We start from the raw sequence: 236,606 nt of genomic DNA, 5'->3' as shown, positions 1-236,606 counted from the left end.
TTTATTCAACAAGTATGTATTGAGTGCAAGACACTCACTGTAGAAGCCGTAGGTACAAAGATGAATGAAACAAAGGCTCTCCCCTCCTAAGACTGAGAATCTACTAGGAATATTGAAGTATGCACACATTAATTATACGGCTCTCTGAATTCATCAGAGCTCTTGGCTGTAAACAATAGAAACCTGAGAGAAGGAGTTAATTGGTAAGACAGGGTAAGCTGACAGAATCAATAGGAAAACCTGTGAAACAGGTCTAGATAATGGATAGGAACCCAGTGACATGGGCAGTGGGAAACATAGGCCAGGTCATGTCACAGAAATAGTCTGGCCACTGCTGCCACCAGCTCCATGACTAATTTCTAATTCCAAGTCTACCTCACTCTCTCAAAATTCCATGTCCTGAGCAAGAACATATAATCGACCAAGGATGAGGAAAAGAATGCCTGGCTCCACCTCCCAGACACATCAGGGTGTGGGGCATGGGCTGCCCAAAACCAAAGAGCTATGTATTTATTTCCTATCACTGCTGTAACAAATTACCACACATTTAGTAGCTTAAAACAAAACAACAACACAAAAACAAACAAAAAACCAAGAAAACCCCAGAACACAAATTTATCATCTTAACAGTTCTGGCAGACATAAGAAGTCCAAGAACGGTCCTAACCTTATGGTATTAGCAAGACGGCACTCTTTCTGGAGGCTCTAGGGAAGAATCCATTCCTTACCTTTCCCAGGTTCTAGAGGCTGCCCGCATTCCTTGTCTCACGGCCCCGCTCCAGCAAAGGCATCACTCCAACCTCAGCTTCCATCCTCCCAGCAACACTTCTGACTCAGATCCTCTACCTCCCTCTTTATAAAGACCCTTGTGGTTACATTGGCCTCACCTGGCTAACCCAGGATAATTTCATTTAACATCCCTAGAGTAATCATATCTGCAAAGTCCCTTTTGGCATATAAAGTAACATATTCACAGGTTTAGGAAATTAGGACACAGACATCTTTGGGGGAGCATTACACTGTCTACCACAAGCTTCCCCCACCCCAAGAAGAAAACCAGCAAATATGCAGTACGCTTTCTTATAGCATCTATAATTTTAATATTCCTCTATCTTTTCCCCTCTACTAAATTATAAACACTTGGAGGGAAAAAGCCCAGCCTTAAATAATTTGAAAACATGTATATTCATATTCAAATTATTTATATATAATATATATAACATATACATTCCCAAATCATATAGATATGGGAGGAGCAATTGCTCTGCTTCACGAGGTCTTCATCAAAGACCAACATTCTTTCCATAAAGTTCCTCTGCCAGCCCCTAAAGCAGAGCTTCTCAAAGTTTAATGTGAATGTGAATCACCTGGGATCTTGTTAAAATGCAGATTCTAATTCAGTAGGTCTTGGATGAAGTGTAAGATACTAACAAGCTCTCAGGAAATCACTCTTTTGAGCAGCAAAGCAGTAAAGAACCTGTCTTTTTCTATTTGGTCGAAGATGGGTTGCAGACACATTTGGGTTTACAGCACACAGGAAGAATCTAATGGGGAAAAGTACAGGGCAGCAATTTCCTTTTAAGCAAGAGTAAGGGGAGCGATGTGCACAAACCACATCCATTCACATTTTGCTGGTGAAAACAATTATATAGCCAAGCTGCGTGGAAGTCTGGGAAATGTAGTCTCTATCAGGGCCAAGACCCAGCACGGAGGGTATCTGATATATTTGCTGAATAGTGGATTTTGGGTGTTGTTGATAGGAATTCAGAGTAGAAAGAAACAGAAGCAAATGGGAAGCAGTTGGGGGCAGGAAGGTTTTAGAGAGACAGAAAAAAGCAAAACATCATAGCAATCAAATTCATTAATTCAACCATTATTTATTGTCGACTCATGGACCCTGCACTGCAGGAGCTCAAATCTATCAGAAAATGTAGGAAAAAATTATTAAAATAAGTAATAACTATGCATGTGGAGGACAGGAAGGAGACTAGCTAGAATAGTGCAGAGGACACATGTGCAGGGCTGTGGCAACAGATAATGTAGGGTGGGTGATATAGGACGCAATTAGAGAGAGCCTGCGTGCCAGGATAAAAAGTTTAGTCTTAGCTAAGTGGGGTTTTCTATCTTCTTAAAGTCTCCAGTCATCACAAACAGGAAGAGTAATACTGAAATTTCTTCAATGTAATCTCTTACTCCAAAGTAAAGATCTAACCTACATCAAGAATTCTTTTATAGGGATCCCTTTCAGTCAAGACAGAAAGACCACATTAATGTTCTCTACATTTTTTTTTCCCTACAGTGAGAAAAAGGATAATTTGCATATCATGTTATTTGGAGCAACATTTTTGGAACACTCAAGCAGAAAATTTAAATGGAGAACTGGGTGGTAGTAGCAGAAATATTGGTTTAAAATCTGCTTGCTCATGTGCTCTCAAGTGAGTTCTCAGTGAGACAGAATGCTCTGTCAAAAAAATAGCAGTGGTGTTGTTTTCCTCCTGGCAACTCACCCGAGAGCCATAGCAACAAAACTAGAAATTTCTTTCCTCCTAGAAACCCACACACATTTTAACAAAAATTGGTGGTGGGTAGTGTGTTTGGGAGGGAAACAGGAGGGAAAAAATGCAGCCACTTCCCAAAGAAAGTCTTTTAATCACATATATTTTGATTCCCAATTTACTTCTTATCCTCACATTCAGATTCCTTTGATTCCACAAAAAAGGTGACCATGTGTATGCTAAAATTTCTTATAGTAATTACTCCCATGTTATTTTTCACCATACACCTATTTATCAAATCCATTTTCTGGTTGTCATTCAGTTTTTGTTTTTTTTTTGCGGTACACGGGCTTCTTCTCACTGTTGTGGCCTCTCCCATTGTGGAGCACAGGCTCTGGATGTGCAGGCTCAGCGGCCATGGCTCACGGGCCCAGCCACTCCGCAGCATGTGGGACCTTCCCAGACTGGGGCACGAACCTGTGTCCCCTGCATTGGCAGGCGGACTCTCAACCACTGCGCCACCAGGGAAGCCCTATTCAGTTTTTTAAAGATTATAAAATTTGCCAAAATTTCCAGGTTTTCCCTATAGAGAACCAGAGCAACCAGCAGCTATAAGGAACATCTGTTGCTTTTGCCTCTTGCGTTTTTGCATAAGAGCAGCCTGATTTTCCCTTTGCAAACCAACCCTTCCTCCTCCTCTCTCAATGTACAAGGTTTGTGTGGGTCTGACCTCACATGTAACCAATCAGAACACTGCTTCCCTTGAAGCCAAGCAGGACCCTGCAAGGGCTTCCTGGGGACAGGTCCCCCACTTACGTCCCCCACCTCGTTTGTTAAAAAGCTTTAGCCTCCTAGGTCTTCCACGAGTTCCAAAGAGCAAATTTAATCAGAGAAGTGAGAAAATGCAGAAACATAGGAAAACAGCCACGCAAGACAAAATAATAATAATTTAGTTATAAAACAAAGTCAAGGACCTTTAGTTCCTCCTCAAGGGCTCTAGACAATATCCTGAGCCATATCCTTGATCTGTTTTGCAGATACTAAAACCCTCGCCAGGTGGAGGAAGTTAACTGCATGACGACCCCAGGCCAATTAGAACCAGAAGGTTGATGGAGATTCCCCAAACATCACCCTGTTACCTCACCATCAACCCATCAGAGAATTGTGCACAAGCCAATCACATACCCTGAGACTCTCTCCCTCACTTTGTCTTTAAAGTCCCTTTCCTGAAAGCCAACAGAAGTTCGGGGCTTTTGAGCATGACCTGCCTGTTCTCCTTGCTTGGCTCTGCAATAACTGTTGTACTTGCCTTCATTACAACCCCGTGTCAGTAGATGGGCTTTGCTGTGTATGGGGCAAGGGGACCCAAGTTTGGTTTGGTAATACCCTCTGCCCGCAGGAATAGGCTCAAGGATAGACATATAATGCAAGCAGTGAGATTTCCCCAGATCCTAGGAATGATTAGGCTTTTGGCTGAGATTGCTACACGTCTAGAATGTAAGCCCGGTGCTTCAGTGACTTGACACTATGTGAGGAGGCCCACCCAGAGGAAACAGCTGGAGATACAAGGATCCTGACAACATCATTCGAGCCCCTGGCTCAGAGCCAACTTTTCTCCTAAACTTTATAATTGCACGAGTCAATAAATTTCCTCTTCTTTAGTCAGTTTGAGTTGGGTTTTCCATTTGCAACCAAAAGATTCTGTATACAAAAAAAAAAAAAAAAAAAAAAAAAAGATTCTGTATACAAAAGCATATGTTGTAAAGTGATATCCAAACATGAGTTCCATCTTTGCATTTTTTCCTACACGTTTGTTTTCTGTAATCATGTTTGTGTATTGAATAACATGTACTCTATTAAAAAGCATATCATTTTAATAACTCAGGTTTGAAAATGAAACTATATGTGGTAGAAGCAGCATTCAATTATGAGCTGGGAGACATGGGTTCTATCCTGTTTTGTGTCTAATTGCAATTTAGGACATGGACATGTTACAATTTCCTCCCTGAGTACTGATACAATAAGTAGCTTGAGTTGGCCTATCTCTAAAATCACTTCCAACTTTAAAATTCTGTCACTCTAAGAAATGTAGCTTGGAGGGGGAAAATGGAAAAGATTACATTAAATTGGCAGAAACAGATAAAAATCATACCACTTTTCTTTCAGTAAAATGGGGTATTGAGGTGCTCATGTGTAAAAACCTTGATTTGTTGGTCAAAGAAAAAGGAAATAATTGTGGTAGGGAACATTATTGTTCCCCCAATTTCCTGTCCTTCCCAATCATATGATTATGTATCCTCCTCTCCTTGATGGCAGGTTTGGCCTATGACTTACTTTGGCCATGAGATCTTAATGAGTGACATGTGTTGCATCTAGGCCAAAGCATTAAGATTTAGCTCATGGGTCACCATGTTCTCTTTTCCTTTGCCATGATGGTCAGTGATGTTCCTGAGAGAGGCTGCTATGGAGTCCCAGAGTGAATAGGATGTGGAACAAAGCTGCAGCTGACCCATGGTGGACAGGTCATGTTAGGGAGAAATAAACCTTTGTTTTTGTAAGCCCCTAGATTTGGGGGATTGTTTGATAATCTAGCCTCTCTTGATAATGCTGTAATGGTGGCTAAGCAAATTTTTTTTGGGCAACCTCCATACTGTCTTCTATAGTGGCTGTACTAATTTACATTGGCACAGTGTACAAAAGTTCCCTTTTCTCCACATCTTTGCCAACACTGATCTTTTTTTGTTTTGTTATTTTTTTTTTGATGCAAGGGATAAATAATGCTTTTTTAAAGTTGAATGAAAGGTTCTTTAAATTCTATAGTGCTTTACAATTTTCAAAAGTTTCATACACACAGTCAAAATGGCCATCATCAAAAAGTCTACAAACAATAAATGCTGGAGAGGGTGTGGAGAAAAGGGAACCCTCCCACACTGTTGGTGGGAACGTAAATTGGTACAGCCACTATGGAGAACAGTATGGAGGTTCCTTAAAAACTATTAAAAATAGAGCTACCATATGATCCAGCAATCCCACTCCTGGGCATATATCTGGAGAAAATCATAATTCGAAAAGATACAATGAACCCAATGTTCATTGCAGTACTATATACAATAGCCAAGACACAGAAGCAACCTAAATGTCCATCGACAGATAAATGGATAAAGAAATGGTATATATATACAATGAAATATTACTCGGCCATAAAAAAGAATGAAATAATGCTATTTGCAGCAACATGAATGGACCTGGAAATTATCATACAAAGTGAAGCCAGACAGAGAAAGACAAATATCCTATGTATCACTCATACATGGAATCTAATTTTTAAAAAATAATACAAATGAACTTATTTACAAAAATTTACAAAACAGACGTACAGATTTTGGAAACAAACTTATGGTTACTAAAGGGGAAACGTAGTGGGGAGAGATAAATAAGAAGCTTCAGATTAACATATACACACACTACTATATATAAAATAGATAACCAACAAGGACCTACTGTAAAACACAGGGAACTCTACTCAATTTTCTGTAATAACTTATATGGGTAAAGAATGAATATACGTATATGTGTAACTGAGTCACTCTGCTGTACACCCGAAGCTAACACAACATTGTAAATCAACTATACTCCAATTAAAAAAAAAAAGTTTCACACAGCTGATTTTGTATAATCCCATAACCCTTTATTTCCCCTTACTCCTATATTGCTCTTCCCCCCTTCCTTCTCCCCACTGGTAACCACTAGTTTGTTCTCTGTATCTGTGAGTCTGCTTCTGTTTTATTTACTAGTTTATTGTATTTTTTAGATTCCACAAATCTTTTGGGTTTTTTTTTTGATATGGCCATTCAAACAGGTATGACGTGATATCTCACTGTAATTTTAATTTCCCTGAGGATTAGTGATGTTGAGTATCTCTTCATACACCTGTTGGCCATTTGTATATTGTCTTTGGAGAAATGTCTATTCAGGTCCTTTGCCCAACTTTAAATCAGGTTATCTGTTTTTGGTTTTTGCTATTGAGTTGTAGGATTTCCTTACAGTTTTTGAACATTAACCCTTTATCAGATATATGGTTTGCGAATATTTTCTTTAATTCCACAGCTTGCCTTTCACTATTTTGTTTCCTTTCCTGTGCCGAAGTTTTAGTTTGATGTAATTCCATTTGCCTGTTTTTGATTTTGTTGCCTGTGCTTTTGGTGTTATATCCAAGAAATCATTGCCAAGGCCAATGTCAAGAAGCTTTTACCCTATGTTGTCATCTAGGAGTCTGAGTTTTAGTTCTTACACTTAAGACTTTAATCCGAGTTGATTTTTGTGTAAGTTGAGGGTCCATTTTCATTCTTTTGTATGTGGGTATCCAGTTTTCCCGACACCATTTACTGACATGACAATCCTTTCCCCACTGTGTAAATGTTAAAGTCAAAACAATGAAACTTCAAGAAGCTAACGCTGAATTATCTTCACAACCCAGGGAATAGGAGAGAGTTCTTAAATAGAATACAAAAAGCACTAACTATAAAGGAGATCAATAAATTTGACTTCGCTAAAATTAAGACTTTTGCTCATTAAACGATACCATACAGTAATAAAGTGTAGTAGCGCAATATATTATGTCCTTCACAACTAACTAATTTTTAAAGACATTGTCTTTATTCATCCTACTAGCTGCTAGTAGCTGTGTTTTCTTTCTGAGCAGAAAGAACTGTAGAAGTGCTGGAATACCAAAAATAAAAATTAAAAAGCTCAAACCAGCAACCCAGTAAGAATCAACAAACTAATTTATGTAAATACCAAATTTAGTTATTACAAAACTTCTAGTGATATGAAAAAAACACATACTTTATCAATTAGAGTTTGATTGCCATGTTTAAATTATTTCACTTATTGATATTTCTTTAAACGAAGGATGGAGAGATTATCTTAAGCTGAAACCCCAAATAATGACAAGTGACCCATCGTTGTTTTGAGCTTGTGAATCATGACAACGGCTGTTTTCTTTCTAGCCCATAATCCCTGACCTCAACCCAAGCTCTCAGGAGTGGTGGGTGGGCAGGCTTGAGGCTGAATCTCATTCTACACTCTGTGTCTTCCTGTAATCAAGAGGATAGAAAGCTAAAAGCTCCATTTCCCAGACTTTCTTAGAGCTAGAATTCTGAATGCGATGTATTTTGGTTGAGCAGATGCACCTATAGAAGGCAGAGGAGAGATGGAGGGTATGCTAATGCCAGCAGATAGGGAGGCTCATGAAAAGGATTTTTCTGAGGTATTACTGACAGAGACCCCAGTGTTTAGAAACAAAGTTCCTAAATGGTAAGAGAATGAAACACAGCATCTAACGTGGTGTGGACACCTTAGATGACACTATCCTGATGCTTGCCACGTTGGTATACTTTGGGATTGAGTGGTTTCCTGAACTTAGAATAGAAGCAGCTCTGTTGGGGACATCCCTGGTGGTCCAGTGGTTAAGACTTCGCCTTCCAATGCAGGTGGTATGGGTTCGATCCCTGGTCAGGGAGCTAAGATCCCATATATCTCACTGCCAAAACACCAAAACATAAAACAGAAGCAATATTGTAACAAACTCAATAAAGATTTTAAAAATAGTCCACATGAAAAAAAAAAAAGCAGCAGCAGCTCTCTTGGTTGACCTGGTTTTGCAATGTGGCATTTGAAGTCATTCCTTAAAGTTGTCAGTTCTCAACAATTTTATGCTCAAGTTAATATTTTGTTAAAAAAAAAAGTACTCTCTTGCTCAAACAGAATTAACTCTGTTCTCTGAACTTTACTGGACCTTAATATATTAGACCTTAATATATTAGGGTAATGGTGATGGTTCTGAGGCAGTAGTAAAGACACTGTCCAGAACTGTGAAGGGTCTGAGGTTTCACCCTACTTGCAAGCTACAAGTTAGCCTGCCACAATTTCATGGATCCTGGGTCAGAGCCAAATGACTTTATACTTACAGCACAGCAAGCAGCATGAGCTTCACGTTCTCATCAGTTCCCCTTGCCCTCCGAGTCCCACAGGGGCAATGCAAAGTGGTCCAGGTGGGCGCTGAGCATGCAGTGAGTTTGCATCACAGCTGAGGAGCCCAAAGTTTAGGGTACCTGAATCTTTTATAATGAACTCAAGCAAATCTGCCCAATTTTTGCCCTGGAGAGAGCCACTATCTTTATTATACAACAGCAAACAAACCTGCCTTCCTCTCTATGGAAACACAATGTCTTCCACGGCTGTTCACTATACAAATCTCCTTGGCAAAGACAGTGTAGAAAAAACAAAGGCTGTCAGAGCTTCTGCTCCCAAGATGAGAGAAACATAAGAGACCCATGGAGAATTTCCAAAAGACATTAGCCAACTTTTCATTTCAACTGTAGCACTCCTATTTTAGAGCCCAAACCAGGTTTTATCTTTTAAAAATTCACTTTAGTCATGAAATTTAACAAACATTTGTATGCAGCCAGGGACTAATTTACAGCATGGCTTCCATTCATCTCAGTCATGAGAAAATACCATAGCAGTCATTATTAAAGGTATCCATCCATAAATTACTTTTATTTCTCATTAAATGAGCACAGAGTCATTAGCATATTAATAACAGATATGTTTATTATTACATATCCATCAGTGCGGCTTTTAATACCACTTGAAACATGCATATCATCCTAGAGACGAATCAGTTTTCCAGTGCTTCTTATTTGATAGACATTACTGCAAAGCCATTATAAATTACTGAGGAGGTATTTGGTTAAAAAAATAAACAATAAATCATACTGCCCATATGAATCAACCCTTGCTATTGAACAAGAGTTTAACAGTATTTATCTGGTAATTCCTATGTTAACTGGAAAACATCACAGATGTATTGCCATAATTTTCTTTTATATTGGTGCAACCTTCTACATATTTTGCAGAGTTTTATGAAGTCATTCATTATTTTAGCAGGTAGTTTGATGCAAAGATTGTACTCAATTTATGAAAGTCCACCAAACCTCTAAATATTTTAAATTAAGCCAATTATCAATGAAAAACCCCCAACACACATAATTTTCTGAAAATATGTTTTTTGAAATTTTTATAGTCATGGCAGTAAAATAATTCTCTCAAATTAAGGCACTAAAAGGGCAATGCAACTCCCATCAAAAGTGTTCTAAGAATAATTTACATTTCAAACAGTGCATACATTTCTTATATGTTTGTTAACTTAATGTCTTTATCACTTAAAACCACAAAGAAACATATTATATAATTACAGAAATGATGTACCCCACAAAATGCTTTTAAACTTGGTTCTTTTGTACAGTTAGTTCCTAATGTCTCTAGTAGTAAAATAACTCAATATGGCTTGGCAAAAATGCATAGATTAAATGTAATTTTTTTTGCCTTCTCCCATTCCCCAATCTACAAACTTGCTGAAACACATACAGTATTTTGTAAAGCATAATGTAAGATATTTATTTTCCATCAAGTCCACCACAGGCAATCAACAGTAAGGCTTTTAAATTCTACAGTGAGGGCACTGAAGTCAAGTGATGTCACTGCTTTCTTAAAATAGTTTTGTATAGTCTTGCAAGAGCATAAAAACTGAAGTTATTTAAAAAAAATTTCAGTTGTCTCATTTTGAGATATTTTCTTTACTCCTTCCATGAGCTGATCTTGATAGTGATGGCCATTCCACTTGAAAGTGAAAGTCTCTTCCTCTCACTCGTATGAGGAAAACTGTGTTCTATCATGATTGACAGGCATTTTCTTAGAAATTCAAAAAGGCAGCACCTTTTTAAAAAAATATATCTAGCTAAGCTTTCCCTCAATTGTACTTGCATTACATAGTAATAATTAATCTAATCTACCTGTAGGCAAACCCGCAATAAAAAACAAAAACAAAACAAAACAAAAAAACAATCCTCAGTGTGCTTTTGTGCCAAAGCAAGGACAGAATAACAGCAATTTTAACCCTGAAGCCTGTGATATTTGTGTCAAAGGAACAGCCTTCTGCTCTGCGTGGTAAAAGATGCCTGGTTTATCAGGTAGCATCCCACACAATTCCACAAGGCACTAGGTCACATGGTTAACTGTTGAGGGAAAAAAATAAAAATTTTAAGAAATGTACTCAGTTTAAAAATTCAGAAAACAAAAATTGGAAGGAAAGGTACATATACATTATGTATAATAGTTAACTAATACACAAAATTTGGAAAACAGGAAAAACACACTATTGTCTCCTTTTTGCTTCTACTTTGTTTCAAACACTTTTTTCCCCCCACAAAGCTATAAAAAATTTTAAGTATTTTAGATTCAGCTTTTATCCTATATAGGAGAGGGACAATACAAGATTCTACAGAAAGAAGTCCAGAGTGAGGTGATAATGCACTGGAATAGTATGGTAGCTGAGGAATACAGAAGGAGGAATGGATATGAGTCATTTCAAAGAATTAGACTTGGTTATTGATAATATGGAATGAAGAAATGGGATAAATTAAATATGGCTTTAAGCCTGCTTGGAAGACTTGGGTGACATCAGCAGAGAGGCAAATCAGTGTTAGGTCTCAGCTTCTAGATTCAAATGTCCCTCTTAATATAAGGATTACACTCTAGGGAAAGTTGGTATTTGGTATAGGAGAAAAAACATAGGCTTCAGAAATGGATAAAAGTGGGGTCCAACCTGACTATGCTACTAGTTGGCTGTGTGATCTTGTGCAAGTTGCTTAATTTCTCTGAGCCCCATTTTTTCATGTGTTAAATGAGAACTTAATGAGTTATCATAACCGCTCCTCAGGAAAGGGTTTATGTCCTGTAATTGCTTGTTTTACCATATAAATATTTTTGAAAAAATTCCATCAAAACGAGTTAAACTACCCTCTCCCAAAAAGAAGAAAAAAAGGATACTTAACTGGGAAGTTTATTTGTTAACACTGATAATACCAAATAATTTTGATTTAAAAAAAATCTGCCAACATAAAAAATAAAATGAGCAAAGTTTTACATGAAACTATTTACATTAAAAAGGGGTAAACAACAGTCGTTTAAAACATTAAGGGCTAAATATGTACCATAACCAATGACAATAAAACCTGACATTGAACTAAATAAATATGACATTTATAAACATTATTAGCTTCTAACAAGAATCAGTTAAACTAATTTGTAAAGTCATTTCAAGTCATATATAAATGCCCAGATACAAACGATGCCCTTTATGGGGAAAAGAACAATCAGACTCTGGATTTTAATAGATATTATCCAATCACATACTCACAGTTAAAAAGGTTAACATTTCAATCCTTACCTAGTTTTTCCAGATGTATTTTTGACCACTTTCCGGAAAGACTGATTTGCAGTGGATCTTGTAGAAAGTGTCCGAGGCGATGCACGAACAAAACCAGATGGTGGATTCTTAGGAATCTTCTTTACTAAATGAGTTACCCATTTTTTTTGTTCATCCTGAGAACATGCTAGTAGCAGCATATCTCTTGCTGATGTTACATCATAACTTACTATTTTAAGAAAAAAGAGCACAATTAAGGTCACATAATACCTAAAAGAGCCTTATCAAATATTCTTACAATTTAAAAAGATTTACTATGCTTAATTAAGCTTGGACAATATCTTGTCTTCTTAATTCAATTAAGTCGGAAAATTTAAAGAGAAAATATTAGTCATAAATTAGTAAGAAAAATAAAGTAAAATCAGAAATATGCATGTGGCTCCACCAGTGCCAAAATATTACGTCTTATTATCTCTTTTCAACTTGGTATAGGAAATGCCACATCTGAAGAAGTTATTTCATTGAGATTTAAGTCTCTAATTTGTTACATGTTATAAAATAATTTTCATGCCTTACCTTTACATGGAGAAATTAAGTCCTCTTTCTTATCTAAGTGATCTCTGTGGCACTTAACGTGGCACCTTCGACATTCCAGGGCAGGGGGTGGCTTAAAAACATGCCAGAGAGGTTTGGCACAGGCCTCACAGTTGGCGGGAAAGTGGTAGAGGGTAGGAATGAACTCATGACCTTTGTGGTTTTGAAAATTAGTTTTCTCAGCTTGTTGTACTGGTTCCATCTCTACGTCTTTTCTACATTCACCTTCATTTGCGTATAGTATCTACATTTAGGAATAAATGTAAACAGAAGATTTAAAAAAGGTCTTAATCTATACATACAAGTTTCAAATGTATAAAAGTATTGGTGTATTGACATTTACTTCACAAATACACTTAGTACTTAGGTAAAGGATCTTCTAAAATTATATTTTCAGATTTTTACCTGGAATATTTTAGGAATTTCTTCAGTTTCAGCTCTGTACACATCTCCTTGGGTTACAGGACGAACATGAAACAATTTACTAAAATGAAAAGAAATATGATGTAGGCCATTATAAAAACTCATTTATAGCAAAAGACAGATATTTCGTTGAAGAGAACACAGAGATGGCAAGTAAGCATAGGAAAAGATTAATCACTAGAGAAATGCAAATTAAAATCACAGTAAGCATCACTATACTCCTATCAGAATTTTTAAAATAAAAATAGTAATAACACCAAATGCTGGTGATGAAGAGAAACTAGATCACTCATACAACTGTGGTAGAAATGTAAAACTGCAGAGTCACTCTGGAAAAGAGTATGGCAATTTCTTACAAATCTATATATATGAAAACCTGTACATGAATGTTCACAGCAGCTTTATTTTTAATAGGCCAAAATTGGAAAAAACTTAAATGAATGGTTAAACAAACTGTGATATAGTCATATGATGGAACACTACTCAACCACAAAAAGAAAAAGACTACCTCTTGGATGGACTTCAACGGAATTACACTGAGTGAAAGAAGCATATCGAACGTTACATACTATTTGATTCCATTTACATAACATCCTTGAAGTGACAAAATTATACAGATGGAGAACAGATTAGTGGTTGCCAAAGATTAGAGAGGAGTACAGAAAGGGTGCTTCCTATGGCTATAAAAGGGCAATGAAGGATCCCTGTGATGAAACTATTCTATATTTTAACTTGGTGGTGGTCATATGAATCTATACATGTGGTAAAGGCATGCAGGCTGGAAAGGCAGAAGTAAAACTATTATTATTTGAAGATAACATTACTGTATACGTAGAAAAGCCCTGCGGAATCCATACACAAAATCTCTAAAACTAATAAGTGAATAGCAAGATGAATATTCAAGGTTGATATACATAAATAAAGAGTGTTGAAATAACCAGATATCCACATGAACAAAACAAAACAATCCCCGCCCCCCCCGGAAAAAAATTAACCTCAACCACTACTACTTTTTTTTTTCTTCTTTTTTGGCCACACTGTGAGGCACGCGAGATCTTAGTTCCCCAACAAGGGATCAAACCCGTGCACCCTGCAGTGGAAGTGCAGAGTCTTAACCACTGAACCGCCAGAAGACCCTCAACCACTACTTCTTACCAAACATAAAAAGAAACGAGATCAATCAGAACTTAAAAATAAAACCTAGGGCTTCCCTGGTGGCACAGTGGTTGAGAGTCCGCCTGCCGATGCAGAGGACACGGGGTCGTGCCCAGGACCAGGAGGATCCCACGTGCTGCGGAGAGGTTGGGCCTGTGAGCCATGGCCGCTGAGCCTGCGCATCCAGAGCCTGTGCTCCTCAACGGGAGAGGCCACAACAGTGAGAGGCCCGCGTGCCGCAAAAAAAAATAATAATAAAACCTAGAAGAAAACATAAAATACCTTCACAATCTTTGGGCAGGCAAAAATGTCTTGGACAGATTGCACAAAAGGCAATAATCCTTTTCAAACCAGTGATACGTTGGTTTCCATTAAAAGACACCATAAAGAAAATGAACTGGCAAACCACAGACTGGGAAATATTTGCACTACACATTTCTGACATAAAATTTGAAGCCAGAATATATACAGAACTTCTGTAAACCAACCTTAAAAAGATAAGCAGCCCAATTAAAAAATGAGCAAAAGATTTGGAGACACTTAAGAGATACAAATGGCCAATAAATGCATGGAAAGATTCTTGCCATCATTAGCCATAAGGAAAATATAAACTACAACAAAATAGCATTTCACATCCATTAGAACAGCTAAAAGTCAGACTGACAACACCAAATGTTGGTGAAGACGTGAAGCAACTGAAACTCAAATGAAGCTGTTGAGTATAAACAGTATAACCTTTTTTGAGAACTGTTTGGTAGATTTATTTACACAGATTTACTATATGACCCAGGATTCCACTCCTAGGTATTTTACCCATGAGAAATGAAAACTTAAGTCCACAAAAAAGAATGTTCAAAGCAGTCTTACTTAAAATAGCTCTCTAAGAAGCAACCCAAATGCCCATTAACAAAAGAATGGATAAACAAACTGAGATATATTCATTCAATGGAATATTACTCAGCAATAAACAGAACAATCAATACACACAGCAAAACACTATGACGAGTGAGGGAAGCCAGGCACGAAAGAGTACATACTATAAAATTCGATTAGTATGAAGTTCTAGAATAGGCAAAACTAAATCTCAGTGATAGAATTCAGATAATCTTTTTTTTCCCCTTGAGGAGGCACAAGCGAGCTTTTTAGGGTGATAGAAATGTTCTTTATTTCGTACTGGGTTTGATTATGTGGGTGCTTACAACCGTCAAAAGTCACTGGACTGAACACTTAAGATGTATATGTATTTTATTGTATGAAAATTACATCTCAATAAAAAGGTAAAACAACAATAACAACAAACTCTCATCAACATAAAAAGTATTTAAGTTAGTTGAAAGATGTCTTTCTTATTAATGTTTATGTATTTTTCCAGTTAAGCCGATTATTTAAATTTTCACAACTAATGTCTTTTTTTAAAATTGAGAAATAAAATATCAGTACTCTCTGGTACTTGCTCAATTTTTTTAACATTTTAACTATAATCAGCTCCACAATGTTTAATTACAAAGGAATGGCAAAACTTCATTTTAAGTTTATATTTCTCTGTCGCACCCACCACACTTCACTCTGAATTTGTATGTTATTGCATATATTTTACCTTTCCTGCTACTAGCCTGTAAGCTCCTCAAATATGAAACTGTCTTACTCATTTTACACAACCTACAACACCTATGATAATACAGGCAGCAGTGCCTAAGAAATGGTTTTAGAATGAATACAAGGAAAAAAACCTAAGCTTATTACAGACCTCTTTGACCTATTATTAAAAAAAGAAAAGATACATTTTATTTCCTTCTTAACAATGACCACATAATCATATACTTTGAGATGTTCTGTGAACATAAAACCAATAAACACTTGAAATTTAAAAAAATTGTCTTTAGAATACATTGATCAGGTATGCAAAATTTCCCCTCTCATATTTTGATAAAGTAAGATTTAATATAGTTATTATTTAAATTTGTTAAGAAAAAAGTCAATAATGTTTAAATAACAAAATATAAACTAAATGGTAAGTCTAAAAATAATTGATTATCGTAGGTTAACACTCAACAGTCTTAAAATTCAATAAAAGGCAACTTACTCAATGTCCAATACCATAGATGGATTGGATTGTTCCTTATCTTGTTCATCATTATAAAACAAAATTTTTTTGCTGCTTACCACAACATACTGAAATGAGAAAAAAGGGGGAAGAGATAAGAGCAGTATTAACTTGGTTTACAGTGATAAGCACAATACTTGCCATTTATGTCTAGATCATATTGTAGTAATCTAAAAACAATGCCAATAATAGGACAGTTAATACAAGTTGTATGCTTTAAAAGTAAAATATATAACAAAATATCAATTAGAAAAACTGAGGCATATTGTACCTGTTTCTTCCAGCCGTATCTTTTGATATTTCCTCTATTTGGTATTGAAAGCCAACCTTCAATTCTTGATTCTAGAAGAAAAATTAAAAAAATAGTATTCAGCCTTAAATTGTCACAAAAGGAAAAGCTATTACAAGTTGTCTGACAGCATGCAGCAACAGGCATTCGAACACAGCTAAATGAATAAGTGCTATAATTTGCTCTTTCATGCTTCAATCACACAAATCAACTTTAATGGCCATACAAATACTGCAGAAAAAAATTCCAAGCCACTTTCCGCATAAAATTAACATTCAGTACTCAATTATAAAAGTATGAAGTAACAACAGTACCCTTAATAGCCAGGCAAGACTGGAATGGATTGCAGCTTAAATGGGATATGATACAGAAGACTTTAAATATCATTTAACATTCATATAAAAGTATTTAGCAAAAAAAAAATGCAGCAAGTGGAACAAATCAGAGCCATGATTTACACAAGAAAGAGCAAGCAAAAGTACACAAGTGTCCTATTACTCACAGAAGGTAAGAATAGAAGATAAATAAATAAGGAATGCAGGCAGAATCAACTAGATATAAAGAATAAGAGACAAGTATTTTATTTGTTTTCTCAGTACAATGTTCTGACAAACTTTTTGGTAAAACACCCCAAACAATTTCATTAAAAGTGTCCAAATTTGGTTGGGAAGGGGTCCCTAATTCTAGTGGTAAATCCAATTACAATTCTTAGCAAACTAAAAGAGGTATAAATAAAGCCTTTCAAGTTTGTAGTATCAGAATTTAATAAACAGTAAAAGAACACAGAATTCAGTTGGTAAAACTGCTAATGTTTTATCAGTTTGTGCATACCAGAAATTCTTTGACTAATTTGATCAATGCATTTTATAATCATTATTACTATTTAAATATAATTAATGTTTATTAAAAATATCTGGGGGAAAAAGATGATTCCATTTAGAAATGATTATTTTATATCAGGTTAGAGATAAGAACATTTAACTGTTTTTTTAGATCTATTATATTTGAAACACAAAAGAAGGGACAAGTGACCAACTGTAAGGTACAATGCTATAATGTGACATTATACCATGGCTCAAATCATGACCCCTAAGGGGAATATATATTACCCTCCTCCATATAACTTAAAAGTGTGAAACAGTTTGGTCTTACAGTAATGATAACAATAGGTAACATCTACTGTACATTTATTATTTCCCAAGTGCTTTACAAGGAATACCTCATAAATAATCTATAATAGTCCCGTGAACACAGGATATTACATTCTTAGGAATATAGGATAAGACAGGTTCTACTATCATCCTCCATTTACAAATGAAGAGACTAAGGCTTAGCAAGGTGAACTAACTTACCCAAAGGTAATCACAGCAACTGTCAAAACTCTAGGGTTCACCCAGGCAGTCTAATTTCTGAGTTTAAATTCCTAGAGCACAATGATATTCTTTCCTTAAACAAGCTCTGCAGTTAACTAAATCAGGAGTAATGTTATTGTTCCAACTTCTTCCCTGTACCTAATGCCCTATGCTTTTGTTATTCCCCTTCATCTAAATTGTTGTTTTTGTTAAAGTCGAAGAAATAATAAGAAACTTCAGTTCAAAATGATCCCCTTCTTCTCCCAAGTTTTTTTCTTAGTTGCCGTTATTTAGTTCATCAATAATTAATTTGTTCCATCGGGCATTTCCTTGGTAAGTTTTGTGAGAGCAGGGGACCATATACTAACACTTGATTTTATTTATTTATTTTTATTTTATTTTATTTTATTTATTTATTTATTTTGGCAGTACACGGGCCTCTCACTGTCGTGGCCTCTCCCGTTGCGGAGCACAGGCTCCGGACACGCAGGCTCAGTGGCCATGGCTCATGGGCCCAGCCGCTCCACGGCATGTGGGATCCTCCCGGACCGGGGCACGAATCCGTGTCCCCTGCATCGGCAGGCGGACTCTCAACCACTGCGCCACCAGGGAAGCCCCACTTTTAAAAAATATATACTCCAAGGCATCTGACACACAGAGTAGGTACCTGATATACCTTTTTTGCTTAATTTGCAATTCTTTTTTTCTGACTTAGCCAATTAAATTCACCCTCTATTTAAATAATGGTTGTAATTTAAAAACCAAAGGGCTGCTTTATATTAAGTAACATACAGAAGGCTGTTGATCATTCACAAATATTCTGTTGTAGAAAAGGAAAAAAGTTATTGCTAGGAATACTTCCCTTCAGTGTGCCAAAGTCCATTTAATACCAGTAATTCCTCACTAAAAATAAAAGATGTAAAAGCCACTGAAATCTTGACATTTATACAAAATTGTGTATGCCAAAATATTCCTCCCTCCAAGTTATTTCTCTATGAGAATAAATGCCAAAAATATTTATGCTTTCTGGCTCTAGGTTTGAAATATATTTTCAATGAATTGTTGTATGTTGAAGACTGTATGACTGAATGTATGTCATTTCAGTGTTCCTATAGAAATTTTATACATCAAAGGCATTTTATGAATTAAATAAGCCCAATTTTATATTTGCTCTAATTTAAATAAAATGAAGAAATTAGGAACTCAAAAAAGATGAAGATATGTGAAGGTTTTTGCTAATTTAAAACAATAATGTTATAGGAGAGAATCTTAGTCTTTCCTTCTGGTGAATTCCCTTCAGAGAAGCAGGTAAACTAAGCTCAGTGATAAATAAAAAAAACTACTTACTTCTGTCTTACATGCAAGTTAATATACCAGTTTTTTTTAAGTATATAAAGACCTCCTTCAAAACTATGACCACTTGTGACCTAAGTGGCAATCTGAAAGTATAATGCTCTAAATTCTATCTTTTACAATACAAGCACAGAAATCAGCTTCTCCAGATAAATAAAAGAAATGCTGAGGACTTCTAAGTCTATATTATTATCAATAACATACTACTGAAGTACAAAAACAACTTGGTCCCAGGTTTTACATATTTGTAGAGCAATTTTAACTTACAAAAAAATTTAGATGTGCACTACTGCAATATCAGCAATTAACTCCTTTACCCAAATAAGAAAGAGGTTAACTATATGTAAATCAGTATCAAATACAGCCAATTTAAACATCAAAGCTAACCACTGAAGACTACCAAAGTTTACTTGATAAACTACATACTGCTTAAGAAATAAAGGTAGAGAATCACTCCAAAATTCTAAAATTATATTCAGAAGTGATATAAAAAAGAAAAAAAAAATCAATGCTCAAGAATTCAGATGTACTGATTATCTCCAATCATTGATTAGATTTGGGCAAAGTCAGAAACTCTTATATACTCAAATACTTGGAAACATACCAAGAAATCCACCATACACAGGTTTAAGTTACAAAGTCTGAGATCAAGCTGGATGGAAAGAGAATGATGCAGATAATCCATAAGAGATAATGAATATTAATGGAATGCTGATACCAGTGTTCTTAATGCTTCATCTATTTTTACATTCTTTTCAGATTCTTAGGTCAATATTTCCAAAAGTAAAGGAAAAAAACAAGGAAGGAGAGCCAGATATCACCTTAGTCTTTCTGTCATCTAGGCAATAGGAAAACCTTAACCCTAGAGGGTAACCTTTATATTTACAGTGCTAAGGCCACAACCTGCCACAGAACCAAAAGGAGGATGAAGACATAAGAGAATGAAGGTGATATTAAGAACTTCAAAGGGTTATAAGTCAGAGAAGGATAACCATTTTCTCTAAGGTTTTTAGAATTGGGAAACTTAGAGAGATTTAATCTAGTTAATGACAAGATGCCAGCTGAGAAAATGACAGAGGCTGAACTCTAAATAAACAAGATAATTAAATGAGATTCTTTATACTGAATGACGAAATCTATGAGAAATAAAGTATATTATCAGTTTAACCACCTAACTACTTAAAAAACCATCTCACTGAACTAAAAATATGATCAATATTTCAAAAGGCCTTCATTTTAACTATTTAACTATTCTAAGACCTCCCTTTGTAAATCCGTAGTTTAAATTCATTTATCAGTTTTCCAAACTAAGTAAAATTAATCATCACCTTCAAAAAAATCTTTCAGACACTTGAATGATATGTAACTCTCTCAAATTAAGGATGAATACCGCACCAAGTTTCCGTAGCGTAGTGTTATCATGTTCACTTCACAAGAGTGAATACCAAAATTCTTTACAATTCTTCCTAGGTATTATCACAAAACCTTAACTTTATTTGCCAGAGATCTAGTAAATGGCAGACTTAGTACATATCTTCAATTTACTAGTAAAATATGTGACACAGAGGTAAAATAACATTGGTAATGATTATCCATTCATTTCCACCTCCAATATGAAAGTCATAGTCTCCAATATGAAAAGGTTCAGCACTACAGAGACCTCTGTAAAGTTCAAACTGAGAACACAGTTAATAGAGAAAGAGATACCCTAATTGGTCTCCCTTTATAGCAATGGAGAATGGCCACCAGAGCCTTTTTGTTTTCCCACTTTGTTTGAACTTTGAAATCCTTAAAAGCAAAATCTCTGAAAATACAAAGCTATTCTAAATATTATATACTCAGAATGGAGCCAGTAGAAAAATTTAAAAATCTCTTTGCTGACTGACTCCTGAGTGGATTTATTAGGTCAGGATTCTGAAATCTAAATGGATATCTCACCTAAGTCTGCCAATCAAACCACCTGATGATGCTTTGAGTTTAGCCTTCCTGAATAAGCCAGGATGAAAGATAAAACTCATTACCTTCTCCCAACCTCATCTTTCAATTCAAATCCTCTAGATAGCATTCACCAATAATGAATCAGTCTCTGAAATGTTTAACTTAATACACGGAAAACCAAGGCATACATAGTAAGACATTATAAACAAAGTTAAAGGGAAATGGGTGGGATAAAGACAAAAACCTCGTCAGGATATTTAACCTACACTAGAGAAAGAATTCCTTTAACTAAATAACTCTAGAAATATCTTGGGGTTAATGAAGAGGGAACCTAAACTACAATTTCAGTTCAACAAGTGGAGGAATGTAGACAAACAGCCCTAAAATTCATACTCTTTTTTAACTGATGATTATGTCATAACTTTAGAAAGATGTTCAAACAACAGCTGAAGCTAGAGATTCTTATTAAATCCAAAGTGATCCTCTGATAAGGATGTGCACCTACAAGATTCTCAAGAGGCAGGAGGTTTCAGAGAGCCAAAAATGGGAATACAGAAGGAATTTCTTGACCACTGGAGTAAGAAATATTTATTCCCTGTTCTTCCCTTTCCAGATATCTCATTTTGGACTAGCAAAGCCACCGAAGAATGAGGGCAGGGATTACACAGAATACAAATAAGAACTGAATTCACTTCCTACTTTGAGTCCCACTTTCTTGACCAAGAATGATAACGTAAAATTTTCTAAGTAGTCTATCAAGTTTCTTATATCAAATTCTCAAAAAACAAGTTAATATCTGTTAAAACAGATCCCTATTATATCAAATGTGCTGGTTCATATCTTTTTATGCATTATTCAGGAAACACATTAAATAAAATCTATTTTCAAGTTTAGGACCATGTTACAAAACTTTCAAGACCTTGAACTAAGAATATGTAGTAGGTCAAATGAGTTGTGTGTGTGTGTATGCCTTTACAATCTGTAATGCATGTTTTAATATATATAACCTATTCATTTCTAAATTGAACCTGTAATATGTGTATTGTTCATCTCTGTTAAAAAGACATAAATGTACTACAACCTACACTACAATGAACCCAAGAATGAGGCTGTGTTTATTTTTCAATTGACTCTCCACTAGAAAAAAAAAAGGAAAAAGAAGAAAAAGTCTGAAATCCTAGCTACTCGCTTTTGCCTTTACTTGACTTCCTGCCCCCTCTCTGCATCTTCCAACCCCTTTTATCTATTTCACCAAATTTGAAACTTCAAGTCTGATTAAAGTTTATCACTATAGCATTAGGTGGGCTTCTATATAGAGCTGCTGTGGTTCTGATTATTAAGTATAGTTCTTAGTTTTAGCAAAAAAATACATAAAACACTGCAGAGCTGCTACTCATGAAAACATGTACAATCCTCCTTAAATGGTGAGAGTTGTAGCAGCAGCTTCAACTTTCACCATGGCATTAGGCTGGTTCAATACTGATTCATAAACATCTTCAAGTTTCTATTTAGTTAGAGCCACTCAGATCTATTTTAATAGCCTAAGACTGCTTATGACTGCTTTTATTCTATAAAATGCACTAGGTATACAAATGTCATCAGACTCTGGCTATCAGAAACATAAATCCCTTCTTAAGAATCCATGGACAAAACAACAAAGAGGTAGAAATCCAAATGAAAGAAATCTACATTAATTTCCATGACGTTTAAGCAAACTTGAATGAAGTAACAGAAAATATTCTTACCTGGAAGGTTTCCATCAGTTTCATCAGCACTAGGAAAACTAGCAACACTTGTAGAATCTGATAGGTCCAAAAGTTTCGCACGCAATTGCTCAATGTCACTCTCTTTGCTAGCCAACTGCATCTGAAGCTCATTCCTATGTGTACATTCTTCTACCAATTGCTATTTTTAAAAAAATACCAAGATAATATAAAGGATCAAGATCAAAATTTCCAACATTAGAAATTAAGAATTAGTGGAACTATATGTAATCTAGAATTATTAATACTAAAAATTTACTGTAAACTTCATGAATGTTTACTACCACAAATTTTAATACAACTATAAATGTGCAAGTTCTCTTCCTCAGTAATACATTGCTTGGATAAGCTCCTTTTCTCTTTGCTTTAAATAAGTTTTTTTTTTAATACAAAGCATCAAAAACCAAAACCAAACACCTGTTAAAACAATAGAAATTGCTTTTATGGCTTCAAACAAAATAATTTAAAAGATATAGAAAGCTTCTCAGGATGGTAAAACCATAAAGGATGGAGTCAATGCTTGTATCTAAGTCTGCCTAAGATCAGAGACCATGTTCTCAATTTTGTGCTATTAAGCTAGGAAGCATCAAAGAAATTAAGCTTGATATTTTGAAAAGTGAGTCCTTATCAGAGGAAACAAAAAGGCTATAATACTCCAATTCCACTATCCCAACTATAGTCAATATTATACCAGTCATATCTCAATTTCAGTCTGAAGCCAAAGAGGCAAAACCCTTGGTTGTTTCTCTAAAAGTAGCATCTCTAATCAAGCTGATGCTAAGGGGTAAAAATTACTCAAGTCATAGTTAATAGGCAACAGAGTATCTTTCTATTTTTTCAAGATCATGGTTCAAATTAGAGTAACAGTAATCAAATTATGGAGAATATAAACCTAAATATGATTTTTATACTAAAAAACTAAATGAGATCAGTAGACAATAAGTATATACAGTAATAACAATTTAAAATAATCCTACAAGTGCAACACACAACCTTACCGCTTGCATGTCATTCAGTTCCTTCTGATGTTTCACTACCATCTGGTTGAATTTCTCTCTTTCCTGGTTGAGTTCAAGTTGTAGCTTTCGATTTTCCTTTTCCTTCTTTCTCAAATCCTGTGTATTAGCTTTCTTTCTATCAATTTTAAAGTCTTTCCGATTCATTATTTCTGCCAACTTGTTAACAGCCTATTAAAATATTAAAATGTTATTAATAAGGTTCTTCATTGTAGCTACCCAATTTAAATCTCCACTAAAAATATATATTTTTCTTCAAAATCAGGAAGCAGGACTTTTTGTGTATGTGAAAATTTGGAGAACCTAATGAATGTTGGAATATGATAACTGGTAGCACAAGTAACTATTATTGATTCATCTCATTGTTCAAATGTAAGAACCAGACAGGCTTGCAAAAATCCAGTTATTGTTCAACAATTATTCAGCACTTATTATACTGCATGTAAGCACTCTGATAGGTACTAGAGACAAGGACAGAAAATACAATTATGCCCCAAAGGCATCCTAGTCTGGTGGAGGAGCAGGATAAGCAAGCATGATAGTACAGAGTGATACTGCTTCTTTTTTCTGTTAAGTGTCCCTTATTTTTTCTTTTTTTCTATTGGATTGTCTTTTTCTTTTTTGCAGATGCTTTTTATATTTATCTATATATGCTGCAAATATTCTTCCTAGTTTATTTTCTTTCAACTTATGTTCTTTTGGACTTTTTTGTATGTAATAAATGTCAATCTTTTTCTTCATGGTCTCTGTTTTGGTATAAAGGGAAGTAAAATCTCCACTGAAGGATTTTCAACAGGTATTAAGTGCATTTTTGAAAGACTACTCTAGTTGAAGGATTGTTGAGAGGGAGAATAGAATAGTGGTAAGGAGCTATCAAGTAGAAAATATTTATTTTACTGTAAAAATCAACTGAGGTACACAGCACCTTATGAAGAATTTAAACTACTGGATAACTTGGTAAAATGACAAGATACCAAGTTTTACTGTAAAAAATCTGATCTAGCTGCAAAATACAAAGCAAAATGATACCTCCACCCCTTTTAAGTTTCTTACTCACTCCCCATTCTTCTCTCTTGACTTCAGTCAAGTATGTGGTTTCTCCTCATTAAGTTTTCCTGCTGTCAATTGTAGGTTTTCCATACAATCTAAAACAAATTCTTCACTAATCAGGTGACTAGACGAATTAGCTTTCTTAACTCGATTGAAATCCTACTTCCTGAATAAGTCTTCCACATTTAATGAAGAAAGAATATTACATTACTTGTTCTAATGAAAAGCTTGAACCTTATAATCTCAGTTTTAAGAAAAGGACATGAAGAGCAAATATTAACTTCTGAATATATGATACTCAAATACAAACACATGGAAAAGGCTAAGAGCATGTATACCTGCGTTTTAAGGGTTCGTTCTGTATTGATATTCTTTTCAAAGGCAGCCTTAAGATTATTGATCTCCTCCTCCTTCTTCAGTTTATATTCTGTCAACAAATTACATAAAATGTTATTGCATGGCATTAATTAATTTCTGCCTTGCAAAGTAACAATGAGATACTTTTATAGAAATTTTGTAATGGATTCAAGGTTTATTTTAAGCAATAAAATATTTAATTCTTAGTTATTAGTAACAATAACTAATTATTCAAATTAGCATATACCACATAATAACTTTCAGTAACTTCATTAAGATATTTTTCCAGGGCTTCCCTGGTGGCACAGTGGTTAAGAATCACTTGCCAATGCAGGGGACCCGGGTTCAAGCCTGGTCCGGGAAGATTCCACATGCGGCAGAGCAACTAAGCCTATGCTCCACAACTACTGAGCCCGGGAGCCACAACTACTGAAGCCCGCGTGCCTAGAGCCCGTGCTCCGCAACAAGAGAAGCCACCACAATGAGAAGGCTGCGCACCACAGTGAAGAGTAGCCCCCACTCGCAGCAACTAGAGAAAGCCCGCACGCAGCAATGAAGACCCAATGCAGCCAAAAATAAATAAATAAAATTAATTAATTTTTTAAAAAAAGATTTTTTTCAGTTTATTGAGGTATAATAGACAACTAAAATTTTAAGATATTTAAAGTGTACAATGTGATGAATTGATATACACATACATTGTGAAAGGATCCCCCACAATCAAGTTAATTAACACATCAATCACCTCACATATTCACCTTTTTGTGGGGTTTGGTGGTGAGAATATTTAAGTTCTACTAAGATAATACTTAAGGCTACAAAAGTTATTTAATATATGAAAACAAATATTTCAAAAACCTAATGCACAACATAAAGATTTACCTCTGAACTTGATTTAACTTATGATTTTTTTAAAAATCCTACATACCTTCCTCTGCCTTCTTCATTTTATCAGCTAGCTCTTCATTTTCTTTTCTTAATAATTCAATATCTTTGGTTAGCATACTGTTCGTTTCTTCGAGCTAAACAAAGCACAGAAACGTTTAAGCTATATAGTCTCTTTGCTAGTCCCATATTTAAAGCAATAACCTTTAAAAAAATACTTGCATTTTCCATAGATGAGGACAGGTCAGACATTGCTTAATTATAAAAACATCTGGTTTCCAGCTTAAAATATGTGGATATAATTAAATTCAAAATATTTGAAAACAATTGTTAGCTTCCAAAAATTATTTCAGTGTGTGTGTATATACACATTACATATGAATGGAAGGAATAAAAAATGTAATGAAAAGAGAACGAGACTAGAAACTAGGAAATGTGCATTTAGTTTTCTAGCTCTGTGACCCTTAGCAAGTCACAACCTTTCTGGGCTTCAGTTTCTTCATCTGAATAATGATGATGAAAATGACAATTTAAAATGTTTGATGATTATAGTATGGCTGTTAGCATAAATGATGCCATTGTGGGCCCATATAGTTCCTCCTGTCCTTCCGCGGACCCTATCCAGAACTGTACTGTGTGGTAAAAATCACTTCTTTGTTATCAAGGGCTTTGTAGTTAATAGATACTATTTAATAATCATTAAGACCAGGTGGCCTCTATGCTGTTAGTCCCCAATCAATGATGAAGACCTTTGCTGACATATTCCTGGTACCTACGAGACTAGTTATCCATTCATAAATCTTGACGTAGGAATGCACTTCCTATTTCCAAGCACATACCCCCCATACCCTAGGTTAACTATAACATTGTCCCAATGGTCCCTTGGTGGTATGGAGTGCAGCTCTGAATACTTCCATATCGTTGTCTGTTCAAATCCACTCTGTGAGTAGGGTACCCTATAATAAACTGATCCACTGATTATACGGAGCTGCCTGCCTTGTTTTTCGGTCTCAAGATACCTTCTCAGTTCGGTGGGCACTTTTCATTTCCTCCAACAATGTCTTTTAGTAATGTACTTATTCACCCTTCTATTTATATGATTTCATTTAATCTTCGTAAGAAACCTGTGGAATAGGTATTGTTTCTATATTATAGATGAAGAATCTGAGGCTTGGAGAAGTTAAAGCAAACTGCCAAGACCATGTAACTTCTTAGGGGCAAAGCTGGGATTTGAACTCAGACCTGCTTATACCAGAGCACTTGATGGTGGCTTCACCACCAAGAAGAAAAACCTCTCTAACTTTCCTTTCTAGCTCCATAATACATAGACCATAGTATAAATTTCAGGAATAGGTAATTGTTTGTAGTACTGTTTTTTCTATAATGGATTTATAGATATCCACAAAGAATTTTTTATCCCAAAATAGTTTCTCTGAATTTTATAGAATTCTGGTCATGAAATCAGTTGCAATTTATTAAGATAATAAAACAAATGAATTTAAGGTAAGCATTTCTTCACAGAAAATATATTAAGATCTACAGCCAGAAAGGGAAAAAACCCAATACACTGAATAAGAATTTCAATCATTAACAATTGTTTTAGATTATATAAATTATTTTATACATGAGTACAAGTTGACCATTGTGTATAAGTAAATACTCATGCACTTACACTTACCCAAACACTTTAACATGTAACCTATTTTGATTTTTAAATTAATTTTAATCACATAACTTAATGAACTATCACACTTACCCGACTAACAGTGTGCTCTTTATCTGTAATCTCTTGTCTATTTCTTGAAGCAGCTTTCTTGCTTTCTTGGGTCAATTCAAAATACTGTTCTTCCAGAAGCCCTCGAGCCAACTGCTCAGACTCGGCTTTTGTTTCTGCTAGATCCAACTGAGTAGCAAGAGTTTCTCTAGGAGATTTAAAAGAGAAATGAATGTAAACAAATTCAATTCATTCTTCTAACTTAATCATATGCTTAAAAACACAATTCTTTTTAAATGATAAAAAGAATTAAGTATTTCATTGCTTAAAATAAACCTTGAATCCATTACAGACTTCCTATGAAAGTAATGAATTTAACTTCTCACACTTAGAAAAACTATAAAAGCAAAGGACACTTTAACCTTGTACCTGCTATTTTGCTTAACTAAGGAAAAGGTAATAAAACAATGGCAAGAGGTCTACTTCCAGAAGGGAATGTGTTGGGATCTGGAATGAAACGCAGCATGGCACAGTGGAAAAGTCATTGGCTTATAAATCAAGAGGCCAGGCCTGGACCCTTATCCCCATTCTACCACTACCTAATTGGTTAGGGACACTGGGCAAGTTCATTATACTTACTGGAGCTCAACTTAATCAAATCCATAAAATGAGAGGATTAAACTACATTATTTTTGAGGTCCCTTCCAGCTCTGAAATTCAATGAGATTATGAAGACTTATAAATAGACCTGCAAACCACCGTAAACTATTCTAGAAATGCTCCTTAGGAATTACATTTTAAAAGCCTTTCAGAATTGACATTCAGACTGACCAGATCACTGCAGTTTGCCTGCTCTTCCCAAAGAACCTGTCTTCGATAAGTTATCTTGGTCATAATTGTAACCCCTACATACAGTAGGTGCTCAATAAATGTTTATTAAATGAATGAATGAATGACTTCCAACTATTTTCTATTAAGAGAGTAATACAAATACTTTAGGCTGCCTCAAGCCTAAAGAGGAAGACATATAGTGACTACAAACAATAATTTTTTGGACAATTGTTTTTGTCCAACAAATATTTGAATGTTCCTATGTGCCAAACACTGTTCTAAGAATTAAGGCATACAGCAGTAACAAACTCCCTGCCCTCAGAAAACATACGTTAGTAGTGTGAGACAGTTTAAAGAAATGAACAATATACAGTATATCACACAGAACAATGAAAAGAAAGGTGAAGAGGCTGTGAGTGTGGTCACTATTTTATAGAGGGTGATCAAGGAGGCCTCTCTGCTAAGCTGACATTTGAGGAAATATATGGAGGAAGTAAGAGAGCCATGCAGTGTATCTGGGAATACAGCTTCAGGCAGAGAAAACATCTAATACCAAGTGCCTAAATGTTCTGAAGGAAGCTAACGTGAGCAGAGTAAAGAGGGGTTGGGGGGAGTTGTGAGATGTAGTAAGAGAAGTGGGGAGAGAGAACAGGTATTATAAGGCTTTCTAAAACAATATAGGGACTTTGGCTTTTACACTGAGTATTCTATCTTAAAAAGATCATTCTGGCTGTTTAAGATCAGACTAGAAGGGGAACAATGGTAGAAGCAGAGATACCAGTTAGGAGGCAACTGAAATAATCGAGATTGGAGATGATGGTAGTTTGGGTCAAGCTGGTAAATGTTAAAAGTGGTGAGAAGTGATCATATTATGGACATGTTTTTTTTAGTTATAGCTAGGATTTATTGATGGATTTCATGCAGAGTATAAGAAAAAAAGAAGAGTCTAGGATGACTCCAAGTTTTGGATTTAAGCAACTAGGAATAACAGAATAGCTAATATTGACATGGGGAAGACAGGGAGGAGCAGGTAGGCAAGGTGAGGGAGTAAGGCATTTTTTCTGGACATGTTACATATAAGATTCTTATTAAACACTCAAGTGGAGATGTCAAACAGACAGCTAGATTTACAAGTCTGGAATTCAGGGGAGAATATATTTGTACATTGATGCTATTTAAAGCCCTGAGGCTAGATGAGAACAAGTAGGGAGTGATCCCTTGGGTCCTCCAAACTTTAAAGGTCTCAGAGATGGGAAAGGACAAAGGAGCAAAGAAGGGTGAGGAAGAGCAACCAGTTCAATAAGAGGAAAACCGTGTTTGGTGTCACAGAAGCCAATAAAGAAATTTTGTCAAGAGACAGTAATCAATTATGTCAATTGCTGCTATTAAATAAGATAAGGACTGAGAACTGAGTATAGTTTTTAGCTATTAGGAAGTCACCAGTGGCCTTGAAAAGGGTTATTTTGGTAGAGTAATAAGTACAAATGTCTTGAGTGAGCTCGAGAGAGAATGGGAGAAGAGGACCTGACGATAAATGGTATGTCACTTTTCAAGGAAGTTTGCTACAAAAGGAAGCAAAAAAATAGGATGCTACCTGGAAGTAGATATGTAGTTTAAAGAAAATCAGGCTGGACTCTCCTGGTGGCGCAGTGGTTAAGAATCCACCTGACAATGCAGGGGACATGGGTTCGACCCACGGTCCAGGAAGATCCCACATGCTGCAGAGCAACTAAGCCCGTGTGCCACAACCGCAGAGCCTGTGCTCTGGAGCCCGCAAGCCACAACTACTGAAGCCCTCACACTGAGAGCCCGTGCTCTGCAACATGAGAAGCCATCACAATGAGAAGCCTGCGCACTGCAACGAAGAGTAGCCCCCACTCACCGCAACTAGAGGAAGCCTGCGTGCAGCAACAAACACCCAACGCAGCCAACAATATAAATAAATAAATAAAATTTTTAAATGCTTACAAAAAAACAAAAAAGAAAAGGAGGCTATTTTTTAAGGATGTGTTTACCTGTATGCTTATATAACAATAGGAATGACTACAGAAAGGAAAAAACGATGTAGGAAAGATGAGAGTATTATTGGAGTCATACTCTTAAGTAGGCAGAAAGGGATGGGATCGAGGGGCTGCCTTTAGGTAAATTCATGTAAATTTTGTCCATTTACATGAATCAGAAGGACGGTAGGGTTTTACGTACAGACGCAAACAGGTTAGTAGCTATGGTGGTGGAAGAGAGAAGATGTTCTATGACTTCCAGGAAGCAAGGCCATTTGCTGAGTATGAGAACAAGGAGAAGTTGTTGATTTGAGGAGGGAGAAAAAGATAGAAAATAGTTGTCTAGAAGAGTAGGGGAGTTAGGAAAAGCTAAAAAAAATACTGCTATTGGTAAGTCCATGAATACTAAGGGGTGGTAATGCAGGGCTTCAGATGGATAACATGTTGTCATCTGGGGTTACTGCTTTGCATCAGGTTCAGATAAATTATCTGCAACTACATTCATCCAGACTTCCTTCACAACTATCCATAGTAAAAGACCTGTCTTTATTGATGTTTAAGGCCAATCTCTCACTTTTATTCTCCTATCTCCTTTAAGAAATCAATTTATCAATAATTCCCTATGCTTCTAGATTATAAGATTATAAGCAGAGGCTTTGTTCTTATTCACTGCTATATTCCAAATGCCTAGAAAAGCATCTGGCCCATAGAAAGTGCTCAGAAATTTTGTTTGAATCAGTGAACAGATGTGCAACTTTTTCCACTCTGATTTCCTTGCCATGTCCAATGCTCAAATTTCCGCTATCTTTAAAAAGAAATGACGCTCCTTCACAGTCTCCTCCAGCTACAACCATAGCTTCTTGCCTTAACAACTATGTTTCTTGAATTTTTTGATTTAATAAATATTTACTGAGCATCTACAATGTTCTAGGTACAATTCTAGATTCTAGGCATATAGCAGTGAATTGGAGTTAAGAACAAAACAACTGAAAATTCCTTCCTTTGTTGAGCTTAAGTTTGAATGGAAAGAGAAAACCAACAGAATAAGTAAGCAAATTCTATAATATATTAGGAAGAGATAAGTGCTAAGGTAAAAATAAAACAAGGAAGAAAGTACTGAGCTGGGCAGCTAGGTAGTAAAGTGAGGGCATTCTCAATTTTTGAAAGAGTGTTCAGGGAAGGTCTCTCGAGATTACATTTAGGCCTAGACCTGAAGAGTGTAAAGGAAGCACCCATGTGGATATTCAAAGGAAAATGTTCCAGGCAGAGGGATGAGCAAGTCCAAAGGCCCTGAGGCAGAAGAGTAACAGACTGGTTTGTGAATAGTAAAGAGGTCAATGTGGCTGCTTTCTACTCTCTCTGTACTTCTACCCTTCCCACTTCTACCCTTCTCAGTCTACTTCAGTATAGTACCTATCAATATTGTCATCACTATTTACGAGCTGTTTTCAACAAGATAACAACCTTAAATATAATGGGACAATTTATTTTTTACTTGACCTTTCTGAGTATTTGGAATTTTAAGTCACTTTCTCTTTTTTGAAATATTCTATTCCCCTGGCATTTGTGATACCCCACTCTGCTTTCCTTTTGTATTATGGGTGACTTTATACTTTCCCTTCCTCTGCCCATTCCTTATCCTATACTAGGGGTTACAACTTGTTGCTTGAGAGAGCCAAATGAGTCCATATAAATGTCCCCTCCTACCTCCTTTCTGTACCTGCATGTGCGTGCACATGCATGCACGCACACATACACACTTAAAAATAAATTTGGGCCAATATTTTACATAAAAACTGAGATTCCTGGCTTCTCTTGAAAAATCAGAAGATCTTGAAATACTGGGTCAGTGCTACCATGTGGCAGCAAATGCTCAGAACTGAGGACATGAACTCTTCAGTTTGTTATAATCCTCACACTCACGCAATGGATGCTATCGATACTTAGATCCAACTAACTTCAACCCAGTTACATGTATGGTATCACAGGCTCAAGAGTTCATAAACCCTGACAAACACAACCGTCTTAATAAATGTCATCTATCTTGGTTTCAGCATGAAATGACTGTTGAATTGGCTTCAAGTCCTTGTCTTTGAGTTTTAAAGCAATAATGCCAATGTCTGGTATCCATTTCTCTTTGGACATCCCATAGGCACCTCAAACTCAGTAGGTGTGAAATAGAAATAACCTTGTTTGCTCTCATTCCCCCAAACTGGTATTTTAGCTTAGGGACTACCACTACCAACAACCCAATTGTCCTGGTCAGAAACTTGAGCTGACCTGAAATTTTCCCTAACTTTTATCCCCATACCTTCAAATCTACAACTCCTATTGCTTCTACTTTCTTATTTTTTCCTATGCACTTGCCCCTCCTTTTACTGCCAACTTCCACTATAATTGTATATCTAGATTATTCCTATGGCAGTATAACTGGACTCCCTATATCCACCCAGCTTTGCCTCACTCCAATCCATTCTCTAAAGACTGGAGACTTCTAAAACCCTATCTTGTCAATCCCTAGCTAAATTTACATTTATTCATTGAATATTTATTGAATACTTATTATTTGCCCAGCTCTGATCTAGGTGATGTGGATATATAATAGAGAATGGCAAAAAAAATAAAATCTTCCACTCTTCAATGTTGATAATTCCCAATGACACACAAGCCCTTTGTAATCTGACTCAGGTTTATCTCTCCAGCCTCATCTGTCACCAACTGTCTCCCTACCGGCAAATGAAAGCATTTGCTGCTCCCAAATCACACACTGGCTTTTGCCTATACTGTTCTCAACCCATATCCCATTCCCTGGTGAATTCTACTCTGCTTAGTTGTCACCTGGGGAATGTTCTCTGAATCCCAGATGGTAAGATGAGGTATATACCCCTTCAGTATATTCCAATAGCACTTTGTCATAGCCACCTACCTTAATTATGTCTGTGTTTCCTGACTAGATTCTGAAGCACTTGATGGTAAGAGCCATAACTTATTAATAATTATATCACTGGCATGAAGCACAGCACACAGCACAAGAGTGGTGATCAACACATTTCTCTTAAACAGATCAAACAAGGGAAAACATATCAACCCCATGAAACAATATAGTATGTAGCAGATTGGGTGTCCCCTTCACTGTGAATGCATATAAACTGGGACTGTATATTATATTGTAGATACCACACAAATGATAGGCAACAGACTATACTCTACAAAAGTAGTTTACTACTGTCACAGAGAGAAACCAGGAAATGTAGCTTTGTGCCTACTTTAGAGTTTACCTAATGTATTAAGGATCTAAGCACTGAGTGCCAATGGTTGCTAAAAACAGAGGTAGTCTTCCCTCTAAAAACCAGATTTGAATCTGTTTAAGCCTCCAGATTAGGGGTGTCCAGTAAAACTTTCTACGATGACAGAAATGTTCTACACTTGTGCTGTCCAATATGGTAGACACTGACCATATAAGACTATTAAGCACCTAAGTCGTGACTAGTACATCTGAGGAACTAAAGTTTTAATTTTATTTTAATGAACTAAATTTAAACGGCTACATGTGATTGGTGGGTACCATACTAAACAGTGAAACTCTAGATTTAACCATTGATTTGCAAAAAACACAGAAGGATGACGAAAATGTTCAACTGACTATGGAAACAGAATCAGCAAAATCATAACTGAGGAAAACTATACAGGACAAATGATTCAGTTCCTTCAACAAATAAGTATCAGGATAGTGATTACTCTTGTGGTGGGGAGGGAAGAGGCATAAGCAGAAGCGGGGATATAGTGGGCTTCTGAGGTAGATTTTGTTCATGGGTGGTGGTTATAATGATATTTGTCATATAATTTATAAAACTGTACATGTTTTGCTATTTTATGTATTTGTTTGCTTCAACAATAAAAGTTAAAATTTTTTATTTCTTTCAAAGGTGGTTATATGGAAAAGAATATAACAATGTGAGAAAACTAGTTTCAATGTCTGTTCTCACACTATCTAGCTATGAGCAGTTGTTACACTTAATAGCTTTCTAAGATCACCTCCTTGTAAGGCCCTAGGCACACATGCAATGGAAATTAACCTGCATTATAATACTAAGAGGAAGACCCTGCATACCTTTACCTAACATAAAATGATGACTTGCAAATACAGCGTGAACTTTTTTTTGCGGTATGTGGGCCTCTCACTGTTGTGGCCTCTCCCATTGCGGAGCACAGGCTCAGCAGCCATGGCTCACGGGCCTAACCGCTCCGTGGCATGTGGGATCCTCCCGGACCGGGGCACGAACCTGCGTCCCCTGCATCGGCAGGCGGACTCTCAACCACTGCGCCACCAGGGAAGCCCCAAGCGTGAACTATTTATATACAAATAGATGTTTGAAGATTGAGAGACCCTTGAAAACAATTTACTGTCACAATTTAGTGAATCTCTGTACAACCGCTACAGTGTTAATGTATCAAATCATTTCTTCACCATAAAGGCAAATTTAGCCTAAATCTAGTTTGATTTGTTCTGAATTAGCCCAGTAAGATTTGCTATTCCACTGCCATCAGAATAATGGCACATCTATTCTCTATCTTTAAACTTAAATTTAAGAATGTTTTGCTATAGTACTGATTCTTGTTCTAAACTAAAATGGACATACTTTTCACTTTGTAGTTCCTGTATTTTCTTTGAATTTTCTCTGTTTTTTTCTTCAATTTCTTCCTTAAGTTCCTTTACCTGAGTTTTATAAAGTGTCTGCAAAACAAGTGATAAGAAGAAGTAAGTGTTTATGGTAGGTTAAAAAACAGTTCGGTAGTTTCTTATAAACAATTAACACATGGTCCAACAATTCCACTCCTAAGTATTTACCCAGGACAAATACAAATATATATCCATACAGAGTCTTATACATAAATTTTCATTGCAGTTTTATTCATGGTAGCTCCAAACTGGAAACAATCCCAGATATCTATCATCAGATGAATTTTTAAAGTTGTGATGTACCCATACTACTCAACAATAAAAAGGAATGAACTACTAATATATACAGCATGATAAACCTAAAAAATGTTAAGTTGTATGAAAGAAACCAGGTGCTAAAGAGTGTGTACTACATGATTCCATGTATATGAAATTGTAGAATAGGTGAAAATAATCAATAAGACAGAAAGCAAATCAGTGGTTGCCTGCAGATAGAGGTGGGTGGAGAAGATTGACTCCAAAGGGCCGTGAAGGAAATGTTTTATATGTTGATTGTGGTGGTGGTCACAGTATACACATATGTCAGAAGTTATCAACCACTTAAAATGGGTACAATTTATTATATATAAATTATACCTCAAAAATATATTAAACATATTGATTTGGGAAAAACGTTATAAAGAAACTTAGCAAGCAATACTTATTTAAAAGTTAGATCAATTTTTGAAGTAAATAATGTTAGAGAAACCACTTCTCTTGGGTGATGAAGTGGGTGGTTGAGAGGTAGAAGAAATATCCATAAATAGGATTTATCAATGTTCTGTCACCATATGAATAATATATACTTAGTACAGAACAATGATTCTTACAAAATTCACTAGGTTTTTGCCAACTCCATCAACAAATATTTAACAGGTATGAAAAAGTATTAGACCCACACTGTTAGATGCTGAGGTTACAGAGTAAACTTCCAATTCTGAAGTCTATGTCTTTTTTTTAAACCAACCTTTTTAGTCTAAAAGATAAGGAAAAAAATAGTAAGGACCAGCAAATAGCTGTGGAGTACTACTTTTACACTGTACACTGAATTATACCTCTAAGAAATAGCACTTCTCTAGGGGGAAAAGTACATTTCCATGGGAATGCAAATGAAGGAAGAATGATGGCTGGCTTTAGTTTAAGTGCTTACAATTTCTAAAATGAAATAGTCCATTCTGCATTTAGGAATCAGATTCTCATATCTCCTTTCTCTGACTTCAATTACTGAAATTTATATGTGTAATCAATGAAGAGAGAAAAAGAAAAATAACCTGATTTGAAAGCCCAGATTAAAGAAAATCTTAAATTTGGTTCCTAATAACTTATCAAATTTAGCAACATCTAACCCAGTCCTCACAAGCAATAGAATAAATCAAAACTAAAGGCAGGGTTAGTATTTTGTATGGTTTTTATACAGGCAAAAATCAAGAATCCATAGGAACCACCACAAATCACTTGACAGCCATCCCCAAACATGGAGGCACTGAATGATTACTCTGTGGAAGCCAAGGGACAAAAAGGTGTGCTTGATATTACAGACCACTTTGCAGAAGTCAGTACCACACACTGAATAGTTAAGGTTAATTTACACTCAGGGAAAAGTTTTTCAACAATCTTGAATTATTTTTTAATTTAAAAACATATTCCAGTGATAGTATAATAAGCCAAGAAGAAATAGAAGTAGAAAGTCATCATATTTATTAGGAGATGAAAAGAGTAGAGCATGAAGCTCTTAATTGTGTGAAATTCTGTAGAGCTCTAATGGTATCCAGATTTTTTACTAGAGAAATCATTACTTCCAATACTGTTCACACTTGGTTTCTAGGGCATGTTTATCAGTGTAACTCAAACTCTATGCATTTAATTACACTGCTTAAAGCTCATAGGAAAGGTGGTTGCCACTGAAAGAGAAAAGGAGCTGGTAGATAAATGTTAAGTTGAAATGGCAGAGCACAAGCTTGGCAACCAGAGGAAGTAAACAAAAATTCAGAGGTTTCAATAAAGCCTCAAAGCATTAGCTATAAATGCTCATCAACAGTAGTAATGAAAATAACTTGGCCTGCAACAAATAAGAAAATGATTTTTATGGAGAAAAAGGATAACAGATGCATAAAAGTGCACACAGGGCTAAAACAGGAAAAAGCTCCTCAACATTAGTTATACCCACAACTGTATGTAGTTATACCTAGAGATATATGTATGTAGGCCACCATAATGTGTATACAAGAACCACACATGATAATACTGGCACTCTAAACCACCAGAGCTTGCTACCAGGCAGACAGAACCCTTAACAAAGTCTTATATGTAGCTCCAGTTTGAAAGCAATTCTGGAAATATTTGCACAAAAACAGTCATTTCTTTACAACTTAAACAGACTACCAACTCAGATCCAGAAATGAAACGCAGAGATGGGGATATAAAGAAGGGGAGAAAACTACTTCACAGTTATTTGAAAAAGAATCATAGTTCACATTAAAAATCTAAATACCTTGTTTTAAGTCAGGTTTTGAAACAGTCTATATGTTAAAAATGATTCTCACCGAGAAATATTGCTCAGCTTCAAGCTGATCTTGTAGCTCCCGCATCTGTCCTTCATTTCCTCTGTATTGTCTTTAGACAAAAGAGAAAACAGTAAACAAATGCTCCTATTTATACTAGACTTTACATCATTCTTTGTTTCTTAAAGTTGCTACAATAAAAAAGGTTTACTAAAGTAACCTTTGTTTCAAAAAATCATTCTTCAGGGACTTCCCTGGCAGTCCAGTGGTTAAGACCCTGCGCTTCCACTGCAGGGGACGCAGGTTTGATCCCTGATAGGGGAAGTAAGATCCGCATGCTGCGCAGTGCAGCCAAAAAATTTAAAAAATCATACTTCATTATACAGTATTACTTTACTAGTTATATTTGGTTAGGCCACACTGTCTGCTCCTTATTAAATGATACTATGAAAAGTTGAGGGAACAGTTTTCTACTGAAGGTCACTTATTAATTGTGGAGTAATCCACAATGCAAAAATAAAAATATTTTTTGGTAAATTTTTCTAAAGAAAAGCTTTCTTAGGGATACATTTAAAATGTCTTATGCTGTAAGTAGACTATTAAAAACGTGACCATATTTAATAAATAGTAAGAATAATTTAGTACTATATTTTATGGTCAATTAAGCACAAGGGTGCGGTGGAAATGAATACGCAGGTAAGGAGTAAGAAGGGAGGCAATAACAACAACTGACAAAGGAGGAGTAACACAGATAAAGAGACAGGTACACGTAAACACTGCTCACAGAGAGGAAAGGACTTAAAAAGACAGACACAATGCAACCCAAAGACAGCTATTCAACAATGAACATTTCCATCTGCAGCTGCTAGGTTTTCATATTAGATAGTAACAGCTTTTTATTTTCAGCATATGGTTGACAGAAAGTACATAATAATTATTAGTTAAATGCTGAGTGAAAGTTATTTCAGGAGAAGAAAACTACAAAACACATTACTTGGTAAAAATAGTGGCTCTAAAAGGGGAAAAGAATTTCACCAATATAAAGTCGACAAAATCAAACCCAGCAATTTTACCTAGGAATTACTGTGTTGTAAACAAAGCTGGCAAATGAAGACATTATAACATAAATTTGGAGGAAATAAAACCTCATGGTCTGGTATAAGGTATTTTGATATTAAATTTCTGAAGCATGTCCTTATACAAATTCCAAAAGTCATACTGACACCCTGCTTTGTCCCCATTTCAAGTAAGCGGGCACATCACATCTCAGAATAGAAGAAAAAGAACATTTTGCACTTTGAGATGAACCAAAGAAACAAAATAAAACAAACAAACAAATACAGGGCCATCATGTCTAATTCTAGTCTCTAAAATAAAGAAACCTTAAACATTTTCTGTAAGGTACTAAATCCTTAATAATAAGGTTATTCCTCATTTTTGTAATTCTAGTGTGAAGAAACATGATGACTTTCATAGATATGAAAATCATATGAGAAAACTGTGTTTTTCCTACCATAAACAGACATTGTAAAGTCACTAGTCTTGATAATGTCTTTTTTCCCCTTTAAATAACTGTGTTTTTTATTTAGTAAGCCTGTCTTTCCAAAGCCTGAACTCCCTTGCAAACCTTCTTTGCAAATAAATTCTTTTATTTTTTCTAAATGCTTTTTCCTAAATCTTCCTTTCACAAACTCTAAGAACATAACCTATACACACATAAAATATGAAACACATAAGCAAATGCTAAACACAAAAAGGAAATCAAGAATGTTATTTCCGAAACTTACTTTGTAAGCTGAGCTAATTCAAACTCTAATAATCTCTTTGCTTCCAATAAAGTATTTATTTCCTGTTTCATCTGCTTTTCTAAACCTTTTAAATTGTCTGCCTCAAATGCGTGGGTCTTCAATTCATTTTGTAACAACAGTCGCTTATTTGACTCCTGCTCCAGTTGCAGGGATAGATTCTTAACCTATGAATGAGAAAAATAATTGGGATTGTAAATCTTTTTAGTAATTTATTAGACATCATTTGAAAGAATACTAATCAAATCTCAAGTACATTATAATTCCTTATACAAGTAGAAAATATTAGTATTGTAATGAGTCTCCACTGTTCTATGCATTTATTACTGCAGAATTTAGTGTTAAATCAAATTAATTCCCAAATTTCAGATGTGAGATCTTGGAGGGAAAGAAATCTGGTTTCTTTGTACCCCAACCTGTATGGAAATTTTGGAGAAGGCGAGTATAAAAGTCACTTTTGGGGGACATTCCTAAATGGTATTTAAATTTACCTGTTCTTTCATAAATGTTTGTACTCTAATCTACAACCCTCCAGAGTTTATAAAACAAATTGTATATATATTTAGTTCAACTCAATAAATATTTATCAAGTACTTATTAGGCGTTAGGACTAATAAACGAAAAATTCTTACAGTGGTTACAGTGCCCTTCATGATCTATTCTGTTTACTTTCCTAGCATTATCACTGGTCATTCTCTGAATCCAATCATACTCCTCAGATCCTCCAGTGTGACAAACTCTCCATCACCACACAGTTCTTGCACAGGCTATTCTCTGTCTTTCCCTCTTCATTTATTCTTTCTTCAGCTCTTAAATGCCAAACCCTTAGTGAGGTCTCCTTTACCTCCTGGATGTGATTAGTCCTAACACTCCTACTTGGTATGTCCTCTTTAAATATGTCATACTTGTAATTCAATTTTAATATCTGTCTTTCCCTTTGGGTTCTAAGTTCCACAGAAGTCAAGACCATAGCCATCTTATTCCATACCCCAACTCCTGGCACAGGGCTAGGCAGATAACACGTGGTCAAAAGTTACATTTTAAAATTACTGAATATTATCTCCCAAATTTTCAACACATATTCTTCCTGCATGCTGGCTCTATTAGGTATCTCTAATCTCTCTTCTTTCTTGTCCATTCTATATACCACTACCAGATTACTTTTTCTGAAAGAGTGTTTTCATCTATAGCTTTATAGTTTTAAAAACTATCAATACTTTGCCCTCCAGGTTTCCCCCATGACTACTCAGTATGTCTCTCCTTTCCTGGTTTGATCAAGTCGCTTTTTGTCCCTCACTTACCTACCTCCTTAAGCATTCAGTAATTACTCTTTTATCTATACTTAAAATGTTCCCTCTACCAATTCAGGCTTCTGACTTTCAAACTATCACCTTTTCAGGCCTTACTCAACCTTTGAAATATAGGTGACAACCCATTCCTCCTTTGTGAAGGCTTTCCTCATTAATCTAATCTTCTCTTTCTCCCTTCTCTAATTTACATACGTGAACTACTTATTTTTGGTCTTATAATTTCTAAAGTACATATACCGGCTTCTCTGGTGGTGCAGTGGTTAAGAATCTGCCTGCCAATGCAGGGGACACAGGTTCGAGCCCTGGTCCAGGAAGATCCCACATGCCGCCGAGCAACGAAGCCCATGCGCCACAACTACAGAGCCCACGTGCTGCAACTACTGAAGCCCGCGTGCCTAGAGCCTGTGCTCCGCAACAAGAGAAGCCACTGCAATGAGAAGCAGCCCCCGCTCACCACAACTAGAGAAAGCCCACGTGCAGGAACAAAGACCCAATGCAGCCAAAAATAAATAAAATAAATAAATAAATTTTAAAAATAAATAAAGTACATATACCAATCACTAGGATATAATATCATTTTATCTCTTTATTTACTGCTTTCTATCTATGTAAATCAAGCAAGACTCCACAGTTTAATGCTTCTTTTGAAATCTAAAAACAATGCTCCTCTTGGGGATTACTGGATACCTGACAATAAAGAGGTTTTCTTTTTTCTCTCTCTCTCTCTCTTAAAAAGCAAATGGTCAGTTTCTTCAGGGGAGGAGCTGTGACACTTTACAGTTGTACTGTCACAGTGCAAAATGGTATAGAACCTACGGTGTGAATGTTCACTATACGAAGATGAAAATTTTAGGAGTTAGGGATATAGTGGTGACCTTACAGCAGTGAACACAGATACATACAAGTTATTTTATTAAAATCTCCACCATGTTGTTTAAATTATAGATAATGACTTTTTAGTCATAACAATGATATTCTCTTTTATAAGATGAATAAAATTAGTATTATTTTTCTTACTTCATCCTCCATCCTTTCTTTATTTTCAGTCAAATGCTCTAGCTTCTGCTGAGATTGTTTTAGATCAACATCTAGCATGGAGCACTGCTTCTCAATCTGAACAACCCTATTTTCAGCCTTCTCTCGAGCTTCCCTCTCTTCCTTCAGCTTTTTTTCCATCTCTGTGAAAGAAAAAGTTATAAACGTACATTTAAAGAAAAAGACATGCTTTTCACTTTCATGGGCTGTGTAAGACACCTAGGTGCCAAAAATCCCTACTGTTTTTATCCTGGGACTCTTTTAGAGCTATTCATTATAGAAGTTCTAACATTATGAATTATTTGTATAGTGGGATCTCTAAAGGAAGAGAGTCATAAAATATAACGAATCTCCCAAATCCATCCCTTGACCAATGATCTGAGAGACTATTCAGTGCCATTTTCAGACCAGAAGGTGAAAGTATAGCTGGAAAAAAGTGGAGTATCTAAGGAGAAGAATGGAGGTAGTTCAGATAAAAGTAGAAAAATAAGATTGTGGTTATTAATCTATACCTAGCATTGTTCCAGAAAAGTTTCCGAAGCTTAAGGCTGTGATGTGTAATAATCATTTATACAACTCAGACAAGATTCCGTGATAGTATAATACCTATTTTAATTATTATCAGAAGATATTAGTCTACAGTGAGGTTCCCTTTTTGAGATACGGTAACTAAGGTTCTGAAGGTTAATTTTCTAGGGTCCTGCAACTCTTAAGTTGCACCATCAGGTCTCAAACTTAATAAGTCTGCTTTCTCACTTTCAGACTGTCCTCTAGGTGACAAAATAGAAACCATCAGACTGGAACTTCCTGAATAATTCCCAGATTTCTGGCTTGGGCCCCTGGATGTTGAATACCATCACCCATAACCATGATAATATCTCCCATTTATTGAAAGCTTTTTATGTACAGGCAGTTTAGATGCATTTTCCCACCTAATTTTTTTTTTTTTTTTTTAATACAGAGTGGCTAAGAGGCAAAGTAGATTTGTCTGATTACAAGCCTGGGCTCATAAAAACTAGACAGCCGTTAACCAAGACAGTCAGAATAGGAGTAAGGGCAGGTCTGATAGATAAGGTCACACGTTTTCCCTTGAATAAACTGAATTTAAGGCGCCAGGTAACATTTCCAGGTTACAGTAGGTTAAGAAGTGAGTAGAAGGTGAAGAAAAGGAAGACATCTTTTTATAAGTTTGGCTATAAAGGGATGGAATAAAACAGTGGCAATTAGTAAGGATCACAGGTTGCTGCAAGGGTTTGTCTTTTTTTTTTTTTTAAGATGGGAGAGACTTGTACATGTTTACGACAGGAAGAAATTCAGTGGAGGAAAAAAGCTTGAGAATAAAGAGGAGAAAAAGAAATAATAAGTTGAGATAAGAGGGTAGATCTGAATACAGCTAGAACATATTAGCAAGGACAGGAAGAGGATCACCCTCCTCTAAGATGAGAAGGAAGATAATGAACATGGGTAAAGTAGTAAGACAGGTTGATTAAGTTAGAGAATTAGATTCTGAGGGGTTCATACCTATGATTTCACAATTTCTTTTTGAAATAGGAGAATGTTCACCTAAAATTAAAGTGATAAAGAAATGGCATAGGAAGCTTGAGGAGAGAAATAAAAGTTTAGGAGAAAAACTGATGTGCATATTACCTATTCAATATGAGTGACATATATAAAAATGACAGCTCACCTGAGGCTGGAGACAAGGCATTGGGATAACATCCATCTGAAGAACTATTTGAAGCAATGAAAAGTGGCCGGCTAGTCTGATCTAGATCTGTTGTGCTTAGAGGCATAACACAGTGGAAATACAAAGGAATGAGAGTTGAGGGTACAGAGCAAGAAAGCAGATGAATTAACAATGAGTTCCAGAATGGATCTCGAAGAAAACAAAGGAAAGGGCTGAAAAACTGGGAGAAATAAGAATCCACTGACTTTTACAGGGAGTAGAGGGTAGTATAGGGAGTAGAGAATGGTAGAGTAAGAGAACTAGCAGGTGAAATTGTCATTTTAAAAAATGGAAGGTATCAAAAAAGGAAGGCACACTTTTCCCAGATCATCATTTATAATTTCTAAGAGTTTAAACTACTACACAATAAAATTTGATCAAAATCAAAATATTTTTGTTGGCATTATTTAAAAACTAATCATGTAGAAAATATTAAAACTGACACTTACCACACATTGCAACAGACTTGGCCTCTTCAATAGATTGATGTTTGTCAGTTAAACGAGCTTTGGTTACTTTATGTTCATTTACCTCTTGTTCTAACCTTTGCTGTAATGATTTAAGCTTGTAGTTTAAATCTATTTCTAAGTTATTCTTTTCCTGTAAAATGAGCATGAGAGTCATATACTATGCTGTGCAAGAGGCACATCATTAAATCTTATATTAATTAATATCCCATAAGAGATAATACATGAATCACATTGGCTTGAAATGTTACACCATATATACTTAAATATTTTTATTCAAGACACAGCTTTATTTTTATACTTCTTGTATATTTCACACCATCTATAATGTCTTACTTTAAAAATCACAATAAGTACATATAATTAAAAGCAAAATATCACCTTTTTTCTACCCCCCGCCCCTCCCCATGTAAATCATTAGCCATGGCTGATGGCAGGGCAGAGTTCTGTTATGTTCAGGAGGGTTCACTGCGAGGATCAGAAATGAATAGGACAATTCTTCAGTTCATTTAAAAATTTTTGCTACCATTAAAAAAAACTGATCTCTATTTACAATTGCATCTACACCTAGATTTACCTTGCTCTGACAAAAGAATGTCAACATGTATTCCATTCCTGTTTGGGTACTTCTACTCTTCTTCTTTCATCCTATTTCCAAACTTATACCAGACTCAGACATCAAAAAGCTATTCTGAATGACACAAAACATGTCCAAAGGACAAGATAAGTGGTGAATTTTCTGATCATTTATCTGAGGATCTAGTAAACCTACAACATTTCAGGGAGGTAAGCTAAATCTGCATATTACCTATTCAATCCTTTTCTTAGCAAGGTAAGGACAGAGGATAACCAATGGCATTTTTTGACTGTTATGAAAATTCTACATGCAAAGGCCAATTACATTATGTATGCTCTTTACTATTTTGCTAACTCTTACTAACGAAATGGAAAAGGCACACATGGTCTACTACATACTAATCCTTTGTTTTCCTTCTTCATAATTAGTAAGGTTCAGCATCTTCATCTTACCCATGTACAAAAAATGGGGGAAAAATTCTATATGAAGAGGGATCTCCAAACCAAAGCAATTTGTGATGATCAGATAATATCAGTTATCTGATACCCTTCAAGGGTAGAAACAAACAAATAAAAATAACACCCTAGGGCTTCCCTGGTGGCGCAGTGGTTGAGAGTCTGCCTGCCGATGCAGGGGACACGGGTTCGTGCCTGGTCCGGGAGGATCCCACATGCCACAGAGCGGCTAGGCCCGTGAGCCATGGCCGCTGAGCCTGCGCGTCCGGAGCCGGTGCTCCGCAACGGGAGAGGTCCCAACAGTGAGAGGCCCGCGTACCGCCAAAAAACCCCCAAAAAACAAACAAAACAAAACAAAAAATAACACCCTAAAAAGCCCAAATTAAGACCCACATACACCTTCACACAGCAACCAACAATAAAAACTTCTAGAAATGTAAACATATAAAGATTAGGAATGAATGATCTTTTATAAAACCATCTTATAATATCTGATAATCAGTAAATACTATCTCATAATTGGTATATGTTAAATCATTTACCTTTTCTGAATGATTAAGCATGTCTTGAGCCTCTTTTCTTTCTCCTTCCGCTCTTTCAAGATTATGTTTGAGATGCTTCACCTCCTCTTGTAAAGATGTAATTCGAGCTATCAAGTAAGAAAAAAGTTCAAGTCACATAGTCACTGAAAGAGAAATCTTTTTTCCCCAGCATTATCATTAAGATAAAAAAAGTTTAAAATCTCCTGATCAGACAGAAATTTATTAAGTGTTTTCTTAGCAGTATATACAATAACTACAATACATAGTGATAAAAATGTTAATTCTAGTTGGAGATCATCTAGTATATATTCATTTTACACATGGTCAAAGAGATAAGCCTGAGCTTTGTCCAGAAATCAGATCTGAGTCCTAATCGAGTGCTCTTTTCCCCATGTTAATTAAGGCAAGTATTTAAGTGCTTTTTTATGTATCAGACATTCTGAAAAGTGTTTAATTACTCTTAAACTTAATGAAGAAAAACTCCATTACTAAAGAAACTAAGTTTTAAGGAATTCAAGTCCTCTAACAAAGCTTAGTGTTAACCTACCTGATGCTCATGTCATGCAATGGTAGCAACTCACATATTTAGAAACTCTACTCATTAAGATATGCTTTACGTTTTGTTTTTAATGCATAAGTACTTAATAAACACAATTTAATACATGCAGAATCTAACATATATGAATATAATTATATTGTCTAGTTCAAAAGTAAAAACCTATTTTCTTATTTTGTGATTCAATGTGGCCTAAGATTTGACAGGGAAATGGATAAAGCACCCTAAAAGACCCGGAAAAAATTTGTACTTCTTACAGTTTAGTGTTTAACTTGCAGTACTTGCCAAAGTCTTCAAGGCACTCAACCTGCTTCCTATATTTTACTGTTTCTGAAGTAGTTTTTTTTTTTTTTTCTGGTACACGGGCCTCTCACTGTTGGGGCCTCTCCCATTGTGGAGCACAGGCTCCGGACACGCAGGCTCAGCGGCCATGGCTCACGGGCCCAGCTGCTCCGTGGCATGTGGGATCTTCCCGGACCGGGGCACAAACCCGTGTCCCCTGCTCCCCTGCATCGGCAGGCGGACTCTCAACCACTGTGCCACCAGGGAAGCCCCTGAAGTAGTTCTTTAATGAACAAATGAATATTAAATCTTTGGCACGTGATAAGGCTTGTCTGGTAGGCTAGTTCTAGGATCTAGAGAGCAATGAAGCAATTTTATTTACACACACAGGCAATGTGGCATTCTGTTCACATAGGAATATTTTCATATAGGAGAAAGAAACACCTGCTAGTTTCTTTCAAATGGTTGAGCAAAAATACAGAGAATGTGTGTGTTTGTATGGAGAGAGATAAAGCAAACATGGCAAGATGTTTAAATGTTAAAGTGCTATTTAAAAAATGCTTCTTCCTGTATTTATAATAAATAATAGGTTTTAAAAATCTGTAGAAAGATAGTATACTCAGGTTAAACTGAATTTCTGTGTAGTAGTTGTTCATATAAACCAACTCTCAAGAAGACAAAGTAATGAAAATATATGGGTTGAATTCATTAGAGTCCTAGTAACTTTATAAAAGGTATGTTAAATATATTTTATTTTCCTCATTTATTGTATTTTTTTAAAAATGCTAGGAAGAAACTATAACTTGTCTGTACAATACATGAAAGCAAAAAAGCTTCACATTAATATATATATATATATATATATATATACATACAGTAGAAGGAATAAGAACCAAAATATCAGGGATCATAACCTAAGCAGATCAAAACAATAAAGCTTCTAGAGGAAAATAGGGAATAATATCCTCATGATTTAATCAAAGAATTCAATAGGCCACACTAAATAGCACTGACCACAAAAGAAAAAAAAATAGGACTACATTAAAAATAAGAAAAGTAAGACCTCCTGTTCATTGGCAGACAGGATTTAAGAGTGAAAAGGAAAACCACAGAGTGGAAGAAGATAATTATGGTACATAAATTTGATAAGGGACTAATATCTAGGACTTCCACAAACCAACAAGAAAAAAGCAAACAATCCAATAAGAAAAGTGGGGGGGGCAAAAGACTTGAAGAGCATATCACAAATTGCCAATAAACATGTGAAAAGTTGCTCAATCTCGGACACCAGGGAAATGGAAACTAACCCCTAAGGAAATACCATCAGGCTCCACCTGGATGGCTAAAACAGTAAGACTGACAAAACTCAGTGGGGTGAGTACTATCCTTGAGGAGGCAGTGAAACAACCAGAACTCTCATACATTGCTGGTGAATGTAAACTGGTGCACCTACTTTGAAATACTTGGACGTATTTACTAAAGCTAAATATACTCTATGGTTCTACCACTTCTAGGTATATACCAAAAGGAAGCATATGTATGATTACCAAAGAATATGTACAAGAAAGTTCATATCAGCATTATTCATAATAATCCCCGAAGAGAAACAATCAGAATATCTGATTTAAAAGCCATTACCACAAAAAAACTGATAAATAACTGATAAATTACAAAATACATGGAGTACTATACAGCAAGAAGAACAAACTACTGCCATATACAACAATATGGATGAACCTCACAAACAATGTTGAATGAAATAAACCAGAAACAAAGGAGTGTTTTCTGCATGATTCCATATATAAAAGTTCAAAAACAAGCAAAACTAACTTATGTGTTAGAAGTCAGAACAGTGATTACTTCGGGGAAAAAGGATTAGTGACTAAGCAGAAGTACAAGGGAACTTCTGGGCTGCTGGTAATATTCAGTTTCTATATGGGTGTGTTCATGCTGTGAAAATTTTTCCAGATACATATTTTTTATTTATTTTAATATGTACAGGTATGTTAAGTCTCAAAAACAGAAACAAAAAAAAACTCACTGTGAAAAATCTAAATATGTTAAAATCCCCAAATATGAAATCTACTATCTAAATTTGAGGCCCATCAACTCTATATAAAAATTAAAAACAAAGGAATGGGGACTTCCCTTGTGGTGCAGTGGTTAAGAATCTGCCTGCCAATGCAGGGGACACGGGTTCGATCCCTGCTCCGGGAAGATCCCACATGCTTCTGAGCAACTAAGCCCATGCACCACAACTACTGAACATGCGCTCTACAGCCTGTGAGCCACAACTACTGAGCCCATGCGCCACAACTACTGAAGCCCGTGTGCCTAGAGCCTGTGCTCTGCAACAAAAGAAGCCACCGCAATGAGAAGCCCGCGTGCCGCAAGGAAGAGTAGCCCCTGCTCGCTGCAACTAGAGAAAGCCCACACACAGCAATGAAGACCCAACGCAGCCAAAAATATAAATAAATTTAAACAAAATTATATATATACATAAACAAACAAATAAATAAATAAACGGGCAAGATACAACAGGAAAGTGCAAATTAAGGGAAAAATCCCTCAAGGTCAGATATATTTAATATCATCTATAATACAATTTTAATCCAGTAAGAAGATACAGAAGTCATAAAACCTTAACACACCAAACAATGCTGCATTAAAAATATACAAAAGCAGGGTATTATGAAATATCCACAGCTAACACCATACTTAATAAACAATACAAAAGGAAAACTAAGATAATTCCATTTATAACAGCATCAAAAAGAACAAAATACCTAGGAATAATTTAACCAAGGAGGTGTAAGACTTGTACACTGAAACTAATAAATAAATAAATAAATAAATGCTGAAATGAAATTTTTAAATACCAAAATAAACGGAAGTATATCCTGTGTTCATGGATTATAAGTCTTAATATGTTAGGATTGGCAATACTACCCAAAGCAATCTATAGATTCAATGCAATCCCTATAAAAACTCCAAAGATATTTTATGCAGATATGGAAAAGCAGATCCTCACATTGATATGGAATTACTTGCAGACTGGAATATCTAAAACAGCATTGAAAAAGAACAACAAAGCTGAAGAACTCAAACTTCCAATTTCAAAACTTGCTGTAAAGCTACAGTGACCAAAACAGTGTGGTACTGGTCTAAGAACAGACATATAGACCAACTGAATAGAATTGAGAATCTAGAAACAAAACTGTATACCTATAGCCAATTGATTTTCAACAATGATGCCAAGACCATTCAGTGGGGGAAAAAGTAGTCTCTTCAACAAATGGTACTGGGACAACCAGATATCCACATGTAAAAGAATGAAATTGGACCCCTACACATCATACCATATACAAAAATTAACTCAAGTTAGTCAGAGACCTAAATATAAATGCTAAAACCATACAATTTTTAGAAGAAGACATAGGGGTAAACCTTCATGATGCTCAATTTGGCAATGTATTACGATATGACACCAAAAGCATAAGCAACATATATTAAACTGGACTTCATCGGGCTTCCCTGGTGGCACAGTGGTTGAGAGTCCGCCTGCTGATGCAGGGGACACGGGTTCGTGCCCCGGTTCGGGAAGATCCCACATGCCGCGGAGCGGCTAGGCCCGTGAGCCATGGCCGCTGAGCCTGCGCGTCCGGAGTCTGTGCTCTGCAACAGGAGAGGCCACAACAGTGAGAGGCCCGCGTACAGCAAAAAAAAATATATATATATATATATGCTAAGTGAAAGAAGCCTGATACAAAAGGTCACATATTGTATGATGTCATTTATATGAAATATCCAGAACAAGTAAATTCAGAAATATAAAACAGATTGGTGGTTGCTAGGGGCTAGGTAGAGGGGCATATAGGGAAGGAAAGCTTAATGGGTACAAGGTTTTCTTCTGGGTTAATGAAAATGTTTTGGAACTAGATAGACAAGGTGGTTGTACAACACTGTGAATGTACTGAATGCCACTGAATTGTACACTTTTAAATGGTTAATTTTATGTTATATGAATTTCACCTCAATAAAACAATATAAAAAAAGCTGTTAGAAATACAAGGGGGCTATGAGAAAAAAGACTACAGTCATAGTGTTAACTTTTAAAATATGTTTCAAAATTTGGCAAATCAAAGACACAAAGAATAAATGGAGTCTTAGAAAACTGGTTAGATTAGAAAATGGATCTATTGTTTTTCTTCCAAAAGTCAAATCCAAAAACATACTTAGTAAAAAACTTACACAATTTCCAAATGCCCATGTAACAGTTAAAAACAAAAGTGCATTACACTATGATATACTATTCCCTCAGCCTATTTCCCTATAGACATGAAGCTAAGAATGTTTTTGTCATTTTTAAAGGCTTATAAAAAGCAAAACAGAAGACTATGTAACAGAGATCGTATGTGGCCCACAAAACCTAAAGTATATACTATCCAATTATATTTGGGAAGTCATTTCCCATACACATGAAGAAGCTTCTGCTCAATAGTGTACATGGAGAGCATTCAACTAGGCAACAATTGTTACTGTGCCACAAGGCTAGCCTCCCAAACTATAAGAAATTTATACCTGAGGGATCTGAAATGTCTTAACCACCATAAAAAAATCAACATAAAAATTTTATGTTTGCGTGTGTGCATGTTTTACCACAATGCACCTTGTATGTTGAGGCTCATATAAGTTTTGTGCTTTTTAATGTATGTGAACTTTGATTCACATTTAAATTAAAAAATAAACCTTAAAGAAAGCATTGAAAAAGGATAAACATCAACAATAGGTCATGCTATGAATCTTCCTTAACTTCACCAATATCTAAACAACAGAGTCACTTAAAACCACTGTTGATGAACACATAATGATGGTCTCGTCCTTGAAAGCAAGCACTTCAAGCTCAGCATTATCTGGAAAATCACACACTTAAAGAATTTTAGAATTGAAAGAATTTATAGGGGTCGCCTAATCTTCTTGGTTGATAAATAAAGCAGAAGAAGTGACCTGCACACAGCTAATAAGCTGTAATATGAAGAGGCCTAGAGAAGCAATTTAAGGAAGTGGAGTATGAGGCTTTTCCTAATATATATAATGAGGATACTTTCTTGGTTATATTCAGATCTATTTTAAGCCTAGTCCCTGAGAAATAAGATTGCAGAACACTCCTCAGCTAAGAACCAACAGGAGATCCTAATTTCTGTTTCCAAAGTCCAAAAACTGACCCTGACCTCTCTCCACAGAATTACAGCTAATCATCAAGCCCCATGAGACCCCAAACTATGTTCACATCCTCTGACTTAGGTTAAAATGGACTATCCCACCCCCTAATTTTCCCTGAAAGATCTGGCAACTTCCATGCATATCTGTTTTGATTAGGTAGTATGGATGCTGATGCTGACAGAAACAGAAAAAAATGTGAGAAGTGGAAGCCAGGAATCTTGTTGAAAACAAAATGATTTTATTACCATGAACAGTTTGTGAGTCTAAAAGGAAACTTTTAGACCACAAAGGCTGCTGATATCTCTAGTCCTAACCTTTCCAAGTACCGAATTCTTTATTTGCAATGGGATTCCCTTTCTGCAGTTTAATTTCTATTTCTACCAACAATGCATGAGGAATTCCCAGGTTTTAATAGTGATAATCTTCTCTGCCTGGTTAGTTCCACTATGAGTAAGACTTTTGTGAATTGGGCACTTTTAAAAATTAAGTTTTCAGGGCTTCCCTGGTGGCTCAGTGGTTGAGTCCACCTGCCGATGCAGGGGACACGGGTTCATGCCCCGGTCCGGGAAGATCCCACATGCCGTGGAACGGCTGGGCCCGTGAGCCATGGCCACTGAGCCTGCGCGTCCGGAGCCTGTGCTCCGCAATGGGAGAGGCCACAACAGTGAGAGGCCCGTGTACTGGAAAAAAAAAAAAAAATAAGTTTTCAGGGACTTCCCTGGTGGCACAGTGGTTAAGAATCCGCCTGCCGATGCAGGGGACACGGGTTCCTGCCCCGGTCCGGGAAGATCCCACATGCCGCGGAGCGTCTGGGCCCGTGAGCCACGGCCACTGAGCCTGCGCGTCCGGAACCTGTGTTCCGCAACGGGAGAGGCCGCAGCAGTGAGAGGCCCGCGTACAGCAAAAAAAAAAAAAAAAAAAAATTAACTTTTCAGTAACTGGCTGTAAAATTGGAAATATTCACATTACCTCCATCACAAGGGTGCCTGAGAGAGTGAAGAAATTACAATTTGATACAAATTATCCTGAAACAGAAAGAATGCTAACCATTTCCAGTATTAGCAAGGTCATTTTCTTTCTTTTTTATTGAAGTATAGCTGATGTACAATATTATATAAATTACAGGTGTACTATATAGTAATTCATAATTTTTAAAGGTTATACTCCATTTACAGCTATTATAAAATATTGGCTATATTCCCCAGGTTGTACAATATATCCTTGTAGCTTATTTTATACCTAATAGTTTGTACCTCTTAATTGCCCCTCCCCCCACTGGTAACCAGTAGTTTGTTTTCTACATCTGTGAGCCTGCTTTTCTGTTATATTCACTAGTTTGCTGTACTTTTTAGATTCCACATATAAGTGATATACAGTATTTGTCTTTCTCTGACTTATTTCACTTAGCATAATGCTCTCCAAGTCCATCCATGTTGCTGCATATGGGAAAATTTCATTCTTTTTTTAATAGCTGAGTAGTGTATTCTGTAGTATATATATACCACATCTTCTTTATCCTTTCGTCTGTTGATGGACATTTAGGTTGTTTCCCTATCTTGGCAATTTCCAGAGTGGCTGCACCAATTTACATTCCTACCTACAGTGTATGGGGGCCAAGGTCATTTTCTTTATGAGGACAATATGATCAAAAATATATCACCTTACACACTTAAAAATTAAGATGGTAAATTTTATGTTTTTAGCTACAATTAAAATATAAATTAAAAATATATATAAATTAAAAAAATTACCTTCCATTGATAAACAAAATGTGATATATATGGTATAAATACAATGGAACAGTATATAACCTTGAAGAGGAAAGAAATTCTGATACATGCCACAACATGGATGAATCTTGAAGACATTAAGCTAACTGGAATAAGACAGACACAAAAGGATAAATAATAACTTCTATGAGGTAGTCAAATTCAGAGACATAAAGTAGAATGGTGGTTACCAGGGGCTGGGGAGAGTGGGAAATGGGGTATAGATTTAATGGGTATAGATTTTTTAGTTTGGAATGATAAAAAAAGTTCTGGAGATGGACAGTAGTGATTGTTGCATGACAATGTGAATGTATTTTATGCCACTGAACTGTATACTTAAAAATGGCTAAAAAGTAAATTTTATGTCTATTTTACCAGAGTAAGAAAAAATATTACCTTGCAGGTCTCCAATCATCTCAGAATCATGACCTCTGTCTCTTCGTTCAGCTTCTAATACAGCTTGCAGCTGGTAATAATCCTTGTCCATTTGTGACTTGGAATTCTCCAAAATTCTATTTCTCTCCTGCAATTCTCTATTCAGGGACTCTAGCTGAGTAATTGATTTGCTCATCTCGGTGTGACTCTTCCTTAATCTTACAGCTGTGTCTGATTCTGTCCTAAGTAAGTCATTGGCTTCTTCTAGCTAATTAAAAAAGAGAGCAAGAAAATAGTTTTTTACCAAAACACAATCAAACTTAAATTTTGATTAAAAAAAAAACTACCTCACTCCAAAAACTTACCTGCTTTTGTAATTGTGCCAGTTTCTCATTAGCAAGGTGTGAATTCTGACTGACTTTCTTTAAGTCTTCCAACTGATCCTTTAATGTAGAAACTAGAAAATGAAGGAATAATATGTAAGTTTTCATAGAGGAAACATACAAATCCCTTTTAAAAAATGAAATTTGGTCTTAGGCCATAAAAGTAAGCTACATTAGGTCCATATTCCAACTTGGAAGTACCTACATTTTAAATTTATCAAAAAGTAGAGCACTGTTTTATAATACAGAATGCAAAAACAGATGTTTCCACTGCTGTAATATTTTAAATTCTTTTATTCCTTTCATAAAGGTTAATCTATTAGTGAAATTATATAAAGCTAATTTTAATATTACCTATTTTTGAATAGTACAAATCTTTGATTAGTTCAATTATCTTTAAAATGGTTCAACTAGTGGCAGGGCAGGAATAAAGACGCAGACATACAGAATGAACTTGAGGATACAGGGTGGGGTGACGGGGGGGAACTGGGACGAAGGGAGAGAGTAGCATTGATATATATACACTGCCAAATGTAAAATGGATGGCTAGTGGGAAGCAGCCACATAGCACAGGGAGATCAGCTCGATGCTTTGTGACGACCTAGAGGAATGGTATAGGGAGGGTGGCAAGGAGGCTCACGGGGGAGGAGGGATGGGGATATATGTATACATATAGCTGATCCACTTTATTATACAGCAGAAACACAACACTGTAAAGCAATATACTCCAATAAGGATGTAACTAACTAAATAAACAAAATGCTTCAAAATTCAAAAGGTACCAAATGGTGTATAGTATAGCATGAGTCTTTCTCCCTCCACGTCGCCTCCCAGCCCCTCTGGCTCTCCTCCCCAGCAACAACTATTACTAATTCCTTGCATATCCTTCCTAAGATAGTCTGTGTATCCATACCTTAATATATAAAAACACACACGTATATATATATATATATGTTTTCACATGCATATCTACACACACACACACACACACACACACACTCTTAAACATATATAGACAAGCAATCTTGTTTTAAACAATCTGTACTTTTTTTGGTAAAGATACATTTTAGAGATTCTTTTATAACAGTTTATAAAGAGATTCTTTTTTAAAAAAATATTTTTAAATTTTTTTTTTCTTTTTTTTTTTCCTTTTGTGGTACACGGGCCTCTCACTGTTGTGGCCCCCCACCCCCGCCACGGAGCACAGGCTCCGGACACGCAGGCCCAGCGGCCATGGCTCACGGGCCCAGCCACTCTGCGGCACGCGGGATCCTCCTGGACCGGGGCACGAACCCACGCCCCCCGCATCGGCAGGCAGACTCCCAACCACTGTGCCACCAGGGAAGCCCTAAATTCTTTTTTTTTTAATTAATTAATTAATTTATTTATTTCTGCGTTGGGTCTTCATTGTTGTGCGAGGGCTTTTCTCTAGTTGGGCTACTCTTCGTTGCAGTGCACGGGCTTCTCATTGCAGTGGCTTCTCTTGTTGCGGAGCACACGCTCTAGGAGCATGGGCTTCAGTAGTTGTGGCACGTGGGCTCAGTAGTTGTGGCTCACGAGCTTAGTTGCTCCGCAGCATGTGGGAGCTTCCCAGACCAGGGCTTGAACCCATGTCCCCTGCATTGGCAGGCAGATTCTTAACCACTGCGCCACCAGGGAAGCCCAAGAGATACTTTATTCTTTTATAAAATGCATAGTATTCTACCATATATACTAAAATTTATTATACCACTGATTACATTTACATTGTTTATAATTTTTGCCATTTTAAACAATTCTAAAATGAATAGCTTTGTTTCTATATCAGTATACATGTGCACAAGTATATGTGAACTAAATTTCTAGAAGTGAAATCACTGGATCAAAGGATGTAGAAAGCTATTTTAAATTTGTAACACTACTATCAAAAATTCTAGTCTTGTTGTTCTAAAATGTAGCTACTTGTTAGAAGTGCCTAGAGAACTTATTAAAAATACCAATGCCCAGTCTACATGTCTAGATCAATTAAATTAGAATTTCTGAAGTTTAGGCATTAGTTTTCTTTGAAGTTTCCCAAGAAATTCCAATATACACACAAGGATAAAAATCAGTACTAGCTAAAACATTACTACTGAATCCAATATGTTATAAATAAATTTTGGGACATGGGTATTTAGCTCATGAGGTGTCTTAGGACTGTGGATTCAAAAATATATAACAGGCACTAAATTTAAAACAACCTCAAGACGAAGACCTCAAGATAGTGTTAGAAATTCCAGTGTTTTTCAAAGGAAGTAACAATTTACCTTCATTTTCTACATTCCTCCTCTTCTCATTTTCCTGTTCTGCTTTTCTTTGGTACTCATTAATTCTATGCTGTAGCAACATTTTCTCCTTCTCAATCTGAGACACTGTAGATTCTAGGTTTCTTCTTTGATTCCCCTAAATTATGAGAAAAGTTACCACTACAATTAATACTCCTCATTTATTCAAGGGAATACTCTGTTCTTTTTTTAAAAAGTACACAATTACTTAAGATAGATATTTTAGTTTCAAAATCAGATAATACTTCCTAACAACAACTTTCTAATAGTAGAATTAGCTTGTCTTAGAAGAAAACAGTGAGAATCCCCTTATTTTAACTAGACATACAAAATTTTCAGAGATTTAAAAAAAATCCTTGAGTATAAAAAACCCTATGAATCTTGTCAGACTGAAGGTCGAACACATTGTATTCAAACACATTAAGATGAACACATTGTATTATATTACCAATATTTTGGTTTATTTACAATCCTAAAGTTTAAGACATGAAATATAAAAGGAATCAGATAACTACATATTTGATAATTAAATGGTGCAAAACTCAAATGATACCAAAGGTTACAGTGTTTAATAATAAGTTCACCAGTCCCTGTATGAAGTCTCCCTTAATCCCCTCCCAATCTCTGTAACAATTTACCTTTCCTAAGATGTTCTATGTATGTACCTACTAATGCATATTAAAGAGTAATGAAAGAAACATTTATTTTAGAAAATGAAACTAAGGGGAGGGGAGAGTTAAAGAAAAAAAATACTCCAAATTCCACAACTTAAAAAATTTATCTTCTGTTTCTGAGTTACCACTATCAGCGTATTCTGCTTTTGATGCTTCATTTTTATCTTTAAGACTCCACACTGGACAAACCTCCTTTACAGTGCATGCTTTTCTGGGCTTTTCCATTTTTAAGTGAAATCCATCTTTTAAGTAAGATGCTGTCAGAGAAATTTAGTAAAATTTGACAGAGACCATCCAAAATCTTTCCAATTGTAAGATTTTATCATTCTTTTATTTTTTCATTTTTAAATTTTGAAATTTAAAATTCTACATTTCAGAAGTTTCAAAGACAGTACATGTACCCTACCAGTCAGTTTCCCCTAACAGTTACATTATTAACAATGGTACAATAACAAAATCAGGAAACTGATATTGGTATAAAGCATGCATGTGTAGTTCAATGTCATTTTATCTCATGTGTAGATGCATGTAACCATCACCACAATCAAGACACAGAACTGTTCCATCAGCACAATGATCTCCTTCCAGCCACTACTTATAGCCACATGCATCCCTCACTTCTCCCACCACCTATAACCCTGGCAACCAACAGGAGGTCCTCCATCTGTATAATTTTGCCATTTTGAAAATGTTATATTAATGGAATCATACAGTGTGGACCTTTTGAGATTAGCTTTTCACATTCAACAAAATATCCTTGAGATCCATCCAAGTTGCTGTGTGTAACAACAGTTCATTTTTCCAGTCTACAGATCTTCATCCTCTTATCAGGGTCTTTCACAGAGCAAGTTTTGATGAAGTCCAATTTATTGAATTTTTTTCCTTATATGGATCATAGTTGTGGTGTAATGCGTAACTCTTCACCAAGTTGCAGGTCTCAAGGACTTTCCCCTATTTTTTCCCTAGAAGTTTTATATTTTTTATGTCCCTGTTTAAATCTATGGTCTGTTTTAAGTTAATGTTTGCATAAGATGTGAGACTGAGGTTGAGGTCCATATGTTGGCCTATGAATACCTAATTGCTCCAGCACCACTTGCTAAAAAGACTATCCTTCCTCCACTGAATTGCTTTTGCGCCTTGGTCAAAAATCAGCTGGCTAGGATTGAGGGATACTGATCCATAGTTTTCTTTGTAGTACTGTCTTTGCTAGACCTTAGTATCTTGGTAATTCTAGCCTCATAAAATTCACTGGGGAATGTTCCCTTCTTCTATATTTTCTAGAAGAGAGAGTGAAGAATTGGTGTTAATTCTTCTTAAAACACTTGATAGGGACTTCCCTGGCGGTCCAGTGGTTAAGACTTCCCCTTCCAATGCAGGGGTTATGGAGTTCGATCCCTGGTCAGGGAGCTAAGATCCCACATGCCTTGGGGCCAAAAAACAAAAACATAAAACAGAAGCAATATTGTAACAAATTCAATAAAGACTTTAAAAATGGTCCACATCAAAAAAAAAAATCTTAAAAAAGCACTGGGTAGAATTCTCTAGTAAAACCATCTGTCCTGAAGATTAATTTTGGGGGGAGCTTTTAAATTATGAATTCACTTTAATAGTTATATAGGGCTATTCAAATAATGTATTTCACATTGTGTGAGTTGTGGCAGTTTGTATTTTTGGAGGAATTAGTCCATTTCACCTAAATATTACACTTACTCGTTTGGAACTGTTTATAGTATTTCCTTAAGAATTTTTTTTTTTATATATCTGTAGAGTCTGTAGGAATATGCTCTGTTTTATTCCTGATACTGATCATTTGTGTCCTTTCTTTCCTTTGACAATCTTGTTAGAGGACTGTCAATTTTGTTGATCTTTCCAAGCAGCTGGGTTTTTATTATCACTGATTTTCTCTATTATTTTTCTGTTTTCAATTCCACTGACTTCTGCTCTTTATTTTTCTTTCCTTCTCCTTGCTTTGGGTTTATTTTGCTCTTCTTTTTCTAGGTTCCTGAGGTAGGAGCTTAGATAACTGATTTGAGACTTCTCGTCTTTTCTAATGTAAACATTTAGTGTATACATTTCCCTTAGAGCACTATGTTAGCTGCATCCCACAAATTTTGATGTATTATTTTCATTTTCATTGTTCAAATATTTTTATTTATTTTTGCGGTACGCGGGCCTCTCACTGTTGTGGCCTCTCCCGTTGTGGAGCACAGGCTCCGGACGCACAGGCACAGTGGCCATGGCTCACGGGCCTAGCCGCTCCGCGGCATGTGGGATCTTCCCGGACCGGGACATGAACCCGTGTCCCCTGCATCGGCAGGCGGACTCTCAACCACTGCGCCACCAGGGAAGCCCTCAAATATTTTTAAAAGATGAAGATCCATAACTTTGAAAAATAACTTTATGAGATATAATTAACATTCCAATGTATTTTTTCATTCCTCTTGAGACTCTTTGACCTATGGATTATTTAGAACTGTGTTGTTTAGTTTCCACGTGTTTGTAGATTTGCCTGATACTTTTCTGTTATTCATTCTGGTTTGGTCACACTTTGGTCAGAGAATACACTCTGTATGATTTTAATTCTTTGAAATCTGGAGAAGTTTGCTTAGGATGTGGTCTACCTTGGTGTGTGTTTCTTGAGTGCTTGAAAAACATGTGTCCTTTGCTGTTGCTGGGTAGAGGGGTCTACAAATGTTGAATAGATCCTATTGGCTGATGGTGTGGCTGAGTTCTCCTATATGTTTGCTGATCCTCTGTCTAGAGAGTGGCATTTAAAAAGTCTCCAACAGTAATCGCAGATTTGTCTACTTCTCCTTTCAGTTTTATCAGCTTTTGCTTCACATATTTTGTAGCTCTTCTGTTTGATGAATACAAATTTAGGAATGTTATGTCTTCTCAGAGGATTGACATTTTTGTCATTCTGCAATGTCCCTCTGCCCCTGGTAATTTTCTTTGTCCTAAAGTCTACTTTACCTGATATCAATATTGCCGTTGCTGCCTTCTTTTTGCTAATGCTTACATGATGTATTTTTCCATCTTCTTACTTTTAACTTGGCTATATTGTTGCATTTGAAGAGAGTTTCTGCTGGACAGCATACAGGTAGGTAATTTTAAAAAAGTTACTCTGACAATCTATCTTAATTGATGTTGCATTTAATTTGCATTTAATATAGTTACTGATATGTTAGAGTTAAGCCTCCCATTTTGTTTTGTCCCATGTTTTCCTTCTTGTCTTTCTGTAGGTTACTTGAACATTTTTTGGAATTCTATTTGATTTACTAGTGTTTTTAAGTGTATCTCTTTGTATAATTTTTATCAGTAGCTGCTCTAGGTATTACATTATATTACTAGTGTTGGCATATTACCAGTTTGATTAAAGTGTAAAACCTTACCTCCCTTTATACCCATTGATAATTGTCTTAAAAATTTCTTCTATATACATGGAGAACCACATTAGACAATGCTGTAATTTCTGCTTCAACTGTCAACTGTAACATAAAAAAACTTAAGAGGAGAAGGAGAGTGTAGTGTGTTTACCCATATTCTAGAACCATGTTGAAATTTTAGTACATAAATTTCAGTTCAGTGGTTCTTAATAGTTGAATTTGTCTGTCTCTTTCTGCTACAGTTCCAGATTCAATTTCTGATCTGTTGCTCCTTTCTCACCTTTCAACTATTAAGAACCACTGAACTGAAATTTATGTACTAAAATTTCAACATGGTTCTAGAATAAAACCACACAAAAGAAACTAAAGTATAATCTAATTTCACTTAAACCTGCAGCTCCAAAGTGAGGCCTTCATCATAATTCTCTGGTCCTGTTCTGTATTGCAACTTATAAAGTTCAAATATAATTTTCTCAGAAAACAATCTGAAAGGGAAAAAGTCTCAAAAAGGAAAACTTCTGATAAGAAAACAAAAAGTACCTCTTCATCCAATTCTTTCATTATCTTGTCGAGTTTTATGTTTGAAGTTCTGTAAAAGCAAAAGCAATATAGATTATAGATATATTTACTTTTTATAGCTTGGGGTGAAACACCACATTCCTTACTTTTCCATTTAGCTAATATTTCTTAACCTTTCTTGTGTGTACTGTGGATCCCTTTGGCAGTCAGTCTGGTGAAGCCTATGACATTTTCTCAGAATAATATTTTAAGAGCATAAAATAAAATACATAGGATTAAAAGAAACCAAAATTATACTGAAATACAGTCATAACCTTTTTATTAAAAAGTATGATTCACTAATATATGCATTTTATTAATATATTAAATAAGATCTAGCAGCAGTAATTTTAAAGTAGTAATGAGCATAAACGGTATTTAGAGATAAATAACAACTGCATTCTAAGATAATATTTGTGATTTCTATTGGTAATAAAAAATTCACAGCTACTGCTAATAACTGTGGATTATTCACTGTGTTCATAATTAAAGAAAATGCTGAATTTCAGCTAAAGGTTACAGAAAAGATTCACTTCTGTCACCCAAGTTTAAGGACCTTGAATTCCATCCATGGATGCTTTAGGAGAGGTCTATGGATTCTAGATTAAGGATCCCTGAATTCCCTCATGCAATACTTGCTACTACACAAAGATTAACCATTTAACCTTTAATATAAGAGTAAGTAAATGAAGGGAAAGGTGGCATATATAAAGCAGTAAATGCACCACTTGGCAACTTGGGCAAAAATCTGAGATAAACTGAAAGTGTATTATTATCTCCATCACAATTCATTTTGGGGGCTCTAAACCTATTTCTGAGCTTCAAATCTGTACATGCAATGTTTCACATGGATGTCTTACCAAATAGCTCATTCAGCATGTCCAAAGCTAAATGAATTCCCTCTGCCCAGCGACCCCTCCCACAATACCAATCTGCTTCTCTTCTCCTGTCCCAAGTAAAGCAGTCCCCCTGGGAATCCTCCTTGACTCATCTTCCTCCCTCATTCTCATTTAGGTGAATAAATGTCAAATGCTGTGTAATTAACCAGGGAGTTCTTTTTTAAAAGCAAATTTGATCTTTTGTTTTACTTTTAAGTTTAATAACTTTTAATGTTTTTTCATCACCCTTAGGATAAATCCCAAATTTCTTAGCTTTTCAAAGACAGAGTGTTTTAAGATCTAGACTCTGTCGACCTTCCCAGTTTCATATCAGGCCATCCCACCACCACACACACACCCATTTTCGTATGATTATTGGCCACTTTGGCCACTCTTATTTCCTCCTTAAATTGATCCCTACCACCACCACTACCACTAATTTGTCATTTGCCTTTTAATTTTAATAGAAACTGCTCAACATTTATGTAATAATATCTATCCATTTCCTCTCCTTATTTCCATGTTTTATACCTAGAAATTCCTTCCAAATACTGGGCTCAGTTAATTATTTCCTTAAAGTGCTTTTCTAAAAAAAGCTTATATTAGATGCTTAACTATTTAATCTATAAGGAACTGTAGGTAGTGAGCAATTTACTTGTTTCCTCTCCCCCACTCACAAAATTGCCAATTTTCTCAATTCCATTTTTTTGAATACTTAATCTGTTTTTCATTTATTCAATACTATCTACTAACAATATAATAAAGTGTTATTGTTTGTAATTAATAAGTAAGCATTATGCTAGGTTATTTTAAATTATCTTGATCATTTTATATTTTCATAAATATATATGCTCTTATTAAATTTAGACTCATAGGAAAAAAATACTGCTATAGCGAATCATAGTGGAAATTAAAAGAGTGTCTGCACCAAAAATTTAGTGAATTTTAATCTTCAAAACAGCTACACTTTAGAACGCATCTTATTTAATGTAAACTAATTTTCCCTTTCTGTCAGCTAATTAAAATGTGAGACAAAATCAATAAACTGGCATTAAGTGAATATTCTTCACTGAATGTATATCAATAGCAATCTTTACATCTCTGCCTTACTTCCATCTACTTTCAAGGGTTTATAGAGTACAAGTTTTAAAATCAGCATTTGCTATACAACTTTTAATGTGAAAAACATAAAGTATATTCTCACCTGCACTTCTGCTCCATTTCATCTTTTAATTGCATTTCATTATGCAACTGTTCTTCCAGCTTATAAATTGTTTTTTGCAAATTTTCCTGCTTTAATTAAAAACAACAAAAACTTATTCTAGTAAGAATATTCATAGAGAATTTTAAAATAGCAAGTTTATATTACCATTTTATACCTGTTTACAAGGGAATTATCTGATCCAATCTTACCTTTTTCCTTTCTATCTGAAATTTTTATTATTAATTTTTTTTTTTTTTTGCGGTACGTGGGCCTCTCACTGTTGTGGCCTCTCCCGTTGCGGAGCACAGCCTCCGGACGCGCAGGCTCAGCGGCCATGGCTCACGGGTCCAGCCGCTCCGCGGCATGTGGGATCTTCCCGGACGGGGGCACGAACCCATGTCCCCTGCATCGGCAGGCGGACTCTCAACCACTGTGCCACCAGGGAAGCCCTTTATTATTAATTTAACAAGCATTTTTTTTCCAACACCTACTAATATGTCAGGTGCTGTGGTAGGCATTAGTAACACAAAAATTAAAAGATTTGGTCCCCGTTCTCATAAAGCTAATAGTTCGATAGTGGGGCACAGGGGAATAGGAGGGTGAAAAGAACCTACAATAACCCAGACATATACATAAAATATTATAATATAATGTGGTAGGTACTAATAAAATTATATATAAGGTGTACTGAAGAAGAGAAGAGGTCACATCTAATTCTACCTTGAAGATGGAATGTTTGAGATGAGACCTATAAGAGAGGTATTTACCAAGCAGAGGAAGTGAAAGAAGGAATGCATTTTAGCTAAAATGAATGAGTCCAAAAGTAGAGAGAAAGAAAATATGATTGGAAAATGGGAAGAAATCAACTCTAGGCAGAGCAAAGAACATAACAGGGAGAACAAATCACATAAAATCTGAAAGGGCAAGTGGGACTATCATCCTTGTATGCAGAAAAGGAGTTAGGCACTTTAACCTACAAACACTTTAAAAGGGGAAATGACAGAGTATTGGCATTTTAGAAACATCACTTCGGTAATAAGGTGAATAGGTTAGAGAGCAGAGAAATTCTAGGCTAAACAACCAATTAATAGTTCAGGCAAAAAGAGTATACAGGTGTGATATAAGGCAGAAGCTGTAGAAATGAAGAGGAAATGGATAACTGTGTCAGTCAAAAGGCAGAATTTATAACCCAGCAACTGATCAGAAGTAAGAACAGAGTAGCAAAAGATGGGTGACACAAAAAGAACTGCTGGTGAGGGGATGGAGAGAGGAGAAGTGTGAGTTAGGCTTTGGCCTAGGTTGAAGTGTCTGAAAGATGTGCAGGAAGAGAAGTCCAATCAGAGAGGGAGAAAAGATTCGGGTATGTTGTCCAGAGGAGCAAGCTAGACACACATGAGATTAACTACAGAAAATGAGCAGAGAGCCAAGATCAGAACTATCTTGAGAAACATTTAATAATTATGGGGTTGGGGGGAGAGAGAAAGGGAGGAGATCCTGCAAAGAGGACTGAAAATAAAATCCAGAGGTAGAAAAAGAAGGAAATAATGAGAACATGAACGTTCTTCAAGTTCCAAGGAGGAAGGACTGGTCAGTGTCAAATGCAGCAAAAAGAAAAATAAGATACGGAATGAAAAATATTCATCATATTTGGCAACTGCAAAGTTGTTCACTAGCATCTCTGCTAGAAGGCTTTCAGGGAAGAGTTGAAAATTAAATTAGTTGATTTTTGTACTTAGTTCTAGGTTAACAGAAATAGTAGGCACACAAGCGTTTTCTTCTTCCCCTGTGATCTTAACCAGAGCAAAAGATAAAAGCCACTGATAGAAACTTATGGCAGTCACCATTGAACAAGATCAGCCCAAAGAAAACAGGATTCCACTGAATTATTTTTTAAGTCCTAATGTAGCTCTAAACTTACAGGTAAGTAATACAGTCAGAGTGGGGTTACAGCAGCTCCTTATTGTCACCATCTCCAGGTCAAATGTGCTTTAATTTTGAACATTTTTGAGCCCCTATTAGCTATATAATTTGGCAAATAGCTCTAATGGGATGAGAATTTAAAAGAGAAAAATGGCCATAACAGCTAACCAGTACTCGCATAGTTCATTCCCCTTTTTCTCACTTTCCCTTCCCACCATATGTTCTCTCACATTTAAGAGTAAATATATGAAGGAGAAAGAAGAATTCTGTTAGCTTTTAAAAATGATTGCTGCCTACACCTCATCTCATTTACAAATATGGAGGCTATAGCACACAAAGAGCTCAAAGAATGCTCTGAGGATGGCCAGATAATTATTTCTGGTATATTTAAGAAAAGTCCTGGTTAACCCAAAAGGACCTTCTCAATGTAAGCAATTAAAAAATATTTTAATCCTCTGTCTCATGAACATGAGCTGTTCTAACAATAAAAAGAACTCATGTCTCTAATATTCACTTCTTACAGGAATTCACTTTTCAGTGGTCAAATTAGAAGATGCTCACTGTACTAGTTATTCTCCATTTGCCACCTCTCCCTTCCAGCCTTGAAGACCCATCCTCTGACCTTCTCTGCCTTCAAATTTACAGAGTGCATTGACTGGGCTCTGCTGTCCTATGATTTTAAGCTTCGTTTCAGCATTCAGGAGACACCAGCCGAAAATCAGTTGGGAGAAATGAAATATCCGTTCTCCCCACACTCTTCTTGCCTTACCATGGCTCTGGCAGTGCTCTATGTTCTATGCTCCTCTTTCATGATTCTATGCATTCTCTCTGAGATGTGGTCTCAAGATTTGTCTATCCTTGTCCCTTCAGACTAAGGGAAATGGCTTCCCACTGCTGTCAATCAATGGCTGCTTTAGCTCTCTTTATTTATTGCTCCCCTTGATCCTATGCACAGCACCATTAATAGTCCCTTCATTAAACTCTCTTCGTTTAATAAATAAACAAAATGTGGTATATGCATATAACAGAATATATTAAGCCTTAAAAAGGAATGAAATTCTGATACATGCTACAACATGCCTGAGCCTTAAGGACATTAAGAAAAATAAGCCAATCACAAAAAGTCAAATACTGTATGATTTCACTTACATGAGGTACCTAGAATAGTCAAATTCATAGAGACAGAAAGTAAGGATAATAGTTAATAGGGGTTGAAGGGAGAGTGGAATGCAGACTTTAATGGGCACAAAATTTTAGTCTGGGATGAAGAAAAAGTTCTGGAGATGATGGTGGTGATGACTGCACAACAACGTGAGGGTGCTTAATGTCACTGAACCGTACACATAAAAATGGTAAAATGGTAAATTTTGCGTTATGTAAATTTTAGCACACACACACAACAAAAGCTCTCATTTAAATCTTTTGAATGTGCCATCTGTTTCCCTGTCAAGACTCTTACTGATACACTGATTTATCATAAATTCCTAATTCCAAAGACTAAAAAGACCACCCCTGTCAATCTGTGTAGCAATGTATAGTTTACTAACTGCCTCCACATATAATATCCCATTTGATATTCAGGTAAGAAATCAAACAGGAGAGGAAACAGTAGATAAAAAGTGCTATAAAAATTTTAAATCACTAACTACATTTTCTGAAGCAATGCATATTTACTTAGTATCATGCATACAAAATACATTATCCACAAAACAACTTTTAAAATAATAACAATAAGAAAATACCTACCAAGCTTTTATCCACATTAGAGCTAGTTCTGTTTTCATTAGGATTTGCTGAAGATAAGTATCTAGGAAGAAAATAGTTTTTAAAAGAAAACAAAAAACTCTTTAATATCTAGTAACAACCAGTAACAAATACTATATGCCTATCTTTTGTACTTGCTCTGTTTTTAAAAATTGAGTGCAGGTTCTTAATTCTTTATTTTAGAAACATAACACAGAAATGATACATATATTAAATAAAACCCCCAGTTAGGTCTGAAGCAGCACTCTGTAATCATATACCTTAATATTCCTGCAGCAAAATATATGAATATTCTACCAAAGAGAATAAATAAAAACCATAAAATAGTCTCAACTTAGTTCAGATTAGGTTTTTGGCCATGAGAGCAGGTTATGGCAGGTTTTGCCACCAAACAAATCACTGAAAAACTTTTAGTTTTTAGAGCTTTTGGATTTAGAATCAGGAATAAAGAATTGTTGACTTCTACAGACATCTGCACAATTCCTCCCCACTGCCCCCAATTATCCTTCAGTCAAGAATGATATTGCCGGGGAGTTCCCTGGCAGTCCAGTGGTTAGGATTCAGCGCTTTCACTGCCGTGGCCCAGGTTCAATCCCTGGTCAGGGAACTAAGGTCCCGTAAGCTGCGTGGCATGGCCACAAAGAATGATATTGCTTTTCTGGGCAAAAAAGTTAAGAGTTTTTGTGTAAGTGGTTGAAATAACAGAACCAAAGTTCTGAAGATGTCCTGCTAATCTTCTGTGACTCTAAGCCTTGCAGAGTTTGTTAAATTCAATATAAAGTTAGAATTACATACAAATACAAGATATTAGTGATCTTTAGAGGTCTTCTTTAGACATCTTATCAGATTACCAAACAGATATAAACAGATCATATAAAAAATTTTTCTACACAATCAAATGTTAGGTAAAGGTAAGATACTTCTGCTACTTCCTTTACCATCCTACGATTATCACTATTACTACATCTACATCACCACTACAGTTACCACCTTGGTTAATCAGTAGAGCTCCCTCAAAAAGAGATCAAATAGCTACAGTATACTTAACAGCTGTTATGGGGCAGTTGTTAACACACTAGAAATTATTAATTCATAGTGAAAAACAGAAGATAATCAAGTGTCCTTTAAGTACCATGAAACATACATATAGCAGTGCTCTAAAAGAAACAGCAGGAAAATATGTCATTTCCCATGTTTCTCTTGGAAAATTATTCAGATCAACCACAGAATCAAATATTCAGGAGACAACAACAAGGGCTATGTAGCAGGTTTGTAGAGAAAAGGTCCCATATAACAAATGACAACTCCTATAGTGCAATTTAATTCCATTGACTATAAAGTGCCTCAGAAATTCAGTGTGAGATTCTGCATTATGTGATATAAATAAAAGCATACAGCAACACCAGTAGAATCTGAATTAGATAGATCAGACTACTTGATCTCTAATTTATCTTCTAAATATAATATGCTATATAAGTAAAGTTTATGTTTAGCCTTCTGCAAAGTTAGTAACATATTCAGAGAATTCCTGTTTTCTAAGCTTGAACTGAATTACCCTCATAAAAAGTTATGACTAAAATAACAAGATGCTTCACTTTAAAAGGTTAGCTATAATAACCTCAAATTTAATCATTACTGCAAGCAATTCAAATATCTAATACCATTCTAATGGAGTATAATTTGATTAGAGATACATATTTTAAAACAAATTTATCAAGTAGATTTAACACACCCAGTTAATGGTGCATATAGTTCACTTTTATATATTGGTATGGTATTTTGTTTACAGTTCTGTCGTGTAGTACTTGCCAACCTACATTGTACAACTTATCCATTTCCTCACTAGGATATGAGCATCTCAAAAGAAGATAATTATATCTTATTAATCCTTCTCCCTGCACCTTGGTGCTTAGTATATACCTGACAAAGAGTAGGTTGTCAAACATGTCTGTTGAATGAATGAATGAATGCCCAGCATATGAAAATAATGTTAAATGTTTAACTTGGATCTGAAGTCCATTAGAAAAGACTGAAACTAATATTAATTCATACTAATGATAAAAGTAACTAACACTGACTGCTTACTCCATGCAAAGCATTGTTCTAAGTGTTTTACTGTGTTTTGACTTACTTAACCCTTATAACAACCCTGAGACACATATTGTTATTATTATCCCCGTCATCCCTATTTTTGAGGAAATGGAGGCATAAAAAAGATGAAAGTTATTTGCCCAAGGTCACAAGGCCTTACATGATGTAAAACATAATTCATTTAGTAGTTTTAGGGAGGAATCACTTAATTTTTGAAGAACTGAAAATTATAGGCCTTTCATAACATCAATATAGTGATGATAATGCTAGAAAACTGTATGTTGTTCCAAAATGTATTATAAAACCAGAACTCTTCGGATAACACGATTAACCAAAATATCAGTATTAAGAGAATCTCTTGACCTATTAATTGTTGTAACTTGAAGATATATAGGGTATCATTCAGCAAAGAATTTCTGAAAAACAATATCCTGAGCATGGATGAGTCTGAAAGATATTAAATATGAAATTAGAAATCTAATGCACTGTTGAAAAGTGGCATATTAATATATTTCTTTATATACCATTAAATCTACTTTATTATTATTATTATTATTTTTTGCAGTACGCGGGCCTCTCACTGTTGTGGCCTCTCCCGTTGCGGAGCACAGGCTCTGGACGCACAGGCTCAGCGGCCATGGTTCACGGGCCCAGCCGCTCCGTGGCATGTGGGATCTTCCCGGACTGGAGCACGAACCCATGTCCCCTGCATCGGCAGGCGGACTCTCAACCACTGCACCACCAGGGAAGCACAAATCTACTTTAAATGTTCTTAAAGTGATTTTTAGATATCCCTAAGAAAATAACATGACTACAACAAAGTCAGTACCTACCCCAAATATCAATGTGTAGCATACTTACCTACGATTGCTATAATACGTAAATCCTACAAAGGGTAGTTGATTGCCAACAAAAGCTTTAGGTATAGGGAATGTTTCTTCATCTCCTTTATCTTCTTCCAAGTCATCAAAGTTACTTGTGTCAATGTCACTACTTAAATCAGGTACAACTGGCGCTACAGCTAAAAACAGAAACAAAACTGAAGCAATGATTCTGTACCAACTACTAATGACTTCCTACATACAAATAACTTGTGAACCACAAATTCCAAATGGGTTGAACCCTATTCCAGTAAGCTTTATTAGGATTATTAATCAACAGGTATTGATCATTAATTATGTAATTCGTGAACCAATTATCTTCAAAGTCACCTATAATTATCATCTATACCGCCAGTTTAATTTGAATATTACAAGTCAAGTATTATTAAGGTTTTAAAATACATTGTAGTATAAGATGTGCAAAAGCAGTTAGGACTACAGAAAAGACTTTTCAGAAACTACAGCATGACAAATCGCACTCAAAGTTGATTAGTTTTAAATGCAGTATTTTGCCCATTAATCTGTTCTACAGCAAACTAGAAATCAAAGTTATCTTAGTGGTCCTGGGTATAATAATTTGTTACTGAAATATTTTTACTCATCTAAAATCTAGATGATCAGTATTCCCCTCCCCCCGACTCAATATCTCTGTAAGAGCAAAGTATTGTTTTTAATTGAAGTTGATTTACAATACTGTGTTAGTTTCAGGTGTATAGCTAAGTGATTCGGTTATATGTATGTGTATATATATGTATATAGACGTGTATTTTTGTTTTTTTCAGATTCCTTTCCATTATAGGTTATTATAAAATACTGAATTAGAGCAAAGTATTTTGAATTATATTTTCAGACTAGTTGCCTTCCCTAAATTAAGTGATTAAGGGACAACTCAGTGAACTATTTATGAAATGGCTATTGGGAAAAGAGAGCAGGGATATAAAACCTTAACACAGAATCTTCAAGAGTTTTAAACTTGATTGGGAGCAAGACCCACACATACTTAATAACATAAAACTGTATGTGGCAATGCAAATCTTCATGACAGAAGAAAATACCATATGAAACTAGAACTACTAATATCTTCTTTTGGAGCTTAAATATGCTATAGAAAGTACACCTAAAAATAAATTTCAGGAAAAAAGTTTTTTAAAGATACAGGAGTATAATAAAACATCACTGAAATTTTATCATCAAAATATTCAATAATTATTTTTGATACAATCATCTCATGTTCCTTTAGAGAAAAAGATAAAGAAGAGTAAACAAACAAAAACTAACTGACCTGATTTTACAATCTTAATTTCTTATATAAAGGAATCACGGTTCTATTGAATTGTCTGGGTATTCCAGGCAAGAAATAACTATTGTTGTGCATCTCATATACAGTGAACTATCAGATAAATTTGGGAATGAAACGACACATTTAACCAAAAGAAGCTGTAGTACTAACAGCGAATGAGAAAAGAGTTTTTCCACCATCTTCTTTCCTTAATGGCCAAGAGAACTGCCCAACTAGATGATTCTAGCTTCCTGATCTTAATTGACTAATTTGTAAAATGAGGGGAAAAAAGGGTTGTCGCTCCTTGTGAAGTACATGGTCTTGGCACAAATTTTACCTTAAAACAGTGGTTCTCAATCAGGGACAGTTTTGGCCCCTCGGGGATATTCAGCAATGTCTGAATATGTCAGAAATGTCTGGGTACATTCTTTTGTTGTCATAACTGTAGGAGGGATGCTACTGACATCTGGTGGGTAGAGACCAGGGATACTGCTAAACATCCTACAATGTTCAGGACAACAGATACGAGAAAGATTTCTCTGGTCTAGCGTTGAGGCTGAGAAATCCTGCTTTAAAATGATCATAGAAGATAGATTTTAAAAGGAAGCAGAGCAAGTTTTGGTGCATTTTCTCTTGCTGTTTCAGATGGACCTAGTCTTTTTATAGATGACATACCATCTCAGAGTAGTTTTAAAATGAGACAAGTATGGGATGCAAGTATGGGAAATCCCGGGAGAATTATAAAAGTAATTATTTCTGCTTCTAAATTAAGATGTTTAGGCTTTACATAATACCATATAATCATGCCAGAACTAATAAAGAAGGATAAATTTAGCTTTACTGAATTACCATCAATATATACAGTGTTCCATTTATTAAAAATTTACCTTTCAATAAATAACTGGTAATACAGGAATCATGTTCCATAAAAAAGAATCCAACTGATGTCACCAAAAATGGCAGAAGAGGGAGCTCTAAGAAGCTGCCCTTCCATTGAAGTAACTAACCATTAAGCTTACAAAACTATCAGGAACAACATTTTTGGAACTCTGAAATCTAAGAAAAAACTTACAACAAGCAAGGAGACGTTCAATGAAGAAATAGGGTGCTAAATTGTGGCATTTAAGGAGATGTTTGTCACTGGCTGACTGCTGAGATAATGGAAAGGGGACTTAAATGAACACACACAAGGAATACAGACTTCATAAGAATAGTTCCAAAAAGTCACTAAACAAACGGATGACTGGAGCCCACAATAAGCTGTTGCTTGCAAACTCTACAAGGAGGGAATTCTGATTTCCAGAGTTACAACATTAGTGTTCAATATGTCCAGTTCACAACAAAAAATTACAAAGCATGTAAAAAAAAAAACAAAACAGGAAAAGTATGGCCCACTTACAGGGAATAAAGAAAACAACAGAAAACCTCACTGGGGAAACCCAGACATTGGTTTTACAAAACAAAGACTTTAAATGTCTTAAACGTGCTCAAACAGCTAAAGGAAACCAAGGACAAAGAACTAAAGGAAACCAGGAGTATGATACCTTAACAAATAAAATATATTAATAAAAAGACAGAAAAAAGAACCAAATGTAAATTCTGGCACTGAAACGTACAAAAGCTGAAACTAAAAATGCGCTAGAGAGGTTCAACACCAGATTTGAGCAGGCTGAAGAACCAGCGAACTCAAAGATAGGACAACTGAAATTATCAAGTATGAGGAACAGAAAGAAGAAGTGAATGGAACCTAAGGGGCTTCTGGGACACCATAAAGTAGACCAACATATACATTACAGGAGTCCCAGGAAAGGATAGAAAGGGGCAGAAAGAATATTTAAAGAAAGAATTGCTGAAAATGACCAAATTTAATGGAATATATATATCTATACATCCAAGAAGCTCAATGAACTCCAAGTAAGAACTCAGATGCACACCAGGACACATTATAATAAACTTTCAAAAGACAAAGACAGAGAGAATATTGAAAGCAACAACAGAGAAGCAACTCTTCACATACAATGGATCCTCAATAAGATTAACAGCCAATTTCTAAGCAGAAACCTTTAAGGCCAGAATGTAGTGGAATGACATTTAAAGTGCTGAGGGAATTCCCTGGCAGTCCAGTGGTTAAGGTTTCATGCTTCCATTGAAGGGGGAATGGGTTCAATCCCTGGTTGGGGAACTAGGATCCTGCACAATGTGCAACTCAGCCAAAAAAATGATAGTAATAAAGTGCTGAAAGAAAACAACTCTCAACTAAGAATTCTATAACTGGCAAAACTATTCTTCAAAAATGAAGAAGAAATTAAGAGATCCCCAAGTAAAGAAAAGCTGAGAGTTTGCTACTAGGAAACCTGTCCTATAAGAAATGTTTTTAAAGGGAGTCTTCCAGGTTGAAATGAAAGGATACTAGACACTATCTTGAAGCCTTATGAAGAAATAAAGAACACTGGTAAAGATAACTACATAGGTAAATGTAAAACCCAACTTTATTGTAATTTTGTTTTGTAAGTCTACTCCTCCCCACATACGATTTAAAAGACAAATGCACAAAACAATTATAAATCTATGTTAATAAGCACACAATATATAAAGATGTAATTTGTGACAATAACACTAAAGGGAGGGAATGGATTTGCATAGGAGCAGTTTTTATTGCTACTGACAGTAAACTGTATCAGTTCAACCTAGATTGTATCAAGTTAGGGTGTTAAATGCAATGGCCAGAGTAATCACTATAAGAAAATGACTAAATAATATGCAAAAAAAGAAATGAAAGGGGAATCAAAACAGTCAACCAGAAAAGGTAATCTATTAAACAAAAGAAGGCAATAATATAAGAATTGAGGAACAAAAAGAAAAAATAAGACACAGAAAACAAATAGGACAATGACAGAAGTATTTCTGTATTCACTTTACATTTAAATGAATTAAATAAGCTCACTCATTAAACGGTAGAGATTGGAAAAATGGATTAAAAATTGATCCAATTATATGTGCTGTACAGAGACTCACTTTAGATCCACAGACATAAACAGGTTAAAAGAAAAGGATGGAAAAAGATATTCTACAGATAAACGAGCTGAGGTAGCTATACTAACACCAGACAAAACAGACTTTAAGTCAAAAATGGTTAAAATAAAGACACTGTATACATATATTTTACTGAAGTATAGTTGACTTACAATGTTGTATTAGTTTCAGGTGTACAGCAAAGTAATTCAGTTTTATATATATATATATATATATATATATATATATATATATATATGTATATATATATTCTTTTTCAGATTCTTTTCTATTATAGGTTATTACAAAATATTGAGTATATAGTTCCCTGTGCTATATAGTAGGTCCTTGTTGGTTATCTATTTTATATACAGTAGTGTGTATATGTTAATCGCAAACTCCTAATTTATCCCTCCCCCATCTTTCCCTTTGATAACCATAAGTTTGTTTTCTATGTCTGTGGATTTATTTCTGTTTTGTATATATGTTCATTTGTATCATTTTTAATTTTTAGATTCTACATATAAGCAATATCATATATTTGTCTTTGGCTTACTTCACTTAGTATGATAATCTCTAGGTCTATCCATGTTGCTGCAAAAGGCATTGTTTCTTTTTTTTATGGCTGAGTAATATTCCATTGTATATACACCACGTCTTCTTTATCCATTCATCTGTTGATGGACACTTAGGTTGCTTCCATGCCTTGGCTACTGTAAATAGTGCTACAATGAACACTGAGGTGCATGTATCTTTTTGAATTAGAGTTTTCCCTGGATATATGCCCAGGAGTGGGATTGCTGGGATCATATGGTAGCTCTGTTTTTAGTTTTTTAAGGAACCTCCATACTGTTCTTCATAGTGGCTGCACCAATTTACATTCCCATCAACAGTGTAGGAGGGTTCCTTTTTCTCCATACCCTCTCCAGCATTTATTTGTAGACTTTTTTGACAACAGCCATTCTGACCAGTGTGAGGTGAAGACATTGCATACTGATGATACTGATAAAAGGGTCAGTCAATTCATCAAGAAGATACAACAATGATAAACATATATGCATACAACAACACAGCTCCAAATATATATATATATACATATATGACATAAAAGAAACAGTTCTAATAGAGTCCTCAATAATCCACTTTCAATAGTGGACAAAAAATCTAAACAGAAGATGAATAAGAAAATAGAGGACTTGAATAACACCATAAACCAAATAGATGTAACAGATATACTAAGCACAATCCAAGACCAACAGCAGAATACACATTTTTCTCAAGTGCACGTGGGACTTCTCCAGGACAGACTATATGCTAGTTCAAAAGACAACTTAAGGGCTTCCCTGGTGGCGCAGTGGTTGGGAGTCCGCCTGCCAATGCAGGGGACGTGGGTTCGAGCCCTGGTCTGGGAGGATCCCACATGCCACGGAGCGGCTGGGCCCGTGTGCCACAACTGCTTAGCCTGTGCTCTGGAGCCCGTGCTCCACAACAGGAGTGGACACCGCGGTGAGAAGTCTGTGCACCACAATGAAGAGTAGCCCCCGCTCGCCACAACTACAGAAATGCCGCGCGCAGCAAAAAAGACCCAATGCAGCAAAAATAAATAAATAAAATATAAATAAATAAATACTCAAAGCTTATAAAAAAAAAAAAAAAAAAGACAACTTAATACATTTAAAGAGACGGAAATTCTGCAAAGTATTTTCTCCAACCACAATGGAATGAAACAAGAAGTCAATAATAGAAGGAAAATTAGAAGTTTCACAAGTATGTGGAAAATTAAAGTGTTCTCTTAAACAATGAGTCACAGAAGAAATCAAAAAAGAGACTAGAGAAAATGCTCTGAGATGAAAGAAAGTGAAAACAACATACCAAAACTCATGGGATTCAGTGAAAGCAGTACTTAGGGGAAAACTTTAGTTGTAAATGCCTATATTATTAAAAAAGAAAGATGTCAATTCAACAACCCAGACTGACACCCTAAGAAACTAGAAAAAGAAAAGCAAACCAAGCCCAAAGCTAGAGGAAGGAAAGAAATAATAAAGACTAAAATTCAGGTAAGCAAAATATATAATAGAAAATAAATAGTGAATATTAACAAATAATTGGTTCTTTAAAAAGATCAAACTGGCAAATCTTACTAAACCAAGAAAAAAAGAGAAGACACAGGAATAACTAAAATCAGAAATGAAAGTGGGGACATAACTACCAACCTTCTACAAATAAAAAGGATAAAACTAAAAACTATGAACAATTGTATACCAACATATTAGATAACCTAGATGAAATGACAAATTCCTAGAAACACACAAACTATCAAAACTTATTTGAAAAAGAAAATTTGAATAAACCTACAGTAAGAGATTTAATCAGTAATAAAAAATGTCCCAACAAAGAAAAAAGTCCAAGACAAGATGATTTCACAATCGAATTCTACCAAACATATAAAGAAGAATTAATGCCAATCCTCACAATCTTCCAAAAAACAGAAGAGGATAAAACATTTCCTAATTCATCCCATGAGGCCAGAATTACTCTGACACCAAAGCCAACCAAGACACCACAAGAAAAAAAAAAAAACACAAACCAATATCCCCAGATGCAAAAATCTTCAACAAAATACTAGCAAACTGAATGCAGCAGCATATTAAAAGGGTTATAAACTATGATCAAATGGGATATATTCCAGGGTGGCTCACCGCATGAAAGTCAATCAGTGTAATACATCACATCAATAGAACGAAGGAAAAAACCCCACATGATCATTTCAAATAACACATAAATGGCGTTTTACAAAATCCAACACCCTTTCATGATAAAAACAATCAGTCAACAAGGCACAGAAGAGAACTTCCTCAACATAATAAAGGGCATTAATGAAAAACCCATAGCCAACATCATATACAGTGGGGAAAGACTGAAAGCCTTCCCCCTATGATCAGGAACAAGACAAGGAACGATGCCCAATTTCACTACTACTATTCAACTATGTACTGGAAGTTATAATCAGAGCAAATAGGCAAGAAAATAAAATAAAAGGCAGCCAAATTGGAAACACATTCAACATAACTGTTACAAAAATTCCACTGTCCTTTTTTGTAGGAATGGAAAAACCCTTTCTAAAGTTCATATGGAATCTCAAGGGATCCCAAATACAGGCATAAATCGGAGATATTGTGAGTTCAGTTCCAGACCACAGCAAAAAAGAAATTAGAGCAATAAAGCAAGTCACACAAATTTTTTGGCTTCCCAGTATGTAAAAATGTTAACACTATACTGTAGCCTATTAAGTGTGCAATAGCATTATGTTTTTTAAAATATTAAAATTAAAACCTTAATTTAAAATTAAGACCTTAATTTTATTGCTAAAAAATGCTGACCATCATATGACCACACAGGGTTGCCATAAACCTTAAATTTACTAATAACTGCAATATCTGTAAAAGCACAATAAAGTGAGGTATGCCTGTAAACAAAACAATCTTGAAAAAGAAGAACAAAGTTAGAAAAGTCACACTTTCTTATTTCAAAGCCTACTACAAAGCTACCACAATCAAAACAGTAGCATAAAGACAGACATATATAGATCAATGGAATACAATAGAGAGCTCAGAGATAAACCCTGGTATTTATATGGTCAAATGTTTTTTGACAAGGGTACCAAGACCATTTAAGGAGAAAAGGACAGTCTTTTCAACAAATGGTGCTGGGAAAACTGGATAACTACATGCAAAAGAATGAAATTGGACTCTTATCTTACACTATATACAAAAATTAACTCAAAAGAATGGAAAGCAATGACTCCAACAGACATTTGTATATCAATGACCAGAGAAGCATTACTCACAATAGCTAAAAGGACAAGCATTCTGAGTACCAGTCAATAGATGAATGGATTAAAAAAAAAGTGGTATATACATACATGGAATATTATTCAGCCTTAAAATGGAATGAAATTCTGATGCATACTATGACATGGATGAACCTTGAAGACATGCTAAGTGAAATGTCAATCTCAAAAAGACAAAGATTGTGTGAATCTACTTATTTGAGGTAGCCAGAACAGTCAAATTCATAGAGAAAAAAAGTAGAATAGTGGTTACTGGGGGGTTGGGGTAAGGGGAGAATGGAGACTTATGGTTCAATGTGTTACAGAGATTTAATTTGGGGTGATGAAAAACTTCTGGAGATGGATGGTGGTGTGATTACACAGCAATCTGAAGGTGCTTAATGCTACTGAACCGTGCACTTAAAATGGTAAATTTTATGATATATATCCTTGAAAATAAAGAGATAATCTTTAAGTTTATTTGTTAAAAAAGAACCCAATATAATGCTGAGGAAGTCTAAACTCCTAAGCCCCTAAAACTGGCTAGCTCCTAAATTCTTTATCTATGAAGCCTACACTGATAATCTCTCTCATGAGAATGTAAAGTTCTAAGAGAGAACACCAGACTCAGTTGAACCACAGAACCCGAACTAGTATATATGTGCATATAATTAATTGTGTTTGTTTTTAACTAAACTGAAAACTCACCACATGATCTGACAGTTACCACTGTTACCATCTTAAGTGTCACCCATCAGCTAAAGGTGGATTAAGTAATGGTAATATCTTAGCTGAAGTGAGATCATGAATGGCAAAGTGTTTTACAAGTAACCACATATTATATTTAACACAGTATTATTAATAATGTTTTTATATGTAATAATTGTTATCATTTTGTTTTTCCTAAAATTTAACCGCCAACAAGTGTCAATTCCCTACGTTTCTAGTCTGTATAATACTGAATAGTGGAAATCTTTAAATGATACATGGTATTTCACAAGATCAAAGATGCTAGAGTCAAACAGACTTAACCTGAGTCCTGACATTGTCATTTGCTAGCAGTATGATCTCTAGCAACCTATTTAGGTCTTTTCATTTCTTTTATCTTTAATCGCCTGTCATTTCTTTAATTCTATCCCAAATGCATGGAAAAAGTAATTTTACAATCTTAATACTTTGTGTCTCTAAATTAAGAGTAAATAAGATCAGGAAGCTCATGGAAATTCTGCCCAAAAAATCAAGCTATTTTGTACCCTGCTCCCACACAGCCAAGGAACAGATGATGGTGAAGACTGCCATTATAACTTGCAGACATATAAGTGGTAAAACTACCAAAAGAACTATTATTTGCAAAACAGTAAGAAATTTTGCCAAAGAAAATTGAAGAGGCAAAAAAAATTAAAAAGAATTATAACTGTTATATAATTTTTAAAAACTTGGCAGGTCAGAGAGGTCAGTTCAGAGTAAAAGTATTCTTGGTATTTTAGGGGTGGGAAGTAAAGAAGGGTAGGAAGAGGGAAAGGGAAGAGAACAATAAGTTCTACAGACTTTGATTTTTCTTTCTTTTTTTACAGTAAGCACAAAATAGGAGCTATCAGGATTAGAAAAAGCTCTCGAAATTTTAAGTACGTTAACTCTAAGCAGACTGTAGCAAAACCATAGATAACAATATAGATCTTAAAAAGATACAGAAATAACAATACTACTAATAAAACTACCTATTTATAGAAATTCTTTAAAGTTCATTTGACTTAAATCAATGACTTAATTCATTTTACTTACTTTTTCCATAAACATAAACAGTTATATCAAGGAGGTATAACAATATCAAAAATGCCACTGATTTGGATGCCACAGTTCCACTAGACTATGAGCTCCACAAGGCAAAGAACTTTTGCTGGTTTGTTTTCCTAATGTCTGAAATAGAGTATTGCTCAATATATAGTAGGTGTTCAATAATGTTTGCTGACTAGGTTGCCTCCTCTCCTAATTAATATCAATTTTCAATACACATATGTCTTCCCTATTTTTTTAGAATGATTTATCATATGGTTATTCTGTAGTTGTTTATGCATTGCTTTACTCTGAAAAAAGAAGCGACAGAAAAGATACTCGGTATTTTCTTCAGTCCTCTTTTAAATTTTCCTCAATTTACAATCATATCTGTATGTTTTCAGCCTTCTGAAACTTTACTAAAAGCATAACTCGAATAAAAACATAGTTTTTCAATGCAAACATTCATCATCTCACTCTACTCATCTCCGTCTTGCAACAGTTTCTCTTGAAATGTGAAGACAATAATCATGTCACATTTACTTATGAGGAAGAGGAAGTTTCTTATTTTCCAGTGTATACCTAACTGTTAATAAATTCGCCCACGGTGAGCCTGCTCCTGTAGCTTCTCCAGATAGCAGGTCATTCAGCGACATTCTCTGTAGCAGTGTAATTTCTTAATTTCCAGAATTTTTTATTTCCCCTTTTCCCTTCTTAGTCAATTTTATAGCTTAGTAGAATGTATGTACTGTACCTGAAGGCCATATAATAGTTTCTTTTAAAATATTTAACAAGGATACTTCACTAATATAGGCAAAGCTACATGATCTATTTCTTCAAAATTAGAAAGATTTTTCTCCCCTGAAGGAATCATCTCACACAATCTCAACTAGATAGGCAGATCTTAAAAGGAATACCTAATTTGTATCTGTTTCTAAAACAGCTGAGTTCATTTTATTATGGTCATTGCTGTTGCTACAGCAGGAAGTTAGGGGCTGGTATACACTATCCTTTCTCTGCTAAGTGAAAAGGGAAACAATTCCTGAGACTTCAGCAAGGGAAAGATGAATTCTTGGCCTCCCAAATACACAAAGATGGTGGGAACCTTTGGTGCCATTATGACTTTGATTCAGCTACGTTAAGCAAAGTTTTCTTCAAATCATCGTAATTTTAACTCTTTTTAAAATAGGGAATATTCTAAACTGACTGAAAATTAACTTTTTGCACACTACAATTTTTTATTTCTGGATTTCAAGCTGCAAGTCTGATGGAATCAAGCATACCATAATTTCTTATATCCTCACAGAAATTAAACTGCGATAGAACCTCCTTATATTTTAGGTTTTAGTAAGAACAAGAGAATAACTTTTTTTTCACAAGAAATATTACCTCTTAATTATTGACTTCCTCTACAAAGAGATACTAAAGTCTAAACAGACAGCAATTCAACAAAGATCAAATATCACATTATGCCTGCTGAGCCCAACTCCATTACATGTACATAGTACTTCATCTTGATATATTGAATGGGACATCAGAGAAGGAGCAGTATAATTTTCCTAATATTATCAAATATTCTCTCTTTAACTAGATTAGGACAATATTTATATAGTATTTGTATACTTTGGATTTTCATCAGATATATACATATGTTAGGAAGGCAGTTCCAACAGACTATTTACCACAACTACTTTCAAATAGTACTGTAATGTGCAAGAGAAAATAACTTACTGTCTCGGAGTGTTTCCCAAGCCCACTGATCATTTTTGAAGAAGAGATGTCGTTTGATTTCTTCTACACCATTCCGCCCTAATCTCACCTCTCTGAATAGAAAGAGAAGGAGAAAAGTCATTAATCGTTTAAGATATTATATAGATACTATAACCTGTTCACATTTATTTGTGGGCATAATGCTAAATCTGTGCACAACGTTAGATACGATTTTATGTCACCTTGAAATTATATTGTCAGCATAATTTTGAGCTTACATAAAAAATAAGTTGAAGACTGAGAGTATTAAAGAATTTTTTCTAAAGAAAAAATACACACAAAATACAGATTTATTGATACTCCATGGCTTTTCTACTGACAACAAATATCCATCATCACCTTGCTTCATTAGCATAATTAATTTTCTTCATAGGTTTTTTTTTTTTTTTTTTAATTTATTTATTTATGGCTGTGTTGGGTCTTCATTTCTGTGCGAGGGCTTTCTCTAGTTGCGGCAAGTGGGGGCCACTCCTCATCGCGCTGCGTGGGCCTCTCACTATCGTGGCCTCTCTTGCTGCGGAGCATAGGCTCCAGATGCGCAGGCTCATTAATTGTGGCTCACGGGCCTAGTTGCTCCGCGGCATGTGGGATCCTCCCAGACCAGGGCTCGAACCCTTGTCCCCTGCGTTGGCAGGCAGACTCTCAACCACTGTGCCACCAGGGAAGCCCCCATAGGTTTTTTAATAGTGGTAAAGTTAACACATGTTTTGAACTAACAACTTCACACCAGGAGCTAACAAAAACTCCAAAAGATGTTTTAAATATAAATTTTCCATTTTATTCTCTACTACATATTTCTGACCAACCAACAAAAACCAATGACAACTAATTCTTGACCCTACAACAAAATTGAGAGTTTTAATGGGACAAGCTACTGATCCTTGGCCTCTTCAATAGGCATAGAAAAAAAGTATTTTAAAATGTGCTGTTAGCTGAGTTGCAAAGGGGAACTTGGCACCTTTTGTTTTAGTAGAGTACTTATAAACAAAAATCCCAATTTTTTTCATGAGTTGAAAGATAAACTGCTTTAATCAAAGAGGAAATCAAAAAATACCTAAAAACAAATGACAATGAAAACACAACGACCCAAAACCTATGGGATGCAGCAAAAGCAGTTCTAAGAGGGAAGTTTCCAGCAATACAATCCTACCTCAAGAAACAAAAAACACCTCAAATAAACAACCTAACCTTACACCTAAAGCAATTAGAAAAAGAAGAACAAGAAAACCCCAAAGTTAGCAGAAGGAAAGAAATCATAAAGATCAGATCAGAAATAAATGAAAAAGAAATGAAGGAAATGATAGCAAAGATCAATAAAACTAAAAGCAGGTTTTTTGAGAAGATATACAAAATTGATAAACCATTAGCCAGACTCATTAAGAAAAAAAGGGAGAAGATTCAAATGAATAGAATTAGATATGAAAAAGGAGAAGTAACAACTGACACTGCAGAAATCCAAAGGATCATGAAAAATTACTACAAGCTATTATATGCCAATAAAATGGAAAACCTGGAAGAAATGGACAAATTCTTAGAAAACCTTCTTAGCACAACCTTCCGAAGCTGAACCAGGAAGAAATAGAAAATATAAACAGACCAACCACAAGCACTGAAAATTGAAACTGTGATTAAAAATCTTCCAACAAACAAAAGCCCAGGACAAGATGGCTTCACAGGCAAATTCTATCAAACATTTAGAGAAGAGCTAACACCTATCCTTCTCAAACTCTTCCATAATATAGCAGAGGGAGGAACACTCCCAAACTCATTCTACGAGGCCACCATCACCCTGATACCAAAACCAGACTAGGATGTCACAAAAAAAGAAAACTACTGGCCAATATCACTGATGAACATAGATGTAAAAATCCTCAACAAAATACTAGCAAACAGAATCCAACAGCACATTAAAAGGATCATAAACCATGATCAAGTGGGTTTTTTCCCAGGAATGCAAGGATTCTTCAATATACGCAAACCAGTCAATGTGATAAACCTATTTACAAACTGAAGGAGAAAAACCATATGATCATCTCTCTAGATGCAGAAAAAACTTTTGACAAAATTCAATACCCATTTATGATAAAAACCCTGCAGAAAGTAGGCATAGAGGGAACTTACCTCAACATAATAAAGGCCATATATAACAAACCCACAGCCAACATCATTCTCCATGGTGAAAAACTGAAACCATTTCCACTACATCAGGAACAAGACAAGGTTGCCCACTCTCACCACTATTATTCAACATAGTTTTGGAAGTCCTAGCCACAGCAATCAGAGAAGGAAAAGAAATAAAAGGAATCTAAATCAGAAAAGAAAAAGTAAAACTGTCACTGTTTGCAGATGACATGATACTATACACAGAGAATCCTAAAGATACTACCAGAAAACTAGTAGAACTAATCAATGAATTTGGTAAAGTAGCAAGATACAAAATTAATGCACAGAATGCTTTAATTAATGCACATTAATGCATTCCTATACACTAATGATGAAAATTCTGAAAGAGAAATTAAGGAAACATTCCCATTTACCATTGCAACAAAAAGAACAAAATACCTAGGAATAAACCTACCTAAGGAGACAAAAGAACTGTATGCAGAAAACTATAAGACACTGATGAAAGAATTTAAAGATGATACAAACAGATGGAGAGATATACCATGTTCTTGGATTGGAAGAATCAACATTGTAAAAATGACTATACTACCCAAAGCAATCTACAGATTCAGTGCAAGCCCTATAAAACTACCAATGGCATTTTTCACAGAACCAGAACAAAAAATTTCACAATTTGTATGGAAATACAAAAGACCCCAAACAGCCAAAGCAATCTTGAGAAAGAAAAACAGAGCTGGAGGAATCAGGCTCCTGGACTTCAGACTAAACTACAAAGCTACAGTAATCAAGACAGTATGGTACTGGCACAAAAAGAGAAATACAGATCAATGGAACAGGATAGAAAGCACAGAGATAACCCCACGCACATATGGTCACCTTATTTTTGATAAAGGATGAAAGAGTATACAATGGAGAAAAGACAGCCTCTTCAATAGGTGGTGCTGGGAAAACTGGACAGCTCCATGTAAAAGAATGAAATTAGAACACTCCCTAACACCATACACAACAATAAACTCAAAATGGATTAAAGACCTAAGTGTAAGGCCAAACACTATAAAACTCTTAGAGGAAAATATAGGCAGAACACTCTATGACATAAATCACAGCAAGATCCTTTTTGACCCACCACCTAGAGAAATGGAAATAAAAACAAAAATAAACAAATGGGACCTAGCGAAATTTAAAAGCTTTTGCACAGCAAAAGAAAACATAAACAAGATGAAAAGACAACCCTCAGAATGGGAGAAAATATTTGTAAACAAAGCCACTGACAAAGGATTAATCTCCAAAATATACAAGCAGCTGATGCAGCTCAATATCAAAAAAAAAAAAAAAAATCAAGCCAATCCAAAAATAGGCAGAAGACCTAAACAGACATTTCTCCAAAGAAGGTATAGACTGCCAACAAACACATGAAAGGATGCTCAACATCACTAATCACTAAAGAAATGCAAATCGAAACTACAATGAGGTATCACCTCACACCAGTCAGAATGGCCATCATCAAAAAGTCTACAAACAATAAATGCTGGAGAATGTATGAAGAAAAGGGAACCCTCTTGCACTGTTGGTGGGAATGTAACTTGATACAGCCACTATGGAGAACAGTATAGAGGTTCCTTAAAAAACTAAAAATAGAACTACCATATGACCCAACAATCCCACTACGGGGCATATACTCTGAGAAAACCATAATTCAAAAAGAGTCATGTACCACAATGTTCACTGCAGCTCTATTTACAATAGACAGGACATGGAAGCAATCTAATTGTCCGCTGACAGATGAATGGATAAAGAAGATGTGGCACATATATACAATGTAATATTACTCAGCCATAAAAAGAAACAAAATTGAGTTATTTGTAGTGAGGTGGATGGACCTAGAGTCTATCATACAGAGTGAAGTTAAGTCAGAAAGAGAAAAACAAATATCATATGCTAACACATATATACGGAATCTAAAAAAAAAAAAAAATGGTTCTGAAGAACCTAGGGGCAGGACAGGAATAAAAACGCAGATATAGAGAATGGACTTGAGGACACGGGGCGGGGGAAGGGTAAGCTGGGACAAAGTGAGAGAGTGACATGGATATATATACACTACCAAATGTAAAACAGATAGCTAGTGGGAAGCAGCCGCATAGCATAGGGAGATCAGCTGGGTGCTCTGTGACCACCTAGAGGGGTGGGATAGGGAGGATGGGAGGAGACGCTAGATGGAGGAGATATGGGGATATATGTATATGTATAGCTGATTCACTTTTTTATAAAGCAGAAACTAACACACAATTGTAAAGCAATTATACTTCAATAAAAATGTTAAAAAAATTAAAAAAATAAAAATTGTGATACCATAAAAAAAATAAGATAAACTACTTCAGATGTAATGAGACACTTTTAAAGAAGCTTTCACTGAGTCTCTCAGACTGGCTTAGGGAAACTCTCCATGGTTCTATGGCACACGATATTTAAGAGTACTTACCTCTCTGTACAATAAATACCTCATTTGCCTGTCGGTTTCCCCCAAAGGACTATGAGGTAGTGGAGAACAGTGGCTGTGTATCTTGGTCATTTCTATACCTCTAGCATAGTTTTTATATTATACTATATACAGTGCTTATATTAAAATGTAAAAATTTCAAAAACTATATGTTTCAGGCTGTAAGGGACATACTGAAGGAGGATAAGTTAATTTTAATTAAAGTGCATCCAAAATTGAAACATATTTAAATTTAAAGCCTCTCTACTATTTAAATTAACAATATACAACCTTAAATCCTAAATGTAATCTTAGTAAGCCATCTGGTTCTTGTTTAAATTTTAAAAGTAAACCACAAGGGTATATATAATATGCCATTTTTGTTTCTAAAACATTTATGTGCATTTACATTTATAAAAAATGCTTGTTGAAACTGGAAGACCATGTCAATGAAAGAAGGAGGTAGAAAATACTACATACTTTTGTTTATAGCTTTGCACTATCTACTTCATTTCAAAAAGCATATATAATTAAATCTTTTTCCCAGCTTTACTGAGGTATAACTGGCAAATAAAATTTTAAGATATTTAGTTTACAATGTTACAATTTGATATTCATACATACACACTATGAAAGGAGTCCCGCAACAAGCTAATTAACACATCAATCACTTCAAATATTTACTTTTCTTTTTTTGATCGGGGGCAAGAACATTTAAATGTTGTCTCTTCACAAATTTCAATTATACAATACAGTGTTATTAAATGGCATCAACTGGAAGATGCATCATCATTTTTCTATCACCAGGAAAAAAATGTCCCAGTTAAATTACTACATGCCATTGATTTTAAGATGCACTCTAATTTTAGAGATTTTAACATGTTAAAAAAAAAAAACTCAGGTAATTCCCTGGCAGTCCAGTGGTTAGGACTTGGTGCTTTCACTGCCAGGGCCTAAGTTCAATCCCTGGTCGGGGAACTAAGATCCCACAAGCCGCACAGCATGGCCAAAAGGAAAAACAAAAAATCAGACTCGATAAAATATACTACCATCTTTATACTTAACTAAGTTAAAAATGTTAACAATGAAAAAAATAATCATCTTGTCTAGTCATCAGCAAAGAATCTATTACTATCCCAATTTCTTAGGTAAGGTAAGTGAGTTGAGATCCAGAAAAGCCATCCAGAAAAATCAGAAAAATTATATCAGGTTTCACTGTCATGAACGACTTGGGGAATGGTAGGTTTTATTCCAATAGTTCAAATATAGGAGTTCAGATATAGACCTTAAAAACTGAGCAGCAAAATGAAAATTTCCTTGGAATAAGTGTTCCATGTTAAAATTATTTACCTGTCAGTAAGGAAGGCACAAATAAGATTTTTTGCTTCTTTTGATATGTCATTATCATCAGGGAAGGTAAGTGAATTTTTATGGTTCATAATCTTACTGTAAGTTCCAACCAGAGAATCTGCATAAAATGGTGTATCACCTGATAAATTGACAGGGAAAACAAAAGCAAATTAAGATACATTGAAAGAAATCAGTTTCAAAGGAAAAGAGTCAATGTTACTGTTTAAAGATAATTAACTATGCATAAACTAAAAATATACACCAAATACATAAAAAGAAGTAACACATCAAGTTTCTCTAAGTCTCTGAATAGCTTGTCAAAATTGACACAGTAGGTTTGGATCAGTTTGTTTCCTACAAACAAAATCAACACTGCTTAATGTAATATTTTATTAGAAGAAGCCAAGTCTAAGTTTGGAGATGAACAACTATGTTAGAGGTACATAAAATCCTCCTTTACTCACCTACTAGCATTTCATATAAAAATACCCCAACTGACCACCAGTCACATTCTCGTCCATAATAACCATCACCACCTTGAGATTTTAATACTTCAGGGGAAATATAATCAGGTGTCCCAACTGCTGTATCACATCGTACCATACCTTCCTAAAAAGAGGTCAAATTTTCAATTAGGATATGAATGTAAAGTCTCAATTATTTAACATGAGTTTTTCTTAATATAACATGTAGAACTCTTAAGTCTTTGTGTTATGAAAGATCACATCAAAACCTAATGCAGACTTGATAAAAAGTAACAAACAGCTTAATCATATATACATATTATATACATAATATATTCATAATGTATGTGTGTATGTGTATATGGTTATAGCAGTGACTTTTATTTTGTAATAACACTCACTAGAAAGACACATTGCCACCATTTATTATTCCTCCAGTTGTACCAATATGATGATCTCATCTTAATTGCAGAGAACAAGTATATAAGTCAATGCAAATATGTTGAGGAACCGACAGAATGAATCACTTGATAACATCAATATATAAATGCTGATTTAATTGTTTTTTTACTAAAATAGTCATTCACTTTAATTATGCTTGAAATTGAGGGGAAAAAACATGTAAGAATTGACTGTACAAATATAAAATGGGGAAGCATGTGCATGGGAAAAGGGCATAATAGTGTTAAGCCCACTGATAACTACCTAATATGCATTTTAACCCTCTCTCCAAAATAAAAACAAAAACTATATATACCAGTTACTTACTTTAGCTGGTATGAATGCAACAGAATTATACATGATTACACAGAAGTTCTCACATAGTGTTCTCCTCCTAACCCATAAATTTCTTTTGGAAATAATAAATACAACTTTCTGGTTATTCTTCTATGATAAGTTTCAAAGAATATAAACTGTTTCAACTGAAAATAAAGCAGCATACTTGCTACTTCAGCTATGTATATGTTATTTATTATATAAATAGTGAGCATGGGTACCTTTTACTATTGACTCCCCAAATAAGTAGTAAGATCTTTTCATGTTTAATAGAAGGCTAAGTAAAACATTAAAAAATATACATATTCCTGAAATCCAGTTTTTATGAAAGTCTCATTTTAACAGTGGCACTAGTATTTAGTGACATTTAAGCTAATCCCATTTCTAGCTACCAATAGTGGACATTACAGATTTGCTTTAAAAGATTTAGTAAATCTGGCAATCCACGCTTCCCCCAAATAGAGAGGGGAAAAAATAAAGCACTTACAAGTTACTAACACAACACTGAAACCATGGCATCTAGTTCAACAAATAAGACTGGGCACATCAATTCTGTACAAGTCCAGATATGGTTAGTAAATTCTTAAAACATTGGGAGAGGGAAGGGTAAGCTGGGACGAAGTGAGAGTGGCATGGACATATATACACTATCAAATGTAAAATAGATAGCTAGTGGGAAGCAGATGCATAGCACAGGAAGATCAGCTTGGTGCTTTGTGACCATCTAGAGGAGGGGTGGGATAGGGAGGATGGGAGGGAGATGCAAGAGGGAGGAGATATGAGGATATATGTATATGTATAGCCGATTCACTCTGTTATGAAGCAGAAACTAACACACCATTGTAAAGCAATTATACTTCAATAAAGATGTTAAAAAAATTTTGTAAAAAGCATCTATCTTGAATTAGCAAAACTAAATTAAAATCTAATTATTTAACCTTATTCATCTTCATACAAGTACCAAAATCTGCTAACTTCAAATGTCCAGACTTATCCAGCAGCATGTTATCAGGCTTCACATCTCTGAGGGGGGAAAAAAAAAGTACAGTATCTCTGAAACAGATCAGAAGCTGATAAAAATTATATGAGGCAGTGATTTTAGGTCATATATCCTCAATTTAGATAAGGTCACGTTTGATCTATATGTGCTCTCTATCCACATCTATAAGCTGACTTCATCAGGGAGACTCTCTCATATATTATGCCTCAGAAGACATTCTTTTAAGTAGAGTTTGATTCTTCCAAGAGGAAAATCAAGTCATTTGAGAGAGAATAACCATAAAAAATGTAACATTCAAACATAAAAAGTAACTGAGACACACAAGATAGATAAATACATAAATAACCCCAGAAGAGGGTCTAAATCACTTTCATTTTTGCATCCCTGGCACTGAGCACAGCAATTGCACACAGAATTCAAGTGGTGTTTGCAGAACAAATGAAATTATTCTTCTAGCAAATAAATTTGATCTGTTCACTAATTAAAAGCAAATTAATTTGTATATAAAAATGAAAAGCATTTAATACTCCAGAATATACCTTAAAAAAACAGCTATAATTTTTACTTTTCAGGACACCATATAAAAGCCTTATAATCAGAATAAGAAATATTAAAGAATACATTTATATCAACACTAAACTGAAATGTTAAAACCACAAATTTCCAAGTTTTAAATTCTGAAACACCACTCATGTCATATGGGAGAATGGGTGGATTTAGAATGGGAAATGCTAATCAAATGAAGTTTAAGTACTGATTTTTAGCTTCTCTCTTTAACAAATGAGAAAATTTAAAGCATTTTTGTCCTTACCTATGAATAAAACCCATGGAATGGATTGCATCCAATGCCAGAACTACTTCTGCAGTATAAAATCGGGCCCATTTTTCAGGCACATCATAGTTGCTCATTAAGTTTACAAGATCTCCACCAGGCATGTATTCCATTACCATGTAGAGATAACGATCATCTTGGAATGCATAAAATAGCTACACAAATACAAAAAAAACAAAGAAACAAATTCATTAAGATTAAGCAAAACTGTTTCATTTAAGAATTGTCAAAATTACTAATATAAGATTTAACTGAAAGAATCAAATTGCAGTAGTTGTAAGTACTCTTAAAAAAAAGGAAACAAATACAAAGATAAATAGCACAAAGAACTTTGCGTATGCAGAGGAGTTATTAACTGTGGTTACTTCTGAGGAGTCGGAGACTTCTTTTCTCTACGCTTTTCTATACTAATTGAATTTCTTATACTGAGAATTTTTAAAAATTATAATAGTTTCAATAAAGAATATACAACTCTTCTAAGCAAAGACATATTGTAGTTCTAATTTAAATTGTACATAGTGGGGTTTAGTGTTAAATTTATATCAACACCACAATTTTCAAGTAATCTAATAAAATTAGGTTACAGTCTTAGTTGTCCCTTATTAGCTGTGTGACTAGGCAATTTACTTAACCTCCCAAATTATCTGTGACTATGATCCTTTCTAGAAGAATATATGGGGAAAAAAAAAAAAGAATATATGGGACTATATATCATGTTTGACTTTTATACTTGCTGCCCAGTCTGTCTGGATGCCTGGCAGTTGGCAAGTACTTAATGAATGTTCAATGAATAAAAGCACAAATTTAATCTATAAATTGAGGGTGTAGCTAGTAGGGATTAACTGCCTATCAGAGTTGTTAAAAAGATTAGCGAATAGAGAAAAAGCCCTTAGTACAATAGATGTTCAGTAAACAGTTGCAGTCAGTAGGAGGAGTCACAGTAACAGCTAACAGAGAAACAGGAAGAGGACAAGAGTCAAAGCAGGAAGAGTAAGGTCCATTGATATGAAATTGGCAACAATATCAGGCATAAATATATTATGTAACCAGTGTTGAAGTTAAGAGAAGAGCAAATTTACAAAAGAAAATTTCTTTTTTTTTGGCCGCAATACGTGGCTTGTGGGATCTTAGTTCCCCGACCAGGGACTGAACCCATGGCAGTGAAAGCACAAAGTCCTAACCACTGGACTGCCAGGGAACTCCCTACAAAAGAACATTTTAAGTAAACATGAGAAGATTAGAATAGAACTAAAATAAATGAAATAAGACCTTAGAGAAAAAGTATAACTAATTTACCTAGGCACTTATGTCTTAAAATTCTTTTTATATTTCATTTTTTTCAACAGCATTTAATGATTTTAGTTACAGATTTAGTAACTTTAATTAAATATAAATATTTGGGGGAAGGATAAGAAACTAAGTGGTATCTCATGGCTATCCCAGATTAACATGTACAGTATATCACTCGGACACCATAATTAAAGAAACACTGTTGATTTGGTGGCAGTTTACCCTATTTAAAATGTATCAAGAAAAATAGAGCTTCAAGTTCATAAGTTGTAAATTTAACCTTAAACATTTATGTCATGTTTTTTAACTTTTTACACAACACTGAACACTCCCCAGTATCAGTGGTTCTCAACCAGAGATGATGATAACTGCCGGTGTCCCATGGCCCCCACCTGCCCACTCTCCCCAACACGCCACCCAGGGAGATGTTCAACAATGTCTGAACACAGTTTTGGTTGTTACACCTTGTGTGTGGGGTGGGGAGGGCTGCTACTGGCATCACCTGGGTAGAAGTCAAGGATGCTGTTAAAAACCCACAGGATAGCCCCCAACAACAAAGAATCACTTGGCCCAAAATGTCAGTAACACTGAGCCTGAGACACCCTGCTCTAAACAGCTGATAAAAACAGGGCAGACATTTCAAGTATTAAAAGTCTTATTATGCGAATCTTAAACATCTTCCATATCCTTTTTATCCCAATTACTATTATGATTATTTAAGACAGTCTTCATTACATACTGTAAATTTAAAAAACTACAAAATTCATGCTAGGAATTTAGAAATGATCTAGCTCAGTAGTTTTACTATTTTTTTAAAAAAACCCACAAGACCTTATTTCCCCCATATGAAATCTTAATAAGAACCCCAATATATAAGACATAAAAAACATGCAGCTGCTCTAGTTGAAGCAGAAATAGAAAACCCAGAATTATAACCTACCCAAACAACTGCTTGCTCCCATGACTCCATCTGAGGTATCTCCTCAATTGAAAATAACCAATCTAAGCCACCTTTCACATTTTTGAGCAAGGAGACTGAGGCCCAGAGATGTAAATAATCTGGCCACAGCTTCAGGTCAAGATTAGTACCTACAATTACTGACTTTCTAATGTATTTTTCTTTCCACTGAAAAACCTGAAGCCAATACAATATTATTTGGAGGCCAGGCTTAACTTTTTTCCCTCCATTTCTCCCATTCTTTCCACTCTACTCCCATTCTTTCCCTCCATTTCTCCCATTCTCTCCACTCCAGAGACAGTTACTTTCCTCCTAGAGATAATTCAATAAAATTAAATTTTATGATTTTAAAAATGATATATTAGACACTTTTGTAATTGCCAATAAATTCTCTATTACTGTTCTAAAAAACAAAGCTTCTCAGACATGTTAAGTTACAAACTACTAGAGCAACAATGAAACAATAACAAAAGCATACCTGAACAACCCAAGGACTGTTAGCAAAAGCCATGATGTCCCTTTCTTCCCAGAAAAAAGCAGAATCGGATCTCTTAATCATTTCAAATTTGCTGAGAAGCTTCATAGCATATACCTTCCTGGTGGATTTATGCCTTACCTTTAAAATTGAAAATGGAAAATAATGAACATTTCATTAACATTTAAAGATCAGTGTTTCCCAGAACAATTTATTAAATAATTTAACATTATTGGTCTTGCTATTTTAACTTCTTCTCTTCTGAATTATCCCAATTAGATAATGTCAAGGCTTTAACTACCAGATGTAAGTAATGTTAGGAAAAAACCTTTATTCCCTATATTATGGCACACTTCCCCCTCCTCCACCCAGCTAGTTATGCTACTTCCTGTTTATAAAACTTACTATTGCACAGCATTTTAGATAGTGTAATATTAGGAGTAAAGATTTCTCTTTTGATGCTTGAAAACTCTTCTCTACCCATGAATTCTTGGGGAAAATATTTCACACTACTGCTGAATTAGACTCTAGGCTTTCATATCCTTAGGCAAGAATGTCTAGAGCAATTTAAAGCAAGAATTTTATAAAAACAATACTTTCCCAAACAACATATGTTAAACACACAAGTGGATTTTTTAATTTTAAACAGATTGTTTTTTTAATCTCATTAAAATAACCTACCAATTGAACTTCTCCAAATGCACCTCTACCAATCACCTTCACTACTTCATAATCTTCAGCTTTCATTCGTAAATCTCTAATTTTATTTATTGTGTCTTTATCTGTATGAAAAGAAAAGTTTATACTTTTAAATCACTGAAGCATTATAACTAAAACTGCTTATTTTACATTCAAGTTCTTGAGAAACAATAAAAAACAAAGAGGTTCATTAAAAATTATTTAATATAAGTAAAATATGAAGCTGTAAAACAGAGAAATGTTCAATGTGCTAAGAATTGTTTTTAATAAATTCTGGAATGACTTCACTCTGTTAAAATATTTTTCTTAAAATCCGACTTACTAGAATGTTTTAAAAAAAAACATATACCACACGTACACTGAGAATAATTAGTTAATTAGTTCCTGGTATTTTAAGTATATATCAAATTTGAATCAAGGGGCCACAGGTAGGTATTTTAGATTAATGAAACAAGTTTTCTTTTTATCAAGTCAGTTTTGATGATCCTTTTAAAAAGATATAAGTAATTTAAGATATCAAAGGTAAACATGCTAAAGAATCACGTACTTATTATATTTCTCTATTTGAATGCAGATTTTAACTTAAAACACACAGTGGGAATCGCTACAATTATTTATATAAACCTGTCACACTACAAACTACAATAACTTAAAATCCCCACTGGATAGATATTCTAATTCCTAATTTGGTCATAGATTAAAATAGGGCTATTTTAATCCACATGGGTCAACACTGGCATGAGATTACATGCAAAAGCTTCACAGCAGAGTTATACAAAATACAGGGCAGCTATTAAATTTAAGTTCTAGTTCCTGATAAAAGCTACATACAGTATCTTGTCTTTCTTTTGAAATGCACATTTAAACTCGTTTGTATACATTATGACCCATAAACACATGCAACAGAGAACAAACTTTCACACAGGGATAACATAAGTACATTTAATTTTAGATCACATATCTATTGCAAATGTAACAGCAAGATATAAACAATAATCAATTTACTGCAGAAACATCTATGTTAACTATAGAGGCTCTAAAGTAATCACTGTAGATACATAAACATAACTTTAAAACACAGTGTCTGCTCTTATTGATTTCAAATGAAACTGAAACAAACAAAAAATAATACCAAAAAATGCAAAAAGGGAAATAAGCACAAGCACAGAGTTTGTGGAATATAAAGGATGACACCTAACCCAAGGCTGCCTAGGAGGGAGGTGGCTAGAAAAGGCTTTCTGGAGGTGAAGAAACCTGAAACAAGTCTAAAAAGAAAGCAGTTAGCTAGCTGGGAAGAAGAAAAGAGAGAATATAACAGGCAGATGGGCAAATATAAGCAAAGGCACAGCAGAACTGTTCTGTGTTGCTGGAATATCAAGTCTGTGGGGAGGATGTGAAGGAGAGGCTGGAGAGCCCCAAACTAGTTAAGGAGCTTGAACTTTACCTGTAGGCCAGTAGTTGTAAAATTATTATTTAATCAACAAAAATATTTTTCACATTAAAGTTTAAAAGCAGTACAATATGAAAATAGATAAAAGTGCTCTGCTTCAAGAGGGTAGTGGTGGTGGGTGTCGTCAGAGAGGGGCTGGAGCCTCGTCTACTTCGTACACCTCCATAATGCAGCCCGGTAGAGTCCTGTTGGGAACTGAGATAAAGATCTGTCGGGAACTGAGAACAACCACCTGAAAACCACTGCTACATGTTGGAAGCCATGACAAGAAATAAGGCATATAAACAACACAGTCAAATTTACATTTCAGCTGCACTACTCCAGGGAATATGTAAATGATAAATTCAATAAGGGCAAGACTGGAGCAGGGGTAGAACTTTAAGAGTACTGTAATACTCCAGACACGAAATAAGAAAGTTCTGAACCAGGATAATGTGTTATATAATAGCCTATGGGGTTGAGAAAGGATCCCTGGCTCTGGTTATACCAGATTTAGAGCCATAAATAGGCTATAAAAGTCTGTAGTTTTGGGCTGAGAAAATATATCTGCTGCAAATGTGTGTGGAAATGGAGACCTGGCTTCTTATTTTAATTTCTGACAGCACAGGAAGTTACAAAGCAGCTCGACGTTACTTGTGATTCGAACATTAGTTGTCAAAATGACTTTATTACATTTAAGTTTTGCATTAAAAGTGCTGTTTTGCCTTGTAATTTTAGGTTAAATCAAAAACTAATTTCCAAAGTCAGTGTTCAATGATAATTCAATGATAGTTGAGAGTGGTTCTTCTCATTAAGAAAAACCTTCATCATGGTCCTTGTCTTAATGAGCTCATCCTGCCATGCAAAATACCATAGACTGGGTGGCTTAAACAGACATTCATTTTCTCATGGTTCTAGAGGCTCAAAGTCTACGACTGGGGCCAGCGTGTTGTGCTTCTGGTGAGGTCTCTCTTCCTGGCTAGTTGGCAGCCAGCATCTCTCTGTGTACTCACAGGACCTCTTATGTGTTGCACAGGTAAGGACACTAATCCCATCACTAATCCCATTTTATCACAGTCCCACCTTTATGACCTCATTTAACCTTAACTGCCTCTTGCTTGGCCCTATCTCCAAATACAGTTATATTGGGGGATTAAGGATTCAACAGATGGATTTGGGGTTGGGGGACACAATATAGTCCACAAAAAAAAATCACAAATGTCACCACTGCTAAGCCATTGACTTGCTATATGCAAAGATAAGCTGGGATATTCAGCTTCAATTTCTGTCAAAAATGTACAGAATTGATAACGGTTAGTTAAGTCCACGAGAGTGAATGATGTTTACCACTGATCCTGTGGTTCAGTAACGTGATAGATTCAAATATTTTCCACAAAGTACTTGCTGATGTATAATACAATGAATAACTACAGGCTTTAAACACCTTGTATTGTCATGAACTTTGTTATTTTGTTCAACTAACATTTTCTGCACCATACATAATTTTAACTACCATCACTTGTAACACATCTTAGCAGACTCCACTGCAAGTTGTACTTAGTGTTTCCTCAACTTTTAAAAAAATATTCTTGCCTGTACTTGTTCCATGCAGACTATACATAGAAGCTAATTCTTCACTCACTTCAAACTCAGCATTGATTCCTCAAACAAGAGTCAAGGAAAATCACTCAAAACTGTCTTATTTTTTAATTGACTATTGCTGTTGCTCCCAAGAGTCTCAATTCTTTGAGCAACTACTGTTCATGCCAAAAAGCTAATAGTTTTTTTTTAATTTAATTTTATTTATTTTTTATACAGCAGGTTCTTATTAGTTATCTATTTTACATATATTAGTGTATATATGTCAACCCAATCTCCCAACTCATCACACACACACACACCCGCCACTTTCCCCCCTTGGTGTCCATGTTTGTTCTCTACATCTGTGTCTCTATTTCTGCCTTGCAAACCAGTTCATCTGTATCATATTTCTAGATTCCACATATATGCATTAATATACGATATTTTTCTCTTTCTGACTTACTTCACTCTGTATGACAGTCTCTAGATCCATCCATGTCTCTACAAATGACCCAATTTCATTCCTTTTTATGGCTGAGTAATATTCCATTGTATATATGTACCACATCTTCCTTAACCATTTGGCTGTCAATGGGCATTTAGGTTGCTTCCATGACCTGGCTATTGTAAATAGTACTGCAATGAACATTGGGGTGCATGTGTCTTTTTGAATTATGGTTTTCTCTGGGTATATGCCCAGTAGTGGGATTGCTGGGTCATATGGTAATGCTATTTTTAGTTTTTTAAGGAACCTCCATACTGTTCTCCATAGTGGCTGTATCAATTTACATTCCTACCAACAGTGCAAGAGGGTTCCCTTTTCTCCACACTCTCTCCAGCATTTGTTGTTTGTAGATATTCTGATGATGCCCATTCTAACTGGTGTGAGGTGACACCTCATTATAGCTTTGATTTGCATTTCTCTAATAATTAGTGATCTTGGGCGGCTTTTCATGTGCTTCTTGGCCATCTGTGTCTTTGGAGAAATGTCTATTTAGGTCTTCTGCCCATTTTTGGATTGGGTTGTTTGTTTTTTTGATATTGAGTTGCATGAGCTGCTTGTATATTTTGAAGGTTAATCCTCTGTCCGTTGATTCATTTGCAAATATTTTCTCCCATTCTGAGGGTTGTCTTTTCGTCTTGTTTGTAGTTTCTTCTGCTGTGCAAAAGCCCAAAAAGCTAATAGTCTTAAGGAAGTTTTTCTCTCTGTACACATTTGCTTTGTTGCTGCAAACACCATCAGTGAATAGCTTTCCCTGCTTGACTAACAAATAAACCACTTCTAAACTTATGTAAGGTCATAACCTCATTTTCTTTTTTCATCTTTGTAAAGAAAATTCTGCTGTGGTGAGATATTCTATTTTAAATTTTCTGGGGTTTTCTAACTGTTGCTTTCCTGTGAGTTGGGAATGTTATGGCAAGTGCTTATTCTGGTAATGTCAATGCACATTGTACTCTTTCAGCACAGCCACAGTGTAACTGCATAATAACACAACGCCCTGCCCTCTAACTTGATGAAATAATCCACACTTTACTGTGCCTCAAAATAACAACATTCAGTTTCACTTTTCTTTTCCTTTTTTGTTCTGACATAATGGGCATGCACTGGCAATGGAAAAATAATAATAAAATTCTGTGGTATGGTGATACACATGGAATGCTATTGTGTTGTAACTGTGTCACTGTGATTTCTAGTGTGCTGAGCAGCAGTGTGAAGCAATAACAATGCCATGTATGATTTTTGTCACAGGTACTCAACTCTTCAACTTGTGTTGTAGCATAAAAGTGGTCACAGACAATGAGCATAGCTATGTCCCAATAAAACTTTACTTATGGACACTGAAATCTGAACTTCATATAATTTTCACATGTCATGAAATATTATTCTTCTTTTGACTTTCTATAAATTATTTAAAAATATAAAAACCATTCATAGCTCATAAGCCATCCAAAAACAAATGGTAGGCCAGATCTGGCCTATGGGCTGTAGATCTGGCCTGTGGGCTATAGTTTACCAACCCCTACTCCAATGGAAATCCAGCTTCCCTGAGGACACTGCTTCCCCTGCAGTTCTACAGTGGTGCCCTTTACCCTCCACATGTTTATACCAATGGCCCTGAAAGTGGGACAGGGGAACTCCACTGCCATCTCTACACTCCCACCCTCTATCTGCCAGCTTGCTTTTCATGTGTATTAGGTTCTATCTCCCACTACCTCTCACTGTCACTGTAATCTACTGACCCTCAGGTCATCACATCTCACTGCTAGACAATTTTAGTTCCTGGGTTACCAACCTTCTTTCCAATATTTTCCTATTTTAATTCTTAAGGACTTTAATATACCCACAGATGATACTTCTAATAAGCTGGCCTCTCAATACCTTTAACTTCTCTCTTTCAATGATCTTGTCCTCTACCTTATCTCAGCCACTCATTTCCATGGCCACATACTAGATCTTGTCATTATCAGTAATCATAGTCCTCCCTTAATTTCAATTTCAAATCCTTTATTCTCTAAGCACTCCCTCAGCTTTCCTGCTCACTCCCTCCAAAAACCACACCCCAACAATCCCCAGACCCACCAAGGCCTCCAATCCACTGATCCTATCCATTTTTACTGTACCTCATTGTACTGATAGGTTCTCTTTCTTACCTACTGAGCTTAAATTACATGGTCAATTATTATAATCACTCGCTTGCATAACCTTTAATGCCTTGGCTCTTTTCTGCTTCATTATACTTAGTTTGGCAAAACCATAATTCTAGTTAAATCTACCTCTACAACTAACTCTATGTCAGCACCCATGTAGTTGAATATGTCTGGATAAATACATAAAATCATACTGTCTGATCCCACTTTAAATCCATAATTGCGAACATAAAGCTTGCCCTTAATTCTGCTTGGCAATCATATATTTCTTTAGTATATTCACTCTCCCACTTTACTAGAGACCGTATTTCACATTTTCTTTTCTCTTCTCAAACCTCTCACTGATCCTCGTTCATAGCTAATGACCTTGTTGGTTACTACCCTGAAACAATCGGAAGAAAACTGCCATAGACTTACCGCTAAATAGACATATTTATAATTATATTTATGTATTCATTTTCAACTACCAGCACATACCCTCATATATTTGGTCTCTTAACTTTTTACTATAGGAGAATACTGCCATCTCACACCAATCCCTCCAATGGTGATGTCATCCTTTTTCACGAGCTCGAGGACATTGCTCCAGCAATTCACCCCTCTTTCTCCTGTATCATTAAGCTTTCCCCTTCCTAACTGGATTGTATCATGCCATTTTCATTCCCATCTTGATGCCATTTCTCTCACTAGCTGCTGCCCCATTACTCAACCCCACTACAGCAAAATTCCTCAAAAGCTGTCTGAACTCTATTTCTAAATCTTTGTTCATACCTGCTCTTAAATCCATTTTGGGTGAGCTTTGGCCATTACCTTTTTATCAAAACTGCTTGTCAGGGAGTTCCCTGGTGGTCTAGTGGCTACGATTCAGTGCTTACACTGCCGTGGCCCAGGTTCAACCCCTGGTCAGGGAACTGAGATACCACAAGACGTGCGGTGTGGTCAAAATTTAAAAAAAAACAAAACAAGAAACAACAAAAACGAAAGTGCTTGTCAAAGTCACAGGTGACCACCATGTTGCTAAATTTAACAATGAATTCTCAATCTTCACCTTGATACATCAGTAGCTTTTGACAGTTTGATCACTCCTGCTATACTTTTTTTTACTTGACTTCCAGGATACTACATTCCTACAACAATACTAAGGGTATTTTTTCATTTTCTTTTCTTTTCTTTCTTCCTTTTTTTTTTTTTTGGCTGCACTGTGTGGCATGTGGGATCTTAGTTCCCTGACCAGGGATCAAACCCACGCCCCCTGCATTGGAAGTGTAGCCTTAACCACTGGACCACCAGGGAAGTTCCAAGGGTATTTTTTTCTACATCAATGATTACTTCTCAGTTGCCTTTGCTAGTTCCCTCTCTTCTCTCAGATTTCTTAACACTGACGCATCTCAAGGCTCAGTCTTTCATGGTGTTTTCTTCTCTATATACACTCATTTACTGGTGGGCTTTAAAAAGCACTGACATGTCAACAACTTGCAAATTTTTATCTCTGGTTCAGACCTCTCTCTTAAACTTCAGATTTATATATTTAATTGCTTACATAATATATCTACTTCGTTAACATACATCTCAAATTTAATGTGTATAGGGGCTTCCCTGGTGGTGCAGTGGTTAAGAATCCGCCTGCCAATGCAGGGGACACAGGTTTGAGCCCTGGTCCGGGAAGATCCCACATGCCGCAGAGCAACTAAGCCCGTGTGCCACAACTACTGAGCCTGTGCTCTAGAGCCCACGAGCCACAACTACTGAGCCCATATGCCACAACTACTGAAGCCCACGTGCCTAGAGCCCATGCTCCACAACAAAAGAAGCCACCACAATGAGAAGCCCGTGCACCACAACAAAGAGTAGCACTGCTCGCCGCAACTACCGAAAGCCCTTGTACAGCAACAAAGACCCAATGCAGCCAAAAATAAAAAATAAATAAAAATTAAAAATTTAATGTGTCTGAAACTGAAGAGGTGTTCTCACCCCAAACCTCTACCTATGATTTCAACACTTCAGCTGATGGGTCAATTTTGCTTGGGGCAAAAACCCAGGGGCATTCTTGACTCCTATTTTTTTTCTTACACTCCTCATCCTATCTGGCTGGCTCTACCTCGGAAATATATCTGGACCTGATAACTTCTCACCTTCTACACTGCTACCATGCTGGACCAAGCCACCATCATCTCTTCTTTGGATTACGGCAATTGCTTCTTAACTGATTTCCTGGTGTCTATCCCTGCCTCTCAGTAGTCTATTCTTAACATGGGGCGGTATTCTTAAAACACAATTCAGATCATGTCACTCCTCAAAACTTTGACTTGCTATCTTACCCAGAGCAAAAGTCAAAGATCTTACAATGGCTTACAAGATTCTACATGACCTACCCTCTCTATTTCCTTCCTTCTCTGATGTCATCCTACTATTCTCTCCCTTGTTTAATCCTCCCCACCAGCTGCAGTGGCTTCCTTACTGCTGTTCAAATATCCTCTCTTATGGCCTTTGCACTGGCTGTTCCTCTGCATGCCATTTTCTTTCCTTAAACATCTGCATGGCTAACCCTCTCAATTACTTCAACTCTTTTCTCCAATGTCACCTTTTAGTGAGCCCTCTCCCAGTCATCGTACCTAAAACTGCAAAATTCTCCGAATTTCCAATCCTTCTTACAGTGTTCCACTTTTTCCCATAATAAAAATTAACCTGTTACTTACAGAATTTAATACTTGCAAAATAATAAATTTGGTAAGCTCTTATTACTTCTAAGACCAATAAGCAGGACTGTGTGACCATCAGATCCTTTAAACAATTTCTGATTGTCAACTGTGTTGAACCAGGTGATGGTGGCAGAAAACTAAAATTCAGAGAAGTGAGATATTACTATACAGAACAGTTAGCAAGGAATGAAATGGGCAAAGTGAGTCACAAATAAACACCATAAGTCTCGACAGGCCACAAACTAGCTAATCATCTCTAAATAATCACAAGTTAGCAAAAGAGGCAGTGCAGAAAGGTTTCAGGGTTACAAAAAATTAAAAAATATTTCAATCACATACAGACTCTAACTTTCTAGAAAGCAAATGGATGATTTTTCTTAAGGATCTTTTTTTTTTAATCACACTTTATACCCAATAAATTTTACTTCTAGGAATACATATACATACAATGACGTATGAGAAAACATTTAAATTGTGTTGTTTAATAATAATTACATAGAATCATGTTCAACATATGATGTTGAGCGTAGAAACAGATTAAACTCCATGTGGTATATGAACTTAATTTTCTAAAAACACAAATATATATTGGTACATATAGACAGAAAAAAGCCAGAAAGAAATATACCAAAATAGTAACTGCAGTCATCTCTAAGTATGGTGGGATTACAGATTATTTTATTCCTCACATTTTCCATTTACTTCAAGTTTTCTATAATGACTCTGTTTCTTTCTAATGCAAAAAAGATATATATTTTGCCTAGTTTAAGATCCTAGATTATAAAATGCACCATCATTTTACGTACCACTACAGATTGTAAGACAACCCAATTATTTAAAACATGTTTTTAAAAAGTCAGAATAAAGTATAGCAATAAAAGCTATGAACAATGCAATATTTGTCCAATATACTGCTACTCTTTGCCTAAAGAAATCCAATACACCTTGCAAATTTTCAGAGTAGTCAAAGCAGCCCTAATAAGCTCTAAAACTTACCTAGAACATTTATAATCTGGGATTCAATTCCATATAACTGATTTTGTTTCAATGCAACAGTTAATAATAAAAATAAAAATGTTATTCTATGTCCATATGTTCAAACAGAATTCAAGCTCCAGGAAGATGTGCTATGTTTTGCCAGGGCGCACACACGTGTAAACACACATACAGAGTAATCCAGTGTGAGAAACAGATTGGCAAAAAACAAAACCAAACCCAAACTCCTCAACACCTCATAAAATGGCTTTTAGATCTTGTTACTCTCTGATTCTGCAATCTTTTATTTCTAGATACTCTCCCCAACAATGCTCTGGCAATGCCTAGTTACTTGCAATTTCCCACACAGCCATACTGCTTTACATCTCCATTCTTTTGCAGATGTTGATCACCAACCTAAAATGACTAGCCCCACTTTATTTGAGCAGGTTACTACCAAACAAGATCTAATCCTTTATCCATCTCCTCCTGATCCCCTCAGTCTGATAAGCTGCCTTTCTCCTCTGGGAAACCACTATTTCTCTATTATTTCATCTGTCAACATGGGCTGGAATTGTTTGTATTTCTTCTGTTAGATTGTATGTTCCCATTTCCTTAAGGGTAGAGACCATACTTCATTCATGGATATGTCTTTGATGTACGTATGTGCTCAATAATACTTACTGAAACATTAAAAATATTGACATTTAACGATATTATTTACAAATGGCTGCAATCACTTGCTGCTCTTATCTGTTCAGGGACAACAGAAAAGCCACATATATATTTACTCCAAAATAATAAAAGTATATACTTAAAAATCAATCTTGCGTTTCTCAAAATGTTATACAGATATTATATGACATGAAAATTCCACTTTCAGGTATCTACCCAAGAGAAATGAAAACATATGTCCACACAAGAACCTGTGCACTAATGTTCATAGTAGTATTATTCATAATAGTGAAAAAGTAGAAACAATCCAAATGTTCATCAACTGATGGATGGATAAACAAAATGTGGCATTATCTATACAATGGAATATTATTTATTTGGCAATTTAAAAGAATGAAATGCATGCTACAACACAGATGAACCCCGAAGAGAGCATGCTAAGTCTAAAAAGCCAGTCATAAAGGAACACATATTGTATGATTCCATCTATAGAAAACGTCCATATTGGCAAATCTATACAGACATAAAATAGATTAGTCATTGTCTAGGGCTGGAGAGCTTGGGGAGGATTGCGGAGTGACTGCTAATGGGTACAGAGTTTCTTTACAAGATGATGAAATGTTCAAAAAGTCACTGAGGTAATGACTGCACAACTCTATAAGTACAGACAAAAAACAATGAACTGTACACTTTAAATGGGTGACTCTTCAGTACGTAAATTATATCTCCATAAAGCAGTTTTAAAAAATCAATATTGGGTTTGGCAATGATTTTTACACGCAACACCAAAAGCACAATCCATATGAGAAATAAATGATAAATTAGACCTTATCAAAATCAAAAACACTTGCTCTGTAAGATAATATGTAGCCTTCTGAGACTGGAGATGGAGCTTATTGATGTCCCTCCCCTTGAGTGTGGACTGGAATAATGACCAGATTCCAAAGAATCAGGTATGGAAAGGAAATATAGTAACTTTTCAGGAGAGAAGCCTGGCAGACACTATCTTAAAACAAGTGATAAACATTAATATTATCACTGATAAATCATTATGGTATCACATATCTCAGATAAAATGTGATGAGAAGCACATGTCATCTCTGTGGTACTCATCCCCAAAACCCATAACCCCAGGGTAATTATGAGAAAACATTAGACAAAAACAAACTGAGAAAAGTTCTGCAAAATACCTTATCAATAATCTTCAAAACTGTCAAGGTCATAAAAAAACAAGGAAAGCCTGAGAACTCTCACAGATTGAAGACGACTAAGGAGAAATGGCAACTAAATACAATGTGATATTCTAGATTGGATTATGGAACCAAAAAAAGGAGATTAGTGGAAAAACTGATATCTAAGTAAAGTATATAGTTAACAGTAATATACCAACTTTAATTTCTTAGTTTTGTCAATGTACCATGGTTATATAAGATGTTAACATCAGGGAATGCTGAGTGAAGGGCATATAGGAATCTCTGTACTATTTTTGTTGTTGTTGTTGTTTGTTTTTTGTTTTTTTGCGGTATGCAGGCCTCTCACTGTTGTGGCCTCTCCCGTTGTGGAGCACAGGCTCCGGACGCACAGGCTCAGTGGCCATGGCTCACGGGCCCAGCCGCTCCGCGGCATGTGGGATCTACCCAGACCGGGGCACAAACCCGTGCCCCCTGCATCGGCAGGCGGACTCTCAACCACTGCACCAACAGGGAAGCTCTCTCTGTACTATTTTTGCAGCTTTTCCATGAGTTTATTCCAAGATAAATAATTTAAAAAGTAAATAAAGAGAATATTTAACACTTCTTTTTGAAAATCTATCTGATTTAGTAATATTTTACTTGTAATAACTTCAAACAAGATCGTGTAATACCCTAGGTTATCCTGCATAATATATTCAATTTTATGGCTCCATTAAAAATTTTTGACTTTTATTCCACCTTCTGGTGTAAAACTGCATTTTGGCAATACATATCAAAATGCAAATTGGATGCAACTTTTGACTCAGCAATTCCTGGAATTCACTTCAAAGAAAGGAAAACCAAGTATACCAAGCTGTATGTACAAAAAACATTAATATAACATTTTCACTTATAACAGCGAAAAACTGGGAGGAACCTGAGAACCACTATTACAGAAAGTTTTTTAAATTGTGGTACGTTCATTCAACGGAATATATGTATTCACTTTAAAAAATGTGTTATCCATACTTATTGACATAAAAAGGTATTTTGCAACTTGCTTTTTCACTGAACACACTGTGGATAGCTGATAGAAATGTCTTATTGATTTTTATGTGGGTTGTTCTAACTTTTTGCCCCAACATCAATATATTTTTGCAATGATGAACATTCCCATGTATTTTCAGTGCTATTTTTGCAAGACACATTTCTTTAAGTAAAAGTATTGCTATACTCATGAACATTATTGGTTTTAAAATACGCTAACTGCCCTCCAGTCCCTCACCAATCTTGGATATTATTACTTTTTACATTTCTCCTTCAGGTTGTCGGGGGGCAGGGAGGGTTGGTTCTTTTTTTAACCCATATTTCTTTTTTTTTTTAACCCATATTTCTTTTTTTTTAAACCCATATTTTTTTTAACCCATATTTCTTGAAATATTAATGCTTTTGTTCAACTGTTAACTGCTCATTGGTAATTTTTATTTTTTCGCCATTACACTACATATTCAGTTACTTTGTCCTTTTTTTTATTGTTTGTGTTTTTCTTGTTGACTGGAAGGATCTCTTCATACATTAGGAATATAATTCTATTACATATGTTGTAATTTTTTCCCGTTTGTCAGTCATCTTTATATCTATTTTTCCTTATAAAGTTTTTTTTTTTTTTTTTTTTTGTGGTACGCGGGCCTTTCACCGCTGTGGCCTCTCCCATTGCAGAGCACAGGCTCCGGACGCGCAGGCTCAGCGGCCACGGCTCACGGGCCCAGCCGCTCCGCGGCATGCGGGATCTTCCCAGACCGGGGCACGAACCCGCGTCCCCTGCATCGGCAGGCGGACTCCCAACCACTGCGCCACCAGGGAAGCCCCCTTATAAAGTTTTGATAAAGCAAAATCTGTCAATGTTTCCTTTACAGTTTCTACCCCTGGTATCTTGCTTCAAAAAAAAATGAAAAAAAGCCACTCCCTACTTAAAGACTATAAACATAATACCTATAATTTCATCTAGTATTTTTTGTCTTTACATTGGTACATGTTGTTAAGTAGAGACAATTTCATTTTCTCCTCATATATGAATATCTGTCTCAAAACAAATTACTGAAAAATCTTACCTTTTTTCCAATGACCTAACTGCCATAATAAGCTTACATCAAATTTTCATATAATAAAAAAAAAAGTATGCTTCTAGACTCTCTATGATGATCTGTTGGTCCTATGTCCTTCAACAAAGTACTATTTTTCTTATACTTCAGTATCCAGTTTGAAAAAAATAATCCCAAGATATGATGACTACAATCCTGTCCCATTCTCCAGAAATGGAGATACATCCACCACTCAAGTGGTAGAGTTACCCAACTACACAAGCCTTTCATAGATTTCATAAGCAAACAAACACGTCAAAACGCTACTACATTTCAGTACTTCCTGGCTTCATAAAGGCAGACTCTTATATGTACCTTAATACTTATTTGTGGAGAAGGAAGCTTTTAATGCCACTAACCAAATAATAGTTTTGCATTTTTGTCATCACTTGAAGAACTTGAAAATGAAATTGTATACTAATCACAATATATGATCATTATAATCCATTTATATTCTACTCCTCTCAAGAAACTTATCCGCTTTAAATGCAGAAGTAAATTATATATAAAATTTCCAGTTTCACAATTTTTGTTCCTTAGAATTCCCCCAGAAATGTCGATCTCTAACTACATCTAACTTTATATTCAAAGCACATGAAAACCACCTTTAATTTTACTAAAGATAACGTAGTACTCACTTTCAATATCGCAGTACATGATTTTATAAGTGTAACGAAACACTCTTAGGAGAAACTAGTCACAAACATTAAAATGAGGGCTCTTCTACAAGTCATTAAAACTTTCAATGTTTTGTTTTAATTACTATTATACCTTAATTTAAAATAAGAAAAAAGTTTACTTTTTCTATTGAGTAGTATGTACCTTTTGTGTAATTCTACAAGGAACTAAGGCAAACATAGTCAAGTTGTTTTTACTTCCTTGGATGAACAACAGATTCATTGATTGATATCATTCAGAATATGCTGAACTGAAAACTATTTTATTTTTTTAAAATAAAAGATCATTGTGTGTTGATTTTAATCACCAACCAATGAATAGCTAATTTAATAACAATAACATTCAACTATCAAAATAATCATTTAATAAGTAGAAAGATATCATGATTTTAACAAGTTTAAAAAGTAAGGAAGAATTTTACATTTTGAAGCATGCCTGAATAATGACATATTAAGACTTCAAGATGGGGAAAAAGAGGAAAAAACTTTCTAATGATCATCACTGCCAGTTTACATATAAATAAATATCTAATTAAATGTGTACAATCCATGAAATATTATTTTTGGAAGGAATTTAAGTAACCACTAGAGAAAAGGTTAAGCTCCATTAAAATACTGTACAGTAGGTTACTAAATATAATTACTTGGAAAAATAAAAAGTTTAGGTACAATCTTTTTACAATGATGCATGTAATTTACCTTTTAATGCAGTGATTTAATACAGTGATAACATAGAACCTTTTGAAAGAACTTTATTTTCTACATCTCAACTGAAATTGTTTTGTTCTTATTGTGTGTGTGGCTTGTCAGTTGTACCTATCATCACAATTAAACTAATAGATACTAGTTTGCCTATCTGCTTCTGGTCTTTTGTTCAAAATAAAATGTTAAATTACTGCCTAAGCCTTAAGCCTCATGTTTTCCTCTTCCAAAGGTAACTACCTGCCTAGAATTGATATATTTAGTCACTGTTTTTTAAACTTCCTCAGAACAGTGACTTCTAAAAAAGTGGCCACCCATACAAAAATCATCAAATCAAAAACAGAAATACAAGAAATTCAAAATTCTAGGGTTATAATCTGCGTAGATCTGGCGGTATAAACTAATTTAAAGTGCTCAACTTTTTTCTCTTTCCTTGAACTTCAATTCCTTTATCTAAGTTTTTAAAAATCATGAGAACAATGAAGACAAAAAATAAGACACTAAGTAATTCTTTTTTATCCAATCCATTAACCCAACAGCCCCAACATGCCATTTCAGTCTCTTCTGCCACGTGTCCTCCTTACTCCTTCCTGCTCATCATAAACCAAGTTCAATTTATACCAAATTCTTGGTTCCTCAAAGGTATCATAACTTTTGGATGGCTTAACAAACGCTGTTTCTTCTCTGCCTGAATTGTTCTTCCTCAACTGAGAAATCTAGCCCATCCTTTAAGACTCAATTCAAATACTACTTTCTTTCTGGAGCCTTTCTTTACTCCAACATCTGTGTATCATTACTTTCTCTACAAGCTTCCACCATTATAAAGGTATGTATAAGTTACTACTTGCTTCTGTATTTCTCCCCACAAGATGGTAAAATCTACAGTTTTTAAGAAAAAAAGAGCGTATTATTTTTCATGTTTCTAGTGACTGGGCATTCAAAATATATTTCAAGAATAAATGGTCTCATGCAGTGAGTTTATCATTTTCTCATACATATTGTCCCCATAACTCTAAATGGGGAAAGGTTAGAGGGAAGAAGTTACTTTTGCTGTCTCAAGAACTTTTCACAAGTTTTGGATCATCACAGGCTTTTGGCCTAACACAATTTTTACAGATTTGTACTACTCTTTTGCATTTATCCCTGGATATGTACTCACACTTGACAGAGTCATTCATATCCTTTCCAATCTGAGCTGAGAACTGCCTGTGCAATAACCTTGGTTTCTGTGGTTGCAGCCTTCTTATATTTAGCCCTTTTTGAAATTTCATCCTTCACTTGGAATCACTATTAATAGGATTTATCTTTTCAATAAATTTGATTAAATTTCCTAAGCTTGGAGCACACGCCTAACTGTGCCCAGAATTTCTTTCCCTCATTAATAGAAAGTCTTAGGCAGTGGTTCTCAACTGAGGGCAATTTAGACCCCCAGGGGACATTTGGCAAAGTCTTGAGACATTTTTGGTTGTCATAACTGGGGGAGGGGGCAGAGCTGGCATCTAGAACGCAGAGGCCAGGGATGCTGCTAAACATCCTACAACACAAAGGACAGCCCCCCACATCAAAGAGTTATCTGACTCAAAAATGCCAACAGTGCTACTGCTGAGAAACCTTGATCTAAAGTGAAATGAATGCTTTGTCTCAAGGTCTCTGTCACATCCTAAATGCTAATCAATTTAGCATTTCTGGTCACAAACTGAGAACAGCAATTATTACTCTCATTACTTCCTCAATAATAAATCATTGGCAAAGCAAATTAAAATTTTATCAACAGTTCTCTATGCTTCTATATAAACGGAGAGCTGATACATTAGCAATAGCTATTATGCTACTAATTTTGTAATTTGCATTAGGAAAGCTATAGTATGCTACCAAGAAATACCGTTTTTTTAAAAAATTTTTTAACCACTTTTTAAAATCGGAATATAGTTAATTTACAATGTGTTAGTTTCAGATGTACAGCAAAGTGGTTTAGTTATACATATATATATTCTTTTTCAGGTTCTTTTCCATTATACTTTATTAGAAGATATTGAACATAGCTCCCTGTTATACAGTAGATCCTTGTTGTTTATCCATTTTATATATAGTAGTATGTATATGTTAATCCCAAACTCCTAATCTATCTCTCCCCACCCCACCTCCACTATCCACTTTGGTAATCATAAGTTTGTTTTCTATGTCTGTGAGTCTATTTCTGTTTTGTAAATAAGTTCATTTGTATCTTTTTAGATTCCACATGTAAGTGATATCATATGAAATTTGTCCTCTGATTTACTTCACTTAATATGAAAATCTCTAGGTCCATCCATGTTGCTGCAAAAGGCATTATTTCATTCTTTTTTATAGCTGAGTAATATTCCATTGTATGTATATACCACATCTTTATCCATTTATCTGTCGATGGACATTTAGGTTGCTTCCATGTCTTGGCTATTGTATGTAAATAGTGCTGCTATGTACACTGGGGTGCATGTATCTTTTTCTAATTACAGTCTTCTCTGGATATATGCCCAGGAGTAGGACTGCAGGATCATATGGTAACTCTATTTTTAGTGTTTTAAGGAACCTCCATACTGTTCTTCATAGTGGTTGCACCAACTTATATCCCCACCAACAGTGTACACCCTCTTCAGCATGTATTGTTTGTAGACTTTTTGATGATAGACATCATAGATAGACCAGTGTGAGGGGATACCTCTTTGTAGCTTTGATTTTCATTCCTCTAATAATTAGCAATATTGAGTATCTTTTCATGTGCTCTTTGGCTCTCTGTATGTCTTCTTTGGAGAAGTATCTATTTAGATCTTCTGCCCATTTATTGATTGGGTTGTTTTTTGATATTAAGTTGTATGAGCTGTTTGTATATTTTGGAAGTTAATCCCTTGTCAGTAGCATCGTTTGCAAATATTTTCTCTCAGTTCGTAGGTTTTTTTGCATTTTGTTTATGGTTTCCTTTGCTGTGCAAACGCTTTTAAGTTTAATTAGGTCCCATTTGTTCATTTTTGTTTTTATTTCCATTGATCTAGGAGGAGAAAAATAAAAAAAATAGGGCTGCGATTTACGTCAAAGAATGTTCTGCCTATGTTTTCCTCTTAGAGTTTTATAGTATCTGGTCTTACATTCAGGTATTTAATCCATTTTGAGTTTATTTCTGTATACAGTGTTAGAGAATGTTCTGCTGTCCAGTTTTCCCAGCACCGCTTATTGCAGAGACTGTCTTTTCTCCATTGTATATTCTTGCCTCCTCTGTTGCAGACTAACTGACCATAAGTGTGTGGGTTTATTTCTGGGCTTTCTATACTGTTCCATTGATCTATGTCTGTTTTTGTGCCGGTACCATACTATTTTGATTAGTATAGCTTTGTAGTAGAGTCTGAAGTCAGAGAGCCTGATTCCTCCAGCTCCGTTCTTCTTTGTTTTGGCTATTCAGGTCTTTTGTGTTTCCATACAAGTTTAAATATTTTTTGTTCCAGTTCTGTGAAAAATGCCATTGGTAATTCAATAGGGATTGTACTAAATCTATAGACTGCCTTGGGTAGTACACTCATTTTAACAATATTGATTTCTTCCAATCCAAGAACATGGTATATTTTTCCATCTGTTTGTGTGCTCTTCAATTTCTTTCATCAGTGTCTTATAGTTTTCAGAGTACAGGTCCTTTGCCTCCTTAGGTAGGCTTATTCATAATTATTTTATTCTTTTTCATGCAATGGTAAATGGGAGTGTTTCCTTAATTTCTCTTTCTGATATTTCACTAATGTTAGTGAATAGAAATACAACAGATTTCTGTATATTAATTTTGTATCCAGCAACTTTAGTGAATTCATTGATGAACTCTAGTAGTTTTCTGATAGCGCCTTTAGGAGTTTATATGCACAGCAACATGTCATTTACAAACAGTGACAGTTTTACTTCGTTTTTCCAATTTGGATTCCTTTTATCTCTTTTTCTTCTCTGAATGCTGTTGCTAGGACTTCCAAAACTATGTTGGACAGAAATGGAGAGAGTGGGCATCCTTGTCTTGCTCCTGGTCTTAGAAGAAATGCTTTCAGCTTTTCACCATTGAGTACAATGTTAGCCGTGGATCTATCACATATGGCCTTTATCATGTTGAGGTACGTTCCTTCTATGCCCTCTTTTGAAGAGTTTTTATTATAAGTAGATGTTGAATTTTACCAAAAGCTTTTTCTGCATTTGTTGAGATGAACACCTGGTTTTTATCCTTCAATTTGTTAATGTGGTGAATTACACTGATTTGCAGATATCGAAAAATCCTTGCATCCCTAGCATAAATCCCACTTGATCACAGTATATGATCCTTTTACTGTATTATTGGAGTCGGTTTGCTAGTACTTTGTTGAGCATTTTTACGTCTATGTTCATCAGTGATATTGGTCTGTAATTTTCGTTTCTGTGGTATCTTTCTCTGGTTTTGGTTTCAGGCTGATGGTAGCCTCATAGAATGAGTTCAGAAGTGTTTCTTCCTCTGCAATTTTCTGGAATAGTTTCCGAAGGACAGGTGTTAACTCTTTTCTAAATGTTTGGTAAAATTTACCTGTGAAGCCATCTGGTTATGGACTTTTGTTTGTTGGGAGTTGTTAAATTACTGATTAAATTTCAGTACTGCTAAGTGGTCTGCTCATATTTTCTATTTCTTCCTGGTTCAGTCTTGGGAGATTGTACCTTTCTAAGAATTTGTCCATTTCTTCTAGGTTGTCCATTTTGTTGGTGTATAGTTGCCCATAGTAGTCTCTTATGAGTCTTTGTACTTCTGTGGTATCGGTTGTAACTTCTTTTTCATTTCTGATTTTATTGATTTGGGCCCTCTCCCTTTTTTTCTTAATGAGTCTGGCTAAAGGTTTATCAACTTTGTTTATCTTTTCAAAGAACCAGCTTTTAGTTTCACTGACCTTTTCTACTGCTTTTGTCTCTATTTCATTTATTTTTGCTCTGACCTTTATGTTTTTCATTCTACTAACTTTGAGTTTTGTTTATTCTTCTTTCTCTAGTTGCTTTAGGCATAAGGTTAGGTTGTTTATTTGAGATATTTCTTGTTTCCTGAGATAAGCCTGTATAGCTATAAACTTCCCTTGCTGGGTTTATTTTTTGAATCCAAACAAATGCTCTCTACCACATTTTTCCTTTCAGGTTCATGGATTTTTTTCATACATACAATGATCTCCATTACCTTCTTTTAGACTGGTAGTATCTGTTTAATAAGTATGCTTTCGTATTAACGTTAATTATGAATCTTGTACCCCCAAATCGCAGTGAAATTCACAATATACAGTCAAAAATCACCATTTCCACATCCCCCTCCTCCTCCTTCCAGTGTGTACCTGCCCCACAACATGTTTCTTCCTACCAAGACAGTTTGATTTTATCTGGATACCTTTCTAACCCTTACTTTAAAAGTTCACCTTAAAATCTTTATCAGTTCTGTGAGGCTGATAAACATTTTCTTTGTAGTCCTTACTATTTAGGTATCATAGACCAGAGTGCAGAAAAGCAAATCTTTGTATTTAACTAGTTATTCAGTCAAAGAGTCACAGATTCTCTTCTCCCTTTCAGTGTCCATACATGCTTCAACACAAAAAGATGAAAATACAGCTTGTAATATAATTAGGCCTGAAGTTTAAAATATTTCAGGCTGCTATACCTTAAAGCTGGTATACTTTAGTGAGACTTGAGCTGAATTACTAAAGAAAAAGATTTTATTCCATGTTCCAGGTGTTATTCTTAGATCACTACATCTGATACCTGTCAGCAAAAAGCAATGCAAAGCAACATTTACCTTCAGAAAAATAATTTTGATGTCCCCACTAATGAAAGCTATAAAAATCCATATAAATGAATTTCAGCAACATGCAGAATACTATCCTATGAAAATCTATTATTCTGTGTGAAATATTACATAAATAAAACTTTAGGAGTTGAAGGAGAATGTTATAATGTCACGTAAGTGGGAACCATACAGTATGTACCCTTTTGTGCTGGGCCTTTTTTTTTGGTGGGGGGGGTGGGGGCGGTGCCTGGCTTTTTTCACTTACCACAGTGCTTTTGAGATTTATCAATGTTGTTGCACCTATCAGTAATTTACTCCTTTTTACTGTTGAGTATTCCATTATGTGGTGTACCACAATTTATTTACCCATTTATCAGCTGATGTGCATCTGGGTTGCTTCCAGTTTACAGCAATTGTAAATACAGGCTCCTTAAACATTCTCACATAGGTCTCACATAGATATATACTTTCATTTATCTTACATAAATACCCAGGAGTGGGATCCTTAGGTCACGTGATAAATGCATGTATAACTTTATAAGAAAAATGCCAAACTGTTTTCCAAAGCAGCTCACCATTTTACAAACCAACCAGCAATGTGTCAGAGTTCAGCTGTCCCACATTTTCACATATACTTGATATTGTCAGTTTTTTAAATTTTAGTTATTCTAATAAATGTGTACTGATTCATTGTGGCCATAATTTGTAACTTCCTGATGACTAACCATGTTGAACAGCTTTTCATGTGTGTCTTTTTTTGAGAAATGTCTATTCAGATCCTTTGCCTATTTTTAAATTGGATTGTCTTTTTATTATTGAGTTGTAAGACTTTAGATATCAATCATTTATCAAGTACAGTAAGTCCCCTACATATGAACGAGTTCCATTCCGAGAGTGCGTTCGTAAATCCAATTTGTTCGTAAGTCCAGCAAAGTTAGCCTAGGTACCTAACTAACACAACAGGCTATATAGTACTGTACTGTAATAGGTTTTTAATACTTTTCACACAAATAATACATAAAAAACAAATAAACACAGAAAATAAAGAAAACATTTTTAATCTTACAGTACAGTACCTTGAAAAGTACACAGTACCAGCTACATCACCACTGCTTCTACGTTTGCTTCTGGACATCCTGGGTTTGAAATAAAGATACTGTACTACTGTACTCTATACAGTACTGTAAAGTACACAAAGCACAACCATTTGTAGAGGATGCACGCAAGTGACAATGTACACCAGACCTCTGAACTAACTTACGTGATTGGACATGTGAACACATGTCACACGTTTCAAAGTTTGCAACTTGAAGGTTCATATGTAAGGGACTTATTGTATAAGATTTGTTAATATTTTCTTCCGTTCTGTGAGTCACCTTTTCACTGTCTTTTTAAAAAAATATTTATTTATTTATTTTTGGCTGCATTGGTTGTTCGCTGCTGCACGCGGGCTTCCTCTAGTTGCAGCGAGCAGGGGCTACTCTTCGTTGCGGTACACAGGCTTCTCATTGCAGTGGCTTCTCTTATTACGGAGCACAGGCTTCAGTAGTTGTGGCACACGGGCTTCAGTAGTTGTGGCTCACAGGCTCTACAGCGCAGGCTCAATAGTTGTGGCGCACAGGCTTAGGTGCTCTGAGGCATGTGGGATCTTCCCAGACCAGGGTGCGAACCCATGTCCCCCACACTGGCAGGCAGATTCTTAACCACTGCGCCACCAGGGAAGTCCCTCTTTCAACTGTCTTGATAGTGTCTTTTGAAGCACAAAAGTTTTTAATTTTGATGATGCCCAACTTATTTATTTTTCTTTTCCTTCTTACACTTTAGGTTTATACCTAAGAAACACTTGTCTAATCCACGGTCATGAAGATTTACGCCTATGTTTTTTTTCTAAGAGTTTTACAATTTTATATTCTGAATTAATTTTGTATGTGGTGTGAAACAGAAGTCCAACTTCATTCTTTTGCATATGGCTATCCAGTTGTCTGAGCAATGTTCGTAGAAAAGATTATTTTTTCCCCTTTCACTTGTTTTGCAACCATATTCTCCCAGTCAGTGGTTTACCTGTTCATTTTCTTAGCAGTATCACCTGAAGAGAAAAAGTTTTGAATTTTGATAAAATCTAATCTATCTTAAAAAAAAAAAAACGGTTTGTGCCATTTGCGTCTCATCTAAGAAATTCTTGCCTAACCAAAATCACAAATATTTTCTATGTCTTATTCTAGAACTATTACTAGTTTTAGCTCTCACATTTAGGTCTATGATCCATTTTAAGTTGATTTTTGTATATACTGCAAAGTAAGGCTTGGGTACTGAATTACCTTGTCAACTTTGTTGAAAATCTACTGACTGCATATATAAGGATCTATTTCTGTTCCATTTATCTCTATGTTTATTCTTTCATTTCATTATACTGCCTTGATCTTAAAATCCAATAGTGTTAGTCCTCCAACTTGGTTCTTACTTTCCAAGATTGTTTTGGCTATTCCAGACCCTTCACATTGCCTTATGAATTTTAGAATTAATGGTTATTTATACAAAAAAGACTGCTTAGGTTCTGAGAAGACATGGACTCCATAGATAAATTAATTTGGGGATTCCTGACATTTTAATACTGAATTATCTAAGCCACCAACATTGAATATCTGTCTTTTTTTAAAGGTCTTCTTTCATTTCTCTCAGTATATTAAATCGTTTTCAGTATACAGGCTTACACATTTTGTCAAATCTATCCCTAAATTTTTCATGCTTTTGCTTCTACTGTAAGTGGTGCTATATTTGCTATAATGTCAATTTAAAATTGCTTACTGCTAAACTGTTTTTTGTATGTTAATCTTCTAGCTTGCGACCTCACTGATAAGTTCTTGACACTTTTTCTGTAGAATTTTGAAGATTTTCTATACAGAAAAATACAGTGTCTGAATAATTTTAAATTGTTCCTTTTTAATCTATATGATTTTTCTTTATTTTGCACCTTACTGCACTGTCTAAAACTTCCAGGACAACACTGAATGAAGTAGTGGGAGAAGACATAGTTGCCTTCTCCCAATCTTAGGGGAAAAGCATTTAGTCATACACAGTTAAATACAATCTGAACTATAGGTTTTTTGTGGATTCTCTTTATCAGGGTATGAAAGTTTCCTCCAGTTCCTAGTTTGCTGAGAGATATCTGTAAACCAAGAATGGATACTGGTTTTTTTTCAAATGCTTTTTCTGCATCTACTAAGATGATACTATGGATTTTCTTTTTTAATATGTTAATATGATAGATTACACTAATTGATTTTTGAACCTTAAACTAACTTTGCAATCCTGGTATAAACCCTACTTGGTCAAAATTTTTACCTAATGCTAGATATGATTTGCTAAAACTTTTAGTATTATTCTCTGTACTTTTCTTCAATCTGAAAACTAGACTAAACTGCACAGGTTTATCCGTTTAAAAGTTTTCTTTAGCTTTATACTTGCATTTCATTTTACTTATTTCTACTGTGGCTACTGATGTTTCTATTTACAAAATACAATATAAAGGCAAACTTAGTATTATGAAAGCAGCAATGTTGCATAGCAAAAACAGTAACAGATTTTTAAAAGCATGTGTTCCAATTCTTGCTACCCTACTTCACAAAATTACACACCCCAACTTTGTACTAACAAGGATTCATCCTTTTGCCTCCCACCAAATAAGAAGGGGTAAAGTTTCTCCATCTTTTTAGTTCTTCTGCTGTACTGTTAAGTAGGAAGGTGAAGCAAATTAAACAGCAATAAAATTTTCCTGCAACTTCAGTAAGATGTGAGAAATTAAAAAAAACTTTTTAGAAGTTTGCAATTCAGAATCTGGCACTATATTCCAAAATAAAATTAAGGCTGAAAAAATAATTTTATAAAGAAGAGAAAAACAGAAACCAAAAAAATTGATAAGTAAAATTCTGAGCCAAGATTTCAAAGTGTAGAAACGATAAAAGAAATTAAATCTAAAGTTAAAAAGATTTGACTATTTAGAAAAATAAAACTTTTCTAACAAAACATATGTAACCAAAATTGAAAGATAACACTAAAATCAACCCAACCTAAAATGTATCGATATGTATGGTTTAGGAACAGATAAAAAAAATGGAGTGGGGAGGATTTTATAAACCAAAATCTTATTATCAATTATTTAAGATGAAAAGATTGAAACTACCTTAATAAGTTCTCTAATCAAATTTTAAATGATAAATATCTAACATCAAAATCCAAAAAAGAGTTTTTATAAAAGAACATCTGTAAAACTTAAATATAAGCCAGATTTCACGGAGAAAATTCTCATATCTCAGTGGTAGGAGGGCTTTTCATATGTAATTGATTCTCACCTGCAGGTACTGAAACATAATAGCTAATTGATTTATAAAAGAAAAATAGAGGATAAATATAATATTATTGAAATTCAATGTGCATGTATGTATATGCTTATTTTAACATATTTATTTTAGCCATTTACTTTTTATTCCCTTGTCTGCAAAATATTTTAGATTCTCCTGATAAGCTCCCAAACTGACAAGGTTTCTTTCCCATTTCCTACTCCTTTGATGTAGGTACTATTGATGAAATAACCAGAGTAGATAGAAAGAAAAAAAGGGGGGGGGGGCTTGAATTATCTAAGTCAATATTTCATTATATATAATCTGCCATTAACCTCCACAAAAAATTACTTACATCTGCTTAAAAAGTTGTCAATATTTTTGTTTTTTCTTAAGGCAGGAAAATCCAAATCATATACCAAAGCATCCAATCCATCCTAAACAAATAAACAAACAAACAAAGTTAGTTTTTTGGTTCACACTATGAGCACTTTCCTTTTTTATGAGTAAAGAATAAAATATATGCTTCAACATTTAATTTGCCTTACTCTCATACAACTTGCATTCATTTAACACCTTCTACAAGGTTACATGAGTACTGGGAAGAGAAAATTTGGTTTTATTTCATACAGAGTTTTCACCTTCTAACTCTTCCAGGCAGAGGAGCAGCAAAATCACCGCAAATTGGCTACAAGTGACCTCAACTCATGCCCTTTTCCCCCCATATAAGGGAAGGAAATTTTACTTTTCACTTTCCCTTAACTACTGCATTTATTTATTTCACAGACACTCATAAAAAACAAATGGCCCATATTTTTGACTACAAATATTTTATAAGGTAGTATCAAATATTAGTTCCTAAAATGTGAAGTTTAGTATAAAATAAATTCTGCACTTAGATACATTTTTATGGTATGTTTTTTATAAATATATTGGGTTTTCATAACAGTGCTATTTCTTTCTTTGAAGCACTTTCTAAAGCAACTATTAGTAAAGGACAAATACGGGCTTTTACTTTTACAGGGATATTTAAATATTATCTAAGCAAGTGCAGGGCTATGTGAAGGTGTACCAATCAGTGTTGAAATGGGAATGCATCTATACAGATTATACCTTGTCATGTGGTAGGAGCAGAGGAAACATTCAGATAATCCCAAGTAATCTTCATTTTATTTAACTGGGGAAATTTAGTTTGCTACAATATAAAAACAGAAGCAGCAAAGGAAAACACACCTTCTGGAGACCATGTACAGTCATGTTCATAAGAGGCTGAAGGAGAAATCAAAGCCAGGGGATATATACTTTGTATTAAGCCAAAGGTGTGAGTAACTCAGCTATTTTAGAGTACTTAAAATATTTCCCTAGGAAACCAAAAAGCCCAGTCAAATCTTATAGGTTTTAAAATATATCATTGCTTAGGCTGGAAACTGACCATGGAGAAGATGACTAGTAATACCAATGTTGTTGACTGCTTGAAGAGACCAACCCACCCTATCACTGGCTTTTCAGAATTCAGAGGTTTGTACAGATCTGAAGAAAAAGTTCCTCCACTAGAGAAAGTTCATCTATCCTTGAGATACATTTCTTAGAGTCTTATAAATCATTTGAATATTTCTGTTAATTATTTTTACAATAAAGAGACAAGAACCTTTACCTGGTCTATTCTAAACTGAAAGCCAATCAATAAATGTATGAACTCACTATTTTCTAGGAAAAGGTAAATTAAATATATATATACACACCCATTTGACTAGGTTTTAACTTCTTTGAGGCAGAAACCACAGTTAAATCTCATTTTCTCCCACAGCACCTAGCAAAATGTCCTGAACAAGTGTGCATAAAATGTACATTAAACCAATGATTCTATGGTTTATGCTCCACAGCAAAGGCAATTATATTACTCAAGAAATAATACTGTTCTTAGATTAGATACTAAGTTTCACTGCATCGTGTCACTCCAAAAAATTATACCGATTATAGAGTAGTACAAATAATATTAGCTACACAATTTTAGGCTGAATTTTGATAAAGTCATCTGGGAAATGCAAGTAGGCATAATGCAATAAAATCAACATATTATTATATCTTATAATAACTATTATTTTAAGAGCTCTCAGTACACATCTACTTCTAAAGACACTTCCCAGTTTTAAAAGGTTCAGAACACCTAAATTTGTAACAGCTTATACTGTTTTCTAGTTATCAAATAAAACATTAAAAAGTGAGGGAAAGGGCTTCCCTGGTGGCGCAGTGGTTGGGAGTCCGCCTGCCGATGCAGGGGACATGGGTTCATGCCCCGGTCCGGGAGGATCCCACGTGCCGTGGAGCGGCTGGGCCCGTGAGCCATGGCCGCTGGGCCTGCGCATCAGGAGCCTGTGCTCCACAATGGGAGAGGCCACAACAGTGAGAGGCCCGCGCACCGGAAAAAAAAAAAAGTGAGGAAAATGTGTATTAAATTTTACTTACAACACGCTCTCTTCAGTAAATATACCAAAAACAACTGCCTCCAATTTTATTCCAAATAAGTTTTTTTTTAATTACTAACTGTTAGAAAAGAACCTCAAAAAATAACGTGTTTAACCACCTCATTTCATAGCTAAGGCAAATAACAATCAGAAATATTAACTGACTTGTCCAATGCCACACAGCTAGTTAGTAAGCTGTGTTATAATCAAAATATGAACTCTTAGTCTAGTCGTTATAGAAATAACATGACCATGATAAAAACATGATTTAAAAATCCTGAATCTCTTTAAAATGAAGTTAGGAATTGAGAATAAACATGTATATTTAAATCCAAGATGTACTGTTCAAAAATTAATAGAAAATCACAAGTCATTCTTCTAATTAAAACTAGAAAGTACACTGGTTAGGACTCAAACCTAGTGTTCTGGCTCAAAATACTACGTTTTCCCTAATACACCACTATTACCTCTTCTGCATGACCCTCCCTAAACTACCTATTAAATCTAACAGTTCTCCTGTATTAGAGTTATTTTTTACTTTAATCTTCACAGCTAATTTCAGATGCTGTGAGTAAGCTAAGCCCCAGAACTGAGCAACACGTTTTACTCACAGCATGGCAGGCACTGTTGACTCTCCTACCCCAACAATTATTTCCCCCTTCTACTTTCCTCATTCAACTTTGATTTTGTTTGGGCTATCCACCCTCCTCCATGAGACTACAAGCATCCAAGAAGGGAGAGACCTTCCCCAACTCCAGGAGGTCACTTCTAATTAGTCTAATCTAAGCTAAACATGGAGGCCTATTACTCTTGCCAGTGTTCAGCTTAAGTACAGGAACATGGTAATAATCTGACACATGTAACATGAGGCAAAAACCTATAGAAAGGTTTCTGGGGAAAGTTTCTTCTCTCTTGAAAGAGATACACGTCAGACATAGTCTCTCCTTTCATGAGAAACTGCTATATCTGTATGTGACACCTTAAACAACAGCAGCCACCCTGGGGCCTCAAGGGAGGTTGGCAGGAGAAAAAGCCAAACACAAGGAGGATGACAGAGACAAAAGATGGAAAGAACCTGGGTCTCTGATGATGTTTGTTGAACCACTGAATTAATCTACTCTGGAACCTATTCTTCCCATGCTTTCTCGAGATAATACTTTTTCCTTATGGCTTAACTCAATTTACATTGGATCTTCTATTTCTTGTGACTAAAAGCATCCTGAAATACACAGTAAGAGTTCATTAAATGCCACTGAATCGATGTAGGAGCTATAGGATTTATTGCACTGAGAGGATCATCCATTCAAATAGTGAGATCAGGGGCAAGACGGGGCTGACAAAAAGTGTCACTCTTTGGTAAATGTTGTTTGTATAACTGCATGGCACTATGGGAGAAGAATGATTTTTGATTCATACTAATAATTAAGTGAATTCCAGATGGGTCAAAAGAATTCAACCATGAAAAAATAAAACATTTTAAATTAAAAAAATAAACATAGTATATTTACATATTACTGTTGGAAGGACAAGTCACATAACCTTCCTGAGCCTCTGTTTTCTCTTTTGTAAAATGGGAATAACTAACTACAACTCAGAAAGGATTTGTGAGAGTTAAATGAGTGAAGTGTATGAAGTGTTTGACCATTAAACAGTCCCACTTCCCACTCTTTCCTTTATTTCTCTAGATGACATTTGAAAGTTCTACAAGTTAGTCTCACTACTGATAGAAATGACATAAAGAGAAAACAGATATTTTAATCATGTGGTCATAAAACCTTAAGAGTAAATCGCAGGTCATGATGTTAAACTGTTCCCAATGTAGTAATCCCATATATAACTAAAATTTTTTTTGTTTTTTACATAAGGCATCTGACTTTTGCTTGACCAAGAATTCAATCATGCATTTGTTAATGGAAAACTACCTGCCTCCGCTGTTTATGGTCACTAGGTGTCTGGACCTATCACCATACACTTTAATTTTACAGACGTAGGAGACGGTATATGGCTTTTCAGAAACACTCATAAGTAAAAATTATATGCCTCTTATCAGAGAAATAAAATGGGGAAGAAGGTATTCTTCTAGCATAATCTAAGGCATATACCAACAGAGGCTAAGGGGAGTCAAAACACTGGGGTTGGGGGGAGGGATACAGGCTTCCACTTTTAATGAAGTAGAGAAGCTACACAAGGTAAGAAATGTCCATATCCAACCACAAAGTGGGCCAAGGAATCCTGACTTAGTCTATTCAACACTCTGAAGTTCTCTAAAATAATGGAGAATAAGACTTCCCACTTCCTAAAGTCCATATTCTAGAATGAGAATTCAGGACCTTAATAGAAATTAACATTCTTCCAAGTGCAAAAACAATTCACAAGGAATGGCAGTCAAAGCACATAGTCCCACTGCTCCTTCACTCAATTTTAAGATTTATGCAGGAAGGAAAGCTACCCTCTACTTTCACATGTCCATCATATAGCTTAATCATCAGTATAAGAATTACAGAGGAGAAAACGTAGGAGAGGAGTCAATCAATGTCAAAGAATTACAATAATTAAATTCTTTGCTACTTATATTTGAAAAATGATAGTAGGCCAGTTATAGCAGTGTATTTTGAAAGAAGCTAGTCACACTAGAGAAGTATTTTCACATAAACACACAAAGGCAGGCATAATTAATGACAAGTATAACATTTTACAAGAATCTCTAAAGAATGGACATTTCACATTTCTTAAGAAGTGCTGGTATTAGGAGGGGGAAAAGCACCAGTTGTGTTATCTCACAACAGAGTTTAAGCAAAGGAGAAACAGAAGAAAATTATTCAACTGAACACCTCTGCAAACTTTAGTCTCTGGATAGTTTTAAATTACAAAAGTAAGATTCCTGTGTAAAATATCATTTAGGATTAGATCCATTAGTAATAATACATTTGTTATAAGATATGAGACTATAATGGCACTAAGAAAGGAAAATATATTATGTATTAAAAGCATCAATTTGTTTTTTGAATTTGTAAAATTTCAAAATCAAAATTGTTACTTATTTCTAAATAAGAAATATTTTTTGACACACTGAAAAAAAAAAATCCATTAAAACTATGGCAGTAAAACCAGGGCTTCTGGGACTTCGCTGGTGGTCCAGCAGTTAAGAATCCGCCTTCCAATGCAGGGGACACATGTTCAATCCCTGGTCAGGGAACTAAGATCCCACATGCCGTGGGGCAACTAAGCCCGTGCAACATAACTAGAGAAGCCCATGAGCTGCAACGAAAAGACCCCTCCCCACCACATGCCGCAACTAAGACCCGACGCAGCCAAATAAATAAATAAACATTAGGGGGGGAAAAAAACAGGGCTTCTGAAAACCAAACTGCTTCTAAAATAGGCTGACTTTTTTTTCTTTTTTTTTGACTGCTGTCAAATGTTTGATGACAGAGGATGTACCATTTGAAGAAAATATTTTGGGTCCATGTTAATCTCTTTGTTAGGTAAAGAGATAAGAAATTTCTCAAAATTAAATCACTGATATGAAAATGGAAACAGATTTTCCTCAGGGAATTTTAACAACTTCTGATATTAAATACAATTAAAATCCGTTTAACCAATGTGACTATACTACATACATGCCAATATTCCCTAGGACAACTATAGTACAAAAAATTAAGTATTCCAAATACTTAGTAAAACATACAGTGGCCCTTCCCAATCAATCTCAAACTATACCTTTCCACCCTCATATTCTGTATATACATATATCTAGGCTTGAGCCACAGTGTGCTACCAGTCATCTCCCAAATGGCCCATGCTCACTCTATCCCACTGCCTTTGCACCTGCTCTTTTCTCCAGCTGGGATGTGAATATTTATGTTTAGACTGCCTCAAATGTTTGTGCTGCCTTCCCCAACACTCTGAGAAAATGTTAAAAAATAAAACACCTATGTGCTTCCTATTTAGGAATTACCGTACTTGTTACACTGTAATTATTTAAGTCAGCCTCCTCCTCTGTAGGAAAACAGAGATAGTAATAGTAATAATAATGAAGATAGTAATAGTAAAATACTTCCTGTCTCTGCAAGTTCACTGGTTAGTAGGTAGAAAAAGTAAATAATACAGGATCCTCAGTGTTACAAACTAGATACTACACAGAGAAAGGACTGCTTAATCAATTGGGGCTTCATAAAAGAGATGAAATATGAGTTGATTTTTTTTCTCTATAACCATTTTTTTATATTGAAGTATAGTTAATTTACAACGTTGTGTTACTTTCAGGTGTACAGCAGTGATGCAGTTATACTTATATCTATCTGTCTGTTCTTTTTCACATTCTTTTCCATTATAAGTTGTTACAAGATATTGAATATAGTTCCCTGTGCTTGTTGTTTATCCATTTTATATAAAGTAGTATGAGTTAATCCCAAACTCCTAATTTATCTCCACTCCCCAATCTCCTTTGGTAACCATAAGTTTGTTTTCTATGTCTGTGAGTCTGTTTTGTAAATAAGTTCATTTGTATTATTTTTTAAGATTCCATATATAAGTGATATCATGTGATATTTGTCCTTCTCTGTCTGATTTACTTCATTTAATATGATAATATCTAGGTATTTCATTGTTTTTTATGGCTGAGTAATATTCAATTGTACTGATATATATATACCACATCTTCTTTATCCATTCATCTGTCGATGGACATTTAGGTTGCTTCCATGTCTTGGCTATTGTACATAGTGCTGCTATGAACACTGGGGTGCATGTATCCTTTCCAATTAGAGTTTTCTCTGGATATATGCCCAGGAGTGGGATTGCAGGATCATATGGTAACTCTATTTTTAGTTTTTCTGAGGAATCTCCATACTGTTCTCCATAGTGGTTACACCAATTTACATTCCCACCAACAGCGTAAAGAGGGTTCATTTTTCTCCACACCCTCTCCAGCATTTATTATTTGTAGACTTTTCAATGATGGCCATTTTGACCAGTGTGAGAATATACCTCATTGTAGTTTTAATTTGCATTTCTCTAATAATTAGCGATGCTGGGCATCTTTTTATGTGCCTATTGGCCCTCTGTATGTCTTCTTTGGAGAAATGTCTACTTAGGTCTTCTGCCCTTTTTTAATTAATTAATTTATTTATTTATTTTTGGCTGCTTTGGGTCTTCGTTGCTGCACGCAGGCTTTCTCTAGTTGCGGCGAGTGGTGGCTACTCTTCATTGCAGTGCATGGGCTTCTCATTGTGGTGGCTTCTCTTGTTGCAGAGCACAGGCTCTAGGTGCGTGGGCTTCAGTAGTTGTGGCACGTGGGCTCAGCAGTTGTGGCTCACGGGCTCTAGAGCGCAGGCTCAGCAGTTGTGGTGCATGGGCCTAGTTGCTCCACGGTATGCAGGATCTTCCTGAACCAGGGCTCGAACCCATTTCCCCTGCACTGGCAGGCGAATTCTTAACCACTGCGTCACCAAGAAGTCCCTTCTGCCCACTTTTTGATTGGATTGTTTGTTTTCTTGATATTAAGCTGTATGAGCTGTTTGTATATTTTGGAAATTAATCTATTTTCTTCCAATCCGTAGGCTGTCTTCTCGTTTTTTTTTATGGTTTCCTTTGCTGTGCAAAAGCTTTTAAGTTTAATTAGGTTCCATTTGTTTGAGCTGATCTTTAAAGAAGAGAATTCAGAAAGAGTAAGTTGGAGGTGGGGCAAGGCAATCTAGAGAGAAGAAAGGCAAGAAAAGTTTAGAGAATGAGAGTAGGATGCTCTGGTTCCATAGGGTGAGAAGGAGGAGGTACAGGAAACAATGCTCTGAAGATGGATTACAGAATGTGTATTAAAGGTATAACATACCATGCTAAGAATTTCAGTATTTATCTTATGATATCCACTTGGAACCACAGGAATTTTGGGGAGACGAAGAGTGACATGACTGTTTTTTATTTTATCAAAGTCTGACAATGATAAAGACAGCAGATTAGAACAGGAAGAGACAGGTGGAAAAGGAAGCAATTAGGAGGACACTGTGGTAATACAAGCATAGGAAGATATCAATACAAGTCTGAACTAAACTGGGGCAATAGGAATGGAGGATTAGAAGCAAAAGAACCTGATGAATGACTGAAAGAGGGACAGGAAGGATTAAGAATGATTATATAATTATAAGAATGACTATCTATCTTCTAGTTTAAGTAAGAAGATAGTGACTTCATTAACCAAGGCAGAGAATACAATCTGGAGAGAAAAGATAAAGATGTTAGATATACTGAATTTGAGGTCCCTGTAGGATAGCTGCCATTTTATGGATAATTAGATGGCAGTTAAAAATATGAGTTTTGAGTTCAACAGAGAGACTGGACTGTGATATAGATTTGGAAGTCATGAGAATACACTGAATCCACGATAACAGATGCAATTACCCAACAAGTGTAAACAAAGGGGAAAATGGAAAAAGAGTGAACAATAGCGTTCTGGGAAACATTAACATCTGAGAGATAAGCAGAGCAAACGTGACCAATGAGCAATAAGAGAGGTGGGGAAGGGAGATATAATAGCAACATGAAAGCTGAACTAACTCTAGAAGGAACTTAAGAGCAAAGCAAAATGCCACCATGAGGTCAACTAGAATGAAAAATGCAAAAGGAGGCAAATAATTTGTGATTAAAATGTCACTGATGATAGTTATACAACAATATAATGCCACTGAACTGTACACTCAGAAGTAATTAAAATAAGTTTCAAGTTATATATATTTTGCCACAACTTTTAAAAAAACTCACTATTGGACATCAGCAAAATGGCAGACTAGGAAACTCCAAACTCTCATTCCCCTAAAGAAATGTGAAAAAAAACCCAGAAGCTCTCTGAACCAACTTTGTAAGAGCTCAGGAAAACAAAGGTTAAGAGCAATCAAGCAAATATCCAATCATGTAAAAGCCAAATTCAAATGGTAGGAAAGCTTTGTGACATGTTTACTCACTGTTACCCCACTCTCTCCAGGAGTGGGGGTGGTCTGGGTCTTGAGTAGGTAACAGATTGGTTCCCACTTCCCCCACCTTGAACCTGAGGGAGCAGAGTAAGACTGTATTTGTAGACTATTATGTATGTCTGTTTTAACCCATCTGGGGGATGCCTGAAGGACCAAGGCAAGGACCTTTCTGTTTTGTGTAACTAAGAATACAGGTAGACAAAGCAGTGGGGGAACAGCTCATAAAAGCTACGTGACAACTATAAACCCCACAGACTCCTGAGGCAAGAGATTATGGTAGAGACATACAATAGACCATCTAGGCCCAGAGAAGCTGGAGTGAGACTCTTGGGGAAATTCTTCTTTTAAAGGTCAGTATCAACCTTAAATAGAATGCTTCTCAGAGTGGAAGGGGCATAAACCAGCTTATAATGGGTAGAAAAGTTAATGGAAAAGGAACAAATGAAATAATGGCCAAAAGAAATGAGAAAGATTAGAAGCTTGCATGATTTAAAACCTATATTTGATGAAATACTTTTAGGTAGAAGAGACATATTTTTATAGAATAAAAATGATTAAGCGAGGTTCCAAAAAAAATGTAAGGGAGGACAGAATTAAGATACAAAGTTGATACATCAACCTTATAAAAAAGAAAAAGACTTCTATATAATCAGTATCCTGTCAAAAGGGCACGGAGTCATATTCCAATCTAGAACACTTAATAGTCACCGTGATCTTAAGCAAGTTATCTAACCCTTCACAGCCTCAATGTTCTCATCTGTAAAATAAGGATAACAACAATAACTACCACATAGGTCTGTTGTATTGTAAGAAACTGATATATCCTAAGAAGTCACAGAAATATACTCATGGATAATTTCAAAGAGGATCTGCCTCCCTATCACTTTAACAGTTTATAGGTATGGGTGAACACAAGCTAGACTTTGTGTTGGCATGAATAACTGAAAAAGTTCAGGTGATTCGATTTTGTTTTGCAGGAGAGAGTTTATTTTTCAAATTTTTCCTTCAAGTGTCTGATTCGTTTCTTTGGGGAAAAATAAAGTTGGGGAAAAATAAAGCACGTCATATGTTTAGTTAGCAGTAGTATAAAAACATTTTTCAAAAAAACCAGCTCATCAAATTTGTAAATGAAAGTGAGAAAAACAAGTTGATTTCCAGCCAACTATACTTGACTAATAAAAAATGAAATGCACTTTCCCCTCCCAGTCTAAAGCCTTTTATTGAGTCGTAGAAATGGCTTGGGGAATCTTCATTTTTGAGTCCTTGTTACCATTAGGTTGGTACTTGTCAAAGAGCCAAATCTATTGGTTATTTTAATAAACACCAGTGTGTGATCTTGACTATTTAATAAAGAGGAAAGGGATGTAAAGCAATGCTTCCCTTCAAAGGCAGCAAAATGACTCACTTGCCATGTGTGCTTCATGTCACCCTAATCAGCACATATAGTTACAACGTGGTATAATTTTTCAGAATGATTGTATTTTGCTGTTGAATTAAAAAATAAAATAATATTGTTTAAAATAAAAGTAAACAGCTCGCTGTTATCTTTTTAAAGTTCCTATACAAATTTTCATAAGACTAGACCTTGATCATGGTGGGGAAAAAAAGAATGAACAGAGACTCAGAGACCTGGGTAATCGTAACAAAAGATTTAATATCACTGGAGGTCCAGAAGGAGAAAAGATAGTGGGACTAAAAAAGACTGAAATAAATGAAGGCTAAAAATTCCCTACATTTGGCAAAAGACATAAACCTCTAGATTGAAGAACCTAACAGGATATATCCAAAGAAATCCAAACCAACAACAAAAACCTGTCAAAGTAGAATTTTATATCCAAAAAAAAAAAAACAAACAAGATAATCTCAGATGACAAAAAACTAAGTGATTTGTGACAAGCAGACCTATCCTAAAACAATGTAGCTGACATACAATATTAAAGGAAATTCTTCAAATAGAAAATGATAAAAGAAAGAATCTTGGGATAAGAGGAAGAATGAATGAAAAAGTAAAAATACAGGAAAATACAACACACTTTCATTCTCTTGAAAGTTGAAGCAAAAAATTTTAATATGACCTGACTGTTTCTCATTGTTTCTCAAATAAAAAGACATTAAAGATGAATATATTATATACTAGGACGGTAAAGGAACATAAAGAAGATAACCCTACCCTTCACTCGAACTAATAAAATGTCAACACCAATCAAATGTGGTAAGTTATATATGTCTAATTGAATACCTAGAGTAACCAAATAAAAAAGCTATACAAAGAAATACACACAAAAGCATAATAGGTAAAGAAGCCTGTTTCCCCCATTTGGTTGGAAGAATATGATGAACCTTCATTGTTAAATTCTAATTCTGGAACGTAAGATTACATCGTAAGTTGCCCAGGATAAAATCAGTGGCATCTACCTGTGTACCAAAGCTCTCAGACTTATGATTGGAAAGAAATTCTTTCCTTTGAAGCCTCTTCAGCTTGTGTGATAGTAACCTCATTATGTGAAGACCCCTGAGCCAAGAATGACTCAAGCCTGAAGAGGCTTCCATCTTCTACCACAGTGATGGCTGGCGCCCGTTCACATTCCAACACTCACACACACACACACACACACACACACACACACACACACACACACACACACAGAGGCAATGACAATAGTCATTAGCTGCTCTAAGAAGGGATACTGGACTAGAATGAAAAGAGGTCTTAGTTGTAAAATAAGGGCTTGGACTTCCAGTATAAGATGAATAAGTCCTGGGGATGTAATGTACAGTAGTGACTACAGTTAACAATACTGTGTTGAATATTTGAAAGCTGCTAAGAGAGTATATCTTAAAAGTTCTCTTCATATATAATTTACTACATGAACAAGCTAAAGAAGAAAAATCACATGATATTAACAGATGCATAAAAAGTATTTGACAAAATCCAACTCCTATTCATGAGAAAAATTCTCAGAAAACTAGAAATAGAGGTGAACTTCCTCAACTTATAAAGAACATCTACAAAAAAACCTGAAACTAACATCATACTTAATGGCAAAAATCTATGATATCCCTCACATCAAAAATCAAGAACAAGGCAAGGATGTCCTTTCTCACACTCTTAATTTAACATAGCACTGGAACTCAGAGCCAGCTCAATAAAGTAAGGGAAATAAAAGGCATACATATCAGAAAAGAAGAAATAAAATTGTCCATATTTACAGATGGTATTATTGTCTATGAGGAAAATCACAAGGAAGCTACAGCACAAAAATAAACAAAAAAACACCTAGAACTAATAAGTGAGTTCCACAAGGTCATACGATATAAGATCAACATTCAAAAACAACTGTATTTCTGTATATTAGCAATGAACATGAAGAAACCAAAATTAAAAACGCAATGCCATTTACATTTACTCAGATGAAAAAAGAATATTTAGGAATAAATCTAACAAAGCAAATATAGAATTTATGCTGAAAACTACAAAATACTGATGAAAGAAATTTTTAAAAGATCTAAATAAATGGAGAGACATATGGTGTTCATGGATTGGAAGACTCAACATAGTAAAGACATCAATCCTCCCAATACTGACGTATAGGTTTAACACAATTCCTATCAAATCCCAGCAAGAGTTTTTGTACATGTTGTAGATATAGGCAAGATTGTTCTAAAATTTATATGGAAAAGCTAAGGAACTAGAAAAGCTACAACAATTTTGAGAAAGAATAATGTGTAGGAATAACCGTACCCAAGTTTAAGACCTACACAGCTACAATAATCAAGACAGTGTGCGCTACTCATGGAAGGACACACATACAGTACTCCCTTGGCATCTCTGGGGGACTGTTTCTAGGACCCCTGCAAATACCTAAATCCAAAGATGCTCAAGTCCGTTAAATAAAATGGCACAGTGGAATTCCCTGGTAGCCCAGTGGCTAGGACTTGGTGCTTTCACTGCTGGAGCCCGGTTCCATCCAGTCTGGAAACTAAGATCCTGCAAGCTGCACGGTGCGGGGGGGGGGGGGGGGGGGGGGGGAAGCATAGCCTTTGTATATATCATCCACACATCCTCCCCTATACTTTAAATCATCTCTAGATTACTTATAATACCTAATACAATGAAAATGCTATGTAAATAGTTGCAATTACAATGTAAATGTTATGTAAATAACTGCTGACTACAGGCAAATACAAGTTTTGCTTTTTGAAACTTTCTGGATTTTTTTTCCCAGACTGTTTTCAGCCTGCAGTTGGTTGAATCTGTGGATGTGGAAACTGTGGATACAGTGGGCCAACTGTATAGATCAATGGAACAGAATAGAAAACCAAGAAACAGACCCACACAAGTATAGCCAAGTGATTTTTGACAAGGTACAAAAGCAATTCAATGGAGGAAGGTAGTCTTTTCAATAAATGGTTTTGGAGAATTGGATATCCATTAAAAAAATGAACCTCAATCTAAACTTCACACCTCACACAAAAATTAACTCAAATTGGATCACTCATTTAAATGTTAAAGTGTTTAGGAAAACAGGGTAAAATCTTTGAGAACTACAACTTAGTGAAAGCTTCTGAAACATGACACAAAATGTATTTTAAAAATCTAAAAAATTTTTGATAAATTGGACTTTGTCGAAAATAACTTTTGCTCTGCAAAAGATCCAGGTAAAAGGATGAAAAGACAAGCCAAATACTGGGGAAAATCTTTTGCAAACCATATATATTAGAATAATTGAATAACTCTCAAAACTCAACAATAAAAAACAATCTGAGCAACTGACAAATCTCCAAAATCTACAAGCAGCTCATGCAGCTTGATATCAAAAAGACAAACAACCCAATCCAAAAGTGGGCAGAAGACCTAAATAGACATTTCTACAAAGAAGATATACAAATTGACAACAAACACATGAAACGATGCTCAAGATCACTCATAACTCATCATTAGAGAAATGCAAATCAAAACTACAATAAGGTATCACCTTACACCAGTCAGAATGGCCATCATCAAAAAATCTACAAACAATAAATGCTGGAGAGGGTGTGGAGAAAAGGGAACCCTCTTGCACTGCTGGTGGGAATATAAATTGATACAGCCACCATGGAGAACAGTATGGAGGTTCCTTAAAAAACTAAAAATAGAACTACCATGCGACCCAGCAATCCCACTACTGGGCATATACGATGAGAAAACCATAATTCAAAAAGAGTCATGTATCACAATGTTCATTGCAGCTCTATTTACAACAGCCAGGACACGGAAGCAACCTAAGTGTCCATCAACAGATGAACAGATAAAGAAGATGTGGCACATATATACAATGGAATATTACTCAGCCATAAAAAGAAACAAAACTGAGTTATTTGTAGTGAGGTGGATGGACCCAGAGTCTGTCATACAAAATAAAGTTAGAAAGAGAAAAACAAATACTCTATGGTAACACATATATGGAATTAAAAAAAAAAAAATTGGTTCTGAAGAACCTAGGGGCAGGACAGGAATAAAGACGCAGACATAGAGAATGGACTTGAGGACACGGGGAGAGGGAAGGGTAAGCTGGGACAAAGTGAGAGAGTGGCATGGACATATATACACTACCAAATGTAAAATAGATAGCTAGTGGGAAGCAGCTACATAGCACAGGGAGATAAGCTCGGTTCTTTGTGACTAACTAGAGGGGTGGAATAGGGAAGGTGGGAGGGAAACCCAAGAGGGAGGAGATATGGGGATATATGTATATGTATAGCTGATTCACTTTGCTATAAAGCAGAAACTAACACACCATTGTAAAGCAATTATACTCCAATAAAGATGTTAAAAACAAAACAAAATCTGATTAGAAAATGGGAGAAAGATATAGACAGACATTTCACCAAAGAGGATGTACTGACTGGCAAATAACTGCATGAAAAGATGCTAAATATCATTAGCCATTAAATAAATGGAAATTAAAGTCATTATGAAATATCGCTATATACTCATTACAACTAATATGAAAAATAGTTACAATACCAATGCTGATGAGAATGCAGAGAAACTGTCTCTCTCATACATTGCAGGGTGGTATATAAAATGGTAGAGCTACTCTGGAAAATAGTTTTACAGCCAGTATCATATGACCTAACATTTGCACTCATGGGCATTTATCCCAGAGAAATGAAAACACTGTACATGCAAAAACCTGCACACAAATGCTCATAGCAGCTTTATCTCTAATAGCCAAAAAATGGAAACAACAAAAATTATCTTCAGTAGGTAAATGGCTAAACAGACTGTGGTATATCCACACTATGGAATGATACCCTGCTATAAAAAGGAATGAACTACTGATTCCTGCAACAATGGGGATGGATCTCAGGGGCTTTATGAGGAGTGAAAAAAACAATCTCAAACGGTTGTATACTGTATGATTTTTTTCTAATAACATTCTTCAAATGATAAAATTATACAGATGGAGAACAGATTAGTGGTTTCCAGGGGTTAGGGATATGGGGGGTGGGGGGATATGACTATATAGAAGTAACACAGGGAAATCTTTGTGGTGATGGAATAGTTCTGTATCTTGATTGTAGCAGTGGCTACAGGAATCTACACATGTGGAAAAATGGCACAGAACTGTACACACACATCAAACCAATTGCAATTTGCTGGTTTTGATACTGTCCCAAGGTTATGCATAATGTAACCATCAAGGGAAACTGGGTGAAGGGTGCACTAGACCTCTCTGCACTATATTTGTAACTTCCTGTAAATCTGTAATTATTTCAAAACAAAAAGTTAAAGACAAATGACAGATGCCAATAGCAAAATGACACACAGGTTGGAATTATCTAACAAAGACTAACAAAGACTTTTAAAACAGCTATTATTTTAAAACAGCTATTATTAAAATGCTCCCCAAAATAAGGGCAAACACTTGGAATTAATGGTTAGACAGTGTAAGCAATAAAAAAAGAACTAAATGGAAAATTCAGAAGGGAAAAATACAATGACCAAAATGAAAAGCACACCCTCGATAAGCTCAAAAGCAACACAGAGATGACAAGAGAAAAGACTCAGTATGCGGGCATACATTGGAGATGGTGTGGGTTTGATTCCAGACTACCACAATGAAGCAAATATTGCAATAAAGCCAGTCATACGAATTTTTTAGTTTCCCAGTGCATATAAAATTTATGTTTATGCTATACTGCAGTTAACTGTGCAATAATATTATATCTAAAAATCAATGCACACACCTTAATTTTAAAATACCCTACTGCTAAAAAATGCTAACCATCATTTGAGCCTTCAGTAGTCATGGTACTAACATCAAAGATTACTAATCACAGATCCCCATAATAAATATAATAATGAAAAAGGTTGAAATGTTGCAAGAATTACCAAAATGCAACATAAAGACACAACGTGAGCAAATGTTGTTGGAAAAATGGCACCACCAGACTTGATGAACACAGCGTTGTCACAAACATGTAAAAATTAAAGTATCTGTGAAGTGCAAAAAAGCAAAGCACAATAAAATGAGGTACGCCTGTACCTGAAGATACATCAGTAAAAATGATCTAATCAACAAAGGAAAAAAAAAATTGTTTTTAAATGAACAGAGCCCCAGGGACCTGTGGGAAGACAACAGAAAGGGGAACATTTGTGCTATTAAGAGTCCCAAAAGGACAGGAGAAAGAGTTTAGTGCAGTGAAAATATTTAAAGAAACAAAGGTTGAAAATTTCCCATATTTGCTTCCCATATTTGCTACTGATTCAAGCTCAGTGAACCCCAATAGGATAAACCCAAAGGAACCTACTTCCAGACACATCATAATCAAACTGCTTGAAACTAAAAACAAAGAAAATACCTTGAGGACAACCAGAAAAAAATGACCTTACTTATTACAAGGGGAGAATGAATTGGATACCTGAAGATTTCTCACCAGAAACTATGTGAAACCTCTGAAAGAAGTGGAACACCATTTTTAAAGTATCAAAAGGAAAGAACTATCAATCCAAAATTCTATAGCCACTGAAAATATACTTTAGGAATGAAAATGAAATAAAAACAGCCTGAGAGGAAGGAAAACTATGAAAATTCATAGCCAGCTAACTTGCTGTAAAAGGACTACTTAAAAAAAAAAAGAAAAAAACACCACCTCATAAAGGAAGTTCTTCAGACAGAAGGAAAACAATAGTGGAAGGAAACTTGGAACATGAGGTAAGAAGAGCAACCAAAATGATAAATTTACCTATTCTTCTCCTATTGAGTTATTTAAAATATATTTGACCAATGAAGACAAAAATTATAACATTTTCTGACGCGATTTTCAATGTGTATAGCTGAAATACATAAGACAACTACAACATAAAGGGGAGGGGTGAAGGGGCATTTATGGTGGTAAGGTTCCTACATTCCTTAAAAAGTGGTAGCATACTGTGAAAAGTCAGGCATGTATACTGAAATGCCTAGAACAGCAACCATTAAAAAAACTGCATAAAAAATATCATCAAAAACACAGGGACTTCCCTGGTGGCGCAGTGGTTAAGAATCCGCCTGCCAATGCAGGGGATACGGGTTTGAGCCTTGCTCCAGGAAGATCCCACATGCCACGGGGCAGCTGGGCTCATGTGCCACAACTACTGAGCCTGCGCTCTAGAGCCCTCGAGCCACAACTACTGAAGCCTGCGTGCCTAGAGCCCGTGCTCTATAACAAGAGAAGCCACCACAATGAGAAGCCTACGCACAGCAATGAAGAGCGGCCCCCGCATGCCACAATTAGAGAAAGCTCATGCACAGCAACGAAGACCCAACTCAGCCAAAAATAAATAAATAAATAATAAATTTATTTAACAACCCCACACACAATATATAAACTAAAATGGATACTAAAAAATGTATAAATAACCCAAAAGAAGACAAGAAAGAGAAACAGGAACAAAACACAAAGGGAAGAAGTACAAAATAAGTAATAAAATGGGAGACAAACCCAAACACGTTAATACTACATTAAATGGGAATACTCTTAACACACTGACTAAAAGACAGATCATCAGAATGGATTTTTAAAAACAAATCCATTAGGGAATCCCTGGCAGTCCAGTGGTTAGGACTCTGCACTTTCACTGCCAGGGCCGGGTTCAATCCCTGGTCAGGGAACTAAGATCCCACAAGCCACACGGCACAGACACATTTAAAAAAAAAAAAAAAAAAAAAAGTTATTTGCAGTATGGAATCTGAAACTGTATCAATGAACTTTTTGCGCTCACTTTGTAATATTTAAATTAAATGGTGGACTTCCCTGGTGGCGCAGTGGTTGAGAGGCCGCCTGCCAATGCAGGGGACACGGGTTTGATCCCTGGTCCAGGAAGATCCCATATGCCACGGAGCAACTAAGCCCGTGTGCCACAACTACTGAGCCTGCACTCTAGAGCCCAAGAGCCACAACTACTCAGCCCACATGCAACAACTACTAAAGCCTGCGCGCCTAGAGCCCATGCTCCACAACAAGCGAAGCCACCGCAATGAGAAGCCCGCACACCACAATGAAGAGTGGCCCCCAATCGCCGCAACTAGAGAAAGCCCACGTGCAGCAATGAAGACCTAACACAGCCAAAAATAAATTAATTAAAAAAAAATGTAACGGCCTATCTTGTACTTCGAGTAGATCTTTTACTCATCGATGATTTTATAATTGGTCATTGAGAAAATATTGGCTCTTCCAAAAAATTATGAGCTCTTCCAAATGTTGATACATTTCATCACACAATGTTCAAAAATCACATTTATTAATGTCACCACCAACTACATGAGAAAAGTCTTTAGGCACTGGAAAGCTGTCAAGCTCAGGGTGGCAAATACAAGTTTTCCAAAATTCTAATTTTCACATAAAAGCTCTAATTTTATCACTGGCCACAAATATTACCAGTTGTTTTTCAATCATCACATTTCAAAATTCAGACAGCACAGGTCCTTCCCAAGTGACACATACATACATAAGTGAAGCCACACACAGACACATCCCTCATATTCAAAGGCTATATTACTGACAGTAGCAAATAAATGTTTAGTTCTGTCATAGGACTACTAATCCTTTCACAAAGTATTTTTTCTTTTTTAAAAATTCAGGTTTATTGAGGTATAATTTACGTAAAATAAAATTCACCCTTTTTAGGTTTATAGTTCAATGAATTTCGACAAACAGCTGTATAACCACCACCACTACCACAATCAAGATACAGAACACTTCCATCACCCTAAACGTTCCCTTGTACCTCTTTGCAGTCAATCCCCTAGCCCATCCCTAGCCCCTGATAAATGTTCAGTTCTGTTATAGGACAGTAATCCCTGCACCAAATACACAGATATTAATTTTTTTAACATGTTCCCAAAGTCATCCCGTATCTTATTTGATACCAATTCAGTAAAATGTTACTACTGTCTACTGTTAAATTAATGTGCATGATGGTGTCATTAATCATCACGCATCATTTTATTCTACTTCAGATCACCATGCTTCATGGCTTAGATTGCCTACCAATACTCACTTTCCAGATGTGTCAAATCCGACAAAGATATGTTTTAGCAGAAAGCTATTTGAACCTTGCAATAAATACATTGCACAGTCAAAGAACTGACTCCCATCCCTTACCCAGTCAAGTTCTAGACCACTGCTTCTGAAGTAAAATACTACAGAACTTACTTACCTTCCCCCTCCAACCTAGTCAATAAACATTTAGCAAGATCTTTTCCCTACTACTACATACCTCATCTTCCCCACTCCATTTTTTACCAATGCCCATACTTTTCAATTTAAATGTTTTTCACTTTGTGCAGTCTGTGTACAAAGCACTCTCCTAAGTGCTGTGGAAACACTTCTCTTTGTGGCATGTTATCTACAACTTTGATGCTCTTTCCACTATACTACAGACGAAGGATCTTTGAAAGCCTGCCAGTTACTGATGATACGCTGTTATGTCAGGCAATTCATTTACCTTTTCTAAGGTTTAATTTAATTTATAAAGAATAATATCTGCATCAGTCAGCCCATGGGATTGTTGTAAAGATTAAATAAAATAATGAATGTACAAAGTCTTATAAAGATGAATATATTGGCTTTTGGCTCCCCATCCAAAATTAAAAGATATTGGGGGGCTTCCCTGGTGGCGCAGTGGTTGAGAGTCCGCCTGCCGATGCAGGGGACACGGGTTCGTGCCCCGGTCCGGGAGGGTCCCACATGCCGCGGAGCGGCTGGGCCCGTGAGCTGTGGCCGCTGAGCCTGCACATCCGGAGCCTGTGCTCCGCGACAGTGAGAGGCCCGCATACCGCAAAAAAAATAAGTAAATAAAAATAAAAGATATTGGGGAGTAGGGGAACCCACCTATACCTTTATACATACCATTTGTAGTTTTAAAATATATTATCCCCCTAGAACAGATACAGCTTAGATTTAAATAAATTACCAATTACACCGTATCTCTTAACCTCATGTCAGCTGTTCTTGGCTTTCATCACAGAAGCAAACAAAAACATTTTCTAGTAATTCAACAACAAACAAATATTTATTGAAAACTTAAAATATGCCAGGCACTGCTCGTGGAACTAGTGACACATCAGTGAACCAGACAGACAATCAGATACCTGCTCTCACGGAGCTTACATGTTGAGCATCAATATCTCAATATATAATAGCTCAGAAGCCCACGAGCTATTTAAGTAATTCAAATATGTTTTCATTTAGGAAAAAAATTTTAATCTCATAGGAACAGTAAATTTCCAATCTCTTTCGAATTTATTTTTAAAAATCTGTTTTTTAAATATACTATACTATTCTTTCATAGCCTATTCACATTTAAACAATTTCTTCATAAGTACTAAGAAAACAGGAGGTCCTTTCCTTTTAGCTGGCAAAGGAACAAGGTACTGGGGAGTTACAATGATGACTGAGGGTAACACTACTTGAATTCTTTATCAAATCTGATTTCCTGCCCCGCCTGAAATCAGATCAACCAAACAAACTAAAACAAAACCAGCTTTTTCAGAAAACGTTCATTCTTTTTCATATAACCTGTTCTTTCTTAAAACATATTTTTAAAAAGAGAAAATACTTTCTTAAAAGGGAGGCAAGTTTTTTTCTATCCAATCCTACCACTTCCATCTATTTTGTTTTCCTCACAGCAGCTTCCCAAATGAGGTATATGCAGGAGGCATAATGTCTAGCTAGTTGGCAACTATTCAGTCCTTGCCAAACCTGGCTATGCAATCACCTAGACTCTGTTAAGAATACAAATTTCAGCATACTACATCTTCCAACTCCAATTCTCGTACGGTAAGGCTGTGGTGAGGCCTGCCAGAATCTGTATTTGGTTTTGATATGGTTGATCCATGAACAGGCATTTGGAAATCTTTCACTAAGTTACCCAAAGACTTATCACTAAGGCAAAGCAGCATACAGGTATCCTTTCATTAAAGGACCAAATGTTATCCAGCTGTGGTCTTAAACTGGCAGTCTTTAGCAACTAGTTGACAATACTTATGCTAACTCTAATGTCAGATAACTTAACAATTTAGTAAGAACGTCATTTACAAAAAAGATAAGGAAGAATAAACTATCATAACTTGGGTCTCTCTTGGTGAGGAATCTCCATCTAATATAGGAGATACTTGCTGTTTGCGACTGCCCAGTAGGTCATTTCCCCCTATCTTGGAAACTGAACTCCAATTTCCATCCCTCCCTCATGCAACTCTAATACTCTGTCTTGGAATAAGACGACTCACTCCCAGTTCTGAGACTGGAGCTCATGACGGAGGCCTACGCTTACCATCACACCATTCTTCTGACTACTGTGACTGGTTCAGATATGGGCACATGATCTAGTGGGCCAGATCAGTTAGAAACTCTATTTAAAGGTTAGAAGAAAAGACTTTTTCTTCCACTATGCCTGAACAAGCACTCATGGAAACTAATGGCAAGTACCTTACAACCACAAGGAGTTATGTACCTGAGAAAGGAGACAATACTAAAGAAGCAGATTTGGAAAGCCAGCTCCCAGTCACATCATTTGAGCCCTGAAAAAAGACATTCCTGAAGCTAGAATCTACCTATCAAGTATTCAGAGGCAATAACATTCTTTGTTGTTTAAATTAATTTGGGTTGAGTTTTCAGTCCTTTACAATAAAGATTCCTAATTAATATAGGTAAAAAGGAGTAGACTCTCTATAGGCCCTTAGCTTTCAATTCACTAAATTAAGTGGCTACTCTGCCACTACTATAAGAAGAAAAGGGGCAGGGACTGAGCATGAATGCTACAATTACAAAAATAAGGCCATTGTTTTTATTTAGATTATAATTCATTTAATTATAATAAATATTTACTCTAAAACCACCTGAGAAAAGCTATACGAGGTTAATAACTTCATTCTCTTCTACTCAAAAAGATGATAGAAGCTATGGGGGACTGGGTTGAGACAGGTAATGCCAAAAGACCACCTAACAACCTAGAATGGCAGGATAAACTCCTACAAACAAAAAAGCTTTGGGGCCAGGGCAGAAGAGCACAGGGCAGAAGGGCAAAAGGGACCTAGGGGCAGCCATTTATCATCAGCTTACACAACTGTTTTTGTGAGGTTTCAAACCATGCTTTACAGATGATCATATTTAACGCTTACCACCACCCTATGAAATAAATTATTATTAACTCCCTTTCACAGACTGAAGGATAGGCTGTTGAAGAGAGTTTAAGCGATCCAGCCAAGGTCAAAAAAAAGAAGGAAGGGAGGAGTGGTATAAGGAACATCTATGTTATAGTCTGCCTTGCCCCACTGCTCTTCTTTTCCTGGGAACTGCTTCCCCATTCTCATAGTTCTCATGTGATCCTTATCACAAGAGATTAGTTGAGGGGTGAGCACCTGACCCAAGCTGAATGGATGCATCTTTTGCTCCAGAGCTCTGGATTTGAGACTCCAAGATTTAAAATCAGTGGTTGAAGCTGAAGCTGTTAGATATAAAGCTCCAGCGCTCTGGGCAACGGTATCTTCCACACAAGTGACTAAAACCAGTCTACAGTCCGAATGACAACACAAAGCAAGAATAAGAATAGAGAGAGAATGGCTTGTTTCCATTTGAGGCCCAAGTTCCAGTTCTTACTGAAGTTCAACTGAATCTTTATACTTTTAATGAGATCAGGTTTCTCTGACTCTAGAAATACTTTTTGCCTAGGAAAATTCAAGTTGAGTGCTATCATGTATAACTGACAGCATCCTAACAAATTCAGAGAGAAAGAACAGGGGAATGGGGGGGGGGGCATATAATCATTCACAACCATCAAAAAGTATTCATTGAACAATAATGTCCAAAATTACTAAGCCCTCATTAGTAATTCTCATTAGACAGGTAAGACTAAACACTTTAGACTCATACAACACAGTTCTGATCAAGTTCTAAACTATATGGGACAGACTACAAGTACTATAGAAGTTCAAAAGAGAAAATAACAGTATAACACAGTTGTAACTTATGTTAGACTATAAAGATGAGAAAATTGGCGAGGAGGACATAGAGGAGAACTCAAAGGGAGAGAAAGATAAGGCCTGGTGGGAAAGAGCAGGCAACATGCTGTAGAAAGTGAGGAAATCCACCTGGAACATACCGTCTATTTTGGAGAATGGTAGGAATTAAGACTAAGTAAATAGGGAAACTAAGACCACATGACCAAAAGCACTAAAGTTAAGAAAAAGAAAGATATAGTATGGACTATACTGGCAAACTGCTAGGGTGGCCCACTAAACCCAAGAATGTTGGGTTGAAAATTTCGACTTGAGAAGGGCAGAAATAAAAGAAAGCAAAAATCAGATTCAAGAAATATTTCAAATAAAGAATCCCATTCTACTCTTCTCCCAAGTTTCCAAGTACTAGTATTTCTAACTACAATGGAACCTTCATAAATCTGTAATATAAAGGTAGAGCAAGGAAAGGAGTAACTATTAACACCTGGATGAAACTACAACACTTGCATATAAATTATTTCATTTAACCCTCATGATTAAACCTATGAAGTAAATATTATTATGATTCTCATTTTGCAGATTAAATATATTCAGGCTCAAAGAAGTTAGATAACTTGTCCAAGATCACTCAACTAAATAAAAAGTTGGCCTGTGGAATGGGGAAGTGGATAATAATGCTCTTGGTCAACACAAAAGTCCTTTTTCCCAGAACAAATTGTGAAGACATATAATGAAAACAATGATGATGATAATGATAGCTAACATTAACTAAAGGCTGAGAACTATGCAAAGCATGTTACATGCACTAGCATTATCACATTTAATATTCCTAACAGCCCTATGAGAGTCTATGATTAATCTCATTTGAGGATGATGTAAGCATATGAGTCCTAAAAAAGTTAAGAATTTTGCCCAAACTCACAAGGCTACTAAGTGCCTGACCTGGTTGGGATTCAAAATCACACAGTCTGACTGCAAAGCTCATGCTCTCAACCACTATGCTATATTGCCTCCATGACTAGATATTACTAGAAATAAACAAAGGAAATACAATTAGGATGAGATGAGTAAACACTTTTAGAGTGGATGATAAAAATTAGGGAAACATTTTCTTTGTCCTACTGTTACAGCATTAAAATTTTAAAAATTAACTAAAGGATAGAAGACATATCTAAAACAGAATTTCTTAATAAGGTTGGGAATTTAAATACACTTGTATCTAAAGACAGTTTGGAGATGGTTTCAACTACTGAATTTTGTACTAATACTCCTAATGAAAACCAAGGGTCAGAGAGTAGATATTAGCTGTCCAAGGCCATACAATTTTTCAGTTTACAATTTACAGTGTCAACTAGAGAGTACAATTCTGTACTTCAGACCCCACCCACCATCACCCACCAACCATTCAGTTTTTCTTTCATTTATATCATACCCACATTCCTGGAAATTAAACAAATGTGTAATTATGTTAGTGTTGTTAGAACTAAGATCTTTCCATGTAAAAGCAAAAAATACAAAGTGATGATAAACATAAACTAGAATTATCAGTATAAAGTATTTTTTCTTCTTTCCAAATATAAATTTCACAGCCCTAATTATTAAACAAGGATAAGAAGAAATTTCAACCAGTAGTAATGAGTACTAGCATCCAGTTCCCCACTAAATGGCTGATTTCCAAGTCTGGGGAAAGAAATGTATGTACAAGATGAGCCTGGTCATCTTATTACACCAAGAAACGAGGAAGTTCCCTCAAAGATTATTAAGATCATAGACAAATAAGATGGGAGTCAATGTAAAGAGGCTCCCATTAGTCAAAGACAGGACAAACTGAGCATAGCAAAGATGACAAAAATTGACTGAAACACATCAAATATATTTTTTAATGGTTTCCACAATGATGCCAAAAATAAAAAACAAAATAAAAGAGAGAAATAAATAAATGTTGGGTATATCTTATCCGCTGAACTTTATGGACTAATGAGTTCTTTTGCATACCAGCCTTTTAGGCAAAGGGAGACCACAGTAGGAGACTGTAGGGAGGGAGGCCGATAACAGCAGGGGATATATTCCCCTTGTTCCCTTACTGCCAGATCAACATGCTTCTATCTCTACTTAAAACCACAGTCCCTGCCAGAAAGCCCTCTCTGTAGAGCTACCCTTCCAATTGCTCTCTTCCCTTGTCATCCTAAAAGTGGTAGTAGCTCTTTCCCCACTGTTACTTGTCCCAGGGTACTGTAATACCCCTACTGATTTCCTTAAATACTGTCTATACATTTGTAAATAGTCCCTTTCTTAAATTTCCCTCAAATACCCAATTTGTGCCATGTCTAGCACACTAAACCTCCAAAATACCTCACTCTGAAAAGTGGCAATTAAAGAGAAAGACTAAAAGAATCTAAAAAAAAAAAAAAAGTTGATGTATGTGTATGTATAACTGATTCACTTTGCTGTACACCTGAAACTAACACAACATTGTAAATCAACTATACTCCAATAAAAACCCCAAAAAAAATAAAAATAAAGAGAAAGACTGATGCATTCACCCTGTACTTTATGAACCCTATTTCACGGTAAGCAAACAGCCCTATAGATGATGAGTAAACATTCTTAAATTCTTATATTCTCTTAACAGAAGAATTACAGTTAATAAATGTGAAAGGAATGACATAATTAGAAAACCATTATTTTGCTTTCCCTGATGAATAACTGCTTCAGCTAAAAATTATAAATGGATGTAACCATTAGCTGAAAGGATACTAAAGGATTTTACAAAGCAAGTTATTCAGGCTGTCACCACCTGAACACACTGACCAACCTTAGCATCACTAAAAGCGTGGGTCAGCCAGGTACTGTACGCCTCTTGATATGATGCAAAAGAAAATACAATCTATGAAACACTCCTGACTAAAAGGTCAAAATAATTAAAACGAGTTTTTAGATCTAACTACCAACTTACAGGAAACATGGAAGATACAGGAGCAAGCTAAATGACATGACAAGGAAACAAACAAAAAAAATCCAGAATATGAAACACTGTATGGTACCAATGACCTAGTTTTTTCAACAAGACAATGGGGGTGGCAGATCGAGGAGACGGGGGGGGGGGGGGGGGGGGGGGGGGGGGGGGGGGGTGGGGAACTGCTCTACATTAAAAAGAGACTTAAAAGACCTAACAAACAAAAGCAACATGTAGACTTTGTCCGAATCTAGATTCTAATAAGGCGACTGCAAAAAAGACACCATTTTAGACAACCAGAGAAATTTGAATATAAACTGGGAATTAATGATACCAAGGTACTTTTAATTTTGTTAGACATGATAATGGCCATTGTGGTAATGTAAGAAAAAAATTTTTTTGAGATGTTTACTGAAGTATGTAAGGGTGAAATGACAATATCTGGAATTTGCTTTAAAATATTTTTGCAAGAAAAAGGATGTCTGATGAAGCAAGTATGACAAAATTTTGAAAACTGCTGAATCTGAGTAATGGGGGTTCACTATGCTATTTTCCCTACTGATGTATGTTTGAAATTTTTCATTTATAAAATTACCAAACAAAACAAAAATCCATGTTTTTTCCACTAAAACCATAGTTTTCAAACTTGAGCATGTCTAAGAATCCACATCTCATGCAGGATCCTAGGACTCATACCCCAAAATTCTGACTTTGTCTGGGCATGGGCTCAGGTTCCATTTTTAACAAGTCCTCAAGGGAATCCAGTACATACAATCTACAGACATATCTGAAAATTACACACTTAGACTAATTCACCACAAGTCTTTAAATATACTCCACCTAAGAGAAAAGGCATGATCATACCTCTTACCTCCCCTTCAAGCTTTACCCCATTCATATCTGCTCATAACTTATCCTGTTCCTGGGACTGTAAGTTCCATGAAGGCAGAGCCCTTTGCTTTTACTCACCATGGGGTCCCCAGTGCCTACCAGAGCACCTAGCACACAGTACACAGCAAATAAATATTTGCTGAATAAATGAATTCATTATTCATTAATGAACGAATAACAGCAAAGAGAAAAAAGAAGAGTTAACTGTAGTTCACCATTTCAAAATTAGTTCCAGGGAACAATCTAAGATAAAATTCCAATTTCTTGCCAAAAATCAGTATAGAAAGTATGGAATAAAGACTATAAATAAAGTATGGGAATAACAATAAACTAAAATTAAATAATAAAAATAAACATAGGAATAAAGGAGGGACACAGGTTAGGGTATGCTTTAAAATATGATACATGTTTAAGACAACCTCTCTCCTAAGACATCAAACTTTGAATGTTAATTTGAACATTCAAGTTCCTACTAACTGTTTAGAAACTATTATGAAAATGTACTGTTACATCTCACAATCCCAAACAGGAAGGGCAGACACATTAGAAAAGTAAACTAGTACATGTATACATTTTAGTGGAAAACAGATAAGTAACTCAATTACTACTTTCTCTGTTTAAAAAGCACAAACCCCTACAATTATGACACAAGTCACAAATGCAAAAAAGAATAACTGCCAAATATAACAATTAAAAGTTATTTTAGGATGATCTTCCAAGGCTATGTAGAACTAGTTGCAAAAATAGCACTTACCAAAGATGGTTCCTATTCTTATACTTCTACCCCCAAATCACTTAACTTTAAAATTTTCCTTCTTAAATAATAAATCATAACTTTTTAATGTTTATGGAATTATAATAAACAAAGACTTATAGAATTTTTAGAGACACAATGGACATTAGCAACTACATGGTCCAATTCTTCATTGGGGAAGATGAAGCCCAGATGAGAAAAAAGATTTACTTGGCTACACAGAGAGTTAACAGCAAAACAAGGATATGTCAGTGCTGAATTTCCAGTCCAGTGTACTTTTCACTATACCATGCTAACAGGATATTTTAAAAAATATTTTCCATTGTGAAATGCAGTAGTATCTGTTCACCTCCTTGTACATACATGTGTGGGGTACTCATCAGCTATGTTCTGGGCTTAAACTAAATGGATGTACCTCTTTTTTAGTGGGGATGGTCATGGGGAAGGGGAGCTACTAGACTATCTTCAGCAACAGAACTCCGTATGTAGTATTTCCTGATATGTGGGCCTTTCTGTCATATATCAGAATCTCTAGTTTTTACCATATAAACACATCAAAATTTAAAATCATGAAATAAAACTAAATTGTAAAGTTATGCAAAATCTAATCTAAAACTGGGAACTGGGGCTTCCCTGGTGGCGCAGTGGTTAAGAATCCACCTGCCAATGCAGGGGACATGGGTTCGAGCCCTGGTCCAGGACGATCCCACATGCTGCAGAGCAACTGAGCCCGTGCGCCACAACTACTGAGCCTGTGCTCTAGAGCCTGCAAGTCACAACTACTGAGCCCGCGAGCCTAGAGCCAGTGCTCCGCAACAAGAGAAGCCACCACGATGAGAAGCCCGCGCACCGCAACGAAGAGTAGCCCCCGCTGGCTGCAACTAGAGAAAGCCTGTGCACAGCAACGAAGACCCAACACAGCCAAAAAAAAATAAATTTTAAAAATAAATAAATAAAATAAAATAAAACTGGGAATTTACTCTTTGTTCATTATAAAATATTATCTGTGGTTCCTTCTTCTGGATTAAAAGCAGCTCTGACTCAAGAGATTAATGAATGGCCCAATTCATGTCTCAGCTATTACTCTGAGCCACCTCTCTATACACCCACAGGGTTCTTGTGGTGCAATAGGGCTGTTTAACAGAATAGTGAAAGTATAAGATACACACAGAAAGAGAGTAAGATAACTAAATCTCTGTAAACCAGCTCCCAACTATCTTTTTTATCACTCTGAACCCTTAGCACAAAGTAGGTATGTTATAAATCATGACTAAATGAATAAACAATCTCCAAAAGCCCCTCCTCATTCTACTGAATCTCATCTAAATGTCTTCATTGTCTGTAACAACTGGCTTGGACACTTCAAATAAAGTATAGCTGGATTATGAATTTACAAGCATGGTTTGAAGTGCCAGATAAATTACTCTGCACTTAGAGAAGACAATAAATATCAACTTGCAGCCTAAGCACAGTGACTAGCATATAACAGGAATACTATAAATATGACAAAAATAATAGTTACCAATTAACAAATGCTTACTAAATGTCACATGTTGTGATAATTGCTTTGTCTACATTATTTAATCTTTACGAAAATCTAGTACTATTATCCCTCCACTTTCCTGAAGATGAAACAAGCTTTGAGAGGTTAAAATAATTCACCTAAAATCATCTGGTAAGTACACGACAGAGCCTACATTTGAATCCACGTTTAGAACCTACACAAAGATTTGCTGAATGAATGACCTCAAAACAGTCTGATCCAAACTAACCAGATATGCAACAGATACTGGTAACACTCATTAACTCATGAATTATGAACACTAGCAAGCATATAGCTTTAAGGCCCAAAGACTTAATGACCTCAAGTCTTTTCATTCCACCAACAGTAATATAACCCCAAATGTGATCAATGCAACTGGCAGGACACAAAGAGGGACTATACAGCAATAATCTAGAATCTGGAATGCTAGCCACAATCTTTTGAAATAATCCAACATGTGACCTAGGATTGTCAAAGTTAAAGTACACAACGAAAGTTCCATTTGAGTGACAGGTACACTAGCAGTGTTAATGACAAAACAGGTTAAGTTATGTGACATGAAGCTTATTTTGGAATATTAGTAATTTGAGTAAAAATATGACATCCAAGTAGAGATGCCTAATAGGCAGTCAGGTATTCAGGATTCAAAAACAGCAAAAAGACTAAAAAATAAAGACCTGGATATCATGGGTACAGAGATGATAGCAGCTGAAGATATAAGAATGGATGAATTCTCCAAGACAGGTGAAGAGAAAGCTAAGTATTACGGGCCAAAGACTGTGGCTGAAGGAAAAAGAAGTCAGCAATGTAAAGATGGAAAAGCACTAGGTCAAGGAAGCCCAGAAAAAGAGAATTTAAAGAGGAAAAACTCAAAACTTCATTTACATTTGCCTTCTACATTCTGAAAAACTGACTAATGAATGATGGTAGCAACAAATACGTACAAAGGGGACAGCAGTGTTGGAACTCGGTATGCACTGTTCATCTATTATTGGTTGCCTTCCCTCTATGCCACTCACTCATTGTTACACCTCCACCAACTAAACAAAACTAGAAAAAAAAGGTCAGAAACAAAAACTAAAAAAAAAAAAGATGCTACAGTCAGATAGCTTTATTTTCAAGAAATATATGTCAAACCTCAAGACAAATATATACCTAATCTTCCCACTCACCTGCCTTTGTTTTTCCTTTTTAGCTTACAAATTGTAGGCATTTTTGCCTCTGGAAAAATAAACGTTAATTAAACTCCATTGCTTACTGTTTTCAGAGGTACTCAAAACTATTGAGAAATTGTTAACAAACGTTAGATAAAATAATTCTAAAGTTTAAAAAAAAAGTTGGAAAAAGAAAAACAGCTCTTGATTATCATTATAAACTATAACATGGACAGTAAGAGAACCATTAGGACACTGGAAAGAATCTGACTTACAGAAAACCAACGTTGAGTAATTTGGATGATCTAGGAAACGAGTGACTAGGTACCGTATTACCTTAGCATCTGCAGACTATTTTAGCATTTACATTTGCAATATGAAAAATGGGCTTACCTGGTTTTTAAAATAAATTATGTGTTCAAGAAAAAGTTGAAGAAATCATTTATCAGGGCTTCTACCAGCTACATTATTTTATAACTACTAATACTCAACAAAAAAAACTGTTTTCTTTGTGGGTGAGGTGGTTTAAAAGACCTATGCCAGGGACTTCCCCGGTGGCACAGTCGTTAAGAATCCGCCTGCCAATGCAGGGGGTTCAAGCCCTGGGCCGGGAAGATCCCACATGCCACGGAGCAACTAAACCCGTGCACCACAACTAGTGAGCCTGCACTCTAGAGCCCACGAGCCACAACTACTGAAGCCCGCGCGCCTAGAGCCCGTACTCCACAACGAGAAGCCACCGCAATGAGAAGCCACCGCAATGAGAAGCCCCCGCACCGCAACAAAGAGTAGCTAGCCTCTGCTCGCCACAAATAGAGAAAATCGACAGGCAGCAACAAAGACCCAAGGCAGCCAAAAATAAATTAATTAATTAAAATTTTTATAAAAGACCTATGCCAACAAACTCTTCTGAAATCAAAAGGTGTAGGAACTTTCATTTCTGAAGAGTAGGTCCAGTCAAGAAAACATAATTTGACAACTTTATTTTCTGAGATTACCAAAAAAATATTAGAACTTGAGTGTTGCACACGGCACAAAATACATACTCAATAAGTATCAGCTAAATAAAGCAACAAAGGCCAAAATAATAGGGAAAGTCAATCAATTTAAAAAGGGTATTGTTCCTACAATACATGAGATGTCCAAAGTCCAGACAGGGAAGAGTAAAAACAGACTCACTGAAAAAGATGAAGCTGCCTGGTAGGTCATTCTGCATGGTTGAATAAATGAATGAATGTTTGATGATAAACATAAAATAATCATGCAAAGAAAATTCATGTTAGATGCTACAAAACTGGAAAAAGGGTTCTGCCTCCAAAGAAAAATTCAATCTTTACCAAGTTCAGATTAATATAATAAAATTTCAACAGCTATCAATAAGCAATTATGGAACTCAACAGAAAAATGGGGATGGGGGAATATGTCTGTTGACTATGTTCTTTTACGTCTTGGGCTCCAAGATACTTGGCTGTCCTAACTCTGAGAGGGCATGACTACCTGCCTACTTTCTTGACTCTTCCTCTTTGCTCTTTACCCTTTTATCATTACATCAGTTTCAACTTGCATCTGTGTGCTAATGATTTCCAAACTGTTATCTTTAATTATGAGCTCAGTTTCATATCTCCAATAGTCTACAGATAATGTCTTTGTGGTTGTCCTACTATCCCCTCAAACACAACAAATATAAAACTGAATTTATCAAAAAAAAAAGAAGAGTTCTTTAAAAAATAAAAACAAACAACAACAACAAAAAAAACCTGAATTTATCTGTAGCCAATTCTTCCCAAGCGATTTCCAAACCTGACCTGTTTTCACCAGTCTCCCTATAACCCAGGCTTAAAATTTTTAGTCATCTAACTATTCTTCTTGGTTGCCCCTTCTCCCCAACCGTGCCAATCAAATTCCATCAATTCTCCTTCCCCATTCTAATGCCCCAATTTTGAGCTTCAATCATTTCTGGACTATTAAAATAATTTTTTAAAAAACTTCAAATCTCACCCCATCTCCAGTCTCTTTCCACACAACCCATCCTGCACACAACTACCACATTCATCTTCATTCACCCTAGCACAGCCCTGTTTATAAATATTTAATAGCCACAACATACTGAATAATCTAAACTCCTTACCCTAGCAATCAAATCCTCCACACTCTAACCCCTATCTATCCTTCCAACTTTATCTTCTGTTCCCCTAGCATGTGCGAGCCCGTCATGTTTCCACCCTCTATTCACGTTATCTTCCACTCCTCCTTTGACTACCTTCTATCTAAATCCTATCCATCCAGCATAGAGCATACTGTGGCTCTCTCAACTCACAGAGTTCTTCCTTTCAATATCCAAGAGTGTTTATTACCTATACCAATCATTTGAAATTTATCACATATTTTCTCAATCTGTGAAGTGTTTTGCTTTATTTTTGTGTATGTGTGTGAGATTAGGACTTGTTTTTCTAAATAGAATGGACTTTCAAGGAAAGAATTCATGACTTACATTTCCTTGTATCCTCCACATTTCAATAAATTTATGAGGTTCCCACCAAATGAAGCCACGGCAAGAGGCTAGAAGACAACTAAAACCAACCAAAAAAATTCCTACTAATCCCTCCCTGTAACACTGCTTCATGGAATAAGGAGATCAAAAAGCAAAGTAAAATCAAGAGATATACAAAAATTGGACAAATATTAAAAGAAGAATTAGACTTCTTAAAAGTTATAGAAATCCTTCCTAGAAAGATAAGTTCTAATTCCTTCTCTTATTCAATAAAATGTTTTCAATTGTATTAAGCATCAACCCTCTTTTTTGTTTCTCTATATGAAGAGCATCCATAATGTGGGTGTGACATTTCAAATATACAACCCACAACTCTTATTTCACAGTCGAGGATGCTTAGAGTAATTTAGAAAGCTTTGGGGAGAAACTTTCTTGTAGACCCATATGTGTTAAAAAATATATACACAGGTATTTAGAGTAACTGAAATGTATGTTAATTTTAAATGATCTACATCATTTTCCTGATTCAAGATGAGATTTTAAAATTGTATTATTTCTCTGAATGGCATTATTCAATTCACTTAATTTTAATCCCAAATACTGTGGACATCTAACATTAATTCTCTGAGAAGGTTGTAAATTACTATCCATATACATATTCCTTGAAACTTTTAAGATAACGTGGTTTTGTCTGGGCCAAAATAGGATTATTACATAACTTTTGGCTGTTCAGTAAAGGAAAAACTTGCTTACAAATAGTTTTCAACTATTAGTATTAGGAGATTTTGAAAAAACTTAAGAACTCCAGTTATCTACAGATACTTATTCATGCTATCAACCACAGAAGAGTTTTTTAAATAGTGTTTCGGACTTTCATATCATAAAAACTTCTTCAGAATGTTTCAAAAGTTATAATGTTAAGCACAACACCACCAAAAAAGGCAATTATGACAAAATATCTGTGCAGTACTTTTGTAATCAACAATATTGTAAAAGATGTTAATATCGTGATGACCTACCATCAGATATCTTGGATTTTTAAACTTTAATAGTCCAGCAAAAAGTTCCTCAGACTCAAATCACCTATGACATTTTGGCTCAAAAATCACGTCCTCAATATCGATTCTACATTGTCACAAGTCTAAAAATTAAACCCTTAAGGAGATAAATAGCTGTAAATGGAAGCAGTCTTTTCCAACTTTACTGTCAAACCGATAGGAAGGATTAATATTACTAAGGTCGCCATTCAACAAACTATATACGTAGTAATGAATTTGACGTGGTAACTTTTTATATAATCGCCTGCAACAGAGGTTTATAAGTATCTTTTGTGTAACGATAAACTGAGTCAGAGCTAAAAGTTCAGAGTGCAGAGCCAGTCCAATGATAAATAGGTCTACGGCATGAGCTTTCAATGGTACTCCAAGACTCTTCAGGAAAAACACCAGATTTTGGTGTTTTCCAAGATGATGCACACCTGAAACTTTCTTTTGCAGATAACCAGACTGAAAGCAAGAGGAAGGAAATAAATACAGAACCTCCGACAAGCAAAAGAGAACTGTGCTACTCACCAGCAAACAGTCTGAATTCACTTCCGATTTGGGATCCCGCAGCAGGTTGTCGATTTTTTCAAACCGAGTCTCAAAACTGTCCCCAGTCGACATGTTGCTGCTACTGTGACAATACCCTCGTACCAGCACCAGTAGCGGAAAGCAATTTCAACCAACTTCCTCCGGCGGTGGGTTCGCGGCCGCGGGGCGGAGGAGCCGGAACCCCAGGGTCACCAGGTGCGCCCGGTTCCCCCTCCTCCCCCTCACTGAGGGGATCTCCGCTCTCCAGACCCCGGGCCGGGGGCGACGGCGACCCACAGCCGCTCGGACGCCCAAAGTCGCATCCCACCCGGCAGCCCCTCACGACAGCCGACAGCGCCGTCGCCACCAGCCTCGTCGCTCCGGCGAAGTGCTTCAGCCTAGCGGGCCCCGGCCGCCTTCGCCATGGAGGGCTCCCGGTCCCGAGATGGGCAGGAGGGGGGAGAGAAAGAAAAGCAGGGTGGAGACTCCTCCGGGCAGCAGGGGAGGGAGAAGAGGAAAGGCGAAAGCGAAGGGCGGGCGCGGAGCTGTGCCAGCTGCCGCTGCCGCCGCCGCCGCCGCCGCTCGGGCCCCGGGCCGGGCCCGCTCCTCTCTGAGGCGCTGGAGACGGTCTAGCCCTGCATCCCCGGATCCACTTGGCCCGGCCCGACGCACCGATCCGCCTCGGCCAAGAGCTGGTCCCCGCGGGATAGCCTCAGTCTCCCATTTTGTCCCGGCGCTGCCGGGGCTGCTGCTGCGGTGTCTGGCGGGGCAGGGCGAGGTCGGTGCCCGATGGAGACTTGGGAGAGGACGGGCTGGAGAGGGGGCGGTGAGGGAGACGAGAGTCCGGTCCCGGCGGCTGCGGCTGGGGGAGCTTCTGGGAGGCGCTGTGACCCGGGCTGGCGAAAGGGCGAGTCGCGCGGCGAGTGCTTGGGGGGTGGGGCAAGGGGGGCCGTGAGGGACTAATATGTCCGCCTTCCTGTTCAAACAAACGGAGACCGCCGGCGCCGACTGCGCATGCGGGGCGCGGACATTCGGAAGGGGAACCGGGCCCGCGCCGCGCGCGCGCACGCACTCTGACGCCTCCGCAGGGCCAGGCTGGGCCGGGCGGGGCGGAAGGCGGGGCGCCCCCGGGGCCTCGCAGGCTGCTTGGGAAGGCTGGCAGCGGGGAGGAGCTGACAGGGCGCGGCGGGCGGCACCGCCCTCGCTCCTGCAGGCGTTGAGCAGCTAAGCCGCCTCGGGAAGCAGCTGTGGGTGTCCACGCGGAGTAGGACCTCTCGCTGCCTCCGGTGGCGTCCTGGCCGCTGCCCCAGCTCTGCTTCCTCTGGGCTGCAGCCATCAGGAGAATTCTAGCGAGAAAGGGTGCTTGTTATTGTTATTTTGGAGATAGTTTTTTTTGTTTTGTTTTTCAAAGGCAAGATGCCTTTTCGCCGGCAGGGACCAGCGTTTTAGCACCAGCGGAGTCTGGTCTTCAGTAGTGCTTCATCGTCGGCCCTCCGTGAACCCCACGTCGTTTAACCCGTCTTTGCTTCCATGGGAAAATTACGAAGCAGTGCAGTACATGACCCTCCTAAAGCGAGCGTGTGTGTCAGGGGAGCTTTAAACTATTGACTCCGGAAGATATGGTCAATAGAAGTCAAGCTCAATTTAGTTTAAGAAAAAAAAAAAGAGAAAAGAATCTCAGGAAAGAAATCAATATTTTTTAAGTTATTCATACTAGCTCTTTCACACGATTAACACTCCCACTGTAGTTCTCTTCTTGATGTGTAATTCAGCCATTTCGATTTCAAAACATTCAGTGAAACTTAGAATAGTGATTTTACCAGACTAAAGTAGAACGTGAAAGTAATGGCCGTTTCCTCCTAATTCAATTGCTTCATTGACTGTAGTGTGAGATAGGGTGAGACGTGTTATCCAATCTGCTGATAAAGTAATGTTCGTCACTGCTTTCAGCAGGACATCTACCTTAATTCATTTCTAATCAATCTTCAGTTTTGCTCATAGGTCAAATAAAGGATTGCTAAAAATAGAAAATGTGGATGTTTTGCCCCACACTGGAGAATGCTACAGATGAACCAATTGTCTATATAAAAAGCACTGTACAGCATCTGAACAGTCCACCAACATTCTGTTGTGAGTCAGAGGTTAGGAAAATGTTCTATTGTTTGAAAAATGTGCATTCTGTTTTCATTGTGTTAGATACAAGAAATATTTAGATGTAAAATCCACTGTATAAATCAAGATAGGAAGTAAATCTTCACAAAAATCGTATCCGACGACAACTAGACAAAATTCAGGTATTTCATTAAATGCTTTTGCAGTGACTTTTCCTGGCTCCAGTATTTTAAGCCAGTCATGTGAATTAAATTTATTTTTAAGCATAGGGCTTAAAATAAATCTGGCAGTTGCCCTAAAATAAATGTCCTAAACCATGCTTGTCCTTTTTTATTACCATTTTTAGGTAGTCTTAGGAATTTTGTTGTTTCTCAGAGAACTGTGAGCATTTTGCTGCTTTCCACTTGGACACTTAAAAAAATGCAGGTAGCTAAGACAATAATTGAGTGGCACTTATAAATGTAAGTGGGACTGAAAGCCCATCTGGCAAAGCTACTAGAAGTATAGGTGTGGCCTATATATTTTACTGATCTACAAGGCTAATCTGATGATTGTAACCCCCCACTATCTTTTACCATAAGATAGCTGGACTCTGTATCAATGTTTTTGTTTTTTAAAAGTCCTCGCCTGTAATGGAGTAGAATCATATGACATTAAAGTTCCTTTCCAACTTTAAAATTCTATTGTCTAATTGTTACTAGTCTCTTTAAAAGCATTGTGGATATTTGAGATCACCCTTAAAGTATATATTAGAATCCTAAGTACAATTGCAAACTACTGATACCATGGATAAATATAGTAAGAATATAACATTAATTATACATACTGAGCCCTTACCATGTGTTAGGCACTATGCCATATATAATATCTCGTTAAAACTTCAAAAATACTCTGCTATAGTTATACCTACATTGTAAATGGGGAAACTGAGGTGCAGAAAGATACATTAGTTGCTCAAGGTCATGACAGACCCACGTTGGAACAGAGGCTGTCTGACTCCAGAATCCCAACTCTTAACTGCTGAGTATGCTAACAATATCCAATCCTAATACAGTAACAAGTAGTATTATTTCACAACTGTATTATTTACATCACATAGATTTAAATGATTCCATATAAAAAAAGGAAATTATAAAATTTACAGTGTGAGCAATATGATTACAGTCCCTAGGGAAAGATGTGAAATGATTTTAGTAAGGTGTGAATAAAAAGGATCTTGGTAGTATTCAATAACAGTGGCTTGAATAGAGGTTCCCAAACACTGGGTCCAAGAACCAGTGGTCGTCCTTGGTGGAATTGCTCATAAAGGAAGCTGTTCTACTTTAAGACTGTCTTTCAATCTGAAATTCTCTTGACTACTTTTTTTAAAAACTAAATGTATTTTCCTTTAAGAAGCAAGAGTAATAGTAAATGGTACAGATTTTTTAAATGTTTTTCACCTGGAAATTTAAAATTACAAAGCTGGCAACTTAAGCAAATATATAGATTAAATTAGTTATATGTTAATTTTTCTGGTTTTTGGAATTCAAACATCTGGAAGTGTTTAATTTATATGAGATTCATGCTAGGACCTAATGAAGAGACTGCGGTGCTGAAAGAATTTGAATGAGGCAGATTTGGGAGAGATCATGGAAAAAGTAGAAAGATTTGGGTGTAGACTTGTGTATAGTGAAAGACAATTAAGTTGAGCATTCCTTTGCTTTCAGTTATTTCGTAGGAAATTGATTCTGTTTAATTTTATGGAATTCTTTCATAAACATTGATGTAGTAGCTAGCCTCCAAGGATGGTCCCCAAAGAACCCTGTCTTCCAGTATTCATGCCCTCCTGGAGTACCCTCCCACACTGAATCTGGTCTGGGGCCTTATGACCTGCTTTAACCAATAAAATGCAGCAAAAATGGCACTGTGCCAGTAACAAGCCTAAACTTTGTGAGTTTGCCTGGCAACTAAGCATTTAGTGCTCTGGGAAGCCCAACTAAACTGAGATCACCATGGTGTGAGGAAACCCAAGCTAACTAAACACAAGAAGAAATCAGATGGAGGATGACTGAGGAATCCAGCAAACCTTGAGAACAGAGTCTCCAGACTTATGACCCACATCAAGCCATTCCAGCAGTCCCCAGACATTTGAAACGCCCCAGACGACACCACAGGGAACAGACACAAGCTAATCCCTCCAATCACTGCCCACACATCAGAATCATGAACATATAATAAAATGGTTGTTACTTTGAGCTTCTAAATTTTGGGGTAGTTTTTCAACATTAAATAACCAAAACGGTTGGATTTCAGGGAAAAAAATATTCATAGCTAAATGTGTATATAGACGTCTATTGAGAGTACCTTTTATACTTGTTTTATATCACCACTATACAAGGAAGTGGTCCACAATGAAGTGTTGTAAAGGAATGACAAATTAACTCATGTTTATTGTCTTTACTTCAACAAACCTTTGTAGAAAAGAAATGTAAAAGCTTTTTGATCAAATTAAAGAATGCTTCCAGATTTTAAAAAATATTATAAAGTTACCGTATTCCCATATAAACATATTTTCACATATATTTTTATATGTTCTCAATGCATAGTCACATCTATTCTATCTTAAAAATGTACCAAAAATTCAGGTACACGCTGTAAGTTACATATCAATTGTAACTTGGTGCCATAAATTGCATGTAATTTCAAAAATGCATACCACAACATATATACACTACCAAATTGAAAATAGATAGCTAGTGGAAAGCAGCCGCATAGCACAGGGAGATCAGCTCGGTGCTTTGTGACCACTTAGAGGGGTGGGATAGGGAGGGTGGGAGGGAGACGCAAGAAGGAGGCAATATGGGGATATATGTATATGTATAGCTGATTCACTTTGTTATAAAGCAGAAACTAACACACCATTGTAAAGCAATTATACTCCAATAAAGATGTTAAAGAAATTTTTTAAAAAATGCATACCACAAATGTGTTAAGAAGGTTATGTGGCTAAGTTCCTACAGAAACTGTAGTTAACATTTCCAAGAAAGTATGATACTTATTATGTTTCATATAACTTTCCAAAAGGGCATTACTTTATTTATTTTTTTAGTGTGGAACAACTTCACTTGATTCTGAACAACTTTAGTAAACAAAAAGTTGTGAAAATTTAGGTTCAGTTCTGTTTTAAGAGGTTGGTTTTATATGATGAATATTTACCCTCAAGTAGTTTATATGTACATATTTTTCTAGATTTGTAAAGTGAATCAGGAAGAATATGTTCCATTACCTAGGAGTGCTCTTGAGATGAGCCAAGCTTTTTTTTCTTTCCACAGGATATTCAGGCTTGGGAGTCAATGTAGTCTGACATGTTTACATCTACTACAGCCTAGGTGGTGCCTAGGCAGTTGGGGATGTGACATCTATCAAGATTACTGCAAGGAAAAGTGTAGGACCAGCCCTGAGCACAGGGTGCCCTTAAGGGCTTCTCCTGACTCACCCTGGAATGCCTTCCTCTAACATCTGTTTTTTATTTCTTAGAAGCTGCTATTCCATTCAACTGCAAAAATACTTGCATTGACCCTAGAAACAGAATGGAAAAATAGAAGGAAACAGATTTCTGTAAAACAGTTACTTCCCTGCTCTATGTTATTGCCATCTTGGGGACCCTTCTGTTCCCACACTCACAAGCCCAAGCATGTAAATGTCTGATGTTATAATTCATTCCAAGGGTGGAGACTGTTAGGTTTGTGGAACCCCTGAGATGGTGCATGCATGACCACAGTAAGAGAGGAAAGCCCAAATCAAGGAGATAATAACAGATATACATAGTTGGTCACATACTCTTTTTCAGTTTTTGCAAGAGCCTCCTGTCCAAATTTCCCCCTCCCACCCAGCAGCCCCCCACTGGGTCCCATTTGTGTGTTTTCTAGCCCATTGCTTTTTAGATACTTACATCTTCCTCTTTAGGGGCTGTTACATTAGTGAATTGCCTTTTTTGGCAGTAACGGACTCTCGCTCAATATCTAATTCCCTTTTTTTTTTCATAACGACTTTTATCACTCATCTCAGTCTCAACTTTTAAGACTTCCATGCCGGGATATGGGGATATATGTATACATATAGCTGATTCACTTTGTTATACAGCAGAAACTAACACAGCACTGTAAAGCAATTACACTCCAATAAAGACGTTTAAAAAAAAAAAAAGACTTCCATGCCAAACACGTGGAAACAGAAAAATGTGTATCTGACATTTCACCATTTCCCCCTCCCTTTCATCATTCAAAGACCTCCTAAAATATAACATCTTCCCTAAAATCCCTGTAACTTGAAGAGAGGCACTGATTCCTCATGTTCACCCATCAGCATATAAATATCACCCATATACACTCTATATATTCTTTCTTAATAACCAAGACCCTTTATAAACCTTACTCCTTTTTATTTGCAGTGTTAGTGCTCTGCTAGCTGAATTTATACACATGCTCTTGTTTATGTGTTCTTGTCATTGCTGCTTCATGCATTCCCTAAGGCATAGGCTAGGACTTTTAAAGCAATAATCATGTTTTTCTTTCATTATAAAAATAGTACACGCTTATTTTTAAGATTTTGGGAAATATGGAAAAGTAAGAGAACAAAATTCACTCATATTCCCACCACTCAATTACAATCACTATTGACAATTTTGGAGGTTTTCTTTTAATCATTATTTGTCCCCTGCAAAGGTTTGTTTGTTTTGTATGCTGTATGTGCAATTCTTATATACTGTTTTTTTTTCAGCTTACATAATGGTTTGTATAGGCATAATTAAGCATAACTTTTAATACCTGCATAATATTCCATTCCAGAAATTTACCATACTTTATTTAATCATTACTATAAATAGTGCTACTATAAACATCCTTGTGCATAAAGTTTTTTCTTTTCTTTCTTTTTTTGATTTTTTTCCCTTTAAAAATTTTTTTTATTTTATATTGGAGTACAGTTGATAAACATTTTTTGGATTTTTTTCCCTTTAAAAATTTTTAAAATTTTATATTATAAAGTTTTTTCTTACTTGAGAATTATTTCCTTAGAAATGCTTCTCAGGGACTTCCCTGGTGGTGCAGTGGTTAAGAATCCGCCTGCCATTGCCTGGGATATGGGTTCAACCCCTGGTCTGGGAAGATCTCACATGCCGTGGAGAAACTAAGCCAGTGCACCACAACTACTGAGCCTGTGCTCTAGAGCCCATGAGCCATAACTAATGAGCCTGCGTGCCACAACTACTGAAGCCCGCGCACCTAGAGCCCATGCTCTGCAACAAGAGAAGCCACTGCAATGAGAAGCCCGCGCACCGCTGCAACGAAGACCCAACGCAGCCAAAACAAAACAAAAAAAGAAATGGTTCTTAGAAATGGGCCAAAGCATTTTAAACACTTTTGATATATTTTGCCAAATTGTTTTTCAAATAGCAATGCAAGGTTACACTCCGGCTGTTTATGTTTATGTCCCTTTTTTTTTTTTTTTTTTTTTTTTTTTGCGGTACGCGGGCCTCTCACTGTTGTGGCCTCTCCCATTGTGGAGCACAGGCTCCGGACGCGCAGGCTTAGCGGCCATGGCTCACGGGCCCAGCCACTCCGCGGCATGTGGGATCTTCCCGGACAGGGGCACGAACCCGTGTCTCCTGCATCGGCAGGCGGACTCTCAACCACTGCGCCACCAGGGAAGCCCTATGTCCCTTTTTATCATCCTCCCCCTGGCACTGGATGTGTCGTTATTAACATCTTAGATCATTGTTGTATTAATTTGCATATCTTTGATTACTACAACGTTGAATACTTTGCCATATGTTGTTAATTAGTTGTTTTTCTTTTTCTATGAATTAATTTGTGATTTGTGCCTATCCATCAATGGGGCCTTAGGATTTTTCTTATTGATTTTTCTGAGCATAAATATGAATATATATGTATGTATGTGTATATATGTAGGTATGCATATATATATGTATGTCTTAAGGATATTTTTATTTTAGAATTGAAAATTTTTACCAATTTATTGTTTATTTAAACATTTTGAATGTATTTTGTCAATTAAAATATATACTTTAAAAAATTCTGTTAAATCCATGATATTTTAAAGGAATTTATTTTATTATTTTTAATTTAGAAAGTCCTCCCACCTTCCAAAAGGTTGATATATATTTCTATTTTCTTTTGTCTCTTTTCCCCACCCTCACCATGGCTTGCTTTCTGTATATTTTTTTTAATTCCAACTGAAATGCATTTAGGCAAGAGCAGAAAGTCTAGCTGGGAGTCAAGAGACACTGAAACCAGAGTTGAAAAGCTCTGATGAACCATTGATACTCTCTCAGACTTTCCAGGCCTAAATGATTCTCATCTCTGCTTCTTGATGGTTTACTTTATTCTTTCCCTATGTCCATGAACTGATTTCTTCCTACTTCTCCCTGCACATAAGCCAAATATAGCAACTTCTGCATCATGCACTTAATTACAGTGAATTTAAGTACTAAGAGAGGATAAGTATCTCTTGTTCCAATCCATATTCTGTAAATTTTACTTAATTAATTTTTGAACAGTTAATACATACTCTGACATATAAATCCAACAGATACAATGTGGTATTCAATGAAAAGTAATTCTGCCTCTCACCTCTGTCCATAAGCCACTTATTCCTTAACACAAAAGGCAATGGCTGTTCAGTTTCTTATATTCTTTCGCAATCATCCACATTTGTTACATAGACTTTTCTCAACCATGCTTTTTCTTCCCCTATCTTAACAATATATCTTGAAGATTGTTCTGTATCAGTAAATATAGAACTGTCTCATTCTTTTTAACACCTACCAAGTAGTTCACTTTTTGCATTCATAGCAATTTATTTAACCAATACCCTACTAATGGACATCTTAGTTGGTTCCAATCTTTTCCTGTTATAAACAATGCTGCAATGAATAGCTTTGTGCTTAAGTCCCTCCTGAGTTATTTATTTTGATTCTTTTCTTTGTTAAGTGGTTCTTCATTCAATAATTTTTTTATAGGAAGTGCTCATAGGAAAATGGTGTTCATTCTTTCTTTTTAAAAAGTTTCTACTGGGCTTCCCTGGTGGCGCAGTGGTTGGGAGTCCGCCTGCCGATGCAGGGGACGTGGGGTCGTGCCCCGGTCCGGGAGGATCCCTCATGCCGCGGGGCGGCTGGGCCCGTGGGCTATTGACCGCTGAGCCTGCGCATCCGGAGCCTGTGCTCCATGACGGGAGAGGCTGCAGCGGTGAGAGGCCCGCGTACCGCAAAAAAAAAAAAAAAAAAAAAAAAAAAATTCTACTTAGTCAATGTCTTTGCTTTCTATAATTTTCTATATAAACTTCAGGCTACTTTTCCTTTTGTTTCTGCAGTGATTTGGATTTTGGAATAAAGAATTCTTGTTGTTAGTCTACTAATAGTTACCTTTAAACACAAACAATCTTAACTATACATTTTTATGACTATAAATTTAAGCATAAAACTATAACTTTTGAAAACTTTCTTTTTAAATGAGAAATACAAATGGGCACCTTTTCTGCGCAACTTTATCTCTCTCTTTTTTTTTTTTTTAAAAAAAAAAAAACAAAAAAACACTATAGGGCTTCCCTGGTGGCGCAGTGGTTGAGAGTCCGCCTGCCGATGCAGGGGACATGGGTTTGTGCCCCAGTCCGGGAAGATCCCACATGCCGCGGAGCGGCTGGGCCCGTAAGCCATGGCCGATGAGCCTGCGTGTCCGGAGCCTGTGCCCCACAACGGGAGAGGCCACAACAGTGAGAGGCCCGCGTATCGCAAAAACAAAACAAAACAAAACACTATAATCTTTTCTTTCAAGTTTTACAATATTATCTTCAGGTTTGTAACTAAATTATAACTAACATTTAGATTTACTTCTGTATTTTTAACTTCCATATTTGCTTCCAGTCCTTGTAGAGAATTTGTTTTCTTGCACTTTAATTTTTACTCATTTTTGAGTGGTCTAAAGTTAAAACCTTAAATTATTTTATTTTTTTCTTCCAGTTCTATTGACATGAAGTTGACATACAGCACTGTATAAGTTTATCTGTATAACTACAGATAATGATTTGATTTATGTACATCATGAAATGATGACCACAATAAATTAGGAGAACACATGTCATCTCATATAGATACAAAGTTAAAGACACAGAAAAAAAATTTTTTTCCTGTGAACTCTCAGGATTTACTCTCTTAACAACTTTATTTTTAGATTTTTTTTTGATGTGGACCATTTTTAAAGTCTTTATTGAATTTGTTACAATATTGCATCTGTTTTATGTTTTGGTTTTTTAACCAGGAGGCAGGTGGGATCTTAATTCCCTGACCAGGGATTGAACCTGCACCTCCCACATTGGAAGGTGAAGTTTTAACCACTGGGCCGCCAGGGAAGTCCCAAATATTTATTTATTTATTTATTTGGCTGTGCCAGGTCTTAGTTGCCACACTCAGGATCTTCGTTGCCATGTGTGGGATCTTTTTTTTAGTTGCGGCTTGCAAACTCTTAGTTGCGGCATGTGGGATCTAGTTCCCTGACCAGGGATCTAACCTGGGGCCCCTGCATTGGGAGTGCAGAGTCTTAGCCACTGGACCACCAGCGAAATCCCAACAACTTTCAAATATAACATACAGCAGTGTTAATTATATTTATAATGCTGCACATTACATCCCCAGTACTTATTATCGTATAACTGGAAATGTGTACCTTTTGAATGACTTCATCCAGTTCCCACCTGCCTCACCCCCTGCCTCTGGTAACCACAAATCTGATCTCTTCTTCTATCAGTTAGTTGGTGGGTTGATTGATTTTTGAAGTATAATTGACCTACAACACTATGTTAGTTTCCGTTACAGAACATAGTGATTCAATATTTCTATTCATTTCCAACTGATCACCATGATAAATCTAGTTATAAAATGACACCATACAAAGATATTACATAGTTATTGACTATATTCCCCACACTGTCTGTTTCATACCTGTGACACGTTTAAAACTTTAAATAATTTTAAAATGAAGAATACTTAGGTGAGATCTAGCACATCTTTAAGCATGTCTGTTGTCTTCAGACATCAGTGACAACATGGATAGATACAGTTTTTTGGTTCGTAAATCTTTGCCCTAAAATTCTTTAAGTGTACTCCACTATCTGTTTTTAGACTTAGTGCTACTGAAGAAAAGTAAAAGACCAACCTGTGTTTTGCTACTTGATAGTCAACATTTTCTTGCTTAACTCTTGCAGGATTCTTTGTGTATTTCTGAAATTCAAAAACTTCACTGGGATAATCCCAGGGGTGGATCTCTTATCATAAATTTTTTCTGGAAGAGGGAACTTCTGAAAAGACTAAGGTCTTCCTTCACCTCACTGAAATTTTCTTTTTTTTTTTAACATCCTTATTGGGGTATAATTGCTTTACAATGGTGTGTTTGTTTCTGCTTTATAACAAAGTGAATCAGTTATACATATACATATGTTCCCATATCTCTTCCCTCTTGCGTCTCCCTCCCTCCCACCCTCCCTATCCCACCCCTCCAGGCGGTCACAAAGCACCGAGCCAATATCCCTGTGCCATGCGGCTGCTTCCCACTAGCTATCTACCTTACGTTTGTTAGTGTGTATATGTCCATGACTCTCTCTCGCCCTGTCACAGCTCACCCTTTGAAATTTTCTTATATATTAGTTTATTACATATGCTTCATTTATCTCATCTTCTTTTGGAACACCTATTATCAATACCTAGGATTTCATCTTTGTCTTCCTTATCTCTATTTCTTTTTGTTCTTTTCTTCTACATTCTGGGAAAGCTTCTCAAGTTTGTCTTCTGAAACACATTTGATTTGCTGTCCTGAAGAGTCGGCTACATATGACCTCCAGAATGGATTTTATTTGAGTTACTGCATTTTAAAATCTTGGTTTCCTTAAAGACTTTTCTACCCTGTTTTCTTTTCACCTTAATCTGTTTTCATTTCAGTTTAGCCTGCTCTATCTATTCGTACTTCATAGGCATGAGTTTTTTATTAAAAAAAAGATATAACTTAGATCTAGTAAAATGCACAGATCTTAAGTGTACAAGTCAGTGGAGTTTTATATATGTATACAACTGTGTGAACACCACCAAATCTATTATAGAACACTTTTAACACTCTCAAATAGTTCCTCATTTCCCCTCTCTATAAACACCTCACCAAGGTTAATCTGTATTCTGATTCCTATCACCATAGATTAGTTCTTCATGTTTTAGAACTTCATAGAAATGAAACAATATACTATATAGTTTCTTGTGACTGACTTGTTCTTTTTATAGATTTGGGAGCATTTTGTGTGTGTGTGTGTGTGTGTGTGTATATGTGTGTGTGTGTGTGTGTGTGTGTGTGTGTGTGTGTGTGTGTGGTACGCGGGCCTCTCACTGTTGTGGCCTCTCCCGTTGCGGAGCACAGGCTCCGGACGCGCAGGCTCCGGATGCGCAGGCTCAGCAGCCATGGCTCACGGGCCCAGCCGCTCCGCGGCATGTGGGATCTTCCCGGATTGGGGCACGAACCCATGTCCCCTGCATCGGCAGGCGGACTCTCAACCACTGAACCACCAGGGAAGCCCTTGGGAGCATTTTTTAATTGTAGTAAATATATATATAACTTAAAATTTACCACTTTAACCATTTTTAAGTGTACAGAAAAGTGGTATTAAATATACTCACATTGTTGTACAACCATCACCACCATCCATCTCCAGAACTTCCCAGCTTCCCAAACTGAAATCCTGTACCCACTAAACACCAGTTTCCCATACCCCCTTCCCCCAGCCCCTGGCAACCACTATTCTACTTTTCATCTCTATGAATTTGGTACTATTCATAGTACTCTATGAATGAGGTACTATTTCAGGTACCTCAAATAAGTGGAATCATAGAATATCTTTTTGTGTCTAGCTTATTTCACTTAGCATAACATCTTAAAGTTCATCCATCATGTAGCACGTGTAAGAATTTCCTTCCTTCTTAAGGCTAAATAGTATTCCATTGTACATAAATACTTTTTGTTTATTTATTCATCCATTGATGGACATGTAGATTTTTTAAAAACGGTCTTCCTAAAATTTCTTCCTGTTCCTGTAGTAAATCAGTATTCGATTAAAATGTTCTTAAGAGATTATTTTCCTTGTCTTACACTGCAGAAATTTATTCCATAGTTCTCATTCCCCAACCCCCACCCCCATTTTCTCAACTTTGAATTGGGAGAAAAATATCTAGGCCCAGAGTTTGTAAACAGATTAGATGCAGTGTTGTTATTTTGTTTCCTTATCATATAGCTTAGGTATTGATGGACTCTGCTTCTCTAATATTCTGTGATTTGATATGCACAGGCCTTATTCTAGTTTTTTTTTTCTGCTTAGCAAGCATTTCTTTTGTGTAGTTCTTTTGAAATGAAGTAGAATCACTTCTCCATCCTCTATTAGAAAGAGGATGTTTAACCTAGAGAATTTAACTGTATTTACTCTTCCTTAAGGACGACTTTACCCCTCCCCGCAGCTTTCACTGTTTTTAGGGTTCTTCTAACTCTACCTCTACCTCTACCTGAAATTCTCTTTTTTCCATAATTGGTCAATTAAATTTTTGGGTTTTTACTAATTTTTTTTCTTCCAGCATTATTGAGATATAGTTGACATACAGCACTCTATAAGACTGAGGTATTACATCACCTGAAATTCTTTACCTTTGTGAAGACTACCTATCCCAAGGTCTCCACTCTCTTTATCCTAAGCCTTATTTTGTACTGGGGATTGTAGAAACTGAATTGGTTAAGAGGCGCTGTTAATGACAGGAAGGGGCACCCCGACCATTCAGACATCTGTTTCCACACAGTGAAGGCCATGGCTGCCTAGATTTTCTCATTAGTGAAGCTCTGTGTTCCCAAACTATGGGCAGTCAGTGAAGGGAATCTAGAGGAGCCATGAGACAGAGTCCCTTCTACCTAATTTACAGATTTCCAGATTCAAAAGGTGCTGTGTGGGGAATTTCCTGGCGGTCCAGTGGTTAGGACTTCACTCTTTCACTGCTGAGGACACGGGTTCGATCCTTGGTCAGGAAACCAAGATGCCATAAGTGCATGGGGTGGCCAAACCAAAAAAAAAAAAAAGTTGCTGTATGCCTCAGATATCAATTCTGTTTCTTAGTTTGGCACTAATGAAAATTTAGTAATAGAAATACTTTCAGCATTCTCCTTTATGATTGACTTTTATCCTTTATTTCGAGAGTGATTGTGCATTTTCATCTTTTTGTATTACTTTGTGAATATTTAATGGAAGGCTGGGAGATGAACTATTAAATGCTGCTGTTATTCAGCCATCCCTAAAGTGTGGGTCCAAGGTTAACTTACTTTATATAATCCCCGTGTTATAAGACACCTAAGGAAGAGTCTCTTTCCCACTAGCTCGTTACCTTAAATGTAAGTATTAAAGTAATCTCTTTGTGTTAAGTACTTGCCATTCTCAGGAGCCTCATAAAAAGCAAATATTCTCCAAAGGGGTGAAACAGGTCAGTATCACCTTGGTTTGATAGCTTTAAGTCATCAAGCAACACCGGTTTACTCTGGCAATGAGGGAGTAAGGCACATAAACTGGTAACAGCCCATGTTGCATTTTCCAGTATTCAGACAAGCACTTTAAATCAGAAGAGCAGAAACACTTTTACTGCTTTGAACTTCCCAAAGTACCCCAGGCAATCCCAGAAAAGGCCTCAGTACTTCTTATCTAGAATACCTCAGCTGTTTTACAAGCATCGATGAGAATTGGAAAGCATCATCACAGACAGCTACTGCTGATCAACCCAGGCTCTTTACTGTAAACTTGTGGCTTCCTATTTTTGTTTTTATTTTTTTTTTTAACCAATGCTAATACTAGCTGTTATGACATCTTACAACACTGTCCAATAAGAACAACAGATAAAAGTGGGCTGCTACAATTGAAGCAGGGAGGAGTACCAGGGCATCCACCCTCTCCCCACTACTTTTGGTGGGGAAAGGGCTCCATGGAATGCCTAGAGCTCTGAGTAACATAATTTCTAAATCACTGTCCAAGACATCACTAAAGGGTGTTTGTCCAAACTACCCACAAAAGAAGAGTATGAGAAAGGGCATCAAGACATCTCGGCATAACTAGAATGCCTGAGTTCTGACTTTGTGTGTTATTTTAAGAATACACTTGATTGGTGTTGTCTATACATAGCACTCTTACCCCTTCTATTCTAGGCAACTACTGAGGGAGTTCCATTGGACCGTGTGATCACCAAAACCTTACTCTTCCTTATATTCATTTTACATATCTTTACAAACATCCTTAAAAATCTTTTTCTTACATCTAATATCAGAATGTGACTTCCACTTCCAACCAAGTTAGAGTACATCCACTATGGCGCATCTCTGCTGCTGATTACAGTGAAAACTATGGACAAAATACACAAAAATCGGGCTTCCCTGGTGGTGCAGTGGTTGAGAATCTGCCTGCCAACGCAGGGGATACGGGTTCGAGCCCTGGTCTGGGAAGATCCCACATGCCACGGAGCAACTAGGCCCGTGAGCCACAATTACTGAGCCTGCGCGTCTGGAGCCTGTGCTCCACAACAAGAGAGGCCGCGATAGTGAGAGGCCCGTGCACCACGATGAAGAGTGGCCCCCAATTGCCGCAACTAGAGAAAGCCCTCGCACAGAAACGAAGACCCAACACAGTCATAAATAAATAAATAAAATTTTTTTAAAAAAACACAAAAATCTAAGGACTCTCAAAAGTAAATGAAATCAGGTGGATTGTGGACTGGAGTCAAAACTTGAAGGAGCAATTCATTTGAGAATGAGTTTTCTATTTTTTCCCCTCTTTTCTCCTGTGGCTTTGCCCCAAGTGCAGAACTGTTTGCCAGCAGTGATACAGGGACTCTAAAACTCTAAAAGAAACCTTGCCTTTTTACACAGAAGAACTGGGAAAGGGGGCCTCTGTGGGGCAGAGAGTGTAGGAGGAATCCTGGAGAGAAGTGAGTTGGAGAAGAGGATATCCCAAAATTGTGTAAGAAACTAGACAGGTCCCTAACTTACCCTTGAGCTGCATATGCATGGGACAGACCCAAAGCAGCCTAGCAAAACTTTGAGAATTGAATTACTATTTAAACCACCAACCAGGTCTCAGACTAACCTCTTAGAGATGTATGTGGTTGAACAGACCCAAAGCAGCATCAGCAAGGTTAGGAAACTGAACTGAGATTGGAACCACTGTCCACAGAAAGGGATTTTTTGGTTGCTGTTCTAACAATCCATTTATTATTTATGTATTCCTCCATAGAAACACCCCCCGCACTGAAGAGGTTATTTGGAGCGAGTCACAACCTGGGGCCTGGAGTCTGAAATCTAAGGTACCCTCCTCCCTCATTTTGTGGCTTAGGTGGGGGCATAGACCAGACAGAACTGGCATCTCTTTTTTATACTGCATAAGGGAAGGGGACCTAGGCACACCCTGGAGAGGTGATTGCCAGGCTGGAAGATAAATTCTCTGAATAGCAGCACTTTTACCTCAATACAGGGCTGGGAGTTGGTTGGGAGTGCTGTAGGGACAGGGGGAGGAGTTAATTTGGTAGAGGAGTTATTTGCAGGTTACAGAGAGAAATGAAGGGAGTACACTGACACAGGGCCAGGGTATCAGCAGGGTCAGTAGGTGCTGCTGTATGTCTTTATTATCTCAAGGGGAAAGTGACAGAGGCATCATAGCCAAAGAGGCCCTTAGCAATTAGGCCCAGTGCCCCTGCAATGATTCTGGAGCGGTTTCCTCTCTCAACAAGGACAACAATGGAGGTGATCAGGTAGAGGATGGCCACTATGAGGGCTCACTCCAAGGCCAGTGAATGAATTGTATCTTGGTGTGCAGGTCACACATGTAGACGACAAAGAAGATAGAAGCAAAGATCAATTCAATCACAGACAGATAGGAATATCCTGCTGTTGAGGCACTGAAGAGGGTCAGAATCACCAGGCACAATATAATCTCAGCAAACAGGAGACTTCCCTTTTGGGTGCACAAGAAGTTGGTGCAGGTGGTCCAGCAGTGGGGGGCAGATGTGTGCTGGGAATCTGCCATGGTGGGGCTGGAGTCCCTGGGGGCAGGGAGGATCTGCTTGCAGGCTCGAGGCTGGTGCACACCCAGCTGTCTTGCCGGATCAAAGTGATTTTAAAAATTTGTAGGTTGAAGCTAACTGGTTCTGTCACCTGCTAAAACAGTAATAATGATAATAATGATAATAATAATGAATAACATCCTTTAGAGAATTTTAACAGGATCTGTATCTACACAATTTAATATTCAAAAAGTCCAGAATATAATCCAAAATTACTTGATAAGCAAAAGGCCAGGAAAAGGTGACCAATTCTCAAAGGAAAAGAAAAATCAACAGATGCCAACCCCAAGGTGACACATATGCTGAAATTATAAGAGAAAGACTTTAAAGCAGATACTATAATAAGCTTCATGAGGCAAAGGTAAACACACATGAAACAAAATGAATGGAAAGATAGGAGGTCTTAGCAAAGAAAATAAATTATAAAAAATGAATAAAATAGTATTAAAATATACATTCTCTGAAATTTAAAATTTACTAATGAACTCAATAGCAGAATGAAGATGACATGGGGAAGAGTCAGTGAACTTGAAGACAGATTAACAGAAATTCTCCAATCTGAAAAACAAAGAGAAAAAAGATTAGAAAAACTGAATAGAACTTCAAGGAGCCATGGGACTGTATCAGAAGTCTAACGTTTGTAACAATTGAGTCCTATAAAGAAAATTGGTGCAGAAAAATATATTTGATGAAACAATGGCTGAAAACTTCCCAAAATTGGTGAAAGACATTAACTTGCAGATTCAAGAAATTCACAGAACATAAAACAGAATAGACTCAAAGAAAACCACACCCAGACATATTATAATCAAACTACTGAAAACTAAATGTAAAGAAAAAATCTTAAAAGCAGCTAAGGAAAAATGACACAACATATATAGGAGAACAAAGATGTTAATAATGATGGACTTCTCCAGCTGCATAGCACAGGGAGATCAGCTTGGTGCTTTGTGACCACCTAGAAGGGTGGGATAGGGAGGTTGGGAGGGAGATGCAAGAGGGAGGAGATATGGGGATATAGGTATACATATAGCTGATTCACTTTGTTATACAGCAGAAATTAACACAATATTGTAAAGCAATTATACTCCAATAAAGACGTTTAAAAAAAAAATGATGGACTTCTCATTGGAAACTGTGGAAGCCAGAAGACAGTAGAACATCTTCAAAATGATAGGAAAAAACTTTCGACCAAGCATTCTAAATCCAATGAAAATATCCTCTAGGAGTGAAAGAGAAATAAAGATATTCTCAGATGAAGGTAAACTAAGAGAACATACAGCCAACTAAAAGAAATGTTAAAGCAAGTTCTTCAGACTGAGGGGAAATAATACCAGATGAAACCTGGAACTTCAGGAATCAAAGAAGAACAAAAACAGTAAAATCTGAGTAAATATAGAAAACTGGGTTTTTTTTTAATGCATGTTCAATTAATACATATGACAAGTATAGTATAAAGGGAGGAGGTTAAGAGACTTATATGATTGTAAAACTTCTAAATATTAAATAGTAAAACATTACTCTAACTATACTCTGAAATGTTAAGTATTTCTGTTGTATTATTTAGAGCAGTAGTTCTCAACTTGGGCTGATTTTGCCCACCAGGAGACAACTGGCAATGTCTAAAGACAATTTTGACTGCCATAATTGGGGAAGAGGTGCAACTGGCATCTGGTGGGTAGAGATCAGAAATGCTTTTAAACATCCTACAATGCATAGGACAGCTGTCCAGAACAAATAATTATTTGGTCCAAAATAGAAATTGTACTGAGTTTGAGAAATTCTTCCCTAGAAAAGACCAGAAAGAGAAAGGGAGAGGGAGGGAGAGAGGGAGGGAGGAGAGAGAGAAAGACAACACCAAAAAAGCAGTAGATAAAATAGAGTGGAATACTAAAACTATTCAAACTATCCAAAAGAAGGCAGGAAATGAGGAATAGGGAAACAAAAGAGCAAACAGAACAAAAACCACATAGCAAAATAATAGATCTAGGTCTAACCACACCAATAATTACATTAAATGTAAATGGTCTAAATATACCAATTAAAAGATTGAAGTAATATTAAAATTTTTAAAAATCTACATGTTGGTCTCAAGAAACTCAGTTTAAACATAAAGACTTAGATAGATTAAAAGTAAGAGTATGGAAAAAAATATTCCACAGAAACAATAATCAAAAGGAAGCTGGAGTGGCTATTTTAGTATCAGACAAAGTAGACTTCAGAACAAGGAATGTTATTTAGGATAAAAAAAGGACATTACAGATTTATAAAATGGTCACTTTACCAGAAGACATAACAATCTTAAATGAGTATGCACTTAATAACAAGGCTTTAAATAAAATACATGAAGCAAAAACAAACCTTGACAAATTTAAATAAATTAAAATAATACAAAGTATGTTAATGGACCATAATAAAATTATACTATTATAAAGCAACAGCAGAAAGATAGTTCTTTTTTAGTTTTGCATATGGATGTCAAATTGTTTGACAACCAGATGCTGAAAAACTATCCCTTCACCATTGAATTTCTTTAACAACTTTGTCAAAAATCAATCAATTGACTGATTTTGTATAAATCTACTTCCGGACTCTCTGTTCTATTCAATTGATCTATATGTTTATATTTACCAACACTACACTCTCCTAATAACTGTAGCCTTATAATAAGTATAAATCAAGTCATATAAATTTTCTTCTATGTCAAAGTTGTTTTGGCTATTGTACAGCCTTTGTTTATCCATATAAATTTTAGAATCAGCTTGCTAATTTCTACAAAATACACTACTGAGATTACGATGGGATTACATTAAATCTGTAGATCAGTGTGGGGAGAATTGACATTCTAATAATATTAAGACTTCCAATCCATGAATACAGTATGCTTTCCATTTATTTGGATCTTTTATTTCTTACATCAATAGCTTATAATTTTTAACATGTATATTATATACCAAAATATATCATATTTTTATACTATTGTAAATAGTACTCTTTTCAAATTTCAATTTCTAATAGTTTATGTTACTTTATAGAAGCACAATGAATGTTTGTACATTGACTTTGAATCCTATGACTTTCCTAAATTCACTTATTAGTTCCAGTAGCTGTTTTATACATTCTTTGGGATATTCTGTCTGTTGATAGCCAATAGAGACAGATTTCTTTCTTTCTTTTCAATCTACATTTACTTTATTTATTTATCTTGTCTTACTGCACAGGCTTCACCCTCCAGAACAGTATCAGATAGAAGCAATAAGGGTGGACACTCCTTCCCTTTTACCTATCATACGGGAACATTCAGTCTTTCACCATTATGTTAGTTACAGGTACCCTCTATTAAAACGGGGATTTTTTTTCTATTCTTGGCTTGATAAGCTTTTTAAAAATTCAAGTATGGACGTTTTTTCTGCATCTGTTGAGATAATTGTGTGGTTTTTCTCTTTTATTCTGTTGATATGATAAATTACATAGATTGTTAAATGTTAAACCAACATTCCACTCCTTGGATAAACCCCCAATTTACCACGAAATATTATCATTTTTATATATTGATGGATTCAATTTACTAACTTTTTTTTTTTTTTTTTGTGGTACGCATGTCTCTCACTGCCGTGGCCTCTCCCATTGTGGAGCACAGGCTCCGGATGCGCAGGCTCAGCAACCATGGCTCACGGGCCAAGCCGCTCCGTGGCATGTGGGATCTTCCCAGGCCAGGGCACGAACCCGTGTCCCCTGCATTGGCAGGCGGACTCTCAACCACTGCGCCACCAGGGAAGCCCCAATTTACTAACTTTTTTTTAAGGTTTTTTGTGTGTATGTTTATATTTCCTCCCTCCCTCTTTCTCTCCCTTTTTCTTTCTTTTTCTTCTTTGTTTCGCTATCATGGTAATGCTAGCCTCATACAACAAGTTGGGAAGGGTTCCTTTCCTTACCATTTTGTCATAGAGTTTGTGTAGAATTGTTATAATATCTTTAAATGTTTGGTATAACTCACTAGTGAAACCTAGAGTATTCTTTGTTGGAAGTTTTAAGCTATAAATTCAGTAGTTTTAAGCTATTATCAGTAGATAATCAGGTTATCTATTTCTTCCTGAGGGAGCTTTGCTAATTTGTGTCTTTTAAAAGATTGTCTATTTCATCTAACTTTTTAATTTCTGAGAATCAATTTTTTTCATCATAATCTCTTGTCCTTGTAATGTATATAGTGTCTCTAGTGATGTACCGACTTTCGATCCTGAGATTGGCAATTTACATGATCTCTTTTTTCTTGGTCAGTTTGGCTAGAGATTTATAAAATTTACTAATCTTTTCAACATATCAGTTTTTGCTTTCATTGGTTTCTCTATTAGCTTTCTGTTTTCAAATTTATTGGTTTTCATTCTTATCTTTATTCCCATCCTTCTACTTGATTTGCATTAAATTTGTTTCCTTTTTCTAGATTCTTAAACTGAAAGCTTAGGCTACTGTTTTTAAACTCTTGTTCTTTATTAATACAAGCATTCAGTTCTATAAATTTTCTTCTGGCTACATTTCACAAATTTTTATATGTTGTATTTTTATTCAGTTCAAAATATTTTCTAATTTCCCTTGAAATTTCCTCTTTGGCAAGTGGTTCATTTAGAAGTATGTTGTCTAATTTTCAAATATTTTCCTGATTTTTAAAATTGTTTTTTCATTTGATTTTGTTCTGGTCAGATTATATACTGTATATGTGTGGGTTTTTTTCCCCAACTGATATTTTCTATTGTGGTAAAATATACATAACATAAAATTTACCATTTCAAACATTTTAAAGGGTACAGTTCAGTGGCTTTAAGTATCAATCACAATATTGTGTAACTATCACCACTTTCTATTTTGAGAACATTTTCATTTTTCAGCATCCCATATAAAAACTCTGCATCCTTAAAACAATAACTTTCTCTTCCCCTCAGCCACTTGTAATCTCTATTCTATTTTCTGGTCTCTATGAACTCACCTATTTCTAATTCTTTAAATTTGTTAAGATTTGTTTTATGGTTCAGACTACAGACTATCTTGGTAAATATTCCATATGCATTTGAAAAAAATTGTGTATTCTGCTGATGGTGGAATATTCTATAAATGTAAATATGGTCAGGTTGGTTGATAATATTGTTCTTTTGTACACTATTGATATTAAATTGTTCTATTGATTCCTGAGAAAGAAATGTTGATGTCTTCATGTATATATGTGGATTTCTGGCTTATTTCTACTAGCTTTTGTTCCATATATTTTGAAGCCCTATTTTGAGGTGCATACACATTTAGATTTGTTACATCTTTTTGATGTTACCCATTTATAATTATGTAATGTCTTTCTTTATCCATGCTAATACTTCTTTTCCCAAATCTTCTTCAATATAAGCTCTCCAGATTCATGAACTGGAAGTACCCCATTTCACACTCCCAGTCACATATCTAAATCTAATTTTGTCAGATAACTACAGTAGTTTATGTGTTTCTAAATACAGAAGTATGTGGCTTATAGAACAAGTTGAGAGCTGTGTAGTGACTGAAACCTATGCCCTCCCAAAACAAAGCAATCTCACATTAGCAAAAGAGAAAAATTCTAGAAAGGATTCTATAGTGGTACTTGAAGTTTGAAATCCTGTATGGAATCTTGGTTGTGATTTTTTCTTGCAGTTTAGGACCTCTAGCCTGTTTCCTTGTCCTGTACTTCCCCAAAACTAATGTTCTAGTAAACATCAGTGGGACTGAGCATCAGAGTGACCCCTAATGCCAGAGTACACACACTCCCACTCCCTAAATGCCAACCTAAATTCCTGAAGGAGCCAAGATCGACTTGATCTCTATTTCTGGATCTTAGAATAGTGGAGAGTTTTGTTAGGTTGTTTTCAGTCCTAAGAAGGCAGCAATAGCTGCTGTTTCAATTGTGAAGGAAATAGTATCCTCTCATTACTATTTATGACTGTTATTTCCCTGGCATGGGACTTTAAAAAACAAAACAAAACACTACAAAACCAGAAAACAGCTCTTACTGCCTAAAGAAAGGGAAAACTATCTTTGTTGTGTTTTGGCAGAAAAGTTAAGTAATGAAAATGAGGATTATTCTTTCTGAGTCTCAGATTTCTCATCTGGAATATGAAGATTATGATAATGCCTGCCTCAGATGGTTCTGAAAAACAGATAACTGATAAGAAATAATGAGTTGTAGAACTCTAAGTAAATGTTAGTTATTAATATTGCTTTTTATATGCACCTGTAAGATTTATCACCTCAATAATTTAGTTTTAATTGGAAAAGTTGATACTTTTTAGCTTATATTTCTTTCAAATTTCTTTTTTACTTTATGGAGAAAAGCAGTTGGCATTTCAGTAATTTTTATTCTTTCAGTTTTATTGAGATATACTTGACATATAGCACTGTATAAGTTTAAGGTGTATAGTATAATGATTTTACTTTTACTGCAAGCAAATTATTTTTAAAAGTCCTTTACCCTCTATACTAATTCCTCTGCTTTTTACAAGATGATTCAATCTGTTCACAAGATGATTCAATCTATTCACATTATTTTCAATGAAGCTATGTTCATTTAAAGGTATTGTAAGAATACAAAATATTTCCACAAATATACATGGTACATCTTATCTTTTAAAGACTAAATTTGAAAAGCTAAAAATCTTTCCTCAGCTATTTCTAGTATACTTTGCCCATAAATACCAGTCTTCAAGTTCTCAGAATTCATATCCAATCATCACTACAGCTCAAGAGGCAAATATATATCTTCTGTTTCAGATAAGGCCAGTTGGAATATAGTCTTACTGGGTAATCCAGCTTTTTAGTCTCTGCAAAGCATATTTTTAAAGTCTCTGCACACATAGTATATGGGTTTCTTTGAACTGTGTGAGGTTGACAGAGGTAATTAATACACAGTAAATTATATTTTATTTTATTTTTAAAATTTTTGAATTTTATTTTATATTTTTATACAGCAGGTTCTTATTAGTCCAATTTTATACACACCAGTGTATACATGTCAGTCACAATCACCTAATTCATCACACCACCACCACCACCACCCACCCCCATTTTCCCCTCTTGGTGTCCATACTTTTATTCTCTACATGTGTCTCAATTTCTGCCCTGCAAACCAGTTCATCTGTATCATTTTTCTAGGTTCCACATACATGGATTAATATATGATATTTGTTTTCCTCTTTCTGACTTACTTCACTCTGTATGACAGTCTCTAGATCCATCCACGTCTCAACAAATGGCCCAATTTTGTTCCTTTTTATGGCTGAGTAATATTCCATTGTATATATGTACCACATCTTCTTTATCCATTCGTCTGTCGATGGGCATTGAGGTGGCTTCCATGACCTGGCTATTGTAAATAGTGCTGCAATGAACATTGGGGAACACGTGCCTTTCTGAATTATGGTTTTCTCTGGGTATATGCCCAGTAGTGGGATTGCTGGATCATATGGTAATTCTATTTTTAGTTCTTTAAGGAACTTCCATACTGTTCTCCATAGTGGCTGTATCAATTTACATTCCCACCAACAGTGCAAGAGGGTTCCCTTTTCTCCACATCCTCTCCAGCCTTTGTTGTTTGTAGATTTTCTGATGATGCCCATTCTAACTGGTGTGAGGTGCTATCTCATGGTAGTTTTGATTTGCATTTCTCTAATAATTAGTGACATTGAGCAGCTTTTCATGTGCTTATTGGCCATCTGTATGTCTTCCTTGGAGAAATGTCTATTTAGGTCTTCTGCCCATTTTTGAGTTGGGTTGTATGTTTTTTTAATATTGAGCTGCATGAGCTGTTTATATATTTTGGAGATTAATCCTTTGTCCGTTGATTCGTTTGCAAATATTTTCTCCCATTCTGAAGGTTGTCTTTTCATCTTGTTTATGGTTTTCTTTGCTGTGCAAAAGATTTGAAGTTTCACTAGGTCCAATTTGTTTATTTTTGTTTTTATTTCCATTACTCTAGGAGGTGGATCAAAAAAGATCTTGCTGTGATTTATGTCAAAGAGTGTTCTTCCTATGTTTTCCTATAAGAGTTTTATAGTGTCTGGTCTTATATTTAGGTCTCTAATATATTTTGAGTTTATTTTTGTGTATGGTGTTAGAGAGTGTTCTAATTTCATTCTTTTACATGTAGCTGTCCAGTTTTCCCAGCACCATTTATTGAAGAGACTGTCTTTTCTCCATTGTATATCCTTGCCTCCTTTGTCATAGATTAGTTGACCATAGGTGCGTGGGTTTATCTCTGGGCTTTCTATCTTGTTCCATTGATCTATGTCTCTGTTTTTGTGCCAGTACCATATTGTCTTGATTACTGTAGCTTTGTAGTATAGTCTGAAGTCAGGGAGTCTGGTTCCTCCAACTCCATTTATTTCCCTCAAGAATGCTTTGGCTATTCAGGGTCTTTTGTGTGTCCATACAAATTTTAAGTTTTTTGTTCTAGTTCTGTAAAAAATGCCATTGGTAATTTGATAGGGGTTGCATTGAATCTGTAGATTGCTTTGGGTAGTATAGTCATTTTCACAATATTGATTCTTCCAATCCAAGAACATGGTATACCTCTCCATCTGTTGGTATGATCTTTAATTTCTTTCATCAGTGTCTTATAGTTTTCTGCATACAGGTCTTTTGTCTCCATAGGTAGGTTTATTCCTAGGTATTTTATTCTTTTTGTTGCAATGGTAAATGGAAGTGTTTCCTTAAGTTCTCTTTCAGATTTTTCATCATTAGTGTATAGGAATGCAAGAGATTTCTGTGCATTAATTTTGTATCCTGCTACTTTACCAAATTCATTGATTAGCTCTAGTAGTTTTCTGGTAGCATCTTTAGGATTCTCTATGTATAGTATCATGTCATCTGCAAACAGTGAATGTTTTACTTCTTCTTTTCCAATTTGTATTCCTTTTATTTCTTTTTCTTCTCTGATTGCCGTGGCTAGGACTTCCAATACTGTGTTGAATAATAGTGGTGAGAGTGGACATCCTTGTCTTGTTCCTGATCTTAGAGGAAATGCTTTCATTTTTTCACCATTGAGAATGATGTTGGCTGTGGGTTTCTCATATATGGCCTTTATTATGTTGAGGTAGGTTCCCTCTATGCCCACTTTCTGGAGAGTTTTTATCATAAATAGGTGTTGAATTTTGTCATAATCTTTTTCTGCATCTATTGAGATGATCATATGGTTTTGATTCTTCAATTTGTTAATATGGTGTATCACATTGATTGATTTGCATATACTGAAGAATCCTTGCATCCCTGGGATAAATCCCACTGGATCATGGTGTATGATCCTTTTAATGTGTTGTCGGATTCTGTTTGCTAGGATTTTGTTGAGGATTTTTGCATCTATATTCATCAGTGATATTGGTCTGTAATTTTCTTTTTTTGTAGTATCTTTGTCTGGTTTTGGTATCAGGGTGATGGTGGCCTCATAGAATGAGTTTGGGAGTGTTCCTTCCTCTGCGATTTTTTGGAAGATTTTGAGAAGGATGGGTGTTAGCTCTTCTCTAAATGTTTGAGAGAATTCACCTGTGAAGCCATCTGGTCCTGGGCTTTTTTTGTTGGAAGATTTTTAATCACAGTTTTAATTTCATTACTTATGATTGGTCTGTTTATATTTTCTATTTCTTCCTGGTTCAGTGTTGGAAGGTTATACCTTTCTAAGAATTTGTCTATTTCTTCCAGGTTGTCCATTTTATTGGCATAGAGTTGCTTGTAGTAGTCTGTTAGGATGGTTTATATTTCTGCAGTGTCTGTTGTAACTTCTCCCTTTTCTTTTCTAATTTTATCGATTTGAGTCCTCTCCCTCTTTTTCTTGATGAGTCTGGCTAATGGTTTTTCAATTTTGTTTATCTTCTCAAAGAACCAACTTTTAGTTTTATTAATCTTTGGTGTTGTTTTCTTCACTTCTATTTCATTTATTTCTGCTCTGATCTGTATGATTGCTTTCCTTCTGCTAACTTCAGGTTTTGTTTGTTCTTCTTTCTCTACTTCCTTTAGGTGTAAGGTTAGATTTTTTATTTGAGATTTTTCTTGTTTCTTGAAGTAGGCTTGTATAGCTATAAACTTTCCCCTCAGAACTGCTTTTGCTGCATACCATAGGTTTTTGGATCGTCGTTTTTTCATTGTCAGTTGTCTCTAGGTATTTTTTTATTTCCTCTTTGATTTCTTCAGTGACCTCTTGGTTATTTAGTAACATATTGTTTAGCCTCCATGTGTTTGTGTTTTTTATGTTTTTTTCCCTGTAATTCATTTCTAATCTCATAGCATTGTGCTCAGAAAAGATGCTTGATATGATTTCAATTTTCTTAAATTTACTGAGGCTTGATTTGTGACCCAAGATGTGATCCAACCTGGAGAATGTTCTATGTGCACTTGAGAAAAAAGTGTAACCTGCTTTTTTAGGATGGAATGTCCTATAAATATCAATTAAATCTATCTGGTCTGTTGTGTCATTTAAAGCTTCTGTTTCCTTATTTATTTTCACTTTGGATGATCTGTCCATTGGTGTAAGTGAGGTGTTAAAGTCCCCCACTATTATTGTGTTACTGTCGATTTCCTCTCTTAGAGCTGTTAGCAGTTACCTTGTGTATTGAGGTGCTCCTATGTTGGGTGCATATATATTTATAATTGTTATATCTTCTTCTTGGATTGATCCCTTGATCATTATGCAGTGTCCTTCCTTGTCTCTTGTAACATTATTTTAAAGTCTATTGTATCTGATATGAGTATTGCTACTCCAGCTTTCCTTTGATTTCCATTTGCATGGAATATCTTTTTCCATCCCCTCACTTTCAGTCTGTATGTGTGCCTAGGTCTGAAGTGGGTCTCTTGTAGACAGCATACATATGGGTCTTGTTTTTGTATCCATTCAGCAAGCCTGTTTCTTTTGGTTGGAGCATTTAATCCATTCCCGTTTAAGGTAATTATCAATATGTATGTTCCTATGACCATTTCCTTAAATGTTGTTTTTTTGTTTTTTTTTTTTTGCGGTACATGGCCCTCTCACTGTTGTGGCCTCTTCCGTTGTGGAGCACAGGCTCCAGACACGCAGGCTCAGCAGCCATGGCTCATGGGCCCAGCCGCTCCGTGGCATGTGGGATCTTCCCGGACTGGGGCACGAACCTGTGTCCCCTGCATCGGCAGGCGGACTCTCAACCACTTTGCGTACCGCAAAAAATAAAATAAAATAAAGTAAAGTAAAATAAATTAAAAAGTTCTTCAAATCAGCTTGACTATTTGGAATGCATTTTTATTGGGATTTTCTTTGAAAATATGAAGTCTACAAATTTTTTCAATTATTTGATTATCTCAATTGCTTGCACTCAAAATAAACTGGAGTTTTATGCATTTTTCATTAAATAGGCAATTGGGAGAGGGAAAATGCATTCATAATGACTAAGAATTGGCATTTGTGTAAGATTAAAAACACAATCATTCATAAGTGGATTGTTCACTTCATTATTCATTTTCTCACGATTAAAGCCTAATGACTGGATTTTTCAAATTGAAGCATTCAAAAAGATTAAAAAATTAAAAATACGTTTTGTATTTTTTCACAGTTAAGAGACAGCTATAGATATTTCATAAAGATATATTAATTTTAAACTCGTAAATTATATGGAAGAAAATGTCAGAGAAGGCTGTTGGATGAATTTAGTAATAATAGTTAAAATTTATAATTTTAATGAATATTTATTTATCAATATTTATTAAGCCCTTATTATGTGTCTTGTACATCTATAGAATTTTATTTGATTATCTTATTTTAATTATCATAACCCTCTGACATATCTTCATTGTATAGATAAAGTCATTGAGCCTCAGAACATGAATTAACTTATACATGTCAGGAAGCTAGTATAAGACAAAACATCATTTTGAACAAGGTCTCTGACTTCATAGTCTGTTAATCTGCATGTGTTTATATGTATTCGTGTGTGTGTCTGTCAATATACAAGTAAAGACTGTACTATTTTCACTTGTATTAAAAGAGGAAGCTAGGAAAACGTTTTTTTCTCTAGTATCTAGTATAAGAGACCAAATAATTATATAATGTTCAAGGGTTTTCAAAAATATATGGTTATTCTAACAGGTGTGTAGTGGTATCTCATTATTGTTTTAATTTTCAACTCCTTAATGACATATGATGTTGAGCACCTTTTCATATGCTTATTTGCCATCTGTATATCTTCTTTGGAGAGTTGTCCGTTAAGGTCTTTTGCCCATTTTTTAAAAATCAGATTGTTCATTTTCTTATTGTTGAGTTTTAAGAATTCTTTCTATATTCTGGATAACAGTCCTTTATCAGATATTTTGCAAAATACTTGCAAATATTTTCTTTCATTCTGTGACATTGTCTTTCTCAGAGTAGAAGTTTTTAATTTTAATGAAGTCCAACTTATCAATTATTCATTTCAGGCATCATGCCTTTGGTGTCATCATATCTAAAAAGTCTTCACTATACCCAAGATCATGGGTTTTCTCCTATGTTATCTTCTAGGAGTTTTATAGTTTGCATTTTACACTTAGGTCTGTGATCCATTTTGAGTCAATTTTCATGAAGGGTGTAAGGTCTGTATCCAGATTCATTTTTTTGCATGTACATGTCCAGTTGTTCCAGTACCATTTGTTGAAAGAACAATCATTGCTCCATTTTATTGCCTTTGCTTTTTTGTCAAAGATCAGTTGACTATATTTATGTGAGTCTATTTCTGGGCTCTCTATTCTGTTCCATTGACCTATTTGTCTACTCTTCCACCAATACTTGACTGCATTGATTATTTTAGCTTTACAGTAAGTCTTGATTAGTATTTTAGACCATTAACATTTAATGTAATTATTGTTATTTTAGGACTTGAATGTGACATTTTTTTGTTTTATGTTCATTCTTTCTTTTTTGCTTCTCTGTGTTCTTCTTCCTGTCTTCCAATGGGTTATTTGAACTGTTTTACAACTCCATTGTTATGTATCCATGGTGTGTTTGCATATATCATTTTGTATATTTTTTTCGGTATTACATTTTATATATGTATAACTTATCACAGCTTACTGGTGTTGACAATTTATCAGTTTAAATAAAGTTTAGAAACCATGTTTCTGTTTATATCCTTTTACCATCCACTGTTTTTAATATAGTTGTCTTAAATATTTCCTCTATATGCATTTAGAACTAGGTCAAGCAGTGAGGCACCATCCCAGGTGTGCCTGACCAAATCAAAGGAGGCTTTAAAAGAAGATGAAGCAACAGAGGCCACACTCCTTCTGGTCTGCTGCCTCTGGGGGCTCTCTGAGACCCGAAAGTGGTCCCAGACCAACAGATAGCAAGAAGATGGGGATCTCTGTCTTACAACTGCAAGAAAGTAAATTCTGCCAACAACCTGAATGATCTTGGAAGAGGGCTCCAAGCTTCAGATGAGAATCATAGCCCCAGCCAATACCCTCACTTCATTTCATTCTGGTGAGGCCCTAAGTAGAGGAACCAGCTAACCTGTACCTGGGCTCCTGACCTACAACCACTGTGAGATAAATTTATTGTTGCTTTAAACTGCTGTTTGTGTGTGTGTTTGTTACACAGCAATAAAAAACTAATACACAATTCCTGCTTTTGAGCTTTGTTAGGTGGAACTACAGCAGCTCTGAGTCTAGGGCTAATTTTGTCCCACTAGTGATGCAAAACCTTTCTGTGCAATCTCTGTGAATTATGAGGCTTTCCACTCTGGCTGTGGGAACAGAAACCATTTTCATCAATGGATTAACTCCAGAGATTATTCCTTTTAATCCTTTTGGTTGTTCTTTCTCCAGCCTCAGGTAGTTTCTTCACACGAATATCTTTTTTTTTTAATGGCATTTCAGTTTTTTGGGGTTTTTTTTTTTACATCTTTATTGGAGTATAATTTCTTTACAATGGTGTGTTAGTTTCTGCTTTATAACAAAGTGAATCAGTTATAAATATACATATGTTCCCATATCTCCTCCCTCTTGCGTCTCCCTCCCTCCCACTCTCCCTATCCCACCCATCCAGGTGGTCACAAAGCACTGAGCTGATATCCCTGTGCTATGTGGCTTCTTCCCCACTAGCTATCTATTTTACATTTGGTAGTGTATATATGTCCATGCCACTCTCTCACTTTGTCACAGCTTACTCTTCCCCCTCCCCATATCCTCAAGTCCATTCTCTAGTAGGTCTGTGTCTTTATTCCCGTCTTACCCCTAGGTTCTTCATGACACTTTTTCCCCTTAGATTCCATATATATGTGTTAGCATACCGTATTTGTCTTTCTCTTTCTGACTTACTTCACTCTGTATGACAGACTCTAGGTCCATCCACCTCACTACAAATAACTCAATTTCATTTCTTTTTATGGCTGAGTAATATTCCATTGTATATATGTGCCACATCTTCTTTATCCATTCATCCGATGATGGACACTTTGGTTGTTTCCATCTCCTGGCTATTTCACACGAATATCTTAATCAGCATTCAGCTGAAGACTCCAGAAGGAATCTCTTCAGGTTCAAGGAAAATGGAGCCTCCTGAGACTCCTAGTTCCATCTCTCTGGTCAGGGAGACCAGTGAGCCCTGCTTGGGTTCCTTCTCCCCGAACCATGGCCTGGAAACGCCAGGTAAATTGAAACAGTCACAGCGCTCATCTTGTTTCCCATCTTGCATCCATCACTGTCCTTTGTTACCTGTGTATAGTATCTTGAAAACATCATTCATATATTATGTCTGCTTTTTCAGTTGGTTCAGGTGAGAGGATAAGTCTGCTTCTTGTTATGCCATCTTGTCTGGAAGCAGAATTACAGTGCTATACTCTGTCTTTTAAATCTTCTTGTCTTTGCTCATTATGTTCTTTCTTCTAGATTATCCACTTGGTGAGCTCCTTCTCATGTCCCAAGGACAGTTCAAATGTTATCTTCTCTATACAGCCTAATCCCAACCTCCAGGAAAAAGTAATCACCCCCTCCCTTGTGCTCTCACTGTATCATATTTCTACTATAAGATGCATCATATTATAAGCCAACTGCTTGATCATGTGTCTGATTTTCCTGTGGGAATGTGAAAGGAAATAGTTTTTATTCAATGGACATTGCATATATCCCAACAAATCAGACCCATGTTAGGATTGGGACTACAACGATGAAAAGATATATTCCCTACTATTAGGAATTCACAATTTAGGGAAAGGGCATCTTTTTAGGCCAATAAGCAATCACAACTCCATAAGAGAGCTGTAAGTACAAGATGCTATGTGTGTAGGAAGAAACATCACAAAACAGAGGAGTCTGTCAAAGCGTCACAGAAGTGTTATTCCTCCATCTGAAACTTGAGGTTTAAGTAGCAATCTGTAGGTAAAAGCCTAGTTCAAAAAATTTTACACTGAGTAAGCAATGGGTCAAAATACAGGGAGATGTAAAGAACATGGTGTGTTTGGGTAAGGGCAAATAGCTTTAGCATGGCTATTTCAATGCTGTTTTCTTTCTTTATTTGCACTTGGAAATGTTCAGAAAGCGTAAACCAAAGCCACTTTATCCTTCAGTATTTATTGAGTACCTACTGTATGCCATGCTCGCTAGATTCTTGGGCTGTAATGATGAGCAAAAGGAGTTCCTATCCCTGCTCCAATGTAACTAATGGCCAACATCAATTGCTATATTGCCTAATCCAGAATGTATATGTAGAGTAAAATAGCATCCAGTTGTCTTACTAAGGAAGGCCAAGTAAGTTCACGAAGCAGAAATTCCAGGTTGAATTTTTTCAGCACACTATTAGTCCACTTCTCATCACTGGTAGCCTCAGCATCTGCCCTGTGCTCAGGGAATACAAACTCATGCTAATATTAGCTGCATCAGCACATAGGAATGAAGGACAGAAGGAAGGAAGAAAAGAGGAAGCAAGGCAAGTCTGCTGCCCTCGAAGGCAATTAAAGCATTTTTTAACCTCCTGTTTTTGTGTTATCCATGCTACTCTTTTTCTTTTTTTTTTTTTAATTTATTTATTTTATTTATTTATTTTTGGCTGCATTGGGTCCCCATTGCTGCATGCGGGCCCTCCCTAGTTGCGGAGAGTGGGGACTGCCTTTCATTGTGGTGTGCAGGCTTCTCATTGCGGTGGCTTCCCACTGCGGAGGCTTCCCACTGCGGAGCACAGGCTCCAGAGCGCAGGCTCAGCAGCTGTGGCACACGGGCCCAGCCGCTCCGCAGCATGTGGGATCCTCCCGGACCAGGGCTCGAACCCGTGTCCCCTGCATCGTCAGGCGGACTCTCAACCACTGCGCCACCAGGGAAGCCCATGCTACTCTTTTTATTGGTTCATTATATTTAGTTAAATACTGGCCTAGAGTAATATTGAACAGACTGTGTTTTACATCCCTGACTTTCTCTTCTATCTATAGAGACCTGTATTCATGGAAAGTGGGTTTCTCATGGGAAGTTATTTGCAATTTTGTTAAGCAACATGGTTTAGTTGATCTAAAATAAACAAATCTGGAAGAATAAGGCATTGAGGGGTTGGTTAGGGATGGGGAGTCTGCTGGGCCCTGTTACTAAAGAATTGCTGTTTTCTGAGAATTGCATGTGTGTTTCAAATAGATCTCAAGAAGAGTTTATAGATCATTTTTTTTTTTTTTTTTTTTTTTGGTACGCGGGCCTCTCACTGCTGTGGCCCCTCCCGTCGCGGAGCACAGGCTCCGGACGCGAAGGCTCAGCAGCCACGGCTCACGGGCCCAGCCGCTCCGCGGCACGTGGGATCCTCCCGGACCGGGGCACGAACCCGCGTCCCCCGCATCGGCAGGCGGACTCCCAACCACTGCGCCACCAGGGAAGCCCTATAGATCATTTTTAAAAGGAGAGGGAGAAGAGTTTGATGTTATCTGCCCTGACCTCACCAAGATGCCTCTTTTTTTTTTTTTTTTTTTTTGGTGTAATGTATTCTTCCTCAAAAGGGCAGAATTCAGGCCTGATGCAGTATGAGAGAAGGCGTTAGTCTGTTTCATAAACTGTTAGAGAGATTTAAAAAGGAGGCAATCTAATTGACTCATACATGGCTCACAGCCACATAAATGCTTGCAAAATTGCTTCTTGCACGTTAGTAGTGACCACAGAGGAGCAGAAGTAAAATGGAAGCAAGTGAGATGAGGACTCTTAGGAAATCTTTAACAGGACTTTGAAACTTTTGTTAAACCTTTGGTTGAACCTTGTGTAGAATTGTCCTTTGGAAAATTAAATGCATTTCGATGAGCATAATGTAAGCTAACATTCACATACTTTGCCTACAAAATACCTCTTTGGTGTTAAATTTCATTTTCTACAAATATATTGTCTTTCAGAAACAACTGCTGAAGAGAAATAATTTTTTTTTCCAGGAAAAACTCTGGCTACATCGTTACTAGGAGATTTGTAATCTCCTTTAAACATTTCACTAAAATAGAAGTTGACATAACTACTGAGTTTGCTGTTTACATTTAATTAAAGGTATTGCTTAAAGTAAAATATATTTGGGTGTTTAAGCTATTAACATACGCACACATAACTTTCTCTTTATTCACTTGTAACAAAGGTTTTCTTTCGCTATCTTCTTCAAGACTCTCTGCCTTATATTATTGGCTTTACCTGTGATTATTTCCTAGGTTCTCCTTATGCTCTGCCGAAACTTGCCTTATATCATCACTATCATTTGTTTTTTCCTTGTCAATTATACTCCAAAAAAGCCTCATCTGTTTGTGCTTTCCTTTTACTAATCAATTAAATGTAATCAGCTGAGGGACTTCCCTGGTGGTCCAGTGGCTAAGACTCCATGCTCCCAATGCCGGGGGATGGGTTCAATCCCTGGTCAGGGAACTAGATCCCAGGGAACTAAGACCCGGTACAGCCTAAATAAATAAATAAATAAATTTTAATGTAATCAACTGAAATATAATACCATTGGTTTATAGTTTTAATCTCTAAATTGGTTGGTTGTTCCCCAACTTGGATGTAGGGAATTATTTCCTTCTGTGTAAGACTTCATTCTAAAAGCCTAAGTTGTCATAATGATCACAGCATAGTTATTCAACACGTTGTTATAAACAACTATCTCCCCAGTTACCAAAGACATTTTGCAAGCATCCACTTGAATTTTTAAACTAACTTTATAATTCGTTTCATTACACTTTGTTAGATTTTTTAAAAATTTTTATTATTTTATTTATCTTTGGCGGTATTGGGACTTTGTTGCTGTGCACGCAACTTTCTCTAGTTGCGGCAAGCAGGGGCTACTCTTTGCGGTGCGTGGGCTTCTCATTGCGGTGGCTTCTTTTGTTGTGGAGCATGGGCTCTAGGCATGCAGGCTTCAGTAGTTGTGGCGCATGGGCTCAGTAGTTGTGGCTCTCGGGCTCTAGACAGCAGGATCATAGTTGTGGCGCACAGGCTTAGTTGCTCTGTGGCATGTGGGATCTTCCTGGCCCAGGGATCAAACCAGTGTCCCTTGCATTGGAAGGCGGATTCTTAAGCACTGTGCCACCAGGGAAGTCCCTGTTAGTTTTTTAAAATATGAATTCACTAGAACTTTAGGATATCATTTTGACTAAAAATGAAAGATTCATTATTTTTCTTTTGCCTTCTGGTTGATTTAGTTATGAAAAACTTTTAAACATTTTGCATATGTGTGTATATGACCTACTAGACTATGACACTCACTAATAAAAGAGTTAAACCATTCTAAAGGAATAAAAGTTTTATTTAAGTATTTAATTTCTTTTTATGCAATCATTAAAATTATATATATAAAGTATATATATATACAGTTTCTGCCCTGACCTCAGGAAATTTGCCCTTTATGCTATCCCATAGCTAGTTCCAATAGTTTGAAATTTCCTATGTGTCTCATGAGATACTTTGGACATTTTCCAGATCAAAAAAATCTTCTCAATCATTCTCACAGAATTTAGCGATTATAATTAAAATATGTGGGAAAAGGGAAGCTATCACATTTAAATTATTGCCACTGTCCTGCCCTCTTTCTCCTAGCCTTTGTGGCTTCAAACAAAGAGGCAGGGGTCAAATGAAGTTTGGGGAAAATACTACACTTCTTAACCCAAAGAAAGTCTAGGGGGCAGAGCCATAGTCATGGCTTTAGCCACGGCCACCATATTTTTGATCCTTCCTTTAGGAGAGCGAACAAATAAAGAAAGAAACTTATGTCCAGACCATCTAGATGAAGAGTAGATATGAATAAATTTAACTCCTACATTGCTGACATTTTAGCTTCCAAACCACTGGCTCCTTGGCAGAATGATTTGGTTTCTCATCCACTTCCAAGTTTACATAGATGGGCCTAGCTTTACTCTGGAACAGAAAGGCTGTCACTTAAGTTCTGTGGGTGAGCCCTTTACCTGTGTTGACAGAACTCCACAGGGCAGGCCAGGCAAATGAATGTGCTTGTTGCTAGGACACCAGGCTGTTTCCAAGGCAGCAGGCCATTGCTGTTTGCTATTCTCCTAACTGCTAGCACTACACCTGTTCCTTAAGAAGTGTGCTTGTTTTCCTTCATTATAAAGCAAACACTTAGTGGGAAATAACATAGGTGCATGGCTGCAACTTCCCTGTAGTTTTCCAGGAGGAATGTAATACGCCAAATATAATTTGATTTGTAGAAGAGGAATTCATGTATTTATATAACACCTAAGTCTACATATGTAATTAAATGTTTGTATGATTGTTTGAGTCATTGTTATATGTATATTTAGCTCACCATGTGCCACCAAGGATGTAAGGCAACAAGGAATATTTTGAGGCCACCCCACATTTGCCCCATATGTGCTCATGGGGTGACTATCTTTTCATGAATTTTTCAAAGACAACCCATGATGGCTTCCTATGGAACTCACCATTTTCCTCCTCCTCCTAGCATCTAGTTGTCACCGAAATTGCCATCTTGCTGTCTATGACTGCTAACCAGGGCTGGGACCATGGTGTCAAGGTACAAAATTTAAGGAGGCCCTCACTTTTGGGGACATGCATGTGCCCTGCTGCCAACACCTGCCCAAAGGTGGTAAATACCTGAGTCAAGGGTACTGAGATCTGTGTCATGAGAAAGTCTCCTGTTACTGATGAAATCTCGAATTCCAAGGGTTCTTAATCTGTCAGCGCAGTTTTAATCCCTCCTTCATTGTCTCCCCAGTACTCTAATACTAAAGATAAGTCTGTGGGAACCAGGCTAGAGGACAACTTAATTGACAGACACTGCCTTACTGAGAACCTTACTCGTCCCACCACACTGACCGTCCAAGTAGGATTCTGGGTGTCCAAGCACAGGCTCTAGGCACGCAGGCTTCAGTAGCTGTGAAACATGGGCTCAGTAGTTGTGGCTCGAGGGCTCTAGAGCGCAGGCTCAGTAGTTGTGGCACACGGGTTTAGTTGCTCCACAGCATGTGGGATCTTCCCGGACCAGGACTCGAACCTGTGTCCCCTGCATTGACAGGCAGATTCTTAACCGCTGCACCACCAGGGAAGTCCCTGTCTTCTCTCTTGTTGTGTAAGTTCTTACATAATATCCATGATTTCTCCTCTTGACTTGCGAAGCCTAAAATATTTGCTATCTGGATCTTTACAGAAGAAGTTTGCTGACCTATGCCTTAAGCATATCAGAGTAATTCAAATCCTTTAGCTTGAGGCTCAAGAACTTGCATGACCTTCCCTCAGCCTCTTTACAGTCTTACCCTGGATCCCAATCTGTACTTTCACTGACCTATTTGTTGTTCTATATTTTCCAGCTTGTTTTCTTTGTAACATTCTCTTTCCCTGGAATGTCCATCGCCTTCTATCTCTTGATATTAAAGTCCTCCCTTTTTAATGAGGTCTTCCAAGATTTCCATTGTCTGATTATATATTCTCCTTATCTGTTCTCTCTTACACAATATAATCAGCCCTCAGCTAATTAGGGTAATAAGACTATATGTGTGTTGGTGGCAAGAGTGGAGGTGGAAATAATACAGGCTGTCATAGTCAAAATATGGTTAGAAGTGGATTTAATGTAAACTTATTTGGCTACGGTTACATCTCATGTACAGAGAGCACAATTATTACTTGCCTTTCCAGCAGCCATTCACTCAACTTCTAACCATAGTCTGATTTCCAGCCTCAGGTCACATGATCTGAGAAGAATTCTACCCTCAGTCTAAGGTAAAGTACATGACCTTGGCTTAAGCCAATGAGAGCATTACACTTCCTTTGCCAAAGTGGTCAGAGTGGACATATGACCTCAGCTGATCCAGAGTGAATCTTGGGACTTTTGCTTGGAATACGTGGAAATATGAAGTGGAAATATACAGCCCCAGGCAACCATCTTGCAACTAGGATGGAAGACTCTTCTGAGAATGAAGTCAGAAAAAAGAAGCAGAGCCAGAATTGGAGAGAGAAAATCAGGAAGCTGATAACATTTTTTGGTGTTCTATATCCAGCCACATCTGAAAGTAGACCTTAAGTTTAGCTAACCATCTAAGTCCCTTTTTTAAAAAAAAATTTATATATAGACATAATTTTTTTTTTTTTGGCATGTGGGATCTTAGTTCCCTGACCAGGGATCGAACCTGTGCCCCCTGCAGTGGAAGCACGGAGTCTTAACCACTGGACAACCAAGGAAGTCCTCTAAGTCCCTTTTATGATTAACTAGTTTGGGTGGGGATTTCTGTCACTAGGAACGATAAAATCCTGATAAAAGAACACATTTATTGGTCTGTAAATATCATTCAAAAATATCGCAAGAATACAAACGCAGTTGTCTGGATGAGAGCATACCATTAAGTACATCATACAGGATGCTGGCCGCAGTACTCAGCACTTCCACTCTTGCTGCCATTCTCTTCTCCACTAAGCAAACTTGCAATCTCATGCAAGAGGTTACAAAATAAATTCATTAAAAAAAATCTAAAAACAAACTAATTATGTGACCCCCATTCCAAGATAACATTTATCTACATGTGAACTGGAACAGTATGGGTTGCTGCCAGGTTCACATAATGTGGCAAATATTGTAGTTTATAATAATATGTAGAGGTTTTCACTGATTCATCATTATTTTTATGCTTTTTAAGTATAGATATACACATATATTGTGTGTGTATATGTATTTACCATGTTTTTTTGTTTTTGTTTTTGTTTATTTTTGCGGCACGCGGGACTCTCACTGCTGTGGTCTCTCCCGCTGCGGAGCACAGGCTCCGGACACGCAGGCTCAGCGGCCATGGCTCACGGGCCCAGCCGCTCTGCGGCATGTGGGATCCTCCCGGACCGGGGCACGAACCCGTGTCCCCTGCATCGGCAGGCGGACTCTCAACCACTGCACCACCAGGGAAGCCCTGTATTTACCATGTTTGATCTCAAAAGTGGATCAATCCACTGCTGATTTATTGAGAATTAATTCTATTGTATGGAACTGGCCATAGGTAGGTGGCGCATGGGAATAAAATTTTTAAAAAAACCCTAAAACTAGTACTTGTTTTCCTAGTCATAACGGAATAATAGAAACTAGATTTACCGCAGCTCACAGGCCACAACACGGGGAGGAGGAAGACAAACCAAGCCCAGTAGTGTCACTGGGTCGAGGAGCCAGAGCTGAGAGCTTGAGGACAAAGCAACTGAAATTAATGGGGGAATCTTCAGAGAAAAGAGAGCCTCACAGAGAGAGGCCATTGCCCTCAGAGGTTTGCAGAGAAGCCCCTCCTGAGTTTTAGGCTGAGTGTGAGGAAACTACCGAGGCTGAGGAAAGAGCCACAGGAAAGGGGCAGCAGGAAAAGTCCCTAGAGGATTATCTATCCAGAGCTAAGACTAGTTCATGTTCCCACCAGCGCTGGGTCAAGCCCCCAGAAGGGCACTGTCTCAGTAGTGAGGTCAAATTAGCCCTAGACTCAAGGCTGTTCTGACAAAGCAGATCAATGAGCTTCTGAGGCTTGGGGTAGAAGAGGGACATTTACTGCAAATGGGCACACAAGGACATTTTTTGGAGTGATGGTAATGTTCAAAAACTGGATTGTAGTGATGATTGCACAATCGTATAAATTTACTAAAAATCATTCAAATGTGCATGATGAGTGGGTGCGTTTTTATCACAAATACATTATATCTCAATAAAGCTAGTAACAAATAACCAACCCCACACACACACTCTGTAGATACCCCTATATCACTGAAGTCATCTTCAAGTATCTTTTTAAATTTGTACTATTATTTGGGTATGTGAGTGTGTCTCTTACATTTGACTGTTAAGTTAATCAAACGTAAGGACTGCATTTTACACACCTTTGTAATTTCACCAGTGGTCAGCTGGGTTCCTGAACATTAAAAAATGTTCAATAAAAATTTGTTGAGAATTTTATGACATATTTCTTGCTTCCTGGATCTCTACCTTTGGCTCTTCCTTGCTAGCCCAACTTTATTGCATTTCATATTCTACCACCACAGATACTAGAAATATAAAGCATATTATTATTATTTGCCCATGAATACATTTTTTTTCACTGTTCTAGTATAAAGGCCTGTTAGAGGTCAATGGGCAGCAGGGTCTGAAGAAGCAGACAAATTGAGTGAGAGACAGTGACTGATTTGTGTTTCTTATTGCATCAAAAGTAATTTATGCTGTGCAAAAAAGGGGAGGAGAAAAGAGGATGGTGGTTTTCTAAAACCTCCTGTCATATTTACTCAACTATTCCTTCTCCTTTTCCATAGGATATTTTCACTATAAAAGGAGAAAAATGTAAGGGGATTTATGGCATGGAAAACTGAAAAAATAATTTCCAGAAACCAGAAAGTCTACAGAAGAACACACCTTGTCCCAATTAGATATCAAAACAAACATAAAGAAACTCACAAAAACCACTTCAAGTATGCTCTGAATCAAAATTCTTGGGGAAAAAATAAAACAAAGAAAATCTGAGTGTTCTATGTAAACTAAATTTAAAAAATAAGGCATAATTGTAAGCAAAAGTCCTTTGAAACTGATGGAATTAGTGCTGCCACCATAAACAAACAAATCTTGTCCTGAAGTAGTAAACAGATGAATCTTGTATGCTAACATTGTTTAAAATTTATGTAGAATACCAATCACCTATCTTGATTATCATAGTCATAAATTCTTTGACAGTCATCTTTCTCTTCTGCTTTAACTTAGAACAACTGCTGATACATCACTCTTTTCTTCCCCTCTTCCCCCCATCCAAGGATAAACAAACTCACCTTATTAAAAGAGTTATCAGGACTTTGAGAATGTTGTCATGTAATAAAGCTGGAGAGAAGAATTGAAAGGAAGGCTGATAAAAGAAATTTTGAAAATCTATTTCATGGAAATCGACACAAATGGATTAATCCTTAGCAGTGTTACCTATTGGACCCACGTGTACTAGGAATCTTGCTCCCAATATCTCTGTACTAATGTCCTCAGCATTCAGACTCAGCACATTTATTACCAATCCCTTACCATGTAGCAGAATAAACATGGCTGACATCAGAGTCCTTTGCCTTATTCTAGCCTGTGCATTTCTGGTCTTTTTTCTCCCTTGTGTTTTTTTAAGGGAAGAATCCATGGTAAAGTTCCTAAAGTTTTGGCAGGATCCAGATTGAAATTAGGAAAATAAAATGGGATAACTGGGACTATTTTAGTCTGTTTTAATAAAGTTAGTTTGAATTATATTTTCTTTGTTTTCCTTATTAGGACTGAATCAACTTTCCTATTTATTTACAAGGACTTTACGCTATGGACTGAGACTTAAAATTTTGAGATTAAAAATATGCTATAATTCACTTTCACATAAATTTGCCTTTATGCTGTCTTTTTTTTAATCTCTCTCACTCCATAGAATTATTAACTAAATAAAGTTTTGCTATAAATTTTGCATAATATACATATCAAAACATTGAGGAAAGAGTTAAAGGTATTAGTTAAAAAGAAAAACTAGAACCCAGGTTTAAAATAAAATTGTTGCTTTGTTGCTTTCAATGTACGTAGAAACTTAGCCTCTTTGTTCAAATACAGTTGTGTTTTTTTAAAATAAATTTATTTTATTTATTTATTTTTTGGCTGTATTGGGTCTGTTGCTGCGCGCAGGCTTTCTCTAGTTGCTGCGAGCTGGGGGGGGTACTCTTCGTTGTGGTGCATGGATTTCTCATTGTGGTGGCTTCTCTTGCTGCGGAGCATGGGCTCTAGGCGCATGGGCTACAGTAGTTGCAGCACGTGGGCTCAGTAGTTGTGGCTCGTGGGCTCTAGAGCACAGGCTCAGTAGTTGTGGTGCACAGGCTTAGTTGCTCCACAGCATGTGGGATCTTCCTGGACCAGGGCGTGAACCCGTGTCCCTTGCATTGGCAGGCGGCCTCTTAACCACTACGCCACCAGGGAAGTCCCAGTTGTATATTTTGATATCTCACGTCAACAATCCAATAAACTGCAATGATGGAATTCTTTGGCACATCCACAGTCAGACTATATCCTCATCTGACTCTATAGCTAGGAATCATCTTATATACAGATTGGAAACCCTCCTTCATGGTGTGTTTAAGGAGTTCCAGGGAATGTAGCCCTTTTTGAGTACCTTGCCCATGTGTTGGTTGATACCTGAAATCCCACTAAATTAAAAGTAGTGGTTGTAGTAAAAAGTAGCAGTAGCAATAGTAGTAGTGACCACATATTAAGCAACTACTGTGTGCTAGACTCTGATGTATGTTTTTTTATACGTTATATAATTTGACCTAGAATTTTTGCCAGGCAGGAATGATTTATTCCCAATTTACAGGCAAGGAAAATTAAGCTCAGCGACATTAAATTGTTTGCTCTAGCTTACTCAGCCTGTGGGGGACAAAACAGGGATTTCAACAGGTGTGGGGCACTCCAGTCTCTTTCCATTGGCCCATATAGCCTTTCCATGGTTTGACTGTCTTCCTACAAAGACACAAGCAGGTAGCCCACAGATGAATGCAACTGTCAGGTGTGTTAAGTTTAGCCCTCAAACGGCGGAAGTCCAAAATTTTTTAAACTGGGGGTTTTCTCACAAAAATCTGAACTGTAAATGAAATGTCAGAAGATGGGGGGAATACTGGAGCCCACAAACCCACTTGGCAACAGTGTATGGGTGCTGGGTGCCCCCTTTGCGAGAGGCCAGTGATCTTCTTTGTCCGGGTCCCACCTCCCTGCTTTCCTTAAATGCTATGCCCTTTGCTCATTTACATCACCTGCCCAGCCCCTGTGACATGTGATTCAATTACACTTGCTTTCGCTTAGGCTTTACCTCTGGGAAGAAACGGATTGAAGCTATGTTAGCCATGTGTGTTTCGCTGGGAATATATCTGATATATTCCTGAGAACTGAAAGGAAGAGACTGTTGGAATGAACAGGGGAAGGGGAGGGGACGAGGACTAAGGGAAAGGGAGATACTTGATGTCAAAAGAGACTGTCTCCTTCACGAATCTGCCTGGAGCTGTTTTTGCGAGGAGCAGCATTTCTCCCCGGGAGGTTGGATGTAACTTCTCACAGGTGAGCGCCCAGGCACAGCGCCCCTGACGCAGCCACGGCTCCAACTCCCCGCTATTTTCTGTTCTTCACATTAGTAATAATCTTGAAATATTATTACACCAGTGATAATGCCCTACATTTATAAAATCACTCTACCATTTGAAAGCACTTTCACTTTCTTACCTCAATTAATTGGTTGTCACAACAACTCTGGAGGTAGGCAGGTAGATGTTATTACTCCCATATTTCAGACGAGGAAAACAAGTCTCAGAGAGTGAAGTAACTTGTCTAAGATAACAGCGAGTAAATGATGGAGCCAGGAATAGAATGAGCCTCCTGACTCGGAGCCCTGCTGCCCTTTGCATTTACTGTGCTGCCTGCCCCGCCTCCTCCCCAGCACAGTAATGACCATTTACTCTCCTAAAAATATTCGCCTGATAGGGATTAATTATACCTATGATATTCCCTTGACCTGGGTTTCCAAAATTTTATACTACTTTTTCCCTAACACATAATTTTTTAAAACTCAGCCATGAGACACTTTTCTCGGGGCTGTACTACTTTTCTCAGGTCATCATCCAAAGGATGAAAAGCATTTGTGTTAAATGAAAAGCATTTGTGTTAAGTTTTGAGGATGCTTGGCTACACACCCTCAATAAGATTTGGCCAGATTATTTCTGGCCTTACAAAAATTATGCAAGTTAAATTTACTGCTTAGAAGTTGGAGGTCTGTTCTTCTTTTTGTTGTAAAGCTAGTCTGTCTTTCCCAGTAAGATTTTTTAGATGCATTCACACGGAGAAGAGGGAACTATATTGGCAACACAGCATATTATGCCAAAGTGCATCTGAATACAAGCCACATGAAAGCAGTTTAATTTCCTTCTGGGTCTTGTATGGGAGAGCTAGTCAATATAATTTGCTCTTTGGGGCTTTGATTCCATTCCACATGACAGCCTCATCAACACACTAGAAAAATGATCTGAGCTGTGTTATCACGGGGGAGGGGTGGCTCAGGCATTAGTAATCAAAGCATATGGGACTGTGTTAGAAGGAAAGAAAACATATTTCTCACAGAACATTAGGTGCCTCGAGTATGTAATAAAACTATTAAGATAATGTTAGCGAATATTACCAGGAATTCTATTTTAATTCCTTCAGTTTGAGAATTTATAATTTAGGAGCAATAGGGAGAAACTTAAAAGTATGGAGAAAAAAGTAAGGACTAAAAAAACAGCATTTAGAAAGAGGCTGAGGAGATGGAATGTTAGGGAAGAGCAAAAGGCAACTGAGATGAATTCAGAATAAATGAAGAGTCACTATGATAAGGAGTCCCCTCCACAAAAGATTCCTAACTTGAGATATTTGGTCTGTGAACTTTGTGACAGTAGAAGTGACTGATTATGGCACATTAAAATAACATTTAGGGGCTTCCCTGGTGACGCAGTGGTTGAGAGTCCGCCTGCCGATGCAGGGGACACAGGTTCGTGCCCCGGTCCGGGAAGATCCCACATGCCGCGGAGCGGCTGGACCCGTGAGCCATGGCCGCTGAGCCTGTGCGTCTGGAGCCTGTGCTCCGCAATGGGAGAGGCCACAACAGTGAGAAGCCCGCGTACCACAAAACAAAACTAAACAAAACTTATTTATGGAATTTTTTTAATAATTAGATCTCTTTTAAAATAAAGACTTAATCTTGTAGTTTGGAAAGGTAAAGTAGTATCTATCAATAGGCATGGTTTTGTCAATAATAAAGTATTCTTTTAAACTTGGAACACCTGGTTAAAAAAAAACAAACTCTTGGGAGAGGAAAAGTAAAGTTTGGTCAGCCCAACATTAGACTGATACTTTCACATTATGAGTAACAGTGATAGAGTATTATCACGGCGGGAATAAAATTTAGCATCATCAAGAATTCAATTTTACATGTAGGAAGGCAAACTCTAACTTTTAAGTTTCAAAGGCTTTAATTCCTATATCCTTCAGGGTTTGTGCACAAAGGCACCTGTTGGCATGTTCTCGGGGCACTACTATCCTGCTAAACTTTGTGATACCCAGTTTACTCATTCTTCAAGATCTAAATCAAAGACAATATGTAAGTACAGGAATATTCCTCTTAGTATTACCTACCATAATAGAAAGTTGGAAATCCAACTAACTATCCTACAGTGGAAGTCTAATAAAATGAGAGATGATATTTACTTATTCTGGAATACTATATGGCTATCTTCACTGTTTTTGATAGTTAATGATATGGAAAACTGCTCATGACGTAATGTTGATTCAAAAGAATAGACAACAAAACTATATATACAATATGAACTCAATTCACTCACCTATACAAAAGAAATTACTGCAGAATAACAGTGGTTTTTCACTGGGTGGTGGGGTATTAAGTGATTTTTATTTTCTTTTAGAGACTTTTCTATAACTTAAAATTTTTCTACAATGTATTTGTTACTTTCAAAAAAAAAAAAAAGCCAGTAAGCAATATTATAACTTTTAAAGATCCATCTCAGATCTTTCCTCTCGGAGGCCTTCACCAACAGGTGTTTATTATTGCCCTTTCATGTTCACATAACACCACTCAGTATGTATCACCTCTAACCATTCTCCATTTGGATCCAGACTGATCTTCCTAAAAATTAAATCTTATGACCCAGCAATTCCACTCCTAGGTATATACCTAAGAGAAATGAAAACATATGACCATTCAAAAACTTGTACACATATGTTCATAGCAGCATTTTTTCATAATAACCAAAATGTGAACACAACCCAAATATCCATTAACTGATGAACAGATAAATAAAATGTGGTGTATCTTACAAAGGGTAGTAGGCAAACCATTGTATGTCTACATCTTAATCCCCAGAATCTGTGAATATATTATATTAAATGGCAAATGGGGAATCAAGGTAGCAGATAGAATTAAGATAGCTAATCAGCTGACCTTAAAATAGGGAGATTATGGCTTCCCTGGTGGCGCAGCGGTTGAGAGTCTGCCTGCCGATGCAGAGGACACGGATTCGTGCCCCGGTCCAGGAAGATCCCACATGCCGCGGAGTGGCTGGGCCCGTGAGCCATGGCCGCTGAGCCTGCACGTCCGGAGCCTGTGCTCCGCAACGGGAGAGGCCACAACAGTGAGAGGCCTGTGTACAGAAAGAAAAAAAAAAAAAAAAATAGGGAGATTATTCTGGATTATCTATGTGGCCCCACTGTAATCACAAGGATCCTTAAAAGTGGAAGATGGAAGCAGAAGAAAACATTGGAGTTATGCAATGTGAGAAGGACTCAAGTCTGCTGTCACTGGCTTTGAAGAAGGAGGAAGGGAACTACTAGCCAAGGAATGCAGGCAGCCTCCAGAAGCTGAAAAAGGCAAGGAAACTGTTTTTCCTCTAAAGCTTCCAGAAAGGAATGCATCCCAGACAGCACCTTGATTTTAGCCCAGTGACACCAACACCAGACTTCTGACCTACAGAACTGTAAGATAATAAATTTGCATTAAGCGAACATGTTTGTGATAAATTTTTACAGCAGCAATAGAAAATGAAATCAGTTGAATATTATTCAACAATAAAAAGAAATGAATACTGATACATGCTGCAACATGGATAAAGTCTGAAAACATTATACTAAGTGAATAAATCTAGTCACAAAAGCCCACATATGGCATGATTACATTTATATGAAATATCAGGATAGGCAAACCTATACAGAAAAACTAGTGATTGCTTACACCTGTGGGGTGGGAGGTGGTATGGGATGTGATTTGTTAATGGGTAAAGAGTTTCCTTTTGGAGCGATAAAATGTTCTAAAATTGATTGTGGTGATGGTAGCAAAACTCAGTGAATATACTAAAAACTGTATGATATGTGAATTACATCCCAATAAAGTACATATATACACACATATAGGTATGAGTATATATATGAATGTACAAATATACATATATGTGAATGTATATACCTATATGTGTGTACCTATTCTGTGATGAAAAATCTTCAAAAGTTTGGATAAAATACAAACCCTTAGGGCTTCGCTGGTGGCGCAGTAGTTAAGAATCTGCCTGCCAATGCAGGGGACATGGGTTCGTGCCCTGGTCCAGGAAGATACCACAGGCTGCGGAGCAACTGAGCCCGTGTGCCACAACTACTGAGCCTGTGCTCTAGAGCCCGTGCTCCACAACAAGAGGAGCCACCGCAATGAGAAGCCCGCGCACCACAACGAAGAGTAGCCCCTGCTCGCGGCAACTAGAGAAAGTCCGCGCACAGCAACGAAGACCCAATGCAGCCAAAAAAACCCACACAAACCCTTAGAACAGCACACACAGCCCTTCATTATCTGGTTTCTATTCATCCCAGCTGTATCTCTTTCCACTTTCTATTATACTATGTACCTAAAGATCCATACATACTAAATGAATTGCAGTTTTCCTCATGTTTGTACCTTTGCAAAAGTTGCTTTTCTGTCTAGAACATCCTTATCCTTCTTCCTCTTCCTCTTGTTAGTTTTGCAGAGCTCAGTTTAACTTTCACCTATGAGAAGCTTTTCCTGCAGTATCTCACAAGGTTAGGTTACGCATCCTTGGGTAAATTCTTCTGTATTTGTCTGTCTCCTTTATTAGACTATAAGCTGTTAAAGTCTTATGTCTTATTATTAATAGCTAGTATAGGGTCTGGCATATACTGGCAGTAAATTCATTCAAAAATATTTACTGATTAATTAATACCTCAATGACAGTACCCCTTGTACTATAAGTTGTCTTTATCCTCATCTCTTCAATACGTTGTGAGCTTCTTACCCTTATTCATCTTTGTATTCCTCAGGCAACACAATCACAAGTATATAATAGATATTCTATAATAGAATGAATGAATGGATGTTATACATAGTCATTTCTTAAGCACCTTAACAAATTTATCACATGTGACTCTCCAGAAAACAGTTAAGCTGTAGCTATTGTACTTTCTTCCTTTTTCAGAACACTGCCATTTTAATGGCTTTCTGAAAGCCCCAGAACATATTTTTAAAAAATGACAGCATATGCTGCAAGTGTGATTTTAAAATATAATAGAAATATATCAATAATTTAGTTTAATTCATAAAGAAAAATTTTATTCTGCAGAGAAATATAATTTGTAAAGTAAATAGGCTCAAGTTGGTTAAAACTCACACATATTTAAAGTAATTTAACAACTGAACATCCTTGCCCAACAGACATTAATTTGAAACAATCTGTCTTTGTTTGTAGGATATGATCGAATCCCCAGCAGCAAATAGAATTTGCTGGTCCATTATACTAACACAAAGGCTGTTAGAATGTGCATGCCTGGTGAGTATTAAGCACAGACATTCAGGGGTCAGGTGGAACAGTGTTTTATAAATGCAGTCTTTATTACAGAACCAATAACAAATACTTTCACAGAAATAATTCCATAGTCATCATATCACAGAGAGTTCATATAATTCAAATCTGAATGGCCACATTTGAAAAATAAAATGTATTTTCTACATAAGATAATAATAAAATGTTAATTTTGAAAGCACTGCAAGTGACAGTTGATTCAGGAAAACTTATGGACATAATCATATATCCATTTAGAGCTGAGGAAAGCAGGGCACAGAAATGCTAAGTAACTTGCTCAAGGTCACATCAGTAAAAAGTGGCAAAGTCCAAGCTGGTACCAATGTGTTCTGGCTTTAAATCCAAGGTTCTTCCCACTGCACTGTGCTGCCTGCATCTTTTTAAGACGTGCATTGGAGATCCAAAGTCATATGAATTGAAGAGATTATAAGACCTCATGTCTGTTGATTTAAAGTCCAGTGACCATCTAACTTAATGTTGGGAGGTGCCAGAGTAAATGGGCAGTCCCCAAATCTGGTTTCACAGACATTTCTTCCTGACCTCATGGACTGAATCAGGCCTTTTCTCCTCCTTGGCTGGCAATGACACTGCTCCCAGACACTCAGAAGTGAGCAATAGGGGCTTAAAGGGAGTGACTTGATCTTGAAGAAGGTTGTCCCTCTTGGCTTTTTAGCCTGGCTAAATTCATACCAGCTTTCATAGTACATACGTTAATTTACTGAGTATTTACTGTAAACAGTCATTGTACTAAGTGCTTTACACAATTTATCTCATTTTGCTTTATCCCTGCAATAATTCAGGGAAACATATACCATTCTTACCATCTCATTTTACAGACGAGGAAACTACAACTTAAGGGAGGTTAAGTAATTTACTCCAGATCATGAGGTACCAAGAGGCTGTGTTGTGATGAACTCCCTCTCCATGCCTTCAATCACTGGGTCTAGCAATTAAGACCTCCACAAAGGTTTTGTATGGTTTCAGACTAATAGCTTACAAAACAAATTAAAAAAGTAAAATATACATTTTGGACCTAAAAATAGTCTGTAAGATTTAACATGATAATAGAATATCACTCAGCAATAAAAAGGAATGGACTACTTATAGATGCAAGAACACAAATGAATCTAAAAGCATTATGCTAAGTGAAAGAAACCAGATTCAGAAGACCCCATATCATATGACTGTATTTATATGACATTCTGGAACAGATAAAACTATAAGGAACCAAAAGAAAAAAAAAAGCCCATCAGCAACTACTCAGGATTAGGGAGAGAGGGAGGGGTTAACTACAAAAGAGAACAGGGAACTTTTGGGGGTGATAAAAATATTCTGTAAACATTTGCCAAAAATCTTATGTGCACCTAAAAAGGTGAATTTATGGTGCACAAATTATAACTCAGTAAAACCAACGTTAACCAATAAATGAATAAATACTGTCTCTAATGCAGTTTTCAAATCTCCACTAGTGAGACATAACCCATCAGTGAGTTGTGGACTCAGTTTTGGGGTAGTGACTGGTATTTTATAAAAGTGAAATAGAATAGGAAATATCAGAGCCTTGCACAAGGTAAAAGGAAAATTGTTAATGAAACATTTGCTTCAGGAAATTAATGCATCAGGAAAACAGAAACCATTGTCAAAATAGAGGGAATTTAATACAGGAAACAGGCTACACAAATGATGAAAAAGTTGAGAAGCAAAACAGGGGAAGGTGAGGCAACTCAGAGACCAGCAGTGGCAGAAACCATAATACCCAGGCACCAGGGACCAGGGATCCAGGGAGGAGGCAGAGTTGCTGGATGCTGGAGCTGGGATTATCCAGCAGAAGCTGAAATCAGAAGGTGCCTATTTGGCTGGAGCTGGAACCAGGAAACTCAGCCTCTGTCAAAGATGCACTACAGGCAGAGGAAGATGGGGAAAATCTTCCTAGCTTTTCCATTCCTCCCACCCTCCAGTGTCATAGCAGGGCTGCCAGTGGGTAGCACTCAGCCAGAAGTCAGTACGTAACCTGGGAGCCTCGGAAACATAGCCTGTCGGGATCAGCATCCCTGTGACACAGCAGAGGAGGAGCAAGAGACAGATTTGACAGCAAACAGGCCAGGGACTGGCACAGATGTGAAATAAAAGGAATTTCTGATTGAAGGTCAGATTTTAAAAAGCTTAAAAGCCATTGCTTTAGAAAGCAAAGATATTCTCCAATTTATGCTATTCTTTCTATATAAAAGAATACAATAAAGAATAAAATCGCAATTTTGACCATTAGAAGATGCCAGCATTTCCATTTTGATATGTTTGAAAAAGGCAGTTTGAACTAAAGAAGTCGAATTGAGAGACTAACCTATTTTCCTCATTAGTTTTGGAGTAGTCATACAAAGGTCTCTTAGTAGAAAAGAGAAATCTAGCAGATGAAAGTGAGGTTTAGGCTAGAAAAAACAACAGGAATGAAGTATACAAGTGACAAATATGTAAGCAAAGGAACCCAATGTTCCTCTTTGATAATGTGCAAGGAAAATAATTACAGTTAAAAACTGGTAAGCTGGGTACCAAACTGCCTCTGTCAGCAGTTATTGGTGTGACTCCTTTATAACATTGCCTGGATTCACAAAGAACAGTGGCCAAATTTCATCAACACCAGCTTATTCCTGACTCTGATGATTCACTCCCCCTAGTTCCAAAGCTTTGACCTTATATTATTTGGGGTTTCTGATCCCAAGAAATGGCTCTCAAGGCTCCCTCATTGAGTCAAATCTAATGCTTGATCCCTTGTGCTTAAAAACATGCAGTGCTTACTTTTTGACTTCTTCATCTATACCAATTGTGCAGGAACACGGTACTTCAATCTGTTTCTTTTACATCTGGGCTCCTTCAATCAGTCAGTCAACCAATCAATTATTCAGATGTTTTAAAATATGATTTTGGTAATATTGTTTTAAACCCAACTGTATCATTATCAAGAGTTCTTTTTAAAGGCAGTGAATATTTGTGGGATGAACGGATGATGAATGGATGATTGGATTGGGTGAGCGCATGGATGAATGAAGGCAGTGTGAGTCTGTTCTAAGTTTCAGCCCGGCTGATGGGAATCTTCAAGCCAGTTTCCTGGTTCTGACTGACATGCAGTTTAGACCGTCAGAACGTCACTGCACTGCTATCTAGTGGTAGCATAACCCATATGTAGGAAACGTACTTGCAGAAACACAAGCTTGAACACAAAATGACCGTGATTATCACAATTTTAATTTTTTTTCTGGTTCCAGCTGCTTATAAGTGCCTCTTTTCATTTGGCTATCTTTGATAGTAATAGAATTTCACCTTGATTCTTTAACACGTGTACAAAGAACATTAGTAGGATTATATCAATAGGTGTCACCAGCTCAGGCACCATGTGGTAAGGTAGGTCCTCCTTGGTAAAATAAATACCAAACATCTGTGTGTATTTTGAGGCAGCCAAAATGGGCCCATGTTTTTTTTTAAAGCATTATAATCACCTGTTTTCAAGGAGAAGGATGATAATAATTTTAATGCTTTTGTACTTCAGTTTCATTTTGATGATTCTCTTTAAAGAACATACATTTTTTTCCCCTTTCTGTACAAACACTAGCATCTTAATTGGTGAAAACTATTTATCTCAGAACATAATTACGTAAAAATAAAACAGTTTCAAAGTTTAGGAAGCCAGAAGTATAAAATAAGAACTCCATGTAATAATAAATTTATTGTATAACATGCTAGGAAACACCTCCCTCAAGGATTTTTAGTTTGCCCTCTTTTCTTTTTTTGGCTGTGTAGCTTGTGGGATCTTAGTTCCCCAACAAGGGATTGAATCCGGGCCCATGGCAGCAAAAGTGCCAAGTCCTAACCACTGGACGGCCAGGGAACTCCCTTATGTTTTCCCTCAGTGGGATGTTTGGGGACAGTCAAACATGTGCCCAGAGATATTTCAATGTTTGAATGGGGCTGAAGAGTCCTATAGAAAAGGAGTTGAACTCTCTTTACAATTGGATGTGTTTGATGGACTCAGGGGTGGAGGGAGAAATATCCCAGGAGCCAGATCATGAAGAAGGTAAAAGCCCCAGGGGAATCCTCATGAGTGTTGAAGAAGTCTGCTGGGTGCACCAGGCTGTACATCAGTCTCCTCAGGCCTTCAACTGATTGGATGAGGCCCACTCCTATTATGGAGGGCAACCTGATTTACTTCAAGTCCACTGATTTAAATGCTAATCTCATCCAAAACACCCTCACAGAAACACCCAGAATAATGTTTGATCAAATATCCTGTTTGGGTATCTGACCCAGCCAAGTTGACAAAATAAAATTAGTCATCACATGTGCCTTGGTGCAGGCCTATTTTTACCCACTGTGCTGCTCTCTCAATGGACTCTTTTAATCTACATACAGACTCAGATGCTTCAGCTCTGAGAAATTTTATTGAATCTTTTCTTTGAATACTTTCTTATACATTTTCCTTGTTCTGTATTTCTGGAAGGCCTATTATTAGGATTTTAGAACTTCTATTAGGCCTCCAATATTTCTATCTGCTTTTCCTATTTTCCTCTGTTAGTCTTTCAGCTTGTTTTCTCATTGATTTCCTTAATTTTTTCTTTCAACTTTTTACTGGATTGTTAATTTTTTCTATCATATTTTTAGTTTCAAGAGATTTTTTTCCGTTGAGAGGCCTCTCCCCTCTTTTTTTTTTTTTTTTTTTTGGCGGTACGTGGGCCTCTCCCGTTGCAGAGCACAGGCTCCGGATGCGCGGGTTCAGTGGCCACGGCTCACGGGCCTAGCCGCTCCGTGGCATGTGGGATCTTCCTGGACAGGGGCACAAACCCATGTCCCCTGCATCGGCAGGCGGACTCTCAACCACTGCGCCACCAGGGAAGCCCCTCTCCCCTCTTTTAAAACAGTATTCTGTTCTTCTTTTATGTGGCAATACCTTCTCTCTTTTTTTTTTAGCTGATCTTTTCTGCTATTTTCTTTTTAACATCTTTATTGGAGTATAATTGATTTACAATGGTGTGTTAGTTTCTGCTGTATAACAAAGTGAATCAACTATATGTATACATATATCCCCATATCCCCTCCCTCTGGCGTCTCCCTCCACCCTCCTTATCCCACCCCTCTAGTGGAACAAAAAGCACCAAGCTGATCTCCCAGTGCTATGCAGCTGCTTCCCGCTAGCTATCGATTTTACATTTGGTAGTGTATATGTCAATGCTACTCTCTCACTTCGTCCCAGCTTACCCTTCCCCATCCCTGTGTCCGCAAGTCCATTCTCTACGTCTGCGTCTTTCTTCCTGTCCTGCCCCTAGGTTCTTTAGAACCTTTTTTTTTTTTTTTAGATTCCATATATATGTGTTACCATACAGTATTTGTTTTTCTCTTTCTGACTTACTTCACTCTGTATGACAGACTCTAGGTCCATCCACCTCACTGCAAATAACTCAATTTCGTTTCTTTTTATGGCTGAGTAATATTCCATTGTATATATGTACTACAACTTCTTTATCCATTCATCTGTTGATGGACACTTAGGTTGCTTCCATGTCCTGGCTATTGTAAATAGTGCTGCAATGAATATTGTGGTACATGACTCCCTTTTTTTTTTTTAATATAAATTTATTTATTTAGTTAGTTTTGACTGCTTTGGGTCTTCATTACTGTGTGCAGGCTTTCTCTAGTTGCGGCAAGCGGGCGCTACTCTTCGTTGCAGTGAGAGGGCTTCTCATTGCAGTGGCTTCTCCCGTTGCGGAGCACAGGCTCCAGGCGCACGGGCTCCGTAGTTGTGGCTCGCGGGCTCCAGAGCACAGGCTCAGTAGTTGTGGCGCACGGGCCCAGTTGCTCCGCAGCATGTGGGATCCTCCCGGACCAGGGCTCAAACCTGTGTCCCCTGCACTGGCAGGCGGATTCTTAACCACGGCGCCACCAGGGAAGTCCCGTGACTCCCTTTTGAATTATGGTTTTCTCAGGGTATCAGTAGTGGGATTGCTGGGTCAAATGGTAGTTCTATTTTTAGTTTTGTAAGGAACCTTCATACTGTTCTCCGTAGTGGCTGTATCAATTTACATTCCCACTAGCAGTGCAACAGGGTTCCCTTTTCTGCACACCCTCTCCAGCATTTATTGTATGTAGATTTTTTGATGATGGCCATTCTGACTGGTATGAGGTGATATCTCATTTTAGTTTTGATTTTCATTTCTCTAATGATTAGTGATGGTGAGCATCCTTTCATGTGTTTGTTGGCAATCTGTATATCTTCTTTGGAGAAATGTCTATTTAGGTCTTCCGCCCATTTTTGGATTGGGTTGTTTGTTTTTTTGATTTTGAGCTGTAAGAGCTGTTTATAAATATTGGAGATTAATCCTTTGTCAGTTGCTTCATTTGCAAATATTTTCTCCCATTCTAGGGTTGTGTTTTTGTCTTGTTTATGACTTCCTTGCTGTGCAAAAGCTTTTCTTCCATTAGGTCCCATTTGTTTATTTTTGTTTTTATTTCCATTTCTCTAGGAGGTGGATCAAAAAGGATATTGCCGTGATTTATGTCACAGAGTGTTCTGCCTATGTTTTCCTCTAAGAGTTTTATAGTGTCTGGTCTTACACTTAGGTCTTTAATCCATTTTGTGTTTATTTTGGTGTATGGTATTAGGGAGTGTTCTAATTTCATTCTTTTACATGTAGCTGTCCAGTTTTCCCAGCACCACTTATTGAAGAGGCTGTCTTTTCTCCATTGTATATTCTTGCCTCCTTTATGAAAAATAAGGCGACCATATGTGCGTGGGTTATTCTCTGGGCTTTCTGTCTGAATATAGTCTGAAGTCCGGGAGCCTGATTCCTCCAGCTCCATTTTTCTTTCTCAAGATGGCTTTGGCTATTTGGGGTCTTTTGTGTTTCTGTACAATTGTAAAATTTTTTGTTCTAGTTCTGTGAAAAATGCCATTGGTAGTTTCATAGGGATTACATTGCATCTGTGGATTGCTTTGGGTAGTATAGTCATTTTCACAATGTTGATTCTTCCAATCCAAGAACATGGTATATCTCTCCATCTGTTTGTATCATCTTTAATTTCTTTCATCAGTGTCTTATAGTTTTCTGCATACAGGTCTTTTTTCTCCTTAGGTAGGTTTATTCCTAGGTATTTTATTCTTTTTGTTGCAGTGGTAAATGGGAGTGTTTCCTTAATTTCTGTTTCAGATTTTTCATCATTAGTGTATAGGAATGCAAGAGATTTCTGTGCATTAATTTTGTATCCTGCTACTTTACCAAATTCATTGATTAGCTCTAGTAGTTTTCTGGTAGCATCTTTAGGATTCTCTATGTATAGTATCATGTCACCTGTAAACAGTGACAGTTTTACTTCTTCTTTTCCGATTTGGATTCCTTTTATTTCTTATTTTTCTCTGATTGCTGTGGCTAAAACTTCCAAAACTATGTTGAATAATAGTGGTGAGAGTGGGCAACCTTGTCTTGTTCCTGACCTTAGTGGAAATGGTTTCAGTTTTTCACCATTGAGAACGATGCTGGCTGTGGGTTTGTCATATATGGCCTTTATTATGTTGAGAAAATTTCCCTCAATGCCTACTTTCTGGAGGGTTTTTAGCATAAATCGGTGTTGAATTTTATCAAGAGCTTTTTCTGCATCTATCGAGATGATCATATGGTTTTTATCCTTCAGTTTGTTAATATGGTGTATCACATTGGTTGATTTGCATATATTGAAGAATCCTTGCATTCCTGGGATAAATCCCACTTGATCATGGTGTATGATCCTTTTAATGTGCTGTTGGATTCTGTTTGCTAGTATTTTGTTGAGGATTTTTGCATCTATGTTCATCAGTGATATTGGCCTGTAGTTTTCTTTTTTTGTAACATCTTTGTCTGGTTTTGGTATCAGAGTGATGGTGGCCTTATAGAATGAATTGGGGAGTGTTTCTCCCTCTGCTATGTTTTGGAAGAGTTTGAGAAGGATAGATGTTAGCTCTTCTCTAAATGTTTGATAGAATTCGCCTGTGAAGCCATCTGGTCCTGGTCTTTTGTTTGTTGGAAGATTTGTAATCACAGTCTCAATTTCAGTGCTTGTGATTAGTCTGTTTATATTTTCTATTTCTTCCTGGTTCAGTCTCAGAATGTTGTGCATTTCTAAGAATTTCTTCCAGGTTGTCCATTTTATTGGCATATAGTTGCTTGTCGTAATCTCTCATGATCTTTTGTATTTCTGCAGTGTCTGTTGTTACTTCTCCTTTTTCATTTCTAATTCTATTGATTTGAGTCTTTTCCCTTTTTTTCTTGATGAGTCTGGCTAATGGTTTATCAATTTTGTTTATCTTCTCAAAGAACCAGCTTTTAGTTTTATTGATCTTTGCTTTCATTTCCTTCATTTTTTTCCATTTATTTCTGATCTCACTTTTATGTTTTCTTTCCTTCTGCTAACTGTGGGGTTTTTTGTTCTTCTTTCTCTAACTGCTTTAGGTGTAAGGTTAGGTTGTTTATTTGAGGTGTTTCTTGTTTCTTGAAGTAGGATTGTATTGCTATAAACTTCCATGTTAGAACTGCTTTTGCTGCATCCCATAGGTTTTGTGTCATCGTGTTTTCCTTTTCATGTTTCTAGGAATGTTTTGATTTCCTCTTTGACTTCTTCAGTGATCTCTTGGTTATTTAGTAGTGTATGTTTTAGCCTCCATGTGTTTGTATTTTCTACAGATTTTTTCCTATAATTGATATCTAGTCTCATAGTGTTATGGCCGGAAAAGATGCTTGATACGATTTAATTTTCTTAGATTTACCAAGGCTTGATTTGTGACCCAAGGTATGATCTATCCTGGAGAATGTTCCATGAGCAGTTGAGAAGAATGTGTATTCTGTTGTTTTTTGGACGGAATGTTCTATAAATATCAATTAAGTGCATCTTGTTTAATGTGTCATTTAAAGCTTGTGTTTCCTCATTTATTGTCATGTTGGATGATCTGTCCATTGGTGAAAGTGGGGTGTTAAAGTCCCCTACTATGATTGTGTTATTGTCTATTTCCCCTTTTATGGCTGTTAGCATTTGCCTATGTATTGAGGTGCTCCCATGTTGGGTGCATGAATATTTACAACTGTTATATCTTCTTCTTGGATTGATCCCTTGATCATTCTGTAGTGTCCTTCTTTGTCTCTTGTAATAGTCTTTATTTTAAAGTCTGTTTTGTCTTTTATGAGAATTGCTATTCCAACTTTCTTTTGATTTCCATTTGCATGGAATATCTTTTTCCATCCCCTCACTTTCATTCTGTTTGTGTCCCTAGGTCTGAAGTGGGTCTCTTGTAGACAGCATATATACGGGTCTTGTTTTTGTATCCATTCAGCCAGTCTATGTCTTTTGGTTGGAGCATTTAATGTCTTTACATTTAAGGTAATTATTGATATGTAGGTTCCTATGACCATTTTCTTAATTGTTTTGGGTTTGTTCTTGTAGGTCTTTTCTTTCTCTTGTGTTTCCTGCCTAGAGAAGTTCCTTTAGCATTTGTTGTAAAGCTGGTTTGGTGGTGCTGAATTCTCTTAGCTTTTGCTTGTCTGTAAAGGTTTTAATTTCTCCGTCAATGTGAATGAGATCCTTGCTGGGTAGAGTAATCTTGGTTGTAGGTTTTTCCCTTTCATCACTTTAAATATGTCCTGCCACTCCCTTCTGGCCTGCAGAGTTTCTGTTGAAAGATCAGCTGTTAACCTTATGGGGATTCCCTTGTATGTTATTTTTTGTTTTTCCCTTGCTGCTTTTAATATTTTTTCTTTGTATTTAATTTTTGATAGTTTGATTAATATACGTCCTGGTGTGTTTCCCGTTGGATTTATCCTGTATGGGACTCTCTGTGCTTCCTGGACTTGACTGCCTATTTCCTTTCCCATATTACGGAAGTTTTCAACTATAATCTCATCAAATATTTTCTCAGTCCCTTTCTTTTTCTCTTCTTCTTCTGGGACCCCTACAATTCGAATGTTGGTGCATTTAATGTTGTCCCAGAGGTCTCTAAGAGTGTCCTCAATTCTTTTCATTCTTTTTTCTTTTTTCTGCCCTGCAGTCGTTATTTCCACTGTTTTATTTTCCAGGTCACTTATCTGTTTTTCTGCTTCAGTTATTCTGCTATTGATTCCTTTAGAGAATTTTTAATAACATTTATTGTGTTGTTCACTATTGTTTGTTTGCTTTTTAGTTCTTTTATGTCCTTGTTAAACGTTTCTTGTATTTTCTCCATTCTATTTCCAAGATTTTGGATCACCTTTAGTATCATTACTCTGAATTCTTTTTTCAGGTAGACTGCCTATTTCCTCTTCATTTGTTAGGTCTGGTGGGGTTTTACCTTGCTCCTTCTTCTGCTGTGTGTTTCTCTGTCTTCTCATTTTGCTTAACTTACTGTGTTTGGGTCTCCTTTTTGCAGGCTGCAGGTTCGTAGTTCCTGTTGGTTTTGGTGTCTGCCCCCCGTGGCTAATGTTGGTTCAGTGGGTTGTTTAGGCTTCCTGATGGAGGGGACTAGTGCTTATGTTCTGGTGGATGACGGTGGGTTTTGTCTTTCTGTTGGGCAGGACCGCATCTGGTGGTGTGTTTTGGGGTGTCTGTGACCTTATTATGATTTTAGGCAGCCTCTCTACTAATGGGTGGGGTTGTGTTCCTGTCTTGCTAGTTGTTTGGCATAGGGTGTCCAGCACTGTAGCTTGCTGGTCGTTGAGTGGAGCTGGGTCTTAGCACTGAGATGGAGATCTCTGTGCGAGCTTTTGCCATTTGATATTACGTGGGGCCGGGATGTCTCTCGTGGACCAATGTCCTGAACTCAGCTCTCCCACCTCAAAGGCTCAGGGCTGACATCCAGCCAGAGCACCAAGACCCTGTCAGCCACTAGGCTAACGTTTTAGGAATAATCCTTTGAAGAGCTAACTTATTGGGATTTCAGCCTGAAAAATATGATCTCAGTCACTTCTTAGCAGAGATATTCAAGTCGCGCTCATCCTGGGGCTGACCTGGCCATCAACCCCTGCCTGGACCCCAGTGTAAGCCCACAATACCTCTTCTTATCTCTCTCAGGATATTAATGGTGGCATTTCTTTAAAAAAGTATTTTGTTTTGTTTTTTCTCTTGCAACGTTCATTTCTTCCAAGTTGCTCCTTTCTGTTTATTTCTTTGGTTTCTATCTTTCATGTTGGAGAATTCCCTCAGATGTCTGGTAAATTCTTGGTTATTTTCATATCTTCAAAAGTAAGGAATTAAAATGCTGCTTGCACGCTGTGATGGGGAAGTGGGAAGAGAGTATGTGTTGAATGTGACCTTTACAACAGGGTGATCTGGCCAGATCACATAGTTGGGAACCTCCACTGTCAGTCTGTTTAGATCTGCTTTATTAGGCTGGTCAAATTCCTCAAAGGAAACCTCTGGTCTCCTTTCTTAAGGACAGGGCTCTGGTTTGCTGATTGGGAGACAAGGCCAAGTGCCTCAGGATGCAGATGTGTCCTCTGTTTTAGCCTCTCCTGAGAGTGAACCTCCCAGGTTTCACCATGTCCCACCAGTGGCCCAGCTGCACAGTTGGGAGACCTGGGGTCCAGTTACTTAACAGACTCTCAAAGCGATGGTCCTATTTTCAACCTCTCCCCACTCCACTTCCTGCTTCCACATGCTGCCCCTGCCCGAGCCCCCTGGAGACTCTGTAGTGTAAACTGGGTGGGTATCAGCTTTCCCTGCTGCTGACTTCAGATTCTGTTTGGGGGTGCTTTTCTAATCCATTTATCATCCCATCTGTTTTCTACCTTCAAAATCTTACTTCTGTTGCCTCCTCTCCCTTTTCTCTCCATCCTTGTGGGTTTATGTGTTTATGACAATCACCTCACTGGCGTTTTAGTGGGTTGTGAGAAGGAGCAAAAGCAGGTGCCTGTGTATAATCCACTATCTTTACCTGCAAGACCCTCTTTGGGATTTTTAAAAATAGCTTCTGTTTATGAAGTTCCCATTCATTTTAAAATTCTTTAAATATTTTTAAAGTACAGAAGTTGAGGTTTTTTTTAGTCAAACATAGTTAAACTTGTATGTATTATTTTTTTCACTGTTTCCAAAATTAAGAAGTCTTTTTCCCATAGTAAGATTAGGTAAATACTTAGATTTGTCTGAAGTAAAACTGCCAAGTAGTCATGTGTATTTTTTGGCAACAGCCCTCAGTCTTCTATTGGTGATATGTCCTAGCCCTACTTCTGGAGTGTCCCCAATGCCTTTCACAATCTTCACGATGGCACCTGTTCACTAACATTCTCAGCCAAGACCTTTTCTTTCTTTCCATAGTAGCTCCATATGCCTCAAACCTTTTCTGATTCCATCCGTCACATCAAAACTTACCTGTTCAGGGTCTTATTTCATTATTCTTTGCTCTTTCTTAGCTAACAAAAGGTACCACGAACTATTTCAGAGGAACTTTACATTCATTATTGATTTAATCTTTACAACAGCTCAGTGTGATAGACACTATTAGTCCCATTTCATAGATGAGTAAGTTGAGGCCGAGAGGTTAAGATGCTCTCGTTCAAGATCACAAGGCTAGTAAATCAAAGAGCGTCTACAGCACAACAGCTTTTAACCACTGCATACAGTCTCCCTATACTAGAAAATATTTACTGGGCTAACTCACACAGTAAGACATTAAACACATTTAATGGCTATTTTTCAAGACAGTACTTTAACCTGAATAGCGAAAATTTCAAATACATCAAAAGTTTCAGGCAGTAGGGCCTTTCACTGCCATTTAGGGTTACCTTCTTCCATCCGGCCCCCACAGAATGCCAAGTCGATTTGGCATTTTTAACATTGCAGTTAAAGATTATAAAAATAAAGCCATCTCTGACCGTGAAAAGCTCTGTGGAAGCTACGTTATAAACTATAACTGAGAAAGACTAGTTTTTAAGCAGTGTATTTAGATATGTTGGTGTGTTATTAGACACATACTTGAAACTGTTCCCCATTTCACCCTTGTGTTTTTCAATTCAAAGAAGGATTTTTATTCTTCATGGAAATAAATGATATCAAAATCACAAGATTTGACATCTTCTTAGATTATCTCCATCTAAGGTTACATAAACACACAGTATTTATGGTTTAATATACATTTTTTTATCCTTACTGGGGTAAGTTGGTTTCCAAGAAAGAATAGCAGAGAATTCCAGATCTTCTCCAGAGATTCAGTATTATTTCTCCTCCAACCCAGAACACTCAGCTCTTCACCTCTGACACCCAGCTGATCAGATCCCCCACTTTCTCTCTCTCACACACACTTATTAGACTACTATGTGCATTGTATGTCATATCAAAATGAATAAGACAATGACCATCTCTTCAAAGAGTCCATGGTCTAGAGAAGAGAGACATAAAACTATAATATACAATAAAAATAAAAGAAAATACATTAAAAAATTCATTCCTATAGGGAGAATATGAATTTTCTCCTTTATACTTCCAGACAAAGAATGGAGGTTTCAGACTCCTTGGTCACTGCCCCCCTTCACCCCAAAAAACAACTAAACCTGAATCTTCTCATATCTCTGCCTTCTCAGTAAATGGCACTCAGGTAGTTTTTCAGGCCCCAAACTTCTGCTATTAATGTCAGTGTCTGCCTCAAATCCAATCCATCAACAGGTACTGCCAGTTCTAACTTCAAAATGCGCTCAGTAGTATACCGGTCCCCGTTTTGACTGCCACTCCATGGATCTGTGCACCATCGCCTCTCATTTGCATGGCTGCAGTATTTCCTGAACAGACTCTTTGTTTCCATTTCTTCCCTTTTTGCTCCATGACAACCTATTCTTCACAGAACAGTCAGAGAGTTCTTTTTAAGGTACACACCAGCTTCTGTCTCAGTCATAATCGTGTAACAGGGTCTGGATTTAACTTCCCCCATGACTAGAAAACTGGACAAAATATATTGACAATGGTTTTCAGACATTATACAACTGGCGGCACAGAACAGTTATCCCTGAGACAAAGGAAACAATAAGGTGAGCCCTATGGTTGTCCTGGTTATCTGAGGCAGTTTGCAGGCAGCACACATCCAAACAGATCCTGGAGGTCTTACTAAATTGAAGGGACAGAGATCAGAGTTTGGTGAGGTCAAGGCAGCTAGAATTTGTGGAGCACCATTTTTTAAAAAGACTTTACTTTCAACATAAATTACCTTAGTTCCTATGTCACATATCAACTGACTGTGCGTCTATTTCTCAACTTTCAATTTCAGTTCCTTTATCTATTTATCAATCACTATATCCTTATCACTTATGTCCTTATCCTTACTCTGTTGTCTTAATTTCTATCTCTCTCAACAAAGTCTAGTGATAAGATAGTGTACATCTTCCAGCTTTGTTCTTTTTCAAATTTGTTTTGGCTATTCTATGTCTTTTGCATTTCCATACAATTTTTATTTTTATTTTATTTTTTCTTTTGCGGGCACGCGAGCCACTCACTGCCATGGCCTCTCCGGCAGCAGAGCACAGGCTCCGGATGCACAGGCCCAGCGGCCATGGCCCACGGGCCCAGCTGCTCCGCGGCATGCAGGATCCTCCCGGACCGGGGCACGAACCCGCGTCCCCCGCATCGGCAGGTGGACCCCCAACCACTGCACCACCAGGGAAGCCCTCCATACAATTTTTAGAGTCAGTTTGTCGATTTCTAGAAAAAATCTGTTAGGATTTTGGTTGGAATTATGTAAAATTTACAGATCACTTTTGTAAGACTGTTTATCTTAATATTGTGTCTTCTAATCCATGATCATGATATAATTCTCCATTTATTTAGCTTTTCTTTAATATCGCTTATCAGTGTTTTGTATTTTTCAGTGTAGAAGTCTTGCACAATTTTTGTTAGTCTATTCTTAGTTTATATTTTGATGCTATTGTAAATGGTATTTAAACATTTATTTTCCAATTATTTGACAGTAAACAGAAATATAATTGATTTTTGTATATTGACCTTATATCCTATTACCTTAAATTCAGACTTTAGACCTACTAGTTTTTCTGTACATTGATTTTGATATTTCTGAATAAAGAAAATTTTACTTCTTCCCTTCTATTCCTTAATTCCATTGTGTTCAGGGAAACTACTCTGTAAAATTTCAATATTTTTGAAATTTCATGAGACTTGTTTTATGGCTTAGCACATGACCATCTTGGTGGATGTTCCAGAAACACTCTAAAGATGGGTTTCCATGGTCTCTGGCATCCATTGTTTCTCATGAAAAATCATTTTGCTGATGAAATGCGATCATATACCGTTGTTCCTCAATATGTAACATTTTCCTCTGACTGCTTTCAATACAATCTCTTTATTTTCATTTTTGGTAGTTGAACTATGAAGTGCCTAGTTGTGATTTTCTTGTATTTATCTTACTTGGAATTTGTTGACCTTCTTCGACATGTAAGTAGATTATTTTCACCAAATTTGAGGAAATTTCAACTATTTTTTCTTCAGCTATTTTTGGGTCTCATTTGCTTTCTCTTTTCATTCTGGGACTAGAATTCCATTTGTGTTAGACCACTTAAGATATCTTACAGATTACGGAGGCTCTGTTCATTTTTTGCAATCTTATTTCGCTTCATTTTTCAGAATGTATGATTTCTTTTTTAAAAAATTATTTATTTATATATCTATTTTGGCTGCACTGGGTCTTAGTTGTGGCATGAGGACTCTTAGTTGAGGCATGAGAACTCTTAGTTGCGGCATGCATGCAGGATCTAGTTCCCTGACCAGGGATCAAACCCAGGCCCCCTGCATTGGGAGCATGGAGTCTTAACCACTGGACCACCAGGGAAGTCCCTGGAATGTATAATTTCTAATGTTCTTTCTTCAAGTTCACTGACTATGGTGGTCATGAGAATTGCCTCCCAGGCCACCAGCTGTCAGGAACATAACTGACTGAGAGCACAAGCTGCTATTCTCTAAAATTCATCATGTGTTGGTGCTGAGGCCACACTTCCTGCGGGCTGCTGCCAGTCAAACGCTGAGAGTGGCGGTGGTTCTAAGGACTCCTCTGATGACTTGGGCTCCAGGACACCCTGTTGGTCTTGCTGAACTTTTCTTAGACTGCATGACATCTCACCTTCCTTCCTTCTCTTCTTCACTCCAGGTCAGTCTTGCAGTGTGATCTGATGGCTATCACAGCTTTCCCCAGTCCCCTCCCCATTTTCTAAAATAAGCATTTCTCTGAATAAAAGCCTTTCATGTTTAATCCATTCTTAGTGTCTGCTTTGAGGTGGGCACCTGAATTAACACAGGTAAAATCAGGAGTAGTCTGAGAAATCAGGTGGTAAGATAAGGATTTGGGACTGGCTTTCCCACCACATGGCAGACAAATGGGATGCTATTCTCTTGGCAGATGGAACAAGGATAGCCCCTGGCAAAAGGTAGTAGCTCAACTGCTGACTGTTTTACCTGTGGTGAATTGGGAAAATGTATCAGAGGAGAGTAATGTTGTGAAAGGTAAGACAATACAGACATAAAGACAGACTGTGCTCTGGAACCTGTGGCTGCATTTGCATCAAAGGCACACTTGCCATGAATGAGTGTGGCAGGGAACTAAGGCAAAACTGCTCCTGGGAGACACAGGACTTCTCTGACAGCAGACTTTGCTTCGTGGACTCTTCATTGTCCTTTCCAACCCTTCCTTAAACTGCACAAACAGTCCACCCCTCAGATTTTCCTTCTCTCCCTCCTTCACTTGGAGTCAGACCTGCATACAATCAATGGCTCTCCCAGCCTTCTCCAGCTCCTTCTCCATTTCCTCTCACAAGTGTTTCCTATAATAAAATCCTTGCGTGTTTAATCCTTACTTGGTAGAAGACACAGATTAACACACTGACTTCTGCTATCCCCAGTCGCTATTCAGCCTATCCAGTGAATGTTTTATTTCAGAAATTGTACTTTTCAGTTACTGAAAATATGTTTGGCTCTTTTTCATATTTTCCATTTCTCTGTTGACATCACCCATCTACTATTCAGTCATTATTCCAGTACTTTTCATCAGTTTTCCTAGAGGAAAAAAAGCCCAATTTATTATCTAGACAAGCAAACTATAATCTAAAATATAATTGGAAAGGAGCCAATATGTCAAATGTCTTTGACTTTGAGGACCTCAAGATTTCAATCTAGCAATTCTACTTCTGGGTGTAAATCTGAGAAAAGTGAAATAACTGTCTCAAAGAGATATCTGTACCCCAGATATTCATTGCAGCATTATTTATAATAGCCAAGACATGAAAATAACCTAAATGTCCATTTATGGATGAATGGCTAAATAAAATTATATATATATGAAATTATATATATATAAAATCATATATGTATGAATTTCAACCATAAAAAAGAAGGAAATCCTGCCATTTGTGACAACATGGATGGGACCTTGAGGGCATTATGCTATGTGAAATAAATCAGACAGAGAAGGATAAATACTGTATGATCTCACTTATATGTGGAATCTGAAAAACCCAAAGTCATAGAAACAGAGAACAGATTGGAGGTTGCCAGAGGCAGGTGGGTAGAGGTTGGGCAAAATGGGTGAAGGTGGTCAAAAGGTACAAACTTCCAGTCATGAGATAAATAAGTTCTGGGGATGTAATGTACAGCATGGTGACTATAGTTAACAATACTGCATTGTATACTGAAAGTTGCTAAGAGACTAGATCTTAAAAGTTCTCACTGTAAGAAAAAATTTTAGCTATGTGAGGTGATGGATGTTAACTAAATTTATTGTGGTAATCATTTTTTAATATATACATGTATCAAAACATTATGTTGTACACCTTAAATTTATATAATGTTATATGTCAATTATATCTCAATAAAACTAGGGGGAAAAATAAGAATCAGAAAAAATAAACTTGTTTCTAAGGGCAAAAAAAGATTAAAAATTTTTTCTTTAATTCTAAGGAAATGTTACTAAATATAACAGTAATAGCACATCTTAGTTGACTAGGAATTCCTGTCACAATGCTTTAGAAAGAATGCCATCTTCTCCAGAATAATAAAATTGTCAGCTGACTGTACTGAGGTCACTTGACTGTACTACTGTTAGTTAACATTAGGGGAAGCTGGGTAAAGGATATATGGGAACTCTCTGAACTATTTTTGCAACTTTAAAAACTAAAATGTTAAAAGAAATTGCAAGTACCATGAGTCTCCCTTATAAGATATTAAAAGTGCAAACCTGTTTCAAAATGTGTAGAGATTCCATCTAGTGTATTCACTTTACTTAGCAAACAAGAAAGTTAAAAGCAGGGGCTTCCCTGGTGGCGCAGCGGTTGAGGGTCCGCCTGCTGATGCAGGGGACGCGGGTTCGTGCCCCGGTCCGGGAGGATCCCACATGCCGCGGAGCGGCTGGGCCCGTGAGCCATGGCCGCTGGGCCTGCGCGTCCGGAGCTTGTGCTCCACAACGGGAGAGGCCACAACAGTGAGAGGCCTGCGTACCGCAAAAAAAAAAAAAAAAAGAAAAAAAAAGAAAGTTAAAAGCAGTAGACATCTATTACCTTTTGTCTGCCCTTCCTTTTTGGAATTGCCCTTTTCCAACTCCATGTGCATTTTTAATATATACTTTTTTTTTGTTTCTTTTTTTGTTTTTGTTGTTTTTTGTGGTACGCGGGCCTCTCACTGCTGTGGCCTCTCCCATTGTGGAGCACAGGCTCCAGACGCTCAGGCCCAGCGGCCATGGCCCATGGGCCCAGCCGCTCTGCGGCACGCGGGACCCTTCCAGACCAGGGCGCGAACCTGTGCCCCCTGCATCAGCAGGTGGACTCCCAACCACTGCACCACCAGGGAAGCCCTATACATATATATTTGTATACCCATGTTCACAGTAGCATTATTCACAATAGCCTAAAGGTGGAAGCAACCCAAGTGTCCATCAGCGGGTGAATGGATAAGCACAACGTAATATATACATAGAATGTAATACCATTCAGCCCTAAAAAAGGAAGGAAATTCTGAACATGCTACACCATCAATGAAACTTGGGGACAACATGCCAAGCAAAATAAACTAGTTACATACACACACATAAGATACTGCATGATTCCACTTATATGAGGGACCTAGAGTCACCAAATTCATAGAGACAGAAAGCAGAATGGTGGCTGCCAGGGGCTGGAGGAGGAGGGAATTGTTTCATGGGGACAAAGTTTCAGTTTTACAAGATGAAAAGAGTTCTGGAAATGGATGTGGTGATGGGTGCACAACAATGTAAATGTACTTAATGTCACTGAACTGTATAACTAAAAATGGTAAATTTTTTGTTATGTGTAATTTGTCACAAATAAAGAAAAACTGGTTTAAAAAAAAAAAAAAGCCAAACCCAACAGTTGTCCAGGCTCCTTGATAGTCACCTTTGAGCTGCTGGGATCACAGGTCAATCTGATGCTGAAGAAATCAGAGTCTCTAACAGGTCAGAGCAATGTCCACATGCAGACAAAGTGCCAGGGGGGCTCAAACTCAGACTTCACTTAATCCTTACAGAGACCTTGCACGGAGAGTGAAAGGAAGTGACTGGTCCAGGGACACACACCCTCCAAGGAGAAGAGCAAGACCAAGGATGGGAATCCAGCCCTGAAACCAGAGAGGTTCTCTCTCTGGCAGGTCCTTACGGTAGGCTTGTGTCCAATTCACCTCTGTGTTGCCAGCATCTGGCCTGGCACATAGTAGGTGCCCAACAAAAATTTGCTGAATAAATGAAATGTGCTGAACTAGATATGATCTCTCCTCCTGAGTGATTCAAGGCTAAGGAAAGAGTGTGGTGGTTTTGTGATGCATTAGCTTGGGGTGGGGGCAGGGTAACATGTCCCAGAATTCACTCCCTGAAGGTTTCCAGTTAGAAGAGGCCACAAAAGGCATCTTCCCATGATATTTGGAGGGTGGAGGTGAAGTGGCAGCCACTTTTGTGTTTTCATGCTTGGCAGTCTGGGCAGGCACTTGTGTAGCTCACACACGGTATCTGCTGACTCGTGTGGTTGGTGTGGGGAAGGAGCCGGGCCTGCAAAATCTCCGCCTTCCCCTGCAGCCCCGTCAGCTTCCTGACTCCAGAGTGGATGTGTTTAGCCCCAGCTCGGACGACGCCAGCTCTCAGGAATGATATCCTGAGTTAATATGGCTTTCAAGAAGCTTTCTCCAGTGAAGAGATGTTACTTCCACTGAGCTTTCATAGTCTTTGCTTGTATGTTAGTATCTACATTCTTCCTCATATCCAAACTATTTATTTTAATGGTTATTTTCCTGGAGGAAACAACCTTCCCTTGTGATTCTGAGAGAGCTTTGTCTGTAATGCTATTGGGGTATACCACAACCCAGGGGGACCAATCAGAGTATTTCATCCCTCTGGACACCGTGATTGGTTCCAGTGATAGGCACAAGCTCAAAGTCAGCCAATCAGAGTTTTTTGGGGAGGTCAATGTGACAAGGGAGGGAAAGAGAAGTTTGTTCTTTTCTCAGTTGTCATTAGTTTTACATTCAAACTAGTCCTCTAATTCTTTTTTTTTTTTTTGCCTCTGCGTGAAAATGAAGTCAACACAATAAAGTACAATCCAGACATGGAGAGAGCCCCCTGAAGACATGGCATTTGGATCCAGTTGCACCTGGAGCCAGCCCATCCCCTGAGACTTCAGGTTACCTAGCAATGAAGTCTTACCCATGGTGGTTCAGGTAAGTTCCTATTTCTTGATGAAGCAGTCCTGGTTAATACAGTTAATAAATAGAACATGTATTCATTTGGTCCTACAGTGGTCTTTGTGTGGATACACCTCAAAAGGCAACCTCTGAAATAATGATCCTTTCGGTAAATTATACTTTGATGTTGAAGAAGCTGTATCCTTTTCTTCTAATATATTCTAGATAAATCCAGCTCCAAATTATTATTATTTTTTCACTAAGTATTAATGATGGCTTTTTTATCCATGCTCTTATTTTATACTATATACTCTTCCTGGGCAATCGTATCTACTCTCATTGTTTCTGCAACCACCTATATGCTGATGAAAATAAATTCACATCTCTTCCTCAATGCTCTCCTCAAAGCATCAAGAATCAGATATCCGGGGAGACCTTCAAGATGGCGCAGGAGAAGGACGTGGAGATCACTTTCCTCTCCACAAATACATCAGAAATACACCTACCTGTGGAACAACTCCTACAGAACACCTACTAAAACGCTGGCAGAAGACCTCAGACTTCTCAAAAGGCAAGAAACTCCCCACGTACCTGGGTAGGGCAAAAGAAAAAAGAAAAAACAGAGACAAAAGAATAGGGATGAGACCTGCACCTCTGAGAGGGAGCTATGAAGGAGGAAAAGTTTGTACACACTAGGAAGCCCCTTCACTGGTGGAGATGGGGGGTGGATGGGGGGGGGAAGCTTCAGAGCCACGGAGGAGAGCACAGCAACAGGGGTGCAGAGGGCAAAGCGGAGAGATTCCTGCACAGAGGATCACTGCTGACCAGCACTCACCAGCCTGAGAGGCTTGTCTGCTCACCCGCCGGGGCGGGTGGGGGCTGGGAGCTGAGGCTCAGGCTTCGGAGGTCAGACCCCAGGGAGAGGACTGGGGTTGGCTGCGTGAACACAGCCTGAAGGGGGCTAGTGTGCCACAGCTAGCCAGGATGGAGTCCGGGAAAAAGTCTGGACCTGCCTAAGAGGCAAAAGACCATTGTTCAGGGTGCAAGAGGACAGGGGATTCAGAGCACTGCCTAAATGAGCTCCAGAGATGGGCGCGAGCCACGGCTATCAGCATGGACAACAAAGACGGACATGAAACGCTAAGGCTGCTGCTGCAGCCACCAAGAAGCCTGTGTGCAAGCACAGGTCACTATCCACACCTCCCCTCTGGGGAGCCTGTGCAGCCCGCCATTGCCAGGGTCCCGTGATCCAGGGACAACTTCCCCAAGAGAACACATGGCGTGCCTCAGGCTGTTGCAACATCACGCTGGCCTCTGCCACTGCAGGCTCGCCCCACATTCTGTACCCATCACTCCCCCAGCCTGAGTGAGCCAGAGCATCTTAATCAGCTGCTACTTCAACCCTGTCCTGTCTGAGTGAAGAACAGACGCCCTCAGGCGACCTACACACAGAGGCGGGGCCAAATCCAAAGCTGAATCCCGGGAGCTGTGCGAACAAAGAAGAGAAAGGGAAATCTCTCCCAGCAGCCTCAGGAGCAGCAGAGTAAATCTCCACAATCAATGTGATGTACCCTGAATCTGTGGAATACCTGAATAGGCAATGAATCATCCCAAAATTTAGGCAGTGGATTTCGGGAGCAACTATAGACTTGGGGTTTGCTTTCTGCATCTAATTTCTTTCTGGTTTTATGTTTACCTTAGTTTAGTATTTAGAGTTTATTATCATTGGTGGATTTCTTTATGGATTTGGTTGCTTTCTTCCTCCCTTTTTTTTATATATAGATTTTTTTTTCCTTTTTCTCTTTTTGTGAGTGTGTATGTGTATGCTTCTTTGTGTGATGTTGTCTGTATAGCTTTGCTTTTACCATTTGTCCTAAGGTTCTGTCTGTCCATTTGTGTTTGTTTGTTTCTTTGTTTTGTTTTTTAATATAGTTTTTAGCGCTTGTTATCAATGGTGGGTTTATTTTTAGGTTTGGTTGCTCTCCTGTCTTTTTTTAAATTTTATTAAAAAATTTTTTTTGTTCATAATTATTTTTTATTTTAATAACTTTATTTTTTTCTTTCTTTCTTTTTTCTCCATTTTTTTCTGAGCTGTGTGGCTGACAGGGTCGTGGTGCTCCAGCCGGGTGTCAGACCTGTGTCTCTGAGGTGGGAGAGCCGAGTTCAGGCCATTCGTCCACCAGAGACATCCCATACACATAACATCCCATGCTACACATAACATCAAATGGCGAAAGCTCTCTCAGAGATCTCCATCTCAATGCTAAGACCCAGATCCACTCAACGACCAGCAAGCTACAGTGCTGGACACCCTATGCCAAACAACTAGCAAGACAGGAACACAACCCCACCCATTAGCAGAGAGGCTGCCTAAAATCATAATAAGGTCACAGATACCCCAAAACACACCACCAAATGTGGTCCTGCCAAACAGAAAGACAAGTCTCAGCCTCATCCACAAGAACACAGGCACTAGTCCCCTCCACCAGGAAGCCTACACAACCCACTGAACCAAAATTAGCCAATGGGGGCAGACACCAAAAACAATGAGAACTACAAACCTGAAGCCTGTGAAAAGGAGACCCCAAAAAAACACAGTAATTTAAGCAAAATGAGAAGACAGAGAAACACACAGCAGACGAGGGAGCAAGGTAAAAACCCAGCAGACCAAACAAATGAAGAGGAAATAGGCAGTCTACCTGAAAAAAGAATTCAGAGTAATGACAGTAAAGATGATCCAAAATCTTGTAAATACAATGGAGAAAATACAAGAAAAGCCTAACAAGGACACAGAAGAACTAAAGAGCAAACAAACAATGATGAACAACACAATAAATCATATTAAAAATTCTCTAAAGGAATCAATAGCAGAATAACTGAGGCAGAAAAATAGATAAGTGACCTGGAAGATAAAATAGTGTAAATAACTACTGCAGGGCAGAATAAAGAAAAAAGAATGAAGAGAATTGAGGACACTCTTAGAGACCTCTGGGACAACATTAAATAAACCAACATTTGAATTGTAGGGGTCCAAGAAGAAGAAGGGTAAAAAGAAAGGGACTGAGAAAATATTTGAAGAGATTGTAGTTGAAAACTTCCCTAATATGGGAAAGGAAATAGGCAATCAAGTCCAGAAAGTGCAGAGAGTCCCATACAGGATAAATCCAAGGAGAAATACACCAAGATGCATATTAATCAAACTATCAAAAATTAAATACAAAGAAAATATATTAAAAGAAGCAAGGGAAAAACAAAAAATAACATACAAGGGAATCCCCATAAGGTTAACAGCTGATCTTTCAACAGAAACTCTGCAGGCCAGAAGGGAGTGGCAGGACATATTTAAAGTGATGAAAGGGAAAAACCTACAACCAAGATTACTCTACCCAGCAAGGATCTCATTCACATTGACGGAGAAATTAAAACCTTTACAGACAAGCAAAAGCTAAGAGAATTCAGCACCACCAAACCAGCTTTACAACAAATGCTAAAGGAACTTCTCTAGGCAGGAAACACAAGAGAAAGAAAAGACCTACAAGAACAAACCCAAAACAATTAAGAAAATGGTCATAGGAACCTACATATCAATAATTACCTTAAATGTAAAGACATTAAATGCTCCAACCAAAAGACATAGACTGGCTGAATGGATACAAAAACAAGACCCGTATATATGCTGTCTACAAGAGACCCACTTCAGACCTAGGGACACAAACAGAATGAAAGTGAGGGGATGGAAAAAGATATTCCATGCAAATGGAAATCAAAAGAAAGTTGGAATAGCAATTCTCATAAAAGACAAAACAGACTTTAAAATAAAGACTATTACAAGAGACAAAGAAGGACACTACAGAATGATCAAGGGATCAATCCAAGAAGAAGATATAACAATTGTAAATATTTATGCACCCAACATAGAAGCACCTCAATAGTTAAGGCAAATGCTAACAGCCATAAAAGGGGAAATTGACAGTAACACAATCATAGTAGGGGATTTTAACACCCCACTTTCACCAATGGACAGATCATCCAAAATGAAAGTAAATAAGGAAACACAAGCTTTAAATGACACATTAAACAAGATGCATTTAATTGATATTTATAGGACATTCCACCCAAAAATGACAGAATACACTTTCTTCTCAACTGCTCATGGAACATTCTCCAGGATAAATCATATCTTGGGTCACAAATCAAGTCCTGGTAAATTTAAGAAAAGTGAAATCGTATAAAGTATCTTTTCCAACAATAATGCTATGAGACTAGATATCAATTACAGTAAAAATACTGTAAAAAATACAAACATATGGAGGCTAAAAAATACACTACTAAATAACCAAGATATCACTGAAGAAATCAAAGAGGAAATCAAAAAATACCTAGAAATAAATGAAAATGAAAACACAATGACCCAAAACTTATGGGATGCAGCAAAAGCAGTTTTAAGAGGGAAGTTTATAGCAATACAGTCCTACCTCAAGAAACAAGAAACATCTCAAATAAACAACCTAAACTTACACTTAAAGCAATTAGAGAAAGAAAAACAAAAAAACCCCAAATTTAGCAGAAAGAAAGAAATCATAGGGCAGATCAGAAATAAATGAAAAAGAAATGAAGGAAACAATAGCAAAGATCAATAAAACTAAAAGCTGGTTCTTTGAGAAGGTAAAAAAAAATTGATAAACAGACTCATCAAGAAAAAATGGGAGAAGACTCAAATCAATAGAATTAGAAATGAAAAAATAGAAGTAACAACTGACACTATAGAAATAAAAAGGATCACAAGAGTTTACTACAAGCAATTATGTTCCAGTAAAATGGACAGCCTGGGAGAAATGGACACATTTTTAGAAAAGCCCAAACTTCTGAGACTGAACCAGGAAGAAATAGAAAATATAAACAGACCAATCAAAAGCACTGAAATTGAGACTGTGATTAAAAATATTTCTACAAATAAAAGCCCAGGACCAGAAGGCTTCACAGGCGAATTCTATCAAACATTTAGATAAGAGCTAACACCTATCCTTCTCAAACTCTTCCAAAATATAGCAGAGGGAGGAACACACCCAAACTCATTCTACGAGGCCACCATCACCCTGATACCAAAACCAGACAAAGATGTCACAAAGAAAGAACACTACAGGCTAATATCACAGATGAACATAGATGCAAAAATCCTCAACAAACTGCTAGCAAACAGAATCCAACAGCACATTAAAAGGATCACACACCATGATCAAGTGGGGTTTACCCCAGGGATGCAAGGATTCTTCAATATACGCAAATCAATCAATGTGATAAACCATATTAACAAATTGAAGGAGAAAAACCATATGATCATCTCAACAGGTGCAGAAAAAGCTTTGACAAAATTCAACACCCATTTATGATAAAAAACCCCCCAGAAAGTAGGCAGAGGGAACTTTCCTCAACATAATAAAGGCCATATATGACAAACCCACAGCCAACATCATTCTCAATAGTGAAAAACTGAAACCATTTCCACTAAGATCAGGAACAAGACAAGGTTGTCCACTCTCACCACTCTTATTCAACATTGTTTTGGAACTTTTAGCCACAGCAATAACAGAAGAAAAAGAAATAAGAGGAATTCAAATTGGAAAAGAAGAAGTAAAATTGTCACTGTGTGCAGATGACATGATACGATACATAGAGCATCCTAAAGATGCTACCAGAAAACTACTAGAGCTAATCAATGAATTTGGTAAAGTAGCAGGACACAAAATTAATGCACAAAATCCCTTGCATTCCTATACACTAGTGATGAAAAATCTGAAAGTGAAATTAAGGAAACACTCTTATTTACCACTGCAACAAAAAGAATAAAATACCTAGGAATAAACCTACCTAAGGAGAAAAAAGACCTGTATGCAGAAAACTATAAGACACTGATGAAAGAAATTAAAGATCATACCAACAGATGGAGAGATATACCATGTTCTTGGATTGGAAGAATCAACATTGTGAAAATGACAGTACTACCCAAAGCAATCTACAGATTCAATGCAATCCCTATCAAACCATCAATGGCATTTTTCACAGAACTAGAACTAAAAATTTCACAATTTGTATGCAAACACAAAAAACCCTAAATAGCCAAAGCAATGTTGAGAAAGAAAAACCGAGCTGGAGGAATCAGGCTCCCTGACTTCAGACTATACTACAAAGCTACAGTAATCAAGACAGTATGGTACTGGCACAAAAACAGAAATATAGATCAATGGAACAGGATAGAAAGCCCAGAGATAAACCCACACATATATGGTGACAGGATAGAAAGCCCAGAGATAAACCCACACACATATGGTGACCTTATTTTTGATAAAGGAGGCAAGAATATGCAATGGAGAAAAGACAGCCTCTTCGATAAGTGGTGCTGGGAAAACTGGACAGCTACACATAAAAGAATGAAATTAGAACACTCCTTAACACCATACACAAAAATAAACTCAAAATGGATTAAAGACCTAAATGTAAGGCCAGACACTGTAAAACTATTAGAGAAAAACATAGGCAGAACACTCTATGACATAAATCACAACAAGATCCTTTTTGACCCACCTCCTAGAGAAATGGAAATAAAAATAAACAAATGGGACCTAATGAAACTTAGAAGCTTTTGCACAGCAATGGAAAACATAAACAAGATGAAAAGACAACCCTCAGAATGGCAGAAAATATTTGCAAATGAAGCAACTGATGAAGGATTCATCTCCAAAATTTACAAGCAGCTCTTGCAGCTCAATATCAAAAAAACAACCCAATCCAAAAATGGGCAGAAGACCTAAATAGACATTTCTCCAAAGAAGATATACAGATTGCCAACAAACACATGAAAGAATGCTGAACATCACTACTCATTAGAGAAATGCAATCAAAACTAAAATGAGATATCACCTCACACCTGTCAGAATGGCCATCATCAAAATATCTACAAACAATGAATGCTGGAGAGGGTGTGGAGAAAAGGGAACCCTCTTTGACTGTTGGTGGGAATGTAAATTGATACAGCCACTATGGAGAAGAGTATGGAGGTTCCTTTAAAAACTAAAAATAGAACTACCATATGACCCAGCAATCCCACTACTGGGTATATACCCTAAGAAAACCATAATTCAAAAAGAGTCATGTGGCACAATATTCATTGCAACTCTCTTTACAATAGCCAGGACATGGAAGCAACCTAAGTGTCCATCAACAGATGAATGGATAAAGAAGATGTGGCACATATATACAATGGAATATTACTCAGCCATAAAGAGGAACGAAATTGAGTTATTTGTAGTGAGGTGGATGGACCTAGAGACAGAGTGAAGTAATTCAGAAAGAGAAAAACAAATACTGTATGGTAACACATATATATGGAATCTAAAAAAAAATGTCATGAAGAACCTAGGGGTGGGATGGGAATAAAGATAAATGAAGGGGCAGACGTAAAGAATGGACTTGAGGACACAGGGATGGGGAACGGTAAGCTGGGACGAAGTGAGAGAGTGGCATGGACTTGTATATATATTATACCAAATGTAAAATAGATAGCTAGTGGGAAGCAGATGCATAACATAGAGAGATCAGCTTGGTGCTTTGTGACCACGTAGAGGGGTGGGATAGGGAGGGTGGTAGGGAGATGCAAGAGGGAGGCAATATGGGGATATATGTATATGTATAGCTCATTCACTTTGTTATAAAGCAGACACTAACACACCATTGTAAAGCAATTATACTCCAATAAAGATGTTAAAAAAAATGAATCAGATATCAAGTTGCTTGTTGGCAACAACACATTTCTATTTCCCACGCACCTCAAAGTTAACTTGTCAAAATGGAATGGATCATCTTTTCCATTAACCATGCTCTTTTTCTTATAATTTAAAAATATTTATTGATGAACAATCTACCTGACCTCTGAAGGAAGGTGACATCCTTGAACCTTTGCCATTCTACTTCTATGTACAATCAAGCCATCAAGCCCAACTATTGATTTTGTCTCCCATTTTATTAAATCCTTTTCTTCTCCTTACCACTACCATCATCTACTTCAATAACATCCAGTTTTAGTCCCGACCCCCCACCCAGCATCCCCCAAGAACTGCCAGGTTCTGTCTGATTCTCAAGTCTCTCTCTAGGGTGGCTTCCCATTACATAGGAAGTACAAACTCTGCTTTATGTCAGCTTGGCCTCCCTCTCCTGCCTCCCTTCCAGATGCTCACTGTCCCCTGCTTTTCCTCAGGGCAGTGGGACTTGTCCCATAATATCATCCTGTTACATGATTTTCTACCTTGACTCATGCTGCTGTCTCTTTTGACAGCAATCCTCTTCCCACCCTTGTCACCTGTGACTTCTCTGCTTTATTTGCAAATCAGCTCAGGAAGTAGCTACTCAGGGTGCCATTCCTGAGTCTCTGAAACCAGATTAGGGATCTGAGCTCTCAGAAATTATGCACCTATTTCCCATTATTATTATTATTTAAATTAAACAAATACCTTTTATTTTTCTGATTTTTGTCCTGAACAGGAAGTAATACCAAAAACGTTTTAATGCTGAGGATTAAACTCCAAACTGCAAGGTACAAAATGGTTGGTGAGAAGTAAACAAAATTAATTGTATACCATCATATGAAAAGCAAGTCACATACAGAATAAAATTTGTTCCTGTACTATATCTACTAATTTAAATCACGATGCTGGGCTTCCCTGGTGGCGCAGTGCTTGAGAGTCCGCCTGCCGATGCAGGGGACACGGGTTCGTGCCCCGGTCCGGGAAGATCCCACATGCCGCGGAGCGGCTGGGCCCGTGAGCCATGGCCGCTGAGCCTGCGCGTCCGGAGCCTGTGCTCCGCAACGAGAGAGGCCACAGCAATGAGAGGCCCGCGTACCGCAAAAAAAAAAAAGAAAAAAATCACGATGTTAATAATTATCAAATTACTACTAACTATTTTCTAAGGATATATGTATAGGACTATATTCTAGGCTATATCCTAGTTCCTGATTGGGTACACAAGAGACATAAAATCTAGGTCTACCATATGTTCTTTTCTTCCTTTTTTAAATTGTGTTAAACATAATATAAAATGTACCAATCTTAAGTGTACAGTTCAGTGGTATTAAATACTTTCACATTGTTGTGCAGCCATCATCACCATCCATCCGCATAACACCATGTGTGTGTGTTTTTTTAATCATCTTTATTAGAGTATAATTGCTTTACAATGTTGTGTTAGTTTCTGCTATATAGCAAAGTGAATCAACTTTATGTATACATATACTCCCATATCTCCTCCCTCTTGCATCTCCCTCCAACCCTCCCTATCCCATCCCTCTAGGTGATCACAAAGCACCGAGCTGATCTCCCTGTGCTATGCAGCTGCTTCCCACTAGCTATCTATTTTACATTTGGTAGTGTATATATGTCCATGCCACTCTCTCACTTCGTCCCAGCTTACCGTTTTCCCTCCCCGTGTCCTCAAGTCCATTGTCTTATAGGTCTGCGGCTTTCTTCCCGTCCTGCCCCTAGGCTCTTCATGACCTTTTTTTTTTTTTTAGATTCCATATGTATGTGTTAGCATACAGTATTTGTTTTTCTCTTTCTGACTTACTTCACTCTGTATGACAGTCTCTAGGTCCATCCACCTCACTACAAATAACTCAATTTCATTCCTTTAATGGCAGAGTAATATTCCACTTTATATATGTGCCAAATCTTCTTTATTCATTCATCTGTTGATGGACACTTAGGTTGCTTCCATGTCCTGGCTAATGTACAGAGACCTGCAATGAATATTTTGGTAATGACTCTTTTTGAATTATGGTTTTCTCAGGGCATATGCCCAGTAGTGAGATTGCTGGGTTGTATGGTAGTTCTATTTTTACTTTTTTAAGGAACCTCCATACTGTTCTACATAGTGGCTGTATAAATTTACGTTCCCACCAACAGTGCAAGAGGGTCCCCTTTTCTCCACACCCTCTCCAGCATTCATTGTTTGTAGATATTTTGATGAGGGCCATTCTGACTGGTGTGAGGTGATACCTCATTTTAGTTTTGATTTGCATTTCTCTAATGAGTAGTGATGTTCAGCATTCTTTCATGTGTTTGTTGGCAATCTGTATATCTTCTTTGGTGAAATGTCTATTTAGGTCTTCTGCCCATTTTTGGATTGGGTTGTTTTTTTCAAATTGAGCTGCATGAGCTGCTTGTAAATTTTGAGATTAATCCTTTGTCAGTGGCTTCATTTGCAAATATTTTTCCCATTCTGAGGGTTGTCTTTTCGTCTTATTTACATTTTCCTTTTCTGTGCAAAAGCTTTTAAGTTTTATTAGGTTCCATTTGTTTATTTTTGTTTTTTTTTTCCATTTCTCTAGGAGGTGGGTCAAAAAGGATTTTGCTGTGATTTATTTCATAGAGTGTTCTTCCTATGTTTTTCTCTAAGAGTTTTACAGTGTCTGGCCTTACATTTAGGTCTTTAATCCATTTTGAGTTTATTTTTGTGTATGGTGTTAGGGAGTGTTCTAATTTCATTCTTTTACATGTAGCTGTCCAGTTTTCCCAGCACCACTTATCGAAGAGGCTGTCTTTTCTCCATTGCATATTCTTGCCTCCTTTATCAAAAATAAGGTCACCATATGTGTGTGGGTTTATCTCTGGGCTTTCTATCCTGTCACCATATATGTGTGGGTTTATCTCTGGGCTTTCTATCCTGTTCCATTGATCTATATTTCTGTTTTTGTGCCAGTACCATACTGTCTTGATTACTGTAGCTTTGTAGTATAGTCTGAAGTCAGGGAGCCTGATTCCTCCAGCTCGGTTTTTCTTTCTCAACATTGCTTTGGCTATTTAGGGTTTTTTGTGTTTGCATACAAATTGTGAAATTTTTAGTTCTAGTTCTGTGAAAAATGCCATTGATGGTTTGATAGGGATTGCATTGAATCTGTAGATTGCTTTGGGTAGTATTGTCATTTTCACAATGTTGATTCTTCCAATCCAAGAACATGGTATATCTCTCCATCTATTTGTATCATCTTTAATTTCTTTCATCAGTGTCTTATAGTTTTCTGCATATAGGTCTTTTGTCTCTTTATGTAGGTTTATTCCTAGATATTTTACTCTTTTTGTTGCAATGGTAAATGGGAGTGTTTTCTTGATTTCACTTTCAGATTTTTCAACATTAGTGTATAGGAATGCCAGAGATTTCTGTGCACTAATTTTGTATCCTTCTACTTTACCACATTCATTGATTAGCTCTAGTAGTTTTCTGGTGGCATATTTAGGATTCTCTATGTATAGTATCATGTCATCTGCAAACAGTGACAGCTTTACTTCTTCTTTTCCGATTTGGATTCCTTTTATTTCCTTTTCTTCTCTGATTGCTGTGGCTAAAACTTCCAAAACTATGTTGAATAAGAGTGGTGAGAGCGGGCAGCCTTGTCTTGTTCCTGATCTTAGTGGAAATGCTTTCAGTTTTTCACCATTGAGAATGATGTTGGCTGTGGGTTTGTCATATATGGCCTTTATTATGTTGAGGAAAGTTCCCTCTATGTCTACTTTCTGCAGGGTTTTTATCATAAATGGGTGTTGAATTTTGTCAAAAGCTTTCTCTGCATCTATTGAGATGATCATGTGGTTTTTCTCCCTCAATTTGTTAATATGGTGTATCACATTGATTGATTTGCGTATATTGAAGAATCCTTGCATTCCTGGAATAAACCCCACTTGATCATGGTGTACGATCCTTTTAATGTCCTGTTGGATTCTGTTTGCTAGTATTTTGTTGAGGATTTTTGCATCTATGTTCATCAGTGATATTGGCCTGTAGTTTTCTTTCCTTGTGACATCTTTGTCTGGTTTTGGTATCAGGGTGATGGTGGCCTCATAGAATGAGTTTGGGAGTGTTCCTCCCTCTGCTATGTTTTGGAAAAGTTTGAGAAGGATAAGTGTTAGCTCTTCTCTAAATGTTTGATAGAATTCGCCTGTGAAGCCTTCTGGTCTTGGGCTTTTGTTTGTTGGAAGATTTTTAATGACAGTTTCAATTTCAGTGCTTATCATTGGTCTGTTTATATTTTTTATTTCTTCCTGGTTCAGTGTCGGAAGGTTGTGCATTTCTAAGAATTTGTCCATTTCTTCCAGGTTTTCCATTTTATTGGCATATAGTTGCTTGTAGTAATCTCTCATGATCCTTTGTATTTCTGCCATGTCAGTTGTTACTTCTCCTCTTTCTTTTCTAATTCTATTGATTTGAGTCTTCTCCCTTTCTTTCTTGATGAGTCTGGCTAATGGTTTATCAATTTTGTTTATCTTCTCAAAGAACCAGCTTTTAGTTTTATTGATCTTTGCTATCGTTTCTTTCATTTCTTTTTCATTTATTTCTGATCTGATCTTTACTATTTCTTTCTTTCTGCAAACTTTGGGGGTTTTTTGTTCTTCTTTCTCTAATTGCTTTAGGTGTAAGGTTAGGTTGTTTCTTTGAGATGTTTCTTGTTTCTTGAGGTAGGATTGTATTGCTATAAACTTCCCTCTTAAAACTGCTTTTGCTGCATCCCATAGGTTTTGGGTCATTGTATTTTCATTGTCATTTGTTTCTAGGTATTTTTTGATTTCCTGTTTGATTTCTTCAGTCATCTCTTGGTTATTAGT

General features: G+C 36.7%; 1 protein-coding gene and 1 pseudogene across 1 annotated transcript; both read right to left on the bottom strand.

The window, feature by feature from the left end:
- Positions 1-9,118: 9,118 nt before the first annotated feature.
- Positions 9,119-155,184, bottom strand: ROCK1 (Rho associated coiled-coil containing protein kinase 1). The gene is made up of 33 exons (XM_065890480.1): positions 154,188-155,184; positions 119,267-119,348; positions 94,069-94,169; positions 93,391-93,528; positions 90,644-90,819; positions 89,771-89,855; positions 88,056-88,200; positions 87,592-87,730; positions 81,600-81,691; positions 69,956-70,115; positions 66,986-67,046; positions 63,320-63,408; positions 61,220-61,268; positions 56,602-56,737; positions 54,299-54,390; positions 53,955-54,201; positions 45,729-45,835; positions 44,137-44,287; positions 41,944-42,104; positions 39,599-39,783; positions 37,854-37,923; positions 35,231-35,325; positions 27,802-27,967; positions 26,089-26,182; positions 25,142-25,230; positions 23,736-23,924; positions 22,720-22,879; positions 16,314-16,384; positions 16,022-16,110; positions 12,766-12,844; positions 12,343-12,604; positions 11,788-11,995; positions 9,119-10,573 (listed from the first exon to the last, which is right to left on the bottom strand). The coding sequence occupies exons 1-33, from the start codon at positions 154,278-154,280 to the stop codon at positions 10,570-10,572; spliced, it is 4,065 nt and encodes a 1,354-aa protein (XP_065746552.1). The 5' UTR covers positions 154,281-155,184; the 3' UTR covers positions 9,119-10,569.
- Positions 155,185-170,916: 15,732 nt separating this feature from the next.
- Positions 170,917-171,425, bottom strand: LOC136132567 (proteolipid protein 2 pseudogene; annotated as a pseudogene).
- Positions 171,426-236,606: the final 65,181 nt, after the last annotated feature.

The sequence above is a fragment of the Phocoena phocoena genome, chromosome 13 (assembly GCF_963924675.1).
Source record: "Phocoena phocoena chromosome 13, mPhoPho1.1, whole genome shotgun sequence".
Taxonomy (NCBI): domain Eukaryota; kingdom Metazoa; phylum Chordata; class Mammalia; order Artiodactyla; family Phocoenidae; genus Phocoena; species Phocoena phocoena.
The sequence above is the reverse complement of the archived record's forward strand: the minus strand, read 5'-3'. Positions and strand labels throughout refer to the sequence as shown.

Coding starts and splice junctions, on each gene's coding strand:
- ROCK1 (XM_065890480.1), bottom strand. CDS start 154,280: ATGTCGACTGGGGACAGTTTTGAGACTCGGTTTGAAAAAATCGACAAC. Junction 119,349..154,187: donor TGAATTCAGACTGTTTGCTG/GTGAGTAGCACA, acceptor TTATTTGTTTAG/GATGGATTGGATGCTTTGGT. Junction 37,924..39,598: donor GAATTAGCTCAGCTTACAAA/GTAAGTTTCGGA, acceptor TTTTGTCTAAAG/ACAATACAGAGGAAATGAAG.